The sequence below is a fragment of the Ceratotherium simum genome, chromosome 26, assembly GCF_057802395.1.
Source record: "Ceratotherium simum simum isolate JZ-2026a chromosome 26, ASM5780239v1, whole genome shotgun sequence".
NCBI classification, from domain to species: domain Eukaryota; kingdom Metazoa; phylum Chordata; class Mammalia; order Perissodactyla; family Rhinocerotidae; genus Ceratotherium; species Ceratotherium simum.
Window position 1 is genome coordinate 42,174,370 of NC_141925.1, and position 281,094 is coordinate 42,455,463.

At 51.2% G+C, this 281,094-nt stretch overlaps 9 protein-coding genes across 27 annotated transcripts in view; 3 read left to right on the forward strand and 6 right to left on the reverse strand.

The window, feature by feature from the left end:
- Positions 1–208: 208 nt before the first annotated feature.
- Positions 209–6,943, reverse strand: UPK3B (uroplakin 3B). 2 transcript variants are annotated; one of them, XM_004442137.3, is made up of 6 exons: positions 5,144–6,943; positions 4,836–4,985; positions 4,348–4,582; positions 3,083–3,162; positions 2,116–2,245; positions 209–1,696 (listed from the first exon to the last, which is right to left on the reverse strand). In XM_004442137.3, exons 1-6 carry the CDS (start codon positions 5,556–5,558, stop codon positions 1,537–1,539), a joined length of 1,170 nt encoding a protein of 389 aa, XP_004442194.2. In that variant the 5' UTR covers positions 5,559–6,943; the 3' UTR covers positions 209–1,536. The 2 variants fall into 2 exon arrangements, with proteins under 2 accessions (XP_004442194.2, XP_087273835.1); XM_087417709.1 differs by lacking the exon at positions 4,836–4,985.
- Positions 6,944–7,025: 82 nt separating this feature from the next.
- DTX2 (deltex E3 ubiquitin ligase 2) lies at positions 7,026–43,426 on the reverse strand. Of its 9 annotated transcripts, XM_087417701.1 has the most exons (12): positions 43,302–43,426; positions 41,978–42,142; positions 40,902–40,962; positions 30,178–30,533; positions 27,643–28,279; positions 21,066–21,166; positions 16,203–16,343; positions 13,496–13,569; positions 11,897–12,118; positions 11,050–11,211; positions 9,695–9,784; positions 7,026–8,356 (listed from the first exon to the last, which is right to left on the reverse strand). In XM_087417701.1, exons 4-12 carry the CDS (start codon positions 30,443–30,445, stop codon positions 8,129–8,131), a joined length of 1,923 nt encoding a protein of 640 aa, XP_087273827.1. In that variant the 5' UTR covers positions 30,446–30,533; positions 40,902–40,962; positions 41,978–42,142; positions 43,302–43,426; the 3' UTR covers positions 7,026–8,128. The 9 variants fall into 9 exon arrangements, with proteins under 9 accessions (XP_087273827.1, XP_014652034.1, XP_087273826.1 ...); XM_014796548.2 differs by lacking the exon at positions 40,902–40,962 and having other exon boundaries at positions 11,897–12,055; XM_087417700.1 differs by lacking the exon at positions 40,902–40,962.
- Positions 43,427–54,668: 11,242 nt separating this feature from the next.
- ZP3 (zona pellucida glycoprotein 3) lies at positions 54,669–62,872 on the reverse strand. The gene is made up of 8 exons (XM_004442135.2): positions 62,567–62,872; positions 60,518–60,636; positions 58,676–58,779; positions 58,423–58,600; positions 58,211–58,328; positions 55,533–55,624; positions 55,256–55,392; positions 54,669–54,895 (listed from the first exon to the last, which is right to left on the reverse strand). Exons 1-8 carry the CDS (start codon positions 62,870–62,872, stop codon positions 54,669–54,671), a joined length of 1,281 nt encoding a protein of 426 aa, XP_004442192.2.
- Positions 62,873–70,896: 8,024 nt separating this feature from the next.
- On the forward strand, positions 70,897–108,118 carry SSC4D (scavenger receptor cysteine rich family member with 4 domains). Of its 8 annotated transcripts, XM_087417711.1 has the most exons (14): positions 70,897–71,487; positions 72,129–72,243; positions 74,406–75,964; positions 76,342–76,486; positions 78,463–78,782; positions 80,219–80,254; positions 80,583–80,888; positions 81,664–81,741; positions 82,514–82,828; positions 83,880–83,957; positions 84,479–84,553; positions 84,670–84,981; positions 85,865–85,942; positions 86,601–87,163. In XM_087417711.1, the coding sequence occupies exons 5-14, from the start codon at positions 78,617–78,619 to the stop codon at positions 86,915–86,917; spliced, it is 1,761 nt and encodes a 586-aa protein (XP_087273837.1). In that variant the 5' UTR covers positions 70,897–71,487; positions 72,129–72,243; positions 74,406–75,964; positions 76,342–76,486; positions 78,463–78,616; the 3' UTR covers positions 86,918–87,163. The 8 variants fall into 8 exon arrangements, with proteins under 8 accessions (XP_087273837.1, XP_087273839.1, XP_087273840.1 ...); XM_087417713.1 differs by lacking the exons at positions 70,897–71,487; positions 72,129–72,243; positions 74,406–75,964; positions 86,601–87,163 and adding exons at positions 104,801–104,938; positions 107,309–108,118 and having other exon boundaries at positions 76,050–76,486; XM_087417710.1 differs by lacking the exons at positions 70,897–71,487; positions 72,129–72,243; positions 74,406–75,964 and having other exon boundaries at positions 76,055–76,486.
- A 126-nt stretch (positions 108,119–108,244) lies between these two features.
- YWHAG (tyrosine 3-monooxygenase/tryptophan 5-monooxygenase activation protein gamma) lies at positions 108,245–135,843 on the forward strand. The gene is made up of 2 exons (XM_004442134.3): positions 108,245–108,502; positions 132,436–135,843. Exons 1-2 carry the CDS (start codon positions 108,416–108,418, stop codon positions 133,090–133,092), a joined length of 744 nt encoding a protein of 247 aa, XP_004442191.1. The 5' UTR covers positions 108,245–108,415; the 3' UTR covers positions 133,093–135,843.
- Positions 135,844–148,935: 13,092 nt separating this feature from the next.
- On the reverse strand, positions 148,936–150,471 carry HSPB1 (heat shock protein family B (small) member 1). Its single transcript, XM_004442133.3, has 3 exons — positions 150,030–150,471; positions 149,339–149,402; positions 148,936–149,249 (listed from the first exon to the last, which is right to left on the reverse strand). Exons 1-3 carry the CDS (start codon positions 150,397–150,399, stop codon positions 149,060–149,062), a joined length of 624 nt encoding a protein of 207 aa, XP_004442190.3. The 5' UTR covers positions 150,400–150,471; the 3' UTR covers positions 148,936–149,059.
- A 6,845-nt stretch (positions 150,472–157,316) lies between these two features.
- Positions 157,317–192,222, reverse strand: SRRM3 (serine/arginine repetitive matrix 3). 2 transcript variants are annotated; one of them, XM_087417717.1, is made up of 14 exons: positions 191,990–192,222; positions 185,664–185,765; positions 176,590–176,718; positions 176,407–176,487; positions 175,846–175,875; positions 175,413–175,475; positions 175,253–175,288; positions 173,324–173,374; positions 172,727–172,831; positions 172,192–172,369; positions 161,799–162,160; positions 161,047–161,271; positions 160,800–160,937; positions 157,317–158,829 (listed from the first exon to the last, which is right to left on the reverse strand). In XM_087417717.1, exons 1-14 carry the CDS (start codon positions 192,220–192,222, stop codon positions 158,601–158,603), a joined length of 1,962 nt encoding a protein of 653 aa, XP_087273843.1. In that variant the 3' UTR covers positions 157,317–158,600. The 2 variants fall into 2 exon arrangements, 1 of the variants encoding a protein (XP_087273843.1); XR_015548632.1 differs by lacking the exons at positions 161,047–161,271; positions 161,799–162,160; positions 172,192–172,369; ... (7 more) ...; positions 185,664–185,765; positions 191,990–192,222 and adding an exon at positions 160,065–160,144 and having other exon boundaries at positions 158,680–158,829; positions 160,800–160,906.
- A 41,983-nt stretch (positions 192,223–234,205) lies between these two features.
- Positions 234,206–249,541, reverse strand: MDH2 (malate dehydrogenase 2). The gene is made up of 9 exons (XM_004442132.3): positions 249,373–249,541; positions 244,574–244,742; positions 243,048–243,131; positions 242,424–242,533; positions 240,970–241,095; positions 237,965–238,042; positions 236,532–236,631; positions 236,026–236,177; positions 234,206–234,523 (listed from the first exon to the last, which is right to left on the reverse strand). Exons 1-9 carry the CDS (start codon positions 249,436–249,438, stop codon positions 234,392–234,394), a joined length of 1,017 nt encoding a protein of 338 aa, XP_004442189.1. The 5' UTR covers positions 249,439–249,541; the 3' UTR covers positions 234,206–234,391.
- A 251-nt stretch (positions 249,542–249,792) lies between these two features.
- The window catches only part of STYXL1 (serine/threonine/tyrosine interacting like 1), a 64,751-nt gene continuing 33,449 nt past the window's right edge, over positions 249,793–281,094 (forward strand). The window contains exons 1-3 of one of the 2 annotated variants that reach the window (XM_087417719.1): positions 249,793–249,800; positions 276,994–277,055; positions 280,523–280,661. Coding sequence is in view for 1 of the 2 variants with exons in the window: in XM_004442131.3 (XP_004442188.1) it covers positions 259,440–259,542; positions 276,994–277,055; positions 280,523–280,661 (304 nt within the window). In the remaining variant the exon portion in view is untranslated. Of the gene's footprint in view, positions 249,801–259,439; positions 259,543–276,993; positions 277,056–280,522; positions 280,662–281,094 lie in introns of those variants that run through there. The other variant, XM_004442131.3, reaches the window with a different exon arrangement.

Consider the following 281,094-nt stretch of genomic DNA (forward strand, 5'->3'; position numbering starts at 1 on the left):
CTGCCTGGGAGGGAGGGCTGCTCAATCCACATTAGTGGTGGGCTTCCCAACCCTGCAGCACACATCCCAAAGTACAAGCCGGGATAGCAATCAAGGCGACGAGCTCAGGGCAGCCCCGGGGCCGCTGGCAGGGTGGGCTAGAGAGAAGGCCAGGCTGGGTCCCGCGTGCAAATGCTCCTCTCCCCAAACCATGCGGGCACCACTCGGAGAGGGTGGGACAGCCAGACGGCATTTATTCACCTCCAAAGGGGGGGGACCCCTGCTGGCCACTGCCGGGCCCTCCGCGGGGGCCTGCGCGCTGGGAGCCGCGGTCAGACTGGACGTGCCGGGAGTGGCCCAGGGACATGGGATGGGCGGCAGTGGACAGCGCAGGGGCAAGTCACCGAGCCTCGGTTTCTCCATCTAGAAAACCTTGGCGGCTGCGCGGATTGGACGGCACAGGAGACCCTCAAGCGGGAGCGTGAGTGCGGATCCCTCCGGCATGGCCGCGGTGAGACCAGGTGCCCTGACCTCCAGAGACCCGGCTCTGCGACATCAGGTCGCCAAGCAGGAGCCCAGCGGCCAAAAGCCTCGCGAGCCTGTGGAGAGGAGTGCGCATGCGCAGGGCCGTGTGCCTGCGGTCCACCATCGCCCCCGTGCGGCTACTCAGGGAACCACGGGCCCTGCGGCCAGAGGGATGCTGAGGGACGTCTGAAGCGGGACCTCTCTGGTGATGGGGGGTTCAGAGAGCCCACTGGGGTGATTGTCTGAAGGAGTGTGAGCCCGATGGTATGTGACAATCTGAGGGTGTGACAGCCCCCCCAGCAGTAACAGGTCACATCTGGACCCGTGGTCATCTGAGGCCCAGAGCAGTGAGTGAGCTCCCCAAGATCAGGACTGGCTCTGCCTGAGGCCCCACGTCCAACACTGCGTGGCATGCAGCAGGTGTTCAATAAATGTTTGTGGAGTGAGAGTGAGTGGATAAATGCGTGAGCCGTCTGTGTGTGCAAGGGGGTTGGAAGTGGTGGCCGAATGGTAATAATGTGCAGACCCCTACACTGTCGACTTTCTGGCTGGTGAGTGCCACCCTCAGAAAGGACCAGGGACAATGGAGGTGCCTCTAAAGCCCCAGCCGCTGGTGCGTGGGACACAGGGACGGGGGAAGCTCAGGCCTCATACACCCGGTATGGGCCCAGCCCAGCCCCTGCACACGGCAGAGCAAGTCCCCTGCAGGCCTCCTCCTGGGCCTGGAAGCTTCCAGTCAGGGCTGCCTCTCTACACTACCTCCGGCAGGAGGCCAGGCAGAACAGAGGTAGAGATGGAGGTGGGGGCTGGAGGCCCAGCCTGACCACACCCCTCCCCCAAACTCCCCTGAATGCAGCTTCAGCAGCCTGGAGAGGGTATGGAAACAGGAAAGGCGTGGCTGCTAGTGGTGGGATTTCAGGAAGAGGGAGGTGTGCAATGGGGGCGGGGCACGTGGGTGCAAGGGCTGGGAAGGAGCTTGGTGCACTTGTCCCCCTCACCCCCACTGCCCCAGCTCCAGCCACATAGGCCAGCCTAGGGGCTGAGGCTGGGGAGGGGGTCCAGGCCAGGCTCACAGCCCACGGGCAGGGTGGCAGCCTCGCTGGGCGGGATGTGGTGGGTCATGTAGCGCTTGCCCATGAAGGAGCCGATCCGCAGCTGCTCAGGGGCCTCCTCAGGCCACCACAGGCTAGAGCTGAACGGGGAGAGGAAGAGGGCTGTGTCCCTGCTGGCTGGAGCCGGCTGCCACCCCCAGCTCCCTCTTCCTGCAGCCTCTGATTGCCCTTCCCTCCCTGCTAGAACCAGCTGGAGGCCCGCCTCCTCCAGATGGCGCCCTGACTACCGTGGTGTCAGTTCAGTGACACGACAGAGGGCCCATTGGAAAGAAAACAAAGCCCAGGAGGAGGAAGGCCCCAGCCAAGGACACACTGAGGTGGCCCTGTCTCTGAACCACCTCTCTGACCCCCCCGGTGAGAGATCCTAAGGGCGGCAGTTCCCTGGAAGAGTCACTGGCCAACTCAAACCCCAGCGTTCATGGAGGGTTCCAGGCTCCGGGGCCAGTGAGAGGGGAGGGGCTCCGGATGGGACAGGGGCCCACAGGGTGTCACCACTCACAAGCGCACAGTGGAGGCTGCCAGGAAGGCCAGGAGCAGGAGGCCGGCCAGAGAAGAGAGGATCGAGGTGATGACGATCATGTCACCACTCCGCCGCCCTGGCCACGTGTCGATGGAGCCTGGGGACTTCCCTGCACACACAGTGGCTGCTCAGAGGCTGCCCCTCAACCCCAGGGTAGTCACCTCCCCCACCATGCTCACATCCGAGGCCTGGCTGCTCACATCCCCAGACAGCCTCCGGAGCCCACCCATCTGTTCATCTCAGCCGGGTATCTGTGTTTTGACGGCCTGGACCATCCACAGCTCCAGCCTCCACCCTGGCCTCACCTTCTAGGCTGTTCCCACCAATGGGCTGCCCACTGCCCCACCCGTGGCAGGCAGGGTGGTGGCAGACTGACCATGTGGCTGCCCTGCTCTCTGGAGCCGGGCCTTCAAGGCCTTTAGACGACAAGGGCCCCCACCACCACCCCCAGCCTCTACGGCCTGTCTCTTAGGCGTCCCCCACACGCAACACCCTGGTGTCCCCACATGCAGTGTCCTTAGCCTGGTGAATCCCTGGCCCTTTGTGGTCCTGCTAAGGGAAGCCTCCCAGAACCCACAGCCCTGACTCTGACCCCAGCCTCCTTCATGCCCTGGCCCTTCTGGCCGAGCTGGCCATGGGGCTGGCTCCCAGTAGGAGGGGAAGGCTGCTTCTGCCCACCACTGGGCTGGGGCCTGGGCACCCAAGGGTTGGCAAACATTTAGAGATGGACAGAGCCAGTGCCTCTGCTGATGGGGCTGACCAGAGGCCCACCCTCCAGCACTGGGTCCTGTTTTGGGGGTGGGCCTGACTTGGACACTGCCTCCAGGTCCCCATCCCATAGCAGCAGGGCGAGGGGAGGGCTGAGCAGGACCATTTTGCTGAGGGTGACGAGCCCACATGGGGCAGACTGGAGCCAGAGCACCTCCCCCCCCCCACAGCGCACTACCTTGGTGGAGGGCAATGGGCTCAGACCACATGGTCTCGGCTTGGGGTGAGCCCCTGGTGTCCATCAGAAGGAACTTCACCCTGGGGAGAGGAGGAGGGGTAAGGCTCAGGGCCTCACTGCCCCGGGCAGTGCGCCCACCAAGGCCGGGCCCCAGGCAGCTCTCCTGGGCCAGGCTGTGGGTCTTTCCCCTGGATAAGGGAGGCTGGGGCACACCAGAACCAGCCATGGCCTGGCCCTGCTCTGACCTCTCTGGCCACGGTGACCTCTGCCTGCAGCCCCAATCCATCTGAGCCGTCCCTTTCCAGACACCTCATCTGGTTTAGGGGCCTCAGTTACTGAATGTCACATACAGGGTGCCTCAGCGTGGCTCAGCGGGACTGGGGCCCCCAGGCCTCCCAGAGGAGAATTGAGGCCATGGAAGGTCCCCCAACAGGGGCAGGCACCCCGGGCCAAGGCCCGGGGAGGGGAGGGATGTGGTCAGGGCGTACGCAGAGCCCAGGATCACAGGGAGGGGGCGAGCTGAACACAGAGGGCACCAAGGGTTGTATCTTTGCATGGAGGTGGGGGGCTCTGGCAGGTTTCTGAGCACCGAGGGACCCAGGCAGCCTGGCCCTGAGGGAAGGGGCTCTGGTGGCTGGGGTGGGGCAGGAGGTGAAACTGGAGGCAGAGCCAGGGGGTGGCCATGGGGCGGGGCAGGTGGACCTGGCAGGGCTGGGTGTTTTAAAAAAGGCAGTGGGAGGCGGCAGATGGAGGCGCTGGTCCAGCCCACACCACGCCCAGCCTTCCCTGCACCGCCTGCCGGTCCTCCCAGCTGGACTTGGTCTCCCTGAGGACCCTGGCCTCGTCCTGTGGCCAGAGCAGCTCTGGTCTGGACACCTGATCTCCCACCCTGGCTCCTCCCCTGACCTTGACAAGCCACTTGGCGCTCTGTTGCCTCAGTTTCTTCATCTATGAAAGTGGGTGGTAGTTTCTCTTCTGCTTCCCCACCTCATACCCCCTGACTGGGTCTGCAGACCCGACTCCATCTCCACCAGCTCTGTGGTGTCTACCTCCTCCTCATGGGACCCCTGGAAAGGCCGCATTCTGCCTACCCCCGGCCTGGGATGAGCACTGCTGCCCGACCCCGCAGAGGAAGAAACTGAGGCTTGTGTAGGGGTGGAGCCAGGACAGGGGCCTGGGGAGAGGCTAGGAAAGGCAGCCTTGGTCTCCAAAACTCCTCCCCTCCCAGCACAGCCCCTGTCCCAGGCCCGGGCAGGGTGACCCACCTGTAAGGTCCAGGGCTGGGGAGGGGGGCATTGCAGTATGGCGGCTGGTGGAGGTCAGCAAGGCAGCCGGGGTCATTGCCCACCCGCAGCACGGGGGCGCTGCTGCCACCCACAGGGTCCTCGCAGGGCAGCTGGTCCAGGGCCAGGGGCAGTGTCATATAGTGGCCATCAGTCAGCAGCTGTGGGGAGGCTGGGATCTCCGCCAGTGTCTGCGGGTTCTGGAAGTCCCTGGAGGCTGCAGGAGGGAGGGACAGACATGTGGCAGCAGGGCATAGCCCCCGCTGTGTCCAAGGCCTCCACCCCAGGCCTCCCATGCCTCAGGAAGCCCCCTCCAGACACAAATCAGGTCATTTTGTCACCCTCCCAGAGCCCCCTGGAGTAAAGCCCAACCCCAATCCACCCTCATTGATGGTGAGGTGCTCCCAGGAGCCTGCAGCTCTCCTCAGCCCCACTCTCACCCCGGGCCCCAGACCTGCACCAGCACACACCATTGCTGAATGCCACCACCAGCCAGAGGGTGTCGGCACCACGGGCATGCCGGTCCAGGACACAGCGCGGCTGCTCCAAGGAGAACGTGGTGGCCGTGACCTTCCCTTCCAGGTCCCAGGCTGTTATCCGCGGCGTGTAGGGGACCAGCTCTGCGGCCATGGAGAGACGCGTGAGGGTCCCGGGGGCCCCTCACCCCTGGGGGCTGGCTGCCTCTTCCAGTCGGAGGGGGTGGCCTCCTGGGGTCCAGTCACTCCAGCAGGTGCCCCAGTCCCTGGCCAAGTGCATTCGTCCCAGGACCCCCACTCACCCAGGCTCATGCAGGGCTGAGGCCACACCAGTGTCACCACGAGGAGCAGCAGCTGCAGGTGAGGCTGCCTCTGGGGGAGCCCCATGATGGCTGCCTGACCACAGGGCCTTCTTCCACATCCACAGCCTGGGGCTGATCTGGCTGCCTCCTGCTGTGCCCCTCCCCCAACACCTCGGGCCTGGAGGAGCTGGTTAGTCAGGCTGCCTGGCTGGCCAAGAGCTGGAAAGACCTGAAAACCTAAATGAACCCCCCACCCCTCCCACCAGCCCAGCCCACCACGGGAGGGAGCTGGGCAAGGTTCTAGTGCCGGGCAGCCCGTGCCAGCTCCCACCACCAGGGCTGAAAGAGAGGCCACCGCACCCCTAAATGCCAGCCAGGCCACCCCCCAAGTCCCATGTCTGAATTCAGGCTCCATGCAGCCTCCCAGCCCTGGGGAGGACGCCAATCTCTGGAAACGTGGGCCCAGGGCCACGTGCCTGAAATTCCTGCACCCCAGGTGTCAGGAGCCTCCCTCGGGCCTTCCATCCCCAACCAGGGAGCCAGAGCAAGAGCAGGGCGGCTCCATCCTTTCCGGTGCCAGCCCCATCGTAGCCCCTTGGCCCTGCCGCTCTCCCACCACAAGGCCACATCATCCCTCGCTCCTCAGTTCCCTTGTCCAAAGGAAGAGCCTGGAGTCAGAGAAAGCCCTCGACAGCTGACAAGCCCCCCTACTTACATTACTCCCTTGGTTCTATTTTTTATTAAGATATAATTTACATACCATATAATCCATCCTTTTAAAGTGTACAGCCCAGTGGTTTTTAGTCTATTCACAAAGTTGTGCAATCACCACCACTAAGTTCAGACCATTTCATCACCCCGAAGGGAAACTCCATACCCGTGAAAAGTCACTCCCCATCCCCGCCACCCCCCAGCAACCACTAATCTACTGTTGGCCTCTATGGATTTGCCTAGTCTGGACATCTTCTATCAACAGAATCACACAGTATGTGGATTTTTCTGTCTGGTTTCTTTCACTTAGCATGTTTTCAAGGTTCATCCAAGTTGTAGCATGTGTCAGTACTTCATTCCTTTTTTATGGCTGAATAATATTCCGTTGTATGGAGGGATCACATTTTATCTGTTCATCAGCTCATGGATATTTTGGGTTGTTCCCACTTTTTGGCTACTATGAATAATGTCACTAGGAACATTTATGTACAAGCTTTTGTGTGGACATGTTTTCAGTTCTTGCATATATACCTAGGGGTGGAATTGCCGAGTCAAACGGTAACTCCTTTTTGAGGAACTGCCCAACTGTTCTCCAAAGTGGCTGTTTTGCATTCACACCAGTAGTGGATGAGGGCTCCAATTTCTCTACATCTTCACCAACATTTGCCATTTCCCGTGTTTGGCAATAGCTAGCCTAATGGGTGTGAAGTGGCATCACTGTGGTTTTGATCTGTTTCCCTAAAGACTGACCATCCTTCATGTGCTCCTCAGCCATCTCTCTACCTTCTTTGGAGAAATGTCAAGTCCTTTGCTCATTTTTTAAACTGGGCATTTGTCTTCTCATTGTTGAGCTGTAAGGGTTCTTATCTATTCTGGAGACCAGACCCTTGTCAGGTGGGTGATCTGCAGACACTCCCCCCAACTCTGACTTGCACGATACTCTCCCAGTGGGAGCAGATGGGATGGCAGCACTCAGATGCCCACCCGACTCCCGTGCTCTGAACCAGTAAAGCGAGCCTCACTGTGGAACCCAACAGGTTTGGGGTCCAGCCAGGTCTCCCTAAGACCAACTCCTCCATGAGGCACAGTGGGCTTGGTGCCCAGGGCCCACAATCCTTTTAGGGGCCCACGAAAATGTTTTATTTTAAAATCAGAAGGAAAAACACCAAACTTTTAGGCAAAAAAAATATGCTCTAATATATAATGTATTCATCTTTATACCAACACATTGTAAATAGAATTTAATTTTTCTCTTGCAGAGACGGGGGCCACTCCTAATGGAGCCCCGTGTGTCCCTCCAGCCCCAGGCCACCACCACGCTCCCCTGGCAGACAAGTCTGGGAGGATCTGACCCTCCTTCTAGGAGGGCCGAGAAGAACTAGAACTTTCAGGATGGCGTCAGACCAGCCCTGGCTCGATCACTAGCTGGGAAGCTTGGGCCCGTGGCTGCACCCTTCAACCTCAGTGCCCTCATCTGTAGAGTGCAGACAGCAGCAACCACCGCACATGAGCAGCGTGTCAACCAGAAGCCTGGGGAAGCAAACGGGATAGGGGCTCTGAGCTGCTGGACCAAACACTGCAAGGAGAAGTGGAGTGGGGGCCGGGGGAAGCAACACAGGTCAGGCCACGGGCTCTCTGGCCCTCACCGCAGCCTCAGTGTCTTCATTTAGAAAATGGGGTTGAATGGGCAGCCCATAAGGTCCCTGCCTGCCCTGATGCAGCAGGACGTGTGTGCTGGCCTTCACATGTCAGAACACGCAAGCACATGCGTGTACACAGCCACACACGCAGCCTCTCCACTGACGAACACTAGGGCCTGCTGACTTTGGCTATAGGGCATTTATTGCAAACAGAACATGTGAGGTATGAGAAGCTGACCCAGAACCCACGCCTGCCCCTGGCTGGGAATAGGTCCATCTCTCCTCACCGCACGCCAGGCCCCCGGCACTGCGGGCCTGAAGCAGCTCGCCGAGGACAGAGGGCTCTGTGCACTGAGGTAGCTGCATCTTAAGCCCCCATGAGTGCAACTCCCCAGGCTTGCCCAATTCCCACGCAGACCCGGGCCTGGAGGGGAGGAGGAAGGGGGAAAGGTAGGCAGGAGAAGCCCTGGCTTCTGGGGGAGCACGCCTGTGCCCCCAGCAACGTTTCAGCCTGAGAAAAGGCGCCTTCCCACCTGCCCATCCCAGGAGCAGCCCAGCCAGCAGTGGGGACGGGGCAGCTGGCTGCCAGAGGCAGGCGTGGTGGGTCTGGGATGGGGCCAGCCAGGCTGGCGGGTCACTGATGCTCCAGACAGTCCTCGGTCACCCCCTGGGCGGCCAGCTCAGCCAGCACATTCTGCAGGTAGTTTGGGTCGGGGTAGCCGTGGCCTGTGACGTTGCGGTCCATCTCTGTCTTGTGGTGGATCTCGTTCCACACCACTGTGTCAGTCTCGCCCGTGGTGCTGGATGTCCCTACTGTGAAGATAAGTCGCCTCTTCCAGGCCACCTTCAGCAGCTCCAGGACCTGCCCGCAGAGGGGGAGGGAAGAAGGGAGGGCCTGGTGAACAAGTGCTGGCCTGTGCCTTCTATCTTGCACCCTGGTGCAGGGGTGGCGAGGCCACAGGGTGGGAGCATCCACTGCCCCGCTTCACTGGTTTAATGTGCCCAGCAACGAGGACAAGGACAGCAGCAGCAACCGTCAACCAAGTGCCAGCTGTGGGTCAGGCGCACCGCTGGGCGCTAGGCCCTCAGTCCACTCAACCATTACCCACTGGCAGGGCCCTGAGGGTGGGGGGCAGGGGCTCTCTCCTCTTCTCTCTGGTCCATTCCACTCCCTCCTAACTGATCTCATCCACAGTCGTGGAGTGTGAAATCCCATCAGTGTGGGTCCCCAGTCACCAGCTCCAACCCTGACCCCCTGGAACTCTGACTGCCAACCCGACGCCCAGGACCTCACACTGGAGGCCCTGTCCCACCCCACGCCCAGCCCTCCCGTTCGACAGCCTGCCCTCCACACAGCCGCCCGGAGGCATCCAGATCCTTCAGTACTTTCAAGTGCATCTTGGATAAGCTCCCTTCTCTTCCTCCTCTGGAATCCAGGCCTCCTGCTCTCTCTCACTCCTGCTGCCCTCCACACTTGGACCTAGAGTCCATCCTCTCGCACAGCCAGAGGGAGGTTCTTCAAACCTAAAACCAGCAGTTCTTACGCCTCTGCTGACACCTCCTGTAGCTTCACACGTGCTTAGAACAACCCAACTCCTGTGGCTAGCTTGGAGGGTGCCACAGCCATGTTCACCACCCCTCACCACCTTCACCCCCCACCCCTAGGGCTTCGGTCCTCCCTCAGGCTCTTCACATCCTCCCAGCTGTTCTCAACTCAAAGCGACACTAATTGTTCCGTCTGCCTAGAATGCTCTTCCCCGGCCTTCTCAGAGCTAGAAAATTCCAAATCAGGTCTCAGTGCAGAGGTGGCTCTGCAGGCGGTCCCGTCACCCAGCGTAAAGCGGCCCCAGTCCCTCCCTGTAGCGGTACACCAGCCTGACTGAAGAGCATGTCACCTGGCCCAACAGGCTGCTGGAAGACAGCCCGCCTCCTACTCCAGCGCCTGTGAAGTCCGGGTCATCTCTCCCTGTACCCTGGCACCCTGAGGATGCCTAACCCACAGCGGGTCCCTGGGGAGGAGTGGCCGACGCCCCAGCCAGCCCCCAGGTCTCGCCCCCTCCTCCCTTGCAGCAAGGAGGTGAGTGCAGACAGAGCCAGTGTGGCCGCCACGCCGGCCCGCCCAGCCCGCCCCGCTCAAAAGCAGCCGGGGCAAAGACCTGCTGGCCAGGGGCCTCCCCGGGGGCAGTGGCCAGGCCTTTACCTTGCGGCCCTGGGCGTTGTCCGGAAGGTAACACTGGCGGGGAAACCCTCTGGCGGTGAATGGCTTTCCGGGGTTGGGGTGTTCAGGGCCCTGCAAGAGGAACACAGACACAGGGCATGCGAGTGTCCGGGAAGAGCCCACCATGGCAGAGGGCACAGGACCCGGAAGCCCAGCCTCACCCCGTCGTCTTCCTGGCTGGGGTGGTTCCTGTGCTCAAGTGACCAAATAAATGGCAGTCTCAAATCCCACAGCTCAAAGACTCAACGTGACCATGGTGGCCTCCCACCTATGACCCCCCCTCCCTGAACCCGTGCTGCTCGCTCCACCAGGCATCAGACACTCCTGCTAATGTTCCTCTTCCTGATAGGACCGGACCCATCCAAGGCTGGGATGGACGCTCCTCCAGGCACTGGACTCTCTGGACTGGACAGCAGGGCCCTCCTTCATGGCACACACACGCTGGCACACAGGCCCCTCGACTCCTCGCTCTGGAAGTGGCTGGAGTGGGGCCCTGAGACAGTGGAAGGTGGGCAGCTGGGACAACAGACAGCCTTGCTCCCGCCCTCTGCCACACAGCAACACACCCACGCACAACTCTAACTTCCCCTCCTGCTCTGTGGCTCTAACACTGTCTGCAATGTTTTCAAATGGCACTTTGAGCCATGGAGAAGAAGTGGAGGGAAACCAGGGAAAAGCATGTGATTAAACAAAACAAATGGGCATCCTCTCTACCCCGTCTGTGACAGACGGGCCCCATCGGCTCGTGGTCCCCACTGCCCTGTATCTTCCCAACTTGCCCAAGGCAGGAGGTCTCAGGGGCCAGGGCTCCTGTCTGGGTCTCCACTGGGACCTTCGGGCCTTCTGCTTGGGTTCCTGTCTTGTTCCTGACATCCAGACCTGGTCCTGCCACTCCCAACGCAGGCCTGGATCTGGGCACTGAGCTGGTCTCTGGAGAACAGTCAGGCCTCACTGCTGGCACCTCTCAACCCCACGCTCTGCCCCTAGGAGGGGTCCCGCCCGTGGGCTCCCCAGTTATCCAGCCCCTCAATACAAGTGTTCTTCCTGCTTACACGCTTGGCCTTCTGCCCAATACAAGTCCAGCTAAGATGTCTCTACCTCCAGAGAACCCTCCTGAGCCCAGGAAAGGGCTGAGGGCCACTTCTTTGCTTCCATGGCCCTAAGAGCTTGCTCTAATCCCAGCACTAGCGCCTCCTGGCTCCTGGAAGCTTCAGCGTGGCAGCATAGGCATTCTCACAGTGACCGGGGGGCAGACTGCTGGGAGGGAGTAAGGCAGGAAGAAGAGCGCCCAAGTGACTGATTCTGGAAAGGTCCAAGGAGGCTCCCCCGTGCCTTACCTGAATGCCATGAGGAATGTTGTAAACGATGAGTATTGTTCCGCAGTCCTCATGGCCAGGGAGGGACACCTGGAACTTGAACACCTCCATCTTCCCACGGGGCTGGGTCCCAGTTTTCTCTCCGTAGATGGTTTTGCAGGAAGGACACTGCAAACTTCCATCCTGAGACAAGGCAGACCGCCACAGATTGAGCTGGCAGCCCTGGGAGAGCCCCTGGGCACAGCTACCCTGCTGTCTAGACAGGACAGAGGCCTGCAGGGAAGGGGTCGGCCTCTGTCACAGACACTTCCAGGCAGACCACCCCACTCCCAGGCAGCCTCCTCGCACAGAAACTCTATTCCAACTGACTTCTTGGAAAGGTGACTTTTGCATGAGAAACTCATTCTACAATTCTCATTAAAGGGGCGAGGTCTCATGAGACTGGTGACAGGACATTTAGGCTGATGAGCAAAAGACTTCACAGTCTAATCATGTTTAAAATTGAACAAAACACTGCAACTGATCGCCTGTTGGTGCTGGCCCCCTGGCTGGTACAGATGGCACAGGGATACTGTGGAGAGAGCCCATGCCAGGCGCAAAGGTCTGCCATGTTCATGCTCAGTTCTCTGTCCATTCCAGCTAAACCCCACTGAAGGAACAGCAGCCAGGTGTCACCTGCCACCCCCAGCCCTCCACCTGCCAACCCCCACCCCGCTGCAGGGCAAGGGCTGCTGATGTCTCAGGGCCGCCACCGAGCACGCCCTGGGTCCTTCACAGGACAGCTACAGTCACCTGCTCAGATGCAGCGTGGCCAGGACGGGACTATGGGCAGGTCACCCGACCCCCACCCGGGCCCACCGTGTGGCACCTTGTTCCCGTTGCAGTACATGGCCAGCAGGCAGAGCAGGTGGAAGGCATGGCTGCACTTGGCGAGGCGGCCCACAGCCACGGGCCCAATGGTCTTGCCGTCAGTCACATCGCTGTACCCAGACACCACGGAGAGCTTCTCCATACAGATGATGCAGTCCTGGAGGGAGACCAAACATGGGGCGTGCTCACCATCGGCCCGCTGCCCCCAAAGAGGTGAGACCTGTAGGAAAAGGCCTTCATCTGATGAAATGCTGGAATTACAGTCAAAGTCAATTCAACAGTCATTTGTTCCAGGGGCTGGGGACACAGTGAGTCACGGGGAGCTGCGTCCTCAGAGGGCTCACTGCAGTGGAGGGGACGATAGGCAGCACAGAGCATGGGGCCAGGACAATAACAGAAGCATGGGCCAAGAGGGGCAGTGCCAGATACGGAGGAGAGAACAGGAGAGGTCCTCAAAGGTGGGCTTTACCAGGGAAGAGGGAACTTGTCACATGGACAAGCACGAGAACGGGCATTCCAGGTAGAGGGGAAAGTGTTCTGGAGCACGAACCAGCATACAGTTTGGGAGAGCTGGTGGCACCTGCAGGGGGCTAGGGGTGCAGAGGTGATAGGAGATGAGGTGGGAGAGGACCAGATCCTGGAAGGTTCTGATCGCCATGCTCAGGAATTGGAGCTGTATCTTACATGTCACGGCCCCGCTGAGGGCTTTTAAGCAGGGGGCTCCATCATGATCATGACCGTGTAGATGGCAGCGGGGAGGGGAGGAGGCTGGGGGCAAAAAGCAGCCCAGCTGTGCCGGTCGAGCATAAAGAGAAAAAGAGAGTGATGCTGTGAAGGGGGAGCTCAGAGAGGGCTGGGGGAGGGTGGGAGATACAAGGATGACCTTCAGGTTTCTGTCCAAACCTTTATCAACCAGACCTGTCGCATGTGCTTGACTTGCAGGAGAAGGAGCAGGTGAAGACAGTCCTTGGCTCTGTCTGGCACCACTGACCTTTAACTCACCCCACCAACCCCCTCCAGATTCTCCAGGACCCTCCATTCAAACTGGAGAAAAGTGGCACTGTAGCCCCAAAAACGTGGCTCAGGAGAGAGAGTTTCGGGTCATACTGAGGCTGTGACCGGCGGATCTGGCAGGCCCTGTTAATTATAGAAACGCTGACCAGCTCTTCCAATAGCCAGAGGGCAGGACCACTATCTGCACAAGGCTACTCGGCTTCCGCACCAGCGTCAGCCCTCAGGGAGGGGGGCAGGGTCTCCCATTCCTTGTCTTTAGGACCCCTGGCCCCCAAGATGGCACAGGGAAGGGGCTACACAAAGGCCTGGGTGAGAGAAGAGCTTTGCTCAGGATCACAGCTCATTTGTGGCAAAGCTAAGATGGGAATCCAGGTCTCAGAGGCCGAGTCATCCTCTTCCTGTTAAGGCCTGCCTACCCCCAGAAGGCTGGGAAGTTAACCCAAGTGCCTGGAGCATGGCACCTGGTACCCATAAGCCCCTTGGGAAGGACCCTTCCAGCAGAGAACAGGCTGGTGTCCTTCATCTGGAGCTGCCCCTTGTTTCCAAACAAAACCAAGAGCAGCATGGCTCCCGTGACACCCACCTCATCTGGGGCTGTTTTCAGCTCTTCAGTGTAGTTTCTTATCACCTGCTCTGGCTCTGGCTTTGTAGTCCCTCCTAGAAGAGAGAAGAACATAAGCAGTGTCCTAAGGAATACTAACTGGAGATGCTGAAACCAGAGAGGAAGGAGGACAAGGGAGAGGTCCAAGCTGCCAGGAGGGATGTTAGAGGGCCTAAGACAGGAAGGTTAGCGTGCAAGAGAGGAGAGACCTGGTGCCAGGTGCAGAACACTCCAGAGCTCTGCCTGGCCAAGCCCTGTCCTGCTGGCAGCCCCGCCCCAGGAGCCCTGGAGAAGGTGGAAGAGGGGCAGAGCCATCAGCTGGTCACGGCCCTCAAGAGCCACACCCCTGTGCACATCAGGTCAGGACACTGGACCCAAGCTCCTCCAAGGATGCGTGGAAGACTCAAACAGCAGCTTCTAAGGCAAACTATTCTTGTGTGAAAGTCTCAGTAAGAAAAGTAAGTTTTATAAGTCAAGTGTGTAGCGGGTGCCTATCTCGTGCAAGCATCTGTGTGCACGCCGACCGCAGACACTGGCCACACTATCACGATAAACCACAGACTTTTCACGCCTGTCCCTGGACTGCGGGGCCTCAGTGACACACCCACTCGGTTCCTAAGCCGATCGGCTCCGCGAAGCTCCTGAGATGCAGCAGGAAGGGCGCCTTACCCACCCCACTCCTCTAGAAACTTCCCATCCTCTGTGCACACACGTGCATGAAGCTGGGAGGGGACACCCTGCACCAATGGGACACCCCAAGGACAAGAAATTCCCCCAGCTAGCAAGAGAGAATCGGCATAGCCCGGAGGGCTCTCCAGGCAGCGGCAGAATCAGAGAAGAGCAGCCAAGCCCGTGCGGGAGCAGAAAAGAGGAGCAAGACCAGCACAGTCTGAAAAAGCAAGCCTGGCAGGCTCCTCAACCCACCTCAAGGTCACTGGGGAGCTCCTGGTCTCAGCCTCCGAGACCAAGGGCTCTGGTGTGAACCCAAGCTCATGGCCATCAGCCTGTGGCTGAAAAGACTTACAAGTAGATCTAAAGGCTCAACAGCTGAGCTCCCTCTAGACCAGAGAAGGCAGGTGACAGTTGTGAGGGGAGTAGAGAGGCTGGGACCAGGCAACATCAGGTTTGATTGTGGCTCTCATGCTGTGACATCTTGTCACCTCTGAGTCTCAGTTCCCTTACCTAAAATTGGAAACCTAATACCAACCAAAGCTGTGATTGTTGTAAAGGCATTAGCTGCTACTACCTGAACGGCAGCTACAGGCAAAGGAATACCACACGCTCATATGCACACCCCATACACACACACACCCCCATACACACACAAACACACCCTCCCCAACACACACACCCATACCCACACACAGACTTCCAGGACTGCGACTCTGGTCACTGTGGTGAGAAAGACAGGCCAAAGCACAATGACCACCAGCACAGGGTGGCCGTCTTGGTAGCTGGAACTTTACTCAGATTGAGGGGAGGGGTCTTTCAGAAAAGCCTGGTGGCTACAGGCCAGTCTCCATATGAACCCCAGAACCCTTCATCTGCCAGGACCAGCTCCTGGCCCACCTCAGCATCCCACACCCACCCTCGCACAAGCAGCCTTTCAGAACTGAAGGTAGCTTTCCATGAACCACATTTCTCCAAGGGGACCAGCCAGGCAACTACACTAGACATCTGAGCCCAAGAAGGCATGGGGGTCTGCTGAGAGCCAGTGTTCTCTCCGGCAACGCTCAGTGCCTCAGGAAGCTGCCGGCCCGCCCTGCCCCAGTTGCTGGCAGTGGGGTGGGGGGCTGGTTAGGTAAAGCCCTGCCCCTCCCCGAGCCTCCCTCCTACCCTGTGCGGGGGGGGTCAGACCCGGTGACGGACATGATCGGAGCAGCCACCGTTACTGTGTGCCAGGCGCTTCACGTGTCTATTTCCTATTCCTCCCACAACCAATCTGCTAAGTAGGAGGCAGCCGGCTTGTGAATGGAGATGCTTGCGTGAGATCACAAAGCTACACGAAACCAGTGAGCCTGCAGCCGAGACCAACACCCAGGACTGCCTGAGCCAGAGCCATGCTCCCTGCTCACTGCACCACCCTGAAGGTCTCTGGGCTTTCAGTAGTCCATGCTTCTCCGGCCCAGTGATGGAGGCAGAGGCACAAGTGGCTTTGGAAATGGCAAGTTTAGAACTTACTACCCATAGGCTCCTCCATGCAGGTCCTGTTAAAACTCACAGCACCTTCCACGGTTCTGACACCCCTTCTTCCCCAGCCACATGATGGGCAGGGCAGTGGTCATCAGAGGACCCCTCTGAAGTAGCCCCACAGGGGTGGCCAGACAGGGCTGGGGGCCTTTTCTGAGACACAAGGTGGCCCCAGGGGAAGGGACCGAGTCGTCTCCCATCCTGAGCCAGGCCTCCCCCACACTGTGCTTAAAGTCACAGAGTGGTTAAGAACAGGCCCCTCGTGCTCCAAGTGCGCCAGGAGGACAGGACTTGAGCTCTGGAGCAGAAAGCAGATTCCCGGGGGCCACCTCTGCTGCCGAGGGCAGGGAGAAGGGCCACTGAGCCCAGTCCCCAGCAGAATAAAGGAAGCGGAGAAGAGCCATGGGAGGCAGAGAAGAGCGACCGATGCAGGAATCAGAGGCAGCAAGACTTGAGGAGGCTTAGCAGAGGCCAGAGAGGATTTGTGAGCAGGAACTACCTTTCATGGACATTTTCCTCAATCTCTTAACTGAGCTGTGACTTTTAGAGGCCAGACAGGAGGCGGGAGGGCTGGCGGGCTGGGGTGCGCGGCTAAGACGCACAGGGAGTCCAATGGCTGACATCAGAATACTCGTCATGCCTGCACGGGGTGCGAGATCAGACATGCAGAGAGGGGAGAAACGTTAGGAGGAGTCATTCGGCATGTGATGTCCACAAACCCTCGTTGAGTCCAGGTGGCACTGTGAACAGCCATCAGGACCCACCAATCTCCCCAGGGAATCCAGCTGCTGGATTCCAGGGCCTACTGAGGCCGGCAGGGCTAAGCTCTGGGCCAAGAACCAGTGAAATGCCCGGCTCATCAGAGCTCCCGCCCCGACTTCCACCAGTGTCTGTACAAGCAACCAGTCAGCCTGCGCCCAGAGCATGCAGGGGGGCAGAGGGCAGGATGCCATCCCAGCAAGTCTCCTGAGCAGTTCCACGTGGCGTCACCCCATGCCAGACACAAGGAAGGAGAGCAGAAGAGGTGACATGAAAGGGCACAGCAAAACTATGGGAACGTGAACAGGTCTCAAGCTCACAGTCCTCCCCGTGTGCTCCCTCTGGCTGTGCCCCCTTGGCTCCCAGTCACCTTGCCTCCAGCGGGGTGCTGCCTGCTTTCCATGCCCCACTTGGCTGTCTCAGTGCCTTCAGTACCATCGCTGGAGTCGGCGAGCAGGCATGCTCTCCCCAAGCCTGCTCCAACACTGAGGCATCCCCATGGCCCTGTGACCACTTCTCTGGAGCAGCAAAGATCCTGGGCCACGCCTTCCTTCTCTGGTGCCCTCAGCTGAGGATCAAACAGCCCGTCTGCCCTGGGTGGTAGCACAGTGGGCATGCCCGCAGGGGGAGGGAGCAGCGGCAGGCAGTCGCGCCAAGAAGGACTGTCTGTTCTTGTCACTCCTTTTCCATGCCTGCTCAGGGGAGGCCTCACTCCCCAGCCTGGAGCTCCACACACGTCCTAGTGGGACCCTCACACTGCTCCCTTCACACCCTCTGAGGACCCGATACTTCTTGGAACACAGCACATCCTCCTGCTGGAGTCCCTGTTCCTGCCACACCCTCAGTCCTCCCTGCTGACCACAGCGCCACCTACCCAATCCTCCCTGTCCTCTATCTGGCTCAAAAGCACCTACTCCCAGGGAAAGGGAGCTCTGGGCTTCTCCTTGGGCACCTCCCTGAGGGTGGCTTTCCAAGTGCTCAGAATCTGGCTCAGGGGCTAGGCGCAGCAGGCGGCCTGGGGTAGGAAGTGGAGATCCTGCTGGGCCCCATTCCCCACCAGGGACAGGACAGGCAGACAGCCCTGCCCCCTCCAGAGGGGTGAGGGGAAACCTGGCCTCGGGCTCCACCGGGGCCAGCCACTGTGACCTCTACCAGAAGAAGAAAGGCTCTCAATGCAGCCAATGCACCCAGTCACGGGCAGAAGCGGAGGCCAGGCAGCAGCCTGGGCAGCACAGCCAAGGTGGGCAGGGGAAGGGGGCATTGTGGTGGCAGGTCAGCAGGAGATGCTCAAGTGCACATCAGCAGACCAAAGCTGGACCCTGGGTGCCTGCTCATCAGGTAAGCGGCACCACCAGCATCCCAAGGTTGTTCCCAAGGGGCTCAAATGCAGGTTCCCCTGGGAACTAAATGTCAGGCAGACCGAACGACAAGCAGGCACAGGGGACAGAAAGATGGAGAGAACAGGAACAATTCCTTAGGAGAACCCTGGGCCTTTGTGACGACCATGATCTCTTCCCCCAACATCCACTAGCTCCCTCCCTTTGACCAGACCTCTCCTCCAGCATCACCTCTGCAGGCAGCCCCTTCCTGACCACCCCGTCTAAGAGGACCACGTCCCCTCCAACCGTCTCCTTTACTCTGCTGAGCTTCTGACCACTGGGAAGGACTCACATATCTGTTCTGTGACTGTCTCCTGTCCTCCACTGAGCACCTGGGGCAGAGGCCGGTCATGGGAGGTGCACAGTACCCATCTGCTGGGAACAAAGACATCCCTGAGGCCACCACGTCAGCCTCCAAGAGGCCGGCATGAACAAAACTCCTGCCCTTTTCAAGGCAGGACCCATTCCCGTGAATCCAAGGCACGGACAGAGAAGTTCAACTTAGCAGCCCGCAGAGAAGCAGCCCCTGCTCTGTGGGTCTGCCTTCTTGTGAAAAAGCATGCAAGTCACCCACACCCAACACTTCACAAACGCAGCACCTAGCGGCCAGGATGTGGGGGACACCAAGAGTGGGCCAACACATCTTCCCCAACAGCAAGGGCTCACAGACAGCCCCCCAAACTCCCAACATCCCCAAGTAACTCTAACAACTCGGACAGCCACCGCTTTTCCTCTGTTCACCTGAGGGGATTCCCCCTTGATCTGTCAGAGCCCCCAGAATTCCTGTACAGTTAGATGTGCAAACGCCTCGTCTCTGACACCAAGGGTCATCCTTCCATCTAGTGACCAGGGCTCAGGTCCAAGCCGACCTGCCTTCGGTTCTGGCATTCCCCAGGTGGCTTCACGCCCAGCACCACTCCCCGCAGTGGACCAGTCTTGGGTGGGCTGCAGCAGCGTCAAGTGCAGAGACTCCTCTTCCTGTGCAGGATGGGAACCTGGCCCCAGCCTCAGGGGCCCACTCCTCCCACTCCCATAAAGGAGAGGGCTGGGCCCTGCCGCAGCCAGTGAAGCTGCCACCTGCAGCACTCCTGGCCTGACCTGGAGTGGCTCCTCCGTGGATCTCTTCCTCCACTAGCGCAGAAGGGTACACAGTCCCTCCATGGCACGACCATTTGTTTGTAAACCCGCCTGCAAAACCCTACACCCAAGCACTCACCCCATTACAGCCATGCATATTCGTGAATCCATAAACACGGCTAGGCTGAGCGGACACTCTCCAGACCCTGCTTCCCGGGGGTGCCCCAGACAATAGTCCCGCCCACAGGTACCAGCCAGAGCCCTGCATTCAGGAGGGCAGTGTCTGGCCACCGGCTCCCCTCTCTAGTCTTTCCTAGCTGGGCCCAAGTCCTGAACCTCTGGGGTCTGTTTCCCCAATGAGTAAAATGGAGGTTAAAATACCTGTGACCTCCAGGACTGCTTTGAGAGCCGAGGCGACGGGGACATTGAGGACAACCTGGGATGCAGCTTGGAGAGGGTCCTCAGCCTCAAGAGCAGAGGAAAGGGTGCAAGAGCTGCTCAACACCCAGACCACTTCTGCGATGCAGTCAGAGAGGTTGTTATGATATTAGCCATATTAAACCCTTAGCCATCACAGAGCTGAATGGAGCTGGGCCACGTGCGGGCCGGGCCTGCTCACCCACAACCTTTCTCCAAGACCACCACCACATCCATGTGCACGCACGCACATACACGCACTCACAGACACACAGGTCTGACTCACCTATGGCATCTGAGGCCACAAGAAGACCTACACTGGGCAGGAACTTTCTAGTCACCACATCTCTGCTCCCTGTTCTCTCCGCCCCAGCACAGGGCTGATGGCCAAGCAGCTGAAGCAGGTTCCACAAGGCCTGCTGGGCAGGGTCTCCCCTCTGGGCTTTCCTGCCCCACTCTCCCATCTTCTACCACCTCTCTTCCATTTCCTTCAAGGGCTCTTCTTCCTCGTGCCCCACTGCCGTCTCCGTGAGCTCACACACTCCCATGGGGGCCAGAGGCCACCCAAGACTGCTCCTCTGAGTTGCACATCTGACCTCCCACTGCCTCCGGGACAGCTCTGCCTGTCCAACCACAGCCATCACCCCCACCCCTCCCAGTGCTCCCACCAGACTCAGGAACCGCACAGCGTATCGACGAAGAGCCCAGATTCTGAGGCCAGGAGTGCCTGGGGCTGAATCCCAGCTCTGCCAAGGACTGGCTGGCTGACCTTGGTAAGTTTTTGAAATTCTTTGAGCCTCAGTTTCTTCAAATGTAAAATGAGAATAACAGCTCCTACCTCACAGAGTTGTTGTTGGGATGAAATGAATGAACACACATGCAAAGCCCCTAGTTATTCCTCATTAGTGATGGTGAGTGGTTACAGCACTGCCCTGGGCAGCTGTGCACCAGGTCTCATCCCACTCCTTCTCGTTCACAACCAGTTCAATCACCAGGTCAGAAGCTCTTGCCTCCAGCCCACTGTCCAGGCCCCGCCAGGACTTGGTGGCTCTCCTGAGCATGAAGCCAGGCTCCACACGGGTCTCCCTGCTCCAGGCCTGTCCCCTCCAGTGCCCCTGTGCTAGCGCTGTGACTCACCTGACACGGACTCTGGTTATCTTATTCCCTTTAAAGGATGGGGGCTCACTACACTCCTCAGTCGACCTTCCTACATACTTTACACTTCCCATAAGGTAAAAAATAACTTTCAGTGGCTCTCTAACACCTGTAAAAGGAATTTTAAAAACAGTTCAAAGATGTATGGTTAACAAAAGACCTAGCTGGACACAAAAGCCACTTATCTGAAATGTAACTCCAGCCAAAATATAGTTCTGAGCTCCCCAAAGGGTCCCTTTAGGGAAATGTCTAAAGCATCTCAGGACAGAAAAGTGATTCTTGAACCATAATTCAAGGTGATGCAAAAATTTAAAGGATGGGGAAAGGTCCACACAGGGGCAGCCACAGTCATCAGGCACGACCCCCCTTGAGAGACACAGGAGAGCAAGACACGCTCACTCACCGGGAGTAGTACACCATCACCAAAGGAGGCACTGCCTCCAAGGAGCCCCTTTGGGTTTCCATGAGAACACAGAGGGTAACAAGACGCCCGCCCCACATCATCGTCTGCCCCTTCCCCCCACCAAGTCCTGCTGGACACAGTCTGTTCCAGAACCCAGGAGCAGCGTGCCTACCTGCGAGGGCTTGCTGGACCCTGCTGGGCTTCGGCATCTGCACGGGCACAGTGGTGGGGATGCTCCCAGGGCTGCTTGCAGGACCGCTGGGGAGGGAGGCACTGGGAGAAATGAGAGCAGAGCTTAACGTGTGCAGCCAACTTAGCAGAAACAAGAGTCAGAGCAATACCCTGAGTTAAGAATAAATCAGTGCTGCCAAGACCCCTTCACAGTTTCACTTTCCACGGCTGCTTCTGTGAGTGAAGGTTTCTTTTTCTTTTCTTTTTTTAAATTAAGGACCCTGATGAAAACGATCTAGAAAGAAGAGCAAAGAAATCTGAATTTCACCAGCCTCAGACCCAAACTAACTCAGAGAATCTGAATAGTTAAGATGCCAAGCCCAGAGCCTGGCCCAGCATCACTTCTGCGAAAATCAAGTGATGCACATCCACCTCCAAGCCAGGTGTTGGGGACGGGACGGAAGGGCAGGCAGGGACATGGCAGCGACAGAGAAGAACACTGCTGGGGCACAGGCTCTTCTTTGTACAAGGTATCAAGAACGAAGCTTCAACTGTCAAACGTTCCCCTGGGCAATTCAGAGACTCTGAAGACAATCCTAGAAGAATTTTGAGCTCACTAGCTTCATCCAAATAAGGGCTCTATGGTACGTGTAGAGGGGAAATCAGCAGGAATCACTCTAACAAGTGATCAAGACCAGCATCACCAGTAATATGATCTGTCAGCTTCAGGAAGCCCAGGAAACGATGCTCTGAGGAGGACATAACATCACGTTTGTGGTTCGCGCCAAGACTGCATAACTTCACTCCAATCATGAGAAAACATTGACAAACCCAAATTAAGGAACATTCGACAAAGTAACTGTTCAAAAGTGTCAAGGTTATGGAAGATGAAGAAAGACTGAGGAACTGTTATTGACGGAAGGAGGAGATGGATGCACAGTGGGATCCCAGACAGGATCCTGGAACAGAAAGAGAACAGTAGTGGAAAAACTGGTGAAAATCAAAAAAAGTCTTTGGTTTAGTTAATAGTATTGCACTGATGGTAGTTCTCTGGTTCTGACCACTGCATTACAGTTATTATGAAAGACGTTAACGTGAGAAATTGAGGGAGGGAGACACAGAAACTCTATTTTTATAACTTTTTAGTAAATCTAAAATTAGTCCAAAATAAAGGGATTCTTTTTTTTTTAATGAGGGTCTTGCTTCCCACAGTGATGACGTTTGAGTCACTCATTTGGCTTTAAGCCATTATATTTTTAAAATGATAACAAATCCACGCCATTATGGCTGGGGGGAGCCCCACATTGGAGAATAGTTGTAGCTGGCCCGTAAGCCTGCTAACTCCTTCCCGTCCTGATTCCTGTGTCCTCCACTGCATCCCTGCCCATGTGAAGGATGATGAAATGAGAAGAGTTAGGAAACCCTCCCACGGAGTCCCTACACTGGAGCTCCAAGGACAGGGCCTGGGCGTACTCATCTCTGTTCCACTGGGCCCAGCTCAGAGCCAGGAACTGGGCAAGTGCTCAGGAAATGATGGACGGCCCCAGTCTACTGTGCTACCCTTACAGCTGCCAGCAACCCAACAAGCTGCCTGGTTACAGCAGCTGCTTCTGGAAACTGCCCTGGATCCTTCCCTACCACCAGCCACGGGTCACAGATCCCGCCAGTGGAAACTACAGGCAGCTGGCTGGTCCTGATCCAAACCAGAAAACGTCACACTTAGCTGGTGCTAAAGCTGCCAGGGCCTTGCACAAGGTCTGAAGCACAGCAGGTGCTCCGGTATTTGTCCGAGTGAAGAAAGAGGTGATTCGGTTTTCATTTCTGGATTGTTCCCCACAAAGAGAATAACCTGTGTGGCCACGCCACTCAAATAGCATCTTCTTGCCCTCCTCATCTTTTCTCAACCAAGAGAAGGGTGGAACTGGATCCGAGTGCTGATAATGCAGCAGAAAGAGGGCTGGGCCTTCAGACACCTAGGCTACGGTTCTGACCCCACTAAACTCTGTTTAATTTGGAGCAATCTGGACCTCCACTTCCTAAGCCTGTTTCTTCATTTCGTTTTTTAAAAGGAAGACAGATAATCTCTGACAATTGTTGCTATTCTCAGGTTCTATAAGTGAAAGAATTTGAGAAGCTACGGCCCTTCCCAGCATCCTTCATCTCCCAAGTCAACTCTACAGGGAGCGCTGGGCTTGAGCCCTCAGCGAGGAAGCTGGAAAGCCAAAGCCTGGCTCTACAACTCCACAAAATCAGTGGTCTACTCAGTGAGCTAGGCATCACTGGAGGGGGTCCAGGAAGCGGGGTCTTCCTTTGCTGGGGAGAGGCATGTATCTGAGGGAGAAGGACTAGTTTTAGGTCCTACCACCAAGAGCTAGAGCAGAAAGCAGACATGCAGTAAGGCTTCCAATGGGCAGTCCACCCTGGACCTGGGACCAGGAACTGTGACTAAGTTCCACCTGCAGAGGAGCCTCACAATGTTGCCACTTCCTCTGATTTATCCCGGGCTCCTCCTCCATATGTTCCCCTGATCAGAAGGCACGAGCAGTAAAAGGATCCAGTGGTCCCCAGGATGGGGCCTCTCAATGGTGGACAGAACCTCAGAGGTCACTGATCACTCTCAACTATCCTCAAAGGGCTCAGACTAGCCGAGTGCTCCCCGACATGGAGCACCATTTGCTCCACTAAGTGCCCTTCTCTGAGAATTCCCTCCAGTCACTGTCCGAGGCAGCCCTCTCCACCTCCCCTGGTCCTGGGTCTACCTACTAGGCCCTACCTGGCTTTCCTATCTGGGACCATCTCCAGGAGCTTCCAAATGGAGCTGAGAACATGAGATACGAGGATGTCCAGGCCTCTATGCAGACAGGATTTCACAACCCCAGGCAAGAGGCAGAGGTAGGAGGCTGGGGAGTAAGGAAATGCAGAGCCTTCCTCCAGTCCCCCACAATCTCGGGTTCAGGCTGGCACCAGGGAACCTGTGACAGCTCTTGCAGTACAAGGAGCGTAAGATGTGGAGTATGGAGGGGCCGGCCCTGTGGCGTAGCGGTTAAGTGCGAGTGCTCTGCTGCTGGCGACCTGGGTTCGGATCCCGGGCGTGCACAGAAGCACCACTTGTCAGGCCATGCTGTGGCGCCATCCCATATAAAGTGGAGGAAGATCAGCATGGATGTTAGCTCAGGGCCAGTCTTCCTCAGCAAAAAGAGGAGGATTGGCACGGATGTTAGCTCAGGGCTGATCTTCCTCAAAAAAAAAAAGAGAGAAAAGAAAAACATGTGGAGTATGGAGACCCCGCTTCTAGTGCCCACTCCCCTGTAAGGCTGTGTGCCCTCAGGCGTGTCAAGACCCCTTTCTGAGCTTCAGTTTGTCTATCTGTAAAATGAGAATAATTCCAAAAGGCCCCCAGGGCAAGTGTGAGGCTCAATCTGCAGCCCAGTACAAATGTCCATTGTTTCCCAGGTCTCAGAGGAGCAAAGTGGGGACAGGAGAGATGAAGGGCCCTCACTACATCCTGAAAGCCACAGCGATATTAGAGCAAAAGGAAACTCAGAAGCTGACCGGCCCAACTCCTTAATCCTACAAGGGGAAGACAGAGACGTGGAACGGGAACAGAGGCTCCACTCGGAACCCAGGACCCCAATCCTGCAAGCCTCAAGAGCCTGGCTCACAGCAGGAGGGAGTGCGGTGCTTTCAGAGGCTGTAGAGCAGCAGCAGCAAGAACAGAGCAGAAGAAAGCAAACTGGGAGAGCCATTTCTAGGGTTGTTTCTGCAAGGGCCAAGTGCCCCGAGGCTTAGCCACAGCAAAGCTGCAATAGACTGCTGGTCAGAATCACCATTGCAAGTCATCAAAATGCTCAACAAGCCGGCACACCCTCTATTAAAGAAGACAAGAGTGTGCATGACACATTTTGGCAAGGTTTCCATCCAACGTCATCAAAACACAAATTTTGGTGCTTAAAGGGATAAAACTTCAGCCACCAGGAATTTACTTAAACCCTGCAGCTCTGTGACAAATGACGCACCTTCTTGATGTATTAGTGTCTACTCAGAAAGCCTCCCAGGGCCCAAAGAAATCAGTCAGCCAAAATTTTACCCAGATTGAGCAAGAGGCGATTTGAAACCACATAGGTTCCACCAATTTTGATTTCACTCACTCCCATGTTATTTCCAGAGGCTACCAGCAAATACAGCCAGTTCTTGGGCCTCCCCAGACCATGGTGCTACCTGCCCCACTGCCTTCCCACAGGGCAACTTTCACCTAATGTTGTTGACATTCAATTGGCTTCAAGAACTCTATCACAGCCTCCAGGAAGACCACAGTGTCAAGTGTTGTCAATGCTCCCAGCGCTGCTGGGTTAAGAGATCACTGCTGGGTTAAGAGATCACGTATTTACTAAGCCCCTCTGGCGCTACAACACCCATCAGAGACCAGTTAACTGAGGAGGCTGCACTACAAACTAGATAGGGGAAAACTCTGTTTTTCAAAGCAAGGATAGGCCCATGCAAGTGAATTATACCCCTCCCAGCTCCTCAAAAACTGGAGATACAGATGAACACCCACCTCAGGAGGCAGGCCCCTTTAAGGCTGTTTCAACTAACAGAGTCAGCTGGCCTGGTTCCTTCCTGGCTCACAACGCAGGGCAAGCAGCAACAGGCATGGCCCAGCAGCAAAGGTAAGACCGTCTGGCCCAGCCGCCTTCCCTTCTGCAACTTGCCCGGCCCACATCACTAGGGCCCGCATCAGCAGTCTCTCGGGCCCTCAGGATGGGGAGGGGAGACCCCAGAGAAATATTAGAGGAGATCAAGGACTTGATCTTCCCCATACCAGAAGAAAGCAACGAAGCCCATTAAGTCACCTGGCTCAATCCCAGAATCCCAGCTCTAAAACTATCTAGAAATTTGCCTCAAAATAATTTGTAAGCCCTTAAGAAGCCCCAGGAAGCTAGGCAAAGCCCAACTAGTAGAAGCACCTCCAGCCATGCTGATAACCATTCTGGGCTGGCAGAAATAGCACACTTCTCTCTAAAAGAGACTGAGCCACATATGGGAGGGGCCTCACAGAGAACTGGGTGGGACTGGGTGGCACAGATTGCTCAGGTCTGTCCACAGAGAAGGCCCAAGTGAAACCTCCCTGTATTCCCAATTCCCAGGAAGATCTCAGATCCACATGCCCCAACTCCCAGGAGAAGATGCCCTGAACCAGCCGGGGCCCAAGCGCCTCCTCTGTCTACCAGACTCCTCCCCACTCACTCCCCAGGACGCCTGCCGCCTTCCTCACTCTGCCTTTAAGAGAGCTTCAAGGCTCCACTGTCACACACGGCCCGCTCTGGGGCCTGGGTTTAATTCCAGCTCTGCCACTTGTTGGCTGTGCCGCCAACCTCCAGCCTCAGGGTGCTGACCTATAAGCTGAGGACACCACCTACCATACGGCCGTTGTGAGGATTCATGAAATCACTCACGCAGCCAGCTCAACAGGGCCCGGCCATAACGTGTGCTTGGTGAATGGCAGCTGTCACCGTGTCTCCAAGAAGCTGGCAGGGTCCTCTGAAACCTAGCTGGAAAAAATGCTAGAGGCCCAAGAAGCTGCCGAAAAGGTCTCGGCCACACAGGGCAGCTTCAACCCTCACCATGGTCAAGTGGGCAGGGCCGGGGCTGGGTGAGCAAGGCGGCACCACGATGCTGACTTAGTCGACATTGGTCCAAATCAACAAGACGTGACTGACTCCCTGGGGAACAGGGCAGCCACAGGCCCACACGTCCAGTCACTTCCCACCCAGGTCACCCTCTCTCAGAAATCAGTCCCATCCCAGCTAACACTCAACTGCTAATTCTCAAATGTTCTCCTGCCCAACACTCCCAATAATGACCAATGATGAGGCCCCCAATCAGTGACAGGTCTCCGAGCATGCTGGAAGCACCCCCTATACACACACTGGCCACGCCAGGGGGTTTCTCACTTTAAAGCGCCACCTGGTCTGGAGGGGGCCTATTTCATCATCTTTATCAAGGTGCAGAGGGCTCTACGAGACACTAGGCTGGACTGCATCAGCACAAGAGATGTCCAGTGCCACCTGTTGCCACCCACCCCCCAACTCAGCATTTTGTTCTCTCCTCAACCAACTTTTAAGCACCAAAACTGGGCTCACAGCCTTCCTAACCGTGGACTTAGGGAGGGGACTGAATCTTTCATGTCTGTGTCTTCAGGGCCTGACACATAGGAGGAGCCAATGAAATGTTCTCAGGTACACAGCACCAGCTTCGTGGCACACAGGCACAGCCAAAAGGTCGTTAACTGCTCTACAGAGACAGCCCTATTCTCCTGAATGAATGAAGGCGTTACTGGTTTTAACCCATGTGGCAACTATCAGCACTCAAGTACCAAATGTCAGGTAGGCTCCATGGGGCACAAGGCTGTCGACAGCCTTTGCACACGCAAGGAGAGAAACGTAGGAGGGACAACCAAAGAGGCAGGTGCCAGGTTTACACGTATTTGGACAAGAATTCCCAGCTAAGTAATAGCAGAAGCCCAAACCTGCTGACGAGGCACGCGGGTGGACAAAACGATCCTCAACAACACAAGGTACCTGGCTCCACTAGCAGTGGAGGGTGCTGGGGGCTGGCGCCGTGGTCCCAGGTGGGAGAGGCTGGAGCGGTAGAGGGGCTGATTCCCCAGGGAGGGTGGCGCCCCACCCCAGGGGTTGGTGCTGTTCAGCCTGGGTGCAGACCGAGCCCCAGAGAGTGAGGGCTTGCTGTACGGGGCGAAGGCCTGGTGCGCCCCAAAGACAACGGCGGTCCTGTGGGAGTGCTGGGGCACAGGGTACGCGGGCAGATGGGTCATGGAGTGGCGGTAGCGGCCTGACACGGGGCCAGTTCCGCCACCGCTGAGGCACTGATGGCAAGAGCAGGCGACTCCCGTGTGGCCCGGCGGAGCAATGATGGTGGTCACCGGGTAAGGGGGCCCTGCTTGGCGCCGCACGCTACGGCAGAAGCTCGAAGTCTTGTTGGTCTGTGTGTGGGTGCCGTAGTTGACAGTATAGTTGTACCCCAAGGGGGCCAAGTCCACGAGCTGGTTGCCCCTGGCCACCTGCTGCTCCAGATAGTCACAGACGCTGGCTTCATATGCTGTCCAGGAGCCGTCATCACTCAGCCACTCCCAGATGATGCCCTGACCCAGGGCTGAATGCTGGGGGAACAGGTGTCTCCGCACAGACCGCATGGTGCCTGTTTTAAAAGGAGTATTTACACATAAATGGTTCATCTGCAAGCCCCCCAAAACGAAGGGAGTTTAAAAATTCATTTTCCCAGAACCAAAATAAACCAATATGATCACAGTGTATACAGTCACACTGCTATCTGAACTAAAGGCTGGCACTGGTCATTTTTTCCAAATTTTGGGTGAAGGGTAGAGAGCTGTCTTGAGGTAAAGACACTGGGGCTCAAAGAGATCAAATGGCAGAGCGGGATCCGTGCTCCTCGGCAGGAGTGGGGGATGCTGGAAGCTTAGGTCAAAGAATAGCTATGGCTCAGACTCCAGGAGGCTTCTCACAGATTTCTAATACTGAAACCTACATAGCCTCACTTAAAATACTGGAAACAGAAAAGTACAAAGAAAATTAAATCATTCGTAATCCAGCCACCAAGAGGAAGGCACACAATTTATATGGTGAGACGTTTCTCCCCATCCAGTCTTCTAGGCACGCACACTTAGGTGGCTGACGATCATACTGGAAACTTCCTGCCATTATCATGTATTATGCCATAAGCACTTCCTATGTCTCTACAACTTTGTAAAACTCATTCATACTTGTTACATAATTCTCTTATAGGGATGTACCACACTCTTTGACTTCTCAAGTTGCAACTACTAGGAAGCACCCCATGGGTAGCTTATATTCTTAATAAACCCAACCTGAAGATTAAGGAGAAAAAGAAAAAAGTCAATTTGGGCCATCCTTCCAATAGCACTTGCCAAAGCTGATCCCTGCAATTATCTTCTACCTGGTCTCCAGGCCTCAGCCACTGCCTCATCCACAGCAGCCAGAGGAATACTCTTAACCCCCAAATCAGATTACATCACTCCTGTGCCCAAATCCTCCCACGGCTCCCCCTTTCAGAAGGAGAGCCAAAGTCCCTTCGAGGGACACAAGCCTGCACAACCTGCCCCTCCCTTCTGCCCTTCCTTCAGGTATCTCTGCATCTGGGCTCAAACTTCAAACGGACCTCTCCCAACACCTTACACCCCATTTTAGCATTTATTGCCATCTAACACGATATACAATTTATGCATTATCTTGTTTGCTATCTTTCTCAGCTGACTGCAAACAGCATGAAGGCAGGGACTTTTATCTGCATCTGACTGACTGGAAGCCACAGTCTTCACACATCTGAGGATGCTGCTCACAGGTGCTAGAGCAGTTTCTCAAACTCAGCACTAGTGTCATTCTGGGCCAATAATTCTTTGTCACAGGGCTGGTCCTGTACACTGTAGAACGTTTAGCAGCATTGCTGGCCTCCACCCACTAGATGCCAGTAGCACTCCCTCCCCACCACTGTCATGACAATCAAAAATGTCTTCAAACATTGTCAAATGTCCTGGGAGACAAAAATCACCCACAGTTGAGAACCACTGGGTTAGATGGACAGGGGATAGCTCCGGGAGGAAGTTGGCAGCCCCATTCTCAGTAATACTGATCAAAACACACAAAAAGCAAACATAAGTGCACAGGAGAGTGAAGCAACCTGCCCAGGATGCAGAGTTATAGTGCAGTGGAGGCAGGATTCACCACCAGGCCCTCTTAACTAGCATGGTGCATCACCTCCATGCCAGCCTGCCTGCCTTCAAATCTCTGCAGGTAGAGAGGGGCATCTTTGGTTTGGGAGATAAGTGAAAAGGGGCTGGGAGGGCCTCTGCACTGTGTTCCCAAGGCACCCTCCCCTACTAAGAGGGACAGTGTATGCTGTGTGGTACCTGCTATCACTCAGAGCACCCGCCTCCTGATCGTCCACATTTCAGGGACAGGATGAAGCTCTGAGAGTCACTCCCACAACCCCAACGCCTAGCACGGGGCCTGGCGCAAAGCATGTGCTCGGCCATCTACTAGAGGCAGGACATGTCTTACCCGTGTCCTGGCGGAACTGGGTCCAGCTGGGGAGGTCGATGATGTAAGGGGCCAGCGAGGGGTCAGCCTGGCCTAAGGGGATGCTGTGGGCCAGGCTCCCCAGCCCAAAGCGCTGGCCCTTCTGCTGGACAAACTGCTGCTCGATGTAGCTGCAGACAGTGGCACTGTAGGGGTGCCAGGTGCCCAGCCCGTCCTGCCATTCCCACACGGCCACTGCCACAGGGCTGGTGTACACCTGAGCCAGGGAAGGGCTTGGGGCCATGGCCATCTTCCCCAGCACTCCTCCGCTTTCCCAAACAGCTTCAGACCACTCTGGGCTGGAGTCTCGGGTTCATCGCCCAGTGCTTCCAGCAGACCTGTGAACAGGACAGACAAGCAGTTACGGACTCACCCAGTGGCCCTGCCAGAGTCTCGGCCCCAGTGCAGGGGAAAAACCCCGCCCTTCCACAGTCACTTTTTTCCAAATACCTTAGAGGGGTCGTGAATCAAGTACCTGATCCTGTCTCTCTGTTCAGACAGCCAAGAAGAATTCAGAGTCAATCAAGCAGCCCACCCGCCTCTGCAGATGTTCAGGAAGACAGAGTGGAGTGAATTTGGGGTGCTAATCATCAGCCCAGCTTCTGTCTTTTTACCAATAATTTCCCTCTGACCCAACTACTAAGTGTATCCTTTTATACCGTATGTATTTTCACGAGTCACCCCAAATCCTTCGTGGACTGAGGCCATGAGGACCCCTTACACCTGTGTGAGGACTTGAAGGTTTCCAAAGCAGGTTTGTTTGTGAGACGCCTATTAACACCTGCTAGGCTGAAGATGGGATAAAACTGTCTCCGAAAGGACCAGGGGCTCAAGGATGCCCCGGGGGTCAGCAGCAGAGCTGGGACTCGAAAGCATGGGTCCTAGCTCCACCCAGGTCTCCAGGCTGCCTCTGGAGGCATCCCTAACCACAAACGATGCCCTAGACAGACATTAAAATCTCACCATGCTGAAGCCCTCCCTCTCCCGCCTCTCTGCACCCCACTCCCTGTGCCTGCGCCTCGCTGGCCAGTGGGCAGGTCGGGAGCTTACACTCATCTCCCAAGACGTTCTTCTCCCAGTAACTCGGGCCCTTCCTCTTCCCTTGGAAACTCTACTCATCCTTCAGGCCCAGCCTGCGCCATGCAGGGAGGGTTTCCCTAGCCCCTCGGCACATGAACTTCTCCTTCACCACACCGACCAGAACGCTAAGGCCCATCTACACATATGTATGATGACCAGTTCCATGTCTTTCCACTCCCCAGGTGGCAGCAACCCAGGAGCCTGCCTTGTCCACAGCCGTATCGCCAGCCCCAGCACAGGCCTTGTCATGTATAAGTGTTATACACGTATTAGTTCAAATCACGGCTGAACGGAAGTGGAGGATGATTCTATGTTCCGCAGCTGTTTGAACAAGAAAAGAGGTCTGTGAATGCACTATATCATGTGGTCCCCAGAGCACCAGCTCCTAGAGTCAGGAGGAATAGGACCAACATTTAGTGACATTTAAGCCTAACAGACTGACAACGTGGTATTTCTCCCCCTTGATGGACAGGAAACCAGGGCTCAAAGAGGTCAAGATCTTACTGAAGGTCACAATATACTGCTAAGTGGCAGCACAGAGAACCAACCCAGATCACTCTGGCTCTAATGCCCATTTTCTTAGAGAGGAAGGCTCAGCCTGAGCTCTACCTGGGCCTCCACTTAGAGAACCCCCTTAGAGAGGTAGAAGGAGAGAGGGAGAGAGGACCCCACAACTCAAGCCCTGAGCATCATCAGCTGTTACATCCATGTAGGGCCCTGGTGCCAACAGGGTTCCCAGTTGCACCTTCTGCTCTGATTCCCACACAACCCCCTTAAGCACACACGTCGAATCTTATCCCTATTTTGCAGAGGCCCAGGGAGTTGCAATGGTGTGCTTACATGGCAAGTAATAAGGCTGGGACTGGGCTCTTGCTGCTGTCTGTTGGACTGCATACACCATCAAGGTTTCGGTGAGAAGGCCAAGACCACCCGCCCCACAAGGAAGAGAGATCTGGAGTAGCACGTAAAAAGGAGTAGGCATGGGCTCTGGTATCAACTTGCCGCTTACTTGCTGCATCATCTTGATGAAGGTATGTAAGCTCTCCAAGTGTGCTTGCTTTCGTGTGGAAACGGAGACATCAACATCTATCCTACGTGCTTTTCATGGGGATTAACACAGAGATGTGTGTATAAAGCACCCAGCATTGCACAGGGCACACAGCAGATATCAGGAAACCTTGGCTTCCCTCCCTTTCCCTGGCCCCTGCAACCACATACCAACCCACCCCTCGAGCCTGGGTGAGGAGCAGCAGCCTAGGGCTGCCCTCAGCTACACAGCATGAAAACGCAGGCAATGAGTCAGGCCTGCACTAACTCTGAGCACACCTGTGGGTGGCAGGCTTGCCAATGAGCTACCAATTGCTCCAACAAAAGCACATATCCAGCCCTGGAGGATTAGACCTGGGATGCCCTCAGGATGGCTGGCTGGCTCATAAACACATTAACTCAATGTCTGCAATTAGAAGTCTCTGTAACCCCATCCAGGTACAAATCACAGGACTGGTCTCAGAGCCAATTCCTCCTGCGTCTGGACTTTCCTCCTCGCACCTCCCAGCAGCATCACTCATCTCTCAGGCAGCAGTGGCTTCCCAGATATCAGCACATGTGGATGTTCCAGCACGCCCACACTTCCCCAGATGAACCAACTCGCAGAACTCTGCCAAACAGCCTGAGAAATACAGCCAAGAACTTCAGCTAAAGCTTTTCATCAAAGAGTTCAGCCTCCAGACTGAGGGCCCACCATGGCCCAGGCCTTGTTGGGGTACTGGAGACCCAGAGATGAAGAAGTCATGGCATACAAGCCTCTCCATGACTGGCCACTGTCCGCACTCACACCAAGGCCTCCATCTTTGGTACCTATGTCCAGCTCCATAAACTTCTAGCAAATGCCAGAACATTCCAAGCCATTTCCTACCTCCCAGCCATTGATCCTGCTGGTGCACGTGGTCCAGACTCCCATCCTCTCTCCACCTAAGCACCCAAGAAAACACGTCCATCTTTCTAGACTCAGTCACTCCTCCTAAGCCCTCTGACCCACCAGAAAGGACTGACTCCCTTTTCCAATGCATCTTCACTGCATATTCCACTTACCCAAACACGCCTGCATTTAGTGGTTTCAGTGTCTGTCTCCCCATTGGAACAGGAACTTCCTGAGGGCAGAGCTTGGTAAGACCCAAAACTGGGGCCGCAGCTCTTCATATGCCCAATATCCCAGAGGGTCTGAACCCCCAGAGGACAAAAGAGAGGAGAACCTTCTGCTCTGGGGGCCTGGGGCACGTGTGGGGCAACGCCCAGGCAGGCCCACTGGTGTTCCACGTCAACACAGCAATTATGCACCGACAGCAGCCGTGTAAATGCACCATTCTCTACAACTACCTCAGCCATCATGAAGCTGCAGTTCAAAAACCTAATTTGTTTCGGTTCCTAATGATGGCAGCTATTTAGGGTGTTCTTAATTATGAAAATTAATTATAATTGGCCATGGAGAAAAGCCTCAATCTGGAGACAACCTAAACATCTTACAACAAAGGAATTCTTTTTTTTTTTTTGGTGAGGAAGATCGGCCCTGAGCTAACATCTGCCAATCCTCCTCTTTTTTTGCTGAGGAAGACTGGCCCTGGGCTAACATCCATGCCCATCTTCCTCTACTTTATATGGGACGCCGCCACAGCATGGCTTGACAAGCGATGCGTTGGTGCACGCCCGGGATCTGAACCGGCGAACCCCGGGCCGCCGCAGTGGAGCGTGGAGCGCGCGCATGCGCATTTAACCACTTGCGCTACCGGGCCAGCCCCGGGAATTCTTGATAAATAATGGTACATCCTAATGATAAGATATGAGACTTGAAAAATGTTAACAAAAGGCTTACAGACCTGAGATAACGCCCATGACAAGTTAAAAATACAGGATGTGTAATTGGATACACTATGCTCTCAGGCAGGTGGGTGTGCCATTTACTGAGCGCTTACTACATAGCACATACTCTGGTGCTTTTGTCATCCAGTTCTCTCAACCCTCAACCACACTCGAAGGTAGGGATTAGCCCCATTCTACAGACGAGGGAGGTGAGGCCAAAAGAAATTAAGAATTTACCCAAGGCCAGGCAGCCAGTCTGTGAAACCATATAGCCCACGTTCTTTCAACCTCATAGAAACTAATTTTTAAAAGGCTGGAAGGAACACTCTTTTAATAGGAGTGATGGAATTATAGGATAGTTTTTCTTTAACCCTCTTTCTGTACTTGCAAATGTTCGACAAGGTCACATTACCTTTTATGATCAGACCAAAGTTATTGCTTTTTAAACATTAACTACTTTGACCACAAGAAAGCCCTCCTGCTTTCCCTTGCATTCTCTCATCAGATACAGCTGCAGATCCCTGTCCACAGCGCTGCAGCTCTCAGGCACAGAGGAAGGCTGCTGGTCAACCTTTTTCACACAACAGAAAAAAGTTACATGTGTCCTCCAAGAGTCCTTCTATTCCCAGAGGATTTAGAAAAGCTTTAGAACAAGAGCTGAGCTGGCACAAGAATCTGAGTGAAAATCATCCTGCCTAACTTTGGGGCTCCGGGTGGGTGAGCTGCACAAATGGATCCCACTACAGTTGTGGCCTCCGGGAAAAAGGCTCTGGGTGTGGTTTTTAAACTGGTGCTCAGACTGAGTGATTTTCAACTTGCCAGCATGTGAGAACCCGATTTCATCCCTCCAAAGCCCACCAAAATACGTAACAGCTTGCCCTATGCCTGAGCTTGGCAGTCACCTTCAGTTCCCACTATGGCCATGTGGTCCTCCCCCTGCTGCCCTGAGTGGAGTTGAACCGGCCTGGCAGATCCCTCCCCTCGGCTCACACATGCGCTCCACAGCAAGGGGCATCTCCACTCAGTCTCCCCCATGCTCGGTGACCTTGGGACAGCCCCCTCCCCTTCTCTAGGCTCTATTCAGGCTCTATTCAGGCAGTTGGATGGGTTTTCCAGCCTTTTATAAGCAGAAGTTTTTTCCAAATGTGATCATATGCCACCAATTGATATGTAGAATGCAGAAATGTGGGGTGCTCTTTTTTGACACAAAGGTGGCCTCCATTCCTACTTTTCAAGGTCCAGGAAGCTGTTTTACAGAATAAAGGAGTTCTGAGGAGCACGGATTGGAAACCAGCGAGACCAGGTGACCAAATCCCATTTTCTAAGCTGCCTCTCTTTGGGGTGCTTTCCAAGAAGCCTGGGCCTGAAACTCCACACGGCACCCCAGCAGCTGACATGGTGAGCAGGATCTGTGACCGGAGCACGACCTTCCAAGACGTCTTACAGTGCAGGCGGCCACCCGGGCACTGCCTGGAAGCCTTCCTACAGACCTGAGAGAGTCGAATCCTGCACATAGACACATCAAAGAAATGTTCTCCTTTACTAAAAATGCTTTTTTAATACAAATTAAAAACAATGAAATATTATTTTTTGCCTATCAAAATAGTAAAAAGAACTTAATTTCAATGCTCAGTGCTGGCAAGAGAACACTGAGACTTCAGACTGCTGGGAAGGATAAAACCTTTCCAGAAACTAGTATGATAATATATCAAAAGGTTTAAAAATGGTCACTTCCTTGGACCCAATAAAGAACCTAACCTAAGGAGATATAGAAAAACTTCAACATATAAATATTCACCACAGGGCCGGCTCCGTGGCTTAGCGGTTAAGTGCGCGCGCTCTGATGCTGGCGGCCCGGGTTCGGATCCCGGGCGCGCCCCGAGGCACCACTTCTCCGTCCAACGCGAGGCCGAGTCCCACGTACAGCAGTTGGAGGGATGTGAACCTATGACATGCAACTATCTACTGGGGCTTTGGGGGGAAAAAAATGAATAAATAAAATCTTTAAAAAAAAAAAAATATTCACCACAGCAATATTTTAACCAGGTAAAAGAGAAGCACAGAGAAAACTCAACAGAAATGTACCAAAAGGTTAACAGCTGCCTTTGAGTGGAAAAACTAAAGGAGATCTTTTGTTCAACTTCCTTCTATATCTAAACTTTTCACATTTTCCAAAGTGAGAAAGTACTACTTCTGTTATCAGAAATAAACGCCCAACGCTTTTAAAAGATCATAAATATAAACCCGACTGCCACCACCGTTACTTACCATCATTACCTTAAAGGGCTGCTACTATCCCAGGGGGGTTCACTAATAACAGGACTTGTCAAAGTACCGTGGCACCTTCTTGCCAAGAGACACATCCCCCATCCCTGAGTTCCAAGAAAATGCAATCCAGGTGCCTCAACTATTACAAAGTTGAGCACTGCAAGACGGGACTTTTGTCTTGAAAAGAGACAGCTCCAGCCAGTGCCACCCAGAACTTACCAGGTTTCTGAGAGATGGAAGGAAACTAACACATGATTTGTCCCTTGCACACTGGGCTGCTGGAAGGGAAGTGACAACTCCTCTTCTAGGCAGTGCCTGCCTTGAGGCCTCTAGGGGCAGGTCAGAGCAGAATCTTCCAAATGCGGCTCAGGAAGCCACAGGGTGGCCAGGGGACAGGCCCCAGCAACCTACAATTCCCTTGTGGGCAACCTCCTCCACCAGCACCAAGAACCTGTTGCTCCTTCTCGGCCAGGAGCAACCTGACCACCTGCGTCCAAGGGCAGAGCCCTGGTCCCCAGGCCTACCCTGGGGCCAAAATGGGGGAGTGTGGAAGCAGTGGCAGGTACACGGGCAGTCAGAACAGCAACGGCTACCAACAAAGAGCTTACTATGCACCAGGCACTGTGCGAAGTACCCTGTAAGTGTTCTCATCTAATCCTCATGATCCTGGGGGGCAGGTGTTATCTCTAAATTTTATAAATGAGAAAAGTGAGGCAAAAGATGATAAGGAACTTGCCCAAGAATACGCAGTATAAGTAAACCCAAATCGGTTTCCAGAGTCCAAGACAGAAAGGGTGAACTGATGCCGGGCAAATCAGCCTGCCAGATGTGTCTGCTTGGCCAACACAGTTTTCAGTTTCTTCAAATTGAGCCAATGTTTAAAAATTGGAATATTCAGGGCTGGCCCCGTGTCTTAGTGGTTAAGTGTGCGCGCTCCGCTACTGGCGGGCCGGGTTCGGATCCCAGACGCGCACCGATGCACCGCTTTTCCGGCCATGCTGAGGCCGTGTCCCACATACAGCAACTAGAAGGATGTGCAACTATGACATACAACTATCTACTGGGGCTTTGGGGAAAAAAAAAGGAGGAGGATTGGCAATAGATGTTAGCTCAGAGCCGGTCTTCCTCAGCAAAAAGAGGAGGATTAGCATGGATGTTAGCTCAGGGCTGATCTTCCTCACAAAAAAAAAAAAAAAAAAAAAAAGGAATATTCACCATTAAAAAAAAAAGTCCAGATCTACAGCTTCCCTTGAAAACCAGAAGTTTTCAACATTTGCAGGCCTGACCTAGATTCATTATCCAGCCAGCAACAACTAGCTGAACCACCATGGTGATGGGTGCATCCTCTCCAGGTTACCACAGTTACCACGACTCCTCATGGCAGAGGTCAGCAAACTCTTCCTGTAAAGGGCCAGAAGGTACACATAGTCACTTACGACGGGGATATGTTCTGAGAAATGCGTGCACCATTAGGCAATTCTGTGGTTGTGCAAACATCACCGAGCGTCCTTACACAAACCTAGATGGTATAGCCTACTACACACCTATCCTCTATTATAATCTTATGGAACCCAGTCTTATATGCAGTCTGTCGTTCACCGAAACGTCGTTATGTGGCACATGACTTTATTTTAAGCGTTGCAGGACATAGGATGTATGTTTCAACTACACAACTCTGCCATTATAGCATGAAAACAGCCACAGACAATGTGTAAACTAACCAGAGTAGTTGTGTTCCAATAAAATTTTATTAACAAAAACAGGCTGTGGGCTAGATTTGGCTCACTGCCCACAGTTTGCCAACAGTGCCCTGCCACCTCCCCACATGTACCACGGTGCACCCACTGCCCTATCATTGAGAAATATTTCTCTGAACCCATTTCTCTATCACCAAGTGGGAGAGTGCTTATGCCTCTGGCTAGCCTCCCCAACAACATGCCCTGCCCTCTGCAGACATGTCAGCCTTTGCTCAACACCTGAGGATGAAATATAGCATGTTGTCAGGGCTGCCCCCAGGAATCCCAACTGGTTCCCAGAGCCAGACCAGGCACTGACACCTTTCCCTGCATAGAGAAATCAGACCCTGGCCTACCTCTCTACACTTCCCTTGGACTCTCTTATCTGTTTCTATGGCTTTGATAATCCCATGCATGCAGATCACCCAAACCTTTCTTCAGATGCCCTGCCTGAATCCCTCAAGCTCTCTGCTCCAGCCATCAGCAAATCCGTGGAGGGCCCCGAAACGGCCAGGCTGTTTCACGCCCCTCAGCCCTCACTGAGAGTGTTCACCGCACCTGTCTACTTATCTCTTAATTCCCAGCTTGAGACTCTCTGCCCTGTGAAATGTTTCCTACACCCACTCCTGCCCTGCCCTGCAGCGAGAAGTGGCACTTGTAAGAATCAATGTTCATGTGACATCTGAGTGCAATGATCTACCCTCCCCTCCATTAGGGCATAGGTTCCTGAAAGGCAAGCATTATGGTCAGGAAAAGATTTTTTAAACAAGACACAGAACACTGACCATAAATGAAAAAATACATTTCATTATGTTAGACTTAAGAATGGTGGTTCAAAAAAACATGCCTTAAAGAAAGTACAAAGATAAGTTACAAGCTGGAAGAAGATACTTGCAATAAACATAACGGATTAAATTCAAGAATATATAAAGAACTCCTACAAACCAATTTTTTGTGTGTGTGTGTGAGGAAGACCAGTCCTGAGCTAACATCCGACGCCAATCCTCCTCTTTTTTGCTGAGGAAGACTGGCCCTGGGCTAACATCTGTGTGCATCTTCCTCTACTTTATATGGGACGCCGCCACAGCATGGCTTAACAAGCAGTGCATCGGTGCGCGCCCAGGATCCGAACCAGCGAACCCCGGGCCACCACAGCGGGGAGCGCGCGCACTTAACCAGTTGCGCCACGGGGCCAGCCCCCAAGCCAATTTTTTTTAAAAAGCACCAGGAACCCCACAGAAAATCTGGCGAGACATAAACAAATATTTCACAGGAAACACATATGCCAATAAACTTATGAAGAGATGTTCAACGTCAGGGCTCAGGGACATAGAAATCAAGATCCCAAAGAACCCATTCTATACCCACTCAATGGGCAAAAATTTAAAAAGCCTGTGTACAGCAAGTGTTGGCAAGAATGCGGAGCAACTGGAAGTCTCCAACTCTGCTGGTGGTGCAGCGTAAATTGGTACAACTACTTCAGAAAACAGTCTGGCAATGTTGACAAAAGTTGAACATTTACTTACCCTATGACCCAGCAAAATACCACCCCAAAGTTCACACCCAAGAAAACCTCTCGCACATGTACAATAGGAGACGCGTGTGGAAATGTTCAGAGCAGCATGCCTGCAACAGCAACAACCTGGAAACAACCAAGTGCCCCTCAATGCAAGATCAGATGCATCAACTGTAGTGTGTCCACACTACAGAATATTCCTCGGTAGTCAAAACAAACGAACCAGACACCATGCAATAATATGGATAAATTTTAGTCATATTTTTTTTACTTTTCTTAGAACATACAGGTACAATAAAACTATATAAAAATGAAAGCAAAGGGACAATGGTCATCTCAGGATGGGAACAGGGGAAAGATCAAATGACAGATGTAAATTTTGTTTCAAGACCCTAGCTTTTGTTTTTGGTGGATGGAATGCAGGAGTTTACTACATTCACTAAAAATAACTTAGTAAATAAATAAAAGCAAGCCACGAATGACCACTGATGAGTGTGTATTAATCTAGTTGTCTGTTTACCTGAGGTAAAAATGAAAACAAACACAGAGAGACCATTTCATTCATCTCTGTACCCCAAGGGCAAAGCACCAGCCCTGGCACGGTTTCTGTAGGCATGTGTGGGATGAATGAGGGACTTTTCTCCCTAGTCCACGACCCCATTCCTTTTGGGGCCCTAAGGACCTTCGACATGTCTGAAGCCAAACTCACCCTCCTTCCTAATTCTCCTTTCCCTCCTCGATTGCCTGGCTCCACTCTGCCCCAAGCAGTTAGGGAAAAAACCTGCGATTCTCGCTCCTCCTCCGCCTTCACCCCCAGAGCCCAGCAGCTGCCATGGCTCCTCTCTGCTCTCTGCACTCACTTCCTCAGCCCCACTGCCAGCATCTGGTTGGGACCTTTACGCCTCTCACTTTGATTAAGTCCTCGCTCCCACTGGCTTCTCCAATTCTTGTCTCTCCTAGTCCACCTCAGAGACAGGTGCAAGATTGAGCTTCCTGAAGTATAGTTCTGATCCTGTCTCTTCCACATCTCCACCCATCAATAAAGTTCAAGTTCGTTGACACTGAAAGCCCATCACAATCCCTCCCTATCGACAGTATTTGCCAGCGCACTTCCCTTCAGTACTCTCTTTCATCTCCCTCTCCCCCCTCCCAACCCCTCCCAAAGAGCTGAGGTGATGACCTGCCACCCTCACACACATCTGGTTTTCCCACCTCCATGCCTTGGCTCTACGTGCCCCACCCATCCTTACCTGACCCATACTTCCAAGGCCCAATTTAAACAGTGTCTCCATGACGCCTTGACATGCCCACCTGAAAGAAAACACCCTTTTACCAACTTCAACGGCAGTCTGTCTGTCCTTTACAGTTCTCTATATCCATTCTACCTCTTCAATGAGACTATGAACAACCTCAGAGCAAAATCTCAGGTCTACCTCCCCCATCAGAAGCTGGCATGATGTAAGGAACAGTCGCAAAGAGAATAATCCAATCTAATACATTCCACCTTCCAGCCAGTGGGCTCATTTAAAGTGCCCCTCATGGAATTCTTCTGGTAAATCCTTCTGGCCCCTAGCCTTGGCATGGGCCACCAAACCCTCCACACTCAGCCCTCTGCCTACCCTTCCAGCCTCCTCTACCCCACACCCAACCCTGATGCTCCAGCCACATGAGACACTTACAGTGGCCCAGACATGCCACGGAGCTTCACAATCTCGCATACGCCAATTCCTCTGCCGGGCTACTCCCCCTACTTTGTGGATCCTACTCTTTCTTCACAACTCACCTTAGTTAACATCTTCCAGAAGCCTTCCTGACCCTCCCCCCTTTCCTCCTACCCCTACATGGAGGAGTGGGGGCTCTGCCCTGGGAGTCCCCCTCTCCTGAACACATATCCCACTGACGACACCTTGTTGCTACCTATGGTTGGTCTGTCTTCCCACCAAACCATGAGCTCCCAGAAGACAGAGCTCTTGTTGCTCATCACCGCATCCCCAGCACTGGATATGGCTCTTGACACAGGAGCGGCACTCCGTTTTTCCATGCAACAAAAGAAATAAAACTTTCTAGTTCAAATACAGAAACCATGACCTGTGTCCTTTACCCCAAAAAGCATGTCTTAAAGTGGAAACCACGTGGAAAGCATCCTCTAAGACTGGTTAGACAGGAGAAGCCATTGGCAAGAAGCCACTTGAATTTATTTGAGACAGCTGGCAATCAACAACCAATTCCCAGGGCTCACTTTCACTCTGGAGACCTCACATTCCCCCTCCTCAGTCCCCACCTTCTCTACTGAGAGGCAGCAATGTCAAGTCCCCGCGGCTCTCACCTTTTCTCTCTGGAGAGCTGGCACAAACTGTCCCTTCTCGATGGAGACACCAGATCCTTAGGAGGAATGACTTGTTTGAGTTCCCATCTCGATATAAAATGCAAACAACAAAAACCGGGCAAATCTGAAGGTCTTGCTGACTCAGCGACACAAATTCCAAGGCACCTTTGCCAACCAGAAAGAAGATGATCAGGTTTTAAATTGAGAAACAGCAGCTAGTGAAAACAAATGCACAGATGTTGGGTCCGTGTGCTGCGGCTGGGGACTGGAAACCACCAGATCTGTTTTCCAACAGCCTGGGCAGAGCAGAAGGTACAATAGTCTCCCTCTGCCCACTACAATAATCAAGAGAGTTGGTTAAAAAAAAAACCTCAGCCCTTTCATAGAAAGGCCTAAAAGGACTTCATAAGCCAGTCTGCAGTGTAAGTATCCAGGAAATTAACATACCAGAGAGTAAAAGTCTGGCCAAGGTCACACAGCCAATCAACAAGAGGCTTAGTTATAGTTACCCTGCTGGTTTAAGTAAAGCCTGATTTTGGCTATCAGAAAGTCCACCTTATAGAACTCTAGAGTAGCTGGGACGGCATGCAGAAATACTGAGTTCCTCAAGGGTCCAAGCGTCTGTGCAGTTTCCACTCCTACTGTCACTTAGGGAAGTGGAACCAGTGTGGAGGGCAGTAGCTGGCTGAGAAAGGCGGGATAAAAGGGTAGCTCCAGAAAAATACTCTTCTAAATCCTCTTCAGCATACATTATGCACCCCTCAAATATGACCCAGGGTCCCAGGAAACAGGAGCTTCCTGGAAGGCGGAGCCTACTTGAGACGAGAGAAGCAGTTAGGAAACAAACTCCTCCAGAGTACAGCCTCCGGCTCCAGTGAGTCGTCCACCCGAGGGCAGACCCTAGCAGAACCCGTTCCCTAACCGGGCAGCCCGGTGGCAACATCACCCCCGCCTCCTCCGGGTCCTGTGGGAAGGGGTGCACACGTCCCGACGGACTCAAACTCCCAGGGTCTGCGCCCCTCCCTCCCCCCGCTAGCCCCTCTGCTTCCACCCCGGCGTTCACCCTCCCACCGAGCACCCGGTCCTGTCCTAAGCTCCCAGCGCCTCCCAATTCCCCCAACTCCCGCCTCGGGACCTCCAGCCCGGAGGCCAGTCCTCCCAATCCCCCCGGACCTCACCCCGGCGCTCCTCTCCGGTCCGGCCCGGCCCAGCCCTCTCTCACTCCCACGCTCGCCCCCTTCCGGTCCCAGCGCGGCTTGGTCTCCCCCGAGCCCTCGGGACCCCAGCTCCGGCGACGAGCAGGTGGCCTGCTCGCCCCTCTCACCGAGGCTGAGGAAACCGCTGCGCTCGGGCTGCAGCTCCGGCTCGGCCTGGTATCGGCTCCGACTGCGTCTGCGACTCTAAAGGGTAGGCAGCCTGAGTGAAACTCGGCGTCGCAGCTTCCCTGCTACCCGGTGCGCATGCTCAGCACGAGGGGCCTTCTGGGAAATGTAGTTCCGGTGGGGCGGGGGCGGGGCTGAAGCCGACGCGCACGTATTCAGGTGTCTCTATTTTTCTTAGCTTGTTCGCTCATTATTTACTCCTTCATTAATTTTCCAGCTCATTTTAAATAGTTTTTACCGGCACAACAATGGTGCCAGGCCGTGTGCTGGGTACTGGGGATTAAATGGTGAATTAGAAACTTGTTTTCTCTCCTGGGAGAGCTTCGAATCTACTTGACAGACCCTTAAACACACAATTACAATATAGTGGGATAAATGTGATCAAGAAGTGGGAGCACAGAAGGGTGTGCCTAATTTGGGGGATGGGCGGGAGTATCAGGAAGACATTACAAAGGAGGTGACCCCTGAGTTGTGTTTTGAAGCCCATATGGGGGTTTGCCAGATGGAGTACAGGGGAGCCCTTGCAGAGGAAGAGAGATATCAAAGTGCCCAAAGCATTCACGAAGCAGTGAAATGTTCCGTGTGGCCAGGGCAGAGGGTACATGAAGGAGTGAGGACAGAAAAAATGGATTAGGGTGTGGCAGGATATGAGTATGAGGAGAAGGCTGAGTAAGATTGTGATGGACTTTAAAGCCATGCAAGGAATTGAGGCAACTAGACCCAATGGGCGGAGTTAAGCAGGGGAATGACAGAGTCAGCATTGCACTTTAGAAGGATACCCTGTGTGGGGGGTGGAGGATAAATTATAGAGAAAGGGAAAAGAGCTGGGAGACCAGTTTGGAGGCTGTTGCTGTAGTCCAGGTCAAAGGTGATAAGGCTTGAACCAGGCTGGTGACTAATCTTTTGGGATCACAGACCTTCTTTACAAAGCTAAAGATGGCTATTCCCAGAAAAACGCTTGGCTGTAAGTATTCACACATGTGTACACACACATTACACACACACACGATCTTGCATACAGTTTCGGGGGGTTCAGAGTCCTCTGAATCTTAGACTCTAGTTAAGCATCTTTACATCATCTAATGTCACTTAGATTTTATCAGGGATTTGAGGAAGATTCAGACTGCTAGAGATGGAGGAAGAGACCTCCCCCATCGTTCAGTTCAAACACTTCATTCTATAGAGGAGGAAGCTGAGGCCCAGAGAGGGGGAGTAACCCACCCTAAGTTAGCGAAAGGTGGAGGGCATGCATCAGGCTGTCTTTGGTGCCCTGGGCCAGGACTTGACCACCCGGGAGCTGACTCAGAGGACACAGGCCTGGGTCTGGGGAGGCACCAGAGTCACGTTCTCCCAGTTACACCCAGATCCAGCCCTCCATCGAGAAATGAAGGGTAGCATTTACCTATGATTTATACTAGATGGCTGCAGTGCTGCAGATTAGAATGGGAAAATTTCCCCTCCCTTCTGAGAGTGGCGGTTTTCTCGGCCATAGCCATCTATAACATTTCTAAAGCACCTGGTATACGCCAAGCACTTGCCATGCATCACCTCACTGAATCCCCTCAAGGAGGTAGGTGCCATCATTATCCCCATTTTACAGATGAGGACACTGAAGCACAGAGCTTAAGTAACGTGTCTAAGGTCACACAGTTGACAACTGGCAGAGCTGGTCTTTAAATCCAAGTAGTGTCTAACTCCAGGCTTGAGCAGCCCCATATGACTGGCCTCATTGTTGAGGGTCCAGATGAGATAGTCTGAAGCATTAGAAAAACCTTTCATGGGGCTGGCCCCGTGGCTTAGCGGTTAAGTGCACGTGCTCTGCTACTGGCGGCCTGGGTTCGGATCCCGGGTGTGCACCGACGCACAGCTTCTCTGGCCATGCTGAGGCTGCGTCCCACATACAGCAACTAGAAGGATGTGCAACTATGACATACAACTATCTACTGGGGCTTCGGGGAGAAAAAGGGAAAAAAAAAAAGTTTAATTAAAAAAAAAGAAAAACCTTTCAGCACCCAAAAGATATTTTCTTAAGTGCTTCTTTTTCCCTCAGCAAAACGCTAGAGTAATAGTTATGTGGGAGATCAAGATTTGACCACCCTGAAATATGTCTCTTTACCTTGATTATTTTCTCTGATGGACATTTGACCTCCCCCACTAACTGCCTAAAGGAATTTAACTCTGGGTATGGACAGACTGCCAGGGTCCTCGATAAGCCCATTCTTAACAAAGTTCTGTTTACCAAATATTTACATTTGTAAAGGTGTCTCCCTCTGTGTAGTGGGAAGGGGGGGGGATGACCTTATCGTGAAAACTCTCATCAGGACAGAAGAAGAAGACTTAAATGCACATATTCTTGATTACTATAATTCCTGTCTCTCCGGCCACATTCTCTATAGGTGGCCCTGCAAAGCATTGTCTGACAAACATTTACATTTCCTTCTTCATGTAAATCGTCTTCTTCCCCTCTGAAACCCCAAAACACCACCCACCCCCAACATCCTCCTTTGTCTTTAGCCGAAGATGCTATTTAAGATGAGAATCTCTGCCATTGTGTTCAGAAACTCAGTGTCCCTGGTTTCTCCCATGTATACATGTTATTAAACTTGGTATTATTTTCTCCTGCTAACCTGTCTTGTTAATTACTTGGCCAGCCATAAGAACCCTAAGGGAAAGGGCAGAGGGGGATTCGCCCTCTTCCCCTACAGTTATTGTCCAAAAACCCCACTGCACAAACACCTAGAGACCCAAACAGAGAACAATGGTGGGAGCCTGGGCTGGAAGGTGCTGGAACCTAAGCTCTGGAGAGCGGAGGACCTCTAAGCCCGGAGAGCTGGAGGAGCTCTAGGGGAGGCTTGATGGGGCTGCCAAGGTTGGGGACCAGTGTGGGAGCCAGAGAGAAGGCAGGAGTAAAGAAGCTCCACAGAGTCAGGAGGTAGGAAACAGCCTGGGTGCATGGAAGGCCCCCCCATGACGGGGACAACACTAGAGAAGGGGTGGGTCCATCAAAAAGTTGAGTGTGAGGTGGGAGATGGGGAAGAACATCCAGGTGTGAGGGTCTGGAGAGATCTGGGCTAGAAAGAGGGATTTTGGAGCCACAGGCAATGAAATCATCTGGGAAGACCACAGAAGATGAGAAAGGTAAGTCCAGGACTGAAGAACACTGACTTTTGAAGAACAGGTAGGTGTGAGGTAGAAGTGTCTGGGGAGAGGCTGGACTGGGGGACACCGGGTGAGCATGACGACAGAGAACCAAGGAGAATGTCCCAGAAGGCAGTGCTCAGTGGTGACAGACACTTCTGAGAGGCCCAACCAGCTGGTCCAGTGGGAGGCCAGCCTATTCCAGAACCCAAGGCTCCTGCCTCCCAGTTCTGGGCTCTCTCATTTTTTCAGTTGGCCAGGTGACTTCAAAAAAAGTCTCAAACTTCTGACTTAGCTACAGGAAGGCCATTGGTGACCACAGAGTGGTTTCCATTGAGATGTAGGAGCTGGAGTAGATGTCTTTGGTTGTGAAGGCTGGGAATGGAGTCTAGGAGTGTAGACAGCTGTTTCAAGAACAACCTTTGTGTTCCACACACTGGGGGCAGGGGTCCAGGGGCCGACAGAGGATAAACCCACACATGTGGAAGGATGCCACTTACGTAAGGTTGCCCATGGCTGTGTGTGTGTGAAGGACACTAGCCCACACAGTGACATCTGAGGGGCGGGAGAGCAGGTGAGTTTCACTTTCTCTGTCTTTTTCCGGTATCGTTTGAGTGTTTCCCAATGAATAGGTTCCATTTTTATAACCTGAAAAGAAAGACTATTTTTATTTGAGAAAAATAAAGAGTTCTGGTCGTGAAAGGGAGCAAAATAGGGCAACAGCAAGAGGGAGAGGGGGGCATGGACTTTTAGTTTCTAGCCAGGAAAGAGTGAGTGTGCTGCGTTCTGAGGCCGCAGCCGGATGTCCCTCAGGAAGCTGGAAATGAGGAAAACAGGATTGGCCACTTGCAAACTGAACTTGAAACCAATATACATAGCAAGGGACCAGAAACAACTGAACTGCCCTGCAGAAGGGAGCTGGTTCAATAACCCAAGAACACTGGGTAGAAAGAATGAGGAAGACTCACAGGTGCTGAGGGAACAGGTGGCCAAGATCTATTGTTAAGTACAAAAGGAACTTTCCAAGCAGAGGGTAGAGCAGAACATGCACCTATTTGTGTGTTTTTTTTAAATGCACACACAAGCTTGCAGGCATAGCAAGTTTCTGGGAGGAAACCTAAGAAGCTCCTAAAAGGTAGAGGATGAGCTGAGAATTTTTTTTAATTTACTATGTACTCATGCTGTTTTTTTCTATTAGAAAAATGTGAGAATGCCCCCACCCCACACACACAGTAGGGTAGCTTAGGTGTGTCTTGCACAAAGGTGCGAAGTCTAGGGGTGAGTAGGAGCTGAAACATTCCTGGCGGGGGCTGTGTCCTAAATCGTCTTCCTGGAAGGGGAGCCTTTTTTTTTTAATGTCTCAAAGGCTGGAGTTTGTGCCACCTGAAGGCCTTTGAGAGCTCCCAAGCAACTGAGAATGAAAAGAATGTGGCTGTTGGCCATGGGGATTGGTGGTGGCCAAAGACACTTAGATTAAAAACAAAAGTCCTTGAACTGCACTCCGGGTGTCAGGGCTTACTGTGTCCAAAGATTCCAATCCTGGAACCAGCCCCGGCTCACCCAGGAGCAAGAAAAGGCCAACGAAAACCTGGGAAAAGGTAAGACACTGGGGCCTAGTGTCCCTGCTAAGGGACTCAGCACTTTCTGATGTCTTGCTTGGAAAGGCAGAATTCTGTTGCTTGGTGCCTCAGCTAGTTGGCCTCCATCTGACACAGTGGAGGGATTGTCTGACTAGAAGCCACAGCTGCCTTGCTCATTACTTCTGATTAATAGACAGCACCTGGCATCTCTGCCCGACAGTGCCCGCTCAGGACCCAGGTGTGACCTACACAGTCAACAAAAGCGCGGTGGCTTAGCAGCCCTGAGGAGTGAAGCACCCTCCCGTAAAAGCATTGTTTTATGTAAGTCCCAGCCCATCCTTCTTGCTAGTTCCCTTGCTGCAGGTGTGAAAGTAACTGACGTGTCCTCAGTTAATTGATCGGAGAAGTCTAACACTAAGAATCGCACTCGACCTGTCCCCCCCCCACTCCCAGTTATTGTTCTCGTAAATTAATACTCTGGCACCCTGGTTGAGATCTAGAGTTGCTTAAGGGATCAACTGTGGTGTGTGGACAAGCCAGGCTTCCTATTCTATGGGCTGAGGGCATAGAGTTATCTTTCTGGTGGTATCCAACCTTCCCATGAACACTTCCACTAGCCCCTAGGAACTGCTTAGAATCTATTGCTAAAAATACATGACAGGGGCCAGCCCCATGGCCTAGCGGTTAAGCGCGCGCGCTCTGCTGCTGGCGGCCCAGGTTCGGATCCTGGGCGCGCACCGACGCACTCTTTGTCAGGCCATGGTGTGGCGGCGTCCCACATAAAGTGGAGGAAGATGGCCACGGATGTTAGCTCAGGGCCAGTCTTCCTCAGCAAAAAGAGGAAGATTGGCATGGATGTTAGCTCAGGGCTGATTTTCCTCAAAAAATAAAAATAAATAAAAATGTGACAAATTTAACATCTGTCAGGGAAAATTGTGAAAGACTTTGAAATAGGCAAAAAGATTCCTGGGTATTCTCTAGCACACTTCCAGATAATCTGATTTCCTAAATCTGTGTCTTTCCCAGTCTTTGACTAAGGTATTTTGCAATTCTGTGAGTTGTAGAAAACTGATAGTCATGCAAATGACTGCAAGTGATCCTTGTTCCTAGAGATGCAATTGACTTTTTGCCCTCTGGAGAAATTGTTTTTGCATCTATCAGCAAATTCATTTCTGCATTCCTGATTACCTTTATAGATGTCTTGTCTTTGAATTCTCCCTGAAACTAGTTTTTTTACATCTTACAGTTTTCCTCAATGAATGAGTGAAAACAAGATCTTTGACACATTTTCATTTTGTATTTGTATGATCATGATTTTTTTCCCCATTGTCCATTATCATACCTCATTTCCCTTTTTTCCCTGGCTACCGGGAAGCACAAAGGCAAAATTTTAAACCCACGCACAAAGTGTTGATTCACCGAGAGTTGCACATGATATGATGGGAAGCTGCCCCAAACACCAGGGAAAGAGGCGATAGAAATCGGGACAACCCTCGGCTGCCTGCCATTTCCCTCCCTTTACCACTCAAGTTCCACCTCTCTGACATTACTGCTGGAGGCTGCCTCTCCTGCCCTGCCCAGGGCCAGCTTCACGCTGAGCTGAGGCCCATTTGGAACCTCCTGGGGCTGGCATTAAGGATCATGTCCTAGTCACACTTCCTCCCCAAACCCTACACAGCCACTTCCTCTTTCTGCTGAGGACTGCAGAAGCTGAATGAGAGATGAGTTTCCAGAATGTTGCAACACCCAGGAACAGGAGGGCAAATAACGGAGGGGTGTTTGTGGCAGGACAGTCCCCCAGGGTGTCCTGGGAGTAGCCCTAGCTTATCAAGCAGCTCCGACTGAACGCATGCCGAGTACCAAGCATCACGTTAGCCCTTGTGCTAACCCTGAAGTCAAGAACTCCCCGATCTGAAACAGGACAATGCTAAGAGAGGAAACAGAGTCAGGGGTAGAGCTGGGTGGGAGGTGAGACGGGCCACCTGGCCCCAAAAGTACTGCTGCATGAACCAGGATCCCACCGAGTGCTCTGCTCACTCAACCTCCAGACAGTCTGTCACGGACTAGGTGCCCCAAGGAACTCAAGGGCGGGTTTGGAAGCATTTAACTGTTTTTCCAAATTGTTTTCCCCCCTTTAGTTATCTTAAGGAGATGCAACCACCAACCACCCTGAACCAGACCAAGCCTCACCACAAGAGCTACGCCCAGGACCTTTACCCTATTTTTATAATTTTATTTCTTTCTTTTTCCCCAAAGCCCCAGTAGATAGTTGTATGTCGTAGTTGCACATCCTTCTAGTTGCTGTATGTGGGACATGGCCTCAGAATGGCCAGAGAGGTGGTGCCTCGGTGCGCGCCCAGGATCCGAACCTGGGCCGCCAGCAGCAGAGCGTGCGCACTTAACCGCTAAGCCACGGGGCCGGCCCTACCCTATTTTTTTTTTTTTTTTTTTATAATTTTATTTATTTGTTTTTTTCCCCCAAAGCCCCAGTAGATAGTTGTATGTCATAGCTGCACATCCTTCTAGTTGCTGTATGTGGGACACGGCCTCAGCATGGCCGGAGAAGCGGTGCGTCGGTGTGCGCCCGGGATCCAAACCCGGGCCTCCAGCAGCAGAGCACGCGCACACTTAACCGCTAAGCCACGGGGCCGGCCCCAGGACCATCTTTTAAACATATAATTCTGATCTTGTCTCTTTGCCCAGAACCCCCGTGACCCCCATCTCAGTCAGAGTAAAGCCCTGAGGCCCTCTAGGGTCAGGTAGCCCCTCTGAGCTCCTTCCTTCCCCTATACCCTTCCTGCTCCAGTCCCTCTGGGCTCTTTGCTGCTGCTTTTTTTTTTTTTTAATTTTTTGTTTATTGCAGTAACATTGGTTTATAACATTGTAAAAATTTCAGGTGTACATCATCGTACTTCTATTTCTGCATAGATTACATCATGTTCACCACCAAAATACTAATTACAACCCATCACCACACACATGTACCCAATTATCCCTTTCACCCTCCTCCCTCCCCCCTTCCCCTCTGGTAACCACCAATCCAATCTCTGTCCCTATGTGTTTGTTTATTGTTGTTATTATCTACTACTTAATGAAGGAAATCATGCGGTATTGGACCTTCTCCCTCTGACTTATTTCACTTGGCATTATACCCTCAATGTCCATCCATGTTGTCACAAATGGCTGGATTTCATCGTTTCTTATGGCTGACTAGTATTCCATTGTGTATATATACCACATCTTCTTTATCCATTCGTCCCTCGATGGGCACTTAGGTTGCTTCCAAGTCTTGGCTATTGTGAATAACGCTGCAATGAACACAGGGGTGCATGTACCTTTACAAATTGGTGTTTTCAAGTTCTTTGGATAAATACCCAGCAGTGGGATGGCTGGATCATATGGTAGTTCTATCCTTGATTTTTTGAGGAATCTCCATACTGTTTTCCATAGTGGCTGTACCAGTTTGCACTCACACCAGCAGTGTATGAGAGTTCCCTTCTCTCCACATCCTCTCCAACACATGTTGTTTCCTGTCTTGTTAATTATAGCCATTCTGACGGGCGTCAGGTGATATCTCATTGTAGTTTTGATTTGCATTTCCCTGATAGTTAATGATTTTGAACATCTTTTCATGTGTCTGTTGGCCATCTGTATGTCTTCTTTGGAGAAATGTCTGTTCAGGTCCTTTGCCCATTTTTTAATTGGGTTGGTAGTTTTTTTGTTGTTGAGATGCATGAGTTCTTTATATATTTTGGAGATTAAGCCCTTATCAGAAGTATGGTTTGCAAATATCTTCTCCCAATTATTAGGTTGTCTTTTTGTTTTGTTGATGGTTTCCTTTGCTGTGCAGAAGCTTTTTAGTTTGATGGCCCTACCCTATTTTTAATGCTAAGGACCTCTCCAGGAGGAGCTTAGGCCTTATCATGGCAGCCTGCAGTGTATATGGAAGCATGTTTTCCAACTGAGCCTGTGCAAGTGAATAGACACCTCTCCCTTTTATTTTTTGTGAGGAAGATCAGCCCTGAGCTAACATCCATGACAATCCTCTTCTTTTTGCTGAGGAAGATTGGCCCTGGCCTAACATCCGTGCCCATCTTCCTCTAGTTTATATGGGACGCCACCACAGCATGGCCTGACAAGCAGTGCATCAGTGCGTGCCTGGGATCCGAACCCAGGCTGCCAGCAGCAGAGCACACGCACTTAACCGCTATGCCACAGGGCCGGCCCCAGACACCTCTCCCTTTTAAATATTCATTCCCCATTCAAAATAAAAGATCCTTGTTTCCCTCTGTTTGGGAACACCGTGACTTTGGAAATGATTCCTTATGGCCTCCTATTTGCTGCAAATACACTTTACTTTGTGAGACAACTTCCACTGGGGTAGAGTCTCATTTAACTCACCAGGAGGTGAACCCACTTGTTTCGGTAACACATCCATGGCACTCAGAACCCTTCCTTCCCATGTCGTCCTCACCAGCAGTACGAGGTGTGGGAGAACAAAACTGGCCACCCTGAAATATGTCTCTTCACCTTGATTATTTTCTCTGAAGGACATTTGACCTCCCCCAAACTGCCTAAAGAATTTAACACAGAAGGCATGTTTCAGGAAGGATCCACTACCATGTGATGGCTGTAGTATAATGTAAAATAGATGTTACAATAGGAAAGACACCAACAAGCCCATCTTATCAAAAATTCTCTCTCCCAGGCCATATTCTCTAATGGCCCAGTAAAGGCTTGTCAGACAAACATTTACACTTATAAGAGAAATCTCCATTTGTAAAGGTATTGCCCTCTCTCTACTGGGAACAGGGGGGATGGCCTCCTCTCTAGAAACTTATCAATATGGAAGGTGAGGCCTTAAATCTGCATAATAACCTTACTCTTGTTTACTGTGCTTTTCTGATAATCTCCTATAACTGACTTCCCCCATCCCCAACATCCTCCTTTGTCTTTAGCTGAAGATAGTATTTAAGATGAGAACCTTCACCATTTTGTTGACAAACTCAGTTTCCCTGGTTTCTCCCATGTATACATGTTATTAAACTTTGATTTTCTCCTGCTAACCTGTCTTTTAATTATTTGGCCAGTCATAAGAACCTTAAGGGAAAGGGCAGAGGAGGATTCTCCCTCTTCCCCAACAGAGGCCTCTCTCTCCCCTTACTGGACATCAAAGCCCTCCACTCCCCCAGGGCACAGGTTCTCCCTGTTCTCTCCTCCCTCCACACTCATCTCCCCCATTTTGTCCAGCTAGGACCTACTAGTTTTGAGGATTTGCTCTAGGATCACCACCTCCAGGAAGCCCACCCCTCCTACTCTGTCTTTTACTCCCTCATGCAGCACACCATAACCTGCTTGGGGGGCATGATTCCTTCTTGATGCAAATCCCCTGGCCCAGTGCACTTCAGCACATACCTGAATCACTGGGGGATTTGTTAAGATGCAGATTCTTAGGTCTGAGATGGGGCCCCAAGCTCTGCCCTTTCCACAAATCCCCAGGTGATGCCATGGGGATCACAGACCACACTTGGAAGGGCAAACATCTAGGTCAAGGGCCTTCCTGTACTTCTAAGACCCAGAATCACAAAAAACCTTGCTCTGAATATATTTGAGAGCCATTTGGCTCTGATCAGTTTATGCCTAACCACCCTGCCCGGTAGGTACCAGCCCGTTTTTGCCTCTGGCTCACAGCAGGTAACTAGCAAAGCTGGGATTACACAGTGAAGGTGACCTTCACACAGTGAGAAAGAGAATGAGTGGGGTCTGGGTGAGGTTAGAGCCAGCTAAGGGCCAGCCCACTGTGAGGGCCTTCACTGCCCTCAGCAGAGGGAACATGATCACCTCCCCCGGAGAGGGGACCACAAGCTCCCTAGGAACCCCCAGGACACCATTCCCTTGCTATGTACTCCCAGGGGCTGTGGCCAGGACCTGTGGCCAGGACCTGGGGGAGGATAGCAGCCTCTGTGGGGAGAGTGATGTGAAGGTGGGGGAGGCAGAGAGGCAGCTCCCCTTAGTGACAGGAAGCCTGAAACAGGTCCCAGCCCTGCTGAGGCAGCCACCTCAGAGTGACTTGGCCACAGCATGCTCACTACCCCCAGAGGTGCTCCTCTGCACGGTGACCCCTGCCCAGACCACTGCCCTAAACCCAGTCCCCTCTGGCATGTGGACATGTGGCTTTCTGCCTGCTATCTCTAGAGAAGGGGACTAGAAGTTCTTTCCTCCCCGTCCCCGCCCCGGAATCAGATCCATGGGGCCTAGAGACACACAAGACTCTTGGCTGGCCTAGAAGTGGGGCTGGAGGGCCCAACCCAAGCTTTCATTTGGCCCTTTGGAGACACAAGATTATAGCTGCCGCTGGGGAGACATGCCCTGCCCCCAGTAAGGAAGTGTTGCCCAAAGCCAGGAAAATGCAAGCTTGCCTTCACCAGCCAGTCTGGCCTCACCCCCGTGTAGACACCATCTAGACACTAGCGGCCCAGCAGCACTTCGATTGTGCTATCTGAACCCATGGCACTGTTGCATGGTCTGCCCCCTCCTGGTTCAGCCCTCTCTGTAGACACTGCGCTACACCCCAGAGGTGCCTTTCTCCTTTTATTGGGAAGCAGACACAGGGCACACCACAGGGTGGGAAGCAGCCTGGCGGCTCCTGGCAAGACCCAGCACAATGAGAGCCAGGGACAGGGATCCCACCACGGCCAGGCCCAGGCCCAGGCCCAGCATCAGAGAGGTGGGAGAAGAGGTCGACCCCTCCACAGCACGGTCATTGGCCTTTCCCAGGAAGATCAGCGGGCCCACCGTGACATCTGCTTCTTCTGTCACTGAAAGACAAGACGTCCAAGGGTCCCCTTAGTCCCTAACCAGGAATCAGTTTAGGGGTTTTGCTCAGCTTCCGTGGGCTGAACTAGTAGATTTTGTTCTAACAGCTGCATTCTTTTCCCCTCCCTGCAACTATGTCAGATCCCCAGGACGACAGCAGAGCTCCCCTGCCTGACACTGGGCTGGGGGCTCAGAGTCCCCACTTAGCCCCAACACTTCTATGTAAGAAAGCCTTAAAGGGCGTCCCCCAGAGGTGAGCAGCCTTAAATGGGAGACAAGGGAGAAGTGTGTCACCCTGAAGTGACAACAGGTGCCCTAGCCCGAGAGGAGGGCAATAGCCTTGTGGCTGTCCTAAGACCTACCATGCCTGCGATTGCGGGAAGCAGACTTGTGCCACTGTCTCACTGGGTGGGACAGCTTGCTGGCAAGGCCTGGACTGCCACAGCTGCCATTGCGACAACATTGACAGATATCAGCAGGGCCTTCTACTGGGGACCAGCTGAGAGGGAAAGACAAGAGGATTAGACGGCTGTGTTGTGTGCAGGAAGCAGTTGCCGATAATGGGCCCACTGAGGGGATAGACGCGAGGGTGGTCGATTCGGTTTTCTACCCCAGCCATATCCAATCTGGTCTCCTCACCTATTGGAGGACTTGCTGAAGGAACAGGCTTTGTGTAGTTGGTCTGGGACTTGGCCAGCCGGAGTGACCTTCAGACGGCAGGTGATGTATACCTGGAAGTAAGAGCAGCTGTGACAAGGCCGAGCTCTCAGCTGTACCAGTGACTTTAATAAGCCAGTTCTCATACAACCCCTAACCCTTGGGGGGGGGTGGGGAAGAGCCCCATGTCTGAGATGAGGCAACAGAGGTTCAGAGGTTAACTTGCCCAAAACTTCAGAGCAAGTAGCAAATTGGATTCTAAATTGGAACCCATCATCTTTACCCCCCCACTGTTTTCCAAACTTGTCCGATCACTTAGCATGCCCAACCCCAGGCCCATTAAGTCAAAACCTCAGGGACAGGGATCAAGCCCAGAGGTGCCGATTCCCACCCAACCACGTGGGGTAGGGGCAGTTTTCACAAAGCCAGGGCTCAGGCGGCCCCCAGTCCTCTTGGCAGAGGTGTCTTCATACCCTAGGTAGTGCTTCCACAGCCCCCCCAACCCGACACCCCCCGCCCCCCGCTGCCAACCCTGCAAAGGCATGGAAGTTCTACCACCTTCTCTCTGGAACCTTCTACAGAGCCACAGACCTTGGCTACCACCTAGTGCCCAAGTGCATCAACAGGCAGGGAAACCATTTCAGAAACTTGAACAAGCCAGGATGCATTTCTGGCCGCCTGCCTTCTATCTGCCCCACCAGAGAAGGGTTTCTGGGTCCTGTAGAGTCTATATTCCAGGAAGGGAACCGCATTTATCCTCAGCTTCTTCCCAAGACCTTTTTCTGATGCTAACCGGGGCCTAAGACCCCAGGGTGTTTCCCCGTTAGCTTTTGAATAAGGGTGGTCCTTCTCCCTTGTGCCGTGGCCACAGTCAGCCAGGCCATCCCACCCACCTTTGAGGGAGCACCCTCCCTGAGTTCAGGCTGCCTTCCACTGATCAGCATCGTCCTCTGGTCTCTTGGTTATCCCCCCAATCCCTGGAGATGCAGATACCAGCTCAGGTTTCACCCACGGTGATGGCCACCACCTGTATGAAAGCTTAGCCGTCCTCCTCCCCACTGCACCGCCTCTGAAGGCAACATCGACTCCCTACCCCAACCAGGACCCTCTGCCCTAGGACCCAAGGGCCCTGATGTGGGAACCAGAGCCCTTTCTTCGAGTCTGTTCTCCTTTATCCCCAGGTCCATTCAACCCAGGACCTGCCACCACCCTGAAGCTTCAGGACATCTCACCAATAACTTCAATTCATGCCCCTCCTGCTATCTACCAGTCTGTATCAAACTACCACTCTCAGAACAGAACTGCCAGACGAGGTGAGGTAGCATCAATGTACTCTTCTACAAGCCCACACTGCTCACCTCTCAATGCTCCCCGGCCATAGGCACCTCTGGTTCAGTGGCTTGCACACCTGGCTGTTTATTAGAGTCACCCGGGAGCTTAAGGGGCTTTTGATGCATCTCCAAGTAAACCAAGATAGACTAATGGATGGATGATAATATAGTAAAATATTAATGGTAGAACCTAGATGGTAGGTACATAGGTGTTTGTCAAGTTCTTTCAACTTAATGTTTGAAGACTTTCATAAGATGTTAGAAAAAGGTGATGCCAGGCCCTACCCCAATTAAGTGAAAATATATAGTATTATATGCAACTATCAGTAAATGAGTATCAGACCTTTCCAGGTGATTAGTATAGAGCCAGACTTAAACACCTGCTTTAATCACTTCTCTTTCCTGACCAGCTATCTGAACTTCACATCCCGCACTCCTATCTCAGGGAACTTGTTTGAAAGCTACTTGTTTTATTTGTAAGATTCTACCAGCACTTTCTGACTAGAGGCTGGTCCTTCTACCTGTGCCATCTGCCCCATCTGTCCCTGCCTCAGCCATCAGGAGCAGGCCACATCTTGGCTCCCACCCTCTTCTCCCCCTCTTAGTTTCGAGTTGGGCTTTCTAGCTTAGCGGTTCTCAAGGCGTGGCCCCCAGAACAGCAGCAGCCAGAGAACCTGGAGTCTTGTTAGGAATGGTCTACTTTAGACCTACTGAACCAAACCCTGGGAGTGGGGCCTAGAAGTCTCATTCAACAAGCCCTCCAGGTGATGCTGATGTGCTCAAGTTTCAGAAAGTCACTGATCTAGCCTATGATCAACTTGAAGAGGCTACCCTGTATGAAAAGTTCATACCCGCTTACCTTGACTTCCAGAAAGCCTCCAGGAAGGCTGACACCTGCTTTTGTTGACTCCTTTACTAAACCCATCATCATCTGAGTTCTGGCCCTACTGACCCTGGCAAGGACAAGGTCAGTGGCCTGGTCACCAGATGCCACGGTTGTTGGTCCTCATCTTATTTGAGCTGTCAGTTGAATCTCCTGGGTTCCTATTCTCCTAGTTTGTTCTATTTCCAGGACACCTGACTCTCCCTCCATCCTACATGGGTTTTCTACCTACCTAGGGCTTTTCTACCTACCATGCCTTCTCCTCGCAGATCTCACTAGAGCCCGTGGCTTTATCTACTTGGTAAGTGTGTGGAGTTACTAGGACAGGGGCAGAGCTATCAAGTCATTGATTAAGGGGACAGCTGGTGAGCGACAACAGATAGTAAGCCTAGGCAGCCTGACCCTACAGTTCAGTCCTATTCCAGGCTATTAAAGAAAGCTATTACCGTGTTTCTGGAGTCATTGGCAAAGTGGAACACATCTACTGTGAACTGGAGGGTCTCTGGCCCAGGTCTGGGGGCTTTGAAAGCAGAAGAGGCATCGGAGAGACCATCCACGAGACAACTTTGAAGAGAACAAGAATGGAGTTAGAGGCTGAGGAAGGTGGCCTAGGTCACGTTATTACAAGGATTCTCTAGAAAGCGAGCCCAGCCCTCACCCGTGGAAGTCCACGATGGTGTGATAAGGGGAGGTGTTCCGGTCTGGCGTCAGTGTGGCCACACAGTGGTCCACAAACAGTCGCAGTGGCACGTGACTGCCGGTGTGGACTTCGGCCTGGAGGTGGGCTATTTCTCCCAGCTGGAAGGTGGGGGACCTCTTCTCAGCACTCCAGTCCTCTGAAAGGCATAGCCAGGGGTAAGAGATTACCAGAGCTCTCCCTGCCAGCTCCTCCTGCCAGCCCTCCTGCTTACTTTCCATCAGTTGCAGAGAGAAAACCAGCTTCTCCTCTGAGAACATCGTGGTCCTGAAGGGCACCCAGGTGGGCAGGATGGCCTGGCTGCTCACGTTGCCCTGCCTGGGAAAAGAACAGCAGCTGCCCACACTTGGCCCAACGTTGACCCCACCTGGCCCCACGTTGGAGGGAGTCTCTTTTCTACCTCATTGCAGAGCCCCAGCTGTGACCCAGCCAGGCAGCTAGTGCAAGGCAGCTGAACAGACACCTGAAGTCTAAGCCTGTTCCCCTAAACCTCCTGAACTCAACACCTGTGAGTGGGCCCATCCCTCCCAGCCATGATGACACCTGGGCCCAACCAACCCAGCCATGACGACACCTGGGTGGCAGCGTGACGACAGATACATCAAGTTAGTTTGTTTCTAGACCCAGATCTGCTCCTTATTAAGGTTAACTCGGGAGGCTCAGGTATGGGTCTGAGGCAGCAGCCTCTCTCTGCACCACTCGGGATTCTTGAGGCGAGCCCCAGTGCAAGAAGCCCTTCAGAGACCCACGCAGACGGGCCTCTGTTCTTGAGAAGCTGCTGAGACAGTCTGAGCCTGACCCGGGGCAGGGAGGTCCTTAGGAGCCATTGGATGTCTCCAGATGTCTGCCCCACTGACCCACGGGGTCTCATGGAAGAGCCTACTTCAAGTGATGCATCTGCTGAGAAGCAGACCTCAGGTAGCCAGAGCTAGGCCACCCCGCACTGTGCGCAGCCACCGGGTGAGCCAACATCCTCAGGTCAGGCCCAGGCAGAGCGATTCTGAAGTGAGAGATGGCATGGTCCCAGGAGGGCTTCAGCCTCTCTGGCCAGTAAGAGGGCGGCTGGGCATCCTGCCCTTGGCTCCTCTGTCTCCTCCACCCAACATGGTCAAATGCTGAGCTCCTTCAAGTCGACCCCCTACGCCCTGCTGCCGCAGGTCAGAACTCATCTCATCCTAGCCTCCCAACTGGTCTCACCGACTCCCATCCATCTTCTGTACCAGCTGACCTTCTCAGCAGAAAAACAGTCCTCACCCACTCTGCTTGGTCCTCAGAAGGGGCACCCACTGAAGAGTGAGCCTGAATGCTTTCACTGCATCTGATGGGCCCTTAGAACCCATCTGTCCCCCTCTCCTTGTTGCCTAGGCCCTGAGCTCCAGGTCCCCGGGCTACAGCCCCTATTAGTGACATGCTGCCCTCCCCAGGTGTGTGTAGCTCTGCCCAGACTGTCTCAGCCCCACCTGACCCCAAGACCCCTCCCAGGATCTGTTCTGGGAACCCCTCCTCAGGCATGCGGCTCATCCCTTTTGCCCTCACAGTATCAGTACCATCTCCCCTACCTCCTCCCAGAAGGGAGGGCCGGAATGAAGGCCTGTGCACTCTGCCCTCAGCCTAGCCCAGGGCCCAGCATTGGGCATTGTCATTATAAGCCATAGTCACCCTCCTCACACCTCGATGCTAAAGTTCAGAGGCATGTGCTTAGCGCTCAGGGCTTGAGGCTCTTCCCCCACTGCACCCACGCACTGGGAGAAGCCACAGGAAAGGAGCTGCTTGCTGCGGACATAGTCAGAGCCCAGAACCTACCCTGCACTAGTGAAAGACTTTCTGAACTCCGGGGGCCCGGTCTGGGCAGCCCTGCAGCATCCATCCCCAGGCAGCCTGGCCCTGATGCATTTCAGAGACTCCAACCCGACCCGGCAGGCCCCCACTCCCACCAGGGGCTCAGGGTGCTGACCACAGCACTTCCACCTGCTCACAGCCATTCTGCGGGGAGGCTAACGCACTTGCAGAGGCGCCTCTGAACCGGGGGCAGCGACAGGACGTGTCCCACACTGACCTGGGGTAGCGACACTCGATGGGAACCTCTGCGCGGTTAGTCCTCAGGATGGACAGGTTTCCTGTGGGGCGCGGGTTGTGGAGCAGGAAGGTGCTGTACACCAGGGCGTCCTCAGTCACCTGAAGGAAAGAGGAGGGGTTAACCCTACCAGCATCACCTGCGAGGTGGGCCCGCCCTGTGCAAGGATGCAGGGAGGGCAGCCTGCTGGGGTGGAGAGAACACAGGCCCTGGACGCAAAGCCCGCTCTGCCGCTGACCCGTGGGAGAGCCTGGAAGGTACCACCTTCACCCTCAGTCTGTCCACCCCTGAAGTGTCGACACCACCACAGGGGTCTGGATGTGCACCAAGCAGCACCAACAACCAGAGGCGCTGGGCGCGTGCCACCCCCACCCCAATACACAGTTTCCTTTTTCAGGGAAGGCCTGGGGCTAAGAAAGCCCCCAGGAAGAAGCCAGAAAGTTCCAGGAACTTGAACTCATCACCACAGCAGTTAACACTTTAGTTCTGACCTCTTCTGACCTATCCTCAAACCATTTCACAGAAGGGGAAACCGGGTTCGGTGGTGGTCTGGGGCAGGAAGAGCCCAGGCTGGTGCTACTGGAAGATGACCTTTCAATCTAGCTTCCCAGCAGGGCACCTGGGGCCCTAGTGGCTGCGCGGTGCTCCCAGCTGCTCAATCTTCAGGGAGGCGCCCCAGCTTTCTATTAGCGAGTGCCCCAGTTGGACTGGCTGCATAATTTGTGGGGTCTCTTGCTCAGAAGTTAAGAATTTCAGGACAGCAGGGCACTAAACCGAGCATGGGCCCTGTGGGGCTGCACAGGTTGTGTTACCAGGAAGCTGGCCCGGTCCAGGTGATTCTTCTCAGGCAAGAAACCCTCAGCCTGGGAAAGGCTGCTGGAGAAAGGAGGGACCAGGCTGTGCCCTAAGTCAGAGTCACCTGGGATCTTCAAGATACGGATCGATGTCTGGCTCCCCCTTCCGTTCTGATGTAGTATGGGATACGGGAATCAGGAGTTTTAAATGCTCCCCAGGTGATTCTAATGCCCAAAGTTTGCGAGTTACTCAGCTAGAATAATTCCCTACAAATAACTCCTGCAGCTCTCTGGTTTCCCTCCCCTCTCCCCAGGGTCACAGGGGCCAGGAGGCTGCAAGGCACCCAGGACCAGAGCTCCAGGGAGGGCTCCGGGGGCTGGGCTTGTCCCCACCCCAACCAAGCTGAGACTGAAGGAGCCCAGGGCCAGGGAGGCAGGAGTTGGGGCTCCGTGAGGGAGGGGAGGCCAAGCTCTCTGTGGGGTGGCAGGAGCTTGGTCCAGGGGATGGTGGACCAGCTAGGAATCTGTGCCCAGCCCTGCCTTGCTGGAAGGCCCCTCCTTATGGTCTGAGTCTGTTTCCCCCCCGCTGCCTCGAGGAGGGGAGGTCTGGCCTGCATTACTCAGCTCTTCTCTTGCTCAGGACTCCCACTTGACACTGCCCCCAGGGGCCCAATTTAAGCCTCAAAGGTCTTCAACACAGAGGTGACATGGTGCTCCCTGCTCTCCCTCCGATACCACTTTCAGTTCAAGGCTTCGAGCCATTAAACATGAGGGAAGCTAAAATTTTTTTCCTGTGATGATTACTTCTGGGCTTTCTGAGGTGTCAAAAATTTGATCTCTTCTGCATAAGTTTCTAGGGCTCCAAGCAACTGCTGAGCTACCTGCAGGGTTGCCCTATCAGCCCCACATCACCCACATCTCTCCTGGATTCCCTCCGGGAGGGGGTCACAAATCCTCAGAATCAGAGTGGGGATGCTCGGTCTGGCCCAAAGAGCACTGCCACCTCTGGACTCCACCCCACCTACCCAATTTCAGCAACTAGAGGCAAGAGCTTCCCCTACTCCGACCCCCACGCCACCAATGCCTACCTTCAGGCCTCAGTGGTTCCCCCCACCCCACAAGAAAGGGACCTGCCCCAGCCCCACCCTGCCCTGGCTCTGCATCCACACTCCCCATCACCACCGCCTCCCATGTCCTCCCACCGAAGCCAGGGCTGCCGAGGGGTCCCAAGCCTCACCTGCACGCCGTTGCCACACTCATGCAGCCCAACCTCAAACCTGACCATATCATCCGTGTCCATAGAGACGAGCGGCTCACAGTTCTCGGGGCCCAGGGTGAGGTCTGCAGGCCGGATGAGCTTCCCGGTACCAAAAAGGTCTTTGCTGACAGTGACCACCAGCTGGGCCTCCAGACACTCCACCACCACGGGCAGCGTAGATGTCATGGGGAGGCGGGTCCCACCTTGCCAGAGGGGCTGGGGGTAGCACAGTTTTGTGCCTCCCCAGAGCAGAAAGCAGATGACAAGCCCATAGCTCAGCCCCATAGCGCCCACAAAGTCACTCCCACCGGTAACTAGTAAGCAGCCACCACTCAGCCATCTTATACCCTAGATGAGTGCCACTCACACCTGTGCTCCACCTGCCTCCCTTCCCCAGCCAATCCCGTTGGCCAGGCCCTTGCTGCTCCAAGTGGTCCACAAACCAGCAGTATCGGCATCACCTGCGGGCTCGTTATAAATGCAGATTCTCAGCCCCACCCAGACCAACTGGGTCAGAATCTGGTGTTCCGCTCTCTCCCCAAGTGGTCTGTATTCACGTTAAAGTTTGCAAGCTGTGGGCTGGCAGCCTGGTCAGTCAATTTCTCATCCTTTTCCTACTCCCACGACACGTGTCCGCCCTTTGCTCGCCCTGCCTTCATAGCCCAGCAAGGAAACTAAGAGCTACCCCAGGTCAATGGGGAGACTAGGGGAAAGGCCTTGATTGAAGAATGGGGAGAATTCGATCAGAGATGGCAGGGAGCTCATTCCAAGTGAGAGAATAGGATGAGGCATCATTAGGAGACCAGAGAATTTTATGGGCCACTGCCCAATTCTGTGGGAGGTAGGAGGAAAGATCAGCTCAAGCAGAGGCAGGTGTGTGAAGAGAGGTGTAGAAAGGGCACTGGGTGAGCTTGGGGGAAAAACCCAGGAGCTCAGAGTTGCTAGAGCGTCAGGTCCCTGGGGGGCAAGAGTGGCAGTTTAGGGGCTGGGTAGGTGGGTGGGACAGGGTCATGAAGGTGCCCGGCTGAGATGCTGGACTGTGCTCTGTGGGCGAGGAAGGCCGTGGAAGGCCATGGAAGGGTGCTAAAGCAGGTGAATGATCTGCCAGCTCTGGCTAGGAAGACGTAGGACTGGAGACAAGAGTCAGGAGGCTACTGCGCCAGTCCTGGTGGGAGAGGGTGAAGGACTGACAGGGTCAGCATTTACTCCTGGACTACTCTGTGCCAGACCTGGGTGAAACTCCTTCAGGAGGGAAGGAAGAATACAAAAAATTAATGGCACTTAATTCCTAGGGGCAGAAGTGTATACTTGATAACTGGCTTCTAAAGTGATTGAACCATAAATTTAAGTTGCTTAAATATCCCCTTGGTATTTTTTTGTTTTTGTTTTTGTTTTTTTAATACTCTAGTTTACTTGTGGGAAAATACACACATAGAGGGAAGAGATGACCCTGAAAACGTCCTTTGACCTGATCAAAGGTGGGGGTGGAGTGAAGGCAGGCAGCAGAGAGAAGCAGGGAGAGCTCAGAGCTCAGGCTCTAAGCTCACCTGGTGACCCACCCCTGCAGAACCCCTCCTCTCTGGGTTTCTTGCCTACTAGACCCAGAGGGAGGGAGCCAGCTGTGGCCTGAGGCCCCTGAGGGCCAGCTAGCTGGAAAGACTGTCCTAGGAGTGGGGGCCCGCTGGGGAAGGGGCCCCTCCATACTTGTTACCCACAGCCGTGTTTGGCAGTTGTGCTGGGAGTAGGATGGGGTGGGCTGGAAACGAGAGATCAGGGCCTCCCTGAAACCTCATATCCATCCCCTCTCCCTCTCTGTCTTGGAGCTAACCCCTCTCAGAAGGCTTCAGGAAAAAAAAAAAAAATGAAGAAATTGGTGAGGGTGGGGGTGAGGCATGTACTGGTGGAGAAAGTCTGTATGCACATGGGGTGGTGGTGAGCACGTGGTGGGGGCCCTGTGTTCCCTTTTCGGGAAATAGGACTAGCGACATCGGCATTGGGGATCGTGGCCAGTCCAGCTCGCACCTGCCCAAACCGGCTCAGATTCTACCACTTTTGCATTTTTCTGAGAAGTGCTGCCACCTGGTGGCCAGAATGCACCAAAGGCGCAGCCGTGAGCCCAGAGCATTTTCCTTAAAATTCCTTAGAGCCCAGCTATTGGGTTCCTAATACTATTCCTCACTAAAAACAGGACCCAGGGCTCCTTGGAGAAATGGCTAATTCCAGGGCTAAAGCCAGGAAAGTACAAGGTGAATCTGGAACATCATGTTATACCAAAAAAATGCCCACAAAATGATGAGGATGTGTCAAAAGAACACAGGAACCGAATTGAATGAGGGAGAGGAGGTCCCACTGACCAAACTGGGGACAACTGTGCATCAGAATGAATGAGGACAATAAGGACTACACACTGAATAAAATAAGAATCCATGAGCATCCATGCTGATAAGAAATACAAAAAACCACATAAATGGGAAAAGTTTTCCCATAAAAGGGAAACTTCCTTACAGAAGAGGGCCAACTATTAATTGTAGAATGACAGACTTAGAAAATAACCATTTGCAATCATCGTAGTAGTAATAGATTCAGGCAATAATTGTCAGTGCATGTTAAAAATTAGTTGATGGCACGATAGAGATGTTAGCTAACTTTATGGTGGGAATCATTTTGTAATATATAGGAGTATCAAATCAACATGTTGTACATCATCAACTTACACAATGTTATATGTCAATTATATCTTGATACAGCTGGGGAAAAAAGTTCTGGAGATGGATGGTGGTGATAGTTGCACAACAACGTGAATGTACTGAATGCCACTGAACTGTACACTTAAAAATGGTTAAAATGGTCAATCTTATGTATATTCTACCACAATAAAAACAATAAAGAAAAAAAACAAAACTAGTTGATGGAAGTTTGAATACATGGTCTCGAAGTTTCTCCCTGAAGATTCTTTATTAATTACAAAGGAATACGTTATTACTTTACAGTGGCTAAATCTGGCAGGCACTTTAGCCACGTTATCAAAGTTAACTATCAGTGGAATAAACACTATCCCATTAGTGGGATAAACCAACATTATGTGCCTCCTGATGTGAGGGGATGATGACCAGTGTTTAGAAAAACGTCTGTATGTGTATATATGGTATATATGTATGTATGGATGTGTATATATACACACATGTATGTGTATATATGGATGTGTGTATACATATGTATGTGTGTTTATACATATACATGTACACATACATACATATACCGACACATATAAAGAGATACAGAAAGAGAGAGAGAATGCATATGTAGCAAAATGTTCATTTTTTTCTTTTTTTTTTGTGAGGAAGATGGGCCCTGAGCTAACATCTGCCAATCTTCCTCTTTTTGCTCAGGAAGACTGGCCCTGGGCTAACATCCATGCCCATCTTCCTCCACTTTATATGGGACGCCGCCACAGCATGGCTTGACAAGCAGTGTGTCGGTGCGCGCCCGGGATCCGAACCGGCAAACCCCGGGCCACCGCAGCAGAGCGCGTGCACTTAACCGCTTGCACTACCAGGCCGGCCCCAAAATGTTCATTTTTGATGAATCTGGGTAAAGGGTAAACAGGATTTCAAAATAAAAAGTTAAAAATAAACCCTTTCTAGGTCAGATTCAAGTGAAAGAGAAGAAGCGGGATCCATTTTCAGAAGAAAGCTGTTAACTAGGTTCCAAAAGCAATTGCTGAAACAAAATACCACATTACTAGGCATAAAACAAATGAAAAAAGATCTGTAAAAAGATCTTTAAGAAAAAATGTGCGAAACTTTATTGAAAGTCATCAAAGAATACCTAAATATACAGAGAGATAGTCCATATTCATGGATGGTAAATGTAATATCATAAAAATACCAATTCTCCCCAAATTAATCTATAATTCCTACCAAAATCCCAGGTTTGGTGTGTGTGTATGTGGGTGGAACTTGACAAATTAATTCTAAAATTTAGATGGAAGGGCTAAGGGCCAAGGAACCCAAGACTTTTGAAGCAAAAGAACAATGTGAGAGACACACCCTAACAGATATTAAGACATATGATCGAGCCATGGTAATTAAATCAGGGTGCTGTTAAGACAAAAAACCCAACAGTGTTATAGACGAGAGAGCCCAGAATAGCCGTTTGCATACGTGGAAATATGATACCTGACAGAGGGAACAGATGGATAACTCAGTAAAAGGAGCTGTGACAATTATTACCCATATGGGAAAAAATTGGATTTCTACTTCATAACAGAAAAATGAATTCTAGATAGATTAAAGAGCCGAATGTGAAAGGAGAAAACTTTAAAACTTCTAGAAGGAAATATAACCTCCTAGGGCAGAGTGACGTACAAGGTATTTGCTAAATATGACCCCCATCCCCACCCCCCCAAAAGCACAAATCATAAAAGAAAAGTGACTTTTTAGGGCATTTTCATAAATAATGACAAAAATAGCTGTAATAATAACTACCATTTAGTTTATTTAGCCACAATCTGCTAGGACTAGGCTAGGCACCCTGATCTTTATATCCCTCGAGGGAAGCCTCACTGGCCCCATTTTACAGATGAGCCAACAAGAACTCAGGTCACACAAGCAGCGAGGACTGAAACCAAGATTCAGTCACAGATCTAGGGGACCCCAGTTCCAGTTCTTCGTCTCTGCACCTTACTATCTCTCTGACACTTTATATTAGAGTTATTACACCCTACATATATGTGTGTGGGAGATATACCCAGATAAATAACTCCAATACGAACAAGTATCTCTCCCCAACTAGTTCGTATTAGATATTCAGCAGGTGCTTAAAAAATAGGACTTTTCTTTCTGCCTGTCACACCAGGAAGAGAAATAGCTGGCAAGTGATAGAGAATCAGAATAGTCACAAATTGAGGGGCGGCTGGAATTTGCCAGACACACATGCACACATGCCGCTGACCCTACTGCCATTTCATTAATTCTGTAGCCAGACTTTGGCTGAAGAGACCCCAGTGGGCTGAGATTTGGCATACTGATTTTGTTGAGTGGATGAGGCGAAAAGAAATTTAGGAGGGTAAAAGGAAAGAGGTTCTGGAGTGTGTGAGAAACTTTTTACTATTTCATTTTTAAATGTCAAATGGTATATAAAATTTACAGCCCACGTGAGCGAGTATGTGACCTTGATTACAGCTAAGGAAAATGGATATTTTGTATAATGTTTTAGCTTTTACTATAGGGTGTTTAAAATTACCTTAAAAAATAAAGAAGTGTCTAAAGTGAAAAGGAAACCCACTCCCTCCCACCCCCACCATTGTTAACAGTTGGTGGTGAATCCTTCTAGACATTTTTTTCTACGCACATATAATCATTTAAAAATACACTTGCTAAATGCAGTGTGGTATCCTGGATTGCATCCTGGAACAGAAAAAGACATTAGTGGGAAAACTGGTAGTATCCCATTAAAGCCTGGAGCGTGGTTAATATTCACACACCATGGTAATTTCTCCGTTTTGACAAACGTATTGTGGCTGTACGAGATTCTTGTCAACAGGAGGGGAAACTAGGTGAAGAATATATAGGAACCCCATGTAGTATTTTGGCAATTTTTCCGTAAGCCTAAAATTATTCCAAAAGAAAAGGTTTATTTTAAAAATACAGTTAAAAATGCGGGTCATATTCTACACTGTTATGCAATCTGCCTTTTCACATAACAAGATGTAGGGGACATCTTTCATGCTGAAAATCACCTCATTCTTTTGGATGGCTGAACAGAACACCGTTACATGTGTGTACCACAATTTATCCAGCCAATGTCCTCTTGCTGAACATTCAGATGGTTGCAATTTTTTCACTGCTACAAACTAGGCCTTTCTTGTATGTCTATCTTTGCATGTCTGCCTGGATATTTCTATAGGATCAATTCTTGCAAATGGATTTGTGGGTCAAGAGGTATGCACATTTAAACTTTTCATAGACCCTGCCATTGAATCTGTTTTGTTCCCACTGACCTTTTATGGACAGACCTGTCGCCCCACGCCTGGACTTTATACTCCTTATCGCTAATGTCCATGCTAATCCAGCAAGGGGAAACTATTATCCGTACTATATTCCCTACCCAGCAGGTTATGGTGTGGGGCACATTTTCCCCCCGCTATGGGTATGGCCATGTTGTACACCCTGAGATCTAGGTCAAAGGCCTTATACTTGTGTGCCTTTCTCAGGGGTCAAGCTACACAGACTATGTTGCTTGAACCAGAAGCAAAAGGTTGTTTGAACACTTTCCAAGAGTCTGTGTGTGTGCTTTACAGACTGGTGTTTAGACTGTCTGCTCACCTCTGACAGTTAATGGTGTGGTACTGGAGTTTCAGGAACATCAGATTTTTCTTTTTTATTTTTTCTTTTTTTTTGTGAGGAAGATCAGCCCTGAGCTAACATCCATGCTAATCCTCCTGTTTTTTTTTGCTGAGGAAGACCGGCTCTGAGCTAACATCTATTGCCAATCCTCCTCCTTTTTTTTCCTCCCCAAAGCCCCAGTAGATAGTTGTATGTCATAGTTGCACATCCTTCTAGTTGCTGTATGTGGGATGCCACCTCAGCATGGCCGGAGAAGTGGTGCATCCAGACTTTTCGAACAGGACTGTGAAGGAGGAGAGTGACGGGGACTGCTAATTTGGAGAGAGTGGTCAGGAAAGTATATTCTGAGGAGGTGACATTTGAGCAGAGGCTTGAATGAGGCAAGGGGGTGAGTCGTGCAACTATCTGGGAAGACAGCTCCAGTGCAAAGGCCCTGAGGCAGGAGCAGGCTTGGTTCATTCAAGGAATGGCAAGGAGGCCAGTGTGGCTGAAGCAGAATGAATGAGAGAGGGATTGGTAGGAGGCGACCTCAGAGAGGTAGCCAGGGACCAATTCATGAAGCGCCTTGTGGGCTTTTAGATCTCATTCCAATGGGGATCCACTCAAGGATGAGAGCAGGAGAGTAACGGGATATGATTTACCTTTAAAAAGAATACCTATTGCTGTGCAGAGAATAACTTTGGAGGGGCAAGTATGGAAGCAAGGGGACCAATTAGGCTACTGCAGCAGTCCAGGCAAGACAGGAGGGTGATGTGTTAGAGCAGGGTTTCTCATCCTTGGCACTAGGAACATTTTAGGCCAGATAATTCTTTGTTGTGAAGGCCTGTCCTGTGCATTGTAGGATGTTTAGCAGCATCTATCCAGTTGTGACAACCAAAAATCTTTCCAGAAGTTGCCAAATGCCCCCTAGGGGGCGAAATCACCCCAGTTGAGAAATGTATGTAGTAGACTGACATTATGGAGGAGGTAAGAAAAGGCTGGCCTCTGTATGTATTTTGTAGCTAAGGCTGAAAAGATTTGCTGATGGAATGGATGCTGATAGTGGGATGCAAGAAAAAGAAGACTCGAGGATGAGTTCAAGAGATAAATAAAATGTAGTCTATCCATACAATGGAATAATCCCACCTTAAAAAGGAAGGACATTCTGACACTTGCTACAACATGGGTGAACCTTGAGGACATTATGCTGAGTGAAATAAGCCAGTCACAAAAGGACAAATACTGTATGATTCCACCTATGAGGTCCCTAGGTAGTCAAATTCACAGAGACAGAAAGTAGAATGGTGATTGCCAGGTGCCAGAGGGAGGGAGAACAGGGAGTTGTTTAATGGGTACAGAGTTTTAGTTTTGGAAGAGGAGAAAGTTCTGGAGATCCATTGTGTGAATCCTGGAGATCCAACAATGTGAATATTCTTAACACTACTGAACTGTACACTTAAAAACTAATTAAGATGGTAAATTTTCTGTTACGTGTATTTTACCACAATTTAAATTAAATTAAATTTTAAAAAAATATTGCGTTAAAAAATATATATGTACAGTTTCTGGCTGGTAGGGTCTGCTTGATTCTCAGAATGTGGCAGCTGCTGCCAGAAGGTTCCTCTGGGTCCTTGGCTGTGCAGTACAAGAGCGCTTTCTCTTGGGATGTTTCTGCCTTGGCAGCCCGTAGGCTGCTTATGAAAGAAAGCACTGGTCAAATATAATGGCCTCTGGTTCTGGTCATACAAAACTCTCCTTCAACATCGGGGCTCCATTCAGCAAACAAGCTCCCACGGTTGTCTACAGAAGGGCCAAAGAAGGAAGCTTCCGTGGTTCTAAGGGGAAATGTTGGGCACTTCTCTTCTACCTTCTGGATTTCACTTCTGCGTGTTCTGCGGAACTTGAATTTTGTGACAGTGCAAATGCGTTTCACAATGTGACTTTCATTTCACAACAACGGGGTTTTGGTGGAGTCCCATTTCAGCCATCTTGTCTAGATAAACACACCAAGACAGAGTGGTGATTTGGGTACTGTTGTCAGACTGAATGAACCAAGTTTCCTGAGAATAGGGAGAGCTATTAGAAGTGCATTACGAGGGGCTGGCCGGCCGGGTGGCGCAAGCGGTTAAGTGCGTGCACTCCGCTGCGGCGGCCCAGGGTTCACCGGTGGCCCAGGGTTCACCGGTTCGGATCCTGGACGCGCACTGACGCACCACTTGTCAGGCCATGCTGTGGCGGCGTCCCATATAAAGTGGAGGAAGATGGGCATGGATGTTAGCTCAGGGCCGATCTTCCTCACACACACACACACACACACACACACACACACACAAACATTACCAGGTCTTTTCATAACTGACCAGATGGAATCGTCAAAGCATTGGACCTTTGATGCCCTCCCAGGGAGCTGAAGACAGAAGAGGTGCTCCACTCGGGAAAGGCATTCCAGAATGTGGAGCCCAGTGGAAACCCACTCACACACCAGACACCGGATTTTCCCACACTCCAGCCAAGCCCGGCAGATTCTCACACCAGGAGGAACCACTTGTCGGAATCCACTTTTCACACCTCAAGGTAATGACTTACAGTGCTAAAAATGTTTGCTTCCATTTAAAAATATTAGTCTGTTTTGTTCTTGTAAATCAGCTAAGATTTTTTTTTAAAGTTTTATTTTGAAACAATTATAGATTCACAGGAAGTTGCAAAGAAATGTATAGGGAGGTCCCATGTCCCCTTCACCTGATTTCCCCCAGTAGTTACATCTTACGTAGTGATAGTACAATATAAAAACCAGTAATATGACATTGATACAACGTGGTGTGTGTGTGGTTCTGCCCTTTTACTGTATACATAGATTCCTATAACCATCATGGCAATCAAGACAGAACTATTCTGTCACCAGGAAGATCTTTCTTGTTCTGGCCCTGTGCAGTCACACCTGCCCGCCCCTCCACAGTCCCTAAACCCTGGGCATCACTAATCTGTTCTCCATCTCTATAATTTTGTCATTTTGAGGATGTTGCATAAACGGAATCATATAGTGTGTGACCTCTTGTGATTAGCTTTTTCAGACAGCATAATGCCCTTGAGATCCATCCAATTGTTACATTTATAAATAATTTTTTCTTTTTTTTGCTGAGAAGTATTCCATGGAATGGCTGTACCATAGTTTGTTTAGCTGCTTACCTCTTGTAAGACATTTTAATTGTTTCCAGGTTTTGACTATTACAAGTAAAGCTGCTATGAACATTCATGTACAAGTTTTTGTGTGGACATAAGGTCTCGTTTCTCCAGGATAAATACCCAGGACTACAACTGCTGGGTCGTATGGTAAGTGTATGTTTAGTTTTTTAAGAAACTGCCAAACTCTTTTCCAGAGTGGCTGAACCATTTTACATTCCCATCAGCAAGATATGAGGGACCAGTTTCTCCACATCCTTGTTAGCAATTGGTTTTGTCACTATTTTTATCTTAGCCCTTCCGATAGGTGTGCGGTGATGTGTCAGCCTGGTCTTAAATTACCATCTCCCTAATGGCTACTGATGTTGAACATCTTTTCATGTGCTCATTTGCCATCCATCTCTCCCCTTTGGTGAAATATCTCTTCATGGCTTGCCCATTGTCTAATTGGAGTGTTTTGTTTTTTTAATGTTGAATTTTGAGAGTTCTTTATGTAGTCTAGATAGGAATATATCAATTAATATATGTGGTATATCCATACAGTGGAATATTACTGAGCTGTGAAAAGGAATAAGGTACTGATACGTGCTACAACATGGGTGAACCTGGAAAACTATTCTAAGTGAAAGGAGTGGGACACAAAAGGCCACATATTGTGGATTCCATTTATCTGAAATGTCCAGAATAGGCAAATCCGTAGAGACAGAAACTAGATTAGTAGTTGCCAGGGTCTGGGGAGAGGGGACTAGAGATTGACTGCGAACGGGTACCGGGTTTCTTTTGGGGTGATGGAATAGATAATGGTGATGGTTGTACAACTCTGTGAATATATTAAAAACCAACAAATTGTACCTTGAGCTTGTTCAAGCCCTCCTAGAGAGGGAGTATGGATGGAGAAGAAGGCCCAGGACTGAGCCTAAGGCTCCCTTCCACTTGCCAGTCATGCTTTGCAATGGGCAAGTAACTGGGTCTAGCCAACGAGACCTGAGGGGATGTCTGTTGGGGATTTTCTAGGAAAGTCTTCCTAGCTTTAAAAACAGGACACAGAGTGGGGATGTTCCCCCTTTTCTGGCTCTGAACATTGCCATATGCACGAGATACTCAGAATTGAGGCTGCCATCTTGAGTCACGAGGAAAGCCAGCCAAGAGGAGGAGCCACCTTGCTGATGATGGCAGTGTAGACTGACAGAAAGGACCTGGGTCCCCGATGATGTCACTCCACTGAATTAACCCATCTTGAAATGGCCTTACCTCTGGACTTCTTGTTAAGTAAGATAAAAACTCTCCTTTTTGAGTGACTTTGATTTGTGTTTTCTGTTACTTGAAGCCCAAAGCACTGTAACTGATAGAGTATCAAACACTGCTGAGATATCCAGTAAAACAAGGACACTGGTAGAAAATGTAGTTGTCCCCTGGTATCTGCTGTTCCTTCTTATGCAGTAATAGAATTCTTAGCTGGGCTATGGCCATAAGATATGAGCAGAAGGGTTGTGGTCGTGCCCCTTAAGGGAAGGAGAATGCTCTCTTTCCTCCCTTCTTTCTCTTTTCATTGGCTGTTATGGACTGAATGTGTCCCTACAAAATTCAAGTCAAATCCTTAACTCCCAATGTGACTATATATGGAAATAGGGCCTTTAAGAGGTAATAAGGTTAAATGAGGTCTTAAGGGTGGGGCTGATCCCATGGGATTAGTGTCCTTATAAGAAGAGACACCAGAGAGTGCTCTCCCCCGACATGTGAAGACACAGTAAGAAAGCAGCCATCTGCAAGCCAGGAAGAGGGTCTCACCAGGAACCAAAACATGCCAGAACCTTGATCTTGAACTTTCCAGCCTCCAGAACTGTGAGAATATAAATTTCTGTTGTTTAAGCCACATAGTCTGTGGTATTTTGTGACTCAGCTGACTGAGACTCTGGCTGAAATAGAAGCACGATGGCAGAGGCTGGAGCAGCCATCTTGGACCATGAGAAGGAAGCCCTGTGTTAGGATGGCAGAGCAACAAGAGAGAAGGCATCTGGATCTTTAGCAATTGTGAGCTGTCATACTATTTCCAGATCTCCTGCCAGGACTCGTAGGAGGATACTGTTTGGATACTTGGATATTGTTTAAGCCTCTGTTGTTTTCTGGTATTTCACTCTCTCCTCCTCCCCTCTATGGGAGGGACATACTTCCCCTGCCTCATTGATAGATAACAGGCTTGGCCATGTTAGAATGAAATATGAGCAGATGGGATGTATGTCGCGCCCAGGCAGAGGTTTTAAATGTGCCTGCATAGTTGGCTTGGTCTTTGGGGTTTCTGCCTTCCTCCACAGGAGGGGCATGCCCCAGGTAACCGCTGCTCCTTTAGCCTGGGCCCTGGAATGAGAGACACACAGAGCAGACCTGAACCGCACCCACAGCCTGAAATAGAGCCATCACAGCCAGCGTGCAGAACCATGGGAAAAAAGTAAGTGTTGCTATAAGCCATTGCCATTTGGGGCACGTTTGTTATGCATGTTAACACAGCAAAAACTATGAATATAGGTTCTCTCTGTTACAGTATCAGAGCTCATATTATAAAACAAGGAATGAAAGTTGTCCCTTGACTCTCATGACACAGAGGTGTCTGGTGAGCTCAGGGAGAGTTGCCTCAGTGGAGTAGTGAGGACAAAGGCAGACTGAGCAAGTTGAGCAGCGAGCAAGAGGTAAGGAGACAGGGCCGTGTGTGCAGGCAGCTCTTTAGAGAAGTTAGGCTGGGATGGGGAGGGGAGAGCTGGGGTAGGGCTGGAGGGCAAGTGGAGGCCAGTGGCAGCCGTGCAGACTCGCTGCTCAGATCTCCCCTGGAGATAGAACTTGCTGATGTGCCACGAGGAATGCAGTCAGCCGACAGCCTCCAGGTGTAGCACCTTCCAGATCTACTGCAGCACTGGAGCCAAAGCCACACTCTTCCTCTGCATCCCTCAGCCAGTGACGGAACGTGGTAGGGACACTAGGGCCTGGCCATTTCTACCCTAAGGACCCAACTGACACAGGTTGTAACGATTTTCTCTTGCTTGCTTTTAATGACAGAAACCAGGGTATGCTTAGAAGCCTAACATGAAAAATCCAGTTGGGAAAGAGCGGCTGAACACGGAAGAGAGAAGATGCGCAGATGGAGGGAGGGAGGTCGCTGGGAAGGCAGAGGAAGATGGGGTCTGGACCTTAGGGGAGTGGTTCCTCAGACCAGGGGAGGAGAGAGGAGGCAGGAGAAAGGAGGGATGGGTGCAGGCACAAGAGGATGTACAGGTTTGGGGGCGGGGTGATGGCAGAAATGCCATCAGAGTTTTCTTTTTCCGAGAAGTGGGAAGCAAGATCAGGCCTGAGAGGCAGGAGACAAAGTCCTGAGAGGTCCGCGGGCTGTGTCTCCGTTTTCCGCTCTTGGCTTCGGTCTTCCCACCTGCGCCATAAACAGCTCAGGCTAGACCCCTGGTCCCCAAACTTGTTTAATCCTCAGGAGCTTTTCAAAAATACACTTTTGGGGGACCCCATCCCTGAACTGCTGGATCAGAATCCCGGGGGCAGAAGTGCTGGAGGCAAGAATCTGTATATATGTGAAAAGTGCCCCCGGGGGTGATGTGGATGCACAGCCAGGTTTGGGAATCACCCTGCTGGGACTCTAAGGACCCCTCTAGCTCTGAGAGTTTCTGGTTCCAGCAGGAAGGTGCGGAATTCCAGCACTGCATTTTATGGACGCTACAAACTACAGCATAAGCCACATGCTGCTTCCAGTCCAAAAGCCCAGAAGGTACCAGAACTCAAGAGGACCACAGTAAGGCAAAATCAGAGCCCCTGCCCACGTGGAAAGCCCACTGCGCACGTTCCGGCTCCTGAGACCATGTTTCCAAAGCCCTAGGTGGGACATGGGTCAGGACGCGGTCAGGGGACTCCCCTGGGCGACAGCACTAAGGGTGGGAGCAGGGCTGTCGCAGGAGAGCAGAGATGCTTGGCTGCCTTACAAAGGGGCGGAGACCTGTCCAGGCCTTTCTGAAACCTGAGCCCTGGGTAGGGGGAAGGGGGAGGAGGGGCTGCCTGGCCCTGAGAGTCCCAGCCAGCCCCTCCGCCCCTGCAGCTCCTCCTCTGCCCGGATGCCCCTTCTCTGGGGCTGCTCCAAACCGTGCAGGCCACCTCCACTCTCCCTTTGCCTCCCTCTGCCCCTAAGGTCGGGCAGGGACAGGCTGGGGCCACCAGCCAGCTCCATGGATGGGGACTTTGCCTCTGCTTACCTTCCAGCTTTGGGAAGAAAAGAAGAAAGATCTGTATTGATTTGCACTTGGGGGATCCTTCTCCTTCCTAAACTTCTGGGGGCAGAAATAGTGATTTGACCTTGGATTGACTGTAGAAGAAGGGACAGAAAGAGCCCAGAACATTCCCCCAGGTATGAATCCTTCACTTTTGCTTGTGTGTGTGTGTGTGTGTGTGTGTGTGTGTGTGTGTGTGTCTGAGAGAGAGAGAGAGAGAGAGAGAGAGAATGACAAGTTTTCCACTGGTCAAATGTGGAATCGTTCTTGATGATCTCCTGGGCCCCTTCTGACTGCTTCATTCTATGATTCTACAGCCCTGAACTTCATTCAGTCATTCAACAAACATTTCCTGAGTACCCACCCTGTGCTACTATTGAATGAGATCTGGTCCCTGCTCTCGAGGGTCCACAGTCTAGATGAGGGGACAGTAATAATAATAACAGCTACCACATTTATGGTGGGTCAGGCACTGGGCTACACTTTTTATAAACTTCAGCTCATTTAACCTAGCAAAATGATGGTTAGAGGTAAGTGTATTACTAACCCCATTTTACAGACGAGCACAGTGAGCTTAGAGAGGTGAGCTCACACAGCTAGCAGGTGGTGGAGAGACGGTTCAGGGCAAGGGTGCACTGAGAAGGGGTGGGGAGGGAGCATGAGAGCTTTAGAGAGCCACAGTTCATGGAGAGAAGGGACCAGTTAAGCCTCATTTTGACCAAGGTCCCCAGGATGTAAGGCAGGAGCAGGCTTAGGGGCCACACCTGGAGCTGGAGATAAGGCAGGCTCCACGAGGCCCACTGAGAACTCTTGGGTCAGCTGGGACTTGAGGTCAGTGGGGGTCAGGGTCAAGGGGCCTTCTCCCTCACTCCTGGGCCAGAGTGGCAGGAGAGAGAGTGAGGGGACTTGAGGATTCCCAGCCAGGTTCCCTGGAAGCTATGTGTCCCCATACTCACACAGTGCGGCCTGACCTGACCCGAGGGGTCCAGCGTCCCAGCAGCCTGAGACGTGGGTGGCCCCAAGGCCTGGGAGGCGGGGGCAGGCCCAGATCACTATGGATCCCCTCAGCAAAGATTGGACCGTGGCTTCCCTCTCCTCACAGCTCTCAACTCCCATCTCTCAGATGTCCCCAGGTCAGGCAGAGAGAAGACAAAAGCTGATTATTCCACTGGGGGCTGTACTGGGCCCCATGAATGGGGTATTGAAAACCCTGTGCTCACATCCAGATAGGTTTTCATCTTCTCCCCAACCAGATTGTTTGTATGCCAGGACGGAGGCAAAGCCTGGGAAAGATGGGTGTGTGTGTGTGTGTCTCTGTGTGTGTGTGTGTGTGCGTGTTCAGGCTGGGAGGGGTACCCATGTCCCTGGCATCTCCCTTTCAATATATCCCAAACATAACCATCCTCTAAAACAGCCCCCCATCTCCCCGCAACCATCCAATCATCATTCACACACTCAGGATCAGACTCCTGCTAAAAGTCTGCCGGGAAGGGGACGTGGGGGTGTGTCCGGCATGCTGATTACACCGTGTGAATGTTCCCTGAGATTTATGCACTTATGATTTATGCACTGTTTGGTTTATATACATCAATCCAAAATCAAAAAAAAAAAAAAAATCTTCAAGGGCTTTCCACTCCCAAAGGGCAGAGCATTCCGAATGGTATTTACTCTCCCAGCCCTTCATTTTTGCATATTCATGAGTCATGGGAACTATATTTCCTTGATGTTTTTTCTTTAAATTTACTCATTTCTTCTGATTGAAATTAACTTTAAAGGGAAACTTTATATTGCTCCAAATAAAAAGAAAACCAGAATCCTTTGCCATAAATAGAAGGTACTATAAAAAAATAAATAAAAGAAAAGAAAAGAGGAAATGTCCATCTTCCCCTAAAATTACGTGGGTTGCTCCCAGTGGCACCAACACCAGGCTTTGGGATGTGCCACCCTGGAGGCTAAACTTGGACCCCTCAGCACAGCCTCGATCCGTCTTGGTTTGGGCCGAGATAACCCTCCCACCTCATCCCCCACCACTTGCTTTCACACACTCTTTGCTTCAACCAAACCTAACTCCTCATAAGTTTCCATCTGTGCTCCTGTCTTTCTCATCTCCCAGCTGTTGCCCCTGCTGCTGCCTCCACTCAGAATGCTGAACCCAAGGGGCATGGTCACTGCTCCCTGAAGCTCTCACTGGGCCCTTCCAGCGGGAAGAAGTGACTTGAGATCTTGAATTCCAGATGTTCCAGCTCTGACTTCTCCGGGGCCCCTTGATGGGACCATCCGAAAGGCCATCCACCAGCTGCACACACAAGGAAGCAGAGATGTGGATTGGTCCCCAGCCGGATGAGAAGAGCAGGGGGTGGAGGCTGGGAAACAGGAGCACTGCCCCTTCGCTCCTCCCTCCAGTCCTGTCCTTCCTCCTCCTCTTGCCACTGGGTGAGTCCTCTCCACCCTCTCCTGACCCTCCCCCTTTCTGGGTCTCAGTTTTCCCAGCTGTAAATTATGGTGGGAGGTGGTCTGTAAGTGAGGTGGTTTCCAACATTCTTTCCAGCTCTGACAATTGCCCAGGGTTGATGAAAGCCAAGGGTCTGAGATGGGGGAGTGGAGGGCTCTGTGCTGGAGGTGAGGGCTCAATGTACACAAAGTATGGGCAGTTAGGGGACACTGGAAATAGGGAAGGAGGGAAAAAGGGTGGGCTCACCAATGGCTATTGGAAAGGCAGCTGGTAGAACAGATGGAATCAATGACCTAGGGACTATCCTAACTTAAGAAAGAAGAAACTGGGTCTCAGTTTCTTCATCTGTAAAATGGGTACACTAGTACATGCCTCAGAGCATTGTTGTAAGGATGCTATGAGGTAATGTACGTGAAAGTGCACAAGTGAGGGGCTATTCTGGGGTTTCCAATTTCCCATGCTAGGCCAGTTTCCCTGTTTCCTCCCCACCTCTCAGGCCACGTGCTCTACCCTTTGTTTGCTGTGTGGCCTTGAGCAAGTTGCCTAACCTGACTAAACCTGAAGTTCCCCCATCTGCAAAATCCTACCTCCCTCATAAGTTGTCCTAATGATTAAGTGAGCCAGGCCACGAAAAGCAAGGAGCACAGCTCCTGGCGTATATGTACATGAGAGCTGAAGCAGAAGGACTTATATAGGTAAATCTTTTGAGGGAAATCATAATGACTCTCAAAGCCAATTTACACACTTAAGGTGGAGCTACTGAGCACCTGCTGAGTAACAGGCTCTGGGCCAAGGACCCTGGGGGACACCAAGATGAGACAGGCATGGCCCACATCACCAGGCAGAAGGCCCAGAAAGGGGCATGTATATGGTGCCCAGGAATCAGAGGAAATAGAGAGCACTTCCAGCTGAGGGCTCCAGGAAGGCTTCCCAGAGGACGGGGCTCTGTGCTGGATCTTGAAGGATCTGCAGGGCTGTAATGAGCAGGGTTAGCCAGAACTGTTCAAGCAGAGGAGATTGCAGGGTTAAAGACCTGGAGACAAGACTGATGGGAGATTAATAAATAAGGTGAGGCTGCTCAGAAGACACTAGAAGGCTTTGTAGAGAAAGCGCAGGGTCTGGGGCTCCTGCAGGAAATGGGGAGTCTTTTATGAAGTTAGCAGTGGAGCGGGGTGAGCAGATCTGTGTCTCAGGCAGATCCCTCTGGGGTGGCCCATGGACCAATGGGCAAGGGGTGAAGCTAGGAGGCCAACTGAGACAATCAGGGAAAGAGAAGATGGGGCTTCAGGGAAGCAGGGATAGTGAAGAGGACGGGTTCGATGGTGAGGACCATGGGGGGAGAGGAGGCTGTGTTCCTGGGGCCAGGCAGCCAAGGGAGGGGGCAGAGGGGCCAATGCTCTTCCTCACTCTGTTCCAGCCAGCGCCCTACAGCCCACTCCACTGCCCTTTCCAGGTAGGTGCCCCTGGCCTTCCCTCCCTCACCCAGCCCTGCCCCTCATGTACTCAGATGCTCAGACAGAGACCTCAGGGAGTAATGACTAACAGTGCTCCATTACTCTAGAGGTCCCCAAAGGGGTGGCGCCAGTCTCCCCATTCTACAGAAAGGGAGAAATAAGGCCCAGAAGGGACTGTTCCCAAGGATCCCATGGCCTCATGGCAAATTGGGCCCGGGGGGTGGATGCAAGGATGCCCGGGCAAGGCATCCAGGCAAGGATGCCTGGTGGGCATCCTGTAGGTTGGGCCCGGTGATCCCCCTGGTGCCAGCTCAACCCTCTCCACAGAGCTAAGGCTGGTGGGGGGCCCGAGCCGCTGCCGGGGGCGCCTGGAGGTCCTGCATGATGGCTCCTGGGGCAGCGTCTGCGACGATGACTGGGACGTAGTGGACGCCAATGTGGTGTGTCGTCAGCTGGGCTGTGGCTTGGCGCTGCCGGTGCCTCGGCCCCTCGCTTTTGGCCAGGGCCGAGGCCCCATCCTGCTGGACAACGTGGAGTGCCGAGGGCAGGAAGCTGCACTGAGCGAGTGCGGCAGCCGAGGCTGGGGCGTCCACAACTGCTTTCACTACGAGGACGTGGCCGTCCTGTGTGATGGTGAGCAGAGGCCTGTGACCCAGGAGGGCAGACAAACTGTGGCAGGCAGCAGGGCTGTAGGCTAGATAAATGAAGGGACTTCCCAGTGATAAGACCGTTCCATGCAGAAGACCAAGCCAGCAGCTGCACTGCATGGTGCTGGGGAAGAGCCTCAGCCTGGCTGTCAGGAGCCCTGGGCCCCAGTGGTGCTTCTGGCTCATCGTGTGATCTCTGCCGAAAACCAGCATTACTGCTTCCACGTAGGGCCTTGATTATTCCAGAAGAGCCCCCTCCCCATTTTTAAATCCAGATGATTGGGGTCAACACGGGCCATAAGATTCGCCTGGCATAGAGCCAACTCAGAAATCTCTGAGAGGCTTTAATCATAAGAGCAGCAGTTCTCGTTTTCAAGAAAATCCCTTGGAAGGCTCATTAAAACAAAGATTGTGGCCCCATCCCAGAGTTTCTGATTCTGCAGGTCCGGGGTAGGGCCTGAGAATTTGTATTTCTAGCAAGTTCTCAAGTGATGTGATGCTGCTTTAAGAACTAAAAGAAGTCAGAACTAAAAGAACCCCTCTAGAGCAAACTCCTCTAAAGCTGCTGCTCTCAGGACTCAGGTGGCCCCTCCTCCCCGCATACCCCAGGGTTCCTGGCTTTGACCCTTTGTGTGGCCAGAGGCCCTGAGGGGCAGGTACCTTAGGGGTCCATGCCCTGCCCCTCACACACCCATGGGTGTGAGGATGGAGAACAGAAAGTTCCATATATTTTCCTCCCTTCCACCCTCCTTCCTTCCCAGAATTCTTGCCCACGCAGCCCCCAACAAGGAAAGTGTTGACCAGTAAGGCACCCTCTACAAATCCCCAGAATGGGAAAGGTAAGTAAGGGCAATGTGGTGGACCACCGGGGTTTTAGGAGAGGGACCCAGGGAGGAGTCTCCCCTCCTGTCCTTTAGGCAGTAGGAAGAGAGGGATTACCGATGGGCGAGTTTGGTCATTCCCCCTCCTCACCCTGCCCTCTGCAGCCCCTCAGGCCGCTCACAGTCTGGATAGGGAAAGAGGATTCATTCCTGTGGGATGATTAAAAATAGCAAAGTTGGAGAAAGTGAGAGAGGTGGGGACAGGAGTTCAATCTAATGGTAGAGTCAGATATGCACAGAAATGCTGATAATGTAGAACAAGAAAATGAAAAGTGCCCTAAAAGAGGGACAGATAAAAAGGCAAGGAAGTCGAGAGGAGGAAGAGGGTCCTATCCATCAGAAATCAGGGAGGGCTTCAGGAGGAAGAGTTGTTGGCACTACCCCAGAAAGGTGAGAAGGCATTCATTGCAGTAGTAAACAAGGAAGCGGCATATCCTAGCCGGTTAGGAGAGCATGGACATGGGCACGGAGGGTTGGTTTTAGGCAGGAAGTGACACAGTCAAAGCCGATCTGTCCTCTGATCCCACAAACCACCCCAGTCTGAACTGTGAGGAGGCAGTGCCTTGGGGTAAGTGGGTGAGCAGCTCCTGCTGAGTTTTAGGTCCTGGGGCACCGTGCACTGTGGGTATATGGAGCGCCTGGGGCATTTTGGAAGTGTTGAGTTAGGTGCACTTTTGGAGGGGATGGGAGGCAGAGCCCTGTGGGAGATACTCCCTGCCCCCATCACCAGGTGAGGGCAGCGTGCGCCTGGTGGGGGGCGCGGGCCCGTGTCAGGGCCGAGTGGAGATCCTCCATGGCGGCCTGTGGGGCACCGTGTGCGACGATGACTGGGGGCTGCCGGACGCCGCCGTGGTCTGCCGCCAGATGGGCTGCGGGGCAGCTCTAGCCGCCACCACCAACGCCTTCTTCGGCTATGGCACGGGGCACATCCTGCTGGACAACGTGCACTGCGAGGGCGGAGAGACCCGCTTGGCGGCCTGCCTGAGCCTGGGCTGGGGCGTGCACAATTGCGGCCACCACGAGGACGCCGGCGCGCTCTGCGCAGGTGCGGGCTCCGGGGGCGGGGCGGGGCGGGGCCGGTGGGCGGTGGCTGCCTTGGTGCTTCCCAGAGCTCTTTAGGAAGGCTCCGAAATTTCTTTTAATATCTTGGTACTGCTCTAGAAAATCCCAGTACTCTTTGTGGTAAGCTCCACAGCTATGTAACACTGCAGTACTGCTCCACCAATACTCCAGAATTATCTAGCTGTACCCCAAGAATGCCTCTGGAATTTTCTAGCAATTTCTAAACACTCCTCATGGAATACTTCAGAATAAAGTAATAGTACTCTAGAATTGCCCGAGAGATATGCCAGAATTGTCTCGTTGTAGCCCCGGTATGTCACCAGAATTACCCAGCACAGCCCTCTCTAACCCTGATGCTCTTATAATAGTATTTCCCTGCACATGGCCCTCTCCCATTTTGAGAGGTTTTCTGAGCAATAGGAAGAATAGGGCCAATAAGAGCACTTCACGGATAGACTTCTTTCTACAAGATATAAAGTGCTTGCCCATGCCTCACAGCAAACCAGGGACCATCATTCCTAGTTTACAGATGGGAAAGCTGAGGCCCAGTGAGGCAGAGCCTTACCTATCCATGGTCACACAGTGAGCCCTGGCAAAGCCACGGCTAACCTTGCTGCATGGTCTCGGGCATGCCCTTTGCCCTTTCTACTCTTATTTTGTCTGTAAGATGGGGATAATGAGTCTTGTTCTGCAAGCTCCTCAGGACTGTACATGACCCTCCCTGGTAGGCAAGTCTTGTCTCTCTCTCCATCTTGTACACACACTGGGCTTCTGAGAACACTGGAGAGAAATGAAAGCATGTCTGCGAAAGCTCTGTATAAACTGTAAAGTGTACACCTGTGCAGCACAAGTAAATTACAACCACTGTCAAAGTGGGCAGACCTCCTTGGACCCCAGCTGGGGCTGAGCCCCCAGCTCTGGAAGTAAAATCTGTTGTCTTCTCCAGGGAGACCTTCCTGTCTTCCCCTGGCAGCCCAAGGCTGACCAGGAACCAGAACCTGGGCCTCTGACTCTGCTCCCCTCTCCTCCTGTAGTTCTGGGGCCCCCGACTTCCACAGCACTGCCACCCTTGGCCACAAGAGAGGACTGGGCCTGGCACACAGAGCCAGAGGGTAAGGCGACTGGAAGGGTAGGGGCCAAGTGGGAGCTGGGAATTGGGAAGGCTGTTCTGGACCCACAGGAACGGGACTCCTGACTAGCAGACCAGGGCTTTTGGCCAGATGCTAAAGATGTGGGTGAAAGAATGAGCAGATGGAGCAAGGATGAAATCCAGAGCTCTGAAAAATTTAGCACTGTGGGAGGAGATAGTAAAAGATTTCTTCAAGGCTCTGAAGTAAAATTTGGGTTGGTGCTGAGATTGGAAATTGAGAGGCCTTGTGACAGGGTTAGATAAAGGTTGAATGAAGGAATTAGGGCTGTAACTATCATTGGGATTGAAATTAGGATAATGCCTGGAAATAGGATTCAGTTCATTCCAATCCTTTCCTGAGGACCACACCAATCAACACGGTGACTCTAGGATTGAGGCTCAGTGTGGGGTACAGTTGGATCTCAGGAGGCGCCCCTGTGCTCTGCTGCAGGCCGGCAGGCCTCCTTGTCCCCTTCAAACGCTCTAGATGCCCTGTCTCCGCAGCTACAGGAGTTGGTGCCCTGCCTTCCAGGGAGACGGCACTGTTCACCACACCCGCCTGGGCCGCGGGTAAGAAAAGTAAGTGGCAGAGCCAGGGTTCCGTGGGGGGGTGGGAGAGGGTGGGGCCGGGACTTTGCCCGGGAGCCGGCGGCCCCACCACAGCCCTTCTGGCCGCCGGCCTGTGCTCCCCGTAGGCGGGCGGCTGCGGCTGGTGGGCGGCCCGAGCCCGTGCCGCGGCCGCGTGGAGGTGATGTACGCCGGGGGCTGGGGCACCGTGTGCGACGATGACTGGGACTTCGCGGATGCGCGAGTGGCCTGCCGAGAGGCGGGCTGCGGGACTGCGCTGGGCGCCACGGGCCTTGGCCACTTCGGCTACGGCCGCGGCCCTGTGCTGCTGGACAACGTGGGCTGCGCTGGCACGGAGGCCCGCCTGAGTGACTGCTTCCACCTGGGCTGGGGCCAGCACAACTGCGGCCACCACGAAGATGCCGGCGCGCTCTGCTCAGGTAAGGCCCGGGCGGTAGCGCCCATAGACGCGCACTGCAGCGCGGGCGGGGTAAGGCAGAATCTGAGAAATGGGCGTGGCCCTGCGTCGGCAGGGACTGCAGCGCGGGCGGTGTCCGCCGTGAAATGGGCGGGGCCGCGCGCAGGCGCGTACTGCGGCGTGGGCGGGGCAAGGCAGGCTCTGAGGAATGGGCGGGGCCGCTCGTGAGGGCTCTCTGCGGCAGTGTGTTGATAGCGGGGCCGGAGAGGGCGCGCACTGCGCAGAGAGAGGCGGAACCCGACCATGGACGCGCTGTGCGGCTGCGCAGCATGGGCGGGGCCGGGAAGGGAGCGCCCTCTGCAGTGAGAGAGTAGGGCCGGGCCTGGGGAGGGCGCGCGCTCTGCTGCAGTGAGGGGCAGGGCCCGAGGGGAGAGAGCGAAGGCCAGGAATAAAATCTGAAAGTCTGTGAAGGGCGGGGCCGGGGGGCTATTGCTCTGCTGAGTCAAGGACGCGCAGAGCTCTAGTAAGAGAGCGAGTTGATCATCTTTCGGGGAGCAAGCGTCTGACGTTTCGGAGGAATCAATGGAAAGGGATGTTTGCAGAGTCTGACACATTTTTAAATCCTTGTGTTCACTGCTTGGTGTGGGAATTTATATCTTCACCCTCGTTTGCTGCCCCGGCCCACAAAAGGGTAGGCTAAAAAGGGTTCTGCACTGGGTCCCAGGGTGAATCCCCTGGGATCATTTCTGATCCCAGGGCCAGGCAGCAGTTCTCCCTCAGGGTCCTGTGAAGTCCTCTCTGTCCCTAGATCAGGCTTCCCTTGCGAGGGTAGGAGGTGAACTGGCCTCAAGCAACATGTTTCCCAATGTGACAGCCACCTCTTTTTCTTTGTCTTGCTGAGCCAGGCCCGGAGGAGCTAGGACTGCAAGTCCAGCAGGACGGTTCTGAGACTACCCAGGTGCCCACTCCTCGGCCCAGGGATGGTAGGTGCCCACAGCCCCCAAGAGGAAGGTAGAGGCATTGGGATAGGAAGGACCAGCACTGGGGGAGGTCACAGCTTGAGGTAACACAGCTCACCAGATTGGCACCAGATCCGGGAACCTTTGTCCTTTTATGCTGGTCTCAGGTATCGTCAATAGGGGTATGGTGTCCAGAAAGAGGGAGGTGGGTTTTAAGCTCAAGCCATCTAGAGATTTTAGAGATGGGACCAAAATGAGGGAATGGGGCTTCTGTCCTGAGGAGAGAAATGAAAGAATTCACCCTTTAACCCGGGAAGTCCAAGGGGTGAGGGGACATGATGACCTTCAGGAGACACAATCACAGTCTCCAGAGAGCAGACCTAGGGCTGAGGTTTTGGAATTATGAACAGAGGACTGAGGAGAGAGCAGACATGAAGCACCCAGCATGCACATAGCATCCCACAAAAGCTTTTACATGTTCTTTCAGTCCTGAGACTGAATCTGGACTGATGCCAATCCTATTTTAATCTTATTTGTCTGCCCTCGTCCAGTGGCTCCCAGGGCAGTGCTGTGTCCCAGACCACCACCCTTTGCCTCCTCTATCTACCCCTTCCCTGGCCTAGCTTGGGAGTGGTCTGGCATGGGCCAGCCCCTTCCAGCCCCTGGCCTTGTCGCCCCACAGGGCATCTACGTCTGGCCAACGGAGCTCACCAATGCGAGGGGCGTGTAGAGCTTTTCCTAGGGCAGCGGTGGGGCACTGTTTGCGATGATGCTTGGGACCTGCGGGCAGCGGGTGTCCTGTGCCGCCAGCTGGGCTGTGGCCAGGCCCTGGCAGCCCCTGGCGAGGCTCACTTTGGCCCAGGCCGAGGCCCTATACTCCTGGACAATGTCAAGTGTCGTGGGGACGAGAGCGCCCTTCTGCTCTGCTCTCATATCCGCTGGGATGCCCACAACTGTGACCACAGCGAGGATGCCAGTGTCCAGTGCCAGCTATTGTGACCCAGCCTGCTCTGCAGACCACCTTTTCTGGGAGCCTACTGTGGCCTGCCTCTTTTCCTCCAGGAAGCCCTCCTCCTATGACAACTGCAGTTCACTCAGCCCTTCCCTCCCTTGCCTGGGAGAGAGGCTGCTCAGACAGCATGGTCCTGCATGGGGGAGCCTGGCTCTACCCCATCCACTTACTGTGTGACCTCACCTGTCATCAACTATCATGGGTCCGATTCGATGAAAGCTCCCACTGTCTGCTCAGCGAAAACAGAAAATGGGGGAAGGGAATGACTCCTAATTCTCCTCTTTAGTGGGGCTTCTGTTACAGAATTCCGACCCTGCCTTCCTAGACCTCGGTCCAGGATGTTTAGGAGCTCTCTGTAAATGGGGTATCTCCCTTCCCCCCACCCATCTTGGGATCCCCAAGAAGAGGGAAGGCAGGAGAGGCCTACAGCTCTTACCTTGGACTGCCTGGGCCTGCAGAAGAACCTAGGTCGTTGCCCTGGCCTGCTCCATGAGGGCCCAGACTCAGATGGTGCTTGGCTGGACAAGGGGACTGGAGGGGCCAAGACAGGGACAGCGGCCCCTCCCTGCAGCTAGAACAACATGTCTGATTTATGCTGCCCCCACCACAGAGCCTCCACTTTGCGGTAGCAAAGAACCCTGGGGGCCTGTAGCCACCCGTTTATAGGTGCCAAGTCAATAAACCATTGTTCCCCCTGTCTTTTAACTGAGGTCAGTGTTTGGGCACAAGTGCATTGTTTGTGGCAGCAGGAAAGACTCTGATTAGGACTCTCTGGAGGAAACCAGCTTGGGGATGCAGGGCGGTTCAAGAGCATCATCAGAGAGCTCTCAGCAGGCCCACACATCCTGGAAATGCTGACTCACGATGTCAGGCCTGGAAGGCCCCTAGAGGGTCCCCTAGCCCATCCCCGATTTCCTTTGGCATATAGAGAAATCTTGGTTCTGCAAAAGGAAGGGGTCTGCTCAAGGTCACATAGCAAGGCGGGGGAGTCACTAGAAGAGAAAAGTCGATTGGAGGCAGAAAGGGATTTGAGGGAGAGCAAAGCAGCCTTGGGCCTTCCCCCTGGGCTGCTCTTGGGGTATCTCACCTGGAGCTCCAGGGGTAGAGAGAAGTAGGGGATCCTGCCAGAGCCTTCCTCAGCCCCAGGGTGGGGGACTTGCCAGCAGCAACTGTCCCAGTCAAGCCTCTGCCCTCCGGGTCCAGCACACAGGCTCTATATTAATTTCCTATAGCTGCTGTACCAAATTACCACAAGTTTAGTGGCTTAAAAACAACACAAACTTACTATCCTACAGTTCTTGAGGTCACTAGTCTGAAATGGGTCCTGGGCTAAATTCAAGGTGTTGGTGGGGCGGTTCCTTCTGGAGGATCTAGGAGAGAATCCATTTCCTTACCTTTTCCATCTTCTAGAGGCTGCCAGCATTCCGTGCCTGCCCAGGACCTCCTTCCAGCCAGCAATTGCATCACTTTGACCGCTGCTTCCATTATCTCATCTCCTTTTCTGACTCTTCTGCCTCCCTCTTCCATCCTCTAAGGCCCCTTGTGATTATATTAGGCCCACCTGGATAATCCAGGATAATCTCCCCATCTCAAGGTCCTTAACTTAATCACACCTGCAAAATCTCTTTAGCCGTGAAAGGTAACATATTCACGAGCTCCAGGATTAGGCTGTGGACATCTTTGGGGGGCCATTATTCTGCCTCCCACAGGCTGCAAGCCTGGGTCCTGGTTCCCAGCCAAGGAGTGAGGCAGACACTTCAGCTTTGAACTCCATCAGCTCTTGGCAGTAATGGCTTTGTCTCCATTTATCAGAGAGCTCTCTGAGATCCACTGTGTCACTGGAGGGAGGAGGACTGGAGGAATGAAAGGAATGAAATTTCTTAAGAATTCAGGGAGTTGGAGCAGAGGGACAGGGTCGCTCTAGCCACCCTGCAGCCCCCAAATTTGAATGCAGCACACTCAGATTCTGCTTAGACCGTGGTCATAGCCACTCCGGCCACACCCGCATTTGAGTGTGCCTCTCCATTGTCGTGAGAAGTATCACAGCTTCCCCTTTCCCCTCTAAACAAAGTGTTTTCATCAACAGTCTCTCAATTAACCCAGATAGCAGCCCTGCGAGGGAAGTGTTATCATCCCTTTTTACAGACAGAGAAAACTGAGGCTCAGAGAGAGGAAATGACTTGGCCAAGTTTGCACAGTGGACCCAGGACAAGAACCTAAGATTCCTGATGCTCATGAATACTGGTCGCCAATATGCGCAGTTCTTCCTCTTCCTGGCACATGGTAGATTTGCACTTCCCTGCCCTCTTGAAGTGAGGCATGGCCCTATGACATGCTTTGGCCAATGAAATGTGAGTGGAAGTCTCCCCCTAGGCAGAAGCCTTCAAGGACCTGAGCACAATTTGCCAAGTTCCCTTGCTTTGGGGTGACCAGTGAGGTTCCAAATGGTGGAGACTCCACCAACCTGTGTCCCAGAGTGAGGGCCGCCTGGAGCACAGCCTCCATTGACTGAAGATGCACATATAGAGTGAGGGAGAAATACATCTTTGTTGTTGTAAACTACCGAGATTGGGGGTTGTTTATCAGAGCAGCCTCACCCAGCCCATCCTGACCTAGGCTCTCCGGCTCCTCAATTGTTCTCTGCCCTGTGGGGTTTACCTGAAACCTGTTTTCCAGGCAGTTATTAGGGCTGGTTCTGCTCACTGTTTTACTGAGCACATTTGGTGTTGCATGTGCCAGGGTCTACTGGGGTTGGGACTGGTCTACTGAGATAAATACGACAGGGCTTTTAGCCTTGAGAAACTCATAGAAAAATCCAGTGCTGGGCCGGCCCCGTGGCTTAGCGGTTGAGTGCGCGCGCTCCGCTGCTGGCGGCCCACCCGGTTCGGATCCCGGGCGCGCACCGAGGCACTGCTTCTCTGGCCATGCTGAGGCCGTGTCCCACATACAGCAACTAGAAGGATGTGCAGCCATGACATACAACTATCTACTGGGGCTTTGGGGGAAAAATAAATTAATTAATTAATTTAAAAAAAAAAAGAAAAATCCAGTGCTGATTTGAGTGCCCTGCGCTCTCCTGAAACTCATCCTGTCCCACTCAGAACTTTGTCACCTTCCCCTAAACCTGGGTTTCCCTGTTTAGTAAGTAGCACTACTGACCACTAGCTTAAGCTGGAAACCTGAGTATTATCTCCAACAATCCCCACCCCCCAAAAACTAATCACTAAATCCTATGATTCCATCTCCCAGGCCCTGCTGGAATTTGTCCCCTTCTCTCCATCCCCACATTTCTGACCATGGCTTCATCACTGTCTTCCTGTCTCTAACCCATTCCCCATATCACAAGAAAAGTGAATTGCCTAATGTTTGCAAATCTGATGGTGCCACGCCCCTGCTCAAACCCCTTCCACGGCTCCCCAGTGCTCTTCCTCAACTCCTTAGCTCAGTTTACAAGGTCCTGCACAGCCTGGCTCTGCCTGTGTTTTCAGCATCATCCCTCACCACTTGCTGCCAGCATCTAGCCAGGCTGAACTACTTTTAATTCCTCTAATGTCTGGGCTTTCTTCCCACCAGGCCTCTGCACATACTGTTCTCTCTGCCTGGAATATGCATCACCCTCTTCCCTCCTTCCCTTTAGTCAACTCTTATTTAGCCTCACATCTCAGCTTTCATTTTCTCCAGAAGGCCTTCGCTGATACCACCCCCTCCCTGTCTGGACTAGGAGCCCGCATCACACCCTGTACCTCCCCAGAGACAGCACTCACCCCTGCATCTCAGCAGACTGGTGACTTGGCCGTATCTTCCATTAGCCCAGGGGGCCTTTGAGGGTTGGGTCTGGGTCTGTTGTGCCCAACTTTGTGCACAGGACCTCACACACAGAAGGTGCTCAAATCATATTTGTCAAGTGAATGGAGGATATGAGCAAATACTTCTGGAGCACCTGTATGCTGGGCCTGGGCTCGGGCTGCAGAGCACGAAGAGATCTAGACCAGGTTCCTATTTGCATGGCACAGAGATGATCTTCAAGAGAAGATCTATGATAAGCTGTTGAGCCAATCAATAGTGAAGAGAGTTTGAGCTAGGGATTGGTGCTATAAAGAACATAAAGCAGGGTGTTGTGGTAGGGAGTGGGTGGTCAGGGAAGGCCTCTGAGGAGGTGAGGCTTGAGCTGGGCCTGAGTAGTGAGAGGGAGCTGGCCATGAACGTTTTTGGCCACGAAAAGGTTTGGGGAGGACTATTCCAGGTCCATCAGTGCAGATTTAGCCTGGCCTGCAGAAGGACCAGTGAGAAGGGCATTGTGATTGGAGCAAAGAGGAACGTGCTAAGAGATGAGTCAGAAAAGCTGGTAAGGGCCATACCACCCAGGGCTTTCTAGGCCGCAGGGGGAGTTTTATTCTAAGAGTGATGAGAATCCATTGGAAAGTGAGTGATATAGGTGCCCCAGATGTCAGCGTCTTGAATATCTCCCCCCTCCTTGAAGGAGGTGAACTTGAAGGAGGTTGAACTTGCTGAGTGCACCTTACGTCTTCAGATTTAATTAAAAGGACCCAGCCAGGTATCTCCCATTCAAGTAAGTATACCCAGCATCCCTACCAAAAACCTCAGGAATTCTTAGGGAGTGTAGATTCTGCTGAGTATCCCTGACTCCTGCTGATTTGTGAATCTCCCATCTGCTTTTGCCTCCTCCATGACTTCTTTTTCCTGTTCACTGACTAAGCCCTTCACTCTTGAAGTTCCACTAACTTCAGGCTGTGCGTGTAGCACACTTGGCTGATGATTTGCAGCAAGGACCCAACAAACAACTTAAAATTGAAAATTAGATACCCTGTTTTTATTTTTATTTTTTTTATTTTTTTGTGAGGAAGATCAGCCCTGAGCTAACATCCATGCTAATCCTCCTCTTTTTGCTGAGGAAGACCGGCTCTGAGCTAACATCTATTGCCAATCCTCCTCCTTTTTTTTTTTCCCCCAAAGCCCTAGTAGATAGTTGTATGTCATAGTTGCACATCCTTCTAGCTGCTGTATGTGGGACGCGGCCTCAGCATGGCCGGAGAAGCGGTGCGTGGGTGTGCGCCCGGGATCCAAACCCGGGCCACCAGTAGTGGAGCGCGCGCGCTTAACTGCTAAGCCACCGGGCCGGCCTAGATACCCTGTTTTTAGAATCCACCCCCCCCAAAGCCCCAGTAGATAGCTGTATGTCATAGCTGCACATCCCTCTAGTTGCCATATGTGGGACGCGGCCTCAGCATGGCCGGACAAGCGGCGCATCGGTGCGCGCCTGGGATCCGAACCCGGGCCGCCAGCAGCAGAGCGCGCGCACCCAAACGCTAAGCCATGGGGCCGGCCCAGATACCCTGTTTTTAAAAAGCCCTTGTGTATATTCACATACACCACCACCACCATCACTATCACCACACACATACATATTACCAGGTAATTTTCACTCATTTTCTCTTCTCCAGCCCTTACAGCCTACCCCAATGCTGGGACTCTCCCTCTCTCCTGTAACCTCCTTCCTTCTCCTCCCTTCTTTGCAAGCCCTCTGACTCCCACATTTTTGTTCGTTGCTTTTTTTTTTTTAATAACAGCTTTTTTGAGATAATTCACATACCGTAAAGTTCATCCTTTTAAAATGTACAATTCAGTGGTTTTTAGTATATTCACAGGTTGTGCAACCATCACCACAATCTAATTCCAGAACATTTCATCACACACCCCGCAAAAAAAAAATCATACTCATTAACAGTTACTCCCCATTCTCCCTCCCCCCAGCCCCTAGCAACCACTAATCTACTTTCTATCTCTATGGATTTGCCTATTCTAGACATTTCATAGACATGGAATCATGCAATGTGTAGCCATTTGTATCTGTCTTCTATCACTTAGCATAACGTTTTCAAGGTTCATCTGCATTGTAGCAGGTATCAGTACTTCATTCCTTTTTATGGTGAAGTAATATTCCTTTGTATGGGCTTACCAAATTGTGTTTATCCAGTCAACGGACACTTGGGCTGTTTCCACCTTTTGGCTATAATGAGTAATGCTCCTATCAACATTTGTGTACAAGTATCTGTTTGAGAATCTGTTTTCATTTCTCTCAGGGATATACCCAGGAGTGGAATTGCTGGATAATATGGTAATTCTATGGTTAACATTGAGGAACTGCCAAACTGTTTTCCACAGTGGTTGTAGCATTTTACATTCCCACTTGCAATGCACAAGGGTTCCAATTTTCCACATCCTTACGAACTCTTGTTATCCCCTCCCTCCCTTTAAAAAAAAATTCTAGGGGCTGCCTGGTGGCATAGTGGTTAAGTTCGCATGTTCCACTTCGGCTGCTTGGGGTTTGAGGGTTCGGATGCTGGGCACGGACCTACACTGTTCATCAAGCCATGCTGTGGCGGCGTCCCACATACAAAATAGAGGAAGGTTGGCTCAGATGTTAGCTTTGGGACAATCTTCCTCAAGCAAAAAGAGAAAGATTGGCAACAGATGTTAGTTAGCTCAGGGCCAATCTTCCTGACACACACACACACACACACACACACACACACACACAAAATTCTAGCCATCCTAGTGGTTGTGAAGCGTTATCTCCTGGTTTGGTTTGTGTTTCCCTAATGACTAATTATACTGAGTATAATTAATTCTTGTTCTTATTGGCTATTTGATATCTTCTGCGGAGAAATGTCTATCAAGTCCTTTGCCCATTTTTCACTTGGGTTCTCGCACATTTCTTATGCAGAACTATTTAGTTATCTTGTCTACTGCCTAGCCTCCAGGACCAACTTTCCAAAATTGCTCTTTTTGTTTTGCTTATCAACACTGGCTCTCTTGATTGGAATTCTGCAGCCACCTATGAAACTAAGTCGTTTTGTTTCCCCTCCCCGTTTGTGTACACTGTCTCATTTCACTGTCCCAACCTGAGAGATGGAGGTAAAATTGCTGTCTGATTTTACACATGAGGATTTAGGGATTGGCCAGGATCACACAGCTAGCTAAGCAGGGAGCAGGATTTGCACCCTGAACCGTCAAACTCCAAAAAGCCCCACACTTTTCTTACTAACTAGTACTAGCCTGTCTCATGACCGCCCTGGGAAGTGTTTAGCCTTATCTCTACTGTCCAGAAGGGAAGCCAAGGGCCAGAGAAGGGTCAGGAGTTTCTCTGGGTCACAGAGAAAGATCAGAGACCAGGTCTCGTCAGGGACCAGGTCTCGGGACTCCCACCTCAGCCCGCAAATCCTCCTCCCGGCCCCATCCGCTCAGCAGCGTGGACCGGGAGGGGGTGGCAGCCCTCGGCCCTTCTGGCCCGGTCGGGTCGCGCCTTCCTGCTGAGTCACGGCCGCGGGGCAGGGCGGGGCGGGCGCGGCGAGCGGGGAAGGCGAGGCGAGCGGGGAAGGCGAGGCGAGCGGGGCAGGCGAGGCGAGAGGAGGCTGGCCCGCGTGGGAACCGAAGCCCTATCCTTGGCTCCGCGGTAGCCTCCCGATTGGAGAGGCTGGGAACGCCACGGCCAATCACAGCAAGCTGAGGAGTGCGGGTGGGGCGGAGCCAAAGGCAAAGGAGACGGCCCTCTCTTCCCCTCGAATCAGCCCCTCTCCGGCGCGCCCCTCCAGGCTTTTGGGAGAGTCCAGGGCTTGGCCAGTGGAGGGGCGGGGCTGGCTGAACACTGCGTGCGGAGGTCTGGTGGGGCCTACGCGGCGACAAGGAGGAAGAGTCTGGAAGGGGCCCAAGCGCCTGGGGTGAAGGCGACCTTTTCTAATCTGTGCGGCCATTCGCAGCTTAAAATAGCGTTTGGCCCCCAATCGGGCCGGGCTGGAATCTTTCCTCTTGTTTTCAGAGGGGAAGATTAACCTACAGAGGACTGTTAAAATTGTAAAGCCAGTTTTCTATAAAACTGGAATTAGAAGGAGGAGGGCCCGGACACTCGCAGACGTCTGCACCAGACTGAGCATTTAACACAACCAGCTGCGTAGAAGCATGGGGTTGCGGGTCACGCTGAGCATATGGTCCGTGTGGTCTCCGGAGTTGGCCCTGACGGCCTTTGTGATGTAGGCGAGGTGGGGAGGGTGGTCTCTGGAGCTAAGCAGTTTGCTTCTCAAACTCATAGTCAAGGCCTGGTGCTTTGTCTCCCGTGCTGGCCCTGCCACTCTCTCCACCCAGCAGCCCTGGCCTCTGCTCCTGATGTGTCTAGAGTTTATCTTACTCCTTACAGTTTTTCTTCCTTTCCAGCTCACTCAGCTACTCAGCCAGTATTCGAGCCCCTTCCTTGTGCTAGGCAGGGGTGAAAAGGCCCATCGCAGAGCAAACCAGGTCCTTGCTCCTCTGGAGTTTACAGTGGAGTTGGGAGACAAACCAATGGTTACATCAAAGCCTGATGAGAGTTGCAATGGGGAAGAGCAGAGTGCTAACTCAGGGGTTGCAGGGACTCCTAACGTAATCTAGGGGGAGGGTCCAGGGAGGGCTTTTGGAAGAAAATAACTTTTAAAGAGAGGAAAGGGAGCATGGCCTTATTGGAGGAATGGAAAGAGAATCACATGGCTGGAACAGAAGTTCAGGGGAGATGGTGGATTGAGATGGGAGGGGAGCCTTGTAGGCTCATTAAAGATTATGGAGATTATCCTGAGGGCACTAGGAAGCTAGTTAGAGGATTTTAAACAGAGGAGAGACATAATAAGATCCGAGTTTTAAAAAGATCTCTCTGGACATTCTGTGGAGAAGAGATAGATGGTAGGGAAGATAAAAGAGAAGATGGAAACAGGGAAACCAGTTTGGAGACTTCTGCAATAATGCAAGAGAGACATGATGATGGTTTGGACTCTGGTGGACGTGGTATAGACATGGTGAGCCGAGGATGAATTGTTGACCTATCCAAAGGGGGCTCTATGCTTCAGGAGCCTTAGAGTGACGCTCCCTCCCTGGGGCGCCATTTATTTATTTGTTCATTTATTCTCTTGTTAAACAAATATTTGAGCACCACTCTGGGCCAGAAATTGTGCCCAGTCTCCTAAGGAGAGGGGCTGCTGTCTGACCCAGGCAGGGGGTGGAAGGGAAGGGGTGATGTCTGCAGAGGAGTTGGTGCATACCTCACTGTGGCTCCACAACTGCATGGCATTTGGACATTGACATAGGCGTTCCCACATGTTCTTACTTCCACCAGGGCCTCACCTCATCTTTGCTGCCAGCCAGCCAGAGGTTATTATTCCTATTCGGCAGATGGAGAAACTAATGCTCAGGGAAGAGACTGACCTGCCCAAGATCACCCACCTGAGCGAGAGGTAGACTTGGAACCTGGGTGTCCAGGCTCTCCCTGGCTTCTCTTCCCGCTGCAGTCTGACTGCCCACCTGTGGGTTGTTTCAGGCTCAGCTCCTCCACTACTGTCAGACAGGAGGAAAAGCTGCAGACAGAGAGGCGCCTGCTCCTTGTCTCTCTCAGTCCTGCTCTTGCCCTGAGATTGCAATATTATTAGCAACAGCCATGGCTGTGCAGAGCTGTCAAGGCTCCTCCTCCCCAGGAGACTTCACATGCGATATCTCACTTGATCCATCTGGCCACACTGGGAACTGAAAATTATTATCCCCATTTTACAGGTGAAGAGACTGAGGCTTAAAGACACGAACTATCATGCATCTGTTGAACTCCATTGAGGTTCAAAGACACAACTAATATGTATGTGTTGAACTATCATCCTGTGCTACTGTGCTGGCTCTGTAAGATGCAAAGATGACTGGGATCTGGGCTCTGCCCCAAAGAGGAGACACTCTATAGAGATAGAATGTATATACATTCTTGGCTCTTGTATAAGATCCCAGTGTATGGGGCTTTGGAGAAGAAGTGTCATCAGCTTAGAGGCAGAAGTCACTCCTAGCAGAAGTTCTGGGAAGCCTTCTGGAAGAGGGAGCATTTAAGCTGGAGTTTAAGGATAGGAATTTGGATAGGTGGGGATAGGGTGAGGGTCCCCTCTACTTCCTCTCCCAGCATCTTGTGCTCACCTCTCTCATCACGTGTCATTATTTGTCTTACCTACCAGATTTATGCACCTAGTAAGCACTCAACATTTGAATGAATGAAGGGGTAAATGAATGGCGGAGAGGCAGGATGAGGCCAGTTTGCAGATGGCTTTGGTGATCAGGAGGGTCTCTTCCAGCCCCATTGTGGAGGGCCACCATCTGGGGCAGAGCCCTTGGACACTTAGGACAGAGCAATGAAACATGTCCTTTCCTCCTTGTGTGGCAGGGCCTGACACCCAGCATAAGGGCTCAGTGTTGGGTTTAGGGATGAGGGGAGGTGGAGAGGAGCCCTTCATTGATGGGACCTTTATGAGTTGTGCAGCCCTGGGAGCTGGGGTCACAACCTACTCTCCTGACTCACCACCCTTAGCCTAAACTGCTTGGCCACATTTTTGGAACTATCCCCAAAGGGTGCTGGGAAGAGAAGGCATCTGTTACCTCCAGGTTCTTCTTGGACCTGAAGGACACCCTTAACACCCCAGGTTATCCAGGTCCCTGTCTCTGTGGAGCAGGTGAAAACGTCAGGATCACTGAGGACTGGGGTGGCTGTTCCCATTTGACAGATGAGAATGATGACAGGGAGCTCAGTGGCTGCCAAACCTCACTGCTAGTGAGAGGCAGAGCAGGGATCCATGCCTTCAAAGCAGCCCCCTTCTCCGTCCTCCTGCTGCCCTGGAGGAAGCCCTCAGGACCACTCCTCTGTCTGCCTGTGGGCAAACAGGGTCACCTGGCTGGGCTTTCTGTAGCAGGTTGTGCAGATGGAAGAGAGGACCCATCTGCCTGGCCTGGCGGCCGCTGCCTTCCCAAAACAACCATCCACCTTGCACTGATTGGGTCCAGCCCAGCAGCTTCTGGGATGAGCCGTGGGTGCGTGGCCAGCCTGCTCAGCGCCTTCTTTCCCGGTCTCTGTCCCAAGCGGTCTGTCTTCCTGACTGTCCCTCTGTCAGATCCTTGTCTCTCTCTCTATGTCCGTGTCTGCACCCCTGTGTGTTTGTCTCTCCGCCATTACTCTTTTCTCATCTGTTTTTTTTTTGTCTGCCTCAGGGCCTCCTTCCTGGCCTTTCCCCTGCCCCAGGAGTAACCCCAGGACATGCAGCCCTTCAGGAATCACGGTCGCCCCTACTCTGTCTGATGCCTCTCCTCAGTCACCTGCATGACCCAGTGGATAAAAATTACAAAGCAGGGGAATTCCGTAGTCATGCTCCCATTTGTTCAAGTCCTTGGCTTCCTCTTCCCTCGTTATCAAGTTCAAGAGGCCTGATTCATCTCTGTCTTAGAGGTGAAAGTGCTGGCCCAGACATCAGAGTCAGGGGAGCAAGATGTGAGGGTGGCAGGGCCTCTGTGCCAGGCAGAACAGAAAGGTGTGAAGGTCCAAGCCACTAGCTGCCCTGCTGGCCGTGCTGCTTCTTCCGAACACCTTGGGCAAACCCCCTTCCTTGGGGCTCAGGCCTTGCCCTTTGCCGAAACGGCCGTTCCTGGTTAGCATTCCTGAGGTCTTTGACCCCTGGTTGTAGTTTGTCTCTTTCCTCAGGCCCTGCCTCATTCTGGGGGATTCCAGCATCCACAGGACATAGCATCTTCCACCAGAGCCTCTCAGGGGAACCTCTTCAAACCTGGGCCTCACTCTAGCCCATGTCTACTCCCTAGAATTTTCTCCGGGTCTTGGGGGGCCTCCCAGAATGACGACACCCCACTCTCCTGATCCTCTGGCACCCCCACTTCACTGTACCCCTCTACTGTTCTTCCATGTCCCTGAGGCCTCCAGCTCCTGCCCCCTCCTGACCTCTATTTCCCCCATCTCACCTGGTCCTTGGCCCATCCCAGCACTCACTCCTTTGACTGGGCTCCCTGTTCTCAGTCCCTTGGCCATGCTGACCACTGCTTGCTCTGGGTGGTCTGACCTCGACCTTCTCAGCTCACGGCCCACGCTGCTGAGGGCCGCTGGAGAAAACCACAGGGCCGGGCAGATGGGGGTCCCCATGTGTGCAGCCTCCAGGCCCAGCTGGTCCTTGAATGGCTGGTCTTTCCCCAGCTCACTCCTCCACCCTCTCCAGAAGCTCCTTCAAAGCTTCAGCCTGTTCACCAGCCTCCTCCCTTCCTCCTCCCATGACTCAGCAGATGACTTCAGCTTCTCTTTCTTAGAGAAGGAGGTTCCCAGGAACCTCACTGCTCTCCACTGGGAAGTCCATCTCTCCCGCCTTCCATCCCAGCTGACCCCTCCTCCAGGGCTCCTGATTTCCCCCACCTCAATTCACCCACCCGTCCCTTCCAGCCCCGCATCCTTCTGGCCTCCCTCTCTCCAGACTCTTTCCCCTGAGCATTTAAACAATCTCCAGCCTTTTCCAGACAAATGGAACCCTCCCTCTGCCCTGAGCCACCAGCAGTATCAGCTTCTCCCATCTTCATCTGACCATTAAATTACTAATGAAAACAGTCATCTCCAAATCCTAATTTGTCACCTCTTTACCCCCTGCCATCCTGAACCACTGGAGTTGGGCCCCACCAAAATTGCACTTGCTGAGATCAACAAAGATGCACTAACTCACGAAAAGGCCTCCTTTTCTGTCCTTACATGAGTTTTCTGGAGGCATCTGGCACTGTGAAGCACCACGACTGTTGGATGGTCACATCCTTTGCGATCCCTGAGTCCCATGGACTCTTGATTTTCCCAATTCTCCCTCCGGGTCTCCTTCTGAGCCCGTCTCTGCTGGCCCACCCCTATACCTCACCCCCCTTCCCGTTTATACTTTTCTGAGGCCCACAGGTCCACCTCCCACTGAGAAGTCAAATTTCTATGTCCAGACCCAACCAGGGCATCTCACTTGGATATATCGTTTCACATTCATTACTTTCCAAACGGAACCCATCATTTTTCCCTTAAATCTGCTTTATGTAGGCGAATGGGACCATCCCTGTCCACCCACTTTCCTAGGAGTCATGCTGGGCATCTCCCTCCTTCCACAGCCACCACTGCTGCCCTAACCCAACTGCCACCACCTTGCACAGGGGCTGTTACAAGAACCCCCCAAATGGTCTCCCTTCCTCTGGTCTCGTCGTCCAATCCACTTTCTACTCCAGCTGCCACAGTGACCGTTCTAAAATGCAGATCTGACTCCATCTGTCCCTTGCTTAAAATCCTTCCTAGCTGAAGAATGTGAATGGCAGCATCTGGTCCATGCTGAGAGTCCCAGCCTTGGTGCCTCTCACCACCCATTTTATGTATCCTCCCTTCCCCCACCCCCAGAACCCAGGAAATCCCCATGATGTCATTGTTAGCCAGGAAACCCCCCTGATATCAGGGAGCACTTCTGATTTGCACAGAATAACTGGAGTTCATATCATTTCACCGAAGGCCAGAAAATGTAAAGATTTTATTGTTAACCCAAGTGGCTTGTTTTGAGCTGATAGATCATTGGTTCCTCATTTTGCAGAGAAAGGACAGAGATCCAGAGAAGAGAAGTAATTTGTGTAAGGTTATTCAGCAAAACATTGGTAGAACCGAAGTCTCCAGTGTTCTGTTTGCTGTCCCAGGCCCCTGAATCCAGCATGGATGGCCACACCCTTGGGCAGTACACCTGGAAACTACTGTCCCTCCAACTTCTTTTTTTTTTTTTTTTTTTAAAGATTTTATTTATTCATTTTTTTCCCCCCAAAGCCCCAGTAGATAGTTGTATGTCATAGGTTCGCCTCCTTCTAGTTGCTATACGTGGGACTCGGCCTCGGGTTGGAGGGAGAAGTGATGCCTTGGGGCGTGCCCGGGATCCGAACCCGGGCCACCAGCATCAGAGCGCGTGCACTTAACCGCTAAGCCACGGAGCCGGCCCTGTCCCTCCAACTTCTCCAGGAGGGCCTTGGCTTTACCTCATCCCGCTAGAGATCATATTCCTTCCCACTCCCGTGAGTGAGCAGGTCATTCACTTCCTCTCTCTGTCCCCCACTTCTACCCAGCTTTATCTGCATCCTCACACAGGAGAGGTTAGAAATAAACCCAGCTGTGTGTAGGGAGTCAGGCCTGCCTTTGTTGGCTCTGAAAAGAGGCCAACAATGAGGAAGAAATTCCCTCCACTGAGGTGGTGCTTCTGGATGGTGGGATGAGGAACAGGAGACATGTGAACCTCCTTTATGACCTAGTCCCTCCACTCACAAGCTGTGTGACCTAGACAGGTTACTTAACCTCTCTGTGCCTTGGATTTCTCATCTGATGTGTGGCTTCTTTACTGTCTATGGGGACATGGCAAACGCATTTGCCCTCCTGTTTTTTCTTACTTATTGGCCTTTCCTTGCCATCTGAGTGTTAGAAACTGAGGTGTGGCCTGAGGAGGAGGAGGACAAAGCATTGATTATAGACCCCCGAGGCAGCCTGTGATATAGGCACCTGGCCCAGCCTAGGTTGGGGGTGGGTGCCCTGGGGTTGGAGGCCAAACCCCCACTTGTCATGAAATGCTCCTAGGCCTTGTATAACCCTCTGGGCACACATTTCTGAAGGCAGGCGTGGAGGGGCGGGGGTCAAGAGCTCAGTAGCGCGTGTCCTGGCCATCATTCCTTTGGCCATCTCTCCATTCCAATCCTGCACCAGGCATTATGGATGGAGAAAAACACACACTAAAACCCACTCTCTGCTCCTAGGGAAGCTTGTCCAATGTGGAGACAAAAGTGCTTCATGTGTTCTGGCCTCAAATGTAAAAGGCTGTTGGGGAGAAGAAGAGTTCTCCTTTTTCTGTAACACCAGAAGGTAGAATGAGGAACAATGGGCAGAGGGTCTGGGAATGTGAGTGCTGTCCCACAGAGGCAGGGGGACCTCAGGAAATGGTAATTGCCTGAGGCTGGAAGTGTGCTAGCAAGGGCTGACACCCAGGAGATGGGTTGCTGCCTAAGGGGTTCCTCTACTGGAAGAACAAGAGTCCTTCTGCCTTCCCCTCCAATTACCAACCCCAAACTCCAGGAAGACGGGGAGGGATCTGGCTGGCTCTGAAACCTAGAAGACAGTGCAGGCCCCATGCTTCTGAGTCATCTCGATTCACTCAAGGCTTGGTGTGGAGGGGGTGCCTTTTGCCCCTGCCTGTCCCCAGGCTCGAGAAGGGAGTTGGTGCTGAGTGTCTGTGTCTACCTCTTCTCCCCTGGTGCAGCCTGGGCTCCTGTCTGCCTGCTGCGTCAGCTCCAGCGTTCATATTACATGACCAAGTGGGATTTGCACTCTGGAAGCATTAGTGCTGGGCTGACTCGGCAGAATGGGCAACACCAGAAAATGCCAATTCCCCCAGCTCTTCTAGCCAGCTCTCAGAAGGCCTCATGGCCACTCCACTTCCTCTTCAGGCAACCCAGCCTGGCTTCCTTCAGAGTTGCCCGAGCCTTTTGAGGTCACCCTGGCAGACCACTGATGGTGGAAGGATCCCTCAGAGAGCTTTGAAAACATAGGGGTTCTTAGACCCCGCTGCTGGAGAATCTGACCCAGTATGTTGGACTCTGTATTCTAAACAAGCTCCCCTCAGGTATTGGGGGACTGTGATGCACAGCTAGGTTGAGAATCACTGCTCAGCATCACTTCTGACTGGCTGGTCTTCTGGTCCTTCTTATCTGCTGGTCCCTGACCCCCGATTCCTATCCCAGCCTCTCCAGATTCAGCCCACGCCATTACCAGACAGCTTCAGCTGATGGAGACACTGCTTCCTCGAAATGAGATGAAACTGGTGGGCTCTCTCCAGCTTACACCTGCCTCACTCTTTGTGAACAGCTGGCTGCCACCATCTCCATCACCATGGGTCTCCCATGAGTCATTTGCCCTCTGTTGGAGTTCCAAGCATCAAAACACTTGCTTCAGACCCCTCTACAAAGTCAAAGAATGCATTCATTTTACAGTCCGATTCAGAGGACGGGGGCAGATTTCTCTTTAAGATTCAGTGTGGAATCGGGTCCAGATTGGTGAAGCACTTGGTGCAAGTTCACACAGCTGAGGTTTGAGGGAAGTTTTTTTTTGGTGAGGAAGATTAGCCCTGAGCTAATGTCTGTTGCCAATCCTCCTCTTTTTGCTGAGGAAGATTTGCCCTGGGCTAACATCCCTCTCCATCTTCCTGTACTTTATATGGGATGCCGCCACAGCATGGCTTGATAAGTGGTACGTCGGTCCATGCCCGGGATCCGAAACTGCAAACCCCGGGCCGCCGAATCAGAGCATGCGAACTTAACCACTATGCCATGGGGCTGGCCCCTGGGAGAAGGTTCTAGGCCAGGTTCTTCTTCCCTGCAACGTTGGGTCTCTTGAGAATGGGGATAGTTTATCTTTTTGTTTGAGACAATGGCCCATTTTTTATGGTGACAGACATTCCCTTGGTATGGTAAATTTTGAAGTTGGCTCTTTTTTGGGCAATGCAAAACTTAAAATGTAAAGATATAGTAGACTTTTCAGTCTCTCCCTTTTTCCAGCCCAGTCTGTTTTTGGGGGTCTGAGAGAGAGGCCCTGGATTTAGGGATGCTGGTTTGGTGAGGGGTGGTCAGCTCTAGGTACTGGAAACAGAGAATTTCTGTGAGTCATCAGCTCCGTGTCAACAGGCCCTTCTTCAAAATCCTCTGTCGGGATCCTCTGTAAGACCATCCTTTCTGGCTACGGCCCTGTTTGCTCCTGGGATTGTCTATAGTTCTGCCTTCCTGAGTTTTTGCTGCAACTTGGCCACAGCCGCTTGTTCTGGGGCAAAAACTTTCAAGTCCTTCTCAAGAGGAAAGAACATCACTATATATACCACAGCTTCTTTATCCAATACTACTCAGCCATAAGAAACGACGAAATCCAGCCATTTGTGACAACATGGATGGACATTGAGGGTATAATGCAAAGTGAAATAAGTCAGAGGGAGAAGGTCAAATACCGTATGATTTCCTTCATTAAGTAGTAGATAATAACAACAATAAACAAACACATAGGGACAGAGATTGGATTGGTGGTTACCAGAGGGGAAGGGGGGAGGGAGGAGGGTGAAAGGGATAATTCGGTACATGTGTGTGGTGATGGGTTGTAATTAGTATTTTGGTGGTGAACATGATGTAGTCCATGCAGAAATAGAAGTACAATGATGTACACCTGAAATTTTTACAATGTTATAAACCAATGTTACTGCAATAAACAAAAAATTAAAAAAATAAAATAAAATAAAATACAAAAAAAAAAAAAAAAAAAAAAAAAAAAGAACATCACTAGGTCGATCCTTTCTTAAAGCAGAGTCTTTTTCATTGAACAAAACTTTCCTGAGTACCTGCTCCATGCAAGGTTTGGAGCTCAGAGGTGACTCAGATGGATCTCTTTCTTTGAGGAATCCGTTTGTAAGACCCTGGGGAAAGACAGACTCATATACATACAGGTGCATTAAGGAGGTCTAGACTCCATTCTGGAAGTATGTAGCGTGGGAACTGAGGGGGCCGGAGGGCACTGAGAGGGTGTAGTCAGTTCAACTCACAGCGTCTGAGTCTGAAAGATGAGGGAGTAAGTATTGAATGGGGGTGGGAAGAGAAGGAGATCCCAGCAGAAGGACAGCTTTTGAAAAGACCCGGAGTTGGAAGAAGGTACTGCGAGGCCGGGAAATGCCAAGGTTGAATGCCCTGTGTGAGATGCAGCTGGAGAGGTAGACAGGAGCCCTCAGGAAAGGCCTTGAATTCCAGGCTAAGGAGCAGGGACTTTAGCCCATATGCAGTGGGAGTGGCATGCATGGTGGAGCCAAGGCAAGGGAGGAAGAAGATGGGATGTACATTTGTAAAGATCTGTCAGATCTTTTACTGGGCGAGGCTGGGAAGACACTGAGGCAGGGTGGTTGAAAGGCTGTTGCTACAAGCTGGAAGATCTTAAGAAGCATCCATCCAATTCTTTTATTTTATAGATGCACAATCTGAGGCCCAGAGAGGTAAAGTGACTAGCACAAGATCACCCAGCAAGATCAATAGCAAAGTCCAGGCTTCAACCTGTGGGTCCTACCTCCCAGCAAAGGCTTCCATCACTGCCCCAGTATCCTCAGGAGGTGAGGCATCCCACTGGGATTTCTCTGTTGTCCTTTGCCTCTGAATCTGTTATGTGCTCTGCCCCTACTGAAGACCAGCCTGCTAGGGCAGTGACAGGGGAAGTGTTCCCAGAGGACAGAGTGGGGAGCATTGCTGGTCTGCTTCTGAAGATGCTGCAGTTGCTGCTACTGCTGTTGCTGCCTCCGCACCAATCAGGGAGCTTTCTAGCCGCAGGGGAAAGCCAGGAGCCAGGGGATGGGGCTGCAGTGATTTATGACTGCACAGAAACAGCAGGGCACTAATGTCTCTGCCTGGCCTGCTTGTCCACCAACTCAGCCAGAGAGGATGCATGTAAAGGTCACGTCCTCCAGCACTGGAGATGGGGCGGAGGGTTAGCCATACAGGGTGCCTGCCCAGTTCCCTTGTGTCAGGCCAGTCACCAGAGTCACCTCCTTTCCTGACCAGATGCCAAGGGGTAGATCCTCATAGCCTGGTCAGGAAAGGGTGCCCTTGCTGCTGGGAGTCCGGAAGATCTGCCTGAGTTTGAATTTAGGCTCTATCAGTCACTGATATGTGACCTTCGGCTGGTCACACAGCATCTCTGTGTCTCAGCTTCCTGGTCTAAAAGTCAGGGATCATGCTGAGCCTCTGAATCCTTGGGACTGAACCATCTCCCAGGTCTGCAGGTACAGATTCCCTGTTTCCACAGCTAAAGAATGCCATTAGCTTTCCATTTCAGAAGATGAACATACTGAATATAGAACTATGACTGTCACAGCTGGGTGGAGCATTTAGTGCTCATTTCATTTAATTTCTCACTTCAAAGGTGGGGAAATTAAGACCCAGAGAGGGGACAGGCCTTGCACATAGAGCTGGGAGCCAGGCAGAAGCCAGGATGCTAGTTCTCCACCTCCCTGCTCCCCCCTTTCAGTAGTACCAGGCAGTGGAGGGGGAAGCCAGAATATTAAGCCATTTGCTCTGTGTAATGTCGCCATGCCTCTGAAGCAGCCCTCTAAGCAGCCAGGGGCTGCTGGGCAGCTATAGCTTTAAGCCTAGTGTCTTAAAAAAATCAAAAAGGGAAAGGAGGGCAGGACCAGCTCTTCCTGAACCACTGGAGGGAAGCCTCCACGTGGAGACTGCAGGTCGGAGAGGCAGCCTGAAATGTGCCAGGAAGTTCCCGAGAGTTAGCATCTGGAGCCTGAATCGTTGGTACGTTTAATCCACATGTGGACAACCAGGGTTGGCTGTAAAGGACATTCCCATGGACCTGTGATGGCCAGGCTAGAATGGTTCAGGCCTGGCCTGTAGGGAGGAAGAGAAAGGAAGAGGAATGACTTGGCGAACACTCATGTAAAAGACAGAAGGAAGTGGGAGGGTTTATTCACCAGCACAGTTGCATTTTGCTGGGTGGTGTAGTAAAAGAAGGGGGGCTACAGCCTATGTTGGAGGAGGGAGAGAAGAGAGCTATTTCTAGACTCTCTCCTCACTCAGTCCATCTCCTCCACTCTTGCCAGAGTAGTCTCCCTACAGTGCATGCATTCACTTACTCATTTCTGTATTTCATATGTTCTGCATATTTACTGTGTGCTGGGCACTGTGCTAAGCACTGAGGAGGCAATGATGTTGAGGAGGACAAAATGCACATCTTATCGTTTTTCTACCCTGATTAAAATCTCTCACAGGCTTTCTATTTATTTCAGAATAAAGACTTCACTCCCTTGCCTGCCATTCAGGGCTCCTCACGTTTTGGCTCCTGACTCCATCCCCAGCCCCACTACCCATCCCTTCAGGCAACAAACACATTGGATTCTTTGCCTATCAATAAATATTGATAGGAACCTGCCTCTGAGTCCTGCTGCTGGTGTCCTCTGCCTGCTCTCAAATCCTACACATCCTTTAAGGGCTGAGTTGGAAATGTTACCAATCTCTCTGGAGAAGTTTTTCAGAACCTCTTCCTATCAAGCCTGAAAGAATTTAAAAAGATACTTAACACATTCTAAATTCCTTGAGGGCAGGGTTCCATGCCCCCTTCCTCCAGCACCTAGCACAGAGCCTGGAATATTCCCTCACAGAAACTCCTTCATTCTAGGTTCTCATACACAACACTTCGTATCCTTTATTTTTTTACTCCTTATCACTTTCTAACATACTCTACATATTTATCTTTATCTTGCCTCTTTTCTGGGGTAGGGATTTTTTGTTTTGTTCGCTGCTGTACCCCGTTGCTTAGAACAGTGCTTAGAACATAGTGCTCAATAGATAATTGCTGAATAAACGAAGTCAGTAAAATGTGCAGTCAAAACTATGGGGTGTGTGAGCTACATGGAATGTCAAAAAGGGAAGCATATGAGCAAGAATTTGTCAGTCTGACCTTAATGTGTATGTTCTAGGTGGGGAGAGAAGGGTTGGTCAACCCCCAGATACAGCCCAGTGTTCAGCATACAGTAGGCTCTTGGTAACTGAATTGAATCTTGAACACTCCATCCTGGAGAGGAAGAAGGGGCTCTCCAGTCAGCCTGCAGACAGCCACGTCCTTTCTGCAAATTAACCAGTACTCCGGTGGTAACTATCCTTCCATGTTTTCACCTCGTCAGGTCCAAGAACCTCAAGGTAGGGATGGGGAGCTGGAACCTTGTAGGGGAGGGTGACAGTCCCCCAAGGTTTAGCTCCTTAATTAAATCTGCCGGCCGGCACCACTCTGACAGTTTGGATCTACAGGGGTCGCGCCCCCTATCACCCGTCCCCCCCGTGGCCTGTTACTGTATATCGGAAATAGGGGCCAGGGCCTCCGCCCTGGCCCCCTCCTCTGGTAATTTCCCAAAGAATATAGGGCGGGGCCGTGAATCAGCACTCGCTTGGACTGATGCAGTCTTCGTCCCCGCCAGGGGTCCCTAGCGGCCGCGGAGTTAGACCGCCCATCCTCCACCTCCTGCGCGCTGTGACCACTGGGAGATGTAGTCTTGACTGCCCCTTTGTCCTTGATGTCCCCAACGTTTCACCGCACCTGAGGATGAACTACAACTCCCAGGGGCCCACGCGCCGGGGCCTAGCAGGGTGGGGGTCTGCGGCGCGACGGGCTGGGGTGCATCTGGAGAAGCTGGGGCGCAGTGAAGTGAAGAACGGGAAGTTCTGGGGGACAGCAGGGAAGGAGGGGACGCCTAGAAGGCCGCGGCGAGCTGAGCTCGGGTGAGGGGGCCGGAGCAGCGGAAGGGCCGGGGCGGGGCCTGGGCGGGGTGCGCGGGCGGGGGGCGGGACCGGCTGCGTCACGCGGCGTGGGCGGGGCCGCAGGGGTTGTCCGCCCGCGGCACGCACAGCAGCCGCAGCCGCCTCGCGCCCGGTCCCGCGGTTGAAGCTCGAGCCGCCGCTTTCGCGTAGTCGCCGTCGCCTCAGCCGCTCGCTTCGTGGGTCGGTCCCTCCGGCACACGGGCTCCAGCCGCGCCGCAGCCGCCCTTCAAGCCGCCCCGGTCTCCTCGCCCAGCTCGACCCAGCCCGCGAAGATGGTGGACCGCGAGCAACTGGTGCAGAAAGCCCGGCTGGCCGAGCAGGCGGAGCGCTACGACGACATGGCCGCGGCCATGAAGAACGTGAGTCTCTTCTCCCCTCCCCCCACTTCGTCCCAGCCCCTTCGCAGACGCGGGCCTTCGCGGGGACGGCCCGAGGACTAGTCGCCTGTCGCGATTGCAGGGTGGGCCGCCCCTGCTTACCCACTCGGGGCTGGCGAGGGTCCCGATAGCGATAGGGCCTCTCCCCGCATGTCCCCCAGGGCTGGCGGTGCTGCCTCCTCGGCCCTCCCCGGGCTCGGTCTGGGGCGGGGTCTGGCAGGGCTGGTCTCAGGAGCGGGGTCTCTGGCCGCCGCGTCTCTGGGTGTGCCGGGGACCTGAGCGGGGGCCGTGCGCATCCTTTGTGCCCCACTTCCCCTCCTCCCAGTCTGGGCGTGGGGGCGGGGGACCGCATGGATGCGGTTCCTCTTTCTCTCCCTGGTGTCTGGGCGGCGCCTTCCGATTCACTTAGCACGTCTCTGGGTTTTCTGATACTCCCTCCACCTCCCCGCAAATCATCTTCCCCACTGCCTCTTCTGACAGATCCTTTAGAGGCCCCCCGGAAAAAAAATGTAGGCTCTCCCGAAAACCTGGGCTCAACGGTGCAAAATCGAAACCTCCTTGCTCACATTTTTCTTAACAAAAGGCTCCTCTTTCTCCATTCCCCAAAGCAAGTTCTCTTGCTTTTAGGAAGGGGGAACGTTTGTCTCGCTAGCGTTTTCATTGATTGTTCTCAACATGTCATTTCCATTTTTTCCCCCCCGTTTTTGTATTGAAAAGGGTAGGTTTTGTCTTTAAAATAAAGGTGGTGAATTTAGCTTACTGGTTCAATTTGTGACATATGCTGTTTGTTTTTTAAATACAGGCACACATCTGTTGAAATTCCTATAAGTTGAAAAAATATTCTCTCTGATCTGATTATTGCAAACAAAGCGGTGGTGGGAGGCAGTATCAAGTCATTCCAGAAGATTCTGCATTTGTCATATTGCAGAGAGCCTAGACTGGGTGGAGGCTGGGAGGAGTTATTTTAAAGGGGCAAAAGTCTTTTCTTTTTTTTTTTTTTTGATTTGCTTTGTTGGATACATCTGAGGCTTTAAAGAAAAAAACACCTAGCACATCCTCCTGCTGATGAAAAGTGAATACTGATCTCCAGGTGTCGCATTTTGTCTGGGATGCAGATTCCTGCCTGTATTGCACCATTTTGTCAGTAACACCACATTTATTTAATGGGCTGTCAACCAGTTTGATATTAGAGGAGGGGGGACGTTTTGAGCATTATTCAGTTAAACATGGCAAATTAATGATTTAGGTCTCCTACTATCTTAATATTTAACTTCCTGCCTTATGTAACAAAGGTTTTAAAATGTATTTCCAGTGTGAAGTGGGTGCAGCAGTTTAAATCTTTTTATTGAAGCAGTATAGGTGTTACAGATTAATTCTTGAGTAAGTTGACTAGTTCCCAAAAGATGACAGTGCTGATGCCTTTATATTTAAGCCAGCTACATTAACAAAAAAGATTATCTTGTTAAGGAAGAGAATTGATTCTGAAATTGGGAGTACTGCTGTATTAATATTTTGCCACAGTCACTGTCTTTAAGGCTCAAATGATATGCTGGACTTTTAATAGATATCAATATTGAAAATATCTTTAGTTTGTGTTATTTAGACTCTTCTAATTTTTACATATTTCTAGTTTCACAGGAAAGTGAGTGACCTCGCACCTATAACTATAGCAACCCAGTGATGTCACACACAATGACACAGAGGCTGCAGTGCATCTAAGGGCTGGTAGGGAGTTTGCAAATGCAGTTTGTCCAAGGTAATGCAGAGATTAACAGATTAGCCAGGTGGAATTGAGCACTTCATCTTCCACCAGAAAAGAATTGGTCCAAAAAATAAGAATTTCATTTACCCTTAGATATGCAAATCAGTGACATTTAGGTATGCCTATTCGCCTTGCTATTTCTAGTTTTCTCGAAGTTTATAAATACATTTCTATTTTTAAACATTCATCTCACGATTAAAATGGGGCAATGATGGAATAAAGATAGAAATTTTAAACAAGAATATTTTAATGATAGTGCAGGGGCAGGCTGTATACTTGGGTTCATTGCAAATTATTAACTTGGCAACTTTTAATAAAAACCTTTAAAAATGACTTCCTGCTGGGTCATTTTCAGGAAATGTTAGGGAATGAGAATCTGTTACAAAACACCTTAGGTTGAGATTTGGAAAAGTTCTTTTTTGCTATATTTTTGCTTCTGCTGCTTGACAGGGTATGGAGGAAAGAACATTTTATAAGATAAAGCAGACCTTTTTCAAACCTGTTTACTGTGACTTGGAGGAATTAGGCTCCCCTCTGGCCCTCGTTTTCCTCATCTGTAAAATGGGTCAATACCTACTTGAAAAAGTTGTGAGAATTAAAGAAGAAATGTAGTAAGTGCCCCAAAATGGTAACAATTTATAGAACTTTGTTTCTTCCTCTGCTGGAGAATTTTGAAAATACAGGAAGATACAAAGAAAATAGTCCTACCACTGAAGTAAGCTTTCTTCTGAAGCTGAAATCATCCTGTTGATAAAGGGATTAAATTTATTTGCATTTAATGAAATTATCCTAGTAATAACACTGTTGGGACCTGTACGGCGTGATACTTGTATGTGGATGGCCAGGATAAAAATAATATGCAGTATTTTGAAAAGGAGGGAAGGAGTAGTTTAGTCTTAAAAGATAACTGTGTAGTCTTGCGTTTAAGGAGAGTGAACACGGAGAGGTCTCCTACTTACTAGACAATACTATCTTGCCCTTTGAATTTTTTTTTTTTTGGTGAGGGAGATCAGCCCTGAGCTAACATCCATGCTAATCCTCCTCTTTTTGCTGAGGAAGACCAGCTCTGAGCTAACATCTATTGCCAGTCCTCCTTTTTTTTCCCTTCCCCAAAGCCCCAGTAGATAGTTGTATATCCTTCTAGTTGCTGTATTTGGGACGCGGCCTCAGCATGGCCGGATGAACGGTGCGCCAGTGCGCGCCCAGGAGCCGAACCCGGGCCGCCAGTAGCGGAGCGCGTGCACTTAACCGCTAAGCCACTGGGCCGGCCGCCCTTTGAATTTTAATAGCCTCTTGAAATTACTATTCTAACTAGGCTACTGGTACTTGCCTGAGAGGGGTTGGGTAAGTTCTGGGCTACTAATTTTGTTGAAGTTACTGGGTTAAGCAATTTAACTCAGGTGTGTATGGGAGGCTTTGGTGGCAAAAGGTTCTCTTAATTATGTAAAAAAGTCTTCGTAGTGGAATGGATATACTTCAAAATTCTTACTTTCTTAAATGTTCTGTTTTTCCTACTAGCTCTTCCAGGAGGCTGGATCAATAGCCGTTATCACTAATGGAGTAATGACACCTCTGTAGACTCTTCAGAGGTGGGGTTCTGCCAGGTGGGGTTCTGGGTCATGTGATTTCAATTGTTCTCTTCTTTGGAGTGGAAAGAATACAGATAACAGTTTGCTTTTTATGTTGTTATCCTTTGGCAGAACTGAAATGACTATTAAGTCCGTTTTCTAATTATTTAAAAAATCTCCGTGTATCTTTTGCATTACATTGAGATAAAAGATTTTGCTAAATGTGCATCCTCATTATAGTTCTTTGGATTAACTGCAGACCTGGGGAGGATTTCATCCTGTAGTACTTGGGGGAAGTCTTATTTATTAAATCAAACTGGAAATTATTGAAAAGAGTGGAGATGTTGTTTTTATTGAGGTAAAAATCATATAACATAAATTAACCATTTTCAAGTGATATGGTCTCGCTATAGCTGTCTAGATTTCAAAGCGTGATTACTGATTCAGGAATGTGTCAGTAATGAAGTGCCCGCTGCAGCTCACAGCCACTGGTAATCGCTATCCCTTTGTCTTTGTTTTCTAACATCTGAACCTTTTCAGCATAAATTTAAAAAAGGGACTTATCTTAGCTCAGTTTATATTTCCACTTAAAAAGGTACAGAGCTTAAAAAACATATGATACCCAAATAAATAAGAACAATTTACCTGAAATCAGAGCAAATTATTAACTATTTGGAGATTATGGAAATTTTGCTGGTGTTTGTTATGACTCGTTTTCCACCCCATGGCTGACTTGGTTGGAAGTGATTGCCCTGAGGTGGCAGCCCTAGTGAGCACTGCAGTAATGCCCTGTCAAGCATGCATTCTAAACTGATGGGATTCCCGTAAATAAGATGTTCAATACATTGTTTTGGTTACCAGAGTGCTTCTGAGGCTGCCAGGAGCTGCTTCTCGCCTCCACCATCACCAACCCTAATCCTTTTATCTGACAGGGCATCTGATTATTTCTGTGTTCCTACCCGATTCCATGGGATGTGGAAGGAAAGAAGCAAAGATCACTTTATATGTTTAATAGTTGAAGGGAAGAAATCACATATAAACCACTTATCTTTTGTCTTGTCTGTTTCTTAGTGGTTGGCCCAATTATTTGAAACTATAACTATGGGAGGCTATATTTGTTGTCGTCTTAGGTTATTAAGGCTACCAACACCAGCTGCCTTGTGTCCTTTCCTCTCATATTCATTTTCCTGTTGTTTTCCCCAAATTCCATTTTAGGTATCAGCTATCATTTTGGTTCAGTACCAAACCATATCATCTTAATTTAAATTGGCACCTGTAGGGGCCGGCCTGGTGGCGCAAGCGGTTAAGTGCGTGCGCTCCACTGTGGCGGCCCGGGGTTCGCCGGTTCAGACCCCGGGCGCGCACTGACGCACTGCTTGTAGAGCCATGCTGTGGTGGCGTCCCATATAAAGTAGAGGAAGATGGGTACGAATGTCAGCCCGGGGCCAGTCTTCCTCAGCAAAAAAGAGGAGCATTGGCATTGGATGTTAGCTCAGGGCTGGTCTTCCTCACAAAATAAATAAATTGGCACTTGTAGAGATCCTTGAAATTTTTTTGTGTGTGTGACGAAGATCGGCCCTGATGTAACATCTGCCAGTCCTCCTGAGCGCACTTAACCGCTTGTGCCAAGATCTTTGAAATTTTGATTTTACTAATTTATGAATTTGAATAGTAGAAAAATTGTTATATGAAAAGTGATCAACAAAAATTCCCCCAAAGAAAGCTTTAATTTTAAGATAAATGGTTAAATAATTGTTTTGGTCCCATGGTTTTGCAGAAACAATAAAAATTGTAAATCCTAAAGACTTGGCATGAGTCTTTTTGTTCCTTTTTAAAGAACTGGTGAAGTCTAAGCCAAATTTTCGTCAGCATTTCACTTGTAAGGGTGTGTCCCACAGAGGGAGATTTTTCCTTACCTAAGTTGAATACTGTTAATGTGCCGATAGCATTGGGTTGTGAATTAGTTGGGTTGTGAATAGGTAAATAGAAATGAGAGTACTCTTATATATCCAGATTTTTAACATGATGTTAAAAAATAAATTTCCACATAAACTCATTGGTCTTATTGTCTTCATCTTTGGAGGGATATCTTATTTTTGGATAGCTCTAAAGCCAAACTTAGTGAGTAGGACCCAGATGTAGTGTCAGCTTTCTTCTCTTAATAATTCTGTTACTGGGACAGGGGTGTCGGAGCTGGGAATGACAGTGACAGCAGTGGGCAGCTGAACGGATAATGACGGTAGCTCCAGAGGAATCCCTTATCCACCCTCCCCCACAGGCTGAGTGTGGAGAGCAGCTGCAGTGCTGTAGAGAAGTGAGAGGAGGCTGAGGTAAGAAGAGGAAGCCTTTTAAAAATGCAGGTTTATTTTGGAGAGATCATTTAAATTTCTTTAGCTTTCTGAAAGGAATTATTAATATTACACTTAAGCTACCATATTTAAATAGCTTAGATCTAGGAAATAAAGTTGCCCATGGTGCCAGTTTTTTAAGGATGTAGAAATAAGCTTACATTTTTTTTGACGGGGTTGTTTCATGTTTTATTTCAGTACCATTCAATTCAGTGCAGTCCTCCTCTTGTAGCACTCTAACGTGAAATGGTGAATGAGTATGTCTTTACAGTGGAGATTCAGCATGGATAGTAACCATACAAATGATTGCTACTCCCTGCCAGTATCCTTTACGTGAGGGCCTGCCTGGCATGGGTAGACTATGGTGGATAGATGTTATTTTCAAATCATGCTCCACTCTTCACATATAACCTACATCTGGTGTTTCTAATTACATCTGTGTAATAGAAATAGACTTTAAAGTGCAGACACTAGGCTTTTTTCTGCTAGGTTGAAAATGTCCCAATCAAGAAGGTCAGGGAGAGTTAACAGGATGGGAGGATAAGAACAGCAGAAAAGGACGTTCATAGGCAAGGAAAGCTAGTGGGGACAAGTGAATAGGTAAGGAATATTCTAGAATATCTTGAATTTTGGGGTGCTGTAATTTTCTAATAGAGTCTGGTTTTTGGAAGGCTGGTACTGACTACTGATGACAAAGATGTCTGGCCTTTAGGATGCTAGAAAAATTGGGGAAAAATGGCAAGAATCATCACCATAATCATTCCCTGTGTAGGGATATTTCCATTATGTCTTTTTCTACAGGGTTTAGGCTTGCTTTTGAACGTCGCCTTTTTCACTTGACGTTATTTCAGGGATATTTCCTTCTGTCATTAGTATTTTCAATGGCTGGATAATCCTCTGGCTGTGTCATAATTTAATTATATTTTTATTTAGCATTTAGGCTGTTTCCAAATTTATATTTATAAATAATAGTGCCATAAATTTCTTTGGCTAAAGCTTCAAACACAGTTTATAAATTAGGATATAGACCCAGAAGTGGAGCTGCTGAAAGAATGACTAAGAATAATTTTTAAGGATCTTGAAACCATCACTAGTACTGAGTATTATCTCTTAAAAGTTTTGAAAATGGAAAAATGTAATTGTTTGAATAGGTATTACATACACGTGGTTCAAAATTCATCATACCTTATTGCCCTTTCTACTCCAAGAAGAAAAATAAAGGGAGGTTGAAATGAGGGAAAGCTTGACTGCTAGCTTCTTTGCGGCAAGTCTCCCATTTGCTGTTTTCTTGGGGTTGGAATGATTGCCTTAAAAAAAAAACAAAAAACTATTATGGAAACTTTCAAACACACAAAATAGAGGTGAATGTTAAAATAGACCACCATGTAACCAGCTTCACCATTGTCAGCATATTGGCCAACCTTGTTTGTATATACTTTCCTACTCGTTTAGCCCCTTTGGGATTTACCTTCTTGGAAGACGGCTTTTTATGGACCTAAAGTTACCCTTTATTTGCCACAAATGCTCAAGTTATGAACAAGATCTCTTTACATTCAAATTTGGCAACCTCGAAGTACAGTTTCTTACTTAAAGCATTTAATCCAGGTGGCACATAATTTAGTTTTTGTTTGATTTTAAGAGGATTGCTTCTCTTCAGTTGACGTCCACGTGCTGCCTCCCATCAGCCTTTCCTCATGAGGAGGGTGACAGGCTGGGTGGGTCATGACTGAGCAGAGGAAGGAGGAGACTGTGTGTGTAGGCTAAGAGAATAGTTCTGTTAGTGCAGGACTGTTCTTGCTTCCTTTTTACTGCCTTTTTTTTTTTTTTGAAAGGACAATGAAGGTAGATTCTTCTGTCAGTTCTTGTGGCTTTTATCACTAATCTGATAGAGGAACTAAAACCTACTTGATTTGTTAAGGACAAGTGAGTAAACAGATTTTGATTTTTTTTGCTTTTTTGCTTGCCAAACATTTTTAAAAAATGATTTTTACCTTAAAGTCAGTATACTGCTGGATGTACATGTGTATAGATAGATAGGACGTATATAAACTTGCTGTCTGGGCCCAGACAGCCTTGGTTTGAACCCATGCTCTGAAGTATGGAGCTGACTAGTTTAATGATATCAGTAATCTAAGTGGGTATGCTGCCGTTTTGTTTATTTTTTACCATTTGAAGGTCCTGCAGAAAAGGACTTTAGATTTTTGGAACTAGATCATTTATTGAGGAAGGGAAAACAATATGGTAGTCTTCAAACAGCTATAGTAACAGGTTGAATTTTATTTAAAACTCGCATAAGATACATTTCTATTCACATATTTAGAACTATGTCTAGCATAGTCTCAAAAACAATGAATTATAACTAGTTCTTATTTTCGACTTATGCTACTTGATCATGTTTTTCTCTGTGCATAATCTGACTGGGTATATATATACACACACATTTTTTAATAAATAATGATTAAAGACTATTTAGCAAGCGTTTATATCTGTTGTGAAAATCAAGTCAGTACCATTACTGACTGAGTTGCAGCATAGCATTACTCTGAAATGTTGATGACTTAAACTAAGCATCTGGACCACGATTAAAACCTGGGGTGCTTTCTGGTATGACTCTTTTTACATCTGTTCTGTGGATTTCTGCACTGACTAAAATCTTTTTCGGAAGACAGATTTTAAGTTACACAGTCTTAGATAAAATGTTGCAATATAATTTGACATTTTCTGTCGTTTGGGAAGCATCTTTATATACTTTTCCCATTTAATTTCACAGCAGGTTATTTTTGCGGATGGGGGGAGGTTGGGAAGGGGAGATTGGCCCTGCGCTAACATCTGTTGCCAGTCTTCCTCTTTTTTTACCTTTTTTCCCCAAAGCCCCAGTGCATAGTTGTGTGTTATAGTTGCAGAGTTGTAGCTCTTCTGTGTGGGACGCTGCCTCAGCATGGCTTGATGTGCGGTGAGTAGGTCTGTGCCCAGGATCCAAACCAGCGAACCCCGGGCTGCTGAAGCGGAACGTGCACTGGGCCGGCCCCTACAGCAGTTTTATAAAGTGATATTCCTATTTTACAAGTAGAAATGTTTAATTTGCCTTTGCCTAAGGCTCGAGCTGAAAGGTTTTTTTTTCCCCATAGATCTAAGGCTCTTTTAAAAGGTTTTTAGTTTTGAAAAGGAGTCATAGGTAAAGTTTATATATGGATACTGTTGATCATTTAACTGTTGTCTCGTTAATTGATCTATTTTGGTTAGTTTCAGCAAATGTCCCATTGTTGCAGAAGCACTGAAAATCGTTCAGACGATTGCATATTTAATGTTTTTCCATTTAGTTGTCCTTGAGAGGATCGTTATATAGTCTAGGTTTAAATACAGAACAAATTTCCTTTAGATATATTACTCAATACGAGTGTAATCTGGTTTCTTTTATAAAACATTTGACCCCCATGATTGTGGTATATTTTAACGAAGGAGAACTTCAGATTTTTAACATGAGGAGGTAAGTACTGTACTTTTGCCATTGAAATCCTATGGGTATTGCCAGGAGGTGAAGGGATGCCACTGAGAACTGAATGGGAGAGTATACCACACTTGAAAGACATGAGGGGAAGCTGTGACCTTTTTGTTCATCAAAAATAATATGGTCTTGGGGCTGGCCCGGTGGCATAGTGGTTAAGTTCGTGCATTCCACTTTGGCGGCCCGGGGTTCGCTGGTTTGGATCCTGGGTGCGGACCTACTCACCCCTCATCAAGCCATGCTGAGGCAGCGTCCTACATAGAAGAACTAGAAGGACCAACAACTGTGACATACAACTATGTACTGGGGCTTTGGGGAGAAAAAAAGAAAAAGGGAGATTGGCAACAGATGTTAGCTCAGGGCCAGTCTTCCTCAAAAAAAAATAATAATAATAATATGGTCTTGAGGGAATTCGCAGACTGGAGTGTGGAAACATGTTTTGAGGGGATTTGGGTGAAATCAATGGAAGAAAAAAGATGCTAATTTGAATATTTTGCTTAAGTTCTAGGCAGGTAGAAGAAGTGAATGATACTGATCCAGAGTCACAAAGGGAAGATAGAGTTGTGAAGGGGGTTATTCAACATTTGTGGCAACATTCATTCCACACATAAAAATTGAAGTAAGCTCAGTGCTGTGGAATCAGAGGAGGACATTGATGTCACACTGGGCATTAGGGGAGATTTCCTAGAGGAAGTGATGCCAGAGCAGTGTCTTGGGAGGCTTGAGGGGAGGGGGAACGGTTGGAGGAAGGAATGTCTAGGTAGAGGGAATAGCATGTTGAGCTTCAGAATGTGCAAAGAGTAGAATCTGTTGCATGATTCATTTATTCACCATTGGCTGCACGCAGGGAATACAGCAGTGTACATTTGAGGGACTATTAGGAAATGAGTCTAAAGGCAGAAATGGGGGCCAGTTCATGAAGGGCCTTGGGAGTTTGGGTTCTTAACCTGTGGAGAGTCATTGAAGGATTTCAGGGAGAAGAGGATCATAGTCTGATTTTTGGTCTGGAGAGATCATTGGCAGCAGTGTGGAAATTGAATAGGGCAGCTTAGCAGAGGAAGGGAGACTGATTAGTAGAGTATTGTAGGGGTCTAGTCTGAAGGGATGAGTACCTGGACAAGGACAGTGAGGGCAGATTTGAGAGAATTTGATGGCTGGAGATAGAACAAGAAAGAGGAGGAAGGAAAAATGATGGAAGAGATGAATTCAGTTGTGACCATGCTGAGTTTGAGGAAACATTTAAGTGGAGGTAAATAGAGATGTCATGGTTACCAGTTAACACTTGAAAAGCACTTAGAACAGTGCCTGCACAGTGTAAGCCGTCAGTGTTAACTTATTAATTCATTAAGTAAACAAATATTTACTTAGGACCCACTAATGACCAGGGTCTGGTCTAAGATCTGGAGAATGTAATATCCCCTTCCCTCCTAGAACTGACATTCTGGGGGAGTCTTCTATATATTCAAGATAGTTAGAACCAGGCCTAGTAAGGTCCCCTAGGGAAAATGGAGAGTTTAAGTCAAAATGTGAAGCCCTGGGAATAGCACTTAAGTAGTAACTGAGGAAGAAAACACTGAGAGGAGATGGTGATATATGAGAAAACCAGCAGAGAATGCTGACAAAAAGTGTCAAGAAGGAGTGTAGTCAGCAGTGTTAGACTCCTTTATGAATTAAGATTCAAGGTGACGTAAGAGGACACTGGATAAGTGCAATAGGAAGACATTCACAGCTTTTTAGGGTGGTTACACTGGTAATGGGATGAGGAGTGAATGAAAAGTGAAGAAATGGTAACAAGTATAGACTTATTTTCAGAAACTTGATTTTGAAGGAAATAAAAGATGAGATTAAAAGGCATCATTTATTGATATTAATCCTCTAGTTGGACTGTATGTTGATGGGAAAGAGCAGGAGAATAGAAGGGAAAATACAGGAAAGGGAATGACTGATGGGAATATGTTGAGAGGAAAGAAACATCTTGTTTGGCATATAGGTACAGTTGTTTGTTAAGTAAAGGCCTTGAAATTGGCTCATCGTGTGGTCACTTTCCTTTGTGAAGAGGCAGTAGTAAGCAAGGATTGCCAGGCGTGAGTGCTGAGGGCTCGGCTGAGATTAAAAAAACCTTAATTTGTAGTGGCTGTCATCTGTAGTTTTTTGTTACCGTCTCTCTTCCTTGCCTAAATTTTGGGTATAAGAGTAGAAGGGCTGAGTAGCTGGATTGACTGAGCATTTGGGTGTTTTAGAGATGGTGGAGCAGAAGGTCAAGGTGTAGAAAAGTTGATAGTAGTGGAAAAATAATTGATGAATCTTCATGAACCTTGGAAGGAAAGAATAAAGCCTAAAGGGACAGGGCTGAGAGAGAAGGGATGGGGTTCAAGAGCAAGTCCGGTAAGTGGGAGTGAGAACTGGTAAAATTGGAGGTTTTGGGAGTTTGATTTTAAAAGTAAATGATTCTTTTTTTTTTTTTTTGTGAGGAAGATCAGCCCTGAGCTAACATGCGTGCTAATCCTTCTCTTTTTTCTGAGGAAGACCAGCTCTGAGCTAACATCTATTGCCAGTCCTCCTCCTTTTTTCCCCCAAAGCCCCAGTAGATAGTTGTATGTCATAGTTGCACATCCTTCTAGTTGCTGTATGTGGGATGCGGCCTCAGCATGGCTGGAGAAGCGGTGCGTCGGTGCACACCCGGGATCTGAACCCGGGCCGCCAGTAGGGGAGCACGCGCACTTAACTGCTGAGCCACGGGGCTGGCCCAAAAGTAAACGATTCTGAATGAGGTCAGGATGTGGTTTGGGGATAAAGTGTCAAAATCAAGATAACTGAACTATTGTTTATGATTAGTTTTGGGAAATCACCTTGGGTAATGGAAGTGGAACCAGCAGTCTGGACACAGGTAAACAATCCCAAAGGAAGTGAACGTCACATTGATTCTAGGAGAAATTGTGGAGGCAAAGAGAAGGCCTGAAAGAGGAGATTGTTATGAAAGGAGTCAATATGGGTTTGTATAAGAACCTGTTTTGTGTATGTGTGTGTGTGAGAGGAAGATTGGCCCTGAGCTAACATCTGTGCCAGTCTTCCCCCACTTTGTACGTAGGACACTACCACAGCATGGCTTGACAAGCAGTGTGTAGGTCCGTGCCAGGGGTCTGGGCCGCCAAAGCAGAGCACGTGAACTCAACCACTACGCCACCGGGCCGGCCCCAAGAACCTGCTTAACTAATTTCAGTTTAACTAATTTTTTAGGCTAATGAAGTAGCCTTATTTTTGCTTAAAGTCCTGTACGTTGGCCCCCAGATTCAACTGTCTGTTACATTTGGTGCAGATGGCGCTTAACAGTAGCACTTGTGGGGAAAAAGAGATACAGGGCTTTAATTGAGATCTCAATAGGAATTGAGTATAATTTGATTTTCAGAAGTTAATTTAAGCGAAATTTAATGCTACAAAATACAGTGTTAAAACAAGTATATTAAGTTTTTGTATCAAACTACTCAAAACAAACATTTCTTATTTCTCACAATTCTCGTGATTGGCCAAGTGTGTTCCATTTCTTGATGAGAGGAGCTGCAAAACCATATTGAAAAGGAAGGAGATATATACAGGGTTGGGAGGAATTATTAGGGCCATTTTTGCACACAGTCTGGGCTTGATGCATCATATTTAGATTCCTGTGTCTTAAACATCCAGAAGTGACTGTTAAGGTACCATGTTGATTCATTGGTGGGTGAAATGTGGTACCTGCCCTTAAGGCCTTTAGCCTTTTTGGGAAAAAGAAAGGTATGTGGTTACAGTAGAAGGCATCAGAAATAAGCAGTATGAAAGATGGAAGGTGAGGCCAGCACGGTGGCCTAGTGGTTAAGTTCGCGTGCTCTGCTTCGGTGGCCCAGGGTTCACAGGTTGGGATCCCGGGCGTGGACCTGTGCAGCGCTCATCAAGCCATGCTGTGGCAGGAGTCCCACATATAAAGTAGAGGAAGATGGGCCCGGATGTTAGCCCAGGGCCAATCTTCCTCACCAAAAAAATAAATAATAAAATAAATAAAAGGGGCAAGGTAAAAGTTCCTAACACACAGAATAAGTAGCAATTAGTTCTGTCTGAGAATTTTTCAGAACGCTTCGGGAAATAAGTGTGGTATTTGAATTAGACCTTGAAGGATATATAGGGAATTTCTCTTTATGGGTTTTGGAGGTGCGTTTTAGGTGGTTAGAAAACATGAGAGCAGAGAAGTGTGCAGTATGAGGAAGAGTGAGTGTCATTGACCTGGGTCTGGGTATTGATGACTTGGAGCAGGGTTTTTCTGTCTTGGCACTATGGACATTTGGGCCAGATTATTATTTGCTCTTGTGGGGGGCTGTCCTGTGCATTGTAGGATGTTCAACAGCATGATAATATCTCAGTAGAGCTGTTTTTAAACAACTGCTGCCCTAAACCATAGCTTCTACAGCACTTTCACACACACCAGCTTGTTTAATTTCTTTGCCCCAAAAATCAGATCTTTGATAAAACTTGCAATTATAAATATTAGCTCATTTGTTTGCTGAATTCAGAAAGTAGCCCAGCCGACATTTGGAGTCTTGTACTCTAAATAGCAGGCTCAAAGGTACTGACAAAGGAGCATATTTTGGGAAAAAGAATCAGGGTGGTAAGGGGAGTTGTATCCAGATCATAAAAACAGTAAGTAGAAAGACCCAGGGATATGAGGACTATCTTTACCTGTTTGAAGAATTGATTCTGGCCTCAAGAGATAAAATTCTTAAGGCGAGCTAATGGCAGTTGTAGGGAGATAAATTTAGCTTTAACATGAAGTTTAGTACTCCTGAAGTTAATTTCTGAAGGGGATTTAGGCTGGGTTCTCGCAGAAGGTATGCAAATAGAGAGTGGGTGACCTTTGCTCATCAGGGTCTGCAGGAGGGAAAGGAGCACTGGTTTGGTGTGTGTGTGTATTGCCTATTTTGGGAAGTTAACTGTGTTTCTCTCCTTGTCTCTCTCTCCATGGTGGCAGGATTCAATGCTTCATAGTGAGAAATACCCATGGTAGGGAATGTAAATTTTTTACCCCTTTTCAACTTTGCTTAACTAGAAGCAATAAACATAAACAATGCTCTTTTTCTCATTTTTGGAGAGGATGTTGAGAAATATTAACCTACATCAGACTAAATAGTTTAAGTCACAAGAGGAGGATTAAATATAAGAGCTAGAGGTCTGTGCTTTATTACAGTGAGTTTTCTTTGTGTTAAGCCCACATATTAGGAATCAGGAAGTATTTGAAATTCTGAACTCAGAACAAATGAGCTAATATTTAATTGCTGATATGTATGAAAGTGCTGTATAGACTGGTATAGTGCAGCAATATTATTTTTATAGCTTTATTGAGATATAATTCACATGCCATGCAATTCACCCATTTAAAGTGTATAGTTCAGTGGTTTTTAGTATGTTTGGAGTTGTGTAACCATCACCATTTTCTAAATCCTAGAACACTGTTATTCCCTGAAAAGAAACCCTGTACCCATTAGCAGTCACTGCCCATCCCCTCACCCCTAAAAACCACCAGCCCTAAGCAACCTCTAATATATATTCTGTTTCTATAGATTTGCCTATTTGAGACATTTCATATAACGGGAATCATACAGTGCCTGGTCTTTTGTGACGGGCTTCTTTCATTTAGCATAATGTTTTTAATGTCATCCATGTTGTGGCATGTATCAATACTTCATTTCTTTTTATGCCTGAATAATCTGTTGTATGGATAATACTACATTTAGTTTCTCTATTCATCAGGTGACATTTGGATTATTTGCGCTTTTTGGCTGTTTTGACTAATGCTGCCATGAACATTCATGTACAAGTTGTGTAGACATTATGTTTTCATTTCTCTTGTGTATACCTAGGAGTGGAATTTCTTTTCTTTCTTTCTTTTTTTTTTTTTATAATTTTATTTATTTATTTTTCCCCCAAAGCCCCAGCAGATAGTTGTATGTCATAGCTGCACATCCTTCCAGTTGCTGCACGTGGGACGCGGCCCCAGCATGGCCGGAGAAGCGGTGCGTCGGTGCGCGCCCGGGATCCGAACCCGGGCTGCCAGCAGCGGAGCGCGCACACTTAACGGCCAAGCCATGGGGCCAGCCCTCTTTCTTTTTTTTTTTTTTGTGAGGAAGATCAGCCCTGAGCTAACATCCATGCTGATCCTCCTCTTTTTGCTGAGGAAGACCAGCTCTGAGCTAACATCTATTGCCAATACTCCTCCTTTTTTTTTTTTCTCCCCAAAGCCCCAGTAGATAGTTCTATGTCACAGTTGCACATCCTTCTAGTTGCTGGATGTGGGACGCGGCCTCAGCATGGCCGGAGAAGTGGTGCGTCAGTGTGCGCCCGGGAGCCGAACCCGGGCCGCCAGTAGCCCAGCGAGCGCACCCAACCGCTAAGCCACAGGGCCGGCCCTAGGAGTGGAATTTCTAAGTCACGTGGTAACTCAGCATTTTGAGGAACATTGTGCTGTATGTGGTTCTTAACCTGGAGAAATAGATATATATGGATCCTATGCAACACTGAATCTTGAAGGGGTGGGGCTGCTCAGGAGAGTATTTTATAAAAAGCTTCCCCTCTTTGGTTAAGAACTGGTCATATTGTGGAAAGCATATGGGATTTTGAGCCGTTAGATTTGGGTTCCATTCTTTGGCTCTGAGCCTTAATTTTCTTAACTTTAAAATGGGAATAACAATACTAAATCATAAAGGGTTATCTGGAGGGCCAAAAGGGGAATTGCAATTTTGGCAGAGAACCCATTTCTGCTATTATAAAAGTTATTTAGAAAAATATGGAAATTATTTAGAAAAATATGGAATAGATGGATACTTTCTTTTTTTTGCTGAGGAACCATTTGCCCTGAGCTAACATCTGCTGCCAATCTTCCTCTTTTTGTATGTGAGCTGCCTCCACAGCATGGCCACTGACAGACAAGTAGTGTAGGTCCATGCCCAGGAACCGAACCCAGGCTGCCGAAGTGGAGCGTGCCTAACTTAACCACTAGGCCACTGGGGCTGGCCCTGGAATAGATGGATACTTTCTTAACATGATAGAGAAATATCTTTTAAACTAAGAATCAGTATTTAAGAATGAAACACTGAAAGTATTCCATTAAATTCAAAACAAAACAAAGATGCTCATTACAAGCATTATTAACATTGTCCTTGTCCATGCAGTAAAATGTGACACAAGTATAAGAAGTATAACTGTGGGAGAGGGTAAGTGATATTTGGAAACTAAGATTATGTATGTAGGGAATAAACTGGAAAAGTATTAGAATTAGTAATTAGTTCAATGAAGCAGGGCCGAAATCTGTAGTATATATTCTGTATAGCAGCCCTGATATGTATAAAGATAAAATGAAAGATTTTTATACAACTAAAATAAGGGGAAAAAAGGCATTCTCGGTGGAGGTGGGTGGTGAGCACAAAGCACCAGGTGTGGGTTTGAGTTAGTTATTTACATCAGTAAACTTGTTTATGTAAAACTACTGGCTTTGGGCTTTTTTTGAAAACTTGCTTTTCAAAATTGGCTTTAAACTTTACTTGTAGATAGGATTAATGGTAAATTATGGAGAGGATTTGTTTGAATAGGTACTACTGGTAACAGGTACAAATTCAACCTTCTCCACCTTGACTGCCTCCCAGTCATTCTGTTTTCAGACCCCTCTAGAAAGACACAGAGAATATATACTTTTTTAATGGCAGTATAGGATTCCACTGTATGGCTGTATCATAATCTAACTAGTCTCCCATTGAAGACCGTTTAGGAGGTTCCAGACTTGAGCTGTTACAAATAATGCAGTGAATCAATTTCTAGAAATGGAATTGCAGAGTCAAAAGGTTTTTGAGTATTTGTAATTTTTTTTTTTTTTTTTTTTTTTGTGAGGAGATCAGCCCTGTGCTAACATCCGCCAATCCTCCTCTTTTTTTGCTGAGGAAGACGGCCCTGGGCTAACATCTGTGCCCATCTTCCTCCACTTTATATGGGACGCCGCCACAGCATGGCTTGCCAGCAGTGCGTCGGTGCGCGCCCGGGATCCGAACCAGCGAACCCCGGGCCGCCGCAGCGGAGCGCGCGCACTTAACCGCTTGCGCCACCGGGCCGGCCCCGAGTATTTGTAATTTTGATGGTCGTTTCCAAATTGCTCTCCATAAAGGTTGTACCAATTTATAGTTTGCAACAGTGTGTGCGAGTACCCTGTTTACCCACAGCAGCACTTGCACAGTGAGTCATCAGATTTTGTTTTGCTGATCTGGAGAAAAATTAACATTTATAATGAATGAAGTTGGCTACTCTACCTATATTTTCCTTTCTTTTCAGCTGTGCATTCCTTTTGCTCATTATTCTGTTACTGGTTGATCTGAAATGCTTTTTAGGAGGTCTTTATGTATTAGAGAAATGAGCCATTTCTCTGTGATGTGTTGCAATGTGTGCATCATCCGAGACTCAGCATGGAAGAAAGAGCACAGAATTTGAAGCCAGAGGGCCCGAGTTTGTGTCCCTGCTCTACTGTGTGTTAGTGGTTTGATTTCTTGAGAAAAAGTCATTTCATTTCTCTACATCATGCCTGTAAATTAAGTATAATGTCCACCTTGTAGAGTAGTTGTGAAAAGAATGTAGGACTTGGTGGCTATCAGAGAAACCCAGGTTCTCAGCCAGCTCTCTTCTTGACTCTGAGACTTTGAGTTTGGCCCTGAATATGCCATGGAAGTTTCATGACTCTTCTAGGATGTTCCTCTTCCTGGAATGTTTCCCCTCTGCACAATTTTTGTCCAGGGTGATTGCTGCTGGTTTTTAAAAACCCAGCTAACGTTGTTACTTTCTCCTTAAAGTCTCCTCCAAGCTTTCCAGGCAGTTTTGCTACTTTAAGAATACCTCTGTGACTGATAATGTGAGTAAGTTAGTGTTTCCTCCTCATGAACTAGCACCTTGAGGATATCACACTAAATTTTTTATCTTTTGCACAGTTTGGTACAGTGTGACACGTGCTAGATGCTCAATGAACGCTTGATGGATTATCTGATAAGGAGTGACCTTTGTATTTTCCTTGTCAGACCTTACGGGACATGTTATAATCCACTTGTCTAGAATGAATATGTGTTGGGGGTCCCCAAGACTACTCTTAGATTCTGTGATTTGCTAGGACTCAGGATGAATCGTACTCATGGCTATGATTTATTACAGTGAAAGAAAGCCAAATCAACCAAGGGAAAAGGTGCTTGGGGCAAAGGTCAGAGTAAACCAGGCGTAAGCTTTCGAGGATCCTCTCCCAGGGGAGTCACACAGGATGCAGGTGTGAAATGATGTCTATCAGAGAGGCTCATTAGACACTCAGTGCCCAAGGGTTTTATTGGGGGCTGGTCATATAGTCACTTTCTGTTTAGCACATATCAAAATTCAAGATGCCTTAGAAGGAAAACAGGTGTTTAGCAAAAACCGCATTGTTTGCACAGTTTAGGGGACAGTAAGCCATTCTTATCTGGGAATGGTGGGAACCCTTCCACAATCCAAGTTCTCAGATGCCAGCCAAGGGTCAGCTTTGCAAACAGACCCCTCTAAAGACAGCAGTCTCAAGCTTGTTGTGTTAACTCTTTTCTGCACGGACTATAATTCAAGTTTAAAGCATTTTTTCTCAGATATGCAAGGCCTAGTTTCATATTATTTTAAAAATTTTTAGTTATTTAGTGGACAGGTCATCTCTGGAATACACAATTAATTATATTCAAGCAGAACAGTGTCACATATATTTGCAGTGGTTTATTCACTGCCTGCACAGTATATAGACACTGTCCATTGCATGGACACTGATGCCTGTCTTGCAGCTTGTCATCTTATTTCTTATATTTTTGGTGTAGGGTGTTCGTATATAGCAATCACTGCATTTACTTTTTTCATGGCCTCTTGACCCTTTCAGGTGATAGTATTCCAAACAATGCATGATGGGGCCAAATGTTATACCTAATGGCTGCTAGTTTGTTTTTTTTAATAGACTATTTTTTAGAGCAGTTTTAGGTTCACAGCAAAATTGAACAGAAAGCAGTTTCCATATACCCCTTGCCCCCACCCACACACAGCCTCCCCCACTATCAACATCCCAGAGTGGTACGTTTGTTATGGCAATCGATGGACTTAGATTGGCACATCATCATCACTCAAAGGCCATACTTGTACATTAGGGTTCACTCTTGGTGTTGTACATTCTGTGGGTTTTGACAAGTGTATAATGACATATATCCACCATTTGAATATCGTGCAGAATAGTTTCACTGCCCTAAAAATCCTTTTTTCTGCCTGTTCGTCCCTCCTGTCTTATTTTTTGGATGTGAACTTAAATTCTTCGTGGAGATTTTCAGCTTTCTTAAATCAGTGAGTCCTTTGTTCACCACCATAACTGTTATTTTGTAACTTCTAGACAAGATTCTGCAAGATAGAAATACATTTTAAATAAAGTAGACTTAATTCAAGTTTTATCTTATTTAAGAAGATTCAACATTTGAAGTTGCATTCATTACAATTTAAGGTTCTTGATAGGTAAGTTGAGGAAATTGTGAATGAGTTGGTGCTGTAAGACTTAGGGTCAGAAAGTCATGTAAATAGCTTTCCGGGAATCTCAAGGTTGCTAATCTTAGGTGGAAAGGATTTTTCTCCTCATCAACTCTTAGGGGAGAACCATTGACACCAGTTGATATCTGATTCCTTAGCTGCTGGGCTTTGGGGAGTTTTATTTTTTAAACTGTTGGTGGGAATAACAGATTTTTCCAACCGTTTTGCTAATAGCTCTCTATCTTTAACTCACTAAAAGAAATTTGAACTTGAACTAGTATCACAGGAGTTGATTAATTTTGTTTTTAAGCAGAGCACACAATACTGGAGAATACACACTTTCTGCATTTTCCAACAGCCATGACAGTGAATTTTGGGGATTGTATTTACAAGTGTTGCATTCTTAGAAACAATTCAGTGACTGTTTTGAAAATGATACCTCCCTTCCCAAATGATACATATCTCATATCTTCTCAAATTGAATAGTCATTCTATCTTGGTTAAATCTTTTTTGGACACTATAGGGATAATTTTTTTGTCCTTTTAAAAAATTATCTTTTGACCTTTAAAACTAGTATGGTTAGGATCTCTATTTTATTTTAATGTAAAAAATCACAGATTAGGGGCTGGCCCAGTGGCGTAGTGGTTAAGTTTGCCTGCTCTGCTTCAGCAGCCTGGGGTTCTTGGGTTCGGATCCCAGGTGTGCACCTACGCACCATTCATCAAGCCGTGCTGTGGAGGCGTCCCACATACAAAAGAGAGGAAGATTGGCATAGATGTTAGCTCAGGGACAATCTTCCTCAGCAAAAAAAGAAGATTAGTTCTCACACAGGTTATTTTGATCTTAAGGATTTTTTAAAATTCTGATTTAAGGAACTTAAAGAAACCTTTGAGCAGACTTTTTAGAGTTAAAGGTTTTTCCCTCTAGCTTAGTTTTTCAGTGGCAGAGAACATCTGGATATGTTCCAAATGTGGTGGAGTTACTGTATCTAAAGGCGATATTGGCATTTCTAATCTCCATGTTCCAGTTTGAGGCAACTAGGCAAACTTACGTAAGCACAACTTGCTACCTTTGGGCTGTGCAGCCAAACTTCATTTGCAGCAGGAGGGACCCTCACCCTAGAGCATACTGGTGAGGTAATTGGAGCTTTAAATAGTTGCTGGCTCTTGAAACAAGGCCACCATGATTTAGGGAAAGGCCAGAACTCAGTCTCAGTGGCCTTAGGCACTCTGGCTTCTCCTTGCACTGGAGACGGTTGTCAGGTTGCACTAGAGGCTGTGGTGAGTCTTCAGTGTCTGCACAGTCAGTGAATACAGGCTTGAGGCCTGTGGTATGTGTGCCTGAGGCCTACAGAGGCCTCAGTTTGTTTGAAAGCCAGTCTGGGGAGTTTTGTCAGGCTATATGATACTAAAGTTTATGGAAAGGAAGTGATGTAAGGTAAGGTAGCTAAGGAAGTGTCAGCTTAGAATAGAGAACAGGATGAAATGGAGAAGAGATACTTGAATTAGGAATATAAGCTAGGAGATTATGTAAGAAATTTAGAGGCCTCCTATGGTGAGAATTAAAGTGAAGGAAAATTATTCAAGATATTCTCAGAAGTAATTGCTCACATCTCTATAGCACTTGATCTTGTCAGGAGCACTTTATCGTTCATCTGAGAGACCCTTATAATAATGTTATGAAAGAGGCAGAGATCTCTATTTTATGAATAAGAAAATTGAGTCCCAGAGAAATGAAATGGTTTGCCCCCAAGGTCACTTAGTAAATGGTGGGACTGGGAAAACCCCAGTCTTCTGGATTATTTGAGTATATATCAGAAATCAACAGGAGTGACAGTGGGCTGAGGGCTGAGAATAGTGTCTCAAAGCCTAGAATATATGAAGAATTGGATATGAGGTGATAAGCCTCCTTATCATGAGGAGAAGCAGGTTTCACAGGGGAATGGGGTAGGAGGTCATGGAGCAGAAAGCACCTCCTCTGTCTTGGTTTCCCTCTGCTCTGGAGTCCAGTAGTGAGTGCCAAACCCCTGTTCTCCCACTCTGCAGTCTGTTGCACTAGCCTGTGTCTGGTAGAGGTACTGTTGTTCTCTAGCATTATAGTGGAGAATCAGTAATGCGTAGTCAAAGGTTAACATAACTACTGATTTAGGAAATTACTAGTTTAGGAAATATTTGTATATCATTTGCTGGATATTGTGAAAATTAGTAAGCAAAGCATGATCAATTCATTCGAAGAATGAATTTCTTGCAATAAACAAGTGTGATTTGGTTTACATTGTGATTTAATTATTTCTGAGAGATGCTATTTGAATTACACAACCAGTTGCACTAAGCGTAACCCTCCTCTCCCCCAAATTTATAAAAGTGGAGTACATACTGAATGGAAATGATTCACACACAGAGAAGAGTCTGTTGGTATCTCCCCCCCAGAAGAGTTTGATATATCTTTTTGGATTATATCCCCCACCCTCACATCTATAAGTAATATAATGTTATGTAGATGCTATGGTTCATCTACACAGGGACTTTAGCTAGTTTAACTGGCAGTGGAAGGAGGCGAGATGGGGAAGATTTCATAGAGGACGTGAATATTAACTTGGTTCTTGACAATTGTAAAAGTATTTTCCAGGCAGGAACACTGTGGAAAATATTCTAGGCAGGGACAGAAGAACAAAGAGCAGAAGTATGAAGTTAACAGAAGTATGCAATTAACATGTTGTGACTGGAGCATGGGTAGGGTACATGAAGGGATGAGGGGAGGGAAGTCTCTAATCTTCTGTAAGACTTAGGAAATAGTGAATGATCTGGGATTCCCGATGTTGTAACTGAGCCGTTGATTTAGTATACACCAGTGTAAATATGATAGTTAACCAGGCAAATAAAAATGTGACCTCAGAATAGGAATAAAAAGTAAGAGCCCTAGCCTTCATGTAAAATTTTCTATTTCATGTGGTTATCAGACACTTAATGGTATATGGCTCTGATATCACAGAAATCAGGTAATATAAATTAAATGTAGTGTTATGACTTGATTAAATTTCTTTATTATAAGCAGTTGTTTGGTAGTCATAAAAATGTAGAATGTTGGTGTGATGTTGCTTCAGTTTCCTCAAAGTGATTAGTCTTTGGGATGATGAAGATAGAAACCTTTAGAAATGCCCATATTGAAAGAAGCGTTAATCTCTGTTGGCCACCTCAGCTCAGAAGTACTTGCTCATCTCCATTCTTTTTTTTTTTAATATTATTCCACAAGCACTTGGTTTGCTTTTTTTTTTAAAGATTTTATTTATTTTATTTTTTCCCCCCAAAGCCCCAGTAGATAGTTGTATGTCATAGCTGCACATCCTTCTAGTTGCTGTATGTGGGACTCGGCCTCAGGATGGACGGAGAAGTGGTGCCTCGATGCGCACCCGGGATCCGAACCCGGGCCACCAGCATTGCAGTGCGCGCACTTAACCACCAAGCCACAGGGCCGGCCCTCCATTCTTTTTACTACTAATTGTATTCAGTCAAACACTACAAGGAATATGTGTTCCCCAAGTTGCTAAAATATCTCAGTGGTCAGACTCAATCCCATGCCCCCAATTTTGACTTTCTTTCTGAGGTTTATAATTCATATGATTAAACACAAGAGCAGAAAAGCCTCCTTGTTTCTGAAAAGTCAACTTGAAGTTGACTCAAAATATTCTCACCCATAAGGGAGGGGGCTGAAGTTTAGTAGACAGGGCAAGATTGGAAGGAAGCTGTCCTTCAGTTTTCCTAAAAAACTGTTGAGGTATATAAGCCATCTAGACTTAAAATCCCCAGGATTGGTATGTATGTAATGTTACATGAGAGAATTGTGGACCTTTTGCAGTTTACATCAAAATTTGATTTGTCATCTAAGAGCTAGATTTGAGTTCTTTCATGGAACAGCTATGTGATAAGCCTGTGTCCTTCTCTAGGGAGGAAGCAGGGGTTCAGGCACCAATTGATCCAGCTGCAATTTTTTCCTTCTTTCTTGCTTGTTCCACCTCCATCCCTCTTCCATACACCCACATAGCCTAACTTCTCTGTCTGTTAATCACTTTAATCAGCTGATAGATCTGTTTGTGTTTTAGTGGCATAAACATATGATTAACCCAACTGACATCATCTGTACCATAACCACTGTTTATTCTTTCTCCTAATAGGTTACAGAGCTGAATGAGCCGCTGTCCAATGAAGAAAGAAACCTTCTCTCTGTGGCCTACAAGAATGTGGTTGGGGCGCGCCGTTCTTCCTGGAGGGTCATTAGTAGCATTGAGCAGAAGACATCTGCAGATGGCAATGAGAAGAAGATAGAGATGGTCCGTGCCTACCGTGAAAAAATAGAGAAGGAGTTGGAAGCGGTGTGTCAAGATGTGCTGAGCCTGCTGGATAACTACCTGATCAAGAATTGCAGTGAGACCCAGTACGAGAGCAAAGTGTTTTACCTGAAGATGAAAGGGGACTATTACCGCTACCTGGCTGAAGTAGCCACTGGAGAGAAAAGGGCGACTGTCGTGGAGTCATCTGAGAAGGCCTATAGCGAAGCCCATGAGATCAGCAAGGAGCACATGCAGCCTACTCACCCCATTAGATTAGGCCTGGCTCTTAACTACTCCGTTTTCTACTATGAGATCCAGAATGCCCCGGAGCAAGCGTGCCACTTGGCCAAGACCGCTTTTGATGATGCCATCGCTGAGCTCGACACTCTCAATGAGGACTCCTACAAGGACTCCACTCTCATCATGCAGCTCCTCCGCGACAACCTAACGCTCTGGACAAGCGATCAGCAAGACGACGATGGTGGAGAAGGCAACAATTAAGGCCCCCAGGTGGACTGGCAGCGCACGCTGATGCTACTACTGCAGTCTTTATTTTTTCCCATGAGTTGGGGGTCGGGTGGGGGAGGGAAAAGGAGGGATGACCTTCCTAGGGAGAAACCCACGACCTGTCCTGTCTTTGATCGCCTCTTTGACATTTTTGCCAAAATACCACTAGTGGAAAGTCAGGCTAGCTGTGCTGGTATTGGAATAGCAGCCTCACACTGGCATATGGACTGTTCTGTAGATTAATGCGAGTGGAGCTGTCTGTCTGTAATTTAACTTATTGCTGGGTAATAGGGTTTTAAGATGAACAGAAAACTTAAATGGAATGGCCCTCATTCAATAAGTTCTGTGGTTCCAGTAAGGATTTTTATGTACGTATGCTCTTGTCTTAAGTTTTGAGTACTTTGTATCATCTGTTTTAGCTGTGCATTTTTTTTTAGGGTGTACTCTACCAGACATGGAATAGTTTAAATCCCAAACTGACAGACTTAGAACATAAGGTATATTTATCCTTATGGTTTAGGCATTGCCAGTTTTCTGAAGTCTCTGATTAGTTGACAGTATTAACACTAAATTGCAGTTTACAGTATTTCTACATTACAGCCATATGTAACATCAAGCCATCGATTGTGCATTTTTCTTTGCTAGTTATTTTGGCTTTATATCCATAATCAGCCTTATCCGGGTTGGTTTTGCTGTTTTCTGTCTCCTAGGCCGAAAGGCTTGCCTGAGGAGAATCAGAGCTACTTTAGGTTTTGGTTAATAGGTGCTTGGCAGGTGGCTGTGGGATTTTTGTCCTTCTTTCCTCTTAACTTAAATCTACCACAAAAATTATTAATCACTTTAATAGAAACGTTAAACACCACAAAAATAGAGAAAATTCAGGTCTGTATGTCATTTATTGTGTTGATATTTTCAGAGAAATCCTGATTTTTAAGCTGCCACAGCTCCTTCCTCAGGGATTATGCTGCCATCTCACTCTTCACTTGGGTCTTCCCCACTGTACCTTATGCTGATGGCTCTCAGTGGGGTTGAGAAGCTGTTGGGTTGTAGAAGCTGGGAGATGGTTTTGAGAAAGTTTGTGGTGCAGTGTGTGAAAATTCAGGTGCTAGAAGCTTACTGGTAGACAATCCAGAAGGAAGAGCTCTATTCATAAACATTCTGTCCAATTTCGGGAGCCTTGTAAGTGTGTCAGTTTTTCCTCCCTGAAGACACTCCTTCCCCAAGTAATTGTTGTAGGAAGATAAACTAAAATCATCAGATAATAAACACTTAACTCCTATCAGACCAAAACTTTTTCTAGACATACATTTTTTAATGAAAGCATAGAAGTTGGAGATTCATTTCTCTCTTGTGCGATCAGTGCACAGTTTGGAATTGAAGGGAACTACATTGCTGTTTCCACAAATTTGTTTTCAGTTAGCCTTAGGTCCTTCATTCTCATTTTGGATGAATCTGTCTGAAAACATGGCCTGTTGCATGTGTGCTCAGCCTTTCTTATAAGATCAGTAACTGAACTCCGAGATAGGTAATGACACCGGACTTGTTTTGTTTGTTTTATTTAGGCAAGGAGACGTTTGAGTAATAATTGAGGAAAAACTGACAGTTGCTTTTGCTGATTCTAAAATTGAGCTTACAATTATGAAATGAATGCATTTAACAGGATCCAGGTGACAGTGAAGATAGAAGAAAGATGATGATACTCTGTAACATCGCACAGTTTACCCAGCATGACTTTCCTTAGAAGGTTGCCCCCATATGCTAAAGCAAAAGTCGCAATTACCCGAACCTACCAGAAGAACCAGTAGAAGAAAGCTTAACAGCCTTTGTGCCATTACAGGGACCTAAAGTCTGTGCCATGGATGGGAATAGATTTTGGGGGGGTAGGTGGGGGTTTCCTTAACTTCTCTTCATGTCCAGTGAGCAGTGTTGTGTCCTTCCTTGTAGCATTTGGAAATGATTTACTGGAATTACAAAACCTATTTTTCTTTTAAATTTTAGCTTTGGCTCTGGCTGCTCTTTAGAATAATGCAAGATAAAAATCATACCTGAGGGCTAAAAATGAAGAGGGAGTGGGAAACTTGATATTTAAGCAGCTTGAATGGTTTCTTTTCTTTTCTTTATTTTTAAAGAAATGCACTTGCCTATGATACTGTCTCCAGTGAAATGATTACTCCTCCATTACTCTATTGATACAATATTGTGCATGCTAGTGTTGTATTTCTATACAGTAGCTTGAAATTTATTAACTTATACTGTAGGTGTTATGTATTCCTATGACAAAAAATTAAGTCTTCAAATTTTTTTAAGTTTTTTTAATTTAATTTTTCCTTTTGGGGGTAAAGTTTGCTCTACCAAATAGTGATTGTAACAAATTGATCTGTTTTGGATGTTGCTATAGTGACATGCAGTTATATATTTTGTTTTTTAAGGGGGGGAGGGGGAGCAAAAGAAACACCAGTGTTAGCTTAATCTTAATGTCTGGTGTTTGTCATGGTGAAATTATAATTATTACAGTGTAGGAGAACAATGAATATGTTCTCTGAATGAGCCTTTGTGCTTTTTGTCATGTTATGCAGTGAACTATTTTTAAGGTCTGATCAGTGATTATTTTTCCAACTCCGTGTTGCTCTAAGGAATTATTTCACACACGGACCATTCTTAGCAGTTTTCCTCAGTGATGGAATATCATGAATGTGAGTCATTATGTAGCTGTCGTACATTGAGCAAATAAACTTACAGATCTGATATCAGTGCTACTTAGTTTTATTTAATGAGTTTAATTTTTCCTTTGCTTTGGAAGGTTCGATTGGACATGAGAGTTCCCCTCTCCCCCACTCAAAGAATGAGGTTGGATTTGGGGGGAAGGGGCAAGACAGTATATATTGGAAAGTGCCTGTATCTGGGAACTAGACCTGGGTTTACTGACCTTGAAAAATCATTGTACGTTTGGGCCTCCATTCTTTCTTTTACAGAATGAGCGCTTTCAACTAGATCTCTGAAGGCCTTTCTGGGTCTGAGTTTGAATCATGGCTCCTTTTGATCCTTGGACAAATTACTAAACTTCTGAGCCTTGGAGTTGTGGGTCTAAATAAAGCTGAGTCACATACCTGGTTTGGTATCTCAGGTGCCCGGTATTGTTGGAGATGTCAGTAAGTCTTAGGAGAGGTGGTTCCTTGCACTTAAAAGTGTTCATAAATAAATTGTCTTGGGTTTTTTAGTCCTTCTGAGGTGGTCAGCAGCCTTAGTTGGTATGGACTGAGCTCTTAACAGCCTGTTGTTGCTGATGGCAGCTGTCAGAACGTGCCCACCTAGTGAATTGCCTCCCTGGGTGTGGGGGGAGTGTTCTGCCCTGACCAGCTGTGAGGAGGGATTTGTCCACAGGAAAGAATGCCCGGGCAAAAGCTTTCCTCCTCCATCAGCTTGGGCGTGCTCCAGTAAAGAGGAGGGAGCATTAGTTCATGCAGTAGAAGAGGATGGCTTGTTAATTTTTTGAATAATTTTAATTCACAATTTAGCAATAACACTTTGTGTGATTAGGTTTTTGCCATGTACTGAATGAATCCACCGGTGTTGGCTCATCTGTCACTCAGAACCACCCTAAGAGCGTGCTGCTACAGGTATAGCTGTGGAAATAGAAGTGAAGGATGTGCCTAAGGTCCCACAACTCCCCAGTAACCCACATTGGAGTCCCCGCCTTGAGTCCTTCTGAGCTTTGCCTGCTAATACCAGGCTGCTTCTGTGAGAAACTGAGCAGCAGCCAAGGTTCAGCACGCATTCACTGAGCTCGTTTAGGGTCGGAGTTACTGAGTGCAGAGAGAGAAATCAGATGTCTCGCCAATAGGAAAATACAGATTTGGGCAAGGTCAGAACAGTCAAGTTTATTTAAAATCCAGGCTCACCAAGGCTCTTCAGAAAGCAGGGTAGCTCCTGGAAGTTGCTCCTATTACACTCTTGTTCCTCGGTGTAATTTCTCATTACAAGTGCCTGGAATTTGACATAAGACTGGAATTTGCCTAGAGGATTTCCACAGATGCTTAAATTTCTCTTGAGATAAAATGCTGTTGCTGCATTTCTATCCAGTTTTAAGAGTTCCTGAATGCAGTGATTCTCAAACTTTTTCATCTCATATCCCTGTATACAACTCGTAAGAGCTTTTGTTTATATGGGGTGTATCAAAAACTAGAAATTAAAAATACTCATTTGTTTAAGAATAATAAAAACTCATTACATGTTAAGATACATAACAATTTCATGAAAAGTGATTGTTTTCCAAAACCAAAAATAGAAGAGTAGCACTGTTTCACAGTTTTGCAGATCTTTTAGAACTCATCTGGACTCGGATAGCTGCTTCTGCATTCAGTCTGTTGCGGGATGTTGTTTGAGGTGAAGTATTTGAAAGAAAATCTGGCATCACAATAATAGATTGTTAGAAAAGAATGGCTCTAAAGGGTTGAGGTTAAGAAAGTTCTCCTAATTCAGGAACTGAATGATGCCCTGGGTTAGGCACCAATGATAGAGGTCCTTCTCCTCAGTGCAGTCTAGAACTTGATAAAAAATAACTGAGTGTGAAGCAATTAAATAAAAGGGATGAGTAGGGCAGGAGAGTAATTATAAAGGAGTGAGTGATTCTCTCTGCTTGGGGCATCCACAGAACAGAGTTCTTCATTCCTAGAACTTTGCGGGTGAAGGGACATCAAATGGGGTTTAGTGGCAGGGGACCTTGTGTAGCAGATAAGGTGCCATGCAGACAAGCACAGTTTTCTTGTGCTCTATTTGTGTGCAGTTAGCACATTGATTGGCTTCTGCACTGTCAGCTGAATCTGCGTGTTGACTCACACTGGCTGATCTGAGTGGCTAAGAACGGCAGCTCCCTCCTCCTGGGTGCACAGTGCTCAAAGCAAGCTTGGAGAATCAACCTTCTGAAAACCAGGTGGATGGGCCGGCCCTGTGGCTTGGTGGTTAAGTGCGCGCGCTGCGATGCTGGCGGCCCGGGTTCGGATCCCGGGTGCGCATCGAGGCACCACTTCTCCGTTCATCCTGAGGCCGAGTCCCACATGCAGCAACTAGAAGGATGTGCAGCTATGACACACAACTATCCACTGGGGCTTTGGGGGGAAAAAATAAAATAAATAAAATCTTTGAAAACCAGGTGGATAATGCTGTTCTCTGTTTCTAGGAAGTGACATGAAGTCACCAGCCTGATCAGAACATGCAAATGTGGTATACCAGCTTGCTAATTAGCCTACTGGTTTGAATTGTCCAATTCTGCTATGGATAAATGTGGTGGAATCTGCACGGCCACCAGCCCTGCCTCTAATGAACCACAGACACCCGTGGTCAGGGAGGAGTTGTGGCGAGAGTGGCTGGGTCACTGCCAAGAGTCCTCAGTACCAGGTCAAAGGATCGTTGGTATTCTTCATAATCCACACCTGGCAAGACAAGTGGATCAGGATTTCTCAGTTTAAGTAATCTGAAATGGCACTCACTCATCCATAGTATGGGAGAGCAAAGTCAGGAATAACTTTGGGGAACATTATGATTTTTTGGTTTTTATTTAGGTAGTGCATGCGCGTTAAAAATACAAAAGGGTGTAGTCTAAAACAAGTTTTTTGTATTGCCTTCAAGCTAAGAATGGTTTTTACATTTTTAAAGGGTTATAAAGTGGAAAGACAACGGTTAGTTACCCATGGAGCTGAAAATATTTACTATGTGGCCAGTATGGTGACCCCTGGTTTCCCAGTAACTCTCCCATGCCTGTTTTTCCCGGCCACCCATTTCCTCTGCCTAGAGGTAACCACAATTCTCTATTCTTCCTAATCTGGCTTTGAAGTGGAAGGATTTTTGCTTCTTTTGAGTACTTAATGACTTGGACCATAAGGGTTTTGCCTTGTGATTTTAAACATGGATCATGGAAATTTGGTGGTCCCAGTACCTCTTGAATTAGATTTAGGCCCGTTTAAAAGGTGGCTAAGTGGTATTGGGGCACTTGAGCCCCAACCTTTTATTTTGAAAAATAACAAACACGAAAGTTGAAAATAATGGCACAGTGATAATCAAGTACCCACTACTTGGTAGGGCAGTTAACGTCTTGTCATATTTGCTTTCTAGTGGCTTGTGGAATCTTGAAATTAAGTTCCCGTGTGATATTTTACTCATGTTCATACTTCTCCTAAAAATAAGGACATTCTCTTAGTTAACCACTACATTGTTGTTACACCTAAGGAAATCAATAATAATTCCCTAATATCAGCCCACATTCAAATTTCCCTAAATTGTCCCCAGAATGCCTTTGATAGTTCTTTCTAACCACCTCCCACCAACTATGATCAAATTAAAATTCATTAATTGGATTTCATTATTAGTTTTCTTTAGCCTCTATTCCTTCCACGTATTTTTTTATGACATTGACTTTTTCCAGGGACCAGGCTACTTGGTGATCTCATAGAATATCCTGGGTTTGTCCACTTGTTTCCTCTGTCATTTAATTTGTCCCCATCCCTGCTGGGGCACTTTTTTGTCTTGCATAAGGATTTTGCTTTGTCCCCTCACCCAGCCTTTTCAGTGATTCATGTGGAATTGAATTTGAATTGAATGGGGGCCGGCCAGGGTTCTCCCCCAGAATCACGTAGTCTTAAGCCACAGCCAGCACCGGAGCCTGGTACCTGAGCCTATAAGGACAAAGATGCAGCTCTGAATAGGCTTGAGGGAGTGCCTGCCACCCATGGGAACCATCTTGTTTTCTGACTGGAGGCTTCTAGGCTGGGGTCTTGTGCCTCCCCACAACCCTCTCCTGCTTCCCCTGCATGGGAAACGTACTAGATAGGTCCTCAGTCAGCTCTTGCTTTGATTCAGCAAGACATTTCACACATGCACTCCGCCTCGGGAGCCCGGGTGGGCTGCGGCAGTTCTGCCTCTACCCCTGGGGGAGGTGGCAAAACAAGCAGGTGTGTCTGAGAGGCTGCTGCCTTATTGGATCTACCTTAGGAGAATGAATGTAGGCTTAACACCATCTTGATGTTAACTGGCTCTTCCCACCATAATGGACAAATTACCCTACTCCTTACTGGCTCTTCCACAGGGCCGGAGAAGAGACATCAAAGCCTTGCACCTCTTTCCGCTCTCTCTTAGCCTGAAGCCCGAGTTTAGGCTTCAGTGGTTGGTCAGTTCCTTCAAGCCTGATGGAACCCTCATTTTAGATTCCATTGTTTGTTATCAAAGCCAGCTGTCCTCCAGAAGTCCTCGCCTCCCCAAATACGGAGGTCTTATATTATTACGGTTTACAGGGGTTTTTGCCTGCTAAGTTTGGAAACTGCTGTTTTTAAAACATTCCTTGTGGGAATGTTGTCCCTCAGTGATGAGTTCTAGGTTGGAGAAGGTTGGCACACTAAGAGGGAAAAATATTCTCTTGCCCTAAATTAGGAGATTACATTCGAAATAGAGACAAGATAGAGTTAGGAAATTCTGGCTGGATAACCGGTATAAAGGACGTAACCCGTATAAAGGATGAGCAGCTGTGGCTGACTGCAAGGTTCTGGGTCCCTTTCCGTGTCACCTCCCTAAATGCTGCCCAGAGCCCCAAGATCAGACAAATACTACGTCCCACTGCTGGGCGAAAGCAATAGAGTAGTAATTGCTCCCCGCGATGAGTTAGGATTTATATTTCTTTAGCCTAGTGGTGACAGGGCCAAAATGAACCTGGATAGGAAAACAAAACGAAAAACCCAGCCTTGGCCCATCCCTCAGGGCTTCAGCACCCAAGAATGCACCAGCGACGACGGGTCAGGCCGCCCCTGTCCCAATACTTGGGTTACCAAATGGTTCGCAGGGCCCGGGCGTTGGGAGAGGGGATTCAGCATCTGTCCGGTCCCGGCCCCACCTAGGGGCTGGCTCCAGTGGTGCCGTCCTCTGCCGCCCCGCCGTGGGCGCCACCCGGCTCTGCAGCTGGTCGGCACCGACGGAGCCCCGCCCCAGGCAGTGCCCCGGAACGGTAGGAGCGCCCTCGAGCCCAGCCCGCCCCCAGCGCCAACCCCCATCTGGGAGCTCTGTCCTCGGGCTTCTCGCTGTCACTTGTCATCCCCCAAACCCCTGGGTCCCAGGCGAAGGACTCTGCTGTCTGCGTGCCCGCGGGACTCCGCTTTGCGTGGGCACAGGTGCGCGCGTCCACACGGGCGAGTTCGCGTGGTGACCTGCACCGCTCTACACGCCCGAGAGTAGAGGCTGGAAGAGACCCTGCTCTGAAGAACTAGGGGCTCTCACGAGCGGGATCACGAAGGTTCCAGGACAGGCCAGACACCCGGATGTGAGCCGAGCGGAGACGCCGCTGTCTTCCAATCGCGGGCAGTGGCGAGAGCCAATCACAGGCCAGCCTGTCCCGCTCCTCCAATGCCCGGCCTGTTGCTAGGGCTTGGGTCCCCGCGCCGGGATCTGCCTGCGCAGCTGCCCGGCCGATTGGCTCCCGACCCGGCTGTCCTCCCACCGCGGGGATTTTCCTTCCTTCTCCACCCTTGCCGGTCTCCTCCGTCTGTGCCCTCCGAGCGCGTTTTTGTCGCCCAGAGTAACCTGGCCTGGGCTCTGGAGGGCGTTGTCCAGCGCCGTGGTCAGTGGAAGGAGCTGCAGGGCCCTCGACCCGGTGCCTGCCCCTCAGCTTCCCCATCTGAACAACGGTGCCACCTCTACTGTCCTGTGCAGGTTTGCTATGCTTTTTTCCCTCCACAGCTGTCATTCTGGAACCAGCCCCAGGAGGTTACGTTATTCCCGTATCGCAGAGGAAGCCAGGGCTCTGTAGGCAGCAGCTGGAAGGGCTCAAAGGGGGATGGTGACTTGGGTCTGTCAGGTTCCATCACCTCGCACACTGGCCCCATGGCCGAGGACACTGAGGCCAGCCCCTGCCTCTCTCGGGCATTCACGGCCCTCCACAACCAGGCCCCAGCTGCCTCTCCAGCCTCAGCTGGACCTGCGCCCTGTGTCACAGCCCCATCCTCCTCCTGTGCGAGTGCCTGTTCCTCCGCCGCGCTCCTGGATAAACGCCCGTAACTGAGTTGAATGGTGGCCGGCCAGGGCTCTGCCCCAGAACCAGATGTCGGAAATGTTAGGGAGCACAGGCACCCTGATCTCTACCGTTCCCATCTCCCAACATAGAGCTGTATAATCAGTTCTGGGAGGGGAGATGGGTTGCCCAAGGCACAATCACACCTGGATTTAGGAATTGAAGATCAGCTTCAGTGTGGCTACTGACTTTAGAAAGGTGACATTTCTGTCACTCAGCAATGTCTGGCATTTTCCAAATGAAGGGCTGTCAGTGGCAGAAAGCTTAAGAGCTCAGGATTTGAATTCCCATCCCCCTGTGTCCTAGTTATGTGGCATAACTTCTCTAGTTCCTTAGTCTTTCAGGGGATCAATTTCCATATCTATAGAATGGGGATAATGCAGTCTTCCTCGTGCAAATGCCTGCCATTGACTGGATGCTCCAGGCACTGTTCTACAGGCTTCCCGTGTATTGATTCACATAATCAGCTTCATTTTGCAGAGGAAGAAACAGACTTAGTAACTTGCCCACAGTCCCACAGCTAGTAAGTGCCCCAGTGGGGATTTGAAGCTGGGCAGTTGGACACCAGCGGCTGCCAGCATAACCGCAAGCCTCTGCTGCCTCTCAGCGGCACACGGTTGCTATGAGGATTGAATAAACTAAGGAGTGATTGGCAGCTAGCAGGTGCCCAGAACATGCCCGTTGTGGTTAGTAACAGAAACAGAAACACCTATGAAGCAGGGTGGGGCAGGGGCCCGGGATCCAGGCCTTGGCTGCCAGACCCTGCAAAGGCAGAGTCAGGGGTGGCAGCCAAAAGAGTGAGCCAGGTCCTCTGGGAGGGAGCTTCCAGAAGGTTTGAGGGCTTTCAGAGACTGAGGCCCAGAGCAGAGAAGAATGTAGCCAAAGGCATGGTAGGTGTGGGGCTGGGGGGTGTCAGTGTTCTCCAAGACTGGATCTCCTGCCCCCATTTCTGCTCTGGGCCAGCAGGACCTAGAACCTGGGCAGATATTCCCAAAGGTTCTGGTGTGGGTGGTGTCAGGTATCTGGGCATCTCTGGGAGAGCACCAGGGGGCAGTCACTTACTGTCCTTTCTAGGGGGGAGGGGAGGATGGGGAGGCCCAGCCCCAGGGCGCCTGCCTTGGCACTGCTCCAGGCCCCTCACAGGTGGGGCCAGTCCAGCCTGAGGCCTGAGCTGGCAGGGCCTGCTGCCTGCTTGGTGGGGACTGATTATTCCTCCTCCAAGTCACCCTTCCTCCCCCCCAGAGCTTTGGGGCTCCAGGACCCCTGCTGAGGGAGTTCAAGGTTCAAGGCTTTCAGACAGGTCAGGCCTAGAGAGGGGGTCTTCTGGATCTTCAACGGGGCCACTGAGGGGATTGTAAAAGGATAGCTCAGCCACCAGGGCTCAGAGAGAGGTGGGGGTGGGATTCAGAGAGGGAGAGGGCTCAAAGAAGTGAGAAAGTGCAGTGGTGGGGCTGGGGGTTCAGAGAAAATGGGAGAACTCCCAGAAAAGAGGAGGCTTCTGTGTGGGAGAAGGGCTTTGGTGTTGGGAGTGTGTAGTGAGGGGGCGGGGCTAAGTAAGGGAGATGGAGGATCAGAGAGGGACAAGGGAGACTCAGCAAGGAGGGCGGGAGGTCAGAAGGGGAGGAGGGCTGAGAGAGAGTGGGAGAACTCAGAGGGAGGGGGCTGGGTGGGGAGAGGGCTCAGTGACCTCTCTGGTCATCCATTCACCTAAGATTAAGTTCTCAATCTCCTTATCCCATTTTCTCTGCAGCCTGAACACAGACTCTCCCAGCCATCCCTAAGGGACTTTCGAAAGGACTTCCATGTACCTCTCGTGGAGGGGGGATGATGTGGGAAGAAAAGGGTTACCCAGACCTGCCCTGGGGTCAGGGCCAAGACTGAAGGCCTTTGTCACATCAGGCCCTTGTTGGTCCTGCAGAGAGCTGTCCGTATATCCCTGGGCATCCCTGGGACTTTGGCCTTCCTACCATTGTGAGGGGACCCTGGGTAGCTGGCAGCCTTTGTGATTCCCCCTTGATTCCCATCCTGCACAGGGCTGACAACACCAACAGACAATCAGGGCAGAAAGGGCCTCAGGGGCCACCCAGCCCCCTCAGAATGGAGACTGAGCCCAGAGCAGGGCTGGACCCCAGGCCATGCCTCCGACAGGGAAAGAGCTGGCCTCAGCCCAGTGCGTTTTCCTGAACTCAGAGCTGCTCCTGCCACCTCTATCTGTTCTTTAAGCCTTCTGGCAGGTTCTGCCCTGTGCAGCCCTGAGGTGGGATAGAGGTAGACTTCTTTCCACTGAGGCAGCCCCTGGACCACCAGTGCTGCATCTTGACCCAGTCACTGCCACCTTAGGCTGGGCAGAGTCGTGTACCAGGCTGGCAGGTGTGCAAGGCTGGAAGGAAGGGTGGGAGGGGCCATTATGCTGCAGGGACCCCTTCCAGGGCTGGTCATTTTTCCCTAGGGTCTCCAGACATGACCTTTTCTCTCTGGGCTGGGAGCTGGGAGCCCTGGCCAGGCACTTGCCTTCCCCTTGCCCTCAGTCTGCCCCTCAGAAGAGGTGCAGGTGGTCGGCTGGCCAGCGAGGCTCTTCCACCCTCCTCGCTCCTACCCAAGGCCATCCAGGGATTCCATCATGGATCCAGAGCCGTCCCTTCTTAGCCAAGCCTGGGATTCCTGGCGTTTTTCATGCTGCCAGTTCTCCCAGCACAACTAGAGGTTGGCAGAGCTGTCTCACAAGAAGCCGTTGAGAATATGGCTCATCCTTAGGAGGCAGCATTAGATGCACACAGTGAAGTCCGAAGTCCCCTGCCAGGTAGGAGAGGGGGAGGAGGACCCAGAGCCCTTGACTGAGAGGATGGTGCCAGGGAGGGACGATCCTGCTCACACGTAGGTCTCCCCCACAGGAACAGGACCCTGTGCTCCTCAGGGCCGGCACACAGGGGCAACGGTTGATGGACAGACAGTACACACTTTTTGGGGGGCACATGCTGGGCCTCCTCCACATTCCCTGGGGCCACTTCCCTGGGAGAGCAGCATGAGGGTGGGGCTTGACCCCTGTTTCACCCAGTACCAGACTCTGGGCTCTGGGCCTGGGCTCATCCAGGCTCACCCCTGCAGCTTCCTCCCTCTCCTTCCCTGCTTTGGTCCTGAGCTGGCAGTTCAGTTGCTGCTGTGCAAGTCTGGGCCTCGGGCCAAGCCCTGAGTTCCCAGGCTATCCCAAACCCCCAGGTCCCACTGTGTGCATGTGGGGGTGGGGTGGAGTGTGGAGGTGCAGGGGGTCCAAGGTAAGGCCAGCAGATAGGACCCCCGTCAAGCTGATCCCTGCCCTGTCCTGGGCTCTGCCAGGGTGGGGTAGGGTTTGAGTGGTTGCCTTCAGCCCAGGGGCTCTGGGGTCTGTGAGCCCCATGGCCAGTGCCTGGACAGGCTCCAGTCCTGGCTGACTTGCCACTCCTTTCTTTGCTTGGTTGCCCCTCCTCCCATCATGAAGGTACTCTGGCCGTGCCCTTTGGACCCAGCACTGGGGTCCTCTGCAGCCATTCTCTGGGCAGTTTTTGCTCCCCACCCCACCCTCTCCACAGAGCAGACTGTGCCCGGCAAACCCTGGGTCAATTCTGTAGCAGGGAACAATGATGGTATCTGGAAACAATTCACTCCCTCAGCAGCCAAGGCCTGGGTCTGCCTGACCTTACAGAGAGTGTGAGGTCAGCAACCTCCAGGCAGGGAGCCACGGCCTCAGCAGATTCCATTCTTCCATCACCACCTCGGACCCCCACATCCAGCAGCAGAGCTTGCTGCTGCCACATCCTGGCACCTGGCCCACCCTCCCACTCCCCCTGGCTGGACCTATGCCCACTACATCTCAGCAGCACACTGACCCCTGCCTCTCTGCTGGCTCCTCCCAACCACTGTCCTCTAAGATTTGGAACCTTGTTTCTAAATCCAGGATGCTCAAACCCTTGGATGACTTGGTAGCCCGCACTTAGCGTGGCCTTCAATACCCTCCCAGACAGGGCCCACTGCCTCCCTCACTTGCCCTCTCCACTGGCAGCTCCTCCTCCAGCCTGAACATGCCAGCCCTCCAGCCCTCACCCATGTGATTCCTCCTTACCTGTCACACAAACGTCGCTCCTGGAAATCCCTCTTTCCCACTCCACTAAGACCCCACAGGTGTCCCGGCCCCTCTCTTGTGGCATAATGCTGCTTTATCACTGAGCTGTTTCCTCTGCTTGCCCCCTTGAGAGCAGGGATTTGGATCAACTGGCTGGATGCTGGGCCCAGAGGAGGTGCCAACAGAGAGAGCAGATTTCACAACTGGGAGGGAGAGAGAAAATGAGACAGCCAGGGATCAGCCTGGAACTGAGGGTGGCTTGTGCACCCCACAGATCCCTGGGGGAGCCGGAGCTGGTGAGTGAGCAGCAGCCACAGGGACTTGAAGTCCTCGAGGGAGCCTTCATCATCAGCCTGGAGCATGGAGCATTGCCCCTCAGACACCCTTCAGCTGAGCAGAGGGGCCCAGATGCTAGCATTCATTGAATCAAGGCCCATGTCTGAGGCCACAGACCTGAAGGACATCAGAGACCTTTAGAGGGGGACCCACTGAAAATCAGGGAAAGGCCTGCAGAGGCTTGGAACTGCTTCTGCACCACAGCAGCAGTGCAGGGACTCACCAGGTCTCCCAGTGCCCACTGCCAGCCCCTCCCAGTGGAGACCTGCAGACCCGAGCCAGCCAGCCCTGTCCACTCTGCCCAGAGGTGCTGCCCCAGATCCTACACCTGAGCTGAGCTCTGGGCATAGGGCCAGCCCACCCTCAGACTCCTCTCCTGCTTTCTGTCCCCCATATGGCCCAGGCAGGCCACAGAGCATCTACCTCAGTGTCCTCGCCTCCTACTTCAGTTTCCCCTGGAGACTGGGGCCTGTTTCCTTTGCAGGGGCTGAAGTCCTCCCCTCCCACCTACCCTATGCCCCAGCTGTGCCCCGCATGGTGGCTGAGCCCTGGGACCTCAGAGCTGCTGCCCTTGGACTCTACTCCTATAGTGCCAACAGCATCCCAGGTGCTGAGCCTGTCTGCCCCAGGCCATGGCCCTGGACTCTGGGCCTGAGACCTCTGGCAGCTCTTTGCAGGCCATTTTGCAGTCTGGCCCCTCTTGAGTGGCCCTGGCCCCCAGGCTCAGCTGTATCCCCCTCCTCTTCCTCCTCCTGAGGCTCTACCAAGCCTCATTCGGCAGCACTTCAAGCTGTGGAGACCCGCTCCCCTCCCCAGCCTTGTGTGTGAGCTAACCCGCCCTCCCTTGCCTGTGGCCACACAAATGTCCCCCCACCTCCAGGACTAGCTGGGTGGACCTGGGCAAGTCACTTCCCCGAGGCTCCATGTTCCCAGCTGTTAAGCAGGACTAATGGCACGTCCTCGCACGGCTGACGTGAGGATCAACTTGTCAAAGGCTTGGCGCTGGCTTTCCCACACTTCAAAGGCACCAGCGGAGCAGCTGGCAGCCTTTCTATCACTCCCTCTGACCAGGCAGGAGGACGCAGCCACGTCCTTGGAGGCCAGGGCCATCCTGTTGCCAACGAGGGAGCTGGCGAGCAGAGCGATGGTGGGAACAGAATGGGCTGGCTCTGGGTCGTGGCCCCGGGAGCGAGGAGGTGTCCAGGAGACACCTGAGACGTGGGCATGTGTGTGTCGGGGAGGAGGGTGGCAGACTTAGGAGATGGGAGCTCAGGAAATGAGGGTGGAAGTGTGGGTAGACTGGGCAGTGCCCTGGTTGACAGGCCCGGACCTGTGCTGCCGGCTGGGCCAGCACAATCCTTGTTCCATGTGTTTATTTCTCTGTTGGCTTTCCTCCAGGTCCAGGGAGGCCTCCGAGGGCTGGGACCTGCTTTGGCTTTACGCCTGCTCTAGATAGTGATATCCCAACAGGGAGCCCACACCAGCAAGTGGCCGTCAAGAAGCTGGGCACCCAGCTAGTGTGTGTGAGTGCATTAGGCCCTTCCCTGCAGGGTGCTGCTCCTCCCAGGGACCCTGGGAAAGCAGGGCTATGGGCTTAGAAAAGAGCACAGAGTGTCTCGCCACAGCCTCAGGCTCTAGGACCTTGTCCTTGGAGACAGTGTGGGATCTCTAAAATTCTTGGGGACTTGAGACTGGGCTCCAAAGCCCCTGTCTGCTTTCTCCCTCCCCCAGGTCATCCCCAAACCCTCCTTGGGCCAGGTGAGAGGGTGGTGGGTAGGACAAGGGCAGACGAAGGTGGGTGTGACTGTTCCTGCCTGGGACAGTCAAGGCAGCCCTCCTGGAGTGACCGCCTTCCCAGTTAGGACTCTGTGTCTCTTCCACCAAAACCCGGGCCACACTGCCCTCACTCTCTGCAGGACGCCCTTGGCCTGAGAGCCCAGGCCCCACCCTGCAGGCACGGGTGTGCGGGAACGGGTCCTTCGACTAGGCCAACCTCCCCTCAGAAAGTCACCTGGAGTTGCCACACCTCCTATACCGTCTACAGGGTCCTGCTCATATCTGGAAGAATAATGAAGTCAGGAAGGGACTCTGAGCTCCCAGGAAGCTCCCCTCCCTCAGCCCTGCTCTGTCCCCCTTCACCTGACCCTAGCCTAGGTGTCCCTGAGGGCCCAAGCCTGGGCTTGGTGCCTCTCCCGGTTTCCCCGCTCCCACACCTGCCCCTGTGATGGACACCACTGTACCCACAGGGCCCAGCATGGGGCTTGGCACACAGCAGGCCCTCAGCAAATATGATGAATGTGTGAGCCAGCAGATGGTACTGACCCCTAGGCCTCCACAAACACCAGGGTCTGAGGCAGTAGCAGGCAGGGACTTGAACTTTATTTGAGAAAAACAGAAGGTGAATGTATCAAAAGAGTAGACAGATTGGCAGGTGGGGATGGTCAGTGGTGGCTACTGGGGGGTAGGCAGCAGGGCTAAGGCCTTTACTTGGCTCCAGGCTGCTCCGACTTCCCAGCTTCTGGGCCCCCCAGCTGGGCACGTGCCTCGAAGGTGACAGGGATGGTGATCTCCGCCGACTGGGTGGCTGACTTGGGAATTGGGGCCTCCACGGTGAGAGTGCCCTCAGGGGACAGGGAGGAGGAGACCAGGGTAGGGTCCACACCTGGGGGCAGCCTGGACATGCAGAGAGAGAAGCCGAGAGTTACACACCAGTCTGTCACTGCACCCTCCCCACTCCCCCACAATCTGGCACCAGGACTTACGTGTATTTTCGAGTGAAGCACCTGGAGATGTAGCCATGCTCGTCCTGCCTCTCCTCGTGCTTGCCTGGGGGGAGAGTGAGGTCAAAGGTTGGGGGGAGAGGCCACCTCAAAGGCCTGCCCCCGTCCAAACCTGCCCCACCTGCCCCACCGGGTGGCCGGGATTCATGGCCCCCAGGATTCGTGGAGGAGGAAAAATGACTACGGAATTTGGGGGCCCCGGACTGTCCCGGGCCCTAAGAAGCTTCTGGAAAGCTCAGTTCAGGGTTTGGGGGGGGTGGGGGCGTGGCGCCAGGCTCGTGCACACGCCCCTTCCGCAGACCCGAGCTAGGGGCAGGGACAGAGCCGACAACGCCCTCTTCACACTGACCGCGGGGAGGCGCGGGGGGAGGCGCGGGGGGGCGCTGCGAGACCTGGTCATTGGGGGCGGGGGTGGGGGAGGGGTGGGGGTGTCTCCTTGGAAGGGTGCGTTTCTTCCCTTAATAGCGCGTTTTTCCGGCCGAAAGGCCCTTAGGAGGTCCTCGCAGGCCCCATTCTAGAGCAGGGGGCACGGGCTAGGGGGCAGGGCGGGGAGGCCAGGCCCAGCCGAGGGCTCTGGCCTTCGGTCCTTGGCTAATTTTTCACTGCCCAGGCCTCTGGCTCACGGTCCAACCCCCGCCCCGCCAGCTTCGTCGCCGCGGGGCGGGGGGCTCACCGGTGATCTCCACCACGCCGTCCTTGGTCTTGACGGTCAGCTCCTCGGGGGCGAAGTGGTTGACGTCCAGGGACACGCGCCAGCGGTCGGCGGTCTGCCGGATCTCCGAGACGCCGCTGCTCAGCTGCCGGCTGAGCGCGCGGCTGTAGGCGGGCACGGCCACCGCGCCGGGGCCCTCGATCGCCGCCCCGGGCAGCGGGCGCACGTAGCCCGGCCAGCCGCCGTGGCTGAACCATTGCGACCACTCCTCGGGCAGCCGGGGCAGCCCGAAGGCCTGGTCGAAGAGGCGGCTGTGGGCCGGGTACCAGTCCCGGAAAGGGTCCCAGCTGGGGCTCCGCAGGAGCGAGAAGGGCACGCGGCGCTCGGTCATTCTTGCTCGGCTCCGCGCGTCTGGCTGCGGCTCGGAGAAGTGCTGGGCCCGGCCCCGCAGCGCTTTTATAGGCCTCCAGCCGGGTATTTTTAGCAGGCGGTGTTTCAGGTCTCTATTAAAGGCAATGACGGACTGGGGGCAGCCCCTCCCCCGCATCCCTCCCTCTGCATACCGGGGTGGGGGCGGGACGAGGAAGGCCCGGCCCACATCTGGAACCTTCTCTTGTTCAAGAAAACAGATGACTGGAGCACGGATGCTGGTGCAGTGCTCACTGCCGGACACTCGCAGGCCTGGGCGCTAAAGTGCTGGGCCGCCGACTGTGGACAGTCCTATCCTTTTGTCCAAGGGGGCAAAGCTGAGAGAGGTTGGGCCGCCTGTCCCAGGACACACAACTAGGAAGTGGCAGATCCAGGATTTGAACCACCGAGTGTCTGTGAAAGAATGTCTTAAGAAGCAGGCTGGTGGGGTTTTCGGAGTGTGAGCTCTGAGGCCAGACTGCCTGAGGTCACATCCTGATTCTGCCACTAATTGGAGGAACTTGTGTGAGTTAGACTCTGGGTGCCTTAGTTTCTCCATCTGGAAAATGGAGACGATGATAATAATAATACTTACATCATTGGGTTGGTGTGAGGATTCAGCAACTTAATGCAAGTAAAGACTTCAGTCCAGGGCCTGGTACATGATAATGATTAGTTATTGTTATTTTTGTCCACCTGAAGCTGAATAGAGGGACGAGGAAGGAGAGTGTGCATGTACCCCTATTGCAAAGGCAGTGCTTGTGTGGGTTTGGCCATTTTCTCTGTTCCCCCTAGGGGGGCTGGCCCAGGTCAGATACCCCAAGGCCCAGTGCTGAGAGGGAGTCAGGAGGAGGTTATTGTGAAGTCTCCCCATCATATCTGTCCTTCCTTGAGGAGCCCTGCACAGGGAACCTGAAGGGCCACAACCTTGACTGTAGTCTGGCCTTTGCCATGGACTTACTTGTGATTCGGAGCAAGGCCCCTCCTTTCTCTAGGCCTCAATTTCCCTTTTTGCAGATTATGATCTCAAAGCCCCTTTTTTGTTGATGATTCCCATGGCACAAAGGGCAAGGGGGCTCCAGGCCGCGCAGTCCACTCACACTGCCTGGAGCCTGAGGCCTGCCCCTTGACCTCACCTCCTCTCTCTCTGACCACTTATGGATCCAGGCCCCTATCTCCCAACTCTGGGAGAGGGCTCTGCCGCAGGCTCCTGCCATAATCCTGACGTTCCCTCTCTCTTGCCTTCACATGCACCACCCTGGTCCAGCCTTATTTCTCCCCACTTATGTCCTATGATCTTTCCTTTTTAGATGAGGAAACTGAGGTTCAAAGAGATTAAGTGACTTGCCCACTGTCTCCACTGGGACACTAGCAGAGTAGCCTCTTACCTCTCTAGTGCCCAGGGCTCTTACTGTTGGGGGCTCCCATCTTGGAGTCCCCCCCGTTTCTCTCTTTCTTGCTTGCTGCCCCTCTCCCGGGGCTGGGCTGAGGATGACCTCCTGCCAGTTCTGTAGGGGGCCTTTTGCTACCCAGGACACCTGAGGGGCTGGAAGCCAGACTCTGAGCCACTCGCCTTGATGAGTTGGGGGTAGCACCAAGTCTCATGCCCTCTCTGAGCCTCAGTTTCCTCTTCAAGAGAGAAAGCTCCTGGATGCTCTTCTTCCTTACCCACCTGCTCCCCATCAGAAAAGAGCTGAGGCTGGGCATGAATCTGAGGTCACCTCTGAAAAGGCCTCTGAGCTCCTGGGGCTCTCGTGGGCCAAGGGTGGGAGGCAGACAGGACCCATGCCCTCTGCTCCACCTCCCTTGCTGGATCATGTCATGAGCTAGTGGGTCTGAGTTGGGAGCTACTGGGCGCCCCCCAAGGGTCTCAGCTTCAGGAAGCCCTAGGCCTTCACTCCCTGGCACTCCCAGCCCCACCCTTCCCCAGCTCTATAAAGTCGGGGTGAGGTCAGGAGCCTGGAGGGCTCTCGTCCGCGCCTGCCTGCCCACCTTGGCCCAGACTGGAGCCCAGGTGTCCCACCCTAGAGGGAGCTGTCAGGTGTGGTCATGGATGCTTTCAGGTGTGGCCCTGCCAGGCCCAGCCACGCTCTGGGTGGGGCTGCCTGGCTGGCTGCCAGCGCTTTGCAGACACAAGCTCCCTTCATAGCTCCCTTCATCTGCCTGAAACCAGGACAGGGAGGATTTATTCCCACTGCCCCAGCCAGGGGAAGTTGTGCAACCCAAGTTGCAACCCGCACAGCACTCTGCCCACGGTGGGTGGGGAGGCAGAACTGAGAATTCACATCCATCTTCAACGGGGCAGTTCTTGAGGGACTCTTAGATCACCCTGCCAATCACAGGGAGGGGACAAGGGTGGCTCTGGGTGGTGGTAAGAGGGTGTAGGGTGTGTGGGAGAAACTGGCTTTTGGGGTCAGACAGCCTGGGCTTCAATCTGGGTGCTGGTGTTCACTGGCCTGTGACCTCTCTGAGCCCACAGGTCCCCATCAGCAAAACATGACTACTAATGTGCCCATCTTGCAGCGGTGAATCTCAGATGCAATAACGTGTGTGAAGTGCCTGGTGCTCAGTGAAGTGTCCATCCTTATTAAGGGAGGAGGGCCTTTCATTGTTTAGATGTTGAGACTTAGACTAATGAAAGTTACCCAGATGTACGCACTTCATATAGAGTGTCCAAGTATCTTATCAGGCTCGTGAGTCTCCTGATTCTGGTGGAGAGACTTACCAGGCCGTCCAGGGAGGGCTGTGGGCGCAGGGTGAGGTGTGCAGCCAAAGGTTGCCTGTCGGGATGGGGAGGGTTGGGCCAGGCTCCCTGGGGTCCCTCCAGCTCTGCCCAGGTGCCCTTCCTCCAGGAGGTTGCACCCCTGCACCCAGGCACAGGGCTTGGAAAGAGAAGCAAAGGCTGACGTCAGCTCCTCTTGCCCACCTTCCCAGATGTTCTTTGACAATCTTCCACTCTAGCATTGGGGCACTGAGCTGCCAGGAGTAGTTTTTCTGAGATTATGAGGATAAGTCCACCCCCAGGGATTTCCCAGAAGCCAGGGGGACTGGAGGTAGATGGGCACTGCAGGGTCTGGGATTCCTTAATCACAAGGGCCCACCCCTCATCCCTAGCCCCAAAGTCTGGGGTACTCTGCCGCAGCCCCAAGACCAGCCTCCCAGCCTCCCAGCCTGGCACTGTGCCTGAGGCCTTGGCCGCATAGCCACACCCTCGGCAGTTCTTTGCCAACTGCGCTGAGCCATTCTCTCCCTTGCTGGCCCAGCCTCAGAGAAAGCGCTGGAGTCTTCAGGCAACTGCCCGAGCTCCCCAGAGAGGCCTGACAGCTGACAGATTGCACCAGTCGCTGGGCCTGCTGGGAACTAAAAATGTGGGCAGCAGTAATTAGAGTGCATGGGGTGAGGGGCACCGGGTCTTTCTGGAAGCATCTAGACACTGCCCCTCAGGGAGTCCATTTCCATCTCCAGTCTATCCCCTAGGCCTCTGGCTTCTGGCTGGCCTTGGGGTCACCGCGCACCCATCACTGCTGAAGGGGGCCCAAGGAGGGGCCAGGTGGGAGGGCTGGGGATCCATCCTCTGGCCCCTCCCGCCCCGCTGTCCAGCAGAAAGAATCTGTCTGCTTGGGAGTCTGGGGATCTGCATGTCTCTCACTCTGTGACCTTGGCTGGCGGCCGGCTCCCGTGACTCATTTTCTTCATCTGTACAATGAGACCATTGGACTGGATGTTCTCTAAGGCTCCTTCCAGCACCGTGAATCAACAGTTTCTCCTCCACTCTCCTTCCTCCCCCCAGGTCCCCTGCACCGACTGCCCACTCTGCCTGCTAATGCTGCTGGAGCGGGTGTGTATATGGTGAGTGGAGGCAGGGGTGAGGGAGGACCTGGAGATGTGACATCCCCCGTGGTGGCTGTGGAGGGGGGAGGCCCTATGGCTGGAGCACCCTCGTGTCTTAGGTGTCCTAAGAGCCCTTTTCAGGTGGAGGGGGCCCTGGAGGAGGAAGGGCAGGTGCCTGGTGATAGGGCCTGTTTGCCGTGTACACCCTCAGCTGAGAGAGGCAGGGGGAGGCCAGGGGGCTTCCAAGAGCATCTCAGAGAGGCAGGGGATGGGGGTCGCCAGCTGGGACACCCAAACTGGGCATGTGCACTTGTGACTTGCTCCCCTGGGTCTGGGGCCGCAGGAAACCAATTAAGGGAAACAGGACACAGGAAAGCCCTGTCCAGCCTCCCGGCTGCTGTGTGTATTGGGAGGGGAAGGATGGGGGTGGGTTCCCGTGGCCCCATCTGCAGAGAGTCCAGGAGGAGACCTACTATACCCCAAAGGCCCACATCCCAGGAAGGTTCCCCCACCCCCGCCCCGCTCCCCCTCCTTGCTACCCGATGCAGAATTGGAGTTTCCTGTTTTCCTGCCTGCCTTCCTGGCAGTATTTTTCCCTTTTCCCAAGGTACAGAGCAGAGGCTGAACCCTCAGTCTGTGGGAGGGACAGGGGCCTGTTATCCTCCCCATCCTTCCCCCAGGAATGGATGCCGCTTCCCCAAATAGCCAGGGAGGGCGCTGAGGACAAGAGCTTAGGGCTTCCAGCCTGAGATGGACCCTCCCCCCGGGGCTCTCTCCTCTCTGTCGGCCTGTTTTGTGCCTCTCCTGACAAGCCACCAACCCACAGTTTTTCCTCTCTCTGTCACCCTCTAGTGTCTTCCTGCTGCCACCACACCTTGTCTTTGGTCCCTGCCCTCCCCCAAGGTTTCTGGAACCCCTCACTTCCTGGGTCCCTTGTTCACTTATTTACTCATTCAACAAACATTTCAAGGGTGCCTATTTTGGGGATGCAGAGACCAAGAAGGCGTGGCCTGGGCTCCAGAAGCTCACAGATATAGGGAGAGATAGACATGCCAACAAATAATGGGAACAGTAGCTTGGGGCACTAAACAGGAACAGACCCAGAGCTGGAGGAACCCAGAGGCAAGAGCGGCCACTGCAGCTGGGGATAAGGAAGGCTGGTTGGAGTAGGAGGCAGTTGAGCTGGGCCTCAAACCATGAGCTTGCCTGAGCCTGTGCAGGTGGAGAGGGCAGGCATGGGGGCCCAGGGAGAAGGGTCAGCTGGACTGGGGTGTACTGGAGACAAGGGCAGTGATAGGAGAGGAGGTCAGAAGGCTGGCAGGAGGAAAGGATAGCAATTCCAGGTGGAGCCATTCGAAAGGCCTTCCAAGCCCCATGAGCGGGTGGAGATGGTCACAGGATGCAAGGTCCACAGGGCAGGGAGTTATTGTGTCCTCAGAGCCAGGGACTATGTGTGGCACATAGTAAGTATGTGTGGAATAATAACATATAATTATATAACATAAGTATGTGTGGACTGAGTGAATGAATGGTGAGATTTGCATTTTAAATATAGTGGGATGGTTTGGATGGGGCAAGACTGAGGCTGGCTAGCTAGTGAGGAGGCGGGCATATGGGACGGGTCCTGGTCAGAGGTCAGGATTGTTGGGCCAGGAGTGGAGGTGGGGCAGAAAGGGAAGCAGTGGCACCATCTGGGAGCAGCCTGGCTGTGGGTTCGGAAGGGAAGGTGGGCAGGCTGGGCATTAGGGAATGGAATGCGGGAGTGGGGGAGGGAGCGAGTATGGGCTCACTGTGAGACAGGCTGAATTTCTATGCCTACCTTTGGGTGTGTTTCATGCCCCCCTTGCCCAAGAGGTGGCATCTCTGGAGCAGGGCCAAGTCTGCTCTCCCCATAGCCCCAACCGCTTTCTTGAGCCCCAGTTTTACTGAACTTGTATAAAGGGTTAGAGATCACGGGTAATTCCTTGAACAGCTTCCTCACGTCAGAAACAGAGCCACTGGCCAAAGGCCCCCTCAGATGCCCCTTCCGGTCTGGAGGAAGAAACTGGAGGGAGTCATGTGCTGACACAGCCGTAGGCTTCAGAGCATGGCCCCTACTCTGGGGACCAGGCCAGACCAAGGACATCTCTGTACCATGGCTCACACAGACCAGAGCCCTGGACATGCCAGCTACCTCCTCAGCAGAGGTGGACCAGGGTTCTTAACCTGTGAGTCCCTAAAGGCTTCAAGGTGTCTGTGAGATCCAAAATTGCATGCCAAATTGTGGGTATGTGCACTTCTTCTAGGGATGGGGCTCCCTACCTTCCTCAGGTTCCCAAAGAGCAGCTGATTCAAAACAAGGTTAAAATCCACCACTCTAAGAGAAAGGAGAAGGAGGAGGAAAAGGAGAATTTGTGTATTTGTTTAGATCTATATAAAAGAAATACAATGTGAGTAGCTATTAAAAAAAAAAAAACAAAAAACCCCACCACTCTAAACGCTCCCTCTCCTGTCCCCATCCTAGGGCCCAGCCAGGGCTGGACATGTGGTATTTTCCTTAAGTGGCCACTTCTCAAATGCTCGCTCTACGCCAGTCCCCGTGCGGAGGTTTCCTCTTTCCTTGCTTTCAACCTCCTCTCAATCCTGTGTGTCCCACAGCTGGGAAGGGTGGGCGCCCGGATTCACAACCATGGATGCTGCAAGCTGTGTTCTGGTGGCTCTGGAACACCCCACCTGTAGGGAGGGTCCTCTGTTGGCCTGTGCCTCCTCCCTCTGCCCTGTCCCCATCCACTGCTGAAGCTGGGCGGGCTATGAGGGTTGGGGGCAGTGGGGGTATTCAAAGCCCACAGGGCCTCCAGGCTGGACGGAAGGTCTTCTTAGACCCCTATTTTCCTCCCCACCGAGCTGCAGGCTCTGCAGACTCAGGCACAGAGGCAGGCGGATGGCCGCGCTCGACTCTGGTTCCGTGGTGCAAGCTCTTCTCTCTGCAGTCCTGAGGAGTCTGAGCTCCTCTCATTTCTCAGAAGAAAGGACCTCAGGACCCCATGCCCTCCCCATACTCTCCAGGTGCCCAAATCCACAGAGGCCTGGTCTCACCACCTGCCATCCGGGCACTGAGTGTTTTATTAGAGTCCAATTTTTATCCGCACCGCGGAGAAAGAGGGAGGGGGAGATAGAGGAAACCCGGACCAGACCCCAGACCCCTCCCCCCACTAGAGCCCAGGGCATCTGCCCTGTTGGGCCAAGGAAGACTTCGTGAGATCCCTGAGGGCCCCAGGAGGAGGGGGCTGGGAGCAGCAGAAGAGGGCTGGGGGCCACTGCTGTCCTGTTGATGCCCCAAGCCAGGGCCATCAGTCTAGATCCTACCCTTTCTTTGAAGGGCTGTAGCACCCCTCCCTGGGGAGCCTTGGCTGACCACCTCCCCATCAAACTCCGAGGAGGAAGTGCCTCCTTGGGCAGGCCCCAAAGCACAAGCCATCCTATGCCTGTGACCCTGTCCTGCCATCTGGCCCACGTCCGAGACACTGGGACACGGGGGCCTGCTCAGTCATCAGACTACATTGCTTTCCCGCCTCCTCACAGGCTCCTCTGCCCCCATCTCTCTTCCACCTCCTGACCTGAACCCCTTTTGATCTCAGGGTTAGATGCAGTTGTGGTCTGTATGTCCCACCTCTTGTCATGCAGAAGGCCGGCCTGGCGTGGCCTTGGCGCAGGGCATGGGGTGAGGGCTGGAGGAGAGAGCCTGGCCTGGAGAGGAGAGGTGGGACCAAAAGGGAGCTCCCTGGTCGCTCAGGCTGGGGCTTAGTGACCCACCTAGTCTGGGTACTCCTGGGCCAGGGGAGGGGTTTGGAGAGGCTGTGGGGCCAGCCTCCAGCCCTCAGCCAGGGTCCTCCTGCAGCCAGCTCAGAAGGAAGCAGCTCCCCAGCCTGGATGGTGGCGCACCAAAGGCCATTAGACCATTCTTCCTTCTGCCTGACTTAGATCCTGCTTGCTGGTCCCACCTCCCCAATGCCGGAGAGGAGCGGAGGACCCTGTGGAGCGGGTAGGGGAGGCTCCCAGGTCTGAGGTGTCCCTGGGTCCACTGAGCTGAGGTCCCCAAGCAGGTGGCATCAAGCAGGCAGGTGGACAGGGGATCCCTGTGTTCGTAACGGCTCTTTGTTCCCTGGACACAGTGGGCGGGCAGGAGGTGGGGGGTGAGGACCCTCTAGAAACAGCAGAACCCAGCTCCTCTTGTCTGCAGGGCACCCACCCTCAAGGTGTTCCCTGGCCCCAGGACCTCTCTGTAGCAGCAGGGAGCAGGCCCCCTCGCGGTCCTGGGGCCTTACCCCTGGCCTCTCCCTGTGCCAGGGGGCACCAAACAGTGTGTGTCTGGGCTCAGAAGCCCCCGCTCTCTGAGCTGCTCCGGCTGTGGTAGCTGGGACTGGGGGTCCGGGAGGGGCTGCGAGTGCGGCTGCGGGTCCCACGACTGCGGCTGCTGTAGCTTCCATGGCTGTGGCTGTGGCTGTGGCCGGGACTGGGGCTGCGGCTTGAGTAGTCACTGCTCAGGCAGCTGGAGGAGGATGAGGGGCTGGGCCGGTAGTAGGGGATGGGACGTTTCCGGGCACTGCCGGGAGGGAGAAGCTAATTACAGGCCATCCAGAGCCCTGAGCTCTGCTGTACTGGGCCCTCACTCAGGCCCCCAGCCCCTCCCCAGCAGTGGCCAGGGCTTCCCTGCCTCAGTGTCCCCAGAGCCCTGGCCTTGTGGTACCCCTGCCCCAACAGGACTGGACAGTCAGTGGTCACTTGCCAATTTCATGTCAACTGTTTTGTTTCTCCTCACTTGTCTGCAGGAAAAGGGGACCAAGGCTCTGCTTGATCTGAGCAGGTGCTCAATAAATATTTGTTAAATGAGTGAAACTTTAAAATATCGACGACTCACATTAACTGTGCTAAGCAGTGGCTTCTGTGCATGGGAATGGTTTGTGGATATGGCCCAGCCCTGCTTCTCTGTCCCCCAAAGAATCGAGAGTTTGGGTTTTGCATTCACTCGGAGAGAATAAGGAGGAGACCCTGGGCCACTGCTGCCCATGCCCACAGCCCGGCCCAGTCCCGCCGGCCCCTTCTCCTCACTCAGCTACCTCCCGCCGGCCCGGAGTTAGTTTGAAGCCAGGAGGCTGTGACCCAGAGAAAAGAAAAGAGAATGGTTAAGCGGGTGACAAGGCCCCATCGCGTGAGATTAATTCTGAGAAAGAAAACAGGTGTACGTTAGTGGGAGGAGGAGGAGGCAGCCTGGGAGAGGGGCTGAGGTGGGTGCCAGGTGGAAAATGTGGGGTCCGGCTGTCTTAGGACCCCCCTGTGTACGGGTGGGGGGGTGTGACCTGTCTGGAGGCGTCCCAAGCCTGCCCATCTGGCCTCCAGACCTGGGGTGTAGGGAGGAGGTAATGCCCTCTTCTCCCTCGGTGATCTGGACCATCAAGGACTAGGAAGGACTAGTTTGAAAATCAGACCACGTTAGAGCTGCCAAGATGCTCAGGGAGCCCTGCTCATTGTTCGGATGTGAGAACGGAGACCCAGAGAGGCACGCCGATCTCCCCAGGCTGCCCAGCCAGGCTGTGGCAGAGCTGGGCTCCGAATTTCGCCTGTGGCCCTCTACCCCATGTCGGCGGTCTAGGGCTGCAGGATGAGTTCCACAAACAAAGACATAATCCCGCCTAGAGACCCCGGCCTGGGCCGGGACCCTCCAGTCCTAGAGACCAGGCTGCTGGTGCCTCCTCCTCCAAATTCCCCAGGGGGCTGGGAGGTTAGTGAGAAAAGGAGAGGCAGAGAGAGGGACAGCTGAACAGAGCCAGATCAGCTCACATGGGCATCTCCCCCGAAGCCTATGGAGAGGGGGTCCGCCCCGCCCCCAGGCTGGCCACAGGCCACTCAGCAGGCTGGACCTTGAGATGAAGGAAAAAAGGAGACATCATTGCCAGGAGATGAACGTGGGGAGGGAAGGAGGGCGGGAGGGGTGCCAGGAGAGATGGCTGGAATCTTCCAGAGCTGAACTCCACGCCTGCTGCTGCCCACCCAGACCCAAGTACAGAGCCTCTCCCCTCCATGGGCCTCCCATTGTGGGGGGGGGGGTCCCTGTCCTCTTTTTTTTTGTTTTATAAGTTTCTTTGCTTTTATTTATTTATTTTTTTGTGAGGAGGATCAGCCCTGAGCTAACATCTATTGCCAATTCTCCTCTTTTTTTTTTTCCCCCAAAGCCCCAGTAGATAGCTGTATGTCATAGTTGTACATCCTTCTAGTTGCTGTATGTGTGACGCCGCCTCAGCGTGGCCGGAGAAGCGGTGCATCGGTGCGCGCCCGGGAGCCGAACCCGGCAAGGAGTGCACACACTTACCCGCTAAGCCACAGGGCCGGCCCAGTACCTGTCCTCTTGAGGCCTCCCTCCTCCTCCTCAGTGAACCTCTACCTCTCTCTCCGAGTCTCCCCAGCACCTCAGCTCTGGCCTGTCTCCTCCCTGGGGCCCCTTCCCTTCACTGAACCCTCACCTCCTCTCCTTCACCCCCACCCGTTCCTGCACCCCCGGCCCCGGCGCCTCCATACCTGGTGATGCGCCGCGGCTCCATGAAGCTGGGCGAGTCCCGGCGCCGCTTGCGGATGGGCGAGTAGCTGCGGGAGCGGCGCCGGGCGCGGGCGGCCTCGGCCTCGGCGTGCCTCGCGCGGCCCTCGCTGTCCTTGTCCCTGCGGGGCCCGGCCCGACGTGAGCGAGGCGGCCGGGCCGGCGCGCCCGATACCGCCTGCGCCAGCGCGCCCCGGCCCGGCCCCGCCGCCACCTTGGGCGCGTACTCACCGGCCCGGGGGTTTCTTGGGAGACGGCGAGCGGCTGGGGCTGCGGGCCCTCTTCTCCGCGGAGCGCGAGCGGGACTTGGAGGGCGAGCGGCTGGAGCTCCAGGAGCGGGGGTGCGGGCCCGGGCTGAGCGACGAGCTCTTCCGCTCAGGGCCGCCGTGCCGGCCGTGCGCGCCCGGGGACGGGGAGGTGCTGGTGGGCCGGGCGCGCGGGGGCCGCTCCTTGGGCCTGGAGGAGGGGCACGGCGACAGGGGGCTCAGCTGGGGAGAAAGGGGGCTCAGTGGAGGGGCGGAGGAGGATAGGAGACAGAGGGGGACCCGGGGACGGGGGGGGGGGGGGCTCAGCTGGGGAGAAAGCGGGCTCAGTGAGGGGAAGGGACTCAGGAGGGGGAGAGTTCTATGGGGGAAGTTTATGGAGGAGACGGGTGAGAGGGAGGAGGGTGTGTGTGTGTGGGTGGGCTCCAAGGGAGGGAAGGGGAGGGGAGTCAGTGAGGAGGGTGTTGCGTGGTGGGGGGAGGAGAAGGATCAAGGTGGGAAACTTTGTTGGCAGGAGAGTGATCAGTGAGGGGAAGAGAGGGCTCCTTGTGTGGGGGGAATCGTCAGCTCGGGGAGAGGGGTCGGGGGCGGAGGGTGCTCCGTGGAGGTTGGGGGCAGTGATCAGTGAGGGGGAGGGGGAGAGGGGCAGGGGGTCCCGCGGGGGCGGAGCAGTGCTCAGTGCCGGGAGGGAGCCCCTTCTCCCCGGGTCCGAGCGCTCACCGTTCCGCGTGCCCGCCGTGGCCTCGCTCGGAGCCGGGCCCGGGCCCGGGCCCGGGGGCGCCGCCGCCGCCCGAGTCGCTGCTGGAGCGGGCCCTGCTGAGCGAGCGCGACGAGCCCCGGGGCGGCGCGGGCCGGGCGCGCCGGCGGCCCCTGCGGCGGGGCGCGGACGCCGAGGACCGCGAGCGCCGCCGCCTCCGTCGCCGCCGCCGCCGCCGCCTGGCGGGCCCGCCCGCCGCGCGGCCTCCTCTGCCCTGCGACGACGGCGCCGAGCGCGGGCTCGGGCTCTCCTTCCCCCGCGCGGGCGGCGTGGCCGCGCCCGCCTCCGCCTGGTCGCGGGCCCTGGGCGAGGGCGAGCTGGGCTTCTGACGGGGAGAGAGGCAGAGAGGGCACGGAGGGGGCGGAGAGGGAGAGGAGATGGAAGAGATGGAAGCAGAGACAGAAAAGAGAGATGGCGAATGCAGAGAGAGAGAGGAGAGAGACAGGGAGAAGTCAGAGAAGCAGGAGACAGAGACAGAGGACAAGAGGAGAGAGAGAGAAAGGACAGGCCAAGAGAAGGAGCGAGAGATTGAGGGGAGAGAGTGGGCGGGTGGGGTGGGGGGAGAGAAGGAGAAGGGGCTTTCACCGGGCCCGGGCCGGAGGCTGCCAGTCCCGGAGCATCGCGCACACGGTTCCCCGCGCCTGCCCTGCCTCTGCCTCTCCTGAGTGTCCACCTTCTGGCCTCAACAGTGCAGCTCATGCAAGGTTCTCGGCATGCAAAACACAAGAGGGGCGGAGCGGTGGGGGGCGGGGGCAGAAAGGGAGGGGCTCCAGGACCGGCTCGGGGGCTGACATTGCCCCCCGATGGGACGGACGATCCCGGCAGAGAGAAGAGAGAGGGCGGGCACGGGGAGGCCGGGCCAGGGCCAGCCCACCAGGCCAGGCCCCCCAGCGCGTGGGGGTGGGTGAGGGGATGGAGGGGGCACACGGCACACAGATGGGGGTGGGGGCGGGGCAGGACGACTGAACTCAAAACTGAACGGAAGAAAGGGAGGAAAAACAGAAATAAAAAACAAAACCAGAAATAAAAAACAAATCCACAAATGTCATTAGATACCAAAATCAAAACAATGTCTGAACTCCTGGGGAACTGACATTTCTTCTGTTAACATCTTTGTTTTCCGGCCCTGCAGAGACCTGTGGAGCTGTCAGTAGCACCCGACTGTCTTTCTGTTTCTCTCTTTTCTTTTTCTTTTTCTTTTTTTTTTTAAGTTCTGATTTTTTTAAGTCCCTCTTGGTTAACGTCCACTTACCAATAAAGTGGCACTTCCTCCTTTAGTAGGTAAGATGTGTAAGAGAAGGGAAAAGTGTGGTAGCGTAAGTTCATCATTAGATTCACAAAAATGCAAGAGAGATAGAGAGAGAGAGAGAAAAACGCAACCACCCCATTCTAGGCCGAGAGGAGGCCACGCCGCCTCCGGAGGAAGGACTGGCAGCGCCTGGCTCCTCGGGCCTGAGCAGGCACCTCTCGGGTGACCACTGAATAGAGACGTCAAATGTTTTTCCAAAAGCGGAGTTAGGACACAAGGATAGGGCGGGTACAGAAAGCCAGAAAGGGTACCTGGTACCACCGTCAAAAGGGCCCTGGCTGGGAATTGGGGGTCTGAGAGCCTGCCGCTACCTCACTGAGCGACCCTGGCCAAGTCATCTCCCCATTCTGGCCTCAGTTTCCCCATCCACAAAGTGAGAGGGTTGGGCTTTCCTTCCTGATGGCCCTGCCAGAGCAAAGATTCCAGAATTTTCTGCACACCCCCTGACCCTTCCCTCCATCCACCCCCTCCACAGAACTGTTGAATGCATTTGTCTGTTTATAAGTCTGTCCCTCACCCCCACCCCACCCGCAGTCATCAGCACCAACTTGACTTTGAGCACCTCCAGGGAAAATCTGGTGTTGGATTCAGCTTTGTACCCTCACAAAACCTGGCATCTAGTAGGGTCTCGATGCCGTTTGTTGAGGAAGGAAGAAACGCCCTTACAAGGGCCAGGGCCAAGCCAGGGAGTCCTGGGAGAGGGGCAGAGTCTGGGACAAGCTCTTTTGGCAGCGTTTTTGGAATGAGAGAACAAAACCAGCTGCCACCCCTCAGGGTACCTTGCTGCCAGGGACTGGAAGGAGCATGGTTTCCTTGGCATGGCCCTGCGTGCTTCCTACAGGGGGCAGGGTGGTGCCAAGGCCTCTTTGTGCCAACCTGGATCCAGCCTGGGCACGGAAGTGGAGTCAAGAAGTCAGCCCCATTGGTGGAAAGGCACAGCCGGCTGGTGGTTGGTGGCTGAAGCAGCCAATGAACACCAGCCACAGCTGGTGAGAGCAGCTGACCAGAGCCAGATGGGCCATGAAGACCTCCTCCAAGAGCCTCGTGTCTCCATTTGGGGCTGAGGCAGGCATCGGTGGGCAGAGTGGATATTGCTGGGTACCGAGGTGCTGCTCTGAGCACCTGACTCTCCTCATCACCAGCTCACCCCTCCCCCTGGGCTAGGAGAGATGGAAGCTGGGCTCTTCAGCCATGGCCCCTCTGAGATGGCAGTTCCATTCTCAACAGACATCACCAGGAGACCCTTGGGTCCCCTAACACATACCCCCTCCACCCTAGCAGGTGGTCAGTGCCTCACAGCTCCCAAGCCCCCAGCACCAGGTTCAGTCATCCAGCATCCTTTTCTCTCCAGAGGAGGCAAACGACAAAGAAGTCTCCAGAATCCTCAGATTTCCAGTTTCTTTCCTGTCCCCTAGGTTGTCAGAGTATAAAGTGGTACCAGGTAGGGAGGGCTCCCCACCCCCCCGGAAGCCAATGCACAGTAACCAAGGAGACGGTGGAGCCCGCCTTCCAGAAGCCTTTGCTTGCTGCTTCGGTGGGCGGGGGCAGCAAGGCAAGTGGGCAGAATACCGAACTGGGGACTCAGGCCCTGGATGTGACTTCTGGCTCCAACCTGGACTCTGGATCTGAGCCAGCTCCTTCTGCCTCCAGGGAAGAGGCCAGCAGCAGGGGAGCAGACTGATGTTCCTCCCACAGGCACTGCAGGGCCCTCTCTACTTCCCACTGTCTTGGGCTGGGAGTGTGAGAAACAAAAAGTATCTGGTTGGGTATATGCCCACCCATCATGGTGCGGCCCCCAACCACAGAGGTTCAAGCCCCTGTGTTGATCTGAATGCTTCCTGCCTGGCACATCTTGAAGTCCAAGCTCTTCCCCATTTCCCTCTCACCTCCTCCAAGCCAACTGGCTTCCATAGCCCAAGATGATAGTACTTGGGCAAAGTGGAACACTCTGGAATCAGCCCTGAGACCTTTAAGGATGTGACCTAACTCTGGGGGCCTCAGTTTCCCCACTGATAAAATGAGGATGACTGGGGTCTTTGCTAGGTGGGCCTGTACAGAGGCTGAGAGGTCTTTTTTCAGAGTACAACTCACTGTCCCCTCACAGACTAACAAGGTCAGAGCAATGTGGGAAGGCCTGGGGCCCCATGGGGCGTCCCCCAAATGCCAGGAAGGTGGAAGATGGGAGGAAGGCACTGCTGGGCAGGGTGACAGATAGAACCATCCTTGGGTGAAGACTCCTAGGGCCAGTCTCACAGCCTTGTCCACCCATTCCTCCAGAAGCCCTTGAGGAAGGGTCGCCATGATCCTGCCAGAGGGTGAGCCGCATCCTCAGCGTGGCTGGGTCCTGTTCTTCCCAGGAACTGAGGGAGATCCAGACCCAGACATGGGATTTCATCACCAGACAGCACTTTGAAGGCCAGGGACCTCCAAATATCTCCTCCCGAAGTCTGCTATTTGTGACTCCTGTCCCTCCTGCCTGGAACTCCTCTCTTCTCTTCCCTCTCTCCGCCTCCACCCTCCCCTCATGGCCTGGCTAATGTCTATCACCGTCTACCCTCAGCTCAAGGCCACTGCCTCCAGGAAGCCTCTCCTCACCCTCACCCTGAGTCAGTTGTGCTCCTCTATGATCCCACAGACCCTTGTTCCTTCCTTCAGTGTGGACTGTGCCAGGCCGTGCTAGGGCTGGGGCTGCCGTGACTGGCAGGAGCTCCCTCTCATTGTTCTGAGAACTTTGTCAGTCCTCTGGCCTGGCAGATGGGGGCTGTGAACCTGGGTCTGCCTGCCTCTCCCCTGGCATGGACATCCAGATGCGCCCTGGCACAGTGGAGTGCTCAGCAAATGCTTGCTTACTGTATGCATGAACGAGCAAATGAATGAGTGAGTGAGAGTGGACGAGGGACCTTGCCTGCACCTGAGCCCTGCTCCCAGGAACCCCTCTGCTCCTTGGTACCACCTGCTACTCGACACCTTTTCTTTTGCTTATGTAAGAAATTTTTGAAGGGAAAGAACGAGAAGAGAGGAACAGGTGACAGTGTGCTAGCCCGATCCTGGTGTTCTTAAGGACAAAAACAAGTGAGCATCTGGGACAACCACCCCCTCTACTCAGTGCTTGAAGATCCATTTCTAGGGCCCTGGTCACATCAGGTACTCTTTCAGGCTGAGGCCTCCACTCCCCACATCAGGCTGGGACAGAGTGTCCTCTGTCAGACCAGCAGCGCTTTCTCCCTTCCTGAACAACTTCCTTGTCTGCCCTCCCAGCATCACTCGGGGCTGAGGAATGTTCTGAGTGGGTGAGCTCCCCAGGACCTGTCCTTGGGGTCAACATGGGGGAAGGTGACGATGAACAGCTGGGCCTTCTCTTTTTAAGGCTGAGGATGGAGGCCCACAGAGGCCTCACAAGGGTTGGGGTGTCAAATTTCTGTAGCTGCTCCTAGATGGGACAGGAAACAGTTTAAAGGGCAGGTGGGGTCCCTGATGACCTACTCTGGACGTATACCCTCAGTGTGGCTGTCCTAGGACCTAGGCCTGGTTCTGCCCCAACGACTTGGGGGACCCTGACTCCTACTGACTGTCCTTTCTGGATGATTTGGCACTGAGGGACCACGTTAAGCTCAAATTTGGAAGATGGAAAGATGCTGGGGGACTGAAGGAACCCCTGTCTGGGTTGGGTGGTCCAGGCAGGGGGCAGGTGAGGTGAGATCCCCTCCATCTCCCAGATTGCCCCACAGAAACTTTGCTAAGTAGGCCCTCTAAGTCCACCGCCTGTTCCTGGCCAGCTCACATCCCCCTTGAAGTTCAACTACCATTCCACTCCAAAGATGGAGCTGTGAGGTTCAGCCCTGGTGCCAGCTGTGGCCCCAGCTCCCACCCTAAAGCTCCGCCTGCTGCCAGGACAGGACCCACGGGAGCCTGGGAGGCCCCGGAGGGTGGGACGAGGCTCTTTCTGCAGGCCTGACCTCAGCCAGAACTTCCTCCAGGACTGGAGGCCAAGAAACCCAGCACAGGCCCCTCCACCACTGCTTAGTGCCCAAGTGGGCCCTGGTGGCCAGCAGGGGTAAGGGCAGCTATTCCAGACAACAGATCGACTCAACCGCAGCGTACAGTTCAGGAAAGAAACACAAACTTGGGATGCTAAACCACACAGAAATGCATTCGGACAACAAAATGAGAAAGAGAGGGAGTGAAGGAGGCTCGGGGTCGGGGGCGGAGAGGAAGAAGAAGGAGCGGGGAAGGTGGAAAGGAGGGAGGAATGAACCAGAAAAATTGTCGGGAGTTAAGAAAACCAAATGACAAACCAGGAAACACAGCTTTGTAGCTCATTTGGAGAAAATGCAAGTTACAAATGAGTAGTCACTAAAACAAAGAAAGAAAAGGGAGGGGGAGAAAACCAACCAGAGCAAGACTGAGAGAGAGAGAGAGAAAACCACATTCAAACCAAGCAGAGTGGCGGGGCTTATCTGGAGATGGGAGCGAGCGGGCGCACAGCTGAGCCGGGTACCTACCTTCTCAGCGGTCAGGGACAGGAATGCAATAATAAAAAAGAAAAGAAGGTCTCCGCATTGGGAATGCAGAACGGGGGAAAGACAGTGACTCTAAGCTGCGCACCCACTCTGAATCAGCACGTGGGCAGCCAGGGTGGCTTTGGATCTAGCCCCAGGGGTTTGAGGGGGCTCCTGCCCAGCCATTTCAGTTTGCTTTTTTAATTTACCCACAGGCTCCAAAAGCCAAGCTTTCCTTAACTCTTTAAACCACAGAAAACCTCCGGAGGGCATGCAGGAAGCAGCTGATGGAACCAGAACCACAGGGTGGGCTGAGGAGGGGCTGGCAGCATGGGGAGAGAGGCCCATGTCACAGGAGAGAGATGGAGAGGGAGAGAGAAAGAGACAGAAACACACACAGAGAGAGAAATAGACAGGGAGAGAGACACAGAAAGACAGAAGGAAACCAAGAGACAGAGAGGCAGGGAGAGAGAGAAAGGTGGGCCCATACAGAAAGAAGAGAGAAAGCTGTTTAAACAAGGCTAGTCAGAGTGGACAGAAGGGTGGAAGGGGACCCGTGCATTTAAAAGGGAAGGCAACTGCAGATTTAATTTGTTGGATTGATCCAGCCTCAGTCAACCGCACTCCCTTTCCTTCTGGCTTCAGCATCATTTTAGCAAAATTCATCTCTCCTGCCTTCATCCTGGGAGAGACGCCAACATGTCCCTTCCTGTTCTGACTGCCCCACTCTCTTTCCTGGGGGTGGGTGCTCTTTCCCGGGGGGAGGCCTGGGATGAGGCAGGTCAGGGAGTGCCAGGGGCACCTCTCCTTGGGGTTCCCCTAGGCTGCCCATTTCACGATGAGATTTGAGCCAGAGCCAGAGGCCAGAGAGAGTCCAGAGGCCTTGCCTACGAACCTTCTCTGCCACCCTCACCAAACAGTGAGGCTTCCCTCTACTCCTCCAGTGCTGGCGACAGGTGAAGCCAAGGCAGGTGGCCCTACTTCTAAGGCTACAAACCCTGCACACCCTGTCTGTGCAAGAGCAAGGCTAGCACCATTCTGTGCTCTTGGGGGCTGGAGGGAGCCAGGTAAAGGCACCAGGCGAGACTGGATGGAAGGACTTGTCCAGTGAGGTCTTGGTCTCAGCATCTTATGCGTTCCTCACATGTCACGTGACCCTGGGCAGCTCCCTCCCTCTCTATGCCTCCTGATTTACTTCCCTACATGATTTACTTCCCCACACGTGTGAGGGCTTAGGGCTCCCCGAGTTGCTAAAGCAGCAATTATATAGAGTCGGCCTGTGCAACATGGGCTTGCCTAAACCCTGCAAGCCCAGTGCTGGGGAGCTGAGAGAGCTGAGAGCATGCTGTAGACATCTGGAGAAGTCCCCAGGGGGAAGGCAGGAGCTGAGACAACTAGCACCCACCTCCCAAACCCTCCTTCCCTGCTCAGGGCTCCTGGAGTGTGCTTTCCATGGACCACCCTCTCCACATCTTGGCTGTGGCTGGGGGTCTTGAGGTTAGAGGGCTGGGGTCTCCTTTTGGATCTACCTCTAAAAAGCTGTGTGATTTTGAGCTGGTCACTTGACCTCTCTGAGCTGCAGAGAGCAGTAAGCAGCAGAACCCAGCAATCCCGGGGGGTTCAGCCCTGGCCTGAGATAGGACAACTAAGAGACGTGTTAGGAACCAGCACCCCACTGGCCTCAGTCTCAAGAACAGGATCAACCCACCTCTTGCCTCCAGTCTCTTGCTGGGAGTGTCTGGCTTTGAAGCCGCCACCTGAGTTAAACTCTCTCCAGTGTCTTCAATTCTCTCCTCTAGCGCCCCCTAAGGATCTGAGGCCTGGCACAGACGGTGCTGAGCAGCTCGTCCCCATCATGCCATCTTCTACTAGACAGAACTGAGAGACACAGGAAGCTCACTGGCACAAGACTCTCCTCGCCCCTGGGTCTCGCAGCCTCTGCCAAGCTGCCTTCTAGACAGAGACACAGATGCGTGGTCTGCACCACTTTTGTTAATTTAGAAGCTGAAGCAGTTCCAAGGGTGTGCCCGGGGGTGAGGGGAGGGATGGCTGCAGATGCAGGGTTGGCAGGGGAGTCATTTTTTAGGCATTATCTTCCCTTTTAAATTCTGATCACAGAGGAAAAAAAATAAGTATATAGAGATATGTATATGCTTAATGTTCACTGGAGATTCAAAACCACCTCTGCATTAGGAGGAGAGGTTCCCACAGAAACACGCACAAAAGCAAAATTCTAGGACAACATAGAAGAGAGAAAAACCCCAGAGAGCTAGTTTCCATTTCTGTACATTACAAAAGGAAAAAAGAAAAAAGAAAGGAAAAGGAAATACAAACAGAAACAAAATAACAAGAAAAGTTACATAAACTTCCCCACCCTCTTCCCTTGCAGCTAAATGAGAAATGGAATCACAATATTACCACGTTTCAAATGGGAGGCTAAAAAAACAAACAAAAACATAGACGGGGTTAAAAACGGTGAGCTTTCCTTTTTTTCCGTTTGTTTCTCTCTCTTTTTTTTAAAGGCAGCGTCCTAGAATCCCCCCACCGGCTCCAGTATACTTTTTCCCAAAGACTTTTTTGGTGAATGATGCCTGCAGACATCTGGAGAAGTCCCCAGGGGGAAGGCAGGAGCTGAGACAGGAGCTTTGCCTCCTGCAGGCAAAGAGGGCATCTGAGTGCAAGTGAGAGGCTTGGGATGTTCTCAAGTCCCAGATCTCCCAGGGCCCGAAGGGTTGGGGAGGATTTGGGGACCATGCTTTGTGAAAGGAATGACAAAGTGCTGTCTCCTAGGAAACTCCCAGGGCAGTGCCAGAAGGAGCCCCATTTGGGGAGGGAGACAGACTAGGGTGCTGCCTAGGCTTCCTGCCCAAGGCTGGAGGCCAGGTCACCTCCCCTGACTGCTCTCTCTGGGGTCCACCTACCTGCCATGGCCATTTCCCTGCACATGCCCAGGGCCCTTGGGGGTACTGCTCTGGCCTCCAGGGCCAGGGAGGATCCAGCAGTGGGAAGGGGCCTCCTTTCTGTCCCAGCTGAGAGATCCTGCATTTCTATGCCTCTCAGAGGCTGTGAGGCTCCTATGAGAAAGTGTCTGGGGCACTGTGCCCATGGGGGTGGGGGTGGGGACGCTCCTTTCTAGGTTTGCCGAGGTTGGGCATCATCTCCGGGGTCTATGGCACCAGTCCCTGTCCTGGCCATCCTCAGCTACCTCTGCAAGCCCTCTCCCACCCTCAAGACAGATCCAGGGACGTGGTGTGATCTCAGGAGCCTGGCACCCTATCTGGGTGGGGCAGTCTTGCAGCAGGTAATGTCCTTAAACAAAAATTAACCTGGAGACCAAGAGCCTTTTGTCAGCTGGCTCTGGCCTTCCTCACTGAGGCAGTGGGAGTAGGGGTGTTTGAGAAAAGAGAGGGAGTGAAAGGAAACAGCCAAAAATCAAAATGAAACTGACCAACATGGACATGGACATGTCTGCTGCCGAGACCTGAGGTCTGGGGATGGGCCGCCCCTTCCCACTGAGGCTTCTGGGGCAGCCTGCAGGTCTGTACCCCAAGGCCCCTGTGCCCACCCAGTGCCCCTGCTGGTACTTCAGCCCCCTCTCCCTACGTGGGCTCTAGCCTGTCCTTTAAGATCAACAGACAAAAGGGGATGTGGGCCTCCCCCAGGCCTGGGAGAGCCCCCTACCCTGGCCTGCCCATCCACATGGGAAAGGCTGAGAAGCTTGTGCGCTCTGCAAGCTCCTACCATCACCACACCTGCCTGTGGGTCTCAAGGAGGCTGTGCCTCTCCTGGAGGATGGGTGGGGGCAGTTTTTGGGGTGGTGTTGGTGTGGAGTCTCTGAGGGAGCGATGGGGGTGCTGGGAGGTGCCTTAGGAAGGATGGGCCATGGGAAGCAGAACCTGTAGGTTTGAGACACCTGTCCAAGCACAGGCAGTGGTGATAAAGGACAGACTCTCCTGGGAGCAGGGACTCGAGAAATGCAGTTCTATGGCTGCAAGGGGACTGAGGTGGGGGAGGGGTCTGAAAGAGAGGGAGGGGGCTCCGGAGGTGGTTGAGGGAGGGAGGGCACTCAGAGAGGGGGAAAGGGCTTGGTGGGGAGAGGGAGGCTCAGGACTCAAGTGATGCCCAGGGGAGAGCCTGTCTTTTGAATCCTGTTCCTGACTATGACCCCTACCAATGTCCAGGCCCCCTCCCACCCCAATATGCCTGGGCAGAGGGAGGCAGGAGACCTTGGTTCCTCTCCAGTTCTTTACCCAACTGGCTGAGTGCAGCATGGTCAACCTTCTCTGGCCTTCAGTTTGCCAAAGTCAAGGGTGGCCCAAGCCTGCAGGCGCCCCCCACCTGACACTAGGGCCAGGCGGGCTCAACAACCGACCACTTCGGGCCCTTCCCATGCAGGAAGGGCGCATGGAGCGGGGAAGCGGCCCCGCCCCCGTTACACACTCACTGCCCGCTTCAGGGCGGTGACCCTACCCCGACCCAGCACGGCCCGACCCGGCCCGGCGCAGCCCGCGCGGCGCGGGAACCCTCTGCAAAGCGAAGCGTACGTACATTGGGCGGGCTGTGCGCCGAGCCGGGGCGGCCCCCGTGCGCTCCGCTCCGCTGCCTGCTGCCGCCGTTCTGCTGGGGCGACCCCCATCCGCTGCCGCCGGACGGGGAAGGCGACCGGCTCCCGCTGGACCGCTGGCTGCCCGTCTTCCGCCCTTCGTCTCGGCGCTTGGGGCTCAGCCTGGGGGGCAGAGGACAGGGGGGAAGCCGGCGTGAGACGCCCTCTCTGCAAGCGGCTGCTGCCCCTCGGGACGGGCAGCCCCCCACCCGCCCTCTCACTGGGCTGGGAAACCCTTCCATTTAGAGAGCAAGGTCCCAGCCCTCACACTACCTCGATTTCCACTTCAGGGTCTGGGGCGCCTTAGGGCAGGGCGGCAGCTCTTCCTCACCCAGTGTCAGGTGGGCACCAGCACCCCTGCCTCCACCAGCACCCCTCTCTCTCCAGCCCTTGGGGGTGTTTAATCTGCAAGTCCCCTCCTCCCAGCAGAGAGCCAAGCTCAGCCACACCTTGAGCATTCCCCGGGGGCCCAGGACCTACCTGCTGGGTGATCTGGAACCACTGTAGTGGGAGGAGACTGAGGGGCACTGGGAGCTGCCGCTACTGTGGCGATGAGACCTGCGGCCTGGCGACTCCGCGTGTGGCCTGGGAGAGAAATCAGCCTGTGCCTGAGTTCTGCCAACCTCCCCATGGAGGATCCCTGTGAAGGCCTGGTGGAAATCACTGCTGACTGACCCCTCCCTCCATAGTCTCCTACAAAAATAGCCCAGCTGGTCCACGTGGGTCATTTGTTGGAATTAGGAAAAAGCACCCTTTTCTCTAGACAGCCCCAGCCCCCCAAGACCTCCCTGCCCCTCTGCTGGTGCTCTTGTGACTGGCGTGGGGGAGGGAAGTGGGGGAGTCACAAGGACTGAGCTTGAAAGGCCCCCGGGCTGGGAGGCAAGAGACCTGGTTCCAGTTCCAGCTCTGCCCCCGACTCACGGTGGCCCTTGGCTTCCTCTTTGGGTCTGAATTTTTCCATCTGGGCAGGAGTGACAAAATGAGCTATCTCCAAGGGCCTGATTCTGGGATTCTAGAAGGCCAGGCTTGCTGTGTGGGGGAGAAGGGAGGGGCTGGAGAGTGCAGAAGGGTGCTCACCTCTTCCTCTCTTTGTTCTTCTCTTTTCTTTTGCTCTTGGGGCTTCGAGATCTGCAGAAAGCAGAGGCTACAGTGACAGCATGTGACAGCATGGCCTGAGTCAGGCAGGGGCAGGTGGGGCCTCTGAGCCCTGGAGCCGGGCTGTGCCCTCGTGTGGACCTGAGATTCCTTCCTCTCTGGGACCTGAGCCTCCCTGGCTGGAGTGGACTTGCCCATCCCGCCCCACTGCCTTGGTCCCTTTCACTCGGTCAGGTCTGTTCCTTCCTTCTCCTGTACGTCCTGGCCCATGATCACCTCCTGCCCAGACCCCCAACTGCTGCTCCCTCTGGGGGAGCCAAAGGTAATGTGGACACCACCACAGAAGGAAGGATAACTTGCTTTTTCTTCTGGCATTGGTCTCGGGACAGGCCCCTCTGATGAGTCACCGTGGTGGGGGTGGCCCCTTCACACCTTGTTTGTGTCCTCTGTGCCCCAGGTCCCCTCAGATGGGGCTCTCTCAGGCAGAGCCCAGGCCTCCTGCCTCTCTGTCCTCTGAGACTGTGGCCCACCCTGGGCCAGCTCACCAGGGGTTTAGGAAAGAAATGGTTTTCCTTGGGCACGGTCTCCCTGCTTTGGGTTACTCCTCTGGATCTTATCCAGGGCTGCTGAAGCTTCTTATCCATCCCATCCAGCTCTCTGGGCTGGGCCCACAGCCCAGCTCCTTCTGCCTTTGACAGAAGAATTAAGAAGCTTCTGATTAGGCCTCGAAGGTCTCACCTGACCCCTGGGCCCCGCAAGTCTCTCAGCCCCGCCCTTCCTGACGCCACTAGATTCCAGCTCTGTCCTCCAGTCCTGAACAGACGCCTCCTTCTGACCAAATATGAGCTGATGCTAAGAAACACAGGAGTGTGTTTCTCACAGGAGCAGAGTGGGTCGCGGGCAGGCCTGGGAGGCCAAAGGTTTGGGTCCTAGAACCCATTCTGCCTGCTTTGGGCCTCAGTCTCCCCACCTGGAGCTGATCTGGCCCTAGCTCACCTCTAGGTCCTTCATAGGACTGAGGGGAGTTGGCCAGAGGATCTGTGCAAGCTGATGGTGACCACTTGGGGGCAGTAGGGGCTCACACTGGCCCATGAGAACTGGGTGGGGTGAGATGGGAAATTGGGGAAATTGGAAGGCCAGGATTCGGGGTTTATTTAGGCTCCTCCTTCCCTACCTGGCAAGTGACCATGGGCAAATTCCCACTGCAGGAATGGGGCTGGGACTCTGCCCCTCCTCAGGGCTGCCGGGAGGGGTCTGGCTCCTATGCCAACAGTGGGCATGCAGCTGTCCCACATCTTCCTTCCCTCTATGCTGAGTTTTCTACTTTCCCCACCCCTGCCTCTGGGCTCCTGCCTTTCACCTCCTCCTCTCCCCTCCCTCAGTCTGTCCTGAACAAGTCACTGTCCTGCTCAGAACCCCATGCTGGCTCCTGGCCCTACGTGGGTAGAGGCCAGCTCCGTAGCCTGGAAGTCGGTCTTGCTGGGGGCTGACACCTGCCCCCCAGGAACCCCACCTCTAGCCACAGCCTGCCCACCCTGTCTCCTACCTACTGGGCCTTCCTTCTGCCTGGCATGCCCTTTCCCTCCAAATTCAGGGTCCTGATGCTTCTGTCTTCCCAACTGGCACTTCCACAGACTCACCCCTTGGAACTACCATGTTGTCTGGAAATTCTTGGGGCCCTCACAGCAAGGCTGACTCATGAGGCAGACAAGAGTTGCAAATAATTGGCTCTCATCCTCTTCCCCGCACCCTCTGTGCCCTGCGTGGCTCTGGGAAGGAGTCCCTGGAGTGGGAGGATGGAGCAGGCTGGGACCCTTGCAAATCCTCTCCCAGCATGGCTTCCTTTGGGCCTTGGTCCCTGCAGGGGGCGCTAGCCTCTGTCCACACCTCCCTGCACAGGGCACCGCTCACCTGTGCCGTCTCTTCCTCCGGGACCCAGAATCAGACCTGTAGGGCAATAAAACGGTTCTCTTGAGGCCTCCTGGGGTGGCCAGGGGACACCAATCTGCACAGCCCTGGTCCAGGGCCCCACAGAAGTGAGAGGAGGCCGCGGGGGGTGGGGGGGCGGTACCTGTCTCTGCGGTGCTTCTTCACGCTCTTCTTCTTCTTGCGCAGAGGTGAGGTGCTCCCACAGCTGCAGACACAGAGTAGGGGCTCAGGTGAACTGGGGCCCCGGAGAGGGAGGGGCAGCCGGAAATGGCTGGGGAAGTCTGTGTGCCTGGGGCATCAAAGCTGGAAAGGGGATTCCAGGCCATGAAGCCAAATGCTTATTGTACAGAGGGAACCAGCCCCCTTGGCATCTAAGCAAGGACTATTTCAAACCCAAAGGTTAGAGGCTCCAATGGTGAGATTTCTGGCCTCTGTGGTGAAAAGCTGGCACGTTGGTGGTGTCCAGGGTGCAGGGGGGCAGGCCTCCTGCCTCTGGGGGATGGCCTTGGAGTCTCTCCCACCCACAGACATGCCCCTCCGACCCAGCCAGGTCTCTGCCCGCCTTCATCACTGACCTGCACTCCGAGTCTAGTCTCCTCTTTTTGCTGAGGGCCAGGGGAGAAAGGACAGACAGACAGTTGGACTGAGTTAGCTGGGGCCCGGGGTGTTCCCCAGGGTCTCATTCAGGGAAGAGGAAGGGGGACATGGAGATGGGGAACCACAGCTGAGACCCAGCCACATCCCTCCTCCCCAGGCCCTCACACTTGAGCTGGTGGGTGCAGGACAGCTGGGGGAGGGTGCAGGGGGACTCCCAGCAGGTGGACGGTAACACAGGGGCCGCATCAGTGTGTCCAGCTCCGAGGCCGGTGAGTGCCGATAGGGGGCCTCAAGATGGAGAGGGGGCTTGACGAAGGGGAGGGGCTCAGTGGGGGGGGTTGCGTGAGGGGGAGGGTTGTTGGTGAGCACTTCGTGGGGGGCAGCACAGTGAGGGGGAGGGCTTCAATAAGGGCAGACGGGGCTCAGCGAGGGGCGGAGCTCACAAATACACCGTTGGCCCCCTGCCAGCAGAGGGGTGGGCACCTGGGGGCCCCACTGCGCCCCTCCCGCCGGCCTCCCGCCCCGTGGGAGGCCCTCACCGGCTTCTCCTGTGGCCGCCTTTCTTTTTCTTCTTCTTCTTGGGAGGGGGCGACGCCGAGCTGCTGGACCAGTGCTTGGGCCTAAGTGACAAGGGGGGCGGGGGGGGGGGGCAAGCGGAGGTGAGGGGGAGGGGCAGGCCCGCTCCCGTCCCCTATCCCTGCCCGGCCCGGGGCGGCGCTGACCTGTACCCCCGGTGCCCACGGTAGCAGGCGGCCGGGCAGTCGCAGTCCACCGGGCCGTCGTCCTCGTCCAAGGGCGCGTACTCCAGGCCTGGCTCGGCGCCCTCGGTCAGCCGCGGGGTCTCCGCCACGCTGCCGGCGACAGGGCCGCTCAGCACCCGCCCCCCGCCGGCCCAGCCTCCGCGCGGCGCCCCGACGCCCGGGCGAGAAGGGGCTGGCGGCGGCGGGGTCTGCGCTGCGACCCCTACAGCGTCAGGTGGGGATTTGGGGAACCCAATGGGGAGTCTCCCTTCCAGGCCCCCCCAGCCTCAACGGTGCCAGATTTTGCAAAAGAGAAAAAAGCACCAGGCCCTCCCTCCTCACTTAGCCCTCACCCCTTCTTAGTTCTCACCCTCCTAGGGAGCCCCTTGCTCCTTAGTGAGGCCCCTCCCCTCACCGAGTCCACTCCTGGCACTGATTCTTTGTCCCTCCGTCTCATTCATTGCACCCCACTCTCCCTCACGGAGCCCCGTTCCCCTTCGTCGAGCCCCTTTCATGGATCTGGTCCCCGGTAACCCCACTGCCCTATTCCTGAGCCCCTTCCCCTCGCTGAGCCTCCCTGCGCCCTCGCTGAGCCCCTTCTCTGATATCTGTCTTTCCCTAACCCGGCTGTCCTAGTCCCTGAGCCTCCTCCCCCTGCCCGAGTGCCTCCCTCCCCAGGCATCTCTGAAACATTCATAGCCTTCCTCCTCTCCTCCTTGCAGCCTCCAGAGCTGCTCCTGTCGCGCAGCCTGGCTGTCATCAATCACTGCCCAGTGGCGGCCTGGCGGGCCTCAGCCCTCTGCCTGCTTCCGCTGCGCCCCATCCATCTTGCAGAGCTCTCCCCGTGGCTCAGCAGGGACTGCCACATCCTGTCCCTGCTCCTGGCTCAGGAGCCCCCAGCCATCTCTGCCACAGATGTTTGCTCCCTGCAGGCACTTTGCAGAGCGATGCTTTTTTCCTAAAGGCAGCTGGGCTTCAGGCAAGAAGAGCATGAGCTTTGAAGCTGCTGGCGTGCCTTCATCGTGCACTGTCCCCGAGTCACTGTGTGACCCGCGGCCTCTTCTCCAAGATGAGAGTGGTCACTCTGTTACAGGGCTGTGGGGAGGATTCACTGAGGTAACGGGTGCTGTGCAACTTCTTTTTTTATTGAACAAGCCGAGAAGTGGCCCTGAAAAGGCCCAGCTCCAGGGTAGTGGCTCCAGGGTGGGGCCCCTTCCTCCATTTTTCATTCCATCTGCTCAGACAGTGCGCCTCCCAGGTGGGGCCTCAGCCCTGGTTTCAGCAGAACTGCCCTCGTTCCTGGGTGGCCTTCACCTGGCTCCTTCTTTCCCTGCCCAGAGCCTGGGAGGCCAGGGCTTGGGTGACAGAGCAGTAAGGACATGACATGAGCTTTGGAGTCACACAGACAGATCTGAATCCAGGCGTGACCAAGATCCCTGAGCCTTGAGGTCCTCATCTATCCACGGGGGAAAAGACTATCCTAGCTTTGAGGAGAGGATTAAGGAAGATTCTGTCTACGAAGCTCCTGACAGGATGCCTGGCCCGCGACTGTTGTCCCACACGTGGTCACCATTGTTAGACGGAGGGACTGCTGTCAGACACTCACCAACACCTCCTCTTCCCCAGAGAAGAGCGGTTGTGACACATGAAAGGGAGACAGAGCAAGGAAGGCAGACCACAGCTACAAGGTGACAATTGTCAGGGATAAATCTCCAGCAGAGACCCGCTAATCGGCTCTTTGAAGACTGATTTTGTATTTAAAAAAAAGAGAATGTAACCCGAATCTGACAGGGTTGGCTAGCCTTGAGGCCAGTCTCAAGAACGCCATTCAATTCCCAAACGCCAACCTGGCCCTGGCGGCCTGGAAGTCACACAGGTAGCATGGGAAGTTTTTCTGGGGTGATGGAGGCGAGGCTCATGTCATTCTCCCTGCCCCCCCAGAGCCAATCACCTCCACGTCCCTTCATTCAAGCCTCTCTGCTCTTCCCATGCTCCTCTTCCTGAAGCCAGTGGCCTCCTACTTCCTGTCTCTGAAATCTCCATCTCCTCGGCCTGCCCAGCCCACCATCCTCCCCGGGCCTGGCACCCCCCACACAGCCCTCAGACACACACATGCCTGACACATAAAACATAGTCTTTAGCAAAAGGTAAGGGCACCTCCAACATTATGTGGGTGAGCCAGTGGGCAGAGGGAGCTTCCATTTATCCTGACACGAAAAAGACGAAGGTTATTTACAAAATGAAATAGCTTAGTTTGGGCACTGCCTTCTGCAAGCATCCTCTCTTGCCTCCCAACGTCCGAGCTGGGTTAGCCACTGGGTCCAGGCCCTCACTACGCATCTCCTTCCCCTTTCTGCACCCTTTTTATTCTGCAGCTGTGCCCCTAGGGACATCTTTCCTTTCTCCCTCTGTCCCAGGGACAGAGCTCCCCCCTCCACCCCATCCTCCCTCCCTGCGATCTTATCATCTGGCCTTTCTCACTCTCCAGTCCCTTCTGGGAGGTTTACTTGGGATCTTGTCTGCTGGGTGCATTGAAACACAGGTATAGGGCATGAATATCAGGCTCAGGGAGAGACACAAGGTCTCAGAACCTTCTGGTAAGACTTGCCCTGGGAGTTCCAGGGGTATAAATGGGCCTAGGCTGAGGCCTCTTTTGCTGGCTTTGTGTAAGCTGGTCCCACTACATCTGCTTTGCAGGATCTCCCAGGACCAGAACCCTGGGTTCTCCTATCCTGCCTTTCCTGGCTGATAATTCCACTAACACATCCTCTAATGTCTAAATAGCTCTCCATAGTTCACGAATCCCATTCAGAGCCACTTCCTGACTTAGAGAAATTGTACCTCTCTACCTCCCCCCGCCTTTTATAGATGACCAAACTGAGGCCCAGAGAGGGAAAGGAACATCCTTTATGGTTTTGGGATCTTTGAGTAAAGAATGTAAATTCACCAATGCAATTGGCATTGAGAATTCCTGTGCAAACAGGCCAGCCCTTGAATTTGCCAGCTGGACATCCCTGCTCTAGTTAGCTCAGCCGCCGCCTCCCTATTTTATAGACACGGTGCGGGTGTGTGCACTGAGGTCGAGGTCTGTTTAATGTCTCCTGCTCTTGAGTTCATGTCTGGGGTCTAGTTTACTCCTCATCACATCTGTGGAATAGGCAGGGGAGGCACAACTCCCATGTGACAGAACAAACCAAGCCTCACAGAGCTGACCAAGGGAGGCCCAAACAGAGTCCACTGCAGAGGGACCAAGAACGTATCAAGGTGGAACATGGCGCCGTGTGGGACACATGTTGGACTGGCTGCCGTGGGTAAAGACTGCCCATCACACGCTCTTCCTCATGCCCGCAGTTTCACTAATTAACTGGTTCTGTTTCCCATTAGCTGGGAGCATAATGGCCAATTGACAGATGAATGAGTCCAGACAGAGGAGGGGGAGGATGCCAGGCAAAGGTCTGCACTCAGCCAGACCTGCCAGGGGCCTGGGGGGGGTGAGGTGGCAGGAACAGGGATGGGTCAGGTCTGGGGCCTCTCCTCCAGCTCCTCGAAGTGCAGGGCAAAAATATGACACGGTGAGTATGATAATAATTGCTAACGCAGGTGCCAGGCACTTTCTCAGCACTTTATGTGTATTTATCTCATTTAATTATTTAATGTTCAGAACAAGCTCTGATATGGGTACCATCATTAATAGTCCTATCTTATAGATAAAATAATAAGGCACAGAGAGGTCATACTATGGATAAAATTAGATGCATAGAAGGAAAAAAAGACTGGAATTTGCTAACTATGTTAGGAAGTAGCTTATGAATATTGTTTTCCGTAAGCCCTCTCTCCCAAACATTGTGTTATATTATATAACTATGAAAACAATTATTCTTAAAGGTCGTCTATGAAAGTGGAAAAAAAAAAAAGAATGGACAGCAGCCACAAGTAAAGAAAACATTGTATGTATTCCAAAGAAGAGAAGCTTTTACTTTTGGCCTAGGAATATGGTAGAGTGGTGTTTAGAGGCAGCCTTGGATGATGGGGTGTATTTGGATCTGCACAGAAGGGGCTAGGGTGTTTCAGGCTGAGGCCCAGTCTGAGCAAAGGCACGGAAGTGAGGACATGAAGGGCATAGCTGGGAACTGCCAGCAGGTCGGGCTGGTGGCTGCGTGATGCTGGGAGTGAGAGACCAGACTGGGTCTAGAGAGCCTGGAACGTAGGCCAGGGAATCCAGACTTGATTGCATGGATGGTGCAGAACCCCAGAAGGTTTCTGGGGCAAAACAGAACTCTCCATGTCAATCAATTTCCAAGGACAAAAGTGTGTCCTCTCTCAATATCTCTGGGACCTCACTCCTGCTCTCCATCACCTCTCCGCCAGGTCAGAGTAGCAGCTGCCCCACTGTTCTCCCTGCAGTTTCACTCAGCAGATCCATCTTCCAAATGGGAAAGTCCCCTTCACCTGTCTGACCACATCACACCTCTTGAACATCTTCCACTGTCTCCTACCATCTATGGGATCACGTCCAGATACTGCAGCATTGTGATGTCCTGGTAACCGGTATGGAGGGCAGACTGGAGGGGAGACTGTCACTCAAACCAGTTGATTAACTAAAGGAAAGATGATCCCTGGGGACAAAAAGCCCTGGAAGTGACCCTGCTTCTGTTGAGACTCTTTCCTGAGTGGGAGGTGTCATGGGCTCTTACAGTCCACGGAGGGTTAAAATCAGACATTCCCCCACGCCCTCCTCCCAGTGTGGAGGCCCTTCAGCTGGCTCTGGCTTTGTCATCTCATTCTAAGAGGGCATTGAATTTCTCTGTGTCTCAAAATGCCAGTCTGTGAGTGCGGGGTGGGGTATCAGGGTCAGGAAGCCAGAGGCATGAGCACAGGGACTGCTGAGTGGTCAGAGGGCTTCAGAGACTCCCGAGAGAATCCCACCGTTGGCAGAGAGGGTGGAGACAGCCAGGCAGAGGGGAATAAGTGAAGGTCAATTCAGTACTGGCCGTTGCCAGGCGAGTGATCAAGAGGATGATGGTCGTTATGGACTGAATGTTTGTGTCCCCCCACCAATTCATACGTTAAAACTCTGATCCCGGGGGCCGGCTCCGTGGCGCAGTGGTTAAGTGCACGTGCTCTGCTGCTGGCGTCCCAAGTTCAGATCCTGGGCGTGCACTGACGCACCGCTTGTCAGGCCATGCTGTGGCGGCATCCCACATAAAGTGGAGGAAGATAGGCATGGATATTAGCTCAAGGCCAGTCTTCCTCAGCAAAAAGAGGAGGAGTGGCATGGATGTTAGCTCAGGGCTGATCTTCCTCACAAAAAACAAGAACAAAAACAAAAACCTCTGATCCCAGTGTGATGCCTTTGGAGGTGGGGCCTTTGGGAGGTAATTAGGTCATGTGGTGGAGCCCTCATGAATGGGAGTAGTGGCCTTAAAACAAGAGACATGAGAGCTAGCTAGCTTTCCATCATGTGAGGTTGTAAGAAGGTAGCTGTCTGCAACCTGGAAGAGGGCTCTCACCAGAACCCGACTATGCGGGCATCATGATCTTGGATTTCCAGCCTTCAGAACAGTGAGAAATAGGTTTCTGTTGTTGGTAAGTCACCCAGCCTGTGGTACTTTGTTATAGCAGCCCAAGCTGACTAAGGTAGTGGTGGTGATCATCCAGGAGTGATGTATGTCTGCTATGCCTGCCACTATTCCTCACACTTACATTCACTGCCACATTTAATTTCCTCAATAATCCTATGAGATAGGTACTCAAATCTCCACTTTATAAATAAAGGAGCGGAGGCCCAGAGAAGTCAAGGACCTGCCCAAGTCACACATCTGGGGTGTGGTGGAGTTGGGATCCAGAGCCCAGGGGGTTAACATTGAACTTAAAGGTTTGGATAGGTGGGATGGCTGATGCCAGAGCCTGAACCCTCCCCCACCATGCCACACTCTGAGCTAAGAAGTGAAGACCCAGTCAGATGCCAGGTCCACAGGAAGGCACACGACCAGCCCTCAGTCACCTCTCTGCCTCGGGCCTTGGGTTCAGCACCATAAACAGCTCCTCCTAGCCTGGGAATAATCCAGGCGGCAGTGGGTCTCCTAAACTTGCAGCACTCACTGTTCAGAGTGGAATTTCACACCATTTTAGGCTACCTGAGCTAGAAGAAGCCTCCAGTCCAACCCCTTCCCTGTGTAAAGGCGGAAACTGAGACTTCAGGGAAAACTGGGCAAGCTGCACTGTTCTAGGCACCAGGAATATGGCAGTAAACAAAAGTGATAAAGATCTTGTCTTAAAGGTGCTAACATTCTAGTGGGATCTCAGGACCCTGCCAAGTCTGTATTCTCCCCTGCCTCCACAGCAGGAGTCCTCCCTGACCATTGAGTCTTCCAGACACTGCCTCTTCCAAGGAGCCCTTCCAGAGTGACCACCCTAGCCTCGCTCTCTCTGCCCCCACTGAACATGCACAGGGCCTGAAGGATAATCGGTTCAAGTGGCCACATTGTTCTTTCTTGTCAGGAGCTGCCAGTAATTCCTGGTTTCAGGTTGGAGGTTTGTGTTTCCACCCAGAGAACAGGGGGCATGTCTTCCTCTCCTCCTCCCTGCTCAAAGCACTAGCACAGGATAATATGCAGCACAAACCCTCAAGGACATTTCTTCTTCTTCTTCTTCTTTTTGTGAGGAAGATCGGCCCTGAGCTAATATCTGCCAATCCTCCTCTTTTTTTGCTGAGGAAGACTGGCCCTGGGCTAACATCCATGCCCATCTTCCTCCACTTTATATGGGACGCTGCCACAGCATGGCTTGACAAGCAGTGTGTTGGTGTGCGCCCGGGATCCGAACCGGCGAACCCCGGGCCGCCGCAGCAGAGCATGCGCACTTAACCGCTTGCGCCACTGGGCCGGCCCCAAGGACATTTCTTCTGATGATGGACACTGCAACCTCTCCATAGCCTATTTTCCAGTGTGCCTCGGTTCTTAAATGCATCATTCATTCACTCAAGGAAAGAAAAGTTCAGGACTCCCAGAAAAGACCTGGGAATCATTCACTAACAGGAGAGAGTTCCAGCAGGGGAATGGATGAGATCCCACAGGGAGAAGAAAGGCAGACGTGGGGAAGAGACCTGAGGACATGAGAACCTTGGAGGAACCCACATCTGGGAAGTGGGCAGGAGCGAGGGAGACAGCAGAAGCCGTGAGAGGGGCAGGAAGAAACTCACAGCAAAGTGCATTTTGGAAGCCAGGAGGAAAAGCAGATGTCTGGCACGTGCCAGAGAGAGGGCAGGCCTGCAGAGAAGCACGGGGCATGCTAAGTAGGACTCTGGCGGCCACAGCCCAAGCAGGTCATGGGAGTCTTGGGGGTGGAAGTAAGATCTCCACGGCTTAAGGAAGTGGAGACAATGCACGCCACACGCTCTACAGAAATTTAGTTGATAAAGGACAGGAAATTGTGGGCTGGTAGAGTTGAGGAAGGACAGGAATTAGATAGAGGAAGGAGCCTGGGAGAGGGAAGAATGGCAGGCTTGAGCTAGAAGGGGTGGTTCTCACTGGAAGGGCCCAGAGAAGGGGGCAGGTAGAGTCCAGAGGATGGAAGAGGAAAGGGTGGGTGATTTTCCAGAGGAGCTCTGGGGAGATTTGATCAGAGAGCCAGGACCTCCTGGGCTTAGAGGTGGTGCGGGCAGCGGCAGGAAGATCTGGTTGTCTGAGCTTTGAGAAGGGAATACAAGGGCTGCCCTGGGTCTTGGGGGAACGGCCGGGCATCACTAAGGGGGAAGGCACAGGAGTTGCTGAGGGATGCCATGTGTTCTGGAAGGCTGAAGAGAAGGAGGTAGGGGTGGCATCACCTCCTCCCACCAGAGGGGAAGAGAGAGCCTGGCTCCCCCAGGTCACCCATGAGGCCCCCACAAGCCTGGGGCTGCCCTGACTCTGCTTTTGCTCCACCCAGAGCCAGAGGGGAGGTTTAAGTGGGGTAAGGTGGGACTCCCCCACCCTTGGAGCCCCCAGCAGGGCAGAAAGGGCTTCCCCGCTGCCCATCGAGGGCCGTCTACTCTCGCAACGCTGTTTGCTCTCAAGAGAGCGGCAACAGGAAATCTCTCAGAAGCTGCTGTCTTCGTTTTATTTTTGTGTGTGTAAAGGTGACAGGGATTTAGGGCCTCACCAAGATGCCCGCTCCCCAGACTTGTCCTACTCCGGAGAAATGACCAACAGCAATCACGCTAGCCTCTCACCCAGCCTCAGTTTCACTTCCAGCCAGAGAAGCATGGGATGCCAGAACTGGGTGGGGAAACAGGCTTAGCAAGAGGAAGGTCCATCTGAGGGGATTCAACAGTGCTCCCTGAGCGCACACCGCCTGCCACCAAGCCAGGCTCGGACTTGCAGGGATAGGCTGCTCCGCCCAGCCTGCTCCACTGTGTGTGGTTTTCAGGGGTTTCCAGTTCTCCTAACTCTGAGACAAAGCCCATCTCCCAATAACTTCTCTGTTTGATCTAAAGCCCACCCAGGGGGCCCACAGCCCACCGTGCTCCTCTTGTCCTAGGACAGGGTCTGAGATGGGACCCTCACAGAGGCCTGCTCTCTTTGCCTGACAAGCCTTTGGCCACGTTAGCAATGACATTTGGTGTGTTGGTTCTTGCTTTCCAGAGTACGTGCTTACTCTGGAGCCCATTTTACAGGTGGTAATGGTTGGGGCAGAAGGATTAGCCTGGGGTCACACTGTCAACCAGTGACAACATTGGGGTCAGAACATTTCCGCAGTTTCCTCATTTGCAGCCCAGGACTCCCTGGGCTGAGATCTGGGCTGCCTCCCCTCCTGTTGGACCATAGATAGAACCTGGGGTGGCAATGGGGGGGTGTCCTTCGGTGATGCCCAGGTGCCCAGTGGCCCCTGCCTTGTGCCTGAGCCAGGCCAGAGCTTCCATGGACAAGGTCCATGCGTCCATGCCCTCTCCTCCACCTCTTCTTCCTTGCGCCCTACCAGCCCCCAGAGGGAGCACTTGGAAAGGCCCCTCTGGCACCCAGCGGCTGCCTGAGTCTGCGCCCTCTTCCTCCCCTGCCCCCACAAAGGCCAGCACTCACGTGTGGCCCCCAGGCCGGTCCTCCCTGCTGAGCATTCCCTCTTTCTCCATCAGCATCTGCCGGAAAGTCCTGACCTTCTGCCGGGTCTCCTCCTCTGAGTACCTGTGGGGACACAGGGAAGGTGAGGGCTGCTCTCTTGGCTGTGGTTCCCTCTCCGCCTGCCCCCCTCCCAAGTGCACTTTCCAGCTTGCAATGACCTGTCCACAATCACACCACCAAGCAAGGCTGGGGGAGGTCAAGGCCTACCCATTTTGCACCAAACCAGCCAACTAACAAACTGTACAAACAAACAAACAACCAGCCAAACAAACAAATACATTTCTTCTTTTTAGGAAGAGTTGTTCCCAGAGGTGGGGAGACTGACCAGGTGAGGGTGTGTCCTTCCTCCTGGCCCTCCTCCACCCTCAGGGCCAGCCTCCCTCCCACATCCAGGCTGCAGTCACTCTCTGGACACATTTTAGGGGAGAAGTGAGAATCTTGGCCTTGACACACACATGGCCTTTTCTGCTTTCCTGGCCTCAAGCACATCTGATCCTCAATAGACTTGGGAGGTCCTCAGAGCATCCCCACCTCTGCCAGATCAAGGCTGCCAAGTGGCTTGCCTGGGATCCCAGTGCTAGATCCATTGCTTCCCGGCTTGGGCTGGGTGATGGAGGAAGCCTGGGCCTGGAATGGAAGCTCCTGACTTCTCTCCTCCCCTCTCCTTCCCTCCCTGAGCCTAGTCTCAGGCTGGGGACCAAAGTCCAGAATTATCTACTCCTTGTCCTTGCTCCCACACCCTGGGGTCAGTCGTCATTCTCTCCCACTGCACCACTGTGACAGCTGCTGCCCAGGCCTGCCAGCTCCTCTGGCATTTCCCTCTCCGGCCTGTGTCCATGCTGCCACCCGGGGGCAGGGGTGAGGGGAGGTCTGCGCTCACCCAGCCCCTTGCTTGTGCCTGGCAAGCAGCAGGGCTCCAGTGTCTGTTGCTGTATGAATCTTAGGATCCTAGACCCCTCAGTCTCTCCTTCCTGGGCTGAAGCTGATTGTCCTCTACAGAAAACATGTGGCAAAATAGGAACGGGGGTCCTGTCTTGTCTCTGTCATCTGCTCACCATCCACTCTCTGTCCACACAGCAGCCCAGCCCTCCCCCCTCAGCTTGTCCATGAAAATGGTACATTGTTCCCTCTTAGGGACCCCATCTCTTGTCTCCCTCCTTCTCTCCTCCCTCCTTTCCTCTCCTCCTTCAATGAGCACTTGCAGATTGACTCAGCCTCTTTGGAGAGCGATTTGGCAGTTCTCTTCAAAAGCCTTAAAAAATGAACACATCCTTTGACTCGTAAATTAACTTCCAGGTTTACTCGGTTGAAATAATCACGGCTGAGCACAAAGATGTGACTCATGGCATGTTTACAGCAGGATGGATACCCCGACCAGGTGAGGTGCCAACATTTGTGTTTCCATAGCAACCTGTCCCTCCTGGATCCTGGCAGGTGGTTCATGCACTAGTCATTATCTGTTGACTCCTCTGTATCCTGCCCTGGCCTGGGAGTTCCCTGAGGGCAGAGACCTTGTCTGTCTGGATGGCCATTGTGTCCCCAGCACCTGGCACCTTGCCTGCCACATGTGGCATCCAAAATTTTTTGACAAATGAGTGACTGGGGCTGGAGAGGCATTGAAGAGTTTGAAGGTTGGATTTTCATTCTGGAAAGATGGCTCTGGTGGCCATGTGGCTGGAGGAGAGTGACCTGGAGGCAGGGAGGCTGGCATTGGGCCACTGCAGGGGTTCATGCAGAAGTCAGTGCAGTCAGAGCTAGAGAGTGGGACCGATTGAATATGTCAGGGGGTTAGATGAGGAGCACTCCCTGCTTCTTAACCAGGTGTCCCCTGACCCCCAGCTAGGGTCTGTCCCCTTGCAGCTTCAGGCACCATGTGGCCCACCATAGGCAGGATTGAGTCCTGCCTGGCAGGGGGAGGGGACCATAGCTTCCAACCCCCCACCCTCACTGCAAGGGTGGGTGTGCGTATGGCTCAGGCCATGCTGTGCTGACACCCCTAGCCCAGCGTCACCAAGCTCTGGGTCTCAGCTCATAAGTGTCCGCCTCAGTCCGTGTTTAGCTTCAGGCCTGGGCATTTGGCTGGAGGTCCCTTGGCCTTGCTTGGTGGGCAGCGCAGAGCCCTCAGTTGGCTGGGCTGGCCTGCTGCCCAGGAAAAAGGGGTGATGGCCCCTTTCTGAGCAGTGGAGGCACAGAGGAACTGCTCCTGTCTCAACTTCTCCTCAGGAGACCAGCTTGTTATTGACCCAAGAACACACAAAACAGCACAGGCCCATCAACACTGCCCAGCCCCTGACTCATAGACCCTTGGGAGGGAGACACAGGCTGGCTGAGCCATTGGCATGGGGCCCTGGACCTGGCGGGGTCAGGGAGCAGATGGCCCAAGAGCAAGGCTGGGCCAGATCTCCAGTTGGACAGGAGGGGCTTCAGGCCGGGGTCCCGGCCCCCACGCCTGGGGTATTATAGAGCACATGAGGCTGGGAGGTGGGAGCAAAGCCCAGGGTTTCATGTGCCCAGGGCAGGACATGTGCAGGGACTCAGGGCTCAACACAGAGCCGGTAGCCTAAGGCAAGCTGACTGACCCCAGCACCTGCAGCTGGGGCTGGGTGCTGGGTGAAGCAACTCGGAGGCTTGGGGAGGACCCCCCTGTGCCCCAGGGCATCTTGCTGGGAGAAGCTGCGGACCCAGGATGACATCTGGTTATTGGGTAAAGCGGTCTCAAGTGCGACCACCAGCTTCAAGTCTCCCCTCCCCTAGTATCTCTTGAGGTCAACCCTCAGCTGAGGCCACATGGGACAGTGACTGAGGGGCGAGGCAGGAGAGCCCGGCAGTGCTGTTTATGAATCGGGCACCCCCAGGTCCTGGCTCTGACCTTGGACGAGTCCATACGCTTCTCTCAGCCTTAGCCTCTACATCTGTGAAATGGACTCCTAACCTGCCTTTCACAGTTGTCATAAGGGTTAGGGGAGATGATGCATATAAAGCACGTTGCGCATCCCTGGCACACAGTAGGTGCTCAATAACTGGTACTGATGGAGCATTATTTGTCCCAGAGCAGTGGGGACAGAAGGTCTTGTCGTCCCAGGCTCCTTGCCTTTCTCCACCCAGACACCTGCCAGGTGAGCGTGGTCCCAGGTCAAGAATCACCTGGGCCTCTTCTCTCTGCCCCCTCTGGAGGCGAAGGTCGAGATGGAGAGGGAGGCTGTAGTGGATGGAGGCGGCATTTCCTGCCAACAGAAGGCCAGGGAGGAGGACCGGCTGGCTAAAAGTCAGGGCCTTGGACAGGGGAGGGAAGGATAGAGGGCAGTGATGTCTGTCTCAGTGCTCCAGCCTCCTGGCTCAGATGCCCCCCAGCCAGTCTGGCTCCCTTATCCCCACTCCACTCTATGGGAAGGACGTGCCAAATTCATTGTTGCTTTAGGAACTTCCTAGCTCGCCCTCTGGGGCTGGGGTGAGGGGATGCTGCATTTTAAAAGAGGTGCCCAGAGTGGAAAATGTTTACTTCTGCCTGTCCTCGCCCAGATGCAGCACTTCCTAGCGAGTCACTTCCTGGTCATTAATTTGATCTTCACTGCAGCTCGGGGTGGGGGTGGGGCGGGGCGGCCTTCCTATTCCCATTTTACAGATGAGGAAACAGAACAGGGAGAGGCGAGGCTCAGAGCTCCCAGCCCAGCTGCTCCAGAGCTGGCGCGGGAGCTGTCCAGCATCACGTCCAGCCGTCCGGGGGCTCTGTCCCCGGCCCCGCGGTGATCGCTGGCTGCACGCAGAGGCTGCCCAGGGAAGGCGACTCCAAACGCAGCATCAATCACCAGCGAATTAGCCGCCATCCATCAATATTAAGGGAGGGATTGCCTTTTAATGGGGCCAAAGAAGGTGTGTTCCTGTGACTAGTGGGAATATTTGTCAAATGCCTCAGAACCTGGTAAATAAATGCGAATGAACCAGTGTTTCTAGAAATGGATATTAATGACTGGATTTTATAAGAGGGCAAGGGTCCCTAGTATTTGTGGAGCCCTTTCTCGGGACTGGCGGGGGTGGGGGAGCCCTGTATGTGCCTGAGTCCACAGGACTCAGGACAACTCTCTATTTTATAGGCGAGGAACTGTGGCTTGCCCAAGGTCACAGGCCAGGGCTGGAAGTCTGGATTGTTGGGTTTCAGAGTGGCTGTGCCCTCCATTGACCAGGCTGCACTAAGGGATGGGGAAGGGAGGGGGATGGTAATTTGTGGGATATTCAGGCCTAAGGACCACTTCCAGCCAGGGCTTGGGTGGGGGAAGGGGCCCTGAGTGAACATCCTGAGACCTAGTGGGTGCTTCCCAGAGGCATGGGTCCTTGATGTCGGGCGACTGACACCAAGGACATGGCCAAATGCTAGCTCCCTCTGCCTGAGGCTGCCCTCATCTGATAATGACCCTCCCATGAGCAGTGAGGGGCTGGGGGCTTATGGAGGAGGAGGAGATTCAGCCAGGGGGAGGAGGCTTGGGGAGGGAGAGAGGTGCCATGAAGGAGGGCCCTTGGGAGTTCCCTGAAAGGATGGGACTCTGCGAAGGGGAGGGCTTTCAGAAGGAAGGTTCTGTGAAGAGGAGGGGGCTTACTGAGGGGAGATGGACTCAGGAAGGGGGTGGGGCTCTGTGAGGGGAAGGGGGTAGTTTCTGAGAATAAAGCACAGAGGGCTGGCCCTCTTCTGTCCCAGTCATCTGTCCTGTTCTCCAACCACGCCCACCTGCCCACACTCCCTCCCCACCTGGAGGCCCCCAACTCAGCAGGATTTGGTATAATTAAGGTCTGGGCCTCTCTCTGTAGGAGGACACTTCGCTCTGCCCCTGCTCAACCCTGCCCCTGGGATCTTGTTTCCTTTGCCCACACCCACAGCTCATCAAACCTGTTTTCACTGCCAGCCGGAGGCCTCCTTTCTCTCTGTGTTCAGCAGCATTCCATCTATCCACCCTTTTCCACAGGGACCCTCCCCACCTCCAACCTGGTCCCCAGCTGGAGGTGAACACCAAGTCCCTGTGCCCCATTCTTTTTCTTACAAGCGGCCCTGCCTGGCAGCCCACTGGGGACCCTGGATCCTGGCCTAGCCTTGGCCCTGCCTTCCTGATGGCCTTAGGCCCGTGACTGTCTCTGTCTGAGCCTCAGTGTCTTCCTGGGCTCCACAGGGATTGTGAGCCATGTCTTGGCTGCTTCCTGGGAAGCCCAGGAGGCCTGAAGGGACAGACAAAGGTGTGGCTTGGAAGGACCGTTGTGCATAGGCTGTCGGCCCTGATGTGGCTCCAGGCCCCACTGCACTGAGCATTCCTGGCACTGACAGTGCCAGTCTGATGAGTGGGCCTTGCTCCCCACTTCGACTCCCTCAACAGGCAGCCCACTGGTTTCAAAGTATTGCGGGCAGACGCTAAAGGGAGCCTTGGGACCACCAGCTTTCCTTGGAGCTGCAAAATGGGAATGGTTTTGTACTCTGTTTCTTTGCCTCCAGCTCCATGTGTGAGAGCTGTCCTGTCTCCACTGGACTTTCAGGGGAGGTCCCTAAACCCTTACTGACTGGTCAGTGCACAACCCCTCCTTCTCAGCCTGACGAACTCCTACTCATCCTTCAAGGCCCATTCAAATGTCTTCTCTCAGAATCTCTCCTCTGAGCTCCTGAAGCACTTGGCCCTCTCCTGTCCTGTCCTGCAACCATGATTCTAATCTGTCTTATGGTGGAGCTGGCTGTTAACATACTTGTTTTCCTTCTGAGATGGGGAGGGAATACGGAAGTGGGGGTCGGTCTTTGAGGAAGTGACTCCAATCCGGCTCTGGGGCCCAGCATTGCCCAGCACAGTATCCGGCACACTGCGTGCCTCTGTGACTGCTTCTGGACTAGACGGCGGGAGCCTAAGCTTGCGGTGTGGCTGCGCTGGGAGCCTGCACGTGGAGTCGGCCCATTGTGCTTTCTTGCCTGGCTGCCACACCTGCTTGGCCGAGTCCAGGAAGCTTGACCCACCCATATTACAGAAGGAAAAACCGAGGCCTTGAGTTGCCATTGATGTTGCCATGCCTCTCTCCCCCACTGGACTGGATGTTTCTGGAAGGCATGGACTGTGTCTCCTTGGTTTCTGTGAATCTGAGCCCAGTTCAGAGTTTGACAAAGAGCAGGCGTTCAAGACAGCTTATTGGTTGAATAAACAAGGTTCGGCTGACCTTGCCCCCGTTCCACCCGGACTGGTTCAGGCTCGGCGCGTTGCCTGACTCGGCTCCGGGAACCCGACGCTCGCCCGGCCCGGCCCCGCCCCGCCCCGCGGCCGGCTCACCCCTGCTCCTCCATCATCTCCTGCAGCTCCATGCACTTGAGCTCCACGCGCCGCTTGCGCTCGTGGTCCAGGATCTCGCGGTGCGCGCGCTTCACCAGGCCCGGCTCGGCGGCGCGCAGCTCCTCCTCGGCCCGCGGCCAGGCCCCCGAGGAGGCGCCGGGCTGCGGGAAGCCGTTGGCCGCGTCGGGCGGGGACGGCATGCTGGCCGCCCCGTTGTTCACGGTGGAGGACATGGCGGCTGGCCCCGGAGCCGCTGGCCTCGGCCCTGCGGGACAGACACAGACACCAGGCGGGATGGTCACCTCTCGGTCACCTGCTAAGCTCCTCTCTGCGCGGGTTAATCCTGGAGATTTAAAGGCCCACGCATGGCTCTAATACGCTTCTTCTCAGCTGCGGAGGGGGCGGCCGGCAGATTCGCACCTTTGGGTCACAGCTCAGGGCAGGAGGGGGGCCCAGACACTGGACTTTCCCCGTCTGCAAGGCGGGTGGATGCAGGCGGGACTTGATGGCCTCTGAGGGCTCTTGGCTTGGAATGGAGTCATCTCCAGGGACTTAGTAACCGCCTAGGGCTGCCCTCTCTGCCTTGTTCCAGTTCCGGAGCCTGAACGTCTAGTCCCTGCTTACACGCCTGCTTGCAACTACCAGGCAACCAGATGCATCTCTGGGGAAATTTTTCTTTTTCTTTTTTTTTTCAGGCTTGGTTTAAATCCCCTCTTCCCCCCAAGCCCTGATTGTCCTGGCTCTGGCCTGTGGGGTCACAGACGGCACATGCTCCTGCCTCCCGGTCTCTCCAGGGGCAGCCCTGCAGAGATGGGAGAATGGTGCCTCCTCCAGGCTCCAGTCCATTCCCTCCACAGATGCAGTTTTCAGTTCCCACTTTGATCCGGCCAACTTTTCCAAAGCCGACATTCCAGATGGGGGCCTGATTCAGACAGAAGCCCACAAGTCTGTCCCCTCATTTGTTCTGGAAACACTGCTTCTGAGGATGTGACCAAAAGTGGCACTGACATTAGCTTTCCAGACAGCCACCACCTCCTGCAGGCTCAGGGTGATTGGGAGTCAGCATGGCTTGGGAGGTAAGCAGCCCTGGCTCCATGCTAGGCTCAAAGTAGAGCATGTGCCTGCACGCATGTGCACACACATGCATACACACCAAGGACCTATCTTGACAGAAGGGAGGCACCTCCCGAGCTATTTCCATTTCCTTTCTCCAAGGCTCTGCTAGTTGCTAAGCAACAGAGAGGCCTCCTTCCCAGGGAGTGGGATTGGAGGGAGGGAAGGGGCAGAGGGAGGTGGGAAGAGAAGAAGGGATGGGTATGTCTGGACATCCTGTTTGGGGAGTTCCCTGCCATACAACCCCCCAACTACACACTCGCTTCACTCAACACGCACTGGCCTCAGAGTGATGGAGGTAGGGGGTGTTCAGAGCCACAAAGACTGGAAGGCAGAGAAGAGAGAGGGAGACCATGAGAGGCACAAGAGTTTCTGAAGGGGACAGAGTGAGAGGCAGTGACAGTGGTGATGAGAACATAAGCTCCTTTCATATGTCCATCCTCCTAAATCCCAAGTGCCTGGGTTCTAGGCAAGGCTCCTCCATTCTTTGCTGTGTGACCCCGAGGGCGTCACTGACTCTCTCTGAGCCCCACCTGTGCCTGGGAGCATCATCCAGACTCTTCAGGAGAGGAGGGCTCTTGAGGGTTTACAGACCAAAGCCGTTCCTCTAACCTCTCTCTCCACCCCTAAACCCTGTTGGCTTCCCACCTCTGTCCCAGCCCAGCCCTGCACCTTGGCTCCACCAGGGTTTCTCCTGGATTGCCCCACAAGCATCACCCACTCACCAATCCCCACACAGAGCTCTGGGAGCCCTGCTCCCCCCACTCCCCCGCCTCGGCCATGCTGCTTGTCTCACGGTTGACCCTTCGGGCTGTTGGTCACCTGAGCCAGGGACATGTGTGGAGCTTGGAGACCCTTGTTGCCCTGACCCACTGCAGCTCACCTGTCACCAAGTTTGGTCCCTCATCCCCTCTTCTCTACATCCACATTTATCCACTTGCTCCCCTCCCATCACCACCTCAATCCGAGCCCCTCACTCTGGTCTATTGCCTCAGCATCCTGCCCGGCCACCTTGCCCTCTCTGTCCTGCTTCATCAGTAACCTGGGAGATTGGTCCAGGAGCAAATCAGACCATGTCATGCCCTGATTAACAGCCTCTAGTGGCCTCCTGTTGCCTTGGCTTAAAGTCCTGATGTGGCCTGCCTTCTGGTCTAGCCGTACCCCCGCCCCCCCGACTCCCACATAGATTCTCCATCTCTCTTGCATCCAGACTTTTCCATTTGCTGCTCCCTTTCCCTGGGATACTCTTCTCCTGACTCCTATGTGTCCTCAGAGTCACTGCTCGTAGGCATTACCACCTTCTGGAAGCCTCCCCTTAGCCCTCTGCCTGGTGCTACCCTCCCAGGGCTCTTGCCACTCTCTGTTGTCACCGTGGGCTCACAGGTCTGGCTCCCTCTGGGGTGGGGTCAGCTTAGCTTTCAAATCCAGCAAAGTGCCTGAGCAGGCGAGGCTCAATGCACATGGGATGAACCAGAGAGGACAATCACAACGGGAGGTGGGATAGAGCAATGCCTGGCATGGTGGTTATGACAGGCTGCAAGACCCCTTTGCATTCTCCCTTATGCTGTCTGGCAGCTTCATCCCTTGCTACACCTCCTCCTGCAGCCGACATTGAGCCTTGCTCATCTGTCCCCAGAGATGAGCTCTCACCCCTTTGTGCCTTTGTTCATGTGATGCCCCTGTGATGGAATTCTGTTTTCCCTCTTCTCCACCTGGGGGACTTCTACTCCTCCTTCAGGGCTCAGCCCAAATTTCACCTCCTCTGGGAAGCCGTCCCTGCTTCTGAGGAAGGATGAGTCATCCCCTCCTTGTGCTCCCACAGCTTTTGTCCTCACCTCTTTAGACACTCTTCGACTTGTTTGCATCTGACCCCTGTTCTGGATGGCTAGCTCTTGGAGGGGAGGGAGTCCCTTCATTCTGGCTCCCCAGAGCCTACCCAGCACCTGGCAAGGCAGGAGGCGCGCTGAGGGTGTGGGGAGAAAGCGCTCAGGCCCCAGCAAGAGCCCATGAAGCCAGGACCTGAGCGATGCTGCTCTGCATGCTCTCCCTCTGACATGGGCGAGGCTCCCTGGCCTAGAACTTGGCCTGAGCTCCTGGAGGCCAGGGGAGGAGAAGCTGGTGGGAGCAGTTCTGAACGCACTCAGGTCTCTAGACCCTGAGAAATTCTATCCCCAGCACGAGGAGAATGCCTGGGTGAGACTGCTGGGCTACTGAGGGCCATCTTTCCGGATTGACTGAGGAGGCCAGGGGATGGGTGTGAAGGCACGGGGGCAGATGCAGTCTGGATTCACTAGGACAGATGGCGGAGTCTACCAACTTCACCTGGCAACTTGGCGGGCAGCAGGCAGGAATCTGAGGCAGGTTATTAAAAGGACGACCCCCGGGGCCGGCCCCGGGGCATAGCAGTTGAGTGCGCACGCTCTGCTACTGGCGGCCCGGGTTCGGATCCTGGGCGCGCACTGATGCACCGCTTCTCCGGCCACGCTGAGGCCGCGTCCCACACACAGCAACTAGCAGGATGTGCAACTATGACATACAACTATCTACTGGGGCTTTGGGGAGAAAAAAAGGAAAAAAAGGAGGAGGATTGGCAATAGATACTAGCTCAGGGCCGGTCTTCCTCAGCAAAAAAAGAGGAAGATTGGCGTGGATGTTAGCTCAGCACTGATCTTCCTCACACACACACACAAAAAAAGGATGACCCCTGAACCCCTAGAGGAGGGGCCAGACCCCTAAGAATGAGTCGTTGCACACTAATCCCACTTCCTTCCAAGTTGGGGTGGCTGGGCCAGCAGACCAGGGGGGTCACGGTGGGCACATGGTCTCTCTATAAGGCATCGGACATTGTCTTTTATGGAATCCTTGTGAGATTGCATAAGGAGAGAGAGAGATGCTGTGCTGTGGGAACTAATTCTGTACTGTTGTAACTGGTGGATAGATTGACCTGTGCCCAAAGGGAGCTGATTAATGGGTCAATGTCCCATTAGATGGAGGTATTCGGTGGAGGACCATCGGGCTCTCTCCTCACCCATGTCTGATCCAACATGTTCACCTTGAGTGGATGGAACGTTGATAACCTGATGATCAGATTCACTGAGGATGGTACCCGGGAAGGCTCATAAATACAGAGTCAGAATCTAAAAGGGCTCAACAGACTGGAAAGATGGAAGGAATCTAAGAAGGTGAAACAGAATGGTGAGAAGTGCCTCATTCTGAAGCTGGGTCCCAAATTACCTTTCTAAAATTGGAAAGGGTAGACATACTTTAGAAGCAGCTTATTTAAGAAGGACTTAGGAGTTTTCAATGGTCACAGACTCAATTTGAGTCAATATCATGATTTGGCTGCCAAAAGTGCATGTTGTCTTTGGCTACATCAACAAAAATACGATGTCTAGAATGGGGAGATGATAAGAATATACAGGCGGTCAGAATCCTTATCTTCAAATACTTGAAGGATTGTAGAGAATTTAGGCCAAACCTGGCTGAATCTGCTGGGGAGCTTGCTAGAAGTAGGTAGGGTTGCCAGATTTGGCAAATAAAAATACAGGATGCACAGTCAAATTAAATTTGAATTTCATGAATTTCATATTTAGGACATCCTTATACTAAAAAAAATTCATTGTTTATCTGGAATTCAAATTTAACTGGGTGTCTTATATTTTGTATGTCAATCCTACCTGGGACCAACCCCAGACCTACTGAATCAAAATCTCTGGGGGTGAAATTGTTAATATTCCAGAGTGATTCTGAGACAGACTATTCCTGGACCAGTGATTGGGAGCCGGTGTCTAGAGCAGCAGTTCTTAAGTTTTATGAGGCATCAGAGTCACCTGGAGGCTTGTTAAAGCACAGATGACCAGGCTCCACCCCTAGAGTTCCTGATTCAGTAGATCTGGGGTGGTGTCTGAGAATTTGCATTTCTAACAAGTTCTCAACTGACCCCAATGCTGCTGGTCCTTGGACCACACTGAGAGGAGCAAGGACCTAGCCAATCTGGGTGGTTCCAGAAGAAAGCCAGAACTTCTGCAGGGGAGTCATCTAGAGTGGACTTCAGCTAAGTCCAAGAAAGGGTTTTTTTTCCCCCTAGCAATCAGAACTTAAAAAAAAAAATTAAATGGTTCAGTTCGTCCCAGAATGAGTGAATTCCTCATAGGAACTGTTCCAACAGGAGATAGACACTATATTCACTCAACAAACACTCACCTAGCATCTACTCTGGGATCTACCCTACGAAAGGCTGGGGGTTTGGAGATGGACAAGACCCCATTCTGGCCCTCTGGGAGCTCACAGGCTGGTCCAGGAGACCAACAGGTATTGCAGTGTAGTGTGAGAAAACAGAATTTGAGGAGGGCCTGTGGCTCTGCCTGGTTGGTCAGGGCAGGCTTCCCAGAAGGGGTGGGAAGGGGCCAGAGACAGGGACACCAGAGCAGGTGAGGCCTGGACCATGATTCAAGAAATAAATGGACAGACTTGGCAAGACTGTGACTGACTAGTTGTTGGGTAGGGGGGAAGCATCTTGGATGACTTTGGGTCTCTGGCTTGGGTGACCAGGTGGATGGTACAGCCATTTACTGTGATGGAGAACATGGAGTGCACATTGGGGGTACATTGAGAGTGGGGAGCTTGCAGGGGTCAAGCAGGCAGATATGGAATCTAGACCCCTAACCATAACACTGACCCTAACTTTTAAGGTCTTTGGAGATATTGACACCGCATCTCTTTGGAGGCAGAGCAGCAAATGAGAAGTCTTTTCTCTACTGCTGATTGGCTGTGAGACCCCGAGAAAGTCTTTCCCCATCTCTGAACCCTTATTTCCCCACTGGACAATGAAGGGGCTAGACTCAAAGACCCCATAGGTCCTTTTCTAATCTGGAAATCTAGGTAATACTAACTACATGTGTATACTGCCAAGCCTTCAGCCTGCCCCTTCCTGCTGATGTAGCCAGTGGCCAGAGCCACACCAGCCACCCTCAGAGCTCAACCCTGAGGCTGTCACCAGCACTGGGTCAGGTCCCAAGGGCAAGCCTGGATGCTGGGCCAGCAAACCCCATGTGCAGATTAAGTCATGAAGCTCTAATTTAGCTGGCAGATAGAGGAGCATCTCCTCTATCTGCCAGCCAGGAAGTGGTTAAAGGACCAGAGCCCTGACTTCCAAGCCTCATGGCTGAGTCCCTGGGTTTGCCTCCCTCTCTCGGATCCAAGCCTGAGTCCCCTGAGTAGGTCTGGCCAAGGACAGGGTGGAACACAGTCTGGATGCTGGTACCTGCAAGTCCAGACCTGCTGGTAGAGATTAATTGAAGATGAAACAGCCCATCTGTACTGCAGGGTCCAGTCTGCTGACAGGTACAGAGGCCTCTCAGCTAATGAGATCATCACTCACCCTGGGGCTCAGAGGGGTAGGATGCTCAGGTCAGTAGTGATCTGGCTAGGTCTGGGGAGAGGGAGCAGTGGACCACATATATGTCTGAGGGGGAGACTGGACCCTGCCCTGGAGAACGCTGGTTTGAGGGGGAGACAGGGCCATGCTCTTTGGGAACTCATGAGCTGAGTGACCTTGGTCGTGGGACTTAAACTCTGTGCCTGTCTTCTTGCCTGTAAAATGGAACTAGTAATAGCACCCTCCTCATAGGTTTGTTGTAAAGGACTAATACATGTGAAATGCTACCACAGTGCCTAGCACTCAATAAACGTCTCATCAATGGTACCAGTGGTCATTATTATTATTATGTCAGTGGTGACCGTCCTGTTTTGGACATAGTGGGTGTGAGGAGTCCCTAGGTATCCAGGAAAAGATGTCCAGGAAGCCTCAGATCATGAGTCTGGTGCTCAGGAGGCTGAGACCTGGGCGTGATTTGGGAGTTGTCATTACATAGCTGGAGAGTGAACAAGGTTGTTGATTGTGGAGAGAGAAGGAGAGGGCAGAGGCAGGCGCCCAGGCGTGGGGTGGGCGTCATTCCCAGGAGCTTTCAGGGATGACCTGGGCCACTTTCCTCTCACGTCCTCAGCAAACTCCACCCCTCCCCATCACTCGCAGCGCCTTGGCCTCCAGCACCATGGACAGCACCCAAGGCACCAACCCAGGGGCCCCCTTTGCTGCTGGGGCTCAGAAGCCTCTCTTCCCCAGGGAGCAGCACCCACTCCCCTGAGGGTTCTTTTCCCTGCCCTGCCTGCCAGAGACCCACCTCCCCAGTGACAATGCCAGGACTCAGGGCCTCCACACCCTCAAATGTACAGGTTCCCACGGCTTCAAGTAACCTCGCAATCCACAGTCACACACAATTTAACTACCTTCTTGCCACTAAAGGCTTTCTGCTGTCTTCTACTGGCCCAGGAAGAGGGGGGTGGGGGTGGGGTGGACAAGGAGCACTGGATTTGGAGTCAGAATACTTGAGCTTGAATTAGGCTCTACCACTTCTGCCTGAGTGATCAGGGAAAGTCATTAAATCTCCCTGAGCCTCAGTTTTCTCATCTGTAAAATGGAGACAATACTCCATACCTCCTAGTGTGGTGGAGTCATTCATTCTTTCAGTGACAAGCTTGTTATGAAGACAGATCCTGATTACCCCCTCCCTGCCCCGTGCTGGGGGGGAGCAAAAAAGAGACCAGAGAGGGTCTACCTTTGTCTGCGATGGTCAGGGAAAGCTTCAGAAAGGCAATATGTTTGAATTGGCCCTTTGAAGGGTGAGTCTTCTCCATGTAAGGAAGAGGGAGTCCAGGCACGGACAGCACAGGCTGAGGGCAAGGGCATGGCAGGGTCCAGGGACCTGGGACTAACAGGGCCAGAGTGGAGTGGATGCTTCCCAAGAAGGTGGGGGCTGCAAACAGAGAGCCTTCCCAGAGAAAAAGCCCAGGGTGAGGAGAGGGAGTGGGGAGACACGTGCCTCCTGAGTTTCCTGGAGGAAAAAAATTCTTTGTAACTGTCAGAAACATGATGAAACTGACAAACACACATGAAACCAGGTACTTAGGTTGTGAAACTAACTCTGGGTTTTGTAAAAATGAATATGCAACAACAATGGTTTGAAAAAACGTTTTATCAAGCTGGAAAAGAAAACCCATCTCCATCATGTCCAAGGAATCTAGGTGTGCCCCCACCACACTCCGATCCCTGGCACTGAAGCCAGGCTGCACCCATGGCACCGACGTGTCCCCTGGAGCACTAGGGGGAGGGGGATCTCCTGTTAACCCCTCCCTTCCCCGTGGGGACCCTTCTCCAGACCTCCAGCCTGTGAGGACGAGCATGGAGAGGGGGCAAAGGTAATCAAGCAGTGGCTAGAACAAACTGGAAACCTCCCTATGCTCCCTGCCCAGGAGGGTGGGGCTGGGGGTAAGGGCCACAGGACCAGGAGATAGCCCCTCAGCTCTAGGGGTGGGTCACTCATTCATATCACAGCTATTCAGTGAGTGGCCACTCGGGGCCCACCAGAGGATGAGAGAGATGCGGGGGGAGAAGCACTGATACCTATAATGTGGCAAGATAAGGGCCGGGGTGGGGGACATGGTAGAGACATCAACTGAGCTGGCATGTGCGGGGAGGAGCACAGCAGGAGGTCTTCCCGGAGGAAAGATCTTGAAGCATATGTAGGAGCTGGTGGGACGAAGAAGGGGAGGAAGGATGTCTTGGGCAGAGCGTGGGGCATGTGGGAAGAAGGTGTGGAGGGGAACGATGGAAGAGCATGGGCTTGTGCACGGCTGCGCACCGTGGGACAGCAGGGGACCGAGGAGCTAGGACCACACCCTGCAGGCAATAGGGAGCCAGTGAAGGCCGTTGAGCTGGGGAGGTCTTGGTCAGGTTTGCATTTTGGTAGGATCTCCTTTGCTGCCTTGCGCCCTCACTTTTAGTGGCCCCTGGCCTTTAGAGAGAGGTCTGACCTTAAGGGACAGGCTAATCTACATTAACCAAGACAGACCTGTGCAGATCAGCAAGCAGCAGAAGAGCCAGCCTGGGTTCAAATCACTTACTATGGGCCCTTAAGTGACTTAACCTCTCGTTTGTAAAATGGGATTAATATAAGTACCCCACTTAGGGGTGAAGGAATTAACATACATACAGTGCAGCGCCCAGTAGTAAGTTCTATGTATAAGTGTTAACTATTAGTATTACCCACAAACACCGCCAACCAGTCTAGACCACTACAGGCATGAGTTAACCAGTAAGAAACATAAATCAGTATAAATCAGAACAGATCAGGTAGATAATGTAGATTCCAAATCAGTACTGACTTGTGAAGACTCGTAGGCCAACAAGGTCGCTTTTCAGAGATACCAACCAGCATGGACCAGTAGAGACCAGTACTGGCTGGGAAGAAGCTGCTGCAGCGTGAGGCCTGGGAGGAAGGCGCTCAGGCAGGCCGGCAGGGAGAGGGTTAGCAGAGCGAGCTTCCTGCCGGCCTCCTTGGAGTCTCTCTCGGGAGGGGGGAGGCGCGGGCACCGCTGTTTGTTACCCAACCCTCGAGAAGACGCTGCAGGGGCCAGGGAGACAGCTGAAAGCCTTCCTTTCAATTATTCAGCAGCCCAGCTTCCTGCTGCCCCTGTTGGAGCCAGAGGAAGGCCCTGGCCAGAGCCGTGAGGAGAGAGGCGGTTCTAGGAGGGGCAGGCAGCCTGGCCCGCAGGGGTGCCAGCACCACAGCCTTGGCCTGCGCCACAGCCCTTGGGGTCCCGCTCCTGCCCTCCCCTATCTGGCCCTGTGCTGGGCCCAGTTGTGTCTGGGCAGGACTTGGAGCTGTCCCCTTCCCTGCAGTCTCAGTCTGGGCTGTGGAACGGAGGCGGCACGGCTGGCCAAATTCTCGGAGCCAAGATGGGTGTCCAGGGCAGGCAAGGGAGGGAGGGCAAGCCCACTGTCCACAGGAGAAAGCCCAGGCAGCTTGGCTGGTGCCTGGGTCCTGGGCAGCCTGTCCTGCCCTGTGTCTCGGACACATGGCACTCTACTTTACCCAAGAACACACTGGCCCGTGCTGCTCCCTGCGCCTGGAATGCCCTTCCTCTTCTGTTCATCCTACATCTCTCTGCTCAAGCATCACCTCCTCTCTGAAGCCTTCCTTGACCTCCTCTGGGGGATGCACCTCTGCTGTGCTCCTGGAGCCTTACCCTCTGGTTACCATCCTCACTGCTTACCTTCTTCTATCGCAACTGTTCGCTTCCTAGCCTAGTGAGGGCTCCCCACGGGCAGTGACTGGGTTGCATCCATCTTTGTGTCCCTTGTTCCCAGCACAGAGCTTGGCACAAAGCAGCCACCTGCGAATGTTTGTTGAAGTTCAGCCTGTGTTTGCACTGACAGGGAGCTCACTACTTGTTTTTTACCACCTCCATCTCCGGAAACCTCAGTGGGCAAGGTCCCTAGTTACTGCTCTCAATATGTCCAGAATGTGTGGCATGGGTCACATTGTCATATACTTTGTAAACCCTGGAGTGAAGCTCTGTCTTTGAATGGATAGGAAGGACTTGCCTGGCACCCAGGGCCCCTGTCCCTGTTCCTATTGGCTCTGATTTGGGTTCCCAGAAGAGAGGATCTGGGTGGCAGTTCCCCAGGGACAAGGAGGCCTCAGCTGTCTGCTCCTTACAGAGAGGCCCACAATACAGGCTATACAGCCTAGGTGCGATCAGTGGAGACCAGTGTAGCTCAGGATAGGCCATAGAGAGCCTGAACCAGGAGTTCAGACTGGATAAATCAACATAGGACAGTGGGGGACTCACAAACCAATGCAGACCAGTATTATAGACCAGTAGAATAGAGCAGAACACGCAATACTGCTCATTGAAAACACTACAGACCAGTTCGACCCGGTAGGCAGACCTGTATAGACCAGTACTGATAACAAACTAGCACGTAATATTTTAGTCTCCCCTTCCTACACTCTAGTACAACAAAGGAATCCCTGCCCACCAGCCACTCCACTTCTCTACAGGGCCCTCTCTGGCCAGGGAGCTTCCCTGTGGCCGCCCGAGCTGGAATGGAGACTTGGGGAGTGCGGAGCCTGAGACAGAACTTTTTCATGGCTCAGCTGTCTTATGGCATGGGCTGCCAGGGAGGTGGTGATCTCTGTGTCCCGGGGAGGATCCAAGCCAGGTGGCCTCGGCAAAGTGTTCTAGGGAGAGCGACCTATGTGTCAGGACTCCATGCTCTGAGGACCCTCCCCAGCTGGCCTCTGAGGCTGACTCTGCTGAGTGCGCTCTGAGCAGCTTCCATCGCCCCTTCACCACCTTCTCCCCTCCAGGATCAGACCCTCCCGGGCTCACACCTGGGAGTGAGGCTGAGGAAGGGTGAGATGGGCTAGAAGCTGTATGACCAGATCTCTTTTCCTTTTGGGGCCACAATTTCCCCCTCTGGATGAAGTGTCAGAAGCCTGGAGCCAGGATAGGGCAGGGCTCTGAGTCCCTAGCAGTCCAAGACTGAGAAGAATCAAAATTGGGCGGCGATGTGCCTCCTCAGGAGCTATCAGTAAGAAGAGTATGTTCTGGACAGACAGACAAGCCCCTTCCACCCACTGGGGAGGGTGACAAGAAAAGCCAGGGGCAGCTGCCTCCACTGCCCACACATCTCATTATGGAAAATTCCCTCTATTGACTCAGCTCTAATCAGGCAGGCTGCCCTGGGCATCCCCCCCACCCAGGTTTCTGCTGGGCCGGGTGAGATCAAAGAGAGAGCCGGGCTGGGGGCTGGAGCCTCGACTACCATTCCCATCGATCCAGATGCGCCTCTCGTTGCTAGGCAACAGCCTCCGGTCTCTTCTGGTCCTTCTTCCCCCAGGGGCTGCAGGATCGGGCAGTAAAGGGAGAGAAAGACGCCACATTCATCCTCCAGGTCTTCCCTTACTAAGCTAGAAAGCTCTGTCACCAAACTGGGAGCCCCTCTTCCTGCTCAAGAAGGGCCCCTCATCCTGGGAGCTTGACCCTCCCACCAAAATGGACCCCTTTTCTTCCCTCACATTTGTATTCATCTCCAGAATACTTGAAATCCACACTTCCTCTGCCTCACGTAAGCACTCTCTTAGGAAGACAAGCCACGGATTCACCAGAGAGGGGAGGGGACACTTCAGGGGGTCAGTGAAAAAGTCAGGATGAGACTGTAGGCTACCAACTTCCAGCCCAGCGTGTTAATCTTGGGAGAATGGCTCTGAAGACAAATTCACACTTGCAGTTTTGAGTGGGTTGGCTGTATTTTTTTTCTTTTTCCAAAACGTAGGATGCGTTTCATAGTAGTTTTTTCTTTTTTTGTTTCAAGTGCTATAATTTAAAACTGTTAGCTGTGTTTTAAAACAGGCATAAAAATGTTCTGTGGATTTTGGGAACTGTAATTGACTAAATAATGCAAATCTGATCATTTTATCACAGTTTAATATTTTGCATATTTTATCTACCCTATACTGCTCATCCTCCGCCCCCCCCCTTTTAAAAACTGAATATGTGTGCTTCATCCCAGCAGTTGTTACATGGCGACCTACTTATATCATGGCTGGTTTAGAATTTTAAGGTCTCTCCCCTCCAAGGTCTTTACAGCCCTTGGGGATGGAAAGTCTCTCACTCTTTCCTCTGGTCCCTCATCAGACCTTTTTTTATGCAACTACAGGAGAGGAAGAGCTGATGTGCTTCCCGAGGTGTGAAGAGCCACCCACAATCCCTCAGGAGCCACTGGCTCGGCCCTGAGAACCACCAGGAGGCGCACAGTCCCGGGGCAGCAGTCCTGGTGCTCTTGGTCATGCCACTGCCTGCCACCTGCTCCCCCAGCTGCACAGCACGGTGACAGCTCCTCCCCAAGTCCCCTGCCCAGCCCCCGTCACACACTTCAACTCTGAGAGGCACAGCTTTGCAGGGTCCTTGACAAATGGTAGCCAATTAATGTCAATTAATCTGATTAGCCTAAATAGTTAATTAAGCAGTTAATTAACAACATCATTGACAATAACCCATGGCTCCTGAGGGATTGTGGGTGGGAGGCAGGAATGGCGGTGGTGGGGGGTGCCCTCCTTGCTCTGGGAAGGGGCAAGCCCCTTAAGGTCAGATTGGGTCCTGTGGCTGCTTGTGCAGCTGTGGTCTCTCTGAGCCTCCGCCTTTCTCTCATCAGCCCCAGAATCTTCATCAGGGCATCCAATCCCAACCCAGCCACAAGCGCTCCCCCAACCCCTGGCCAGGGTTGAGAAGGTCTGAATTCTGTGAGAGAGGCTAAACCTCAGCACAGCAGACGAGGGAGAAAGGGCTTCTGTCTGGGAGACCGTTCCACCCTAAAATCTCAGAGATGAGTTCCTGCCTCCACTGCCACCGCTCCCACCCTGGGCCACCCACCTCACAGCTTACAACCCCCATCAGGGCCCTGGACTTCCCCAAGCCACAGAGCAGCCCTGGAAGGAACTGTCATCCTTAAGCCCATCCGACAGATGAGGAAACCGAGCACCTTCCATATGCCAGGCCCTGTGCTTGTAATGGGGCCTGCAACAATGACTCACACAGAGCCCCTGCCCTCGAAGGACTCCTCGTCTGGGCATCACAGAACAGTGCAGCCTCTGTGGTTCTACCACGCCTTAGCTGGGTGATGCTGGTGACATTGTTAACCTCTCTGTGCCTCAGCATCCTCTGCTGTGACTTGGCTCCTTCATAGGATGATGTGAACCTGAATGAGTTGGTACACGTGAAGCCCTTAGAGCAGGGCCTGGCACGGGGGAAATGCCAAGTGAGTGTTCCTGATGATTATCGAGGGGGACGGAAGGGTAAACGACCAGCCAGGATAGAGCGTAAATGGTGCTGAGACGAGGCAGCACCGGGCACTTGGGGGCATGCGGAGGGAGGAGAGAGCAAGGCATCACATGGAAGACGTGTGAGCAGGGGCTGAAGTTCAAGGAGGGAGAGGATGAGGGAGGAAGGGCATGTGCAAAGCTGCGAGGCACTGGTTCTCAGCTCTAGCACATACAGTCACCTGGGGGCTTTAAAAAACGCAGATCCCCAGACCCTACACGCACATTCTGAATGGTCAGGTCCCAGGAATCTACTTTTCATGGACTGTTCTGGAAATTCGGAAGCAGGTACTCTGCCCCTAGAGACCCTGGCTGCAGTGGTTCCGGGTGTCCAGGTTGGGAGGGGCAGAGCTGCAGAAGGAGAGGCCCCAGGCCATGTGACTCGTGTCCTGAAAGCACACCGCAGGCCCCCCTGGTCTCTCCATCTGTCCAAATCATGCTTGCCCTTCAGGAGTGGCCTTCCTGAAACAGCTCTGGCCGTGTGCTTACCCACTGGAAACATCCCTTAGTTTCTCTGCTGCCCACAGGAGAAGGCCAGACTCTCCCAGCTGGCGCTAAGGCTCCTTATGAGGTCCCCCTCTCCAGCCCAGTCCTCTGCCCCTCGGCCCAGGCCCCGCCTCTCCAGCCACTCTTTCCCCGAGTGTGTGGCACTCTTTTCTCCTCCCTATCTCTGCTCATGCTGTTCTCTCTCCCAGAAATGCCCTTCCTCTTTTTCTCGCCCTGGCAAACCTGTACTCATCATGTGAGGTCCACCTGTGAAGTCTGCTCCAAAGTCAACCAGGCAGGCAACCCCATCCGCCGCCCTCCACCAGTGCTCGGCAGCCCTCAGGATGCTCCCGTATAACACACATTCCATTCCCAAACATTCACCCGTCTGTGGGCCTGGCTTCCCATTAGACCGAGGGCGGCGCCTCCCCTTCCCCGGTGCCCCGCTCAGGGCTTGGGTATGACAATGATAATTGAGCTTTTCAGTTCCGAGGAGCTGCTGAGCAAACGTTTGGTGAATGAATGAGTGACCATCTCTGCTTTCTGATGTATGAGGAACAAGGGACAGAGGAAGAGAGAATTTGGGAGGCAGAGAAGAGAGGTGTTCTGGGGACAACAATGGATGGGTCACAAGGACCAAGAAGCATACGTCAAATTATGCCAGACAGGGAAGCGAGACAGGACCTCCCAGAGACAGGACTGCCGAGTGTCCCAGCTTCCCCGCCATCCCAGGAGCCCCCTCTGGCACCCTGTTGGGGAAATGGGTGGCTGGGCTCCTCTGCCAGTCCTGAAGCCCACTTCCCCGACCTGGGAGTCGCTGTCTGATAGTGAGGGCTGTGCCAGCAGCTGGGATGCACATGGAGGGCAGGCCGCACCACCTCTTATCCTGCCCCTGCCCCTCCCTGTGGGTCTTCCTTTCTCCTTGGGTGAGCCTAGCCTGGGGCACGTGCACAGACACGCCTGTCAAGTCTCCCAGAGGTGTGTCTCTGGTACCTGTCCCCTGTTCTGCTGTGCCATCACCTCCTCCCCAGCCTCTCTGCCTTTGGTGTCTTTCTCTCCATCCTCCATCCCTCCAAAGGCAGCCAGAGTGGGCTTCCTAAAGTGCAAATCTGACCATTTCGTGACACTGCTCCAAAGCCTTCCGTGACTCCCATTGCTTTCCAAATAAATTCTCAGCTCTTACAGTGATTTTCAAGGTCCTTCAAGACCTGACCCGGCCCTCCACTCCCCCTGGGCTGCCCACTGCTCCCAGGCATGCCCCTGTGCTGTGGCTCTATTAGATCGTTCATTATCCCCTCAGGTCACCACGACTTTTTATGCCTTTGGGTCCTCGCCCACGCTGTTCTCTAGAGTGCCATGCCTCTGCCTTTGCTGTCTGGCACCTTCCCTGTCATTGTCCAAGGCCCAACTTAAATGTCTCTGTCCCAGAAGCCTCCTCTGGCTGCCTACATCACTGTGGGCATTTTAGTCCCAGCAGAAGCTCAATGGGTCGTCACTGTCAGTTCCCACTCGCCTCCCTGTCCCGCTAGTCTGGGAGCTCCTCAAGGTCAGGGTTGGTGTCTGATTCACCGTTGCGTCCTCAGTGTTCATCCTCTGCCCAGAAAACAGGAGGCCCTCAACAAATGTTGACTCTGTGGTCTCCCACACTTAAATTACCGCCAGCTCTGGGAGGGCTCTGGGTTTTACCCTCCCTGCACGGGCGCTCTCACTCACCCTCCCTGTCACCTCTCACAGCACACCTGGACACAGGTATTATTATTTTTGTTGTTGTTGTTGTTTTTGGTTTTGTTGTTGCTGTTGTTGAGGGAGATCAGCCCTGAGCTAACATCCATGCTAATCCTCCTCTTTTTGCTGAGGAAGACCGGCTCTGAGCTAACATCTATTGCCATTCCTCCTCCTTTTTGCTCCCCAAAGCCCCAGTAGATAGTTGTATGTCACAGTTGCACATCCTTCTACTTGCTGTATGTGGGACGCGGCCTCAGCATGGCCAGAGAAGTGGTGCGTCGGTGCGCGCCCGGGAACCGAACCCGGGCCGCCAGTAGCGGAGCACGCGCACTTAACTGCTAAGCCACGGGGCTGGCCCTGGACACAGGTATTATTATGCCCCTCTACAGGGAGCGAACAGAGCTGACTGTGGAAGTTGGGGCCCAGATGTGATCAGAGCCCAGGGTTCCCAGGGCACCTGATACCCAGATCTGAGCTCTTTCTTCTCCGATCCTGTTGGATCCAGGTTCTCACCCTCCCCAGGGGAAGGATGACTCTCTCATGCTCCCCCCACCCCAGCAGCTTTAGTTCTCCCCACCTCAGTCCCTTCAGAGGGGTGTACTGAGGAAGTAGGCCCACCTCAGTCCCTGGCTGACCCTGTCACGGGCCCCAAAGCCGTCCTCTCCAAGGGAAACCCACAGCCAGCAGACCCTGAAGGTGTGCTCCACCCAATAGGGCAAGGGAGCGGTGAGGTTCTCCCCACAGCTCTCACCAGCTCCCTGGGAGCGGCTCCATCAGTGCTAGCCTTCCTGTGGCCACTAAAAGGATGCTTTCTGAAGATCTCTAAGGATATCAGAGAATTCTCACGACAGAGTGAAAAACACAATGCTGACTTCCTCCAGCAGCGTGTTCCCAGGTATTTAATGCTATGTATCTATAAACACATGGATGAAATCCTGGGAGGAAACACCCGCCATGTGTTCACAGCGGCTATCTCTGGGCGGTGGGACTACAGACGATTTTTATTTTCTTCTCAATTTCTCTATTTCCCAAGTCTTGTACAATGAAGATGTGCCATTCTTCAAATCAAAAGGATTCAATGAAACTTACTTTTACCTGTCTCTATCCTGGGGAGCCCTGGAGAATGGTGGTGGGGATGGGGCTCAGTATATGGTGGGGTCTCAGAGCCACAGGCCATTCTCAAAGCTGGAAACAGGCAGGGCAAGAGCATCCCAGCTCTGTCAGCTGCCTGTACCCCAGGGTCCAGTTCACTGGGCCCAGGCAGCCTCACAGCCCTCACAGGCCCCGGCAGGATGCTGAGGGAGCTGTGGCACTGCCCGCCAGCTCCAGCTGGCATAGCAGCCTCTGCAGTGGGCAGGAGGCCAGGCGGAGGTGGCAGGAGGCTGAGGCCAGGCTGGTTGCCGAGGAAGCAGCGCCGCAGATGGATGGGCCAGTGGCTTTTGACTACGGGGTGGGGGGAGTCCCTGGGGGTTGGGGCCTGCTCTGGAGCCAAGGCACACAAGGCCACCTAGGCCTTTCTTCCAGGCCAATAGTCAGCCTGGGCAGCCTGAGCTGGTTTACCTGCCCAGGCCCCCTGAGAGCTCCATTCTAGATGACATGGAGTCAACAGGGCTTGGCCTCTGGGGATGGACTGTCGCCCTCTTGTGCTCATGACGCAGAAGGAGGTGAAGGGGCAGGAACCCAGAGGGTCAGCAGGTGCTGAGCCACAGTGAAGACCTAGGCTGGGCCAGGCTGGGCTCTGTAATTGTTGGTAATGAGTCCCTCCCTGTCATAGGCCCCCCTGCTCTTCTGGGCCTCCCGCCCTCTCACTGATCAATCTCTCCCCTCACTGAGCACTGCCCTCCAACCCCCTTCCTCTCTGACCCCCTCTCATGGGGTGCCTCTCATGGAACCTTTCTCTTCTCGTTCAGCCCTTCCCCGTCTCTGAGCTCCCTACCCTTTCACTGAGCCCAGGAGTTGGAATTGAGAAGGAACTTCTCCATTTCTTGTCTGACTGCTCCTCCTCACTCAGCCTGGACTAGTCGCCATACCAACCCACTCCCTCTGCAGGGCCCTGCATCCTCTCTTTAGAGCATCAGCTACAAAATCCTTCCCTCTCCCCAAGACTCGGTGAATAAGCCTGGACCACCGCATCCCTGCTGCTTCCCTGGATAGGGGACCCGTGCATGTGTGTCCTGGGGGCCTCCTGGACTCTGGTGAACAACTCTGGGAGGTGTGTGGAGGGCATCTTCAGTTTCCTGCAGGTTGCCTCAAATCCTAGGCCAGGAGGGCTTAATCCTGGCTCAGCCAAAGAGTCCTCGGATCTCCAGGTAAGCCTCTCCTGGAGGCCTCTCCAAGCCATATTTTCCCCTTTGAGTTAAGACCCTGAGTTTGTAGGTGGGAGGGATGGGTGAATTTTAAGTCTCAGCCTCAACTAATAAATCAAACCTTGAAACACTGGAGGTGACTTCTACCTCTGTCAATGGAACCACAGGCTTCCTGACACATAGATTTATAGAGCAGAGAGATCTTAAAATTTTGGTGCTGGCAAGGCCTTTGGGGGGTCATCCAGTCAAACCCCATCACGCTGTGGTTGAGGACACTGAGGCCCAAAGACAGGAAGGGACCTGCTCAAGGTCACACAAGGAGCCAGAGTCAGAGCTGGGCCCTGAAAGCTCCGTGGACTCTTGTCCCAGAGCCCTTCAGTTACCTCCACCACATGCTGCCCCACAACCGCCACTGGCCCACAGTGCCCTGAGTGGCCCTCTCTCAGGAGAGCCTGGAGAATTGAGGACAGAGCGGTGTTGTGGAAGCCACACTGGGCCCTGAGACAGTGGGCTGAGTTTGCACCAAGACCTTGCTCTGGGGCCCTGGGAAAGTCGCATCACTTCCAGGCCTTGTTTTGCTCCTCTGTGAAAGGGAGGCAGCAGCACCTTTGGCACCAGGTTATGTGAGGATGAAATGAGGTGATGTAAGTGAAGTGACAGGTTCATGGCAGGGGCTCAGAGTGTGTGTAGGAGTTGAGGAAGAGAGAGTGGGCTTCCCTCAATCTCCTCAGCAGAGCCCCCAGCTGGTGGCTGAGACAGGAGGAGCTATGATTCTGCCCCTGGGGACAGTAAGAAGTGGACAGAAGAAGAGAAAAGTCAGTAGGGGAGGCAGACCTCAGCAATGCTGGCGGTTGCTTGTGACCACGCCCCATCTCAGGGGCTGCTCAGAAAGGAACAGGCAGTCACCGGCTTGCCGAGGTCAGCAAGAGGCTGGCAGGCAGAGGAGGTGAGAAGTGGGTGCGACAGTGAGCAGATGGGCCTGCCAGACCCAGACTGCCCCTCTGGAAGGCAGGACAGTGGTGGGGGTGGGTTGCAGTGGGGGCACCCAGCTGGCCAGTTCAAAGCACATTCCACCTCCAAATATCTCAGTGACCTTGGGGGAGTCAGCTCCTCACTGCCCTGCACAGCCTCACCCGTAGGCCTCAGGCTCCCCACCTGGACAGCTGGCATCATGAATCAAGAACCTGGCATTTAACTGGGCCTTGACATCAAGGGGCTGGGACAGGTGATCCACTCCTGCCCCAGGGAAGACAGCTTGGGTGGCTTCATGACCTTGGGAAAGTCACTCAAGTCTCATTTCTCAGCTGTGAAATAGGGACAACGATGGCTTCCTTGTGAAATTTTGGTGAGGATTAACTGAGTCAGCTATAGCATTGTGCCTAGCATGGACCCTGGTACGAGGCCCTTAGCCAATGTCCACCACCTCTAGGAAGAGAAAGATGTGCTTCAAACAATGCTGAAATCTTTCCCACCTTTATCTAGCTCCTCCTTAAGAAATTCTTACTTGCATTCAATTTACTAACACTCGCCCAGCATTTTATAGTTTCAAAGTAGTTTCCCATCCATTATCTGGACTATTTCTTTGGACAGCAAAGTAGATACTGTTAGCACTATACCTGTTGTACAGGTTTGGAAACAGGCTCTAAAAGGTTGAGTGTCTTTCCTGAAGTCATGTAGCTTAGATTTGAACCAGTGTTTCTCAGATTTCAGAGTCCACACCCACCCCCACCTCTTAAAATCCAATCAACTCTTTATTCATTCTTCAAGAATTCCTCCTCCACCCCTCACAGGAGAGTGGGATGGGGCACAAAGTCAAGAAATCAAAAAGCTGGTGTTGTGTGGGAGCAATTTCCTAGCCAGCTTGGTCCTATTTCTGGCAGGGGAAGAATCTGACCCATGCTGGGGCCATGACCTTAAGGAGCCTCTTGGACAGAGAAACTCTCCAGCCCCTGCCCTGCTCTCCATCAAAGTATCTGCCTTTTCTCTTGACATAGGACAAAAGACCAGCCCAGGCCCCCTGATGGCAGAAGTGGGTGAGTGAGTGAGGTCTTATGGAAGTAAGAAGTTATGGCTAGGACAGAGCACAGGCATTGGAGTACCAGGACACACCTGGGTGCCCTTCTCTTGCTCCCCCCAAATACATCCCCACGATGGCCCTGCTGTCAGGAGCAGGGACTGCAGGAGGCCTCAACACCGTCCAGGCAGGAGCACTGGGAGGGAGAGGGAGGAGGATGCAAGGCGGAGGCTGCATCTGTTCTTTCATCTCTCCTTTTCACCAGGAATTTGCTCTGGGGCTGGGCCCACTCTGAGCTCCAGAAACTCTCCCTGGATAGCCAGAGAGGCCGTAGAGAAGCCCCCTAAACTCCTAGTGGCTATTTTCTCTTCTGTGTCCTCTATCCTCTTCCTAGTGTGAGAGTAAATGCCATCCTGTGTAAGACCCAGTTCTTGTTGCCAGCTCCTGCCTCCCCAGGGGCATTTGGGCAGCAGGAAAAGGGGCCAGACTGTCCCCTATGCTTACACCTCCTGCTGGACAGAAGCCCGGCATTCAGGTGGGGGCCTGCTCCCTCCACCCCTCCCAGTGACCAGCATGTCCCCAGGGTCCCTACGTTGGTCTCTCCTTTCCCGAGGGAGCAGGTCCTTCTCCTCAGTTGGGGGAGGGCAATTGGACCACAGTTGGGGGCTTCCCTTGCATCCTCATGGGCCAGGCCATGGTCATTTTAACCAGGGGAATCCTGCCCATGACCCCACAGTGTTCTCACTTTCTCCATCCCTCTCAGCGAAATGAACAACGTTCCCCTTCTCTGTTCTCCAGGTGACTCGCACCCCCGACCAAACACTCTAGCTATCCCCTAACATCTACCCTCTGCTCCAGGGTCTGTGGACCCTGGGCCCCGGCCCGGCCCGGCTGGGGAGGCCCGAGGTTCAATCCAGCCCTAGCCCCTCTGGGAAATGCCCCCGCCCCACCAGGGGCTCTCACCTCCCCGCTGACCGCCGCACTCCGCCGGGCGCTGAAGCCAGGCCGTCGGGCCCCGCTTGTCCGGGCCGCCTCCAGGCCTCCTCCTCGGATCCGCTCGGCAGGGCAGCTCCGCGGCCCCCGCGGCCCCGCGCCCTCCGTCTCCCCGCGGGCGCCGCCGCCGCCGATTGCTGAAATGCTGGACAGCGCACCACCATGGAGGCGGCCTCCCTGCCCGCCAGCCGGCCAGAGCGGCCCAGCGCCCACAGCGCCCTCTGCAGGCCTGGAGGGCCCCCACCCCCCCACCCCCAGCAGAAGCAAGGGTCTGGGCGTCAGGGAAGGACTCTCCACCGCAGTGACGTGTGTTCCTTCGCCAGCCCACCGAGGGTCCCGGGGCGAGGGAGGTTCTTTTTTTTGTGTGTGAGGAAGATCGGCCCTGAGCTAACATCTGCCAATCCTCCTCTTTTTGCTGAGGAAGACTGGCCCTGAGCTAACATCCATGCCCATTTTCCTCTACTTTATATGGGACGCCGCCACAGCATGGCTTGCCAAGCGGTGCGTTGGTGCGCGACCGGGATCGGAACCGGCGAACCCCGGGCCACCGCAGCAGAGCCCGCGCACTTAACCACTTGCGCCACCAGGCCGGCCCAGCGAGGGAGGTTCTTAATTTGGAACTGGGAGTAAAACTCGGTATCCTGAGTCCCGCCAGGGCACTGTCCGGGCAGCTAGTGTCTGAGAGGGCCCCAGGGTCCTGCAAGGAGACTCTCCCAGGACGCCCTCTTCATCGTGCTTTCTGGTGGCCAGACCGAGGCCAGGCCTGGTGAGGGGGACATGCGAACGGGGAGAGGATTTTGAGAATGGAATTGCTGGACCTTCGATGGTGCTGGGTTGGGCATCTGGAGTCCTGTGTTCAAGTCACCCTTTTATCCCTCTCTTTGTGACCTTGGATGGCCTGTCCGTCCTGTAGCTCTCGCCTCCCTTTCCTTGACTGAACAGTGAGTGGGTTGTGTGGAGGAAACACAGGGGTGGGGGCGGGCTCTGGAAGGGGCGTTGGAAGCCCAGAGACCTTTCCCTAGTGGAAGCCAGAAAGGTGGAGGCCTTTGCTGGGAGCCACCAGTGGTGTCCACGTGGGTGTCTCAGGACGCAGAGCTGGAAGTGCCAGAGCAGGCCTGAGCAGGACCGAGACTAGGGTGGGGCAAGTGAGGCGCCTGGAACAGAGATTTTAAGAAGGCATTTGCTTGAGCCTGAGAGTCATCCCTGGGTCAAGTGTATGTTTGTTGTGAGTCTGTGTGGGTTTATGTGTGCATGTGCTCATCTGTATATATGTGTGTCTGTTTCTGTATCCGTGTCTGGAGTCTGTGTCTGTGTGTGCTCTCCTCCCCTCCCTTCCCCTTTCTCTTCCTCCAAATTTTTTCACCTGTATGTGTCTTCATAGTGCTGGTGTGTGGTGTGTGTGTGTGTGAGAGAAAGAGAGAGAGAGAGAGAGAGGCAGAGAGAGTGGTTGGGATCCTGGTGCTGCAGGCCCATCCCAGTCTGCAGAACAAAGCTTGGAGTCGGGGAGAGGGGTGGGCTACAGCTGCTGCTGCCATCCCCGCAGCCCCATAGCCCCAGGGGCAAGTCCTCTGTTGGTCTCCTGCCTTCTGGCTGCATAAATATTTCATCTGCTGGGGACTTGGGCCACCTAGCACCAGTGTGTTTGCTCCTGCTGCCCGGGAGGGGCTGCCCCCATTGCCTGGCTGGGCCTCCCAAGGCAGAGCAGGGAGTAGGCAGATCAAGGGCTGAGAGAGTACCCTCTGGAGGGCCCACAGGCCTCTCCTTGCCTGGGGAGCCATGACGGGGTATAGAGGGAGTGGGGGGAGGCCAGAGGGAGTGCAGGGACAGCGTCTTCTCAGAGGAAAGCCCCTTCCTTAAATGAAGTCAAGTTGGCTTTATGATACCTCGCCACAATGATTTGGTCCCTGACCAGCCCTGGCCTCAACTCTGTTTGGGACTAGTACCTGGGAACACTTTGCCCCTGCTGGGCACACCTCCTCCTGCCCTCCCCTCATCTGCCTCTGCAGCCCCTGCCCCTCTGGCTTCACAGTGGGAGCTGCTTCCAGGGAGAAGGAGAGAGAGGCCTGCAAGCTGGCTGCCAACAAACCTCGTTGGGCCCTCTGTTCTGCCACACCTGGGGTAGGGGAGCCTTGGAAGCCCTCGCAGCCCCAGGAACCCCCTCAGCCCTTGAACTCCCTTGCCCTGGCTCAGAGGACTAGACCTCTACCTTGGTTTCCCTACCAGCCTGCTAATTTTCCAAAAAGGCCTCCTTCCCTTGTGTTCCTCATTTCAACAAATGGCATCACCATCTGCGCTGGTTTTTCTCTGCTCGCCCCTCTGGGTCCACTCCCCGCCCTGCTCTGCCCTGCTCTGGGCCTTGGGAGGCTGACCTCTGCAGACCGACTGCCCGGGTTCCCACGTCCTTGGCTTCTGGTTGGGTTCATCCAAGGGGAAGCATCAGGAGAATGAAGGGTGGGAGGAGAGAGAAGTTAGGTATTTATTCCCCTCTGAGGTCCTCTCCAGCTCTGGTCCAGTGGCTCCTCATCCATGGCTCCAGGTCTTCTGGCCAAGCTCTGGCATTAAGTTTCCTCCCTGTGGCACTTTAGAGGTGGTAATGGCTCCCATTGTTATAAATCTCTGGGTGCTTCTCTATCCCTTGTTGGTCCCTCCGCATATCCCCACCTGCACCTCTCTGCATAGTCTCTTCATCAAGCTCTCCTCACTTAAACCTTTGGAGGGGCTGTCTACTTTATTCTGGGTCCCTGACCCATGCATCCTCCCTCTCTCAAGTCCAGTCTCTAAGTCAGAGCCCTGTGAGTCCTTGAGCCTTGCAGTTCCCCCTTCTCCCTGCAGACCTTCCGTCTGCTGAAAATGTCCTTCTTGGGCCGGCCCCGTGGCTCAGCGGTTAAGTGCGCACACTCCGCTACTGGCGGCCCGGGTTCCCGGGTTCGGATCCCGGACGCGCACTGATGCACTGCTTCTCCGGCCATGCTGAGGCCGTGCCCCACATGCAGCAACTAGAAGGATGTGCAACTATGGCATGCAGCTATCTACTGGGGCTTTGGGGGAAAAAAAATGGAGGAGGATTGGCAATAGATGTTAGCTCAGAGCTGGTCTTCCTCAGCAAAAAAAAAAAAAGAAAGGAAATGTCCTTCTTCTTCACACCTGAGTGCCTGCCTGGCCCAGGCCTTGGTCCTGGATGCCTGCCTGGTGCCTGACCCCTCCCCATTTCCTCTCCCCTGGAACATACATCTCTGGTGGAATAGCACGTGATCAATGAACCCTTCCAGGCCCTCCCCATATGAAATAGCATCTCCCCACTCAGCACTATTTTCCCCTCTTACCCTCCTTTAAAAAATATGTATTGTGGTAAAATATACATATATGTGGTAAAATTTACCATCTTAACAATTTTTAAGTGTACAGTTCAGTGATGTTAAATACATTCACGTTGTTGTGCAGTCATCACCGCCATCCATCCCCATAACTTTTTTCATCTTGTAAAACGGAAACTATACCCATTAGTTTAGCTAACTAGTTTAACTAACTCCTCATCCTCCCCTCCCTGCAGCCCCTGGCAACCTCCATTCTACTCTCTGTCTCTATGGATTTCACTACTCTAGGTGCCTCGTATAAGTGGAATCATACAGTATTCACCTTTTTGTGTCTGGCTTAGTTCACTCAGTGTAATGTCCTCAAGGTTCATCCATGTTGTAGAATGTGTCAGAACTTCTTTCTTTTTTAAGGCTGAATAATATTCCATTGTGTGGATAGACCACATTGTGTTTGTCCGTTCATCTGTCAATGGACATTTGGTTTGTTTCACCATTTTGGCTATTGTGAATAATGCTGCTAGGAACATGCGTGTACAAATATGTTTGAGTCCCTGCTTTCAATTCTTTCGGGTATATACCCAGAAGTGGAATAACTGGATTAAATGGTAATTCTACGTTTAATTTTTTGAGGAACTGTCATAACGTTTTCCACAGTGGCTGTACCATGGTAATTCCCACCAGCAATGCACAAGAGTTCCAATTTCTCCACATCCTTGTCAACATTTGTTATTTTCTATTTTTTTAAAAATAATAGTCATCCTAATAGGTGTGAAGTGGTGTCTCATTTTGGTTTTGGTTTTGGTTTGCGTTTCCCTCATGATTAGTCATGCCAAGCATCTTTTCGTGTGCTCGTTGGTCATTTGTCTATCTTCTGCGGAGTACCCTCCCTTACTTCTGTCTTATCACCACCACTTGTGTTTTTTTCTGTCTTCACACTCTAGACCTTGGGCTCCATGAAGGCAAAGACTTTGTTCCCTGCTGTATCCCAGTTCCATCTCATAGTAGGTACTCAATAAATATTTGTTGATTGAATATCTAAATGTTTCCCTTGATTTTTTCTCAATCCATCTTCTGCCTAGCCTCACCAGCCAAAATTTTGTCTCTTACATTTTGCCATTTGTATAATGAGAACAATAGTGCCATGAATAAGCCTTTCCAAAGTAGACAGGGGACCCAGTGTCTGATTCAGAGCCCTGCACCTGGAGCAGATTCATGCTCTCCCATTCCTCCCATAGCCAGTCTCAGCTGCCTTCAATCTGTCACTAAATTTGGCATTACCCACCTCCCTTGTCTCCCCCCACCAACCCCTGCATCCCCACTGGCTTTTATTATTGCTCTTCTCCCCACTGGAGCGCCTTGTCCAACTTCCCTATCTTTCAACACTCAGCTCCAGGGTGAACTCCCCTTCCAGGTCTGCCCCCCTCCCGCCAACTCTGATGCCTGATCAGCCCTTCCAGGGACCTCAGACTGAGAGGCAAAAGCAGGAAAGACCCTGTGATGAGAGGCCAGGCCAGGCCAGGCTGGCATCCTCTACTCGCCAGAGCTCCCAGGCCCAGAGAGTAGCTTCTGGTGGCCTTGATCTCAGAATTGGCCCTGCCCGTTCTCTCTTACTCTGCCCTCTCTCTGCCACCCTCTCTCTGTGCCTTCCTGTGTCTAGAACATGAACTCCACAAAGGCGGGGCTGGGTCACGCCTGTCTCTGTATCTCCCACGCCAGCACAGAGGAGGCGAGAATCATCGCTTGTTGAATTGAGTTGTCTGGTTTTCTGTCATCTCCAGGCTATTCTCTGTCCTCCCTCCCACCTTTTTTTCTTCCTCTCCATCCCCTAACCTACTCTGCTCCCTTTCTCTCTGGCTCTGCCTTGTCTCTTTCCATTTATCTTTCTGTATGATGTGATGTAGACCTTGGGGGCACTTGGCCTTGGAGTCAGTATGGATCTTCTGGTGCTGCTCAAAGTGTTTCCTTGATCCTCTGCATCAGAGCCACCTTAAGTCAAATGTGTTGGTGTCTGAGCCACTCTCCAGACCTCCTCTGATGGTTATCTACTGCTGTGTAACAAATACCCCAAAACTTAATGACTCAAAACAACAACCATTTTATTACATCTCACAAGTTTGTGGGTCAAAAGTTTGGGCAGGGCTTGGCTAGCTGATTCTTCTACTCCACGAGGCATAAATGGGGTCACTTGGTGGTTTTCAGCTGATGGGTGGGCTGTGGACTGGAAGGTCCAGCACACCTTCAGTCACATGTCCAGGGCCCTAGTGGGGATGGCTGGAGGGCTTGGCTCAGCTCCATCTCTCTTCTCCAGGGAGTCTCAGGCCTCTCCATGTGGTGTCTCCAGCAAAGTGATGAGACTTCTTACAGGACAGCTCAGGGCTCTGAGAACAAGTGTTCCAAAAGAGGAAGTAGAAGCTGTCAATCTCTTAAGGCCTGGGCTCAGAAGGCATGACATCACTTGCCCAATTTTCTATTGGTCAAAGCAGTTACAGCCTACTCTATTTAAAATAGTGCTTCCTCACTCATAGTCAAGGTGGGGACATAGATCCCACCTCTTGATGGGAGGAGGGCCAAGGAGTTGGTGGCCTTCTTTAGTCTGCCATACCTACTGAGTCACGCTCTTTGGGGTAGACTCACGATTATGCTCCTGAACTTGAAGATCCAATGCTACGGCCCTCATCTGCCCTAGAGTTCATGTCCTCCTTCCCTGGGCTGTTCCTTTGCCCAGCATGCCTCACGGCCTGTCATCATGGGCTTAGATGCTGTCAACCCCACACTCACCCCACTGTCATCAGACAGCCCCCTTCCTCCACCTACCTCCCCACAGCACATGCTGACACTTTTATGAGATACGTGGGTATGCCACAGAGGGATGGCAGGATTCAAGTGTGAGCAGCCAGCAGGCATTTGCCAAAGAGACTGCGTCGTGCACATGGTGGATGTTTAGCGATTGCATGTTCCTGTTCTCACTGCAGAAAAAGGCCTGGAACTGGAAGATGAAAACAGTCCTTGAACCACAACTCCGGGGGACTTTGTGTAAAGCCACCCAGGGCACAGAGACAAGAGGTGACAGTCTGAGGCCACATGGACTTGTTGACTCTCCAACAAGTGAAAATGAGTTTGTGCCTGGTGCCCTCCTGGCTGGCTGCTGGCCTGGGGACTCTGAAGGCTTTGCCACCACCCTCTCCATGCAGGTGAGAGTGGAATGGGTCCTGGTACCTAAAATGTCCTCTGAGATTGGCTGGACTTGGGTCTTCAGGAGGCTACTGGAGCAATCTGGGAGGTGTTCCTGGAGGGAGAGTCTTGAGCTGGGACCAAAGGGTGAGGAAAGTGTGACTGGCCCAGTGGAAGGAGGGGGGTCTGGCGTCAGACCCAGGCCTGAAGGCCAGATTTGCTGTTGACTAGCCGTGTGCATGTGGGAAAGTGATTGAAGCCTCACTGAACCTCAGTTTCCTCATCCGTAAAATGGGGCTGATAATACCTGTCTCTGAGGGTTGTGCTCCTTTTCTGCTTGTTATAGATCTTCTCACAGTCTCAACCTGCAGCACGCTGGTGATGTGGGGAAAGGCCCGTGATGCTGTGGTGACTTTTATCTGGAAAATGACAAAACCCGGGTGTCCTGGTCCCTCCCTCGCCCTAATACCTTACCTGTTCACTCTTTGCCCCCGGCCCAACCCATCAGTGTTTCCCCGCTGGGGTCCTTTCTCTCTCCCAACTCCCTTCCCTGTTGCACTCTGCTGGGTGCACACTGCATTCAGGGACCACATGGCCTCCTCCTCTCTGCGCCTCTCTGCCTGGCCCACTCGGGCCTCTTCCTCTCCATTTCCCTCCCCTCCTCCCAGCACATCACTCTCTCTACCTCTCCGCAGAGCCTGGGAAATTGAGGAGTCCCTTGTGGCAGGCGGGCAGGGCCGACCTTGATGCACATCTTCAATAAAAGATGAGCAGAGGCGGCAGCCTCCCCAGCTTGCCTCCCCTGTGCTCCCCTCCTCCCTCCGGCCTCCTGCTCTCCTCTCCTTCCCTTGTAAGTCCACCATAAGGGACCGTTGCTCTGGGTTAAGCGTTGCCCTCACTAGGGTCCTTCTGGAGGGTGCAAATCCCTTGGATGTGGGAGTGTGAAGGAGAAAAGCTTTCGCTGGGACCGGGGGAAGTAGTGTGGGCAGGGAGGGGGTTGCACTCTGAGGCTGTGGGCTCTGACTGCTTCTGCCTTAGAGCTTTACAGGGAACCTCCCTCCCCCACCGGGCTTCGCAACTGTCCGGACAGTTCAGCCCCCACCCCAGCCCAAGGCCATCCTGGGCTGGAGTTGAGGGGCTGTCATCAGCAGCCTAGTCCTCACTCACTCGGAGAACTTGGAATCAAGTTCCCCACAGACCCAGGTCCTGCTCGGCCTGGTTCAGGAGTGATTGAAGTGAGTGTTCATCCTCATTACCTCTAATCCTCACAATTAGCCCATGAGCTGGGGATCATTGTCCCATTTCACAGATGAGGACACTGAGGATCAGAGAGGTTCAGAGCCGCCCATAGCCACTCAGTCCATAGGTGACCTGGGCAATGACTTGAGCCACAGCCTGTCTGGCCCAAAGCCAAGCTTGACCCCTGAACCACTGGCCTCAGAGCTGTGCACAGTCTGGGGCCCTGGCTCCTGCCCTAACCAGGGAACACAGCTCCTCCTCCTCTCTGAGGCTGGAACCACTCAGGCCCTCGGATGTGGGCCCTGTGGGATGGACAGACCTCCCAGAACCAGGCTGCCAATTCCCCGGCTCCTCAGTGTGTCCCCTTTCCCCCTGGACCTTTTGAGACCCCAGAACCTGAACTCCTTGAGCTGTCCACATGGTGGGTGTGTGACTCTGGCTGGCCCAGCTCCTCTGCCCCTTAGGCCTTGAATGCTTCTTACAGATGTATAGGAGGTGTAGATATATATATGGATGTGTGTGCATGGATGAGCAGATATAGTGTCTATAAAGGATGTGGGGAAAAATGAGTGAATGAATTTGGAAATGAATGAATGAATGAATGAGAAGTCCCTCAAATGGATAAGTGAATGAGGCATTGAGTCAGTGAACTCTGCCCACCAGGTAAGGTAGAGGCAGGAGCAAGGAGACTGTGTCCCCTGGGCATCTCTCTCCCTGTGAGGTCCACTGTACCAGAGATGCCCACCAAATGTTCATATTCCCCTCTCAGAGTGGAGAGTTGTCAATGGGATGTGAATGCCCATCCAGACTACATCTCTCAGCATTCCTTGCATGTAGATAGACCACGTGACTAATTCTCACCAATGGAATGTAGGCAGAAGTGACATTTTCCTGGAAGAGGCACCTAAGAGGCAGATGTGCCCTCTCTCCTCTCTTTTCCTCCATGTGCCAGCAGGATGACAAGACTCCAAGGCCCTGGGGAGGGGAGAGGGAGCCACAAGCTGGAAGGAGCCTGGGTCCCTGTATCCTCACGTGGAGGAGACCGCCTGCCTACCGGCATAGGACTGTTAGAGGAGGAGAAACAAGAAGTAGTGATAAGCTACTGGAAGTTTAGAGTTTTTTGTTATGGCAGCTAGTGTTGCCCTAACTAACGCACTCACAGAAGCCAATTAGTCATTGTTAAGCTGTGGAACTTAGCCCAAAACACTCAGGCAGGGGCCGCGGAGACCCTCACCAGACAGGCATCCATGAAGAGGGCCAGCAGGGGGACAGACAGCGTGACCTCACAGCTTTCTCCTCACCTCTCACATTCAGGAAGGAGTTAATGTTGCTCCTGGGTCAGGGGAGGGACTCAGGTGTTGGGGTTAAAAATGACTAATTAGGCAAAACTAATCTACCGTGTTAGAAGTCAGGATAGTGGTTATCCTTGAGATGCGGTGACTGGAAGGGGCACAGGAGAGCTGGTGATTTCCATTTCTTGAGCTGGATGCTGGGTACATGGGTGTGTTCAATTTGTGAAAATCCATTGAGCAGTACATGTATGATTTCTATGTTTTCAGTATGTATATTATATTTCAAGAAAAAAAATGTAAATGCCCAGGAGAGGGAAGGTTAAGGTGAGGAGAGAAAAAGGGTGAAAGAAGATGGGGTGGAAACAAGGGGAGAATGTCAGCAGAGGGACAAAGGAGGAGTGTGGGCCAGGCAGAGGGCAGCCCCGCCCCTTCACCCGCACTGCACTCTGGGACATATGCCTCCTCTCTTTCCTTGGCGGGTCACCATAGGCCATCACCTACACCCATCGTCCGTCCATCCCACATTGGGCACCTATTGTGTCCAGGTCCAGGAAGCATACAGGCTGTCCCGCTGGGCAGGTGCCCTAGCCTAGGGACCCTCAGCCTCAAGGAGTGTGCAGTGAGCTCTCCTTGGAAGCCTGGAGCACCACACATCTGGGTCCACGTGTTCCAAAAGGGACAGGGCACTTGTGGGGAAGCGGTGGGGGTGAAGGGAAGTGGAGGGGGGTGGTGGCGGCTACAGAGGTGGAAGCTGAGGCTGTCTCGGTGGATGTGACCCAGTTTCATCTCCAATATCTGTCTGCCAGCAGAATAGATTCTAGTCACCTGAACCCATTGCATAGGTCCACATAGTACACACATCTCACATGTATCTCATATACATGCTACATGCAGAAAGTCCCATACACGTGCCACATACATGGCCCCACACTCCTTTATGCTCCGTGGACATACCCTATACACACATCCATATGCATGCCCCATAGCCATGCCTCTTAGACAAGCCCCAGACACGTGCCATATCCACTCATCCAGGTACACACACTCATGAACATGTCTGTGCCTCCTCTAGACCTCAGACACACACCACATCACACAACTCCTGACAGACACAGCACACACATACTCCCTCGTCAACATGGGCCCCACACATGTGCATCTGTGCACAAACACATGCACCAACACGTCAGACCCCAGGACAGAGATGGCTGGAGAGGGCCTACCTGCGGGAGAAGCACCCACAGTGACCCAGACCCCCAGGCACCCAGAGGCAGGAGGGGATCGACTGAGGGTCCCTTCATGGGGTCTAACCTGGGCCCATCTCTTCCATGAGGCCTTTCCTGACCGTCTAGCAGCCCAAGAGAAGTCCTCTTTGAGCTGCAGAAATCCCGGCTTACATGAAAGGACAGATAATTCGTGTCCTTGTAGGGATCTGCCAGGGGCCCAGGCCGTGCCCCAGCAGGGGCAGCAGCCAGAGAGAGCTGGGAGCAGGGCTGGAGGCAGAGCCAGGTGGGAGCCCCCGGGGAGCTCCAGGATCCTTGGACTGGACCAAGCTCAGCCTGCCCACTCCATCGGCTGTTCTGGGGAGAGGCGGATGGCTTGGGGCAGGCTGTCAGCGTGGGACGGGGAGAGAGCTGGGCTACCCGGAAAAGGCCTGCGTGTGCGTGTGTGTGTGCGCATACACAGCGATCGGTATAAATATGGTGCATTTAACTGCACACGACCAAAAAGCCTGCCAACCCACTGGCAGCAGCAGGGCCTTGCTCTCCCCTCTGGCCCTGCTTTCATTACTCCTCCAGGGACCCTGGCAGGCTGAATTTGCTTCTCGAGCCACAGGCCCGCTCAGACAAAGCCTGTGCTGGCCCAGTCCTGCGAAGGCAGCGAGGCCCCGTGCCTCTGCTCTGCCTACGACTGCCCGTGGGCTCCTGCTCCTCTGTCTCTGGCTCCCGCGTGGCCCCGTCAGAGCCCTCCTCCCCGCAGCCCCGCCTCAAACCCGGAGCCTCCCCGTGAGCCCCCCGAGGGCCCTGACCCACAAGTGAGGACAATCACAAGGACCGTCACCACTATTGAGCATCTCCTGTGTGTTGTAGACTTTACATCTTCAATCCTCTCAGTAAGCCTGGGATGGGCACTGTCATCTCCATTTCACTAGTGAGGAGGCTGAGGCCCGGAGAAGTGATTTGCTCAAGGCTCCACAGCCTTGGAAGTTGGGGGAATGCGGAGGAGGTCTGAGGTCTGGAGTGAGGTGACCTCCTGTTGGCCCTCAGCGGCCTCATCTTCCAGGCTGTCCTCCTGGACTACTCCAGCCCTGCTGCACTCTTCCTTCTGGAAGGTTCTGTTATACTGGGAAGCATGGAGTCAAAATTATAATGCAGCATGGTGCCACTGAAACTTTGGCAATTCGTGGTCTATCTCCGCATTTTTGCTCCTCTGAGTACCTTCTGTACTGCTATTGAACTCTCTCCTGCCATCAGATCCTGTTTGCGCTCAGCCTTATATGAGCAGTGCTGCCCAGGGTGTGGCAGGCTTGACCTGCTGTTTCTACCTCTTAGACACACGTCACAGTAAATGGGCTGTGGCCTCTGCCTCCGTGCCAGGACTCTCCAGTGTGTGGTCAGTGTGTCCCCCGCCCTCCTCTCCGGCCTCCTCCTGTGTCCTCCCCCACAGCTGCTGGGACAGTTCCTCCCCTCCAGCAGCCAGGCTGATGACCTGCTCCTCCCCCGGGGAAAGCCACGGGCTGGGGTCTGCTCAGGTCTCCGCGAGGACTCAGGTCCCAGCCACCAACCACGGCTGGCAAGGTCACTTGACTTGAGCCTCAGTTTACTAATTGTCCCCACGTCATACCCATGCCCAGCAGGGGCCTGGCACAGAGAAGCCATCCCCTAGATGCTGCCAAAGCTGCGCTGGGCTCCCACTGGGATGGGGCTTTCCCGTTTGTAATGGAGGCCTCCTCAGCACACTGCAGTAGATGTGGAAGGTTCTGGGCGAGGATGAGATGCTCTGTGATTCAAACAGGCCCTTCCTGGTTCACTCCAAAGGGGCAGCAGCAGGGGCTCGAGGGTCCCACTGACCCCCCTCCCCCTTCCTGAGCCAGATCTTTCCCCTGAGCCCAGCCCAGCCCAGGAACATCTGCTTCAAAGCTCACAATACCCGCTGCCTAACACACAGCCTACACCCCCTCACACACACCACATACACCACACACATACACATCACACACCATACACACACACACACACCACACACATATATTACACACGCACACGCATTACCCCCCCACATATCACACACACACCACATACACCACACACATACCACATACACCACACACATACACATCACACACCATACACCCACACCACACACACTACCCTCCCCACCCCCACATGTCACACACACACTACATACACCACACACCACACAGAATCACCCCAGCCCATGAAAGGAACATTTCCAATCACCCCCACCCCGGACCCAACCGGCCGACCTGGGTCCCTGGCAGGAGGGGAGTTAACCTAATTACTGGCCTGCAGTCTGCCTAGCACGAGGCTGTCAGCCTGGCTGCGAGAATATTAACACTAGCAGGAGCCCAGGAGGGAGAGAGAGCGCAGGGCTGAGAGGAGTTATTTTTAGGTGACGGAGGTGGGGTTTGCAGTGGAGCTGGGCTGGTGGCGTAGGGAGGAGGGGGCTTCGCAGAGTGATGGAGGGCTCAGGTCAGGGAGCTGAGGCAGCCTGGCTGTGGCCTAAGAGGGAGCAGGTCCTAAGAGAGGACCTAAGAGGGAGCAGACCAGTCTGGGGCTCCCAGGAAGGGTGGGGGGCCGAGAGAAGGAAAAAGGGACTCGCTGAGACTTCCTGCCAGAGCTGTCCCACTGCGCTGGGTTGCCAGCTGCGGAGAATGTGAAATGGCTCTAAAATGGGGAGAAGGCTCTGCTTGATCTGCCAGCCCCTCACCCACCCACAGACAGACACACACAGGGTGGGAGCAGGCGGTGCGTTTCCATCAGGCCTGTGAGAGCAGCTGGGCAGTGGCTGGGTCTCTGACTTCCCGGGGGCACACCAGTCTCTCTGAGAACGGCTGGGCCCTTCCAGTAAGGCTCCTGATCTGGGGTCAATGCCCTCTGAGTGCCTAAGGAGTGCCGCCAAGATTCTGCCTCCCAGCGTGGCGGCACGGTGGGAACACCACCGCCCAATCCTCTCTCCAGAAGCACGTGAGATATCAGAGCTCAGTGACAGGAACCCAAGAAATCCCAGGGTCTGGCTCCCAGAGACAGAACCCACTCACGTGCAGGGTCTGCCTAGCGGTGGAGGGAGCTGTGGGGGGGAGACGAGATGCCTGAGGCACAGCCCTGCACAGGCTGTGCACAGGCCACGGGCACCGTGCTGAAGGGGGAAGCTCTGCAGTCAGACTGCCTGGGTTCAAATCCCAGCTCCCTTTACTTGCTGTGTGACCTTGAACAAGTTACTCAACCTGTCTGGGAGTCAGTTCTCTTGCTGTAGCATGGAGATGCTAATTGTACCCGCTTTAGAGGGTTGTGATGAGGATTAAAGGGAATATGCCTGCAAAACACCTAGGAGGTGTGTACTAGTTTCCTGTGGCTGCCGTAACAATTACTACAAACTTAGTGGCTTAAAACAACACAAATTCATTATCTAACAGTTCTGGAGGGCAGAAGTTCTAAAATCAAAGTGTCAGCAGGGCTATGTTCCTTCTGGAGGCTCTAGGGGAGAGTCTGTTTCCTTGCCTGCCTTTCTGGAGGCTGCCTGCAGTCCTTGGCTTGTGGCCCCTCCCTCCATCTTCAAGGGTCGCAGCGTAGCATCTTCAAATCTTTCTGTTTCTCTCTCTCTCTCTCTGACCTGCTTCTGTCATCACATCTCCAATTCTGATTCTGACCCTCCTGCCCCCCTTTTATAAGGACTATTGTGATCACATCAGGCCCACCCAGATAATCCAGGAGAATCTCCCCATCTTAAAACATTTAACGTAATCACATCCACAAAGTCCCTTTTGCCATGTAAGGCAACGTATCCAGTAGGTTCCAGGGATTAGGACATGGACACCTTTGGGAGCCATTATTCTGCCTCCCACAAGGAAGCTTGGGAAGTAATGAGTGCTCAGCAGATGTGAGAGAGGGAAAAAAGTGCTCACGGCCTGGACAGGGTGACACAGCTTACACAGCCAGGGGATGGTTTAGAATAGGGGTTTCCAGGGGCTGCCAGGAAAAGCTGGCCCTGTTTTAGGAAAAAAATGAACTCAGGATAGGGTACCTGAGACATTACAACAACTCCCTGGTGCACAGCCCTTTACAGTTTGTAAACGGCTTTTCATTATCTCATAGGTGAGGAAACCGAGAAAATAAGTGGATGACACTTCACCCAAGGTCACTCAGGTGCAAACGGCAGAGCCAGGATTTGAATCCAAGGCTATTTGACTCCAAGTCAAGGGGCTCTTCCCACGCAGCCAGGCACCTCTGTGCCCTCCGCAGCTGATAAATGCATGATGGGTGAGAGGCCAGAAAGCTGGCAGTGGGCACAGTGCCCAGAGAAGTGCAAAGGGCACTGGGCTTGGGGTCCAGGAGCCCCATCCTGCACCATCACTCAAGCTGTCTAAGCTTGGGCAAGTCACCTGGTACATAAAAGGGGCAGTAATGGCTGGCTGCTGCATTAAATGGCAAGACTGCGCATGGACTCAGGGGGTGGTGATAGAGTGTGGGGTTAGCACAATAACACCCTTTGGAAAGATACATATTTGATTTTTTTTTTTTTTTTTTTTTTTGCTGAGGAAGATTCACCCTGAGCTAACATCTGCTGCCAATCTTCCTCTTTTTGCTTGTGAGCCGCCTCCACAGCATGGCCACTGACAGATGAGTGGTATGGGTCCATGGCCTGGAACCGAACCCAGGCCACTGAAGAGGAGCACGCTGAACTTAACCACTAGGCCACCGGGGCTGGCCTGATATATATTTGATTTTTAATTTCACAAGCAATACCCATTGTGCATTCTGATTTCTGTTACTGCTGTAACAAAGTACTGCAAACTGAGCGGCTCAAACATAGTAATTTATTGTCGCACAGTGCTGGAGGCCAGAAGTCCGAGATCAAGGCGACAGCAGTGTTGCTTCCTTCTGAGGGCTCCAAGGGAGAATCTGTCCCAGGCCTCTCTCCTGGCTTCTGGTGGTTTGCTGGCAATCTTTGGCGATTCTTGGCTTGTAGACACCTCACCCCATCTCTACCTTTATCTTCATGTGATGATCTCCCTGTGCACACATCTGTGTCCAAATTTCCCCTTTTTATAAGGACACCAGTCATTTTGGATTAGACACCAGCCTACTCCAGTGTGAATCATATCTGCAATGACCCTGTTTCCAAACAAGGTCACATTCTGAGATCCTGGGGGTTAGGACTTTAACGCATGAATTTTTAGGGACAAATTCAACCCATAACACAAAGTACATAGAGTGAAAATCTGAGAGCGCCCTACACACAGCACATCCTCCAGAGGCAACTCCCTTCCCCACTCTAGAAGTTAACACCATGCCAACTGCTGTGTATTCCTTCAAGATCCCTTTCTGTGCATGTACATTCAAATATAAACAGGTTTGGGGGAATTTTGTTGAATTTTTTTTACCGTACATGGAATCATCTAATACACACTTGTTTTCATTTAACAGGCTGTGGAGAGCCTTTTGTGTCACATCAGTGCTTTCATTTATTGGCTTTGGCCTTGGGGAGGGTGATGGGGTAGGTGAAACCATTCAAAGCCCAGCGTCTGGACCCTCCCCTCCGGCTGAAGCATGGCTGGGGGTCAGCAACATGGGTTGCTGTGCTGGGTGGGGAGTTTGTTCTCTAGGCCCGCTCTCCAGTTCCTCTGCTGACAGGGCCCTGCTCCACAGTGGTATACTAGTTCCCCCTCATCTGCAGTTTCTCTTTCTGCAGTTTCACTTACCTGCGGTTAACCATGGTCTGAAAATATTATATGGAAAATTCCAGAAATAAACAATTCATAAGTTTTAAATTGCAGGCTGTTCTGAGTAGCGTGATGAAATCTCACGCCGTCCCGCTCCATCCTGCCTGGGACGTGACTCATCCCTTTGTCCAGGGGATCCATGCTGTATACGCTCCCCACCCGTTAGTCACTCAGTAGCTGTCTCAGTTATCAGATCGACTGTCGAGGTATCATAGTGCTTGTGTTCAAGTAACCCTTATTTTACTTAATAATGGCCCCAAAGCCAACTTTATTATCCGTTATTGTTGTGAACCTCTTATGCGCCTAATTTATAAATTAACCTTTATCACAGGTATGTATGTATAGGAAAAAGCATAGTCTATATAGGGTTTGGTACTATCCTTGGTTTCAGGCATCCACTGGGGGTCTTGGAATGTATCCCCCGCAGACAAGGGGACTACTGTATTAAAATACTTAACCACCAGAACCCCTCTGGCACCGGCTGACCAATGTGGGAGGTGCCACGCTGCCAGGTGTTACCTCTTTATGATGGGGCGGTCCAGGGGTCCCAGGGGCGGGGCAGCAGCCTGGGGCAGCAGCTGTTGATCAGTCCGTGCAGGTATTTATTTCATAACCAGATCAGCTGTACTGGTGCAAGCCAGTCGAAGATCAACCCACCTGGGCCTCCTTTCAGCATCTGGTTCTGGGTGACCCTATTCGACTTTATGAGGGAATTTAATTAAGCATCGAGAAGAAAATGCAGTGGGGGAAAGAACACATTTCTGGTTGGTCAGCTCCGGAGGCTCAGAGTTTGCCCCGAGCACTGAGCCCACAGGCCCAGGACGGCAGGCAGGGGGAGGATGTGGATGGCCTCCTAAAGTGGCTTAATTGAGGTGATCCACCTCAAGCCCGAGGGGATGAGAAACGAGATGTCTGGGAAGCACTCCTCTGAAACTCCGAGCTGCCAGCACCTGGAGGCTCCAGGCCTGGTCCCCTTGCAGGGCCCGATGGAGGAGCTGCAGCAGGTGACCACAGCGGCCTCTGTCCACCCTGTGTGTGGATTACTTAATCCTCAATCCTCAGGGTGGTAGAAGGAGTGGTTGGTCTTGCTGTCCACACAGGGAGGAGCCCGAGGTTACCCAGTTAACGAAGTGGGAAGTTATCTTCCATGCTGCGCTGCCAACTCATCGTGTGGGGTATGGCCTTGAGTCTCATGAGCAAGGCTAACCGGGTGGGGGGTGGTGTTTTCTCCCCAGACCCGCTTCCCCTGGACCCCCCTGCACTGACACTGTGTCTCTAGGCCCTGCTTCCAAACCTGGGAGCCGGATTCCACAGCCCTCCCTGGACTTACTCCACTTGCATTATCCCTGTCTGAAGGTGGCTGCCCCTCCCGTCTGAGGGAGCAGAGACAGACAGGGCAGGGAGCCGGATTGGGCTCCGGAATGCCAATCCTCGCTCCACCACCCGGATCCAGACAGGGCTGAGGAGCCTCTTGGCAGCGCCAGTCTCTAGCTCTCTCTGCAGGCAATTTGCGAGAACTGCAGAGGAGGTTTGGCCAGCAGCACACAAGACCCTCCTGATGGAGGGCACGGTCATTCTAGGTTAAGCAGTTCACCCCCTCTGCCTTGGCAGCGAGGACACAATACTTCACTTTCCTCATAATTACCCAACTTGGCTATGTCTACCCGGGACTTCAACGGCAGCTTCCTTGCAGGACCAGCTCATGCGCCGTCTAATTACCTCGTTGTGGTTGCCCCGCTGCTTCCCCACCGGCCTCCTCTCTACTTTCTAAAGACTGCTTCTCGGCTTCCCCTGGCAAAGGCCTCAGCCAGCTCATTATGGTCATTAACACCATACACTCAATCCCTTGGTTTCTGTTCCTCGCTGAGGGGGACAGCAGTCGTGTGTCAGGAGGCGACCAGAAGGCAGGGATGGCAGCCAGCTCTCAGACTGGGAGGTGTATAATTGGGGCTTGAAAGCGGGGGCGCCATTAGTTTAATCCTCGCTGCTAACCGGCTGATGGACTTCAGGGTGGTGGAAAGGGGGCTGGGAGATGCTGTTTTTAATCCATGTCCCTGTTATCCCTCCCCTCCCACTCACTGCTTCCCCATTTCGGGCCCTCAACCCTTCTGCTGCCGAGTGTCCTCAGCGGTCCCTGCTGCCACGTTTTCCACCTTAGTGTGGCCTGCAGCCTGCCATCACCTGGGCCCACCCCGGGCTCCTCAGTCACAATCTGCACGTTAACAAGCCCCATCCTAGGATCATGTCACCATCCTGCTCAGCACTTTCGACCTCCTCCTTGTTCCCACTACCCACAGGATGAGGTCCAAGCCCTTCAGCCTGACATTCAGGACCCCCCTGAATGGCCTCACTCCCCTCAGCGTGTGGCCTGTGCTGCAAGTCACAGCCAATGGCCACAACACTTGGCCATTCCTCCAACACATCTCGAGCTCATTCTCTTAGGCCCAGCCTGCCCCTGCTGCTGCCTGACATGCGCACCCTGTCCTCCCTGCTGGCCGGCGTCCTCCCCAGCCTGCAGGGCCAGCTCCAATGCCGTATCCTCCTCCTCCCTCCTGGATGTCTTGATGGGGCAGTCTCCTCTGATCCTTGCCTCTGCAAGACTTCCAGAAGTAACCTTGTTCTCTTCTTGAGTCCTGCAGTACTCGATCTGTATTTTTCTCAGGTCCCTGACTCGTCTGTAAGCCCTGAAAGGCAGGAGGCTTATGGAGTGAAAAGAGCTCTGGGGTAGCCAGCGACCAGTGTGGTGGGCCACCTCCTGCCTCCTCAGCATAATCTGAAAGAACCTGTAACATTTTAGGTTCTTGGCCCTCCCTCTCGGACTGCTAGATCAGAACTTCCGAGGGGCGGGGCCAGGAACCTGCGTTTTACGCACAGGACCTATTTGGGAGGTCCTTGTGTGGTAACCACTGGTCTATGGAGACAGGCACTGACCATCCTGAACCAAGACCACCTGTTTTGAGTCATCTCTACTAGGTCCTGCCTGCCAGAGTTGCTGCAAGGATCCCATGAAATAGCACACTGGCCCCAAATAGAGCAGGCATAGGGCTCCGCCTATAGAACCACCAGGAGGAGTTAGTCCAAAAGCACAATAACCTTCAGAACCATACTCTTTATAGTAGTGAAAACCTAAGTCACCTAACCACCCAACAACAGTGGAGTCAATTTTATAGTGTGTCCACCCTAGGGGTTATCGAGCTATTAAAGAAGTGCTATGGCTGGGGCCGGCCCGGTGGTGTAGTGGTTAAGTTCACATGCTCTGCTTTGATGGCCCAGGGTTTGCAGGTTCGAATCCTGGGCATGGACCAACACACCGCTCACCAAGCCATGCTGTGGCAGCGTCCCACATACAAAATAGGGGAAGATTTACAACAGATGTTTGCTCAGGGCCAATCTTCCTCATGTGTAAAAAAAAAAAAAAAGTGGTATGGGAAAATACACACTTGTAAAAGGATCACACGTGGTAGCTAATGTCCAAAGTTGGCTCCCAAAGAACCAGACCTCCTGGTGCTCAGGCCCTTGTATGGGCCCCTCCCACCACCCCCTGGGCTGGCCTTGTGACTTGCTTTAACCACGAGGATGTGGCAGAACTGATGCCGTGCCAGTTCTGAGCACAAGCCTTAATGCCTGGCGGTTTCTGCTTTTGCACTTTTGGGAAGCCTGAGCCATCAACTAAGAAATCTGCCTGCCCTGCTGTAGAGACCCCGTAAAGAATGCAACCCAAGCGCTCGTGAAGCCCGGCTATGCCAGCATCCCCAAACACCAGCCGTGCACCCTGGCCATCATCCGGCCAGGCTCTCACACCTGGAGAACTTTCCAGTGGAAACCTGTCAACCCACAAAATCATGAGACATACTAAAATGGCTTAAAAGCAGCTAAATTGGGTGTGCGTTACAGTAACCACCAGAACAGGCTACAAAACGGCACATGAAGCATTATCTCAACTTACAAAATATGCAAAATTAAGAGGACAAATACTATTCTCAGTGATTATTTCCTGCTTTATTTTTGGCTACATTTTAGGCTTCAAACAATGAACATGTATTACTTGTATAAGAAAACAACGATGTCATACTTGATAAAAATCCATTTCAGTAGTTTCAAAAAAAGCTGTTGTAGATAAGTGAGTGTCCACCACTCTGTGTAGCTCCACTCCCACCCCCACTTTCTCCCTTCAGGGGAAGGTCATCTGTTGCCAGAAAGTTCTTTCTTAGGTATAGAGCTGTTTCTGCTGCAGAGGCCACGGCTTCTGGGGAGCAGACTGTGTCCAACACTGAAGAGAATCAGGTCTCCCTTTAATTCCCCACACTATCCTAAGCCTGGCTAACACAACCAAGTCCCTTTGAGGCCACTGCTGAAGACACGAAGCCAGCTTTCCCTGAGGACAGAGCATGCTGTCCTCAGCCCTGCCACAGCAGCTGGTTTTGGTTGCTCCTGTCCCTGTCCCAGCTTTCCTCACAATTCTGGCTGAGGGTTGTCAGTCACTGAATATCAATCAGAAGAGGAACAAATTTAGAGCAGGGCAAGGCAGCTGCGATGAAGAAGACAGTGCTGTGTGCTCAGCTGGAAAAGACCACACACAACTAGGGGCAGAAAACAACGGCGGCCTGGCCACAGGCACTGCGCCGGTGAAGGGACCGTGACAATCGGGCCTGAGCCGACCCTTCTTGGTGTGCACGTCTGAGAGGCAATGGTGCAAAGAGCAGGGCTGGGAGGAGCAGCCCCTGATGACTATTTTACTTTCCTGAAGCTACCGATGAAACCATCATGCTTCAGTCTAATAGGCAGATAACACCTGGTTCTGATGCGCGATGAGAGAGACAGACAGACACTCCGAAGCAGCACTAACGGGAAGGAAAGCAGTCTTTCTCGAGACCTTGAAAAAGAAAACCAAAGCCTGCTTTTATTGATGCACCAGCGGACTGACCGCGATTTGGAAGGGATGGTAAAGGTGATACGATACTCATTATCGAAGCAAATTGAAATACAAAGGGATCTGAAATGGCTTTACAGTGACATGATCCTTAATAAGTTAGGGAAATGGATGCTCATTAGCTGCTTTCTCATTTCATGTTCTTTACAAACTCTTCTCCTTTCTTGATTGAGGCTTTCAGCTCAGGAATGGCCTCAGCTATCATCTTCTCTTCAAAAGGGGAGATTTTGCCGACGCCGAGATTCTTCTCGATGCCCTTTTTCTGAAGGAGAGAGGGGAAGTGATAGAATTTTAGAAGGTTTCCGTGAATGAGTTTGTTACAGAAAACCCACCTTGAAACTTCATCAGCTCTGCCTAGACTATCGACACCTGCGGCTTCTGGGCAGGCAGCTGAGGAGCTGCCGATACCCTGGATAGGCGTGAGCTGGGCCAGGAGCACAGGCTTCAGTCACAGCCCCAGGCCAGGATCCAGGCTGTCACGCGGAGTGCGTACTCTGGACAACTGCTCATGTTATCTTATCTATAAAATGAGCATACTCTCTACCTCAGAGGAGGCTGGGAGAATATATGTGGCAAGTTGGCACATAAAGTACCCGATAATTAGTAGCACCTAATATTATTCTCCCTGACAGAGCATGCCTTGGTTTCTGGTCTCTTCCCCAAGTTGGTAAAGGACTGAAGAAACATTCGAATAGACGCCTGAATCCAGTGTAACTAAGGAGGTGAGCGTCTGACGTCAGAACAACAAGTGTCTGTCACTGTCACCCCACAGCTGAGCCCTGTTTGTGCTGCAACAGCAGCCTTGGCTTCCAGGCCGTCTCCTCCTGGACCCTCGGACCTACAGGTCCCGCCACACTCTGCACACACCTGTGCTCAACTGCTTACTGAATTAACCTGTTTAGTGTCCCTCTCCTCCAGAGGAAGGCCCCAGGCCCAGGGCCATATCTTATGGAAATTTGAACATCAGGGTGTCTGTGGGAAGGGCCTCTGGGTGGCTCAGCAGGTCACCAAACTGTTTATTCCTGGGCATGAGATGAAGGCAGCCACCCATTTGCCTGATTTCAACAGCTGTCCACACATAAGAAATGGAAACCCGGCTTGACGGAGTGTGTGTGAGACCTAGGGGTTCCTGCTTGATGAGGACTCAGTAAGAGTCAAGCAGACAGCCTGGCCGAAGACAGCAATGCGACCAGATGGGGTCTGTCTAGAAGCCAGTTTCAAGGGGACAATCTGTAGCACATTCCAAGAAGGAAAACCAGTAGGGTGAGGAGCCAGGAACCAGGAATGCCCGAACTGGAAAGTCTAACAGTCGTGCAACAGCTCCAGGCGTCCTGGGAAGAGAATTCAGCTTGGCAGGCCCTGAGGTCAGAACAAGAAGGAACGAGCGTAGTACAGGGACACAGCATGCAGGCTGGTGGAGGCAGGCTTTTCTTTCAGAGCTGTCAGTCAGTGGGCTGCCTTGAGATGGAACAACTGTCTCCTCAGGAAACACACCCAGGCAGCTGCTGCTGACCAGCTGTCAGACCCACGGGGGATGAGACCACGCGCCAGGAGGTTCCAACCCCAGGTCTGAGGTTTCTCCCTGCTCTGAATTCTGTGATGTGCTTCCACCCTCAAACACCCAAGCACGTGCCAAGTGGAGAGACGTAGTTACCACACAAAGGAGACCTGAATGATGGAGCAAATGCACAGGGCCGCACTGCTGAGTGGTGCCTACAGAGAGCTCTCCTTCCAGTCAAGACAGCCAGCCTCCAGGATACGTACCCCCAGCAGCAATGGTGTGGAGAAATAGGGACAGTCCGTTTCTTGGGACTTGACAAAGGAGCATTCGACAACTCCTTCCTTCCCGTTCATTGCATCCACGAGGGAGAAGACAAACCGGGCTCCGGCATACGCCATGGACAGGGTGGCAGAGCCTAGGAGGACACGGGAAGGTTAGCGAAGCTACCACTGCGACCGTAAAATCCAGGTGAGCCTGCCCTGCCAGGTAAATAAAGTGTCTGCAGAATCTCCAGCTTTAGCTGTCGAGCATTAAGGTCAGCACCCCTTAATTTTACAAACGAACGAACGGCCTGGAATTAGCTCTGCCAACCTCAAACACTGCTCCACTCCACAAGCCAGCCGAGCTGCCTGTGATGTAGGGCTTGCTGACCAAGTGAACGTGCAGGCAACTCAGAGAAGGACCCGCTCCTTGCCGAGGCCCTCGCGAGTCCTCCGCTCTGAATTCAACGGGCCTGGGGCGTGAGCACCCCCCGCCTCCGGGAACACACCTGCTCCAGCCTTAGCCTTCACCACCTCCGTGCCGGCCTCCTGGATGCGCCCGATGAGGGTTGTCAGCTGGTCCTGGGGAAAGTCCACCTTGGGAGTGCACTGCAAGTCAAGCCACAGGGACCAGTGAGCAGGGGCTGGCTCCTGTCATCACTCCCAGGCCCCGCACTCTCCTCACCACGACATGAGAGACCAAGACCTTTTCTCTAAAGAAAAAGTCAACTTTACTGGGAGGTGTAGTGAGTTCTCGACTCATTTTTAAAGAATTTGTTATATTTCAGACTAACTTCAGACTCAGAGAAAACAGTACCAAGATGCCCCCCATCCGGCTTAGCCAAATGTTAACATCTTACATGACCACAGCACAATTATGAAGGACAGGAAATTAATATGGGTACATTATGTTTTTTTTTTTATTTGTGAGGAAGATCAGCCCTAAGCTAACATCCATGCCAATCCTCCTCTTTTTGCTGAGGAAGACAGGCTCTGAGCTAACATCTATTGCCAATCCTCCTCCTGTTTTTTTTTTTTCCCCCCTTTTTCTCCCCAAAGCCCCAGTAGATAGTTGTATGTCATAGCTGCACATCCTTCTAGTTGCTGTATGTGGGACGCGGCCTCAGCATGGCCGGACAAGTGGTGCGTCGGTGCGCACCCGGGATCCGAAACCCGAAACCTGGGCCGCCAGTAGCGGAGCGCGCGCACTTAACCGTTAAGCCACAGGGCTGGCCCCAGGATACATTATTAACTAAACTACAGACCTTATTCAAATTTTCAAAAATTCAAGAAAACCAATTTTCCCACTATTGTTCCTTTTCTCTCACAGGGTCCTATCCAGGACCCCATCCTCAATTCTTTCACCTTAACTATTCTCTCTTAGTTCCTCACTCTTCCCTTGTCTTGCGTGACTGATCACTTGTTTTGTAGAACGTCCATCAACTTGGTTTTGTAAGGTGTTTCCTCAGGATTTCCTTACAAGGTTATGCATTTTTTGCAAGAATAACGCAAATATTTTGTGTCCTTCCAGTGCATTATACTCAGGGGTTAAGAGGTTGATTTGATATATCTTATTCTCAGAGGTGTTTACCTTGTCTCTACTCATTTTTAAACAAAGCAGCTTTGCCTGCTCTGACCTAACCAGGACTTCAGTGATGTTTCTACCAGCAGTTTTCACTGGGTGCTGGAGCTGGCCGCTCTGAGTATCTTCTTGACCACACTCACTCCCACAGCGGGACCCCTGAAATGCTGGGGCTTGACCACAGTCCAACAGGCCAGTCAAGAAACCACCAGATAACTGGGGTGGGGCTGCATCCCCAGCAGGAATCCTTGCAAAATACAACAGATGGTTAGATCTTCGTCAGTCTGTCCTGAGTGCCTCCAAGTGGAACTTCTTAAAGGTGCTCAGTATCTTAAGGCTTCCTGGAGGGAACACACATACCTGAGAGATCAGGGGGATGATGGTCTTTCCAGCATGGCCGCCAATGACAGGAACGTTGACTCGAGCTGGATCCAAATCCTGGTCACCAAAATGTGAAGCTTGATTAATTCTTAACAGGCTCTTTGAGTATAAAACACCACATAACCACCCAAAGCACCAATACCGGAAAAGTCCACAGAACTCAGAACAAAACAAAGAAATCTGAGAAGAGAATGTCCGACTCCAGCCATGCCTGGACCTCCTAGCCTGGCCCCACCACCAGGCTACCACCAATGTGCACCGTGCAGTGAGGAGCAACGTGTCGCCTGGCAAGGTTACTGCGAGGCTTTTCCTTTACAAGGAGCTGAAAACTGCCTCCTTCTAGGGCCCCGAATCAGTCTCCATCAGTCTGGTGTCTTCTCAGAATCAGAGGATGACTGTCCTCTTTCTCATAGCTCGTGTCATTCCCAATGCACAAGCCCAGACTCATGGCCCCGCACTCTGTCACAGAGAACGAGTCCAATTCCCTTTCCCTCATTTCAGAGCAAAATTCAAAACAATTCCAGAAAACACAGGGGTGAGAAGTCTGTCAACTCAACAGTGGTTGCAGAAGAACAAAACTGAGCTGTAAGCAGTCAAAACGCCATGGCTCGTTATCAGGCCGGCGAGGAGAGGCTGATTCATTTGTTAAACCAGAGGTCCGACGCCACCAAGAATCTGTGAACCAGGTATTTCTTAAGACGGTCAAAAAAGGAATCTGGTGGGAGTTCTGGGAGGCAGGTAGCAGTCCCAGATGATGCCACCTTCCCCAAATGCCGTGGCTGCCGACGAGAGCAGCACTAAGCTAGGAACCAGCCTTCCCCAGGAAGGGAGGCCCAGCATCAAGGGTGGGCAGACCCAGCAGGACCAATGGAGCAGGAAGCTCACGTGGCACGGCCTACATGCCCAGGCACCATGCTGGTCACCAGGGACACAGGCATGAACAGACAGAGCCCATGCTTTTCTTTGGTGAGGAAGATTGTCCCTGAGCTAACATCTGTGCCAATCCTCCTCTATTTTGTATGTGGGACACCTCCATAGCATGGCAGTGTATAAGTCCACACCTGGGATCCAAACCCACGAACCCCGGGCTGCTGAAGCGGAGCACGCGAACCTAACCACTATGTCACCGGCCCGGCCCTAGAGCCCCTGCTTTTGAGAAACTCACTGTCTAATATGAGACAGACAGAAACAGACGTTCTAAGACAACGTGCTAAGACAGCCACACGGGGTGGCTTTGGAAACCAGGTGAGCGCTTTCTCAGCCTGGGAAAAGGCTTCCCGGAACAGACTTAACTTCTTCTGGGAAGGAGCAGGAGGACTTCACCAAGGGAAGCGTATTCCAGGCAAAAGGAGAAGAGCAAAGGCCTAGGGTATAAAGAGCCATGTCTAACACCTGCAGAGTGAGAAATGCAGACAGGAAAAAATTCCTGTGAGCCAAGAGGACACGGAAGGTGGTGGTAAAGGGGAGCGAGATGGTTGAGAGGCTCAGGGAGGAACCAGATGGCACAAGGTTAAGGGCTGATTTTCATTCTTGATACAATTCAGGCATTTTTCACAATGCCAGCCAGCCTGAGACAAAGGCCAGTTCACTTAACTGAAGCGTGTCAAGCACCGGATTCTCTGGCAGTGGCCAAGATCCCCCTCTTCCACCTCAAACAGTGAAGCTTCTAGGCTAAGACAGCACTGTCCAACAGAACTTTCTGCAAGAATACGGCAGCTCTAAGTGGCTACCGAGTATCTGAAATGAGCATCTGAAATGTGGCTAGTGCAACAGGGTACACGAATTTCTCATTTTATTTAACTTTAATTAATAGAAATAGCCACATGCAGCTGCTATACTGCAGCAGGACTAGGCCAGGGGAAACGGTGCGCTGGGGCCCCCAAGAGCTGGCAGCACCACAGGAGCCCTAGGAGAATGAGCACGGCTGCTTCCAGGAGACAGGCAGGGGCCTCAGGAGCTGGACCCCGCCCTCCTGGCCCGTCCACAGACGGCTTCAATGTAATCTCCCCCCTAGAGCCTTTCCCCACTCAAAGACTCGACACACACCTGCACTGAACTGGTTATTTGATGAAACTGTCGCTTTCCACTCCACAGAGCTCCCAAGGCCTGGGCCCACGTCTTATGATCTGTGACCCCCACACACCTAGAATAGAGCCTACAGGGGAACACGTATGATTTAAAGCGGGCAATGTCAACCCTTCAGAAGCAGACCCATCTGGTGCACAGGAGAGTAAAATGAAGGTCCTGTGTGTGCACAATTGTTCCCTACTTTAGAGAGGCCCTCCTCATCTGCAAAGTCAGAAAAAAATGGCCTGATGCTCAAGAGGAACACTTTCTGGGGCCAGAGGAAGTGGTTCTGCTGGATTTGCAACCAAAAAGATCAGAAAGCGAGTTCTGAGAGGCAGCAAGGACTCCAGACCTGGCGCTGGTACCAAACCTCCCTCAGGACGAGCCTGGCAGCTCCAGCCAGCAGCCCAAGCAGACGCCAACAACTGGACGAGGAGAACTCTGAGGTACGCTACTGGGGGTAACCCAAGAAGGGAGTCAAACACAGCCCGGGGATGACAGTTCTGCTAGCTTAGGATTTTGAGAACTTTTCTAAGTTCTTCATGTTTGCTAATTTCATCATTTGTCTAATAATTAGCAGGTAAATCATGTTAGTTATTAGTTTTCAGAGGCAATGAACTTGGAGAGCAAAATCCAGTCCAGCCAGTGAGAAACGTATGGAAAGCCTGAACCCTCGATGCACCAGACAGAAGTAAGAGAGAGTGAGCTGATCAAGAGAGAAGGCAGCCACAGTTTAAACCTGCAGGGCCCTGCTGTTGGATTACCCCAGAAAACGTTGAGAGCCACTTTCCACCAGGGAGGCAAGCTAGAGATATTTAGAACTCCCAAGTCACAAGTGACCTATAAGTGCCCTGGTGTCTTTTATGCCCATAAAAATTCAGAAAGATAACTTGAAAGATGCCTGATGCAGATCTTACCTTCAGTTCTGCAACAAAAGTGTTGGCTCTGACAATGTCCAGGGTTGTCACCCCAAAGATTTTATTGGGGTTGTATGCTCCATGTTTCTTGAAAACTTCTGCTGTGATTGGGATGGTGGAGTTAACCTAGCAAATCCAAGAGAGAGGCATAATTTGCCCTGCATTCTGAGAACAGAGCCATGCAACACAAGGAAAAATCTTTTTGCTAGACCATTAACAAGTCCTTAGGTGCTGAATTAAATTGCCCTGTCTGATAACTTTGTTTATAGGCAAGCCACCCTCACAAGGGAACAGGTCACAGTGAGCAGACTCCTATTCTAGGAGAGTGCTTCTTTTCCCTCCACATCAACAAGAAACTCTTCACTGCAGCAGCCACCCTTCCCCTTGGTGGCCTCTGAGCCAGCAGTTCAAATATGCCTGTGACCCTACAACTATCAATTTAAAAAACATGATGATGGTGCCACAGGGCACCTTCTGCTCCAGCTGGGGCTTACACCTGAATGGCTATTCATTCCTTAAAAAAAACACAGCACAGACAGGGCTAAAGGCTCAGCTGGCCGAGGGTCAGGGCCCAGCTCTGTCATTCTGCTGTAACCTTGGGCAAGTGACCTCAACTCCCTAGTTCGTGGTTTCTTTATATGGAAACATGGGCGACAACTACCTAACTGAGGTGGTCGTGAAGGTTAAGTGACTTAACGTATGGCAAGGCAAGTGCTTAACACGTTGGCTGGTCCGTGGAAAGAATACAATAAACACAAAACAGCACTAGTCAGTCAGCTCCCCAACAAAAGCAGCAGCTCTTTCTACCTCTGACCAGTTGCCCCTGAGGAAGGGCGGGCAAGTCGGGGGAAGGCAGGATCCTCTTCTCAGAGGCCACGGGCACAAGCTCTGGGTGTTTATCAGCAGTCCCTCAGTCAACATCGTTATCACTGTCGTTGCCGCCAGATCTTTCTCGTGCCCAGAGACCAGAATCCAGAGTCCACCAGGAGGGAGGAATGGAGGGCAGCTGTTAGATGCAGCTCCAGGCCCTGCTAGAGCAGGCAGGGGAGCCCCAGCTTCCTCTCAGGGAACATGCAGGACTTGGAGTTTCTGAACTGAAGAAGCTCCCTGCAAAAGCAGCCAGCAGGGCCTGCATGGCTGTGTACGAGATCATGTGTGTAAGCGTGAAGAGAGAGGGGACGCTGGGGACCCAGGGACTGCACACCCCGAGTAATATACAGTAAGAGGAGTTAATGGGCTGCCACGATCATGGCTAAAAGGAGCCTTAGAATGGACTTATTTTCCAGGTAGAGAAACTAAGATACAGAGAGGTGAAGTGATTTGCCCAAAGGCACAGTTGAAGGAAAAACCAGGTTACAACTGACACCTAGTTCATCTATTTTATCCATTTCAGCACATTAATATGCCTTTGCTAATTGTGCGCTTTCAGCAGCCTACCTGCCAGTGGCACTCACCGGATTTGAAATGATGCAGATCATGGCCTCGGGGCAATGCTGGGCACAGGCAGCAGTCAGGGTGGCCACAATTGTGGCATTGGTGTTGAACAGGTCATCTCGTGTCATGCCTGAAAATGAGCCAATTCAAGATGTTCACAAAGCACAGGATGAATTTCCAAGTACGTGCCAAGTGCTGTGTGTTAGTTGTTACAGGAAATTCAAACATGAGTGAGACAGGGTCTCTGTTTCAAGTAGATCTATGTTGCAGGGAAAACAGTCCAGTGCATCCAGTGCCAAAACAGAGGTCTGTGGGGTGGAGCACATGAAGGGGAACGGCTGGGGGGAGGTGATATTTGAGGAGGATCATTAAGAATTCCCAACATGGAGATGGGTGGAGGAAGGGGCATTCCATGCAGAGAAAGTACACACAGAGGCACGAGACTAGGTGGGGAGAAGCACAGCAGACCTGGGGAGGGCTTTAAATGCCAGGCCAGGAAAGATTTGATCCTTATCCCACAGGCACTGGGGAGCCTTCAGAATTTTCTCTGCAGCAGAGTGATCTGACTTGATCCATTTTTAATGGAAAACCACTTCCTCACCTGACTTGCAGCAAGATGCTAGGCAAGGCCTTCAAACACACACCTGGTTTTCTTGGGACTCCGGCTGGAATAACCACCACATCGCAACCTTTCAGGCAGTCTGGCAGCTGCTCAGGTCCGAGGTAGCCTAGAAAAACCCCCATAGGAGCAATTTCACTTTTTCTGACCCGGAGAGGCTAGCACATCCGTGAGAACAGAGCCTGAGAAGGAACGGCCCCACCTGGGTTCAATGCTGACCACAGGCCTCGAGAAAGGCCAGAAAGCACACCTGGGAAATGATTCCTTTCCTTCATTACTACCATTCTGAGTCGACGATTCCAGCCAGCAGAAGTGCTCCCGTCACTATTTTTCTCCAGCCTCCACTTGCCCAGGCTCTCGCTTCAGAATGGATTAAACCCTCCACAAAACCTAGCCAGCTGCTTGTCTTTATCCTAGTCGCTAGCACCCACGAGTCCTTCTCGGCTCCCCGTTACAAAAGCTGCTTATCCATTCTGCAGCAACCGAACAAAAGCTCCACCTCACGTCAGATTAGAAGGCACACTGAAGGCCATAAAAGAAGATCCCTGTGCTGATAAATAAGGACTCTAAATATGAAGTATTTATTTTGTTTATTCCTATCATCTGAGGGAAAAAAGGTCTATTTTCAAAGATTTCAGGGAAATTTCTTCCAATGACCAAAATCTGCTTTGATTTTGACTTTTTCCTTATAGCAGAAGCTTTCAGAAACTCAAATATACACCCCAAAAGAAAGTGAGCAAACGATTCAGAGGGACTATGGGAGGCACATGAGCATCTGACTTGACAGTCACCCTCCTGAGAGGTTTACGCTAGTTGAGGATGTGTGTAAACACCATCAAACAGGGCCTTCTCGTATAGTCAGTAGACAGAAATCAGTAGAAACTTTCTGGATAGCAATTTGGCACTTTATAGTACAGAGCAAAACAGGACACAGCCCAATGGTCAACAGTGTGCGTATAACAATAAATAAGTGATAAATTATAGTACAGCTTTAAAAATGATTTTACCAAGAATTTGGTGACATGAGAAATGCTGCTATAGTGTGAAGGTAAAATCAGCAGGATATATAATTATATATAATTATGAATTATTTCTTGGATAACATACCTATACTTACCTAATAGGAAGGGCAGACTTCCCCAAGGTGGCTGTGCTCTGGAGAAGCTGGCAAAGGTTACCCTGGGGTGGAGGGATGGCCCATGGCACAGGAAAGCAACCAGGAACAGCATTTCTACTGCCCCCAAATCCCTGCAGGAGGTTCCTGACAGTTGTCCCTTCCCCAGCCTCATATTACTTTTCAAATTAGAAAAAGTGAAAAATGGGAAGATTAGACCACCTCTGCTTTTCTGAAAGAAAATTTTTTTTCTGCTACTTAAACTTTTACAGATTCAAGTCTAAAAAGGTGTAATCATTTCTAAAATTTAATTCTAAAATGAACACAAAAACTCCTAGTCTCTGAACTAGTTTCACCTAAGAATCTTCCTCTAAACTTGGATCCTGGTCTACTGGAGAGAAGAGAGAGAAGTCCTCCAGGGTCAGCGTGCCCAGTACCTTTCACAGTTGCTCTGGTCTCGATGTGGCTCAGATCCGCGGCCACTCCAGGTGTATGAGCAATATCGTAGAGGTTCAGGCGGCTCACCAAGGGGCTGTTCTTCAGGAGAAGTGAAAGGGGCTGCCCAATTCCTCCAGAAGCCCCTAGCACGGCTACTTTAGCATTGTTCTAAAAAGAAGCATGAAAAGAACTCTTAACGCGGAATCAGCATTAAAAGAATTCATGCCATCTCCTGTAAAATACCGCACTGGGTCTCTCATTGCAGTGGTGTCAAAGGAAGACACAACTGTCTAATTTCTACCAGTCCAAAGGTCCATTTTCCTTCTGCAGTTTAGAGGCTTGTCTCAGGAAAATGGGGGAGAATTCGTGTCCACAGATCTTGTGATAGTCAAGGTCATACTCCTATACGCTATGGAAGATGAACAAGCTTTACTCACTCTGGCAGCTGGAGGGGTGGATTAGAAGTGATTTGAGGAATAGGATCAACAGATTTAAGTCACCCCCTATCCCCTTCTTCTTCCATCCAAACGGTGAGTAGAGGGAGAAATCTGGGGTGATAACTTCCTGGCTTGGGTAGACAGCACTGCCTTTAAGCAACAGAGGGAACTGAGGAGGGGTAAGCGGTTTGGGAGAAAGGATAATGAATTCAGTTTTGCATGTTGAGTTTGAAAAACCTGAAACATCCAGACACACACACACGCGCCCAGTTGGTCCCTGGACAAAGGGCTTGGTCTGGAGGTCATAAGTGCCTGCACTGGGATTAACGGAAGCCATGGACGTGGACAAGGCACAAAAAGGAACAGAGTGAGAAGAGCACTAGGGACAGAACCCTATGAACACCAGCATTTAAGCGGTGTGAAGAAGAGGAGTCTGTGAAGGATGATGACAAACTGGCACTTAAGGCCACCCCCACCCAGCCATTTTTAACAACCAATTCAATGACTGCTTCTTGGTGACCCTTCCTAAGAGGGGCACAATTTATAATACAGTAATACCTTACCTGAAACTCAAGTCATCCAGCAACCTGATTTACTGGGAACGCTGGAAGCAAAGTGGTAACAGCTGGCCATTTACCGGGGTCTGCCCTGTGGCAGGCACTGAGCTAAATAAGTCTTTCCTCATTTAGTTCTCACAACTCTATTAAGTAATATTAACAGCCTCACTTTACAGACGAGGAACTGAAGCACAGAGGTTGTAATATGCCCAAGCTCACAAAGAAAGCAAGTGATGAAGCTGGGATACAAGCCAAACACAGGCAATCCGACTCTTGAATTTGGGCTTAAAACGAAAAAAGCAGTCTTAGAGAAAACAGAACTCCTCTAAGCCCTGCCCTATAGCTTACTCCCATTATACAAAGGCATTCTTCCCCTCTGGGTCTCATTCAAGGCCTAACCAAAATTCCAGCCAACCTCAGTGAGCCCATTTCTAACCTAAACTCACAAATGAGAAGGGGAGCTTATTCCTGGCAGGCAGGCAGGCAGCTGTCAGGGAAGGAGACAAACGGAGAAAACAGCCGACACACAAACTCAAAGCACCATGTGTGGTCACCTTGTGCAGCCGTCCACTCGGGGGCCTTACACGATCACTGCACAGCGTACTTTACAGTAACTGAGGCCAGTCGTAATGGACCTCAGTTATCAAAACCCAATACCAAACTAACCAAAAAACCCCTGCACAGTGTAATCTGCTTAAGTTAAACTCGAAACGCATACACTGGAGCTGGCCCAGTGGCACAGTGGTTAAGTTCACGAGCTCCACTTTGGCGTCCTGGGATTCGTGGGTTCGGATCCCAGGCACGCACTGACACACCGCTTGTGAAGCTATGTTGTAGCAAAGCGTCGAATATACAAAATAGAAGAGGATGGGCACAGATGTTGGCTCAGGGCCAATATTCCTCAGCAAAAAGTGGAGGATTGGCATCGGATGTTAGCTCGGGGCTAATCTTCCTCACACACACACACACACAAAAGCACACACTACAACTAAGATTTTGTGTGTGTGTGTGTGTGAGGAAGATTAGCCCCGAGCTAACATCCGATGCCAATCCTCCACTTTTTGCTGAGGAATATTGGCCCTGAGCCAACATCTGTGCCCATCCTCTTCTACCTTATACAGGACGCTGCCACAGCACGGCTTGGGATCCGAACCTGCGAACCCCGGGCCGCCAAAGCAGACCGTGCACACTTAACCGCTACACCACTGGGCCGGCCCCCACTACAACTAAGATTTGAATTCAGTTGGTTTGTTATTTTTTTTCGTTGGTGCTTTAAAGGTGGACCCCTGACTTCCCAGAAAACCTAACTAGCCAGACCAACCCAGAACCTGAGGTCTGGCAATCTCACTCACTTCAAGATCTTTAATTTTCACTCCCACATCTTGTCTCTAATCCTAGGGACTCCCAAATCCCAACTCCACATTCCCAGTTCTGTTAGGCACTCCAATAGTCCCACAAACCCAACTGTCTAAATAAATTTATCCTCTCTACCTCTCCCACCTCTCTTCCCAAACAGTACCTGTGTTCTCCCAAATCCAAACCTTTAGAACCATTTTCTCCCTCTTCCCTTATTAGAGACACCCAGTTAGCACATGAAGGACTTGGCCTCTCAAACATCTTCCCAACTTACCGGCGATTTCCATTCCCATTCATCATCTAACTTAGGTCCCCAGCTTCACCTCCAAACCATCCTTTGTAAAATTCAATGTTTTAATCATTTCACTCCCTTGCTCAAAAATCTCAAGTTCTCCATGCCCAGATTACTCAGCCTGGCTTCCAAGGCTGACTGGGGCAGTGGTTCCAATGTGTGGAGCACAAGACAATCCCACTGGTGTGTGGGATGAAAATGCCAAAATTTGTGTTATTCTTATCTAAAAGATAATGAATTAAACTCTACCTAGAAACAGACTGACCTGGTGCCCCCAGAAGGGTCAAGTGAATAAGTTCCATACGATACACAAGAACATAACACGGGGAAGGCACGCGGGGGCTGACCTCCCTCATTCCATCGCTTTCAGTGTGTTGAGGCCATGTTGTTGGTGTGTAAGAGATTTCATCAATTTAGAGTTAATATTTATAAAAACACAGTCCTTAAGTGGTGGAATCTTTACAATGAGACGAGAATCTTTGGTTTTACAGAGGTTAGCTCAAGATGTCTTTGTAAAAGAGCTGTCTCCAAACTTGCTGATCTTTTCCGAGCTGAGGAGTGGTTGCGAACAGTACATCGCTTAGCAACTGTTTTGAAAATGGACAGACAGTAACACTTCCTTCATTTACAAGCTTGCTTTATAATGTAGGTCTATTATATGGTTTCTTTTTAGATTTGTGTTTTGTTTGTCATAACATATATATTAGTACATTAGTATGTATATGTAGGAATAAATATATTGAGGCTGTGTGCTCAATACATTTTCACTGTTAAGGCTACCGGATCCAAAGTCTCTAGATCAATGTACCATTTGGCTCAAGCTCATCTTCTGACTTAGTTAACTTCCTTCTCAATATCTCCACTTGTATGTCCAACAGGCATTTTAAACTCAACATACCCCCAACTGAGCTCCTGATATCCTCCCCTGCCCACTCTCTTCCTGCTATCTTTCCCATCTTGGCAAAGAGCAATTTCAAAGCCCACAGCCTTGGCTGCACTCCATGCTCCTCTCTCATACCCCCCATCATATCATCTGTCAGCAAATCCTGCTGTTGTACCTTTGGTCAGTTCCCTTCCCCCACTCCTTAGCATCAATCTTTATTGTCACCACCCGTGCTAAGTTTGCTCACTTTGGCCTACCTCAAGTGCTTCTCACTTATCCTGGTATCCCCTGCAGCACCCAGTAGTTCTTGGCAAGCACAGATACTCAATGTACCTATCTGCATGCTTATTTTTCAAATGAACTGAATCCACAGGAAACTGACCCGAAGGACAGAAGCTAAATAAGAAATTTGGAATCTCCTTCAATAATCACCTCCCTTTCGGGTGCGGTACTTAAGAGGCAACGTGGGCATCTCCTGGGTTCTCAAACTGGTTGTATTAGAACCACTTGGGGCACCTGGTAAAAGTACCAACCGCCAGGTCCTACTCTTCCTCAACGAGCCTAGGCCTCTGTTCTTCATTAGCTTTCAGATGGTTCTGACACACACCAGTTTGAGAACCACTGTCCCACAAAAAGATGGCTAAACATAGCTTAGGCTTAAGTACTCCTAGACCAAGTCCTGCACTGTTAGAACACCTGGGGGCAGGCCCAGCCCTCCCAGAGCAGGAAGAATCCTTTAGAAAGGTCCTTAAGAGGAAACAGAATCTTCAGGCTCTCAGAGGGAAGGCTTGGTGATCCAAAAGCCACTGTGGTCAGGAGAGCTGAATTTTAATCCTCTGGCCAAATGACTGTAAACTTGGACCAGTTCTCTGCCTTCGGTATCTGTCTGTCTGTACTACGGAGTTAAAAATTGCACAGTATTTGTTCGGATGGTGCGAGAAGAACGAGGTTAGTCCCTGAAAGCACTTTGGAAAGTTGCATAAACAAGTTAATTACTTTCGGCCCTAGAGCCCCGGCTTCTCAACCTTGACGGAGTGCAGGCCAAGAGCAGGCCCTCTGGGGACCCCGGGGGCCAGCTGGGGGCTCGGAGAGGCGCACCGGTCCTGGAGCTGGGCTACCTCCCCCTCTCTCCCGCACTTCCCTCCCGGTATGAGGGTCGGCCCAGGGTGCCACAGCCGCCGGCCAGAACCGGGCGGCCCTGCAGTTCAGGCTGGCCCGGGGGTCAGGCCTGCTCGCGAGCCCAGAACACACGTGGCCCAGGCCCTGGGCCTACCTGGGCTGAGGTGCTGAGGCTGCGGCGGAGAGCGGCGCCGGCAGGCCGGGCGAAGGCGGAGAGCATGGCTGTGTCGGGCGGGGCGCGCACCGGCGACCGAAGGAGCTGGCAGGAGGCAGGTGACTCCAACGACCTCCACAGCGCCCAAGACCTCTGGGCTCCGCTCCGCCTGGCCTCGCGAGAGTGGCTCGGCTTCCGGCCCCGCCCCACCTCCCAGATCTCGCGGTGTCACGGCCACTTCCGGGCTGTTGTGGAGGGAAGTGGAAGGAAGTTCCGCGCTTGGTGGGCGCGCAGTCCGGGGCTGGGTCCTAGCGCGCGTCGAGTTCGTAGCCTGGAGACGCGGTCGGGGTGGGAGGGAGAGTCCGCACCCGAGAGGTGGAAGAGGACGGGCTTTAGGCTGGAAGAGCGTTAGAGGAGCAATCTTCCAGGTGGGGCCCCAGACAGAGGCTCTGACAGGGAGACCGGCCAAGGTCGCGCAGCAGGTCCGGCCGAGTGGGTGCGGTCCGAGCCCCCGACTTCATCCAAACCCACCCCTCCTGCCCTTGGTGGCGGGAGAGGGCTCCGAGCTCAGAAAAGCTCCGTAAAGGAAAGGGGGGAGTGGTGGGGAGGTTTAGAGTCCCGGGGGTGGGGTGGGAGGATGGGGGCTCCTCGGATCAGTCGCTCCCGTGCCCTGCCTGCTCACACGCTCGCCGTGTCCACCCGCCAGTGCCGTGGTCCCTCGAGGTGCAGTGGACCTTCCGTTATGGTTTACAAAGCTTTAGAGACCCCGCTACTGAGATGGCTGACACTGAGCGCTGACTTAGCGCTGGGCACTGCTCTACGGGTTGACAGGAAAGCAGTCCTGTGTTACAGATGGATGAGGAAGCAGGTATCCAGGTTATAACTTGCGCAGTCACCCACTTCCTACTCCTCAGGTCTGGCCAGTAATGCTGTGAACACGGTCACACTGTTTCTGCTTTAGGGACGAAAAAACTGTGGTTAAGTGGATTTGTTCAAAGTTGACCCAGACAGAACGTAAAGATACGGTTCCTGCTTACAAGGAGTTTATCACTTCAATTTATAAACTGTAAGCTTCATTTTTTCCCCCTACTATTTTTTGGGCATAGAGAGAGTTCCTCGCCCTCAAAAAGTTCAGAGTCAAGTGGGGCAGATAGATTTGGGACAAGTAGTTGGCTTGATGGGAATGTATAAACCCAGTGAGGGAGCCAAAGACAGAGCCTGCTTGGGAACAGTGGTTGGGGAAGCAGGCGTGAAAAGAACATATCAAAAGGGAGTGCCTGGTGACTGGCTTACTATTTCCTCCCTCCCTTCCACTTGTTTATTGAGCTTCTAGGATGTGCCAGCCTAGTCTTGGAGCTGAGTATTGAACTGTGAACAAGATCCACACATTTTCTGCCTTCAAAGAGCTCAGGGTCTAGTGGGAGAGACAGGTAAATTGCAAGCAGCATGATATGGGCAACACTAGGAGAATTATGAGGTGCCATGGGGACATAGAGGAGGTGCCTCTAACCCATGTGGGGTGCCGGTGGGGGCCACATGAGAGAGGACCTCCAGAGGATGAAGCGTCTAAGCTGAGACATGGAGGAAGAGTGGGAGTTCCTCAGTGGGATCATTCAGCTCCAGAGGAGGAAGAGATCCCTGCCTGGGCATGGGAGTTCTCAAAGGAGGAGGGCTGGGGGTGGGGGTAGGGGAGCGGGGAGTAAAGAGTCCAAAGAAAAACTTGTAGGTAGGAAAACATAGCCTTTTATTCAGGGGACACTTTTCTGTTGGAATGGGGACATGAGGACAGCAGTTTCCTTTATGTTAGCACTGGCTGTGTTCTCTGGTTAATTACCCCTCTATCTTACCACCAGAACTGAGAGCACATTGTGGTCAGGTATGTCTTTCATCTGTGCATCTTTATTGTACAGCACGTGACCAGGCTGAGAGTGGGTCTCTGTATTTTGCAAGAGTTGAATGGTTTTAGATAGGGCTGGAAAAAGTTTGGAAAAACCAGATTGTGCAAAACCTGTGTTAGCTGAAAAGTGTATTTTATTCCTTGGGAAGCAAGTGTTTATCAAAGGCTTTCATGACGCCATCAGAACTGGGTTTGAGGAAGATTAGAGTGAGCTTGCTAAGGTCATGCTGAGTCATGCTAAGGATTCCAAGGGAAAAATGTGGAGGGCAGGGAGATTGTTAGGAGGCTATATTATAAGATGATCAAGATCAGAGTTATGATGGTGGTCACAGAAATGGAGAGGGTGGGGCCAATGAGGGGTCTCAAGGAAAGATTTAAGATTTGGTGCTCATTTGGGTTTAAGGAATGAATGAAAGGGTGGTGGAAAATCAGGCTAGGAGAAATATTTATGTACAGAAACAGGGAGTTTGGGAGCTGTGTGGAAGGAGAGCTGGCTGGAGAGAAAGATAAAGAGCTCCGTTTTAGATGGGCTGAATTGGAAGTGATGGTGAGTTGTCCACATAGGAAATGTGCAACTGAAAGTCAGGAAAGATGCCAGGGCTGAAGTCATCCCTCTAGAGGGGAGAGTTGAGGCCATAAGAGAGAAACCAGAATCACAGATTCTCAGGTTGCTCCCACATCTGGGGCTCGATCTGCTCCCACTCCCTACCAAGTCAGTTAGCCCCTGTCAGCATCTCCACGATAAGGAATCACTACCTCCCAAGTCCTCCTCTCGGGCCACCCCAAACAACTTGACTGTTAGGAAAGCGGTCCTCACATTCAGCTCCTAGCTCCTTCTTTTTAAATCCCGAGATTGTTCATACCAGTCTCAACAGTTGCACGTTAAGTTGACTCTGTGCCAGGCACTGTGCTCTGCTTTGCAGGAGGAGCTGTTATACTGAGCATGCAGGGCGGCAGTCAAGAAGCGGAGTACCATCATAAAGCAGCTTTCACCTCCACTGTGTCTTTAAATCTTTCCTTGCCCTTGGATTACATTTGGTCACCAGGACAGACTTATTGCAATAGCCTAAATGTCCAGTTCACCTAAATAATCAAAACTCTGAACTTAATTCAAAGTTAAAATGTATCGCCTTCACCTCGAGCTTCCCTTAGGCTCCCAGCTTTGGAGAGGAGAGTGGTTGACTTCTCTGTTTCTCCGTCTTGCTTCCTCATTCCCCCCACCTCCCCCCTCATGCAGACTGAGGCTTCAGACCCATCGGTGTTGGTGGAGGGGGGTTGTAAGGGTAGAGAGAGAGAAAGGAAGGTCCCTTTGTCATCTGGCGTTAGTATTCTCTTAGCTTGAGGACAGTTTGTAGCTGACTCCTTCCTCCACGCATGAGTTTGTGAGTTGCTGTTACCTGCACTTGCCTTGACCTAGGTGGTTACGTCTGAGTGTTACTGCTGTCAGTTGCTCCCTCAGCCCCTGGTTCTGGAATCCCCCACTAACTGCGATTGGTCCAGGTGGTCCCTCCAAGGGGGGTCCCTCTTGGGCCAAGTCTTTCTAAGATGGTGTAATTGGTCCTTTCTCCTGCCTGGCCCACGTCTGGTCTATAGGAAACACTTATGTATGCTTTGCCCCAACCAATCCTGGAAGTGCAGGCCGTTTCAAATGTAGCTGCCTCTCCTTGCTTTGTTAACAGATATTCAGCCTCAGACTTTTCCAGGCTAGGACCCAGCACTAGCCTCTATGCCTGCACAAGCTTCAGAGGGCACAGAACAACCTGTTCTAGTTTCTTCCTGGTTTCCTGAATTGTTTCAAGAAAGCTGAGACTTGTGCATGTTTGAAATCAGAGAGAAAGATGCTAATGGAAGGAGAGAGCTCTGAGATGCTGAAAGGAGAGGGGGAGAGAGAGAGAGACCCAAGGAGGGTTGAGGAGGTTTAGATAACAGTAGTAGCCATTGGGGAAGTGCTGGGCACATGAGTAATGATGAGAGAGGGACTAGCTGAAGTTCTGCAGTGTGTACTTTCTGTGTGCCCAAGTCCACACGATGTCCTACAGCCCAGATCCCACACCAAGGCATGGACATACAGGTGGGGCCACACACACAGTCTCACATCCACACACACACACTTGCATATTCACATCCTTAAACACATAAACACCTGGATCTACTCAGGGGATTTATTTTTATTTTTCATTGCCGTATAGTTTACATGCAATACGGTATACAGATCTTAAGTGTTCAGTTGGATGGTTTTGACAATTTACACCCTTACAACCACCATCTAAAACAAGCTATAGAACATTTTCATTATTCTAGAAAGTTCCCTCATGCTCCTTTCCATCAGTCTCCCAAAACAGCTACTTCCTGATTTCTATCACCATAGATTCATTTTGCCTGTTCTTCATTGTGTATTTCTACATACAAATATACAAATACATTGACGCCGTCCTTGCCCCACTCTCACAGATACATAAGCCCCACATGTCCACATATACTGACCATTCTGTACCCTACAGTATGCTTAGACCATGGTCATAGGCTATCAGATTTTTGCTATTAGGTGCATGTATTATATGCTAACCTACCTTCTCTTCAACCCTACAATCATACCTCACATGAAGTATTTTGGATCTTTCCTTTCAGATCCTTGGAGCTAAAATGAAGAGTTAGAAAGGTGGTAATCAGGTGCCGGCCCCGGCTTAGCGGTTAGGTGCGTGCGCTCTGCTGCTGGCGGCCCGGGTTCGGATCCCGGGTTCGGATCCCGGGCGCGCACTGACGCACCGCTTGTCAGGCCATGCTGAGGCCGCGTCCCACATACAGCAACTAGAAGGATGTGCAACTATCTACTGGGGCTTTGGGGAGAAAAAGGAAAAAAAGGAGGAGGATCGGCAATAGATGTTAGCTCAGAGCCGGTCTTCCTCAGCAAGGAGAGGAGGATTGGCATGGATGTTAGCTCAGGGCTGATCTTCCTCACAAAAAAAAAAAAAAAAAGGTGGTAATCATTCCACCTTGTACAGGAGTTTATTTTCCTCTGGGTACTCTAGGGTATGGAAAATGAGGACATGTATTTTAAAACAGAACTGTATTTAGATAAATAACTTTAACTTTTGGTTGTGGCTCATACTTGCCAGAGGTCAAAGGAATTGGCTTTCCAAGATACATTCCAGCAGAACAACTAGGAGGTGGTGGACTGGCAGCAGCAGAGGCACCAAGAAACTGCTGGCAAAGAGCTCCCAAGAGCTGAGAGTTGCCGATGCTGGCAGATCTGAGTCGGGAGCAGAGCCTTCAGTCCTGAGATCACCCAGAGGTCAGGGAAGTGAGAGCAAACCCGTGAGCCTGGTCAGGGCCGAGGCCCCGTGTCGGAGAGCAGAAGGTGGGCCTAAGCCCAGACAAGGAGTGGAGGAGAAGCACGTGCTGGAGACAGAGCTGGAGGAGGTGAGAGCAGACGTGGTGGTCATGGCCTTTGGGAGACTGGTGGAGTTCACCAGCCCCTACCTCCGACAGCTGACTTGCTGCATGGGTAGGCCTATCCCCCTCACAGGACCACTAGGGTACCTCTCAGGGGTGTAGAGGTCCTAGATTTGGGGACATGGAAGTGAAAGCAAGATAGAAGACAAGGGACAGTGATGTGGGCAGCTGGTCTAGGCCTCTGGCTCATACTCGTAGCTTCCAACATTCCTCCACCTTCCCAGTGTGTATTACTGCCTCAGTTTACAGGTGAGGGCACTGATGCCTGTCACTATTTAAGCCTTGGTCATCCTGGTACCGTGTCCCATGAAGAACCAGGGCATAGTGGGGTTGGCTGTGGACTCGACTTGCATCTGTGCAGTCCTCTGGTCCCTGCTCAGCCTGAGCCAGGAGCCCACAGTGAGGCTTATGGTCTGGCTCATCCAGGAGCATTGAGCGATGCCTCTTCTCCACCAGAAACAAATACCCATCAATTGTGTCCACCTGGACTGTCTGCGGCTGAGCCCAGGCTGAGCTCTCGGTGTCATGGAACTCCTGTGAGAAGCCTGGGGTCAGGCCCAGCCTCTGACAGCGATGCCGTCAGACAGAATGGAAGGCCCCAGGCCTTGATCAGGCACAGGGAGGTAAGAAGGGCTGGGTTTGGCCTGTTTCCCCCTTAGTCTCAGGCTCTGACAACCCCTAGTGAAACATCCCTTCCCAACTGGCAGTTTTCCCCAAATGCAGACACGTGCTCCCACTGGGGCTGAGCTCACCGGTCCCTGTCTCTGGACAGCTCTGGGCTGACTGGGAGAGAGAGCCACACACAGCCCCCTGGTTTGAAGAAAGGCCGAGCCATCGTAGGGAGGGTGAAGAACCTTCCTAGTGGTGGGTGTCCAGTGTGCAGGGACAAGGACTGTGCCGGCACCCTGCTCTCCTGACAGAATAAGTGGCTCTGCTTGCCACCCAGAAAGCGGTGTGGATTTCCCAGACTGGTCCACTCATAGGAAGATCGGTCTCTCTCGCCCCAACAAGCTAGACCTCCAGAATGTGCTCCCTCTGACCCCTCTTCCTGTCTGCCTGCCCATCCCCCTGCAAGAACTGTCACACTAACAGCAAGTCTCTTATAAAGAGCCATGCTGTGCTGAGAGTCCAAAGGGGCATGTCTTAAACTGGCCATTGACGTCACTGTTTTGAACAGTCACTGGGAAAAGGAGACTTGATAAAAATAATCAATACAAATGAAACAGCGCCAGAAACCATACTCGGTACAAACCAATATGATAAACATCTGATTAAGGAATCAAATCGTGATTGTAGAATTCACACAAAAAAAGACTTGATCTTGGGAAAAATAATTTTGGCTAAACAAAATTGAAAGTGAAAAACATTAGAATTGGTTAACTATGGAATAAAGTCAATTAAGAAATTAAATTGGCTTAATGGAATTCACTAAGGAAAATGCTTTTGGCAAAAACTCATCAATATTAGTTTAATGTTTTTATGCAAAAAGCTCAGTATCAAAATCTTCTTAGGGCCCAAACAGTGGAGCCAAGAACATCTTAAACACTGCAGAGTTCGGAGTAGTGCTGGGAAGGATGTTAGTGTTCCGTCCTCCACCCCCCAAGGCTAGCGGTGCCCCTGGTCTCGCCCACAGGGCTACGTCCTCTCTCAGAACTGTGCTATGTGGTTCAGGGACTGCTCTCATCCCTCCTGCACTTTCCCGGCAGGGGAGGGGCAGTTCTTGCTTGACCAGGGAGAGTGCACCCTCTGGGAAGGAGAGAAGTCTGAAGGATTTGATCCCTGGGGCTGGGTTTTTACCTGGATGCCCAGAGACAATCCCTCGGCTAGTGAATGAAGAGATGGAGGTTGTAATGGGGGAAAGTAGCTGGAAGCTTGAGGGTGGGCTCTGAGCCACAGACCAGATAGGTTAGGAGCCAGCTTTTAGGTTGTCTTAACAAAGTTGTGGGCCTAGACACAAAGCCCATCCTATCTCCCCTACTCACCACCTCCAACATGGCCTGGGGACAGGGCTTTCAGAGGCAGAGGATCTAGGACCTGACTGGAGGTGGGGCTGGGGAGGTCCTTGGGAGGAATCTACATGTGGCATCTATATGTAAGGCATCAAGTCAAGATGGCTCCACTGGTGAAGGCAGAAATGGTGACTAACAATTTACTCATTCAACACGTGCGTATAGAGCACTACTCTGCCCCTGAAATCCTGGGTACTGGGTAAGGATACAGCAGTGAACAAGAAGGGCAAGGCCCCTGCCCTATGAGCTGTATCTTCCAGTGGGAGGAGACTGATGATAAAGCAAGCAAACAAATGAGCATGATAATGTCAGATAACGGCAAGTAGGGTGAAGACAAAGAAACTCATATTTTGAAAGGTCACCCTGACCTCCATGTGAAAATTAGACTGTAGGAAGAAAGCAAGAAGCAAGAAGTCCCGTTGGGAAGTATTACACCATCAGGAGAGAGATGGTCATGCCTTGGTCTAGGATCTTAGCCCTGGAGATACAGAGAAGTGGATGGACTTAGAATATATTTAGGTAGTAGAGCAAATAAATTGGATGTGAGGGGCCAAGGGAAAGAGGGATTAGGGATGTGGATGTGAGTAAGTAGGTGGATAATGGTGCTGTTTATTGAAATAGACTGAGAAGACTACAAGACAAGCAGGTGCGGGCATTGTGAATTAAAAGTTCTATTTTGGCCATGTTATTTTTGAGATGCCTGTCAGGCATCCAAATGGAGTCTGGAGCCCACTAGACTCTAGATCTTAGAGTGGTGGTGCTCAACTAGTGGTGACTTTGCCTCCTTCTTCCAGGGGACATTTGGCAACATCTAGAAACATTTTTGGTTGTTACACCCAGGTGAGAGGAGGTTTGCTACTGGCATCTACTGGGTGGGGGCCAGGGATACTGCTAAACATCCTACAATGCACAGGACAGCCCCCCACAACAAAGGATTATCTGGCCCCAAATGTCAATGGTGCTGAGGTTGAGAAGCCCCGTCAGAGAGAGTGTAGATAGAGCAGAAAAGATGACTGTGCCCAAGGGGCATTCTTATGTGAAGAGATAGAGCTTCTCTCAAAGAAGACTGAGCAGAAACAGTCTGAGAGGCGGGAGAGAAGCCTGGAGAGTGGGGTGTCCTGGAAGTGGAGAGTGTTGCAGAAGGAGGAATGCTCAATTGGGTTAAATGCTGTTAAGAGACTCCATCGTTTGAGCCCAGAGAGAAGTGACTAATGGCTTAAGCAGGATGGACTTTGTTGATGACCTTGATAAGAACAGTTTCTGTGGTTTGATGGGGTTGAAGCTCCCGGGGAGAAGGTTGTCCCAATAGCCAACACTTACTGAGCATTTCCTCCTGGCTCAGAATGCCTTACATGTGTAATTTCATTAATCCCCTCATTTTACAGAAGTGGCAATACTAGTATTACCCCCATTTTATAGAGGTGGAAACTGAGGTACAGAGAAGCTAATAACTCCCCAAGGTCAGACAGCTGATAGTAAGTGGCAGAGCCAGGATTTGGACCTAGAGAGTTTGGAGGTGAGGCAGTGGAGGCAGTGAGTCGACACCACCCTTTTGAGAAGTCTTGTTGTAAAGGAGAACAGAGACAGGTATAGGGGATGTTTGCGTGCTGACAGGAATGATCCATGCGGAGGCTGAAACTGATGTTGGAGGGGAGGCTGAGAGTCGAAGTCCTTGAGGAGGTGAGAAGGATCCAGGGCCCAGGTTGAGAGGTTGGCCTGTCCCAGGAGTATCGTACTGGTAACTCAGAAGCAGACCCTAACTGTTGTGAGCAAGATTACCCCTGGACTCAACTTCTCCCCCACCTGCCCCCTGCTGGCCTCCAGAGGGCTGCTGGGCAGCTCCTTGTAGCCACCACTCCTGCTGCACAGGCCCAGTCTTCTGCCTCAGTGTCCTTGGGGCACCAGAGACCCTTGTGCTCAGGAAGCAGTGTGCCAGTGCAGCGCTGCAGTCAGGAGGTGGAGCCCAGGCTGGCCGGGCAGTTCTGTCAGTGCACTCAGCGATGCTCCACCCAGCATTGACCGTCCTGATCCTTATCATAATCCTACAAGGCCCCTCACAAGGGCACTTGTGTTGGCCTCCCCAGGGTCTTCACTCATCACTTTCTCCCTGCTGTCACCACACCAGGCTCCTTTGAACTCTCTGATACTGAATGTTCTTACCTGTTTCTTCACCCTCTCTCCCTCCTCCACCTAGCTAAGGCTCACCTAGCCTCCTGTCTCAGCTTAGCAGTCACATCTCAGACAGCCCTTCTCTGATCCCCCCCAACTAGGTGTGGCCCTCCTGGTAGCTCCTCTGCCTCCAGCCCTGGGTGCTGACTGGTTTATAGTGCTTTTCCTATGTGTCATGTATTTTTTATCCGGTGTTGGCATTCCACGCTAGACTGTAATCGTCATGAGGGTGGTTTCCCACAGTTATTTCCAATGCCTGGCATATCGTAGGTGCTCAGTTTTGCTGAAAGAACAAATGAATTGGTGACTGTTTTATAACATACTTGGTATTTATATGGCTCAGATATGTTCCATATTTTATTGTCCTCTGCACACATTTCACTATGAATTTTTGAAGCTTTGCTGATCACTTCCATGATTACTTTCATCTTCGCTTGAATGTGCTTTAAGAGAGTTTAATTCCGTATCTTATTTGGTGGCCATCCATTTAGAATAGAAAGAGAGACTGAGGTTGTACATCGTTGGTTCTTCCCAATAGGATGGCTGATGTGGTTTTGTGTGAACCAACAGAGCTTTACAACATCTTGAATCAGGTCACAAAACTATCCAGATTGACTGAACCCAACTATCTTTGTTTATTGGGTAAGTACTTTAAGAAAATATATATATTTTTAAAAGAACAGATGAATCGGTGACTATTCATTTTACATTTTTACTTCATATGCAAGCATCCCAAAATAATGTGTGGTTTAAAAATTTACACAAGCAGTACCATAATGTTCAATCATCTTGCAACTTGCTTTTTTTTTTTGCTTAAAATTATATTTTTGAGATTCCCCTCATGTCTAAATGTGAAGATCTAATTTAGTTATATTAACCATTACTGCATCCATTCCTTATTGATTGTGATGTGTTGCTTGCAGTGTGTTACTCTTCCGAACATGCTGCCGTGAGTGACTGTGCATCTCTCCTTACTCATGTGCAAGAGTTTCCACAGGATATCTGCCTAGAAATGGAATTGCCAGTTGCAAATTCAGCTTCACTACATTATTGTCAAATTGCCCTCCAAAGAGATTGTATCAATTTAAACTCCTATCAGCAGTGTAAGAAACATACCTACCAGTACCTGGTTTTGTCAGCTTTTAAAATTTTTGCCATCTGATTGGTGTGACCTGTATCATGATGTTTTTTCCCCCAATTTAAAAAATTGTGGTAAAATACACATAACATAAAATTTGCCATCTTAAACATTTTTATTTTTATTTTTATTTATTTATTTATTTATTTTTTTGTGAGGAGATCAGCCCTGTGCTAACATCCGCCAATCCTCCTCTTTTTTTGCCGAGGAAGACGGCCCTGGGCTAACATCCGTGCCCATCTTCCTCCACTTTATATGGGACGCCGCCACAGCATGGCTTGCCAAAGCAGTGCGTCGGTGCGTGCCCGGGATCCGAACCAGCGAACCCCGGGCCGCCACAGCGGAGCGCGCACACCCAACCAGTTGGCCACCGGGCCGGCCCCTAAACATTTTTAAATTTACAGTTTAGTGGTATTAAATACATTCATAATGTTGTGCAGCCATCACCACCATCATCTCCATAGCTCTTTTCATCTTGTAAAACTGAAACTCTATACCTATTAAACAATAACTCCCCACTCTCCCCTCCCACCAACCCTGGCAGCCACCATTCTACTTTCTGTCTCTACGGTTTTGACTACTCTTGTTATTGCTGTTGAGCTGATTCCGACTCCTAGCGACCCTGTGTATAGCAGAGCAGAACCCTGCCCGGTCTTTTTGCGCCATCCTCTCATCTTCTAGCACGATAGCAGACAATGCTCCACTGCCATTCATAGGGTTTTCATGGCCAGTTTTCTCAGAAGTGGATGGCCCGGTCCTTCTTCCTAGTCTTTCTTGGTCTGGAAGCTCTGCTGAAACTTATCCACCATGGGTGACCCTACTGGTGTTTGAAATACCGGTGGCATAGCTTTCAGCATCACAGTAACATGCAGCCACCATAGTATGACAACCAACAGACAGGTAGTGTGGTTCTCTGGCCGGGAAACGAACCCGGGCCGTGGTGGTGAGAGCGCCAAATCTTAACCACTAGACCACCAGGGCTGGCTTGACTACTCTAGGGACCTCATATAAGTGGATCACACAGTATTTGTCCTTTTGTTGACTGGCTTATTTCACTTTGCATAATGTCCTCAAGGTTCATCCATATTGTAGCATGTGTCAGAATTTCCTTCCTTGTTAAGGCTGAATAATATTCCATCGTGTATATATACCACATTTTGCTTATCCATTCATCTGTTGATGGACACTTGTGTTCTGCCTTTTAGCAATTGTGAACAATGCTGCTATGAACATGGATGTGCAAAATATCTGAGACCTTACTTTCAAGTCTTTTGGGTACATACCCAGATGTGCAATTGCTGGATCATATGGTAGTTCTATTTTTAATTTTTGAGGAATCGCCATAGTGTTTTCCATAGCAGCTGCACCATTTTACATTCCCATCAGTAGTGCACGAGGTTCCGATTTCTCCACATCCTTGTCAACACTTGTTATTTTCTGTTTGTTTTTTTTAAAATAGTAGTCGTCCTAATGGATGTGAGGTGATATCTTATTGTTGTTTTGATTTGTATTTCCCTAGTGATTAGTGATGTTGAGCATCTTTTCATGTGCTTATCGGCCATTTGTATGTCTTCTTTGGAGAAATGTCTATTCAAGCCTTTGCCCATTTTTTAATTGTTTTTTTTTTTTAATTGTTGAGTTTTAGGAGGTCTCTATATATTCTGGGTATTAATCTCTTATCAGATATATGACTTGCAAATATTTTCTCCCATTCTGTGGGTTGCCTTTTAGTCTGTTGATATTGTCTTTTGATGTACAAAATTTTAAAATTTTCATAAAGTTCAATTTGTCTATCTTTTCTTTTGTTGCCTATACCTTTGGTGTCATACCCAGGAAATCGTTGCCAAATCTAATGTCATGAAGCTTTTGCCCTATGTTTCCTTCCAAGAGTTTTATACATGTAGGCCTTATATTTAGGTCTTTGATCCATTTTGAGTTAATTTTTGTATGTGGTGTTAAAGGGTCCAGCTTCATTCTTTAGCATGTAGATATCCAGTTTTCCCAGCGCCATTTGTTGAAAAGACTGTCCTATTCATGGTCCCTTGAGATTTCATAGGAATTTTAGGATGGGTTTTTCTATTTCTGCAAAAAATGTCATTGGGATATTGATAGGATTGCATTGAATCTGTAGATTGCTTTGGGTAGTATTGACGTCTTAAAAATATTAAGTCTTCCAATACATGAACATGGAATGTTTTTCCATTTATTTATCTCTTCTTTAATTTCTCTCAGCAACATTTTAGTTTTCAGGGTACAAGTCCTTCACCTCCTTGGTTAAATTTATTGCTTTTGATGCTATTGCAAATGGAATTGTTGTCTTAATTTCCTTTTCAGATTGTTCTCTGTTAGTATATAGAAAAACAACTGATTTTTGTGTGTTGACTTTGTATCCTGCCACTTTGCCGAATTCATTTATTAGTTCTAACAGGTTTTTTTGTGTGTGTGTAATATTTAGGGTTTTTTACATATAAGAGCATATCATCTAAGAACTGAGATATTTTGCTTCTTCTTTTCCAATTTGGGGGCCCTTTATTTCTTTTTCTTGCCTAATTACTCTGGCCAGAACTCCAGTACTCTGTTGAATACAAGTGGTGAAAGTGGGCATCTTTGTCTTGTTCCTGATCTTAGAAGAAAAGCTTTCAGTCTTTCACCATTCTGTTAAAGTGGTGTATTACATTGATTAATTTTCATATGTTGAAACATCCTTGCCTTCCAGAAATAAATCCCACTTGATCATGTTGTATAATCCTTTTAATATGTTGCTGAACTGGTTTGCTAGCATTTTGTTGAAGTTTTTACATCAATGTCATAAGGGATGTTGGTCTCTAGTTTTCTTTTATTGTGGTGTCTTTGTTTGGCTTTGGTATCAGGGTAATGCTGTCCTTGTGGAATGAGTTAGGAAGTGTTCCCTCCTCTTCAAATTTTTGGAAATGTTGGAGAAGGATTGGTATTAATTCTTTAGATGTTTGGTAGAATTCACCAGTGAATCCTTCAGGTCAAGGGCTTTTTTTTTTTTTTACTTGGAAAAATTAATTATATTTTAATAAACACATGAAAATTTTCTCTGTGAGAATGAATAGATATTTAGGTCAGAAATGTCAAGAGGTTTGTCTTCATTTTTCAAGACAATAAATGATACTCTGAATTAAAGTGTTATATTCCCAAAGAGTGATGGATGAGATCCATTCCTGAAAGCAGCTATTGGTTAATTAGATATGGGAAGGGCCCTCTCAGGGTACTGGATTGGAGAGGCTACAGATGAGAGAAAAGCTTCAGTGCACATACTGTACTTGACTTGTAATTCTGCTTTGGGTCAACTCTGCTGGTAGGAGAGTATATATGTGAATTATAATATGATGGAATATAGTTTAAACCCTTCTCTATGAATATATAGCCTGTAAAGATCCAGTTTCATAATTAGAGTGTTAGAGTGATTTGTGCAGGGCTTTTCTGGGTTGAAAAATTTTTTATTACTGATTCATTCTCCTTACTAGTTAGAGGTCTACCCAGATTTTCTATTTCTTCATGATTTAGTGTTGGTAGGTTTTGTATTTCTAGGAATTTGTCCATTTCATCTAGGTTATCCAATTTGTTGGCATATAATTGTTCATAGTACTTTCTTATAATCCTTTTTATTTCTGTATAATCAATAATAATGTCCCCCTTTTCATTTCTTTTCTTTTTTTTTTTTGTGAGGAAGTTCAGCCCTGAGCTAACATCTGCCAATCCTCCTCTTTTTGCTGAGGAAGATTGGCCCTGGGCTAACATCCATGCCCATCTTCCTCCACTTTATATGGGATGCCGCCACAGCATGGCTTGACAAGCAGTGTGTTGGTGCACGCCTGGGATCCGAAGCGCGAACCCCGGGCCACTGCAGCGGAGTGCGTGCAGTTAACCACTGCGCCACCAGGCCAGCCCCACCCCTTTTCATTTCTGATTTTAGTTATTTGAGTCTTCTCTCTTTTTCTTAGTTCATCTAGCTAAAGTATTGTCAATTTTATCTTTTCAAATAACCAACTTTTGGCTTTGTTGATTTTTCTCTATTGTTTTTCTGTTCTCTATTTAATTTATCTCTGCTCTAATCTTTATTATTTCCTTCCTTCTGCTAGCTTTGGATTTAGTTTGTTATCCCTTTTTTAGTTCCTTAAGTTGTAAAGTTACGTTATTAACTTGAGAAATTTCTTGTTTTTTAATGTAAACATTTATAGCTATAAATTTCCTCATTAGCCGTGCTTTTGCTGTGTCCCGTAAGTTTTGGTATGTTGTGTTTTCATTTTCATTCAGTCCCTAAGTATTTTCTAATTTCCTTTGTGGTTCCTTCTTTGATCCATTGGTTGTTTAAGAGTGTGTTGTTTAACTTCCACAAATTTGTGAATTTTCCAGTTTTACTGCTGTTATTGATTTCTAACTTCATCCTGTTGTGGTCAGAGAAGATACTTGGTATGATATCTATCTTTTAAAATCTATCAAGACTTAATTTGTGTCCTAGCACGTGGCCTATCCTGGAAAAATGTCCCATGTCTCTTGTGTATGCTGTTGTTGTTGGGGAGAGTGTTCTGTATATTTCTGTGAGATCTAGTTGGTCTATCGTGTTGTTTAAGTCCTTTGTTTCCTTACTTATCTTCTGTCTGCTTGTTCCAGCCATTATTGCAAGTGGAGTATTGAAGTCTCCAACTATTATTATAGAACTCTCTATTTCTCCCTTCAATTCTGTCAGTTTTTGCTTCATATAGTTCCATGGTTTGTCATTAGATGTATAAATGTTTATAAATGTTATATCTTATTGCTGTATCAAATCTTTTATTAACTTATAATGTCCTTTTTTATCTCTTGTAACCTTTTTTGATTTAAAATTGATTTTCTCTTATATTAGTATAGCCACCCTTGCTGTCTTTTGGTTACTATTTGCATGGAATATCTTTTTCCATCCTTTCATTTGCAGTCTATTTGTGTTTTTGGATTTAAAATGAGTCTCTTTTAAACAGCATATAGTTGGATCATCTGTTTTTATCTAATCTCTGTCTTTTGAATGGAGAGTTTAATCCATTTACACTTAAAGTAATTACTGATAAGGAGGGACTTACTTCTGTCATTTTGCTGTTTGTTTTCTATATGTCTTATAGCTTTTTTGTCTTTCATTTCCTGCATTACTGTCTTCTTTTGTGTTTGATTTTTTTTGTAGTGAAATGTTTAAATTATTTCTCATTTCCTTTTGTTTATATTCTCTAGCTATGTTGAGGTTATCCTGGGTATTACGTTTAAAATCCTAAAGTTGTAGCACTCTAATTTGAATTTATTCCAGCTTAACTTCAATAGGATACAAAAACTCTGCTCCTTTACAGCTCTGTCTCCACTCCTTTCAGTTGTTGATGTCACAAAATTACACCTTTATGCATGTGTGCTCAAAAACATAAACTAGTAATTCTTTTAAATGCATTAATCTCTTAAATTATGTAGAAAACAAAATGTATAGTTACAAACTGAAGTTACACTAATGCTAGCTTTTAAATTAATAATTATAAAAATTTATTAGTCTCTTAAATCATGTAGAAAACACAAAGTGGAGTTACAAACTGTTGTTACAATAATACTAGCTTTGATATTTGACCATGTATTTACCTTTGTTGAGATCTTTATTTCTTTATACAGCTTCACATTACTGTCTAGTGTCCTTTCATTTCACCTTGCAGGACTCCTTTAAGCATTTCTTGTAGGCTCTAGTGGTAACAAACTCCCTCAGCTTTTGTTTATCTGGGAATGTCTTAATTTCTCCCTCACTTTTTTTTTTGGTGACGAAGATTGGGCCTGAGCTAACATCCCTTGCCAATCTTCCTTTTTTTGCTGAAGAAGATTGGCCCTGAGCTAACATCTGTGCCCATTTTCCTCTCTTTTGTATATGGGATGCCGCCACAGCATGGCGTGATGAGTGGTGCTTAGGTGTGTGCCCAGGATTCGAACCTGCGAACCCTGGGCTGCCAAAGAGGAACTCACAAACTTAACCACTATGCCACTGGGCCAGCCCCTCTCGCTCACTTTTAAAGGACAGCTTTGCCAGATATAGAATTCTTGGTTGACAGTTTTTTTCTTTTAGCACTTGACTATATCAGCCATTGTCTTCTGGCCTCCAAAGTTTCTGATGAGAAATCTGCTGATAATCTTATTGAAGAGCCCTTGTGTGTGATGAGTTGCTTCTCTCTTGCTTTCTAGATTCTCTCTTTGTCTTTGTCTTTTGAAAGTTTGGTTATAATATGCCTTGGTGTGGGTCTCTTTGAGTTCGTCTTACTTGGAGTTAGTTGAGCTTCTTGGATGTTTATAGTCATATCTTTCATCAAATTTGGGAAGTTTTCAGTCATTATTTCTTCAAATATTCTCTCTGCCCCTTTCTCTTTTCTCCTTCTGGGACCACCACAATGCATATGTTGGTACATTTTATGGTACCTCACACGTCCCTTATGCTTTATTCATGTTTCTTCAATCTTTTTTTTTTCTGTTTCTCAGACTCAATAATTTCCATTGTCCTGTCTTCAAGTTTGCTGATTCTTTCTTCTGTCTCCTCAAATCTGCCTTTAAATTCCTTTAGTCATTTTTTAAATTTCAGTTATTATACATTTCAGCTCCAGATTTCTTTTCTTTTTAAATAAGATTTTCTCTTTATTGATATTTCCATTTTGTTCATACATTTTTTTCTTGACTTTCCTTACGTGTTCCTTTAGTTCTTTGAGCATCTTAAAGACAGATGTTTTAAAGTCTTTGTCTAGTAGACCTGCCATCAGATCTTTTTCAGGGACACTTTCTGTAGATTTATTTTTTTCCTTTGAATGGGCCATACTTTCCTATTTCTGTATGCCTTGTGACTTTTTTTGTTGAACACTGGAGATTTGAATCCAATGATGTGGTGACTCTAGAAATCAGATTCTCCCCTTTCCCCAGGGTTTTCTGTTTTTTGTTATTGTTTTTGTTTATTGTTTTTGGTTTTTGATTGTTATTGGCTGTCTCTGCACTGAATATCAGCCTGAGGTGTAAACGTAAGGTCTTCTTAGGTCTTTTTCAAAGCCTGTGACTTTCTCTGGGCATATGCAGTCATTTTATTGATTTTCCCTATAAATGCATTTGTTTTTAAATGTTCTGGTCTTTAATGTCTGGTTCCCAAAAAGGGAAAAAAGAGAAAAATGAAGGAGGAGTAAGAGGGGGCTCGAGCCCTTTAAGTCCCCTGGAAGTCACTTCAGCCAGAGGAGGAAGGGCTTGCCACAATGTGGGGAGGTGCAACAACAGTGTCCACCCACCTCTTTGACTGTACCTCTGTGATCAGAAGCATCGATCAGCAATCAGAGGACAGATTCCTGATATTTAGAGGACAGGGTACTTTTTGCAAAAGTGGCTTCCACAAACTATGTGCAAGTTTCTCCAGGAACTTATGCACAGCTGCCTGCTGTGGGGCTGGAAGTAGGGGATGCATAGCTGCTACTGTGGTAAGAGCTGAAATTGACCAATATTAACTGCAATTTACTGTCCAAGCCTTTCCCTGGAAATTGCAAGCCTGCAATAGACTCCAGAGTTCCAAAATAGTTACATCAAACAGATTCTGCCAGTGCATTTGGCATCTAGGTGAGGAGACAGATTCCTGGTGCTTCCCTAATCTGACATCTTCCCAGAATCCTCTCTTGTATTATGATGTTTTAATTTTCATTTTCCTAATTGCTAATAAGGCTGAGCATCTTTTCATACATTTATTGGCCATTCTGGTTTCCTCTTCTGTGAAGTACATATTCATGTTTCCTCCTTTTTTCTATTGGGGTGTCTTTTTTCTTATTGATTTGTAAGAATTGTTTGTATACTCTGGATACTAATCCTTGTCCTTTACCCATGTTGCAAATATCTTTTCTCACTCTTCAGTGTTTTTCAGATCTTATTTCCTTGTGAAACATAACGCACTTAAAGAAAAGTATTAAAAATAGAAATTCTGAGCTTAATGATTTATCACAAAGCAAACACCCATGGAACTCCCACCCAGATCAAGAGATAGAATACTGGCCCACAGAAGGCCTGTTATGCCCTCTTCCCATCACTACCTATTCCTCCCCTTCCAGAGGTAACCACTGTCCTGAATTCCTTGCTTCTCCTCATGGTCTTCCCACCTAAGCATACACGCCTGTAGTTTAGTTTTGCCTGGTTTTTGAATTTTATATAAATGCTATCATATAGTATCTTCTTTTTTGGTCTGGCTTCTTTTGCTCACCATTATGTTTGTGAGATTCATCCAAGATGTTGTGTATAGCTGTTCATTCCTTTTCACTGCATCATGGCATTCCATTCTATGCATATATCACAATTCATCCATTCTTCTTTTGGTAGACATTCAGGTTATTTTCAGTTTTCAGCTATTACAAATAATGATTCTATGAACATGTTTGAACATGTCTCTTGTTGAACGTGTGCACACCTTTCAGTTGAGTTTGTTCCTTGGAGTAGAATTGCTAGGTCAAAGGGCATGTGTGTTTAGTCTTAGCAAATAATGTCTTTGGCTTATTTTAAGTCATGTTTTATGATGACTTTTATTATATAGCTGTTTTTAATTTTAAACAGCTGTGGACACATTGGTCAATATTTTCCTTTAAGGTTTATTATGTTTTCCTGTGTGCGCCTAATTGAGAAATCTTTACAAACCCTGATGTCATAAAGATACTCCTCTGTTTTCTTTTGAAAGTTTTGCTTTTCACATTTAAGACATTAATCCATCTGGAATTTACTTTTGATATGGTTTTAGGTAGGAATCTTATTTTCTTTCTATATGCACAGGCAATGGTCTTAATGCTATTCATTTAAATTGTATTTTCTGCTTAGTTATTTTCTAATTGCTTGTGTGTAGGAGCATTTTTGATTTTCTTTTTTGCTTCTTAAATATTTATTTCAACATAACTCTGCTTACAGAAATACACTCATATTGGTTAATAGAATGCAATTTAACTTATCCTGCATAATTTGGACCAAAAACTTGGTACATGGTTTAAGATTTAAAAAAAGGATTTGTAATCTAGTTTATTCTTCATATACTACAAATATATAAAAGATACTCCATCAAATGCTTCCACAGCAGGCAGCAAGAACCTTGAGAAACTTACCTTTGGTTTGCCTCAGAAAAGTAACATGTATTATACTGTAAACGTTTATAAAATTGGTGTAAGAAAATATTGTTGTAATGTTTCTATGCCGCTTGACAAAGTTCAGTAACTAATGGATGTGTATGGGGAGGGGCAGCCTATGTACATGTGAAACTGTCAAAGCTCTCTGATTTAGTTAATATTGCATGTAGGTTACAAATCTGCACAAACCAAGATTCAGATAATTTCTCGAATCTCAGTGAACACTATCAGCTCCTTTCATCTGCTGAGGTCAGTAAGGAAACGTGGCACACCAGCTGTAAGTTTTTCTGACTTGTGCAAAAAAGAAGAAAATTAAGTTTCTTCTCTAGCTTTTCAGTCCAGAACTGATATTACACTATAGGCAAGGTATTCCTTCCATAGTCAACATTCATGGGGAACATGTGATGAGGCTACTTGGGTTGAAATTTGTATCATATGCACTCATAAGCAAAATAGTCCCTAAAGTTGAAGACCACGTGATTTTAGAAATTATTCTAAAGAATAAAATGGCCCTTCTTGGAAGATTAGAGCAAAACATCGTCTTCTTTTTGATAAGAAGCCTTATCAAAAAATGTAGCCCCTTGTAAATTACACCTCAAAAAAACCCACCCCAAAACAAACGTAGCCCCAAAAGGAAGCTCTGAAAAAAGAGGAAAAAAATACATCTTAAAATGTCTTAAAAACCAATGTGAATATAGATTCAAAAGATAGTTGAAAGAGATCCATTTTCATAAGACTACCTAGGAATAGGCTTATTCCAGTGTTTTATTCTAGTATTTTAAGTGTATCAGTAGTTACTAAACATCAATTTACAAATAACTTGTTTGTTTTTTGTACCGTTATCAAAAGGGAAAGTTCTAGCTTTAATTCTATCCAGTAGGGAGGAAACTGAAAAATAAAAAAGATTCAAACAGTTCAATGCAAATATCACATTTGTCAAATGGAAGAACTCCCAACTGGACCAGAAGTTCATATTACTAATATACTTTTCACTGATATAATTTTTAATAAGGGTAAATACAGAGCATTATGGTTCAGAACCTAATATAGGCCTGACAATCAAGGCCTTGTTTTCTGGAAGAAAGGTCTTAAGTCCCACTCGGTTTCCAGCAAAACATTTTTACAGAGTGGAATGTTTTTACATCGTTTTTATACAAAGTGTCCCTATAACTACACCAGGATAGTTGCAATCCATTTGAAGCCTCACCTGTAGAAAAAGGCTGTCGTAGGGACAGCAGGACACCCACTAGTTTGTGAAGATCACTGAAAGAGTGTGATTTTTTAAAAATAAGGGTTTTAGTTTTCTTCATATTTTTGTTTTTAGTTTTCTAGTCTTAAAAACTAAATTAGAAATTAGTTGAATTCCCCATAAGGGAATTTTTCTTTGCACTATGAAAGAATCCACTAAAACCTCTTCTCCCCACTGATTCCCAATCTCCAATCTGTGCTTAAGATGATGACTCTTTTTATATATTAATGTAAAAGGTAACTTTTGTGAAAGTCCCCAAGAACATTGAAACTTGTTGTTAGAAAGGTTTAACTAGCTTTATAACTTAAGTTTTGAAACATAAATATTTGCAGCTTGATCTTGTTGACAATGATTGTTGGAGCCTAGAATTCAACATCACTTACTAATTCCCGTTCATGCACCCCAAACACACACCATTATCACACAACCTACTCCTCGTGTCTTGAGAGAATCTTCTGCTTCTTTAAATCTTTGGCTTCCCCATCAATTCCATGTCTTTTATCTTTTAACTGAAACTTAACTCTCAGATTAACATCTTAACTTTCTCTTAACATCTCTTAACTCAACTTCACTCTCAAATTTTTAACAAGTTTTCCACGTACACTTCATCGATGCTTTTCCTAATCTTTCATGTTGTAATCTGAAACCTGCCTCAGAGATCATCAGATAAAAGAAAATAAATGAAATATAAAGGGGTTATTTCAGAATAGAACCTGGGAGGTCAGAATTGTTCAGGATTCCCTATTGGGATCATCCTTTATTTTACTGCAATGAATAACGATTATCAACAAGAAGTGGCAAAAATCCTATGTTAGATTCTTTCGTATTCTTTGGTGACTGGCCAGAGAAGCTGCAAAAGAGTTTGGGAGTACCTACTCTTTTTCATACAAAGTGCCCCCATAGGATGAATTACAGGAGAGGCACAATTCACATGAGGCCTCACCTGTAGAGAGGGCTCTCAAGGGACGGCCAGGACCCTTGCTAGTTTGTTGTATAAGAACCTTCGATGGGTTTGGAATCTCACAAGTGGTATTCTGTATAATTTGAAGGAGTAACCATATCTCCTCATTCCAGGTTTGCAGTTCCCAAATATCACTTAGAATTCTTTATTCAGTTGAGTAGCCGTATGGACACCAGCCATCTATGAACAAAGGTTTTTCTCAAATATATGACTTAACACTGTAATTTAGGAAGTAACTGTACCAAAACAGGCCAAAAAAAATGACTTATGGTTGGTATTTGAAATAAAAATCCATTTGATATAGAGCCTCATGGTTGATTTATTGGAAAATCAGAACTGAGAGCTGTGAATTTACTATATCCACTCATGCACAGTAACATGTGAAATACAGATTCTGCATAGATATGACGTATGAAAATCAAATCTGTGGGTTGAACCTGCATGGTTCATTGCTTACAAACTTGTACACACTAATGTTCTGCAAAAAAGACAATTGGAGCAAAGAAAACTGCCCTTTTGATTTCTCTCTTGTTATCTCCATTGGCCCATTGGCTGTTCAGTAGCATGTGGTTAGAAAACTGTTCTTTTGCAAACAAGCAGAAAAGCATATCTCCAAAGAGACCAAAATAAACATGCATGTATATGTTTAAAGTGCTACTGTTCAACACAAATGCTATTTCTAGAAAAAACTTAACTGCATAGGTTAAAACAACAATGTGCAACAACATCTTAAGCCATTAAAGCACCAAAATTAAAGAAAACACATCAAAATCACCATTTTTATGATGATTAACATACACAAATAAGAAATATTGATCCAAACTCAGGAAGTAAATACCTGGACTGATACAATGTTGATTGTTGGGAGAATTTTTCTTCGATTTGAATGTCTTTTATCATCTCTAAAAATTTTTTTTTAAGTGCTAACATTATATTAAAGCAGGCAAGTTCTTCTTCAAGTAATTTGCTATTAAGTATGCCAATTTTTATAGAACTGAAAAATGAACTAAGAATAAACTAAAGTGAAACAGAAAGACAGACATGGGGAAAAAACTGACAAGTCGTAGCTGGACAAGGCAATAGAATGCTGTTATACCATCTTGGCGTTCTCAATTCCTTCACCTTGGCCTTCTCAGTGCATTTCAATTAAACGCATAAGCGAGCAGATTGGGTGTCTGCTGGTTTAGTGTGCTAACTCCCTTGGATTTGCTAAAGTTCGTACAGCAATCCATAGGCATACATATAGTCCTAAGGAAAAGATTGCAACTTAAAAATCAACATTGGATATTAAAGCAATATTAAAAATAAAAGGTTGTCTATCACTGTGAATGAATATAAAATGTAATAGATCTTACAAACTAAGAACTGAAGTCTTGTCCAAAGGTTAACTATTCCTGCCCTTAGCTGCTTTTTCAAGGAGGTATATATTAACCAAATGCGATCGAATTGTTTCCTGTAACTGTTTTCCTTTCTAAAAGAATGAGCACAGAAGATACAAACAAAATCTCCCTCAGCCACTTTGACTGCCAAGACCTCCTTTGCATTTTTCCTACTAGTTTCTTGTGGAACTGGCTGAGCCCCATTCAGTTCAGAATCATCACTGCCCTCTGACATGTTGTCCCTAAGGTCACTTCCATCACAACCGTGGATGCCTTCATCATCATCAGTTTTCTGAGACTCATTTATTACCATGGTAACAGGAGGTGATGCCGGGGCAGTGTGGGCCACTGCTTCTCCTTTTCCTATTGGTGGGGGAAATTCCTGAAGAGGAACCTCTCTGTTTCCTCCCTTTTTTTCTTGAGGAAGACTGGCCCTGGGCTAACATCCGTGCCCATCTTCCTCCACTTTATATGGGACACTGCCACAGCATGGCTTAACAAGTGGTGCGCCAGTGCGCGTCCGGGATCCGAACCCGCGAACCCCGGGCCACCGCAGCGGAGCGTGCACACTTAACTGCTGCGCCATTGGGCGGCCCCACCTGCCCTTTCCTTTAGCTTCTCTCTGCATGTTGGACTTTTCCTTTTTATAGTCATGTGCCACATAATGATGTTTTGATCAATGACTGACCGCATATAGGACAGTGGTCCCGTAAGATTGGTACCGTATAGCCTAGGTATGTAGTAGGCTATACCATCTAGGTTTGTGTAAGTACACTCTGTGATGTTCACACAATGACAAAATCGCCTAACAATGCATTTCTCAGAATGTATCCCTGTCGTTAAGCAATGCATGAATGTATTATCTTTTCAGGAAGGAAACTTTTTGGGAATCAGCTCCATGTGAAAAGGAAGCTCCATGGGAAGAGGCTTCCACCTGAGCAGGCCCCTCCCGCCTGAGCAGGCCCCTCCCACCTGAGCAGGCTTGCTTCTTTTTTTACTTGATTTACTTTTCAGAGTTTTCATCTTTGTACTTTTTTTTCATGTAGGTATTTTGCTTTTTATTCTCTACTTTGCTATCTCCCTTTGGCGCTTCCTGACTCTTTTTGGATCTGCTTTCTACTTTCTTTTTCTTTTGTTACAGGTTCTTCATCATTCACAAGATCATTTAAGGAATGGGCTTCAGTTTCTATCTTCCTATAGCTTTTCTTGGTTTTACAGGATTTTTCTGAATTATTTCCTGCATGCACATCTGTCTCTTTAGTCTCTGTTGCCGATTGGCGAGTTCTGGTAGACACTTGACCATTGAGGCATTACTACAAGTCTTTTCTCTTTTGAAACATCTTTTTTCTCCACTTTTACAGACGATTGTTGACTTTTTGTATGTTGATATTGTATCTGACAACCTTGATGTGCTCTCCTACTAGTTCTAGTTGTTTGTGATTCTCTTGGATTTTCTATATAGACCATCATATTTATCTGTTTATAATGACAGTTTCATGTCTTCCATTTCAATTCTTATATACTTTTTTCTTATCTCACTACATTGCTGTGCCCTCTGCCCTCCAGTACAGTGTTCAAGAGGAACAGTGATAGCATTTGACTCATTTCTCCCTTTACCAGTCAGCATGATGTTTGCTGTAGATATTTAGTAAGGTGTCATTGGGTTCAGGAAGTTGCCTTATATTCCTAATTGACTAAGAATTTCTTTTCATGATATGAATTGAAAATTTTCTACATCTATTGAAATGAACATGCAATTTTTCTCCTTTAATATATGGTTTTCTAGTATTACATAGCTCCTACTAGATCATGATACATTATTTTTTGTGCACACTGTTAGAATAGGCTTACTATTTATTTCAGATTTTCACATCTGTATAAATGAATGAAATGAGCTTACAATATACCATGCTTAGTTTCACTTGTTTCGGAGCCATACAGACCATGTTTCTGACTTCTTTTGCTTAAAATTATATTAAGATTCACTCATGTTGTTATATGTAACTATACTGTAGTTTGTTCATTCTTCTTGCTAAATAGTGTCAAAAATAAGCAAAGCTGGACACTATTTAAAGTGGTGAGGACAGAATTTAATCAGCAACACACTATTGCAGTAGGGAAAAGAGTCCAGTGTGAACTGAACTCCACTTCGATTTGCACAGAGGAGACTGGCCGTTTTAAAGGAAGGGGGGGAGGGGGTGAGTAGGGACTCAGTAGAGTCGGGAAAGTGAAAAATTAGAAAAAGGGGGGGGGTTGGTCCATGTGAAACCCATGTGGCTTGCTAAGGGGCTCATCAAGATTAGGCTCCTCCCCCCACAGGGGCTGGGGGACGGGCCTGTCTTCAGGTACTGGCTGGAACAGACGGTAGGTTCTCTCTGCAGCCTGGAATTTTCTCAGGCAGGCACTTTAAGGGGGGCTGGGGTCCTCCTGGGGATGCAGCCTGAGCTGTTTCCTAAGATGTCTTAAAATAAAGACATCTTCAGATATCTGAAGTTTCCCCCCATTGGTTTATGAGTTCTTTATATATTCTGGATGCAGGTCTTTTGTTAGTTCTTTGTGTTAACAGATATTTTCTCTCACTCCATAGCTTGCCCTTTTACTTTCTTAATGTTATATTTTGATGAAAAGAGTTAGAAGTTCTTAACTGTATTTATCAATATTTTCTTTTGTGGTTAGCGCTTTCTTATAACTTTTTTAAAATAGACTTTATTTTTAGAGCAGTTTTAGGTTCACAGCAAAATTGAACAGAAAGTACAGCAAGTTCCCATATCCCCCTACCCCCCCACAAGCACAGCCTCCCCCACTGTCATCGTCCCATGCGGGGGTGTATATTTGTCACAGTTGATGAACCTGCATTGACACATCATCATTGCCCAAAGCCCACAGTTTACATTAGTGTTCACTTTTGGTGGTGTACATTCCATGGGTTTTGACAAACGTTTAATGACATGTATCCATGGTTATAGTATCATACAGAGTAGTTTCACTTCCCTAAAAATCCTCTGCACTCCATCTATTCATCCCTCCCTCCCCCCTAACCCATGGCAACCACTGGTCTTTTTACTGTCTCCACAGTTTTGCCTTTCCAGGAATGTCATATAGTTGGAATCATACAGGGCATAGCCTTTTCAAATTGGCTTCATTCACTTTATAATACGCATTTAACTTTCCTCTATGTCTTTTCACAGCTTGATAGCTCTTTTCTTTTTAGTGCTGTATAATATTCTATTGTCTGGGTGTACCACAGTTTATTTATCCATTCACCTACTGAAGGACATCTTGGTTGCTTCCAAGTTTTGACAATTATGAATGAAGCTGCTATAAACATCTGTGTGTAGGTTTTTGTGTAGACATAAATTTCAACTCATTTAGGTAAATACCAAGGAGCACAATTGCTAATAAGAGTATGTTTAGTTTTGTTAGAAACAGCCAAACTGTCTTCCAAAGTGGCTGCACCATTTTGCATTTCCATCAACAATGAATGAGAGTTCCTGTTGCTCCACATCCTCACCAGCATTTGGTGGTGTCAGTATTTTGGATTTTCAACATTCTAATAGGTGTGAGAGGTATTTCATTGTTGTTTTAATTTGCAGTTCCCTAATGACATATGATGTTGAACATCTTTTCATGTGCTTATTTGCCATCTGTATATCTTCTTTGGTGAGGTGTCTGTTCATATCTTTTGCCCATCTTTTAATTGGGTTGTTTGTTTTCTTATTGTTGAGTTTTAAAAATCCTTTGGATATTTTGAATCACAGTCCTTTTTAGGATTTACTTGTAAGGCTCAATTCCTGTCCCATGTCCTTCCCAACTTTGAGGAGCAACAATACCACACATTCTGTCCTAGAAGGGACATTAGAACCTCAGCTCCTAAGTTCTAGAGTCTGAATTTGGGTCTAAAATTCCATGGGGCATTAGTCTGAGCTCACTCTGACTTTGATTTCTCCCCTCCCTGCTGTTTTGGATCTCAGAGAAAACTCACCCTAAGTCGAAGATTCAAAGTCTCACTGCCCTTTAAGGAGGTGTGTGGTGTGGATGTGATGGGGCAGGGAGTCACGTGGGCAGCCCAGGGTGATGAAACGACACACCCTGAATTTTAAACTGTCAGTCCCTGTCACCTAACTGCCAAACAAATTACATGTTGATGATGATGTAAGTGCTCTAAGTAATTTGGTCATGTGCTGCTTTGCAAATACAGTTATTAGTTCAATACTTTTCCCTTTCAGATGTGCGTTCCAAACAGGAGTATGATGAAAGCCATGTGATTACGGCCCGTCGGGTGAAGAAGGTATACTGGCAGAGTCAGAATCTGGGGCAGCCTGGCTACCTTGTGGGGGGGTGGGGAGAATGGGAGATTGTCTCTGAGATCCAGGAGGTGGCACCTGCTGTTGGACTCTGTGGGCAGCAGAGGCAGGACTGCCCCTATGTATCCACCACGAGGGTCTCCCCACTTCTCACACACTCCCTAAGGTGTCGCCCCCCGCCCCCGTCATGGTCAATAGCTTAGTTAAACAAATATTGATTTAATTCCTCGATGTGCTGGGCCCTGTTCCAGACCCTGGGGATACAGCAGAATATAAGATGTCTTAGTCCACTGTCCCTGCCCTCATGAGCTTCTGTTCTGCTCAGGGGACAGACAATAAACTGTAGAGGTAGTTACTGTAACCCAAAGATGGAAGTCCCTCCCTTCCCATCTTCCTTTGTCCATTCTAGCTTTTTAAAAAGACAGAGCCCTGCATTCAGTCATTCCCCCCCACCCCACCTGGTGTCTCCTCTCTCGGGTCATCACCAAGCCTGGCAGCCTTCACTCGGGATCCATCTCTGACCTCTGCAGTTCTGACCACAGCCTCTGCCCTTGACTTCCAGGTTCTCTTACTCTCCTGGTTTCTTCTCTGTCTCTTTGATTCAGCTTCATTTTCTCCTGCAGCTGCTAAAGAAAACCATTGGTCTGTCCTTGATCTCCTTCATATCTGTCAGCACACTGTCTTGCTCAGAGATTTCACCCAAGCTTCCAGCTTCAACTATCCACATGCAATTAGCTGTCCTGTCAATGTTACTTCTAAAATTTTGTCTCGCAAAATTGCTGTGCTATACGTGCCTGCCCTTTGGCCCCTTCCCACGCGTCACTCAGCAAAGAGCACGGGCCCTGCCCCAAGCGTTTTTCCCAGATGAGCTTGCTGCCCAACACCCCGCTGTCCCTACCCCAATCCACCACTGTCTGCTTTTTTCTCCCTGGACTTTCAGTTCTCTGGCTCCATGCTCTAGGTCTTAATCCTCATTTCAGGCCGTTCTCTGCTTTCTGGGTCTGTTCAAAGCCCCTTCGTCATGTATAGCCCTCGGTCTCCAACTCAACTCTCAAATTCCTTGGATTCTGGCAGCACCCCTAGCTCTGGAAAAGAGACATTCTCTCTGCCTCAGCCCCTCAGAACCCCTCAGCCAGGCGACACCTCTCGCCTCCCCTCCCCAACTTCCCAGCCAGCAGGTTGCAGGCCTCCAGGGACCTCCAGCCCCAGCAGGACACAAAGCCCCCAACTCGGTGTTCACGGCCTTCTCGGGTCTGATCCCACCCCCACTCCAGCCTCATCTCCGGCACGCTTCCACACTCACCTGACGCCTCAACGACACTGCCCTCCTGCATTTCCTTGGTTCTGAGATGTTTCCTCATATTTTAACATTTCTGAAATGGGAATACATCCTACAATTGATCTGTGCCTTTAATGTGGCAGTGTCTTTTTCCTCGAAAGTGGATGTGCTGGACATCTGTTGTTTTTCTGCCAGCACCCCCACTTTTTTGAGGGGAACTGCTCCTCTCCCTGCTCAAGCCATGGGATTCTAGTGGTGCACCCTAAGTCGCATGCAAACCCTGGCCACGGTGGTTGGCCATGGGCCTAGGACAAAACCTGAGCGAATCAGAGCAGGGATTAGAGAAGGCGGCTCTTTCTATTCCGGTGGTGGCCTTTGGAGGACGGGAGCCTGAGTGTTGCTGGTGGCCATGACTCGGGCTGCAGGAGGAAGTTCTCTGAGAAGGTGGAGTCAGCATGCAGGGGATGCAGAGAGGAGGAGCGCCAAGGAGGGCATCTTGGCTTCAGAGCCCCGGTTCATGTTTGCTGGGGACCAGTTGGTATCTACCCTGCCTGAAATATTGTTATATGCCAGTAAAACCCTCCTTTTATGTACCCTCTCGATTACAACTGTTATTAAATCCGTGGTACATCTTAAAGCCAGTGGTCTTAAAATCTAGGAATACGTGTGGTCTCCTGAACACACTGCTGTCCGTGAGCACAGGGGTGTGTGTGTTGTGTGCGTCATTGTATCCCGGATGCTCAGTCTGGCCCCTGGCATCTGGTGGGTGCTCAGCATCTATTTGTTTACTAAAATGAATGACTGGAAGCTGTTCCTTCTGCCTGGAATACCCCCAGCCCTTGTCCATGCGGCAAATTTCTACTCGCTCTTGCAGTCTCATCTCAAATACCTCCTGCCCCGTGCAGCCTCTCTGAGTTCTCCAGGCCAACTCAGGAATTTCCCTTTTCTTTTCTGGGTCTCTGTATTCCGGAACCAAGCACAGTGTAAGTGTGAAGTGGGTCCTCAGTGAATGTTTATTGTATAAATGAGTGAATGTCCAGCCACGTCTCTCCTGCTCCCCCACCCTGCTCCAGCCTCTGCGAGCTATTCCTACCTTCCGCTTTGCTCATGATCTTGTCCACACCCAGAACCCCTCTTTCCTCATCATCACACGTCTACGTCCTGCTCAGAGTGCCATCTGTCTCCTAATTCCTTTAGACAAATACGGTTTCTCCCCTTTGAGTCCCGGAGAGCTTCCCAGGCCTTACCTCACTGCCAGTAGTAGAGCAGATGTGCACTTGTCCTGTCCCAGCTGCAGGTCCTCTGTCAGGGCCTCCACGTCAGCCAGACCAGGACGCAAGGGACAGAGTCAGGCTCAGGTTCTCCTGAGGAATGGGGGCTTTTGGGAAGCATTGCGAACAAGTGAAGACTAACCTCTTAGCCGCAGCCCAGCCAGGCCTCCCTGAGCTCTGGAACACCCTTTGGGATGCTGAGCGGTCTGGTCCTGTGAGAGCTCGTTACCTCCGTGGCAGTAGGCATCTGCTCTCCTGCCCCTGTGGTCCACCATGACGGCCACTCAGCCACTCCCCAACGACTCCTCATGACCTCATGGCTCCTGTTTGCCTGTTCCTTCCTTTAACTATATTTATGGCCTACCACATGCCAGGCACTGTTCTGGAAGCTCAGGATACATAGGTGACTGAAAAAGAGCAAAAGTTCCCACTCTCACTGGGCTTCTGTTTGAGCTTATAGTTGGCCTCATGATTTCTGCTTGCTCACGACTTCTGCTTATTCAAGCCTTCTGCTTATTGCCCTCTTTATGGGGGATTTTGGATTAGGCCCACTGCTGACCACTCTCTCCCAGAGAGAGGATGTTGTTAGTTCAGTTGGCCATCGCCTCTCTGACAGCACTTGTGCTGGGGCACCTAACAGGCTGCGGGTTGGTCAGGTAGACCAGCTGTTCTTTGGCCAGGCACTTATCTCTGGTCCAGCCATCTGTGGTCAGCTTTTCGCAGCAGGGATGTGGGTGTGGAAGGTCTTGGAATTCAGCAGACTCTCCAGTCCACTCTTGGTGCTTCCATGCCCGTGTGTGTGTAGTCGGGGAATGGTCATGGTCCTCCCAGTGCTGGTGCTCAGCGAGTATTTGCTCAGCTGAGCCCACCTGCCAACAGGCTTCTCTCGTGATTTCTTTAGAAGGCAAATGAATATCTTATCCCGGAGTCTGTGGATCTGGAGTGTGTGAAATACTGTGTGGTGTATGATAACAACACCAGCTTCCTGGAGATCTTAAAACACGACGATGATGATGACAGCTCTGACGAGAGCAGACAAGGTGAGTTCTTACAATGGCAGCAAGAATAATAGTTAACAGTTATTGAACACTTGTGCCACCTGCCAGCAGCCATACTGAGTGCTCTACCTGGTCAACTCATGCGATCTGCAGAACAACCCTGTGAGGATGGGCTGTCGAGAACTGGAAGGGTCTGAGGATTTTCCTTTCTTGCAAGATGACAGGTGAGCCAGCCACAGTTTCATAGGTTCTGGCAGAAGACATGAGGCTCCTGGGTCAGAGACAAAGGACTTGATTACTCAGAGCAATAAAACCAGGCAGAGTGTCATCATTTTCCTACCCTGGTACCCCAGTCCCAGTTCTCACAGGGTGACATGAAAAGGGCCAAGTAATACCTATCTACACAGTGTGTTGTATTATAGGAGAAGAACTCTGAGCTTAGGGGGCCTGAATCTTTCATAATGGGTGGAAAACC

Excerpts from the sequence above, each read along its gene's own strand:
- DTX2 (XM_087417700.1), bottom strand. The coding sequence starts at position 30,445 with ATGGCCATGGCCCCAAGCCCTTCCCTGGCTCAGGTGTACACCAGCCCT. Across the intron at positions 11,212-11,896 it reads TGTACTGCAACGGGAACAAG|GATGGAAGTTTGCAGTGTCC; the intron begins GTGCCACACGGT and ends GCCTTGTCTCAG. Across the intron at positions 9,785-11,049 it reads ACATTCCTCATGGCATTCAG|GGCCCTGAACACCCCAACCC; the intron begins GTAAGGCACGGG and ends TTCCTCTTGCAG.
- MDH2 (XM_004442132.3), bottom strand. The coding sequence starts at position 249,438 with ATGCTCTCCGCCTTCGCCCGGCCTGCCGGCGCCGCTCTCCGCCGCAGC. Across the intron at positions 243,132-244,573 it reads GACCAGAGCAACTGTGAAAG|GCTACCTCGGACCTGAGCAG; the intron begins GTACTGGGCACG and ends GGGTTTTTCTAG. Across the intron at positions 234,524-236,025 it reads CCACACCATTGCTGCTGGGG|AAAAAGGGCATCGAGAAGAA; the intron begins GTACGTATCCTG and ends TCTCTCCTTCAG.
- HSPB1 (XM_004442133.3), bottom strand. The coding sequence starts at position 150,399 with ATGACCGAGCGCCGCGTGCCCTTCTCGCTCCTGCGGAGCCCCAGCTGG. Across the intron at positions 149,403-150,029 it reads CGGCGTGGTGGAGATCACCG|GCAAGCACGAGGAGAGGCAG; the intron begins GTGAGCCCCCCG and ends CTCTCCCCCCAG. Across the intron at positions 149,250-149,338 it reads TGCTTCACTCGAAAATACAC|GCTGCCCCCAGGTGTGGACC; the intron begins GTAAGTCCTGGT and ends CTGCATGTCCAG.
- SRRM3 (XM_087417717.1), bottom strand. The coding sequence starts at position 192,222 with ATGTCCTCCACCGTGAACAACGGGGCGGCCAGCATGCCGTCCCCGCCC. Across the intron at positions 160,938-161,046 it reads CCCAAGAAACCCCCGGGCCG|GGACAAGGACAGCGAGGGCC; the intron begins GTGAGTACGCGC and ends CGGGCCCCGCAG. Across the intron at positions 158,830-160,799 it reads GAGCCGCGGCGCATCACCAG|TGCCCGGAAACGTCCCATCC; the intron begins GTATGGAGGCGC and ends CCCTCCCGGCAG.
- SSC4D (XM_087417711.1), top strand. The coding sequence starts at position 78,617 with ATGGGACCATCCGAAAGGCCATCCACCAGCTGCACACACAAGGAAGCA. Across the intron at positions 80,255-80,582 it reads CACTCCACTGCCCTTTCCAG|AGCTAAGGCTGGTGGGGGGC; the intron begins GTAGGTGCCCCT and ends CCCTCTCCACAG. Across the intron at positions 82,829-83,879 it reads CGCCGGCGCGCTCTGCGCAG|TTCTGGGGCCCCCGACTTCC; the intron begins GTGCGGGCTCCG and ends CTCCTCCTGTAG.
- UPK3B (XM_004442137.3), bottom strand. The coding sequence starts at position 5,558 with ATGGAGCCTGAATTCAGACATGGGACTTGGGGGGTGGCCTGGCTGGCA. Across the intron at positions 4,986-5,143 it reads TCAGCCCTGCATGAGCCTGG|AGCTGGTCCCCTACACGCCG; the intron begins GTGAGTGGGGGT and ends CCATGGCCGCAG. Across the intron at positions 4,583-4,835 it reads GGTGGTGGCATTCAGCAATG|CCTCCAGGGACTTCCAGAAC; the intron begins GTGTGTGCTGGT and ends TCCCTCCTGCAG.
- ZP3 (XM_004442135.2), bottom strand. The coding sequence starts at position 62,872 with ATGGGGCTGAGCTATGGGCTTGTCATCTGCTTTCTGCTCTGGGGAGGC. Across the intron at positions 58,329-58,422 it reads ACCATCGTGGACTTCCACGG|TTGTCTCGTGGATGGTCTCT; the intron begins GTGAGGGCTGGG and ends TTCTCTTCAAAG. Across the intron at positions 55,625-58,210 it reads CCAATGACTCCAGAAACACG|GTATACATCACCTGCCGTCT; the intron begins GTAATAGCTTTC and ends TCTTACTTCCAG.
- YWHAG (XM_004442134.3), top strand. The coding sequence starts at position 108,416 with ATGGTGGACCGCGAGCAACTGGTGCAGAAAGCCCGGCTGGCCGAGCAG. Across the intron at positions 108,503-132,435 it reads TGGCCGCGGCCATGAAGAAC|GTTACAGAGCTGAATGAGCC; the intron begins GTGAGTCTCTTC and ends TTCTCCTAATAG.